Here is a 288,358-nt window from a genome sequence, read left to right on the forward strand (position 1 = left end):
TACCCCTCCTGCCCCCAAACTCCCTCCCAGAGCCTGCACCCTCCCTTCTCACACACACCATCCCGCCTCCAAACTCCCTCTCAGACTCTGCGACGCCCCCACTCCTGCACCGCCATCCCCTGCCTCAGGCCAGAGCCTGCACCCAGCACCCAAATTCCATCCTAAAGCCAGCACACCAGGGCCCCTCCCCCACCCAAACTCCCTCCCAGAGCCCAACCTCTCACCCCTTCTGCACACAAATCTCCTACCCCAGGCCTCCTCCCCCACCCAAACACCTTCCCAGAACCGTAGCCAGGTGGGGTGTGGAGTTGGGGGGGGCAGAATTTTGAGGAGTGGCATGAGTGACATTATTGGCCCACTTGGAGGACTTGAGGACTGGCACTGACCCTAAGCTAAATTGAGTTTGAGACCTCTGGCATAGACAGAACAGAAGGACCTCTAACATGATTCAGAGGGATTATTAAGAAAGCCCTTATAAGTCCAGTCTTTCTTTTATTTTACCATCCTAGAATGTATGGCCCTCAAGTGAAAATAAAGCTGGATGTTTGTGGTCTGAGTGAGATCTGCTCCTACCCATTTAGTAACCACCAGGCCAGTACGTACAAGATGCTTAGTTTAAGTATTTAATATTGAATGTTTAATTAACCTATTGTTACATGCTTGAGTGTTATAAGGGATAGAGTAGTAAGCGAATGATTCTGTTATATAGTTATAAGCCATAGAGTTAATTGAAATTATTATAGTGTTGCATTTTTTATTTGCCATGCCGTTTCATTCCCTTTCTAACTGTAACCCTATTCTATCTCTATTCTTTCACTGTCACCACTCACTTCTAAATAAATATTACTTTTGCTTTCAAAGATTTACTGCTTAACTGTCTATTCTTGATCAGAGGGCTGTATTCGTGTCCTTTCAAGGGAAGTTAGCTTGCCACAGCTTTCCCTGGAAATTCCTTAATTACCGGAATAGATAAATTAAGAATAAAGGTTTTAAATTAAAAATAGTGTTTTTAGGAAAACTTATTGGTTCAATATAATTGGTCTCAAATCTTCTGGTAACACTTTGATAGGAACATTCCAAGGCAAATCTTGAAAGTGAACCTTGTGAAGCTTACTCACCCACAGATTTTTAATGAAGGGCGGGGAAGTACAATATAATCCTATATTATTCTCAAGACTGAAAAAAGTCTATCAGAAACTGATAGGCAGGGACAATATGGAAAATATGGAGAAAGCCAGCAGGTGCCAAGGGCAGTGAGCAAGTAAGAAGCTCAGCATCCTTCTCCAGCTGCTAAGAAAGGTGAGAGTGGGTGAGTTAGGTGCCTGTACCTTCCCTATTAAGCTGACTGGTCGTTGTCACAACTTTGAAACTATATTCTCTTTACCTTCATTTTTGGGGTCTTCTTTCTAGTCTCTTCCTCTCCCTCCTACCCAGTTTGTTTCATCCTCCTAACTTCTGCAGGAGCTCATCTAGCTTTTTAAATTACTGCAGATTGAAAGCCAGAAACTGACAAGACTTCAGTTAGTTTTACTGCGTTTCCCAAGCTTGTTAGGAACAGGCAGAGTGAATGGCCAAAATATTGTCAATTTCCTTTCACTGCTGACAGTTGTCATCCACGCACTTGAGTAAGTTTCTTAAACCCTACTTGATAGGACAAGTGGATGTTTCAATCTGATACATTATTTTTTATCACTTCATAACAGATAATTAGTAAGTACCTATTGCTCACTTGAACTCCAACCTGCAAGAGATTCCACACAGGTGAATCCCTGCAGAGCCCTGTTGACTCAAAGCTTGCCCAGTCATTTGCAGGATCAGGGTCTTAAAAAGAATATTAGTAACACTGATAATTTGATAATCAATAAAATGACTATACAAGTTTTAAAAATATATTTATGTAGCATGAAATTTAATATGTATCATCTTTATCTCTTTCTCCACAATGTACATGTATTGTACCATATCACCGTATTGTTTATTGCAACCATCTACTGAAAAATGCTATGGAAATGAGTTTATGGTGCAGTCCTGCTTCCACTCTTGCTTGGTGCTCATTTATTCGAAGGAAAGAAAATTTCAGTAGGTATCAATTTTAATGCACTTATTATATTTCCGTCTTCTCATGGAAAATTCTGTTGTCCTACAACACTATAAATCCTTGTACGGGCAGGTAACCCCATTGTACCTGAATCTGTTCTTCTACTGGTGTAAATCTGTACTAATAGCACTAAAATCAAACGAAACCACACCAATGTAAAAGCGAAGTAAGGGACAGGATATTCAGGTCCACTAGCTTCTCCTCTGAGTGAGAGTGGGCAGGTCGGAGTCTTTATTCCTTAACGTTGGAGATGCAGAGAAGATTTTTTCTGAAAATGTTTTAGGTAGTGCCTGGTTGTTCTTCCATAAACTCTGGACTTCCCTGGAAAGTTCTCCAAATTACTGACCCATGGGCAAAAGTAACCCATGATTTCTGCTCTCTTGCCATTACTTTATAATAAAGAGTGAGTGTATGGGGCTAGGGTGACCAGATGTCCAGATTTTATAGGGACAATCCCAATTTTGGGGTCTTTTTCTTATATAGGGTCCTATTACCTCCCACCCCCATCCCGATTTTTCACATTTGCTGTCTGGTCACCCTATATGGGGCAGATAAATTCCCTAAGTGTTTAGAGGGCAGACAGGCAAGAGAGCAGATGGACACCGTACAGAGACAGACTTCCTCTGCTTTGCACAATGATCTAGAACAGATATCAGGAGATTCCCGGAGAAAGCTGACAGCATGAGAGTATGGCTGAAAGCAGTTGTGTGCAGCCATGTTCCAGCCCTGCTGGTCCCTGGATGTGAACGCAACAAAGTGGGAGAGAGCTAATATGCTGTATTGCACCAACTTCTGCTGGCAGGGACAAGCTTCACAGAGCTTGGAGAAGGTAGCTAGGAGATGCGATAGTGGGATGGGGAGAGGGAGGAAGTGGGGTGGATTCGGGTATGTGTCACTTAGCAGTGACTTCCCTCCCTCCCCCTGCACAATGATCCCACCGCCCGCCCCGCAGCTGGGCCAGTCCCTCACAGCCGGCCCGTGTCTCAGTCGCGTCGCCCCGCCTCGCCTCTCGCGATGTTGCTAGGGGGGCCGCGAGACGGTGCAGCAGGCGCGTGGCTAGTTGCTAAGGGTCGGAGCTTCCGCGAGCGGTCGCTGCGAGCAGTTGCGGAAAGCGGCGCTGGAGCCCCCGCCGTTGTCCCAAGGTGATTCCCGCCCCCCGGGAGCGCGGCGCTGCGGGGGAACCACCAGCCCCATGTCCGCTCCTTTGCACTGGAGACCTCCCGGGGCCTGGCTCCCGGGCTGGCACCTGCCCCTCTGCCGGGCCTGGCGCAGTGACTCCCTCCCAGCCCCTGCCCGGGCTGGGATCCCGGCGGGGAAGGGGGTGTCTGTGGGCGGCCTGCCGGGCCTGCTCCTGTGCGAACCAACCGGGCGATGCTGCTCAGGGTGTGGCGGGCGGGGTCAGCCTGGCCCCGCTGCCAGGCCCCGCACCCGGAGGGGTCTCCGTGGGTCACGCGTAGTGTGGTGATGTTCAGCCCCGCGCCCCCTGGTAACGCTGGAACAGCCGCGCTGAGTTAAGGCCCCAGCCCCCGTCACCTAATGTCCGGGCAGCCCCCGTCGAAGCGGCTCCAGGACGCTGCGGAGCCTTAGCCAGGCCGGGGGAGCCGCGTTCGCAGCCCCACGAATCAAGGGTGTTTCCTCCCCCCTGGGCAGCGGTGAAGCGGGCGCGAGCCGGCAGAATAAACTCGCCCGCCTCCCCCCCCCCCCGCGGGTTTCCGGGCGTCATGGGCACTGCGCATTAACGGGGTAGGAGCGTCCGGGGCAGCCAGCAGTTCAATTGCGCGGTTTTTAAAAAGCAGATGAGTTCAAATCTGTATGTTTGACAGGCACCTTCTTTAGGCGGGGAGTGAGGAGGGCCCATATTCTGATTTCAGCAACTGATGTGGATGAAGGTAATTGACATCACTTATGTTGTCAAGTGCACAGAGTACTGTTATTTGTAACCACGGTAAATTAAAAATCAGGCTGTTCTCTCAAAAATTTGAAAGGGACCTTGCCAAAATGAATAATGGGTATGTGCCCATTTATGTTTCTTTATAATATGTAAGAAAGGTCTGAAAAACTGCTCCACCCCTCAAAAAACTCCCTCCCCACACGTTACCTCCACTTGTTTCCATTAGAAATTCAGATAATTTCTAGTCTGGACTCATAGCAAAATGATTATATCATAGGTGTCAAGAGTACATGTTGAGCAATTGAATAGAATAGGATTTTTTAATCAGACAGTTTTAAAATGCTGTTAATTTATTGTTGAAGCTAAATTGATTTTAACATTTTGGATTAACATGGCTTTTGGTAAAATTCATACCCCTACTCCTTTGTTTAGAATGTTAAAGTTTAGTCCTACGAGCTTTTTCTCACGGATGGACCCTTATTCTTATGGAGCTGTGAAGAGGGGTCTGACTACATGGATCCTTTTACAGGACAGGTCATAGACATCACAACTGAGAGATCCTATATCAAAACCAGGGAAAACTAGACTTGACATTTCAGTTAACCTTCAGTTAAAAGGTAGATCTAAATCTTTCAGGGAATCAAAAAAACAAACAAACAAACAAAAAAAGTGTCAATTAAAAAAAAAACACTTTTATGTTGTCCCTTTCAGCTGATGGTGTTTTAAACCAAATGAGTTCATTCAGAGCAAACTAGAAACAGTATTCATGATGTTTTTACAAACACTTTGCAATGGTCTCTTTCTTCCTTTGTTTTAATTTTTAGATGAGCCTGTTAACCAATGCTCTAAATTTTTACACATTTTAAAAACACCAAGTTCTTTGTGCATGTATGCGTGTATGTATATATATGTGTTGTGTATATATAAAAAAAATTAAAATGTTAAATGACTGTTACTAAGGGGTTGAAGATTACATGTGGAAATATCAAATTCACAAACTGATAATAGAAACACTTGTGAGGGTGTGTCATTTACCTCCTTGGAATGCATTGAGTTTGATGAATTTTTTAGAAAGACTGAGTGAGGTTTTTAAAAATAGGGAATGGGCACCATGGAGTTGTAAGAATATGACAGGGAATGCAGCCTATTTTAAAGCTATTTCTGAAATGCTTTTTTTGGTAGCAAGAAACCTGAGCTAATTTTGAATTGTGTTTGATCAAAATGAAATGTTGTTGTACAAGTTTACTAGTTTGGCAAAGAAAAATGTTAAACCAATTAAAATAATGCCTGAAAATAGTATTTTAGTAGAGTTGCAAGCCCTGGATTGTATAAAGTATGACTCTAATCAATGATGTTTTGCCACAATTTGAATTCACTTTTGAAATATAAAAATCTCCACTATCATTAGATAAACGATTCAAATTCTGAATGTTATTGACTGTTGTTGAAATATTGTTCAGGTTTTAAATATTAGAAATCTTCTGTGGAAAGTGAGTCCTTAAATTGTTCTGGGTATCTTTCTGTGGATTGGTTAATAGTGGTTGTTAGTGGCAATTATTCATTGTAGAGATTATATTAATTTTGCATATCTCATTTATATACAGGAGTTTAAAATTTTTTAGTTTCCTTTTTTTCAGATGATAAAAAAGCACTAATAGTCTCAAAATCATCCTTCCTTGATACAGGTTATGAAAAATCCAGTCACCACTGGGGAGTAGGAAACTTTCCTTGGAAAATGAGATGCTTAAGCCATTACTCTAGGCAGAAATAAAGCTTTCCTTCCTTCCTTCGAAAGAGTAAACCTTCACAACATGAGCTGACGCAAGGATGTCTTGCTGCCTTGGCATACAGACAGCTCTAACGCCTTACTTTTGCTGCTCATAGTTTTCTTAGGCCTCTGTAGAGTGAAATTTACAAGTCTCTGGTCAGGCCACTGTGATATTGACAGCCGTGTGGACAAATGATGTTGATTTCACTTTGCTCTTGATATTGGGAAAACTATGAGCACCATCCGAGTCAGGCCCTGGAGCTATTCTTGGGGAGGAGAATCCAAAAATCAGAGGTTGTGGGAGGATGTTGAATAGGAGAGATCCTTTGGACTATAGAAGGCCCTGTGGTGGACTGAGAAAAGAGAGTAGTTTCTCCCTTTTAACATGCAAACTGGTCCATGCTGTAAATTTATCAAGCACATATTAGTCAGAGGCTGGTATGAAAGAAGGTGCTTATAAGAGGGGTTCCAGTCCCAGGGCATCTTCCTAATAAGACTCCTAACACCCTTTCATTTTTCAGACATGCTTATGTATATGAAGGGTTGGGAGATGGGTTCTGGGTTTCTTGTCAAGGTATTATCTCTGGATCTTATTGGTGAGGAGGCCCCTATATTATTATATCTGCTGCTATCTAACAGGCTTAGTCCTCTGAGTAGTAAGTGTTCAAGGGCTTGTCTGCATAAAAACTGGAAACAAAATAAATTGGTTGTAGTTCTCTCACCTTTAGTTATTTCAGTGTAAGGCTGAGTGTGGGCATCTTTATTTCAGATTAAGAGTGTCCTATTTCAATTTAAATTAAGTAGATAAGAAATTGATTTGCTTTTTTGAAGTAGGGCACTCATAAATGGAAATAAACTTCTTAAATCCTTTCTCTATATGAATACAATTATATATGTATTACAATTTTTGGCAAAGTGAGGGTATAACTTCATATTATTGGTGACCAGAGGAAAAAAAGTGATTATTTGTATGAGAGATTAGTACTCTTATTTTAGGATATTGAGAAAACAGACATAGGAAATGTACAGTTACAGTCCTTTCATATGTTTCACACAGATGTCTCATTTCTCTTGTGAAGATGAAGCTCTGTTACAGTCTATGCTCAGAAAATTACTGCAGAGTGTGAAGGAAAAAATCACAGGAGCACCATCAGTGGAATGTGCCGAAGAGATTCTTTTACATTTGGAAGAAACAGATGAAAATTTTCACAAGTAAAAATATTTTTGTTGTTTTAATTTTATGGAGTCATCTGAGTGCTGTCAACTGTTCTATGAAGGGAAAATGTTTGCTACCTATATTGACTTATATATAAGAAAATACTTTTAACTTCCCTATTACCGATGAGCTCTGGAAGAATGTTACTTCAGAGATTTAATAAACTATATTTTACTAGTTCTTATTTTTTTTCTTCTGTTGGTATTTTCTTTCTTCTTTGGCTGAAATATCAATAGAGTAAATGATTCTTCAGGGAAAATCCATTGTCTCTAAATTTATTTAATTAACTCTGATAAAAGTGCTATATTCAGAAACAAATGAGCTAGGAAAAAAATCCTAATTGAAGGTTGCGAGACAATTTTTGTAATTGCTGTTGGGGTCTTTATTATTGTTCCTCATGTAGATGAAATACAAGCAAGATGGCTAAAATATGAACTTTTACAGGCACCTTTCACAGTCACTAGCCAACTCTCTTTTTATATATTTGATAGGATTTCTGTTAGAAACTAGAATTTATTACATTTTGAATAAAACTTAAAATCTTCTCTATTACCTGTAATGACTTTTGTATGTCCAACTTGTGCTGATGCACACTCGCATATTTACCTACCTACTGTGCTCAAATTCTCCTGAGGCCACACTCATCTTTGCACTTCACCTCCATTACACAAACACAATATTGTAATGGTTTTGTACTCAGGCTTCTAGCTAATATAATGTATTTTGCTAGATGGCAGATTTTATGACACAATTGTGAGGTCTGAGAGAAGCCATCTAACTTATATGAACTGAATGATGTTTAAGCTTTCGTGGGTGAATACCCACTTTCTCAGATGATGACTATATGCATCTGACAAAGTGGGTATTCACCCACGAAAGCTTATGCTCTAATATGTCTGTTAGTCTATAAAGTGCCGCAGGACTCTTTTGTTGCTTTTTACAGATCCAGACTAACACAGCTACTCCTCTGATACTGAAAAATGTTTAATTGTTAAAACTTGGGTTCTGTGACCTCGTTTCTTCTGCAAAAGCCAGTGACCTCAAAAATATCTTTAAATAATGCAAGGCAGTGCATTAACTGCACTCCTTATACTTTAACTAGGTGTCAGTGATGTGTTGTCAGTAGCAAGCTACCCGACATCTCTGAACTTGGGTGATAGCAAGTAAGTAAAGTAAAAAACAGAAATGACTCTAAGCTATTTTTAAAACTAAATTCAGAATTTTAATGCCTTCACATTTTCTTTTAATGATTTTAGATTTAGGGTTGTGCATTTGAGCAGTCCAAAAATAAATGGTCAGTGGACCAGTCAAATGTTCGTCAAAGTATTTTAAAGTACTAATTAATTAGAGCAGTAAAAAATAAACAAAAAGTAAGATTTTTATGGCCTCCAACAGGCTTATTCTTAGATGCTTATGCCTAATTACAAAAAAAAAATTACTTAACTATGTTATTTTAACTTAGAAAAATGTGAAAAACAATGAAATGAAGCTTTAAAAATGAAAGAAGGACCAGGATGCAATCAAAAAAGATAGTCCATTGCCTACATTGAGGAATTCTTGCTGGAATATTTGACAATATTTGGCCATGATCAAATAATAGGCAGTTATCTGACACTATTTAACTGGTCAATTGACTGGCTTTCCAAGCCTATTTATGTCTTAAATTGTTTTATTTTTAAAATTTATTTTTCACCTGTAACTTGTATTATGCAATTGTTAATGCCATTTTAATGCTAATATCGCTGCAGCCACTCAGAATTTGAGCTCTAAATCGGGGGTTCTCAATCTTTTTTCTTTCTGAGGCCCTTCCAACATGCTATAAAAATTCCACAGCCCACCTGTGCCACAATTGTTGTTCTGTATATAAAATCCAGAGCCAGCATTAGGGTGTATCAAGCAGGGCAATTGTCTGTGGCCATGGGCCGCAGGAGGCCCCATGAAGCTAAGTTGCTTGCACTTGGGATTGGGCTTCAGCCCTGCTGCGGCGGGGCGCCGGCTTCAGCTTTTTTGCCTTGGGCCTCAGTGAGTCTAATGTTAACCTGACTTGATGGACTCCCTGAAACTTGTTCGCAGCCCCTGAGGGGGACCCAGACCCCCAACTGAGAACTGCTGCTCTAGATCAGTGAGTGTTGAACACGAGAAGAGAAGTGGTTGTACAGATATCATTTTTACAATTACATTTTAATTTCTGGACAGTAACACATTTTAATTAAAGTGACTTGCACATTATAAAATATGAAATTAAGTTTTCTGATGTTTCTGAAGAAGCATTTGTAGCTTCTGGCAACATACTCCCCTCCACAAATGGTGTAAAAGTACACAGAAAATTCTACAAGGTTCATCTTTTTTAGCTCATTGTGCTCAAAGAAAATGAGTTGAGGGATTGAAAGAGAGGAAAGGAGATGATCCTAGAAATGCAGTGGGGAAAGCAGTCTCAATCTGGAGCAGCAAAGATGAGGGTTAGCTTCTTGGAGGTCCTTGGCTTTTCACTCTTCTTAGCAAGTTTCTGTGTGAGCCATACTGCTATTGACTGTCCCCCACCACTTGTGCTTGTGCTATAACACAGTTAGGAGTCAAAGATACTTAATTCTAATCCTACCAGAATTAACTTGCAATGAATTACAGTAATCTAGTAATGCTTGATGGAGCACGCATCACAGTCATTGTACTGGAGTTGTACCCCTGTGAGGTTCTTCTTTCAACTGAACCATAGATCCCTAGTGGTGTGATGGGCTTTCATTGGTTCGCGAAGAGATGGCAATATGCCATGGAGACTCTGCTCCCCCGGTTCCTTTACCCTTTTCTTTTTCTTTGATGTTGAACAGCAGGAAACATGGAGCTCTTAATTCGAGTCTGCTGCAAAAGGACAGAATGGATAACACTTCTCTTTTCAAAGTTCAGTCAAAGCTGATTCACATCAATAATCCAGGACCTTAGATTTTTTTTTTTAAATATTCAGATTTACTTTGTTTTCTTCAGACTTGGGGAACACTAACAGTATAGCTTGATTGGAACTTGTATGCCCATGCAGAAATTTGACTTCTCCATTATTTTGTTGCAGACTAGTGAAAAAGATGAAAGAATGCTGCAAGGAGCAACACTGTAGTGTCGACTATGAAATAAATTTAGTCTCTCTTTAGGACTACCATTTTTCTCTGCAGCAAATACACTGTGCTGTGATCTCTAAATTATTCTTATTATTTGAGAGAATGAAGCAGTTACTGCAAAAAATACGTTTTCTGCAAACACCCTAGCCATAAAAAAAAAATGAGAAAAAAGACTTATGAAAGCTTTCGTTCAACAGACTGTCACAGTGCTGTTTTTTTTTATAGTAATAGTAATGGCTGAGCTAATCTTATAAACAAGTGAAAGGAGAAAAAGACAGTCAATGAAGGGAGAAGTTAGTTACCTTTTTCCTTGAAATGCCAATGCAGTGACAATAAAATATGAAAAGGAATAAATGGAAGAGGAAATAATTTAGAGCCATTACACTTAAAGTGACTTAAGGTAGTCAGGAGTTTAATCTGATGAAAAGAACATTATATGAAATTAGTTGGTATAAAAATGACTTGACTCTCTTACTCGTTTTTAAAATGTTCAAGAAAAAAGAAACTACGGCAGCAACTGCAACAGCTGCTTTTGTTTTCATGTGCACTTTCCAGGATTGGACAGTTCATGTAATAAAGCCAGTATATCGTATATAAGCACGTTCACTCCATATATTGATCCTTCTCAATTCATAGAAAGTACCTGCTCACCTACTGTCACTTTGCATCCACGTTTGATATAATGAAAATGTAGTATAATCCTACAAACAACTGTTGTGCAGTCGCTGTTGTGATAACGTGCTGTATGTCTTGCCCCTAATGCAGAATAAACATATTATCAGGATTACATTGTTCATGTAATGTGGACATCTTTTTAAAAAGTTACTTCAAATAAGCCTGAAGCTACAGACTAGTCCTCAATGCGAACTGTTGCTTTTTGTTCATTTGAAAGCCAGTGATTCTAATTTAACAAAGTTATGACTGTGAAAATTGCTTAATGAAACTACAACATAGAAAATTTCCTTAAGATTTCGTAAAGCACTTAAGCACATGCTTATGTCCCATTTGCTTTAATGACGTAAGCAACTTTTGTCCTGAATAGGGATGTTTTCTTGCATGGAGGGGCATGATCATGCAACTAGTGAATTGTGCACTGGTTCGTTCAAGAGCTCTCTAGTTCTGCTGGAAGAGCTTGTAAACGGAGTTTAGATTTTTTCCTTGACAAACTCCAGTAATTTAAATGCAAAAGATTGCATTAATGCGATGTGAAGATTGCAAAGCTAAAATCAAAAAGTCAGGAAACTCAAAAGTTAAGCTTTCAACAGGTTTTAACTCAACTGCATAGCATTTATGTGCTGTTGTCCAGCTATACTGAAAGAAGGACAGAAGATATTTGATATGGGTTTAATCAGGCTGCAACTTTATTATTAGATGTCTGGGACTACTTGGCAGATAAAATTATGCATTGCAGGTAACCCCAATTTAATTTCAGAATTACCCAGGGGGCTTCTGCCAGCTCCCCCTCTTTTTCCATCCAGATCCACCCAGCAAATCCATTGCTAGGACTTTACCATCCACTCTCCCTTGTAGGAGGGTTAAGGTGAGCTCTAAGAAAAGGGAGTTGGTTCCCTGCCATACCAATCATTGGAGTCCCCATCCCTCTTTTCTTTTTAAGTCCTTTTCCAAGCCATTTATCTGGTCACTGTATACCTTCCCTGTGGAGTACCTGCACTGGACATCTGCCCCACACTTAAATAATGAGTTGTGACATACAGCTGACTGCCCTTCATGCCATGCATGAAAAAAGCACTTCCTTAACCCACTGTGGGGAACATGAAAAAAACCCAAATCCACCTACGCTAATCTGGTGGTAAAGGAAAAATTCCTTCCCATCTCCCCTAAAGAAGGGGTGGCTAGTGCACTGCCCACATCAGGTCTTGACCAAACCTGGTATCTCAACACCTAAAGGGAAGGGGAGGGAAAGTGGGTGCTGCCTCTGCTTGCTCCATGTAAGAGGGGCCTTCACACACAGGGCTGCTCCATTTAAACGCTTCTGCTCATCCAGTTCCGAGGGGATGAGTCAGCGTCATTATATTGGTTCCTTGTTCCGTTTTGCAGCAGTTTTCCTCTCTCTCTTCTCCCAGCCATAAAACACTTTTCCCTTCAACAGGCTAGCCAGACAGATCCTCCCACTCCCTGCTTAAAGGTGTGGTGTCATTTTCTCTACCAATTTTCCTAATTACATGTATAACTTGGATCAATTATTACTAATTGTCATAACGTATGCTTCAAGGTACTTTTTTTATCAGTGCATTAAGATTAATGTTCTTGGAGCCTTAACTTTTGCATTTCCTAACACTTTATGATTTTTGACTGTGGCAGCCTTAATATGTCATCAGTATAGATCTTTGCATTTAGGGGAAGATTTTCATAGGCACAAAAGGGAATTATGACTTACTGAGATATTCTTTTCATATGATATACCGATACTGAAGACATTCAAGAAAAGCAAAATTGTTTGTTTGATGCATAGATTCTGGAATTAGGGGTGCTGGGGGTGTGGCAGCACTCCCTGATTTGAAGTGGTGTCCATCATATACAAGATTTACAGTTTGGTTCTATGGCTCTCAGCACCTCACCTATACAAATTGTTCCAGCGCCTCTGGTTTGGTGTCTGAACTTTTCACTCGGCTGAAAAACTCTTTAATTCTTAGAAGTATTGATACTTCTAGAGATGTGTCTGCTGGAAAAATGTTGCAAATGTAATGTTGAAAATGTTTGGAAGATGAATATCATGAAATACATTGCATTTTATTTTCTGGATATTTGTTTCAGCTATGAGTTTGTGAAATACCTTAGACAATACATATGTAGCACTCTGGGCTCTGTGATTGAAGAAGAAACAGAAAAATGTACCTCTGCTCAAAATCAGGGTGAAGGATCTGGTTATGACACTCTTGTCCAACATGTTACAAAGAAGACTCGGGAATCAAAAGAGTGAGTATGTGCACAGGATACATATAAAATTCCATTTTAAAAAATATGCAGTTGGCAGGATTATCTGGCCCATCTTACTCTTTTTTTCCTTTCATATTTTTTCAGTCAATAATTCTTAATTGTAATATTTATGGATGAAGGTACTTTGGTTCTAAAATCTATTTTTTTGTCCTTTATAACTTTCCTCACAGATTATCTATTGGGTTGAAATTCCTCATAATTGTCTTATCTTGAAAATGAAACTATATTGCTGTCTAGGAAGGTTTGAAGACAATCCATTGAACTATTTAAGATTTCTGACTTTGTGTGGTTAGGGGATTATTTAGGATTTTGGTGGCACTTAAATTCAAATAGCTGTATTTTAAATTTCACACTTGATTTACAAATAGTCCTATATGATATTTGAGGTCTTTGTCAAATATAGATGTGTGCATCTGAGAAATAATTTGTTTATGCACAATTTTTAAATTTCCTTGTAGATTTAAGTGGACACTGAACATGATTATCTAGATATACATATGCTGAAAGCTGTAATTCAACTAAAGTGGATTAGTTGCACTTTTAAAAAATTGTGTCTGCATACAAATTCTCTGGTCTATGTTACACATCAGAACCATATTTATAATCTCGTTAGGGGACATGTGATTTGTAGCCAGATTTCTTGAGATAGTGGTTTGTTTAGTGAAGGCATGACCTTAAATGGAAAGCCCAAGTATATGCCAGATAATTCTTATAACCTGGTTAGCCATCCCTTCTTTGCAGATTCTCTTGATTCTCTTGCACAGTATGAACTTCATCTCTATTTGTTGTGTTGTGAATAGAAAGTGATTTTGTTACGAAACCCATTTGTTTTGATTTTAAGTTCTCAGTTCATCAGGAAGTAAAAACAATCCAAGTTTGTATCTGTGTTGATAGAAATTCATTTTTAAATGCTTGCTTTCAGAAGACTTCACATCTAAAAGGAAACAAAACAACTGAAGTTTTAAACTATGTTTAAATAGTGTCTTGTACATGCCACCTGTTCCAAAATTTGTCACATTATGACTGCAAGAAATTCAGTGCTCTGATAATGTTCTGTTTGGGTCTCACAGTCTAGTAGGTATGATTTCAAGACTATTGTAGCCCCTATTGTGGAGAACTGTAGTCTCCCTGTTATTAGCTTGATATATAACTATTTAAGTGGATGGGGGGGGCTCTGTCTTGGGAATTTGACCTTTTGATTATGAGCTATACATTTAATGATAATACTTCTGAAATAATTTTGGTAATATATAGGTAGGTCATACTACAATTGTCGGACACATAGAAGAATATAAATTGGGCAAAAGTCAACATGATTTCTGTAAAGGGAAATCATGTCTTACTAATCTATTAGACTTCTTTGAAGGGGTCAACAAACATGTGGATGAGGGGGATCCAGTGGACATAGTGTACTTAGAATTCCAGAAAGCCTTTGACAAGGTCCTTCACCAAAGGCTTTTACGTAAATTAAGTTATCATGGGCTAAGAGGGAAGATCCTTTCATGGACTGAGAACTGGTTAAAAGACAGGGAACAAAGGGTAGGAATAAATGGTAAATTTTCAGAATGGAGAGGGGTAACTAGTGGTGTTCCCCAAGGGTCAGCCCTAGGGCCAGTCCTATTCAACTTATTTCTAAATGATCTGGAGAAAGGGGTAAGCAGTGAGGTGGCAAAGTTTGCAGATGATACTAAACTGCTCAAGATAGTTAAGACCAAAGCTGACTGTGAAGAACTTCAGAAAAACCTCACAAAACTAAGTGATGGGGCAACAAAAGGGCAAATGAAATTTAATGTGGATAAATGTAAAGTAATGCACATTGGAAAAAATACCCCCAACTATACATACAATATGATGGGGGCTAATTTAGCTACAACTAATCAGGAAAGAGATCTTGGAGTCATCGTGGATAGTTCTCTGAAGATGTCCACACAGTGTGCAGTGGCAGTCAAAAAAGCAAACAAGATGTTAGGATTATTAAAAAAAGGATGGAGAATATTTTATTGCCCTTATATAAATCCATGGTACACCTGCATCTTGAATACTGTGTACAGATGTGGTCTTCTCATCTCAAAAAAGATATGCTGGCATTAGAAAAGGTCCAGAGAGACAACTAAAATGATTAGGGTTTGGAAAGGATTCCATATGAAGAGAGATTAAAGAGGCTAGGACTTTTCAGCTTGGAAAAGAGGAGACTAGGGGGATATGATAGAGGTATGTAAAATCATGAGTGGTGTGGAGAAAGTGAATAAGGAAAAGTTATTTACTTATTCCCATAATACAAGAACTAGGGGCCACCAAATGAAATTAATAGGCAGCAGGTTTAAAACAGATAAAAGGATGTTCTTCCTCACACAGCGCACAGTCAACCTGTGTAACTCCTTACCTGAGGAGGTTGTGAAGGCTAGGATTATAACAGAGTTTAAAAGAGAACTAGATAAATGCATGGTGGTTAAGTCCAATAATGACTATTAGCCAGGATGGGTAAGGAATGGTGTCCCTAGCTTCTGTTTGTCAGAGGGTGGAGATGGATGGCAGGAGAGAGATCACTTGATCATTAGCTGTTAGATTCACTCCCTCTGGGGCACCTGGCATTGGCCACTGTTGGCAGACAGGATACTGGGCTGAATGGACCTTTGGTCTGACCCAGTATGGTCATACTTATGTTCTCATTCTTACGTTCTTAAGAAGAAATTTGAAGTTTTATTGCAGGATGAAATCATTGCATGAGCAAGTTCATTAATTAGTGCCTAATTGTTATTGACAAATTACTTTAGAAACAGGTAGCAAAAATATCTTTTATAAGTCAATCATTTACATTTAGAGACTACAAATCAGTTCTTAACCAACCACTGTTGGCTCTCCTTTTGACACTAAATACAATAGTTTGTGGGATGTGCCTTTGAACTAAGCTTTTGAACTTCATATGTGCAAAGTTACCCATGTGTCTAAGTCTTGCAGGATTAGGGCAAAGCTCCCATTGACTTTAATTATGCAGGATCAGGGCCCAGGGCCTTCCTGAGCAATTGCAATGCCAGCTTTGTTCTTTAATGTGAAGTCTTTAGCTGTCTCTCCCTCAAAAGATATACTAGGTTACATTAGCATAATTCCAGTGGGAGTAGTTTAATGCTTTAAGCATTAAGTTTGAAATATCCCAACTCCTTGAATTCCTAGGTTCAAAACCCAGCAGCACTAACTCAGTTCTTTTGGGCTTTTCTGCATAGAGACTTAGTGTGCAACAAGCCAGGATGTAAATCTACAGCGCACTAGCTTCTCATGTACTAACTGGCCATGTGGGTCACTAAAAGTTCAGATTGAAACTGTAATTTGTCAAAGTGCCCTATGGAACTTTTAGTGCACGGTAGCAGGGTTCACATGGTGACTTAGTGCACAGCAAGTGTGAATGTGCCATTCACTGAGTCTCTGGGTAGTTAAGATTTTTATCATTTTGTGGTGTATATAAACACAGTTTAGTGCAGTTTACTGTCTGTGGGTCTTTGGGCAAACCTTAAATATACAAGCTATGCCTGTTGTATAGAGGCACCAAAGATCTCAGTGACTTTTTTTTCATACCAATGCTTGACCAAAGTTGCTCCGTGCCCAGTGTTGTGCAGCATGCAAATTTTGTACTGGGCTGTTGCCCTCCATCCCATTTTAGAGGCGCTGAGCATATATAGTCTATGAAGTGCCTTGACCTCCTTCAGAATGAAAACCACTATTATACATGTAAAATACAACATTATTGCATAATTCCCTTTTACAGATCGTTTTGTTTTCTTGCATGTACATACAGTATTGACTTCACAAAGGTCTGACAATTGACTATTTTTCTCCATTTCCATTCTGTTTCTTGAATGGAGGGGGTTTATTAAACATTAACTTTGGTCATTACAGAAATGGATTTGAATTGGTATTTGGGGCCACACAGCTTACTGGAAGAGAGACTAGATAGTGATGTGCGTTTATTTGAATTTAACTACCTGGTTTCATGACAGTAATTATCATTAGTATATATTTCAGTATCCATCGGGCAACAGTTCAACCTTGGATCACATTCTACTTTGGAACCATGTGACTAAAGTCACCTGGGATGTACAGGTATTTAGGAATACTCATCTTGCTCTGGAATCTGATCATTGACTCCTAATAGTAGAAATGATGTTCTGTTTTAGTACCTACTGCATCAAAATACTCCAGTGTTGATAAGCTTTATGTTGAAGCTATCACTAACAGTTATGTGGTAGCGATTTCCAATAAATATTCTGTATTGGATGTCTGGTTGTCTACCACAGAGGAAGAGTGGACTTTATTTTGGGAATCTGATATAGAAATCACTGGAGAACAGCTAGAACTAAGGAGTATGAAAAAGCAACATAGGATTACAGATGATACCATCAAATTATGGGGAAAAAAGAGAAGTGCAGTGTAGAATGGGTGCAACAAAAGTTGAGGCAGGTTAATGAAGAAAGGAGGAAATGGACAATAGAGGAGAAGAAATGTGTTGAACAAATAGTTAAAAGGGTCCACCAAAATTACCATGGTCAGTGGTGGAATAGTATGGCACAGCACATTGAGGAAACCTCTGAAAGACATGACCAGAAATGCATATTTGAGATTTTGACTGTCATGGTAAGACATCCATTCTCATGACTTACACCAATTAAGAACAAAATTGGAAAATATTGCCAGGATATTGATGCACATTTTAAATGTTGGTATGAGCATTTTTGAGGATTAATGAACAGATCCCTATCAAGATGTAAATTACAACTTAATCCAAAAATAAACTCAGTAGAAAATATGCCAGTGACATTAGAGGAAGTGATACCTGTGGTCAAACAGTTATCAAATGATAAAGTACCTGGCCTGGATAACATTTCAATGAACTGCTAAAGAGTGGTTGTCTGGGTTTAGTTCACTGGCTTCATTGAGTTGTCTTAAAAGTTTGGGAAATCAGTCACATTCCAGAAGACTGGAAAAGGGGCTGCATCATGCCTTGAAAAGCAATCATATTGCTCAAATTATTGTGGAATAGCAATGTTATCAATCCCAGTGAATGATTTTATGATCATATTACGTTATTTACCATATTTTATGATCAAATATTGTCTCAGCTCTGTAACAAGAGGCAACCAGTGTGGTTTCCATAAAGGTGATCTACAATCCATTCTGTGTATGCCTTGTGGAATGCTATTGTAAAATGACTAGTGCAAAAAAAAAAAAAGACGTTAACATTGCCTTTATTGTCTTTGCAGCTGCTTTTAACCCAGTGCATCAATGAGCACTATGGTTATTGCTATGTCAGGATGGGGTACTTCATGATTTAGTGTGCCTAATAAACACTTTTCCATGGTACAGTTAGTTGGGCAAGGGTCAACAGTTATTACGGACTAGTTTTCAGTAGAATCAGGAATAGGCCAGAGATGCATTCTCTCACCTACATCATTTGATATTCTAATAGACTGATGACAAAGCTGAAGGAGGCCAAAGTAGGCAGTATGAAATGTAAAGATTCATTTTTAGAGGCTCTTGAGTATGCAGTTGCTTTATTTGAAGAGACTACTGACCAACTACAGCTAATGCTGGAAAGGCTGTTAAGAATTGTAGACTCAATGGAACTTAAGATCAATGGTGATAAAACGGAAGTTATGCACTCTGCCTATAAAATGTCTCACCAACACTACAGGTAGATGATGGTAATGACAACAAATGGGTGAAGAGTTTTATCTATCTGAATATTTGGTTGACAGCAGGCGGTTCTATAACTGAAGTCACATGTTGTATTCATTTTACATCAGTGGTATTTCAGCATCTTCAAAGCCTGTCTTGGGGCAGCAGGATTTCTGTGACAACAAAGATGCATGTGTTTAATGCAGTGGTACTGATAACAAATGTGATGGGTGTGACTTATCACAGTGGCGCTACCTGCTGGTATCATAACCTTAGTCCCAGATTTGGACCTTAGCGTCCAAAATATGGGGGTTAGCATGAAAAACCTCCAAGCTTAGTTACCAGCTTGGACCTGATACCTGCTGCCACCACCCAAAAAATTAGAGTGTTTTGGGGCACTCTGGTCCCCCTGAAAAACCTTCCCTGGGACCCCAAGACCCAAATCCCTTGAGTCTCACAACAAAGGGAAATAATCCTTTTTCCCTTCCCCCCTCCAGGTGCTCCTGAAGAGATACACAGACACAAGCTCTGTGAAACTACACAGAGGGACTCCCCCTCTCTGTTTCCAATCCTGGAAACAAATAGTACTTTCCTATTCCCCCAGAGGGAATGCAAAATCAGGCTAGCAAATCCAACACACAGATCTCCCCGATTTCTTCCTCCCACCAATTCCCTGGTGAGTACAGACTCAATTTCCCTGAAGTAAAGAAAAACTCCAACTGGTCTTAAAAGAAAGCTTTATATAAAAAGAAAGAAAAATACATACAAATGGGCTCTCTGTATTAAGATGATACAATACAGAGTCGATTGCTTAAAAGAATATTGAATAAACAGCCTTATTCAAAAAGAATACAAATCAAAGCACTCCAGCACTTATATTCATGCAAATACCAAAGAAAAGAAACCATATAACTTACTATCTGATCTCTTTGTCCTTACACTTAGAAACAGAAGACTAGAAAGTAGAAATTGCTTCTCCAAAGCTCAGAGAAAGCAGGCAGGCAGACAAAAGACTCAGACACACAATTCCCTCCACCCAAAGTTGAAAAAATCCGGTTTCCTGATTGGTCCTCTGGTCAGGTGCTTCAGGTGAAAGAGACATTAACCCTTAGCTATCTGTTTATGACAGCTGGCCATCTTGGAGATTAGCTCCCCATATTGGTATGCCTTTTGATGATGCCTTGCCCCCGTCATGTCTGTTCTTGGACCCACATCACTCAAAGGACTGCATGATACAGCTGGGACCCACTACTTTGGGTCCCAGCCCAGGGACTCTGTCGATGCGCAACCATGTGCTGCATCCCCTCCAAGTCCTCAGTATATTTCCCTGGGCCACTTCCCCCAACCCCCAGCACCTTCTTTGCCCTTATCTCAGGGCCTCAGCATACTAGTCCTAGTGGCCAGCCAGGAGCTCTCTCTTGCTTCCCTGTTCCTGCCCAGTACTGTTCTGTCCAGGGTGCTAGCTACCATCCACCTCCATGGCACCCAGTTCTCCCTCCTTGAGCTCCAGGGAGTAACTGCCCCGTCTCCTCTGCTGCTCTTCATATATGGGCCTGTTGAGCCCGGATTGGCTGCACCTCACAGCCTCTTCTATTGGCCACTTCCTATGTAGCCTCTCTAGGGCTCTATTAACCCCTTACATGCTAGTGTGGGGTGGACACCTCATCACAACAACCCTTTACAGGAAGCAGAAACTTGTCCATTAGAAACAGCTGAGGAGAGAAAACTAAATAGTTTTCAGTGTCAGAAGTTACACAGTATTCGTAACACCCATTAGTTTGATTTTGTCACAGACAATCCTGGTAAGTTGCAGTCTTATACCAGCTGAGAACAAGACAACTGTAATGGTGGGGTCATGCCCAACATACAGAAGAAGATACAGTTCTAACGAAGGTTTATGGAACTTAGGTAAAAGGAAGCAGAACAGGAGGTGAACAACAAATGAGGATGGAAGATGAAATTGAGGGGTTTAAGAAGCCTAACTCTTCCCATACTGACTCTTGATGAAGGAAGAAGACTTGCAAGAGAATATTTGAGGTGGAAGTTCATTCTGCGCAGCACCATGGCTAGCTACTTTATAGCCATGTAAATCTTCTGCTTATTAAACATTACACATTTTAGATTAACTTGGTTATCCGTCCATGCATTCTGTACTGCTGCTTCTGCAGAGGACTTTTGTGGAAGAAAAAACCTTAATTAAACTTGTGGAGACAGAAACAGTAATGAGGATCAGATTTGGTCTCTTGTATTTTATTAGGGCCGTATTCTGCTGATGGCTTGCACATTGTTCCTATTGAAAGACATCTCCGTGCAGAATACAGATTAGTGACAAAACTGGGAATGCAGGTCCCTGTTCTGTTTGTTATAAATTTTAGTATTGTTATTTGAATAGTTGTAGGAGAGCCACAAAATTTAAAAGCTTTTTGGTTTATTTTTAAAATGTATATATCTGTAGTTTTTAAGTTTGCATACACATTCTGTTAATAACTTAGGATCTATATAGTGTTTTGTATTTATTTTAAAACATTTTTAGTTCACTGAGTAAATTCGGTGAAATGTAAATAATAGCACACCTTAGTCCATTATTCATAATTTAATTAGTGTTTTTTATATTATTTAGTATTAACATTACCTTGACTTTGAAGGTACAGAGAAATGATGCATTCCTTGAAGAATGTCATGATGGTGGTGGTGGAATCTCTGATTAACAAATTTGAAGAAGATCAGATGCGTAATAAGGAGATGCATAGGAAAACCAAGAAAGAGCAACATAGTGCTTACCATACAGACAACTGCTCTGATAGTGACTCATCATTCAATCAGGTATGATATTACGATCTGGACTTGTATTGTGAAATACTAAGAAACTTATACTTGTAGTAGAAAGAGAGCTTGAGACATAAGCCTTTGTATCAGAGACCTGGTATGAGACCGGATCTACTCACAGAATCTGGCAAGAACAGGGCTAATATTGCAGAAATACATGTTCCTAAGAAGTGCTAGTCACAAAGTACTCATGCAAACACATCCCAATATCAAGTGGTACCTGTACGAGAATATCCAAATATCAAGAATGGTACAAAAACATTCCCCAAGGATAACAGGAACACACTGACCCCTCCTAAAATATAAGGTCAGGCTGACAGAATGTAATATAAATGTTTTAATCAAACCAGCATGTACAAGGTGATGGGTGATAACTAGCCACTTCAGGGGGCAGTAACTAACTGTGTCAGAGGGGCAGTACTAGCTTGTTTGTATTGGGGTATGAAGATATATCTCAGAGGGAGTATCTTTGTCTAACCAAGAGAGGAACGGAAAGTCTTGCCATTCACTGAGCTGGTGCATTGTTACAGGCGTACATGTATTACTGGTCTGGTAGAGTCTGCAGGATACTAGTGCCTCATTGACAATAAATCTGGCTGGGTTCCTTCATCCCTTAACGGATCTTGTGGTCACTGGGAGGTTCACTCGAAGTCTGCTGTGCCAGCTGTCTGCGCAGGGCTGGGGCAGCACACAAAGGGATCACATGCACACAGCCAAACATCTATTAACATGTAACCACACTTGTGATCTTGATTAATTTGATGTTTATGGTTCTCCATCAGAGTAGTGAATAGTGATGAGATGGCAATTTCACTGTAAACCCCAGTTTTCAATTGATACACCTTTTTTCAAAAAGTTCCCTGTTTGTTTGAGTATCCTCACATGTGGTCTCAACCATGAAGTGATTTTTTTTAAAGATGATGTCTAAAGAATCTTTTCAGTTGAGCAGTAGCAGAATTGAATCTTTTTTAAAAATTGAAAGCCTAGATTCTGCAGCCAGATTCTTCTGCAAAGGGTCAATTCTTCTGCAGTTCTGTTGCCTTAGAGTCATGGAAAACATGGTTCCTTGCATTTACAATGTCTGTGAGCATGCAAGTGCGTGGACATATATAATCTGCAAAATATGTGCAAATAATGTGAGAAAAAGTTGAAGTTTACATAAACACAATATTCAGTTTAACTTTTTGCATTTTTACTGGAAGAACAGTAAAATACTGTGTATGTATTTATTTTCCAACATGCAGTACTATGCTGTTTTATTAACTGCATGCCACATTACCTAGAATTGTATAATAGTTCTATACTACAGAGGCAGAATGGAGAAGACAGAATCTTATTACTGGACCTTTAAGTTTGTGTTTTCTGAACTTTGGCCATTTAAAATCTCAACTTTGATGTTGCATTAAGATAAATGCTAACATTCTAATTGTTCAAAAATAAATTTTATATCCATGAAGTCTGATGATTTTAGTCATTTGAATAGGATTTACTTAGTGAACATTTTACATTGTGTGTTACAGAGTTATACATTCTTGAATCAAGAACAATTACAGCTACTTGTGGAAAGGCTTGACCCTGCTCAACCTAAGGAGGTAAGTCAAAAGAATGTCTAAAATATCATTCATATAAATGAAAACTTATGGTATATTTGAGAATATGGTAGATAAACGGGTGAAATCCTGGCTCCACTGAAATGAATGGCAAAACTATAAATACTTCAATGGGTCAATGATTTCATCTTATGGACTTCAGTTTTATAGTTCCAATAATACAAATAATAATAACAATAGTTACAGTTGCAATCATCATTCCATTTCAGGGGTCGGCAGCCTTTGGCTTGCGGCCCATCAAGATAATCTGCTGGTGGGGTGCGAGACTTTTTTTTTTACGTTAACTATGAGCAGCCATGGCTCCCTGCAGCTCCTAGTGGCTGCGATTTGGTGTTCCTGGCCAATGGGAGCTGTGGGAAGCAGCGGCCAGCACGTCACTGAAAGATGTCTGGCAGTAAATTGCTTCATATATTTTGTTGTTTATTTTTTGCAGTGCTATTACTCCAGGTTGTGGCATTTAAGTAATAAAGTAAAGCAATTTAATGATGTAGTATAAATCTTGTATTTGATAACAAAATATATAGTTGCTATGGGAGAGCAAAATACTAATAGGAAATAACATAATCCTTAGATTAGTTTAATTATGTATTTTAAAAAGTGTATGCTTGTGTGTTGTCCTCCCTGTTTTGTCCAAATTATCTTAACAATCTACTAGCAGAAGAGAAGTGGTTTTTTTGTTTTTTTTAATTCTTGCTTTTTTTGTCCTGTCACTATGGACTGTTTCCCCACAAAAATCACATTTTTAAGTATTTAATTGTAATGGTGCTGTTGACAGCATTGTTTTGTTTATATTTCTTGATTATTTCAGGTGCGCCAGGAAGCAATGCAGACATTGTGTTCTGCGCCTCCCTCTGATGTATTAAACTGTGAGAGTTGGTCTAATTTGCGTAAACATCTGACAATGTCTCTCTCGGATCCTGATTCCACATTCAGTGTAAGCAAATGGTTTATATGTAGCAATCAGATGTTTATCCATTCTAAACAGTTCACAGGAATAAACATGTACATTTGTGACATGGTAATCCAGTGGTCTGGCAAGAGGTAACTAAGTTGTATATTTATCAATTAAATTGTTCTTGAGGTAAAACAACTTACCACGTTTGTCCAGCACTTGATTTAAAGGTGACTGACACAGGATTTTGTAATAACTGGACTTGTTCCCTGTATTGATTTTTTTTTTGTGATGTATGAAGATGCCTAAATATTGTTTTTGGGTTTTATAGATTTTTTTTTCTGATTATTTTCCCCTTGGAAATATCTGTTTTTTCCTGGTTTTGCTAGAGATCTCAGAGGATATGTATTGTGTGTTCTCATACTTTAATTGAAAGGGTGTGGGTATTTGTATTGAATCTTTAACAAAGACTTCCTTTCTCCAATATTATTTCATTGGTCATTGAAGTTAAAGTAAAAAGTAACACTTTTTAGTTACTATATCTATCTAGTGTACTGCACACTGCTTTATTCAGTAATTTCACTCCAGTATAACCTGGAGGAGTTCCACAACTCTTAGAAGTGCTATTAGAGAGAGAAATTTTCAAAGGCATAAATTTGAGCAACATGCCCATCATCCATTGTCTTTTAGTGGGAGTTTGGTGCCTAATTTCTTTAGATCCTTGTGAAAATGTCAGCCTACGTTAGTTTTAGGCAGTCAAATGAATTTCTGTGAAAACTGATCTACATGTTATAATATCAATCAGTTGGAGAACGTACCATGCTTTCCATTCCAGTAGAATGTGGTACAAGATGAGTCCAGTTCTGATTCTCTGAACCTGAAAATCATTGTTTAAGAGGCTATGACTTGAGCTAGCGTGCGAAGAGATAAAGGATCTTAAAAAGTGAGATAAATTGGCAGAGATTACTGGAATTCACATCAGACCCAACAAATTACTCCGCATAGAGTTTACATATGTTTGTTGAAACCTCACAGGTATATAGTGCGGTATTTACATTCAGTTGCCATTTTTCAGACAAGCTTTACATAGCCAGTTAAATTCGCATTTAAATCAGTGGGTATATAACTGTTATCCAAATTTTGCTTTGTGTAGACTGATCTTGACTGGGCTAATTTTAAAATGAATATAGTAAAGATTTTTTTTTCTATTCAGAAGAGAACTTCATTATTTCTGTATTATAATGCTGACTGTGATACTGTATTTTAAATTTGCACTTTAAAAGTTAAATGTGTGGAATGTTATTTAAGTTGTATCTTTTGCTTTGTTCTCTGCAACAACATAAAAAATAAAATATATGTATTATTTTGTTAAACAGATTGCCTAACTACTATATAAAATGTGATAGTAATCTCTCACAGTAAAGCGGTGTATTTTCTCATTGTCACAAAAGATATGATACATCATGAAGATACAGTGTTGCATGTGCACTGTCCGGAAAAAAAAATATGATGCTTTCTTTATTACTTTTGGCATGATCTCTGGGGCACATCTCCTGTGGAAAAAGCAATGCAAATTAAGTGATTTTTTTTTTTCCAGTGTGGAAGTGCTCTTCATATCTGCCAAAACTAAAATTGTGAAAGCTGTGCCAAGTGCTGTCATTTATCTCTCTCCTTGTTCCTAAGAAGTGCTTTCATTGGTTTAAAAGCCGTGGATAATCTTCATATCATTAGTGTTACTGTGTAAGTTACTTGCATTTTGTATGACATTAAAACAATTAAAATATACTAATATAGGCCCTGATCCTGTGCCTGCATAAATCAGTGCAGTTCCATGCGGGAGCAGCAAATTGCAAGATCAGGGCGCTGTTCCTTTTAGATTGTAGGATCTTGAGACCACAGACCTGTTTTGTATCCTGGTAATGCACCAGGTGCATCTTTAGTGCTATTTAAGTAGTATGTAATATTGAGCATAACACACAATACATTTTAATTGCACCATATTATGAACCGTGCTAATAAGATTATTTGAGCATAGGTTACTAATTTTATTTTTTTCCTCTTAGGACAAAATTTTGAGATTCTATGCAAAGACCTTTTCATCTTCTCCGCTAAATATGACAAGGGAAGTCTATACAAGCCTAGGTATGTGCATTTAATCATGTTTTAAGAGTTTTTCATCTTTCATATGCTTTTCTGAAATCACTTTAAAAAAATCACAACCTAATGAAAGTCTATATTACTAGTAATACTGTTTTTCTCCCCTTCTTTTCAGCGAAACACTTAGAATTGTACTTTCTTTCTGGAGAAAATTGTGTTCCTACTATTTCAGATGGTATAGACATAACTAACCCAGAAATAATTCATTTACTTAAAAAGGTATAAGTTAGCATTCTATCCCTTTTATTTTTTAATTATTAGAATATTATTAATTTTAAAAAAATGATAAATTTTATGTTCACAGGTGCGTCTTCTAAATGAGTACCAAAGAGAGGTTCCCTCTTTCTGGATTCGTCATCCAGAAAAGTATGTCATCTTTTTTCTAAGATAAATATTTTTTACATTACTGTTTAAAAGCATAGAATTTTATCAGAAGATTAGTAATGTGTGTCGAAATGTCTGGATTGTGGGGATGATGGAGAGAGACTGAGAGCTGGTTAAACATGGGACGAGGGAATGGCCAGTGGATCCGTCATGGCATGGATCCATTGGTCACAAAACTACTTAGAGGCTCACTGTGGATAGTGGTCTACTACTCCTTCCCTTCATTACTATTTTATTTTATTTCATTTGATTTGATTCTTTACAAATCAAGAGGCAAGGCCCCTATGCTGATAATTTTATAACCTAAACAAAGAACACACGAGGAACTGGGGCTGGAGGGTGACAAAGGAAGTGGTGGAACTACTAGTGATATTCAGTGTATGTCTTATTGTTCCTTGTTTTCTTTCTCTTGTGCACATACAAAGGGTCTATATAAGGAAAGCACTTTTTGGATGGGAATGAGGAAAAAGGAGTTAAAGGGCTGTGTTGAAGAAATTAGTTTAAAGGAGTGATGCTATCCGTAGGTTATAGTAATGGGTGAAGTCCAGCTTTGTAGACACTTGAGGGAATGAATTCACTCTGCAGTCTCTGTGTGATTTCAGTAACGCTTTTAGTCTGTCCTTGCTTGACAGATTTCATAGTGATCTGCATTTTCAACTGTTTCACTGCATAGTTATGGATTGATTCAGGAATCATTTGGTGAAATTCTATGACCCATGTTACGTAGAGGGTCAGGCTTGATTATCATTGTGGTTCCTTTTGGCTTTAAAATATGTGAATCTCTGAATAAACATGTAGGATGATTACTGCATGTACAAAACATTTTTGTGCCCCCCATGCCTTTTTTTTTTTGGTATCATATCCTTTTCCGCTTTAATTTAGTATACTACTCAATTTCTTCAAATTAATTAGTCACAGTCTTAGAGAAAGTCCCTTTCCATTTCCCATCTGCCAGTTCAGGGCTATTACTTCATTATCTCTCTCAACTGCTATCAGCTATGCAGGTGTCTTAGTGTAGATATATTTTTCCATGTATACTCTTTCCATTCCCGTCATCCTTATTTTCTAATCATAAAGAATCATTTGACAAATAACCCTAGCTTTCTTCTCTCCATAGCGAGTTCAGCTTCTGGTTTTTAGTCTTCTGTGCCTTTCAGCCTTTTCTCCTACTGTCTTTCAGCTTTCAGGGCCCCTACCTTTGGGGAAGCAGGCAAACACTTTTCCCTGCTAGTTCCACTGCAGCTTGGCATCAGTTGCATGATATCAGTTCTCCGTGAGTGCACTCAAAATAATCTACCTCTTCTCCAGAGTCTCTGGAAACCTTATCCTGTCCTTGCATCTTCTAGCATATGCCAACAGATGTCAGGATCTTCAATACTCAGTAGGACTGCATGATGCAGGAAGTATTGGTGATTGAGTATGTAGCACTCTTAATTCCAAGTCATTGATGGTCCAGTGCCACAGCATATCAGAGGTGCTTTCTTTTGGAGGTGTTTTCTTTCAGATGAGAGAAGTGGCTAATCACTTTAATTAAAAGATCAGTAGCATTTTCCCCAACAGTCAGAGGCTTTGGCACCAGGATTCTGGCCAAATCCAAGTCTGAGTAATTAAATTCTACCTACTTAAATTCCCCTGCAGTTTCAGTTGAAGGATAGTATATTCTTTTTCCTAACAATTTGGGTAGTAGTTTTTTATGTGTAGTTAAACATTTACCTTCTTTTGTCTTGGAGGAGACTGCATTTCAATGGTGGGTAAACAATTAATAATAATAATTACTAGCTAACTTTTATATACTGTTTTATATACTATTGGGAAGATGCTATATAAAAACATGCATGTTATCCTTTTTATTCCCTGTATCACACCAAGGCTGAAAAAGAACTTTTAAAGGTCAAATTAAATGTAATTCAGTTTCCATTTACAGTGTATATATAATATTTCTCAGTTCAAAAAGCTTTCCAGAATTATAAGCAAGATTATTTTTGAATGGTACCAATATAAAATTTAATTGGATTTAACACTTGACCAATTTTTTTTCTAATAATCTCTTAAGGTATATGGAAGAAATAGTTGAGAGTACCTTATTGCTGTTGTCAGTAAAACGTGAGCAAAGACACCTTGTCTCTCCAAAACCTTTGGATCCAGTCTACTTCTTAGCTCTGCTTGATATCAAAGCTGTGTGGTTTAAAAAATGGATGGTAAGGAAAAACAGAAGGATCTGCTGATGAATTTTATGTATTTCAGAATGTTTAACTCATAAAGATTGGAAACAGTGATTCCAGGTTGTAAAAAATTCTATAGACCAGTGTTTCCCAAACTTGGGAGGCTGCTTGTGTAGGGAAAGCCCCTGGCGGCCTGGGCAGGTTTGTTTACCTGCCTCATCCACAGGTCCAGCCGATTGCAGCTCCGACTGGCTGCGGTTTGCTGCTCCAGGCCAATGGGAGCTGCTGGAAGCAGCGGCCAGCACATCTCTCGGCCCGTGCTGCTTCCAGCAGGTCTCATGGGCCTGGAGCAATGAATCAGCCGAACCTGTGAACGTGGCAGGTAAACAAACCGACCTGGCCCCGCCACTGGCTTTCCCACACAAGCGGCGTCCCAAGTTTGGGAAACATTGCTATAGACTATGACATACAGTATATATACCTACTAAAGGGTTTTGGAGGCAGAAAGTAATTGGTGCAGAAGTAGTTTAAAATGCATGTTTTGTGACAGTTTTTAAGTAAAGGCGGTTATATTGAAATGAAGGGTTAAAATTTAAACATTATGAAACAATGAGAAACATATATAAAAAGTTGTATGTGGCAATAGTCCTGGGCCATGTTAAAGAGAAGGGTACAGGTGGAAGGATAGAGAATAGCTTCATTGGAAAGGTGTGGTTTAGGTTCCTTTTGAAGTTAGAATTAGCTATCTTCCAAGGGAGCAAAAAAGGATCAATTTGCATTCTGCCACTCACAACTGTACCATTCAGGATTTGCATAGCTCCATATGAAGCCATATCCTGTCATCTAAGAATAGTTACTGGTTTTCTAGTTTGGTACATGTATAACTGCACATTGTGTTTATTTTCATTCTGGCCTATATCTAGAACTACTGTAGTTTTATTGTAATCCTCTCTTTTATGGCTACTCTAATCTAAAGGCAATAGAAAAACATACCTGTATGCAATAGTGATTAACATGAGTTAGAACTGAATTCTGTGCAGTAATTGTTGGAATAGAATTGGAGAGTTTTGATTTTTGTGTTGCAAAGTAAAAATTAAATCAAATGATTAGATGTTCACACTATTTCCATTTTACAATTTTAGCATGCAAATTATAGCAGAGCAGTGGTACTAAGGCTCCTTGAAAAGAAATATAAATCTCTGGTAAGTGTATATTTGTGGTTGCCATATTCTGCTTGGAATTTATTTCCATTTTGTTCCTTGTGGTTTGAGCAGTTGTTTGTTCCTGTCCTCCATTGCTGCTGGTCTTTCTTCCTTTGGTGGACCATGTGATAGTTTTTTAAATTGGCCAACTCTTTGGTTTAAAAAAATTGTTTTAGAATCCGATAGTCTTTTGTCAGTGCTAAATGCAATATGGGGCATGCGAGCAGATTTGAATAAGGGGAAATTGGAAAGTTTGATATCAGCTATTTAATAAATGAGACTGTCGTTTAATACTATTTATACATGTTGTATTATAGATTTGTTGCATAAGACATACATATAGATGATGATAAACATGTGAAAAATTGTCATAAAAACAAATGTCTTGAGTTTGGTTTTAAACTATTTAATGAAAAAAGACCCCTCCTGTTAATGCAATATTAAGATTATGAAATCAAGCATCATCAATCAAAAATTGTAAGGCTAGGGCAGAACATATCAAATATGTAAAGCACCAATGCTGCAACTTGTTCCACGTGAGCAGACCCCTGTGTGACAGTTATGGGGCCTGGGAAGTGTAAGGAGTTCAAACGACTATATTGAAATGTGGCAGCGGACATGGACTTTTAGCACAATGTGTTAAGTGGGTTTCCTGGGGAATCCTTGGAGAGTGAATAATGCAAATTCCACAGCTGGGCCATGCAAAAGCCAAAAAAGATGGCTACTGACAAATTACCTTGGCTCAAGCTCTGTAAGAAACAGCTGAACTGTCCACTGGAGTCTGGTTCCTGGTCTAAAAACTGACATGAACTTGTAATCAAGGGGGCAAACCCAGCTGTGGGGTTTGAAAGACTAACACCTACCAGAACCCTGTGTTTGAATTAGGGTGACCACTGGTAAACGTTTAGCATTCATGTAGGTTCTCTTTTGGTTTTATATGTTTTCTCTATAATGTTTTTGCTTGAAGAATAAATGCAATTTGCTTTGTGAAGGCCAGTTGGTAGTTGGTGTATACTGTTACAGCCTTTGGAGAAAGAGTTAACTGCAGGTGCTGCATCCTGATCAGATCTACTGGGAAATTACAGCGAGTTGCAAAGGGACTGCAAACCTAAACCCCCAGTCTCAAGGAAGAGAGATGCAGGTCTCTACCCTAAAAGAGATGACAGCTGGGAAGCCTAAAACCTTGAGTGGGTGCCCTTGAGAAAGACCAGGAGGAGAGTCAAAGGTGCAGTTGACTCTGAAACTGTGACCCCCTGCACTTGCATGAAGCTTTGCTGATTTCAGGGGGGCTCCATGCGGTGGGGGTCCATCTGTATGGAACGTGTTGCAGGATTGGGGTTGTAATTTAAAAAATAGGTTAATACAAATGAAGAAATTTGATGCAATATATATATATATATATATATATATATATAAAATTGCTAAAATTATAATATATTAAATAAAATACAGAAAAAACATAAAAATACCTTTTATATCAGTTGCATCTAGGTTTATTAGTTGTGTATCAACATCATGCTCGGCTCTCTGAAAACATCAAGGAAAATGTGATCCATGCCCCAAAGAGTTCAGAATATAAAGTGTACACACAATACAGTTAAACATCCATAAGTATAAGTTAGGCCCACTACCAGGTTGTGCATTCATTTTACTTTTTTTCAATGCATATGCAATACGTGGTTCAATAGTAAAAGAGACATGTTGGCACCCCGGTATTAAAATAATTGCAAATATAACTTCATGCCTACTCTTACATTATTTAATAATTTAAAAAACATGTTTCTGAGGAGGTGTACATCTGCAGTTTTGATTGCAGCACCTGTTGAGTAGACTGCTTTGTGTTGAAAACCCTTGTTTTTAAACAAAAAAATTATTTGGTAGCTGTAATGTGCTTGGATGCTCTGCAAGAATGAAGCCTACACACACTGTGAGTTATTTGGCTTTAATGAAGGTAAAGTGACACATTTGCAACGAGGACCCTGGGTGTTGCTATCACTTCGGCGGGGAACCCAGCACCGAAGCTCAGCTCGGCCTGGGTCGGAGTCCAAAGGCGGGACTGGGAGCATACAGCTATATATACACAATACAGAAACAACTCATACATATGCAAAAAGGGACTTCCTACAAGCTACGCCCGCCCTTTGGCCTAAGGCCATACAAACTGGTTTCAACCAGTTAAAAGCAAGTTATAATTGGCATGCCGTGTCCTACAATGACCGGCCACTTAGCAAGCACGGGCTTTCCACAAGGCCGCCGAGAAAGCGGAGATACCCTAGCTAGGCCATGACACAGTCTTCCGCATTCCTCTACGTTAGCATACACACACTGCCCTTTTGCATAGACCATCAGTGCTAGCAATATTGTTCAGGCTTTATACATTTGATTAATATAGATGGATCCTCTGACCAAACATTTCACATTTGGATCACAAAACTTAGGCTTTTAAGTCCATATTTAAGCACCTAAATAAATGTAGTCGATATTCAGAATTGCTGGCCACCAACTAATCCCATCAAAATCAATGAGAGCTGCAAGTGCTCTCTACCTTTGAAAATCAGGCCACTTATTTAAATGATTAAACATCAATTTATAAGCCTAATGTTAAACACATAGGTTTGAAAATGTTGACCACAATCTTTCAGATCATCTTAATCAAATATCTAGCCTATAGCAGCATACACATTTAAGCCAGTGCTGAATTTGATCAGTCATGTTCAGTGATATAGATACCATTGTATGGTACATTGGGAGGGAGAAGAAAAAGAAGAAATAGTTTGAGGCTTTGAAAACCAGATTAGGGGTTCTTTTGAAGCAGGAGAAAAACATCTACATATGTCGTGGGCAAAGTGACTTTAAAACATGGCTATTAAATGTGAAAAGAGTCCATGAGTGAAATTATTTTAAAAGGGTGATTAAAACGTGAGATAAGTTAAAGAAAGAAGTTGGCTTTTTGGTCATTTGTAGCTTATTCTCCTGACATCTTTACGATGCTACCCTACAACATGTTTTTATTTAGTTAAGCGGTGGGAGGGGAGGCGTTGTCTGGCTTGCAGAAAGAAGGGGTATATCACTTTAAGTGCGGGGAAGAGAGGCACAGACCCTGTTGCAAAAGCACCAGGAGTCAGTTGACTCATCCCCCAGGGACTGGAAGAGCTGTAGAGTTGATAAAGGCAAGCTCAGCAAGAGAAGCCCCTTTTCACCAGACCAGGGGGAACAGCAATGAGTTGGCTGGAAAAAGGGGGACTGGCGGAAGCCCCCAGGTAGATATTGAAATGAACATGGAGTTACCTGCCCTATATTATTTTATCTGCTGGGTTATCTCAGACATCTAATAATAAAGTTGGGGGCTGATTAAACCATACCCAGTGTCTTTGTTGTTCTTCCAGTATAACTGAACAATGTTGTGATTTAGATTGGTCTGCTGAACTTCTTGACAGTCCGAAATAATTCCCACTACACAGTTTCCGTGTCAATGTTCCTGTATAACACTAAATACTGTACTACTTTTAGCTTTCATAAATATCTACACAGTACGCTTTTCGCAGAATAATCCTTTTGATAGCTGTAGATCAGAGGTTTCTATTGATAAACATTATTGACTTTTCAGTGGCACTTATATTGCTTTGGAAAATTTTCACTCCTTTTGGTAAATGGCTGATGTGCAATCATATGAAAATTCAGACCCTGTTGTTAAGAGGCAATCCTTGGATCTAAAGGAGAATTAATTTATTGTGAGGTGTTAAAAGTTTTATTGTATTGTGCTTTTTTCAGATTAATGCATCTGTTCAACAGTGTGTTTACTACTTTGAATCATGTGAATCAGCAGTTGATGCAACTTTCAGAGTTAATGTTTTGCCCCAGCAGTACAGCAGTAAGTAATTAGTTTATCATATATTGCACACAGGGCTGTCCAGAAGATTCAGGAGGCCTGGGGCAAAGCAATTTTGGGGGCCCCTTCTGTCATAGTGTAATTCCCAAATCTGGACCTTAGCGTCCAAAATATGAGTACTAGCATGAATTCCCCTAAGCTTAATTACCAGCTTAGATCCTGTAATGCTGCCACCAATCAGGACTTAGAGTAGAGAGCCTGACAGACTCTGGTATCCCCCAAAACCTTCCCTGGGACCCCAAGACCTAAATTCCTTGAGTCTCACAACAAAGGGGACTAAACCATTTCCCTTCCCCCTCCTTTCTTCCTCCCAGCTCTTTCCCGCCCTGGGTACACTAGGAGATCACCGTGATTCAACTCCTTGAATCACCACACTGAGAGGAATGATACCTTCCCCCAGAGGCAATCCAGATTCAAGCTCCGTGAATCTAAAACAAAGGGATTCCCCCTTCTCCCCTCCCTCTCTGTTAAGTACAGACTCAATTCCCTTGAGCCTTAACAAGGGGAAAAAATCAGACAGGTCTTAAAAGCAAAACTTTTAATAAAAAGAAAAAAAAAGTAAAAGGTCTATCTTTGCAATTTAGATGGTAAAAAGTTACAGGGGCTGTCAGCTTATAGAAACTAAAAAGAAGCCTCCTCCCAGCAAATACAATTTAAAATACTTCCAGCAAACTACACAATTGCAAGTAAAGGAAAACAATAAAAAGACTATACCGCCTTTCTACATTTGTACTCACAAAATTGGAATAGAAGATTAGAGAGCCTGTAGGTACGTGTGGTCACTCTCAGAGCCCAGAGAGAACAAACCCAAACCCAAAAACACAAACAAAGGCTTCCCTCCACTGAGATTTGAAAGTATCTTGTTTCCTGATTGGTCCTCTGGTCAGGTGTTTGGGTCCCTGTTTGTTAACCCTTTACAGTTAAAAGAGACATTAACCCTTAGCTATCTGTTTGACACCTTCCATAAAAAAAGTTGCAATATTATAGAATATTATATTTTCATGGGGGCCCCTGTGGGGCCCGGGGCATGGGGCAAATTGCCCCACTTGCCCCCTCCCCCGGGCGGCCCTGGTTGTACAATTATATATATATGTCTATATGTGTGTGTGTGTATATATATGTATAAAACCTAGATTTTTATGCCATGCTTATTACTGTGATATCTGAGCTCCACATGGCAAAAGAAGAATATACCCTCATGCTTTCACCCCACAAAAACCTCTTTATATATAATCTTTTGGAATAGCTCTCTCTGTCTTTTTCACTTGAAATGGAAAAAAAATATATTTCAGTGATATTTGCTTATTTATGCTGTCTGGGAAATTTTCTTTACAGATATAGTACTACACATTTATTGGTGGTTAAAACAGGAATACATAATAGACAGGCATGGTACTGAAAATTATAACTGAATTGTGAGAAATGTTCGTTTTTTTTTTTGTTTTTTTTTTTTAAGGCAACAACCAGAAGACTTTCTACTCAGGAAAAGAATTACAGTATATCTATTTTGTTCATTCACTCTGCCTTTTAGGAAGATTGTTGATATATAAACAAGGCAGAAACCTGTTTCCTGTGCAGCTGGAAAATAGAAAAGGTATGGGCAAGTGGAGGAAAAAGGAAGGTGTTTAATGACAATGTGTTTGTAGTTCAGCTGTGTTTCAAATGTGGTATTGTAGATGTTAGATTGTTCCTATTATTATTATTATTATTATTCCTATTATTCAGAACTGGGAGTCTTTTTGTTAGACATAGTGGGGCCTAATTTCTTCATCCTCGATAGTAAGTAAATTTGTATTGTTGTCTGAGTAGTAAAGTAGTAATGGAGCAGTTAATGTACTAAGAATGGTTAAATTATGACGACATGGAGATAAGAAGTTAAATCCGCAGTCTTGTTGCAAATTTATGGAAAATTCCATTTACAATTAAGTTCAACTTGTAACAGTCTTGATGAAATAGCAAAGAATCCTGTGGCACCTTATAGACTAACAGACGTTTTGGAGCATGAGCTTTCGTGGGTGAATACCCACTTCTTCAGATGCATGTGGTGGAAATTTCCAGGGGTAGTATATATATGCTAGCAAGCAAGCTAGAGATAACGAGGTCAGTTCAATCAGGGAGGATGAGGTCCTGTTCTAGCAGTTGAGGTGTGAAAACCAAGAGAGGAGAAACTGGTTCTGTAGTTGGCAAGCCATTCACAGTCTTTGTTCAATCCTGAGCTGATGGTGTCAAATTTGCAGATGAACTGAAGCTCAGCAGTTTCTCTTTGAAGTCTGGTCCTGAAGTTTTTTTGCTGCAGGATGGCCACCTTAAGGTCTGCAATAGTGTGGCCAGGGAGGTTGAAGTGCTCCCCTACAGGTTTTTGTATATTGCCATTCCTAATGTCTGATTTGTGTCCATTTATCCTTTTCCATAGAGACTGTCCAGTTTGGCCAATGTACATAGCAGAGGGGCATTGCTGGCATATGATGGCGTATATTACATTGGTGGATGTGCAGGTGAATGAACCAGTGATGGTGTGGCTGATCTGGTTAGGTCCTGTGATGGTGTCGCTGGTGTAGATATGTGGGCAGAGTTGGCATCGAGGTTTGTTGCATGGATTGGTTCCTGAGCTAGAGTTATTATGGTGCGGTGTGCAGTTACTGGTGAGAATATGTTTCAGGTTGGCAGGTTGTCTGTGGGCAAGGACTGGCCTGCCACCCAAGGCCTGTGAAAGTGTGGGATCATTGTCCAGGATGGGTTGTAGATCCTTGATGATGCGTTGGAGGGGTTTTAGCTGGGGGCTGTATGTGATGGCCAGTAGAGTCCTGTTGGTTTCTTTCTTGGGTTTGTCTTGCAGTAGGAGGCTTGTACCTCAGTGCTTGGCTGTAGACAATGGCTCTCTACACAAACATCCCACACACAGATGGAATACAAGCTGTCAGGAACACTATCCCTGATGATGCCACAGCACAACTGGCTGCTGAGCTCTGTGCCTTTATACTTACACACAACTATTTCAAATTTGATGACAATATATATCTCCAGATCAGTGGCACTGCTATGGGCACCCGCATGGCCCCACAATATGCCAATATCTTTATGGCCGACCTGGAACAACGCTTCCTCAGCTCTCGTCCACTCACGCCCCTTCTCTACCTACGCTACATTGATGACATCTTCATCATCTGGACCCATGGGAAGGAGACTGGAAAAATTCCACCACGATTTCAACAGCTTCCACCCCACCATCAACCTCAGCCTGGACCAATCTACACGGGAGGTACACTTTCTTGACACCACGGTGCGAATAAGTGATGGTCACATTAACACCACGCTATATCGAAAACCTACCGACCGCTATGCCTACCTTCATGCCTCCAGCTTCCATCCCGGACACATCACACGATCCATTGTCTACAGCCAAGCACTGAGGTACAACCGCATCTGCTCTAACCCCTCAGACAGAGACCAACACCTACAAAATCTCCACCAAGCATTCTCAAAACTACAATACCCGCACGAGGAAATAAGGAAACAGATCAACAGAGCCAGACGTGTACCCAGAAGCCTCCTACTGCAAGACAAACCCAAGAAAGAAACCAACAGGACTCCACTGGCCATCACATACAGCCCCCAGCTAAAACCCCTCCAATGCATCATCAAGGATCTACAACCCATCCTGGACAATGATCCCACACTTTCACAGGCCTTGGGTGGCAGGCCAGTCCTTGCCCACAGACAACCTGCCAACCTGAAACATATTCTCACCAGTAATTGCACACCGCACCATAATAACTCTAGCTCAGGAACCAATCCATGCAACAAACCTCGATGCCAACTCTGCCCACATATCTACACCAGCGACACCATCACAGGACCTAACCAGATCAGCCACACCATCACTGGTTCATTCACCTGTACATCCACCAATGTAATATACGCCATCATATGCCAGCAATGCCCCTCTGCTATGTACATTGGCCAAACTGGACAGCCTCTACGGAAAAGGATAAATGGACACAAATCAGACATTAGGAATGGCAATATACAAAAACCTGTAGGGGAGCACTTCAACCTCCCTGGCCACACTATTGCAGACCTTAAGGTGGCCATCCTGCAGCAAAAAAACTTCAGGACCAGACTTCAAAGAGAAACTGCTGAGCTTCAGTTCATCTGCAAATTTGACACCATCAGCTCAGGATTGAACAAAGACTGTGAATGGCTTGCCAACTACAGAACCAGTTTCTCCTCTCTTGGTTTTCACACCTCAACTGCTAGAACAGGACCTCATCCTCCCTGATTGAACTGACCTCGTTATCTCTAGCTTGCTTGCTAGCATATATATACTGCCCCTGGACATTTCCACCACATGCATCTGAAGAAGTGGGTATTCACCCACGAAAGCTCATGCTCCAAAACGTCTGTTAGTCTATAAGGTGCCACAGGATTCTTTGCTGCTTTTACAGATCGAGACTAACATGGCTACCCCTCTGAGTCTTGATGAAGTTTGTCCAACTATTCATAAATATCATACATGTATTCAATACCTTTAAATTATAGGTTACCTCCTACTTCCACAGAAGATGTGGTAGAAGTTCAGTTGATTTAAATGGGAGAGGATCAAACCATATAAGATGATCTGGAAGTATTTACAGTGTTTAGCTAAGTGGCTACAGTCCAGAATTACTGTAGTGTGTCATCTGAATATAAAGCCATTAATCACAATAAAACAAGAAGTTGCTTACCTATGTTTAGAAAGTTCATTTTGTTATGAGATTAATATAGTTTTATTTTATAGACTCCTTTTTTTCCTTTGTGATTTTTGTAGATTTCATATCCCTAACCGACCTGTTGGTACTATTTATTCGATTTATTTATTGCTCTCCCACTTGTCCAACGACAACTCAGACAGTGCACACAGGTAATATTCCCCCTTTTAATTAATTTCTTAATTGTATCACTTTGTGAATAAAGGAAGAATTCAATACTTTTTGTATCTGGTTACTTTTAATTTGGACATTTTAAATAACAGCTTTATATTCTTTTTTTTGTTTTCTTTCTTTTTATAATATTTATATTAAAAATGTAAACTAATACTTCTTGTGTTTGTCAGGCAACTATTCTCCAGCAATCCTTGTTACAGAGGTGCTGCAAATTCTGTGTGACCGAACTGAATGTGCTACTGAATGTTTATATACTAATACAGTGATTGATGCACTTCTTCATCCCATTCATAATTTACTGAATGGAACAGAGGTTTGTATTGTTCCCCTAAATAAACTTTAAATGTTTGTTTAAATCTTACCATATCAAAGAGATGTGTGTGAAAAATCAGTACTTTTGTTAAAGTGTATTCTGTGGATGTTGTTATCCATTAAAAAGGTGCTTAATTGGTATAGTTTATTTTCATTACAGTATCACCTTTAGTGTACAGATAGTCCATTCTCTATGCTGATTCAGCCCATGGACTCCTTTCCTGGCAAATACAACAAGAAGTCCTTGTGGCACCTTACAGACTAACAAATTTATTTGGGTCTAAGCTTTGGTGGGCTAGAACCCACTTCATCAGATGCATGGAGTGGAAGATACAGGAGCAGGCTACCGCTCTGAAATCTTTCCTGGCAGTATCATTAAAGGTGATAATTATGATGAGGATGTGTACATGCTTCAATTTGAACAGAGGCCATTTACTAATTTTGTTTATGCCAGTGAAACTCAGATCTCAGTAGTTCAGGAGGCAAATTAGCTATCAACATTACCCAAAAGAGCCACAGTAGTGTGAATTCATTGTTTCATTTACTATAGTAATAGACACACGCACACTATCATAGCAAATAAGTTAATAACTTAATTGATTGACAAGTCAGGATGCTTTTACTATGTTAGTAATAATTTAAATTGGTTAATAATGAAATCACATATTGTTTTAATATCACGTGTTGCAAAGAGCCGCAGAAGACACATTAAAGAGCCCCTTGTGGCTCGCAAGCATCAGGGCTGGTCTACACTAGTACTATAAATCAATCTAAGTTAAACTAGGTCAGTTATGTAAGTTACGTAACTGAAGTTGTCGTAATTTGGATCAGCTTACAGTGGTATCTCCACCGTGCTATGTTGACAAGAGATGCTCTCCCATTGACATAGCTTCCACCTCTTGGGGAGGTGGAGCACAGACGTCGATGGGAGAACGCTCTCCTGTTGACTTAGTGTGTCTTCACCAGACCTGCTAAATTGACACCGCTGCATCAATCGCAGCACTGCCAATTTAGCCAATAGTGTAGACATAGCTTCAGTTTGGGTATCACGGGTTTAGGCCATTGAACATCCATCATAAAGGTGACCATCGGTCACTACAGACCTGAGCCAGACCTGTACAATCATATTTTACAGAAACATATTACAAATGTAAAAAGAAACTTTATAAGCCATTTACCTGAAAAACTAATGTTTTTTTTTAACAAAACAGATGTATATAAATTGCCCTGAAACCTGTTTGATACGTATAGCTGATATTTTGGCAAGGATTGCTGCTGTAGAAGATGGCCTTTCTCTTCTCCTTTATGGAGGAAACATGAACACTGCCAAAAAGGATAGGTAAGAGAGTACTTAAAAAAATTATGTTACTCCGCTACATATGAGCTTGAAGTCATGTATTGTCCCCCTGTTATATATAAAGTACATACAGTTTGTTTTTGCTTTAAATAGCAAAGTCTAATTACCAGATACATTAAGGGAGTGTATCAATGGAATGAACTCTGACAGGACACTGTAGTGTGAATGGCAAGGTGAAGGAGCACTTTTATAGAAAGCAAAGAAGCAGCAGATTTTGACTGTTTAAAACTTTCCTTTGTCCTTTCAACAGATTTTTAAAAAAAGTAATTGGAGAATTCTTGGGTCAATTTAATGCTTGTGAAAGTGAGGAATAAATAGTGTTGGAACAGAGTCAGCTCTGGGAAGGTTGATCACATGCCCCCTGCATCCGTCTGTCTGTGCCAACTTTAGATTTTTGCATTTTTCTCTAAGCTAAAATCAGCTATCTGCCTAGCATAATAAAAACAAAAACAAAAAAACCAGCTGATTGATAAAAATGTAGTTTACTTTTACTGTTTCTTGTGAAAAGGATGCTTTCTGACTGGTTGAACTGTTGTCCATCAACAATAAGATTACCCAAACTTAATGTAGTATATATTGATTGAAGATTGACATAAAGTGTGAGCTTTCTTCTCAGTGCAGTGCATACTACCTCCACAGCATTCCCTTTCTGGAGGTCTTGGTATCTGAACTTAGATCCAGTGTATTGCATTGCCACGTAGGCTATCAGCCTCTGTTATCTTTGACATATTGATCTGTAAAACAAAATAATTTTGCAAAATGAATTAACTTATTTTGTAGGGAGAAAGGAGGTATTATAGAGATTTGATCAGCAGTTTTACATAAATGATTATTTCTCTGTTACGGGCTGTGTGTGCTCCATCCCTGTAATGAGTGGTAGGGCCTAAACCCAGCTACTGGGCAGGCAAGTGGAAACTAGCCTTTAAAGACTGAGCTGCAAGTTCTGGAGAGAAGAGCTGACAGCAATGGCTTGTTAGGCTATTTGGAGATGGAACTAATATATATACTTCCTAAGTGAGGGAAGTCATAAAAAGATAGCAATTTTTTGGGGTGGGGTGGAGAGAAAGGTAGAGTAAGAGCAAAGTGTTTCTGACTAGGGAGAGGAGGTCATTATCTTCTAACCTGGGAGACTTCTGAACCCAGCCCCCAGGTAAGGAAAACGAGTAACTGTTTACCTGGATTATACTGGTGAGGATTATAGTGATGCTGTGGCAGGGTGGTGAGACCTCATTCAGTGTGGGGTAAGTTCACCCCATCCTTCGAGCTGCACTCTGTTTCTAGGCAGTGGAACCTAAAGGCTCAAGTCATTAGTGTTGCCCTGGGCCGCAGGGCTGTAAGGCCCAATGGCCAGAGTCTATATAATTGTCCTGATCTGCAGGGCGGTAGAGTCTCATGATCCATGCCAATGGGGAAGCCCTTCTCTGCAGTGAGGCCTAGTGGCCAGAGTCAGTAGAGATACCCTGGGTTTGCAGGGCATCAAGACACCCTACTGGCCAGAGTCCATACAATTACCTCAGTTTGCAGGGCAGTGTGGTCTACAGGTCAGATTCAATAGAGCGCCTCTCTGGGGCGGGTCTGTATGGCCTAACAGCCGTAGTCAATAGAGTTGATCCCTGGAGTAGGGCTGTATGGCTTAGTGGCCAGAGTCAATAAAGTTGCCCTCCAGGGCGGGTGGGGCTGTATGGCCTGGCAACCAGTTAAGGGATGGGAGCCGCCACTCAGGGGGGTGAGTGACAGCCAGGTTTGGGGGGATCCGGGACCTTCCTGCTCCTCTGGGTCCCAGACCAGAGCCTTGGTCAGTGGCGAGGGTGCCTGCCACCGAGTCAGCGGAGATCCGTATACAACACACTGACTATCGTTTGGCCAATAGCTAGTCACCCTCCCAGGCTACTTCCACTGGTGGTGGTCTGTGTGTCTTCGGGGTCTCCGGGTTCCTCAGCTGGTGCAACTCCCTGTAGCTCAGACTTCCATGGGGTGTCCACAGGTAGCTGGATGTGTGCTTGGGTCTCAGTGCCTCTGGCTTCTGCAGTCCAGGGTTCTTACTGCTCCTGGGCAGGAGCCAGCAAGGAGCATCCTTCCTCTCCAGGAGTCAGCCCAGACTGAGCTGGGCTGCTCCCTTATACTGGTGCTACACCTGGAGCATGCCCAGTAGGGACATAGGGACATGGCTTCTTCTGCCCACAGTGAGGAGTTAACCCTTCTCCGTCCAGTGTGGGGTGTGTTCACCCCAGATGCTCAGAGACTGTAACCATTCTAAGAACTGTCTTTTGTTGCTTTTCCCAACCAGATTCTTAGCTGAAGAAAGCAGCTTTGTGTGGTTTGTGGGCACTTGGAGGAAAGTGGTTTAAATCACTGATTTTAATCTTGCTTTACAACCCTTGCACTTTTCAATTATTTTCCTAACGAAAGGTTGATTATCATTGCTTGATAACCTTTAAAATATGTTGATTTGCAATTAGCTATAACTTCACTTTACACTTAGTTTGGTACTTCTTGCTGTAGAAATTGCATGAGCTAATCAAAATGGTTAATTTTATGCTGTTTACTAGTGACTACAAAACAATGTTTTAAAAGGGCTATTTTGTTTCTAGTCTTACAGCAGCTCATACAATTGTTCAATTTACAAAGAAACTCCTGGATGAAAATATTTCTGTTTTGTCTGGAACCGAGATGTTACCAGCCCTTAAAGGAGCTTTCATTTTTGTGTGTCGTCAGATGTATGGTAACTGTGAAGGTCTGCAGGTGCTGATTCCTTATGGTTTGCATGAATCCATTGCTGACGCTTGGAAGAAGGTAACAATCTTATTGCAAACATACATTTTTTGTGAACAATAAAAATATATCTTTACTGTTATATTGTTCTTTATATTAAATCCTTTATATTTAATTTACACTGTAGTAGGGACACTGGTGTGCTTGAGAAGACCCTTTATTATACAACATTGTGCTCTACAGATAATTCCCATTCCTGAGTCGATTCATTTGCATGAGGCATGACAGGATCCCATTTTTAGCTTGGAAGTTTTATTCCTTTGGATTAAACTGGGAAATTTTATACCATACCTGGTGAGGTACATAGGCTGCCCTCAGTTGTCTACACATGAATTTATTTTTGACAATTGTCTATGAAAGAGCTCCTCTGGGGTTGTGACTCGCCACTGGTCAGTGCTCATCACATTTCAAAGGAAGATTTCTAAGTATCCCTTTCTATCACCAATCATTCCTAATCGCCACTCTTGGTTCCTGGTCTTGTAAAATTAAAACAAAAAAAATGCTTTAGTCATTTTTTAAAATGAATTTTTCTTTTTTTTGAGGGGGTGGGGAAAAACACACAAAAAAGGAATTTCAAACTGAAATTATTGGTTAGACGCGTGGTTCCCAAACTGGGGTTCACGAAATGCAGGGCAGGCTCGTCCCTGCACTCATGAGGCGGCAGGAAGTGGAGTGACCCGGCCCCAGCCCACTCCACTCTGATCCCCGGACTCCCAGCCTTGGGGGGACAGAGGGTAACTGCCCTCCAGAATTCACTGGTGGTGTGGCTGGGGCCGGGTCACTGCATTTCCCGCTGCTGTTGAGTGCAGGCCTGCCACCTGCTGCAGTCCATGGAGTGGGGGTGGGGCTGGAGCGAAGCAGGGGCAGGTGCTGCGGTGGAACAGGGGCTGGAGCAGCACGCAGCTGTGTAGGGCACCAGGAAATTTGGTGCCCCAAATTGCCTGGTACCTTACGCAGCTGCGTACTTTGCGTATGGATAAGGATGGCCCTGCCTATTTCATTGATTAATATTTTTATTGCTCAGATAGGCTAGTCATGCACACATGAGCTACATGTTCTTATCTAAGCATGTTGTGAGCTTAGCATAGTCATTGTGAAAAGAAAAAAAAACAGTTGTTGCACATTCTGAGAGTGTAGTTGTCAAACCGTTCATAACTTAGTCAAATCAAAACAAATGTTTAAGAAAATGAAGATTTTCATGCCGAATTTCAATTTTCTTCCCTCAAGCACTTTGAGGCTAGAGTTGATTTCAAGTAAGTCATTGAAATATTTCAATTTTGAAAGTGGTAGAATGTTTTATTTTCCTTCACGCTCAAAAATGAACGGAATATTTTGGCTCAAATGTTCCCAAAATATTAACTTACAGACAGAAACCAGCCTAATCTTGGGAGGAAAAAAAGGCTTTGAAGGTTAAATTTTCAGAAAGATATGAGACTGAAAATGTGGGGAAGGGAGGAGTTAGAATGGAACAGCTACAGCTTCCACTACATTACTGTATATACACCCTATGATTAATGTGAATATAATATATATATGTGTACAATATTAAATAATAATTTAAAGTAATGTAAACAGTCACAAATCCAAATTTAAGCATTCATTTACAGTAATCTAAAGTCTGAATAAGAGATACTTTGAATCATCAGTTTATCTTGGATATTTCCTGTCCCTGTTGTGCACAGGTACTGTAGTGAAAGGCAAAGGTTAATTATCCAAAATAGTGAAAATAAAATAAGTTATTACTAGAATCTCAATTTTATAATGATAAATTAGATTTCTAATTGAACAAAGCTGATCTTGAAGCTAGTGCTGTCTGTTGCGTTGAGAACGCTGGACTAGAATTCTGCTGACTTAAGTGAACTAGTTTACATATATTGTGCTGTAATTTATATAACACAGCAAGTTGTCTATCCTTGTGATGAGGATGCTATTCAGTCTAGCTTAAACAGTCTGTCTTACATTGTAAAAATTAAATTAAGTATGAAAACTTGCAAGCTTTTGATGAGCATTTTCAATTACCTGCTGTGATGAAGTGCTACAAGTGAGATAGCTAGGCATACATACACGCCTCTATGCACATTAAATTATCTTGTCATAGCACAGAACATCATTTGGACATAAAACCTAAATTTGATTTACAGAAGATGAATATGAAGAATATTGAGAATGAAAATTCCATCAAACATGTAACTGTGATACAACTGCTGTTCCGGTATCCCACATCAGAGGCCAAGTTGAGATTACAGAGTGAATGTGCCCTAATGAACTGAATAAACTAGTAAAACACACTGAGTTTTTAGCTTCGCCATCTTGGGTATTTTTCTTTGTAGTTTTCCATTCCTGGTTTCTTACAATTAGCTTCAACTTATAAAAAGCTTTACGAGTTCCAGACATTGGTAGTGTACCAAAATGTTTGAACAGGTGATAAATCTCTGAAATTAGGAGTTGCTGGTTTTAAAGGATAAATCTGATGATTTTTAAAAGGTTCTAGGAGTATCAGAGGCAAGCACATTGCTATTTTGTAAGGTGTTGGAGTTCTCACCCAGCAACAAACATAAATTCTTCTTCGAGTGCTTGCTCATATCCATTCCAATTAGGTGTGTGCACGCCACATGCACGTTCGTCGGAAGATTTTTACCTTAGCAAAACTTGGTGGGTCGGCTGGGCGCCCCCTGGAGTGGCGCTGCTATGGCTCCGGATATATACCCCTGCCGACCCAACCGCCCCTCAGTTCCTTCTTACTGCCCATGTCAGTCGTTGGAACAGTGGAGTGCGGTTTTACTGACGTCCACCTCCCTAGCTACTCGTAGTTCTCTAGTTATTTTTTTGTGTATATAGTTTAGTTTTAGTTAATTTTTATTGTTCATAGTTAGTGTATAGTTAAGAGGGGAGTAATAATTTGAGAGTGGGCGGAAAGAAGGTTACTGCGTGGAGAGACACGGGGGCACAAGTGTCAGCTATCCACCAATCCTTCGTTGACCCCAAATTCATCAACCCAAAGGCCAAAGTTACAATTTACCCCTTCATGTCACAAGCTGTAGACTTGCCTACAGCTCAACTGCCTGTCCAGTACAAAGGCTGGTCAGGAATGTGGACTTTTGCAGTCTATGACAATTATCCTATCCCCATGCTACTGGGGGAAGACTTGGCCAACCAGGTGAGGCGGGCCAAGAGAGTGGGAATGGTTACACGTAGCCAAACCAGGCAAGCTTCCAGACCCATTCCTGTTCCTGAGCCGTCCACAGAGGCCCCGTCTGTGTTACCAGAGACCCAGACAGAGGTAGAGGACCCGGATTCCATGCCTACCACTGAAACAGCCACAGCATCTCCAGTCCCAGGCCCGGAACTGGAACAGCAACCAGCACCAGCAAGTGCAACTACATCTTCAAACTCAACGCCAGAGGGCGCCAGCGAGCCAAAACTGGCAGAAGCAACAGACAGCCATACCCAAAAGGCTCAGCCAGAGCCTGAAATACCCTCAGGTGCACCAGCGGAGAGCGGTTCACCAGCAACGGAAACAACCCCATCACCTACATCGCTTCCAGAGGGACCAAGCCCAAGTCCACAGTCTGAGGAAGAACTGGTGACCCCAGCCTCAAGGGAACAGTTCCAGGCTGAGCAGGAAGCGGATGACAGCCTTCAGAAAGCTTGGGCGGCGGCACGGAGCACCCCACCGCCTCTCAGCTCTTCTAATCGATCCCGGTTTGTTATAGACCAAGGACTTTTGTACAAGGAAATTCTTTCTGGTGGACACCGGGAAGAATGGCAGCCGCAAAAACAGTTGGTGGTTCCAACTAAGTACCGGGGGAAGCTCTTAAGCTTAGCCCATGATCATCCCAGTGGCCATGCTGGGGTGAACAGAACCAAGGACCGGTTGGGGAAGTCCTTCCACTGGGAGGGGATGGGCAAGGACGTTGCCAAGTATGTCCGGTCTTGTGAGGTATGCCAAAGAGTGGGTAAGCCTCAAGACCAGGTCAAGGCCCCTCTCCAGCCACTCCCCATAATTGAGGTCCCATTTCAGCGAGTAGCTGTGGATATTCTGGGCCCTTTCCCAAAAAAGATGCCCAGAGGAAAGCAGTACGTACTGACTTTAGTGGACTTTGCTACCCGATGGCCAGAAGCAGTCGCTCTAGGCAACACCAGGGCTAACACTGTGTGCCTGGCCCTAACAGACATCTTTGCCAGGGTAGGTTGGCCCTCTGACATCCTTACAGATTCAGGGTCTAATTTCCTGGCAGGGACCATGGAAAAACTGTGGGAAACTCATGGGGTGAATCACTTGGTTGCCACCCCGTACCACCATCAAACCAATGGCCTGGTGGAAAGGTTCAATGGAACTTTGGGGGCCATGATACGAAAATTCATCAACGAATTCTCCAATAATTGGGACCTAGTGTTGCAGCAGTTGCTGTTTGCCTACAGGGCTGTACCACATCCCAGTTTAGGGTTTTCACCATTTGAACTTGTGTATGGTCACGAGGTTAAGGGGCCATTACAGTTGGTGAAGCAGCAATGGGAGGGGTTTACGCCTTCTCCAGGAACTAACATTCTGGACTTTGTAAGCAACCTACAAAGCACCCTCCGACACTCTTTAGCCCTTGCTAGAGAGAACCTAAAGGATGCTCAAGAAGAGCAAAAGGCCTGGTATGACAGACATGCCAGAGATCGGTCCTTCAAGGTAGGAGACCAGGTTATGGTCTTGAAGGCGCAACAGGCCCATAAGATGGAAGCATCATGGGAAGGGCCATTCACGGTCCAAGAGCGCCTGGGAGCTGTAAACTACCTCATAGCATTTCCCAATTCCTCACTAAAGCCTAAAGTGTACCATGTTAATTCTCTCAAGCCTTTCTATTCCAGAGACTTACAGGTTTGTCAGTTTACAGTCCAGGGAGAGGATGCTGAGTGGCCTGACGGTGTCTACTACGACGGGAAAAAAGACGGTGGCGTGGAAGAGGTGAACCTCTCAACCACTCTGGAACGTCTGCAGCGGCAGCAAATCAAGGAGCTGTGCACTAGCTTCGCCCCATTGTTCTCAGCCACCCCAGGACGGACTGAACGGGCATACCACTCCATTGATACAGGTAATGCTCACCCAATCAGAACCCCACCCTACCGAGTGTCTCCTCATGCCCAAGCTGCTATAGAACGGGAGATCCAGAACATGCTACAGATGGGTATAATCCGCCCATCTACCAGTGCATGGGCATCTCCAGTGGTTCTGGTACCCAAACCAGATGGGGAAATACGCTTTTGCGTGGACTACCGTAAGCTAAATGCGGTAACTCGTCCGGACAACTATCCAATGCCACGCACCGATGAGCTATTGGAAAAGTTGGGACGTGCCCAGTTCATCTCTACAATAGACTTAACCAAGGGGTACTGGCAAGTACCGCTAGATGAACCTGCCAAGGAGAGGTCAGCATTCGTCACCCATGCGGGGGTGTATGAATTCAATGTCCTTCCTTTCGGCCTTCGAAATGCACCCGCCACCTTCCAGAGGCTGGTAGATGGTCTACTAGCTGGACTGGGAGAATTTGCAGTTGCCTACCTCGATGATGTGGCCATTTTTTCAGACTCCTGGCCCGAACACCTACTACACCTGGAAAAGGTCTTTGAGCGCATCAGGCAGGCAGGACTAACTGTTAAGGCCAAAAAGTGTCAAATAGGCCAAAACAGAGTGACTTACCTGGGGCACCAGGTGGGTCGAGGAACCATTAACCCCCTACAGGCCAAGGTGGATGCTATCCAAAAGTGGCCTGTCCCACGGTCCAAGAAGCAGGTCCAATCCTTCTTAGGCTTGGCCGGATACTACAGGCGATTTGTACCACACTACAGCCAAATCGCTGCCCCACTGACCGACCTGACCAAAAAGACCCAGCCAAATGCAGTTAAGTGGACTGATGAGTGTCAAAAGGCCTTTACCCAACTTAAGGCAACGCTCATGTCGGACCCTGTGCTCAGGGCCCCGGATTTTGACAAGCCATTCCTAGTAACCACAGATGCATCTGAGCGTGGTATAGGAGCAGTGCTCATGCAGGAAGCAACAGATCACAACTTCCATCCTGTCGTGTTTCTCAGCAAGAAACTGTCTGAGAGGGAAAGTCACTGGTCAGTCAGTGAGAAGGAATGCTATGCCATTGTGTACGCCCTGGAAAAGCTACGCCCATATGTTTGGGGACGGCGGTTCCAACTACAAACTGACCATGCTGCACTAAAGTGGCTTCATACTGCCAAGGGGAACAACAAGAAACTTCTTCGTTGGAGTTTAGCTCTCCAAGATTTTGATTTTGAAATTCAACACATCACAGGAGCTTCTAATAAAGTTGCTGATGCACTCTCCCGTGAGAGTTTCCCAGAATTCAGTAGTTAAAAAGTGTTCTTAAAATGTAGAAGTCTGTTAGTTATATACTTAGGAGTATATGTAAAGGTGTATGTGTTGTATTAATCTGTTTATTTTCAAGTTCTAGAAGGAAATCGCCGCCAGTGAGCTTCCCCACTGTCTGCAATTTGGGGGGCGTGTCATAAACAGATAGCTAAGGGTTAATGTCTCTTTCACCTGAAGCACCTGACCAGAGGACCAATCAGGAAACCGGATTTTTTCAACTTTGGGTGGAGGGAATTGTGTCTCTGAGTCTTTGTTTTCTGGCTGCCTGCTTGCTCTGAGCTTTGGAGAAGTAGTTCTACTTTCTAGTCTTCTGTTTCTAAGTGTAAGGACAAAGAGATCAGATAGTAAGTTCTATGGTTTCTTTTCTTTGGTATTTGCATGAATATAAGTGCTGGAGTGCTTTGATTTGTATTCTTTTTGAATAAGGCTGTTTATTCAATATTCTTTTAAGCAATTGACCCTGTGTTGTATCATCTTAATACAGAGAGAACATTTGTACTTATTTTTCTTTCTTTTTATATAAAGCTTTCTTTTAAGACCTGTGGGAGTTTTTCTTTACTTCAGGGAAATTGAGTCTGTACTCACCAGGGAATTGGTGGGAGGAAGGAATCGGGGAGATCTGTGTGTTGGATTGCTAGCCTGATTTTTGCATTCCCTCTGGGGGAATAGGAAAGTACTTTTTGTTTCCAGGATTGGGAACAGAGAGGGAGATTCACTCTGTTTGGGTTCACAGAGCTTGTGTCTGTGTATCTCTCCAGGAGCACCTGGAGGGGGGAAGGGAAAAAGGATTATTTCCCTTTGTTGTGAGACTCAAGGGATTTGGGTCTTGGGGTCCCCAGGGAAGGTTTTTCAGGGGGACCAGAGTGCCCCAAAACACTCTAATTTTTTGGGTGGTGGCAGCAAGTACCAGGTCCAAGCTGGTAACTAAGCTTGGAGGTTTTCATGCTAACCCCCATATTTTGGACGGTAAGGTCCAAATCTGGGACTAAGGTTATTACAAGGGGTTTGAGGATTAGCCCCTTCCCTGCACCCAGTGCCAGGGCCTATGCCCGGTTCACTGGGTTTCAAACCGTGCTCAGCCTGTCATAAACAGCTGCCAACAGGAGATCCACACGATTCTTGCCTTAAGTGCCCCGGGGAATCTCACCTGACAGATAAGTGTCGCATTTGCAAGGCTTTTAAGCCGAGAACGAAAAAAGAGCGGGACTTTTGGCTAAAGCAGCTCCTCACGGAGGCAGCTCTTACCCCTCCACCTTCGGCACTGAGCGCTGGTCAATCAGCGGGCAGAAGCGCCTCCTCAGCACCAGACCATGCCGGTACTGCCAAGGCCTCTCGGCACCAGCCGTCGCCAGCACCGAAGTCAACTCAGCACCGCTCCCTCTCTCCCGAGGTCGAGAAAGCCTAAGACTCCTGCTGCTTCCGTGCCACCTGCACCGCAGCCAGAGAGCTTGTCTAAGTCGGATCGCCCGGCACTGACATCTGCCACGGCACCGAAGATATCGGCACCGTCGATTTCGGTCTCACAAGAGCCGTTGAGTCTGGTGCTTGTCAGCTCCCTGGCGTGAGCTGTGGTTGAGCTTACTATTCCATCCACGCCGGAGACGTTCTCAACAGCGAGGGATCTGATTGCCATGACAGAGTCGATGCGGCCTCAACCCCCGGCACCGCTGGTGCGGGTAATACAGTCTATTGGCAGGCCTGCCTTGATAAGACCATCCTCTGTCGGCACAGCAGAGTGGCATCGTTCACGATCACAGTCCTGGAGACTTTCTAGGTCCCGTCGGTGCTCCCGTTCCCAATGCCACTCTCAGTCCCAGCACCATTCTCTTTCTCGATACCAGTCGCAGTCACGGCACCGTTCAGTATCCCATTTGCCAGCCCGCTACTCTCAGCACCGTTCCAGCTCCCGGCATCACTCCAGGCACCGTGACTCCCGTAGCCGCCTCTGACATCGAGCCTCGAGATCTTGGTCAACCTCCCGGCACTGTTCCGGTCGCAGGTCCCGATCTCATTCCCGGTGCCGAGTAGAGCAAGGTCCGCTAGAGCCAGAGACTCTGCTCAGGGCTTTTCAGCCCCTCCATGGCCATCCAGACACGCATCAGTGTCGTCCCACATGGACAGCTCTTATGCACAGGACCGCGATTCTGATGTGCCCGCCAGAGTCTTCCAAGAGACCCAGGCCCAGGACCAAGGACCCCATCAGTGGTCTTTCTGGACACCTTGGGTGTACCACCAGGCCCAAGGCATACCAGTAGTTCCGTCCCGCTCTGTCCCATCAGAGCACCGAGTGCCAGAGGCGACAGTTAGCCGTTCTCCTCCGACTGGTACGGAGGAAGGCCCAGTTCACCCACTGGACTCCCAGGTTCCACTGGAGCAGGAGGTCACCCAAGAGCAAGAGGCTACACAGAACCCGCTTGTCACCGGCATCTCCTCTTCCTCTTCTCCAAATGAGGCGGTGACAGGAACATCCTCCTCGGGCCCTCCTCCAATCGACCTGAGAGCCCATCAGGACCTCCTAAGGAGGGTAGCACTCAATATGAACCTCCAGGTGGAGGAGGTCCCAGAGGTAGAGGACCTGGTAGTGGACATTCTATCAGTGGATGCCCCCACTAGAGTGGCCCTTCCGTTTATTCGGATCATCCAGGCCAATGCCGATACTATATGGCAGTCTCCAGCCTCTATCCCTCCTGTGACCAGGGGAGTCGAGCGTAAATATATGGTGCCCTCTAAAGGGTACAAGTATTTGTATGTCCATCCTCCTCCCTGCTCACTAGTTGTCCAGTCTGTTAATGAGAGGGAACACCATGGCCAGCAGGCGCCAGCCCCGAAATCGAAGGAGGCTAGGCGAATGGACTTACTCGGCCGCAAAGTGTACTCAGCAGGTGCCCTACAACTCCGGGTGGCAAATCAACAAGCCTTGCTTAGCCACTATAATTATAACACCTGGGTGGCAGAGGGTAAGTTTACGGAGCTTCTCCCTCAAGTTCGCTGCCCTCTTGGAGGAAGGGAAAAAGGTGTCCAGAACTTCCCTCCGGGCCTCGTTGGATGCAGCTGACTCAGCAGCCAGGACTCTGGCCTCGGGTGTTGCCATGAGGCGCATCTCATGGCTTCAGGTTTCAAGCCTCCCACCGGAGCTGCAATATACCATTCAGGACTTGCCATTTGATGGTAAAGGCCTCTTCTCAGATAAGACTGACCCCAGGCTGCAAAGCCGGAAGGACAACAGGGTCATAATGCGCTCTCTCGGCATGCATACGCCGGTGGCCCAACGCAGGCCTTTCCGTCCCCAGCCTCACCACCCGTACTCTGCTTCTAGACAAAGACAAGACTTTGGCAGGCGGCGCTACCAAGGTGGTTGCAGACGACCATCAGGACCCCAAGGGGGCCAAAATCAAGGTCCCTCGAAACCACCACCGGGACCAAAGACCAACTTTTGGAGGTATGCCCGAATGGCAGTGTACCAGTTACAGGCCAGGATCTCTCTCCTCCCTTCTTCAACTCTCTCTCCTACTTCCTCCCGGCGTGGTCCCAGTTAACTTCAGATCGCTGGGACCTACACACGGTGGATATGGGTACCACCTCCAATTTATTTCAAACTCGCCCTCCAACCCTGTCCTTCTTCAGGGACCCCTCTCATGAGCTATTCCTCTTACAAGTGGTGCGGACTCTCCTCGCCATGGGAGTTATAGAGGAGGTACCAATGGACGAAAGGGGCAAGGAGTTTTACTCCCTTTATTTCCTAATCCCCAAGTCGAAGGGAGGTCTCAGACCTATCCTAGACCTGCGAGGACTCAACCAATTTATGATAAAGTTGAAGTTCTGCATGGTATCCCTGGGGATTGTTATCCCGTCCTTGGATCCTGGAGACTGGTATGCCACCCTAGATATGAAGGACGCGTACTTTCGCATCACCATTTTTCCTCCGCACAGGAGATACCTTCGCTGTGTAGCTAACCGTCAGCACTTCCAGTTTAAGGTCCTGCCGTTTGGCCTTTCTACAGCCCCAAGGGTATTTACAAAGTGTATGGCCGTAGTCGCCGCCTACCTCCGCCGATGTCGGATACACGTTTTTCCGTATCTGGATGATTGGTTCATCCGTGGGGCCTCCGAGACACAAGTCACTCAGCATGTGGGCATCGTCAAGGACCAATTCACGTGTCTTGGCCTAATGATCAATTTTGAAAAATCCACTCTGGTTCCCACGCAGAGGTTAGACTTCATAGGAGCTATCCTGGACTCCAATCTAGCCAGAGCCTGCTTAGCATAGCCGCGGTTTCAGGCGATGGCAACAATCATCCGAGGTCTAGAGAATTTCCCGATGACCTTGACTCGCACTTGTCTCGGTCTCCTGGGTCACATGGCTGTCTGCACATTTGTAACCAAATACGCCAGGCTCCGCCTCCGTCCTCTCCAAGTTTGGCTCAACTCGGTATACCGCCCGGGCAGAGACCCAATAGACACAATAGTCACCATTCCCCCAAGCACCCTAGGCTCCCTAGAATGGTGGCTAACTCCCTCCTTGGTGTGTGCTGGGATGCCGTTCCATCCGCCCCAACCCTCAATGTCCCTGACGACGGACGCGTCATCTCTCGGCTGGGGTGCTCACCTCGATCACCTCCATACTCAATGCCTTTGGTCATATCAGGAGCTGGCATTACACATAAATGTCCGAGAACTGAGAGCAGTCTGCCTGGCATGCCAGGCATTCCAGCAACAGTTGCAAGGCCGTTGTGTGTCAGTGTTTACAGACAACACAACGGCCATGTATTACATAAACAAACAGGGAGGGACACGATCCTCCCCCCTTTGTCAGGAGGCCAACAAACTCTGGGACTTTTGCATAGCCCACTTGATAGATCTGGTAGCGTCCTTTTTCCCAGGCGTTTGGAACACTCTGGCGGATCGACTCAGCAGGTCTTTCCTGTCTCACGAGTGCCGGTCGATCTGCCCGGACATTATTCATTCCATTTTCCAGAACTGGAGATTTCCCCACATAGACCTGTTCACTTCTTGCGAGAACAGGAAATGCCAGATGTTCTGCTCCTTCCAAGGTCTCTTCCCCAAGATCGATCTCGGACGCTTTCCTGATGCCGTGGAAGAGCCAGCTCCTTTATACCTTCCCACCGTTCCTGCTGGTTCACAAGGTCCTGCTGAAACTCCACAGAGACAGAGCATGCATCATCATGATCGCTCCAGCGTGGCCTAGGCGGCACTGGTACACCACGTTGCTCGACCTGTTGATAGCCAACCCAATTACCCTGCCACTCCACCCAGACCTCATAACTCAGGAGCACGGCAGACTTTGCCAGCCGGATCTGCAGGCCCTTCACCTCATGGCATGGCTGCTGCGTGGCTAAATCAGTCAGAGTTACGTTGCTCTGCATCAGTACGACAAGTTCTCCTGGGTAGCAGGCAAACTTCCACCCAGTCAACGAATCTGGCCAAGTGAAATCATTTCTCCTGCTGGTGCGAAACGCTTAATCTTACTCCCATTGAGGTCTCGATCCCCTCTATTTTGGACTACCTCTGGTCTCTCAAACAGCAGGGCCTAGCAGTATCATCACTGAGGGTACACTTGGCAGCCATCTCTACCTTCCACCCAGGTGAAGGTGGCCGTTCCGTGTTCTCACACCCTATTGTTTCGAGGTTCCTCAAGGGCTTGGAGCGCTTATACCCCCAAGTACGCCGCCCAGCCCCGACCTGGGACCTCACCCTGGTTTTAACCAGACTTATGTCTCCCCCATTCGAGCCATTAGCAACCTCTTGCTACTATACCTGTCTTGGAAGACAGCTTTCCTCGTAGCCATTACATTGGCCAGACGAGTCTCCGAGCTTAGGGCTCTTACGGTGGATCCGCCGTACACTGTGTTCCACAGGGACAAGGTGCAGTTATGACCACACCCGGCATTCCTCCCTAAGGTGGTTTCGGCCTTTCATGTTAACCAGGACATCTTTCTCCCGGTCTTCTTCCCGAAGCCATACTCAACGTGATGGGAGCAATAATTGCACTCCTTGGATGTCCGTAGAGCACTCGCATTTTATATTGAGCGGACAAAACCCTTTCGTAACACCCCCCAACTCTTTGTCATAGTAGCAGACCGAATTGAAAGGCTTACCTGTTTCCTCTCAGAGGATCTCATCTTGGGTGACGGTGTGCATCCGCACTTGTTATGATTTGGCTCATATTTCCCCAAGCCACATCACCGCGCATTCTACCTGGGCTCAGGCTTCATCTACTGCCTTCCTGGCTCATGTACCTATCCAGGAGATATGTCGCACAGCTACCTGGTCCTCGGTCCACACCTTTGCTTCACATTATGCTCTGGTTCAACAGTCCAGAGATGATGCAGCCTTTGACTCAGCAGTTTTGCATTCTGCAACATCTCACTCTGACCCCACTGCCTAGGTAAGGCTTGGGAATCACCTAATTGGAATGGATATGAGCAAGCACTCGAAGAAGAAAAGACGGTTACTCACCTTTGTAACTGTTGTTCTTCGAGATGTGTTGCTCATATCCATTCCAAACCCGCCCTCCTTCCCCACTGTGGGAGTAGCCGGCAAGAAGGAACTGAGAGGTGATTGGGTTGGCAAGGGTATATATCCGGCACCATAGCGGCGCCACTCCAGGGGGTGCCCAGCCGACCCACCGAGTGTTGCTAGGGTAAAAATCTTCCGACGAACGTGCACGTGGTGTATGCACACCTAATTGAAATGGATATGAGCAACACATCTCAAAGAACAACAGTTACAAAGGTGAGTAACCGTCTTTTACTTACTCATAAAGTGAGAAGAGGTTACTCATTGTGTGGAGTAGTTTATTATTAAAAGGTAATTCCAAAGTAACAGTGTGTGCCACCCCTCAACCTAAGCACTTTTTCCCAGGGTTGGTTGTTTTTAGGGTTCTCTCTTTCAGGACCTGTCTGGCTCAAACCCTAATTTCCCTGGCTAGGGCAATACTCCCATTTCCCTTCTGTTTATGGTGCAATCCAAAGCAGAGTACTTCCACAGTGTTAGCATTAAGAAACCTGTAGATCCTTGCAAGGTTCCGACAGCTGCTAAGGGAGGGGGGGGCGGCAATGGGAGAATCCCATTACTACCCTCCAAAATAAAAACTGTAAAAGTAGTTTGAAAATATAACCCAAATGTGTCAGCCTAATAGGTGGACTCACTGTTGGGACACTTATAAATCTCAATTTTTTGTACTTACAAATATTTTGATCATGGTATCTCTTTCCCAACTAATGGACTTGCTTGCTCTAGTAACTCTTAGCACTGCCCTTCTGAACAGGAGCACTTTTCAGTAAGACAGATAAGGAACAGTTTCACTCTGCAGGCAAAGCCACTAAAAAGTGCTCATGATCAAGTATATGGCAGTAGTAGAATTCTGGGACAGATGCTGGCATGATTGAAAAGGAGAGTTGACAGACCCAGAAAAAGCAATAGCATACTACATAATGATATTATGGATGTATTTGATCTTGTATATGTTACAATATAACTTCATTACGCTCATTGAAATTATACATCTGAAGTTGTCTAATCCATAACATCCACTATCATTTGATTAAATAGTGTAATGTCCCCATCATTGCTTATAACCTAAAAATCGTAAATCATTGATCCTAAATAACGTATTTTTTTCAAAAAAAATCAGATATCTTTTACATTAGCATCCCCAGCAAAGTTGTTAACTTTTGCTGAATGTTGATAGGGTTGTTTGATATATTTAATTTTGTATCGATTCAGAAGGTACTTCTTACTTCAGATCAGATCAAAGCTCATATGCAGTAAGAAGACCAGTATCCTACAGTTAAGAACACTGATCTCTATAGATGCAAATGGAATTAAAAAGTTCATTCTATTTGTGTGTGAAATTTTGTAATTAAAAAACAAAACTAAGTTATCTACAACATTTCAGAGTGTGTAGTTTTATTTTAAGCAAGATTGGAAAAATATGTTATTTGCTATTCTTTCTATACCACAGAAGATATGGAAATAGAAGTACAAATTTTCAGATTTTTTTTCAGGATTTTTTCGCTCTGCTGATAAATAAGTGGTATAGAAAATATTTACTTAACAACCTTAATATTTTCACACCTCTGATAAATAGTCCACAGTGTTTTACAACTTGGCAGATAGGTGTTTATTAATGTAATTGAACTTCTCTGATTCAGAATTCTGGCACACTATGCCAGGACACTCTGGATCTAAGCGTTTATTTTGGAGCGTATAAATTTTGCTTTATTTTGTATATTGTAATGTTAGGTGTTATTTCCTGACACTGAATTTCCTTACCTCACATATAAGGGTACTGATAATATCTCAGTATAGTGACAGTCATCATGTTTTGAATTATACGGTGCCATTGTCAAAGGAAAGCATAGGAGTTTTGGTGGTTTTTTTAAAAAAACAAAGAAAGCATTGAGAAAAAAAAGTACCAACACATTTACAGGACATTAAAAAAAAAAGGCCTGATTGGAGAGTTACAGGTTATTTGGAGACCACGGCCTCACTTACATTTCTGGGTCAATTGTGACAAATTATAGTATCAGAGGGGTAGCCGTGTTAATCTGGATCTATAAAAGCAGCAAAGACTCCTGTGGCACCATGTATACTAGATGAAGCTCATGCTCCAATACGTCTGTTAGTCTATAAGGTGCCACAGGACTCTTTGCAGAAATTATAGTGTCACCTTGAAATAAAGTATGAAATCTTGCAAGCTTTTGAAATATATTCCCTTTAAAACATATTCAGGATTTATTTAATCTAATCTATTTTATTTTATCTAACTGAGGCACTTATATGGCCCCATTACTATAGTAGTTGAGTGCCTCAGAATCTTCAATGTCTTTATCCTCACAATACCCCTGTGAAGCAGAGAAGGACTATTTACTCCCATTTTACATATGGGAATCTGTGGCACACAGAGACTAAGGGCCAGATTTGTAAAGGTATTTAGGTACCTAAAGTTGCAGATAGAAGCCTAAATACCTTTTAAAATTTGTCCTTAAGTGCCTTGTGTACAGGCACACGGGAAGCCTGTTGACCGAGCAGGAAATGGAATTCAGATCTCCCAAGTGCCAGGCTAATGCCCTAACCACTGGACCATCCTTCCATCCTTTTTGTTATTGGTAGTCAGAACTTCTAAGAATGATGTAATAATAACTGTAGTTTTTATTTCATAGGCTAGTTCACTTTCAGAAAGGATTCCTACTCCTGTACCTGGAACAGACTGTATTCCATCAGGAAATCAAGAGTCACAAAACATGTAAGTACAGGTGTGTCTATCATATTTGGGTAAAATACACAAGTCCACCGCAGCCCAGATTTGTTGACCTTCAAGACAGTTATTAGGCCCATCTGTTTTCTTCGGTTTTTGCCAGGAACAGGTTGGTAGCTACAAGAAGGTACATATCTTGAACTGAGGTTTCTCATTTTAGACCTTCCTAGCTCATAGAGTTATAAAGTTCTTCCCAGCTCTGTGTAGTTATGCTAAGTTCTATGTAGATGTGGCTCATAATTTGCTGTCTATGTGTATCAAAATTTGTCTGGGAAAATATCGATTACAAGACAGATAGTTGACACAGTTTTTCTGTGTCTTTGATTGTGTTATTAATTAAAAATCCTGTATTGTAGAATATCATCAATGCCTTCAAAACATCATATAGGGAGATTACCAGAATACTGGCTGAAAGCCAGTCACACAGTGAGAGAAAAGGCATCTCTCTTTTTGATGTTAATACAAACTTCATTTTCCCAGTAGATGTTTGTATGTTAAGTTTTACATGATGAGAAATACATGAACTCTATACTGCTTGTGAATGTGGGGTGTAAAAATATGTAATTAAACAGTCTTGATAGACTTGTCTGTGTCTTTTTTTTTCCCTTTTAATCGCTGTGGGATACTTTCTAAAAGCTTCCATATGTAATTTGTATAGGGAATTACAGTATTTGTTGTTAGTGTATTTTTTTCCCTTTTGTGAAGTGACTGTAGTAATTTTAAATCGGTGTTGAGTAAAGAAACTCTACATGAGGTGCTCTGCTGGAGATACCTATCAATAGTCAATTTCGGTGAATTCTTCTTCGAGTGATTGCTCACATCCATTCCAGTTAGGTGTGCGCGCCGTGCGTGCACGCTCGTCGGAAACTTTTTACCCTAGCAACTCCAGTGGGCCGGCAGGTCGCCCCCTAGAGTGGCGCCGCCATGGCGCTCGATATATACCCCTGCCGGCCCACCCGCTCCTCAGTTCCTTCTTACCGCCGTGTCGGTCGTTGGAACTGTGGAGCGCGGCATTGCTGTCCTCCACGTCCCTAGCTCTCCTTGTTACTACCGTTGTTAGTTAGTGTTAAGTATAGTTAGTGTAAATAGTTTTGTACAATAGTTGTTCGCCGGTCTGGGCTGTAGCCCTTCCCGGCACCCGGCACCGGGCTCATGCCTGGTTCGCCGGGCTTTAAGCAATGTGCGGCCTGTAAAAAGCCTATGCCGACCAGCGACCCTCACGACGCGTGTCTAAAGTGCCTGGGGGAATCGCACAGGTCGGACAAGTGCCGCATTTCCAAGGCTTTCAAGCCCAGAACAAAGAAGGAGAGAGACCAGAGACTCAGGACTCTCCTAATGGAAGCGGCACTTGACCCAGCAGCTTCGCAGGCCGTGATCTCTACGCCGGCACCGGATCGCACCGGCACCGGAAAGACTCCCCGGCACCGACCTCCCCCGGCACCGGGTGCAGAAACGAGACCATCAACGTCTGCAACTCCAGCCAGGCAGACTCGAATGGAGCGCCCGGCATCGACATCTGCCGCGGCGCTACCGGCACCGTCGACTCCGGGCCCGGTGGGTCCGTCGAGTCCGGTACCGCCGAGCTCCCCCATAAGATCTGGGGTTGAGCTATTTGTCCCATCTACTCCGGAGACCTTCGCCTCGGCACGGGACCTTATTGCCCTGACTGAGTCAACTCAGCCGCCACCCCCGGTACCTCCGGTGCGGGTAGCATCTAGGGGCAAGCCCATGATGACGGCACCGTCTCGGGACTCGCGCTCGCGATCCAGGTCCCGACGCCACGGTCGCTCGAGATCCCGCCGCCGCTCGCAGTCCCAGCACCGCTCCCCTCGGCAGTACCGGTCGCACTCGCGGCGCCGATCGACCTCCAGATGGTCACAGTCTGACTCCAGCCGTCGATACCGGCACCGTGACTCTAGGAGCCAGTCTCGCCGTCATTCAGCGCGCCGGTCGACCTCCCGGCACCGAGCTGGTGGCAGGTCCCGGTCCCGGTCGACCTCCCAGCACCGTGTCGGTGGCATGTCCCGGTCCCGATCCCGGCACCGAAGCAGCGGCCGGTACCGGTCCAGATCCCGGCACCGAGACAGAACTTGGTCCCGATCCCGGCGCCGGTATGACTCCCAGTACCGATCCCCGGCACCGAGAAGATCTTTGGTGCCGGACCGCGGAGACTCTTATCAGCCGCGGTCGGCCCCGCCATGGCCTTCCAGACAGCCGTCGGTGTCATCACAAGCGGACAGCGTATATGCGCTGGGCACTGACAGACAAGCGGCATTATTCCAGGACCCTCCGCAACAGGACCAGGGTCCGCAGCAGTGGGGATTTTGGACACCCTGGGCATACCATCAAGCCCAGGGCCCCCAACAGCTTCCTGCTAGGCCTGCAACGGCGGAGCACAGGGTGCCAGAGGCATCGTTGTCTCGCCCCCCTCCCTCCCCTGATGGAGAGGAAGGATCGAAGCAGCAAGACCCTGGTCTTGCTCCTGAGACAGAGGCGAGGGCTGAGGGGGACCCCCCACTGGACACTTTCTTGCCAGGGGTCTCCTCATCCTCCTCTCCCGACGAAGCGGTGGCTGGTACTTCCTCCAATAGCCCTCCTCCGCTAGATATCAGGGCACACCAAGACCTCCTTAGGCGAGTAGCACAGAATCTGAGCCTGCAAGCCGAGGAGGTCTCTGAGATCGAGGACCCCGTCGTCAGCATCCTCTCATCCGATGCTCCCACCAGGGTCGCCCTACCCTTCATTAGGACGATCCAGGCCAACGCCAATACAATCTAGCAGTCACCGGCCTCCATCCCCCCTACGGCGAGGGGTGTCGAAAGGAAGTACATGGCCCCCTCCAAGGGCTACGAGTACCTCCACGTTCACCCGACACCGTGTTCCCTGGTGGTGCAGTCGGTGAACGAGAGGGAGCGCCACGGACAGGAAGCCCCAGCCCCCAAATCCAAGGAGGCCAGGCATATGGACCTCCTCGGCCGCAAGGTCTATTCGGCTGGGGCCCTTCAGCTCAGGGTTTCAAATCAGCAAGCCCTTTTTAGCCGCTATGCTTTTAACTCATGGGTGGCAGCGGACAAGTTTAAAGAGCTGCTGCCACAAGAGGCTCGTCAAGAATTTGCGGCGATTCTTGATGAGGGCAAGAAGGTTGCACGAACCTCGTTACAGGCCTCTTTGGACGCTGCAGACTCGGCTGCCCGTACCCTCGCCTCGGGGGTAACGATGCGCCGCATCTCCTGGCTTCAGGTTTCTGGCCTTCCACCGGAGCTCCAATACACCATCCAGGACCTCCCGTTCGAAGGCCAGGGCCTGTTTTCAGAAAAGACAGACCCCAGACTGAAAAGTCTTAAAGACAATCGGGTCATTATGCGCTCCCTCGGGATGCACACGCCAGGAACACAGCGCAGACCCTTCCGGCCGCAGCAGCAACAGCAGCGTAGACCATACCCCCTGTTCCGCCAGCGGCAGGACCTTAATAGGCGCCGCGGCAGGAATGGAAGGCGTAGACAGTCGGGGAACCAAGAGTGGCAGAATCAAAGCTCCTCCAAGCCCCCGCCTGGGCCCAAGCCTTCGTTTTGAAGGTGCGCCCGAGGGCGCAATAACAGTTTCCCCCACGGATCCTTCTCCCCCGTTTTCCAACCGCCTTTCGTTTTTCCTCCCGGCGTGGGCCCAAATAACATCGGACCGCTGGGTCTTACGCACGGTGCAGACGGGATACCGCCTGCAGTTTGTATCATTTCCTCCCTCCCGCCCCCCTTCCTCGTCCCTCTTCAGGGACCCCTCTCACGAGCAATTCCTTCGGCAGGAGGTACAGACGTTCCTCAACAAAGGAGCTATAGAGGCGGTTCCGGAAAACGAGAAAGGCAAGGGGTTTTATTCCCGCTACTTTCTGATCCCCAAGGCCAAGGGAGGCCTCAGGCCTATCCTCGACCTGCAAGAGCTCAACAAGTACCTAGTGAAGTTGAAGTTCCGCATGGTATCCCTGGGGACCATTATCCCATCCCTGAATCCGGGAGACTGGTATGCCGCCCTCGACATGCAGGACGCTTATTTTCACATTGCCATATGGCAACACCACAGACGTCTCCTTCGATTCGTGGTGGGCCGCCTTCACTACCAATTTGCAGTCCTCCCATTTGGCCTTTCTACGGCTCCGAGGGTATTCACAAAATGCATGGCCGTCGTTGTGGCACATCTTCGGCGCAGTTGTATCCACGTGTTCCCTTACCTAGACGATTGGTTAATTCGGGGCTGTCATATCATAACCTTAGTCCCAGATTTGGACCTTACCGTCCAAAATATGGGGGTTAGCATGAAAACCTCCAAGCTTAGTTACCAGCTTGGACCTGGTACCTGCTGCCACCACCCAAAAAATTAGAGTGTTTTGGGGCACTCTGGTCCCCCTGAAAAACCTTCCCTGGGGACCCCAAGACCCAAATCCCTTGAGTCTCACAACAAAGGGAAATAATCCTTTTTCCCTTCCCCCCTCTCTGTTCCCAGTCCTGGAAACAAAAGTACTTTCCTATTCCCCCAGAGGGAATGCAAAATCAGGCTAGCAATCCAACACACAGATCTCCCCTTGATTTCTTCCTCCCACCAATTCCCTGGTGAGTACAGACTCAATTTCCCTGAAGTAAAGAAAAACTCCAACAGGTCTTAAAAGAAAGCTTTATATAAAAAGAAAGAAAAATACATACAAATGGTCTCTCTGTATTAAAATGATACAATACAGGGTCAATTGCTTAAAAGAATATTGAATAAACAGCCTTATTCAAAAAGAATACAAATCAAAGCACTCCAGCACTTATATTCATGCAAATACCAAAGAAAAGAAACCATATAACTTACTATCTGATCTCTTTGTCCTTACACTTAGAAACAGAAGATTAGAAAGTAGAAACTACTTCTCCAAAGCTCAGAGAAAGCAGGCAGACAGACAAAAGACTCAGACACTAAATTCCCTCCACCCAAAGTTGAAAAAATCCGGTTTCCTGATTGGTCCTCTGGTCAGGTGCTTCAGGTGAAAGAGACATTAACCCTTAGCTATCTGTTTATGACAGGGGCACGTCGGAGCTACAGATTTGCAGCCACGTCCGCAGGATCACCGGCCTGTTTGCTACCTTAGGCCTCATGATCAACGTGGACAAGTCCACCCTGCTCCCCACGCAGAGGGTGGAGTTCATTGGGGCCATCCTGGACTCCACCGTGGCCAGGGCCCTTCTGCCGTTGCCAAGGTTCCAGGCGTTGTCGGCGATCGTTCAGCGATTGCGGGCAGCCCCCTTAACATCAATATGGACATGTCTAACCCTGTTAGGCCACATGGCAGCATGCACATTTGTGACCGGTTACGCTCGGCTCCGCAAGAGGCCCCTCCAGTCGTGGCTCATCGCACATTACCGGCCGGCAAGGCAACCACTAGACATGCTGATCACAATCCCCCAGGGGGTGTTGGATTCTCTCAGCTGGTGGCTAGACCAGTCCGTAGTGTGCGCGGGGCTCCCATTCCACCCACCCCAGCCCTCGGTGTCCCTAACGACGGATGCCTCAGATCTCGGCTGGGGGGCCCACCTGGGATCCCTGAGAACACAGGGCCTGTGGTCCCCGCAGGAGGTGAAGCTGCACATCAACATGCGAGAGTTGAGAGCGGTCCGCCTTGCTTGTCAAACGTTCTGTCACCAGCTTCGGGGTCGTTGTGTCGCGGTGTTTACCGACAACACAACGACCATGTACTATATCAACAAGCAGGGCGGCACCAGATCCTCTCCCCTATGTCACGAGGCGATGCAACTCTGGGACTTTTGTGTAGCCCACTCCATTCACCTCACGGCTTCCTTCCTCCCCGGAGTACGGAACACGCTGGCGGACCGCCTGAGCAGATCCTTCCTCTCACACGAGTGATCCCTTCGCCCGGACGTCGCCCTCTCGATCTTCCAGAGGTGGGGTTGTCCCCGTGCGGACCTCTTCGCGTCCGGGGGGAACAGGAAATGCCAGGCGTTCTGCTCTTTTCAGGGCAGGGAACCCGGGTCTATAGCGGATGCCTTCCTTATTCCGTGGACGACCCACTTGTTCTACACGTTCCCCCCCCGTTCCCGCTGGTCCACAGGGTCCTTCTGAAGGTGCGCAGGGACAGGGCCCGCGTGATCATGGTAGCCCTGGCGTGGCCCAGACAGCATTGGTACCCCATGTTGCTGGACCTGGCCATAGCCGACCCAGTTCCCCTGCCCCTTCACCCGGACCTGATCACCCAGGAACACGGAACTCTCTGTCACCCGGACCTCCAGTCGTTGCACCTAGCGGCGTGGCTCCTGCGTGGCTGACCAGTTCTGAGTTGCGCTGCTCCACCCCAGTACGGGAGTTACTCTTGGGCAGCAGGAAGCCTTCCACTAGAGCGACATACTCGGCCAAGTGGAAGCGTTTCTCCTGTTGGTGCGTGGAGAAAGGTCTCCGCCCGATGGAAGTTTCGGTGGCCAATATTTTAGACTATATTTGGTCCCTCAAACAACAGGGCCTGGCGATATCGTCCTTGCGGGTCCACCTGGCGGCTATCTCCACCTTTCACCCGGGTGGGGATGGCCGCTCCGTTTTTCTCACCCGACGGTGACTAGATTCCTGAAGGGGCTGGAATGTTTGTACCCTAACGTCCGACTCCCTGCCCCGACCTGGGATCTTAACCTGTTGTTGTCTCGGCTCATGGGGCCCCCCTTCGAGCCGTTAGCTACTTGCTCCCTACTCTATCTCTCTTGGAAGACTGCATTTCTAGTAGCTATCACCTCAGCTAGACGGGTGTCGGAACTCCGGGCTCTCACGGTAGACCCCCCCGTATACAGTCTTCCATAAAGATAAGGTGCAGCTGAGGCCACACCCTGCCTTTCTCCCCAAGGTGGTCTCAGCCTTCCACGTCAACCAAGAGATATTCCGCCCTGTTTTTTTCCCGAAATCTCACTCTTCAGGCAGGGAGCAACAGCTCCACTCGCTTGATGTCCGTAGGGCTCTCGCGTTCTATGTGGAGAGGACCAAACCGTTCCGCAAATCCCCCCAGCATTTTGTGGCAGTAGCGGACCGCATGAAGGGGCTTCCCATTTCTTCGCAGAGGTTATCCTCATGGGTAATTTCCTGTATCAGGACCTGCTATGAGCTGGCCCATGTTCCTACGGGCCGTGTGACTGCACATTCTACCAGGGCGCAGGCGTCGTCGCTGGCTTTCCTCGCCCGTGTGCCCATCCAGGAAATCTGTCGGGCAGCGACCTGGTCATCGGTCCACACCTTTGCTTCCCACTATGCCCTGGTCCAGCAGTCAAGAGAGGACGCGGCCTTCGGATCTGCAGTGCTCCATGCCGCGACTTCTCACTCCGACCCCACCGCCTAGGTATGGCTTGGGATTCACCTAACTGGAATGGATGTGAGCAATCACTCGAAGAAGAAAAGACGGTTACTCACCTTTGTAACTGTTGTTCTTCGAGATGTGATGCTCACATCCATTCCACACCCGCCCTCCTTCCCCACTGTCGGAGTAGCCGGCAAGAAGGAACTGAGGAGCGGGTGGGCTGGCAGGGGTATATATCGAGCGCCATGGCAGCGCCACTCTAGGGGGCGACCTGCCCGCCCACTGGAGTTGCTAGGGTAAAAAGTTTCTGACGAGCGTGCACGCGCAGCACGCACACCTAACTGGAATGGATGTGAGCAACACATCTCGAAGAACAACAGTTACAAAGGTGAGTAACCGTCTTTTATAAACTACAATCCCTTCCTAACTGCTGAATTTGACAGTTTTTTTATGGAATAAGTGACTCCGATGAATTATTTTTAGATGAAGCTGTTGCTTCCCACTAAACAAGAAATGACTTCAAGATTCTAGGTACAGTGACTAAAGTCTAGGGTGGTGTATGATCGTTGCTGGAAGTGTGGTTTCTGCTTATTTTTGTCACTGCTGCTGGTGGGAATCAAACATCCACCAAGGAAGCTCAGACCCAGAAATGAGAATTTAGTAAGGCAATGTGTTCAGGGAAGCAGGATTTCAAGGTGAATCCCATGGTGATGGGAGGGTGTCTGGTGAGAGATTGTTTCAGTGCTGGGCTTCTCTTTCTTGGGTAGAGGATGGTTTGGGTGTGTTCACACTTGCTTCTAATAGTCATCTTTTCCCCTGTCACCCTACCAATTCATATATACAGTATGTTTCTCACGGGAGTCACTAGTTTGTGGGCACATTTTAATTCCTCTCAAATATGGAATAATTTGGAAAGAATGCACATATGCTTACTGAGCCCAGATGTGGTTTATTGTATGTAACAGCACCTCATTTTCATAAACAGTGCCCCCATTTTCTAGCATTGTTTCATGTCTAGTATAACACCTACAAAAGAGTTTTAATAATATTTTGCAGTTATATAGTGCTTTTTATCTGTAGTTCTCAATATTCTTTACAGTGGTGAGAAAGCAATCTCATTCCCACTTTATAGATGGGGAAATTGAGACACTGAGAGGTGACTTACCCAAAGTCACACAGTAAGTCAGCAGTAGATTTGAGAATTAGAGCCCAAGTCTTCTGGCTCTTGGTCATGTTATCTATTCACTAGACCATCCTATCTTACCATGTGAGATCTTTTCTGTGATCTCGAATTTCGATGCAGTATTTGTATACTATGCAGCTGTTCTGTACACAGTTTAACCCCCAAGAAGTAGTTGAACTTGCTTCTATACACATAGGTCCAGTGAAAGAGAGATTTTTTTTAACCTGAAAAGTTTATATTTTCTCTTGTTTTTCACTTTTTTATTTTTAAATCTTTTTTGATTCATTTAATTTTTCTATCATTTTCAGTATGGTATGGGAAGAGACTTTATTAGATGCTTTATTAAACTTTGCTGCCACTCCAAAAGGTCTTCTTCTGCTTCAGAATACAGGAGCCCTCAATGAATGTGTAACCTTTATGTTCAGCAGATTTTCAAAAAAACTCCAGGTACGTATGTCAGAGTCTAGTACAATCACTTATTTAATTAAGGTAATTAGAAGGGAAAACCATAAACCATTGTTTATCTGTTATCTTATTGGAAGAGTTGAGTTAAAATGTAATCTGACATTCTAAATGTATGGTACATAGATTTTATTTCAGTTGTTACTCTGCAAAATGTCAATAATAATGTCAGATATTGTCACTGTTGCTTTTTAGCTCAAAATGTTAAGCAAAAGGATACTTTTTACACTACATTTAGTTTTGGGACCTAATCCTTAGTCAGACTCAGTGTTGTATGTACATTGAAATATATGTACAGTGGTTGCCAGTAAAACGGCAAGATCTAAGATGCCAGACATCAAATTACATAGGGAATTATGCATTCAACTATGGAGGAAAATATGTTACCACATGGAATTTTAAAAGGTTTTGTGGCCCCTAGTCTTAATCGGTGAGTGCAAAGGATTTGGGAGGTTATAATCTTAATAAATCGTTGTTCTGTGTGCAGAAGTTGCATGTGCTTTATATTATGCTATTTATACTTTGAAATAGCAAAAGGAGAGATTCCTTTACTTGCTAAACAAACATGCTTGTGTTGTAATCTGTCCCTGACTGGTCTATATACATTTGTTTACAGAATTTAAAGTTCTGCAGGGAACAAGTAAAAATACGTAAGAGAACATTTGAGAATTTGAGTGTCTTGGTTGTATTCTCCAAACTTCCTTTATCTCTTACATTTATTATGAATAGGTGAGTGGATGTGAAAGGTTTGGTTATGGAGTGATGGTTACACAAATGGCAGCGACATCTCCAGGTGCAGTAGCTCTGCAGCATTCAGGTAATTTTAAGGGTGAACTTTATCATCAGCACTAACACAGTGTAATATCATGAATTAAGATAATATAATTCTAAACAAAATAAAGTCCGATGTGATTAAGATAGATATGCAATACTAGCAATGACTAGTTTGGAGCCTGCTGTGTTTTTCTTGGAAAATTATTCTTTTAAATGCTGTTTTCTTAAGTACAGAAATACCTTATGCATTTAAGTTTTTGCAGATGGAAGAATATGATCTTGTATATTCTGTGTATATTCATAGTAAAAGAATGTTCCTGTTTTTATTTTTATTTCATTTGTTCTGATTTGAAAGAAATGTATCTGTCCTTTCACCTAAATGCATGAATACATTAATGAATGTTGCAGGATAAACTGGTAATAAATCACAAACCTTCCTCATTCATCAACAAATCATAATTAATAAATACCAACTTCTTTCACTGATATACCATCTTCATGACCCACTCACTTCTCAAAAGCTTGGGAAGATGGATAGATCTGAACAAAAAGAAACTAGCTCTTTAGGAACACTGATTGGTGAGGAAATGAGTTCCAGAATCAAGGATTCTTCACTAAAAATGCTGTGTCAGAAAGCTTCTCTAAGTTAAACCAGGGACTGTCATCACAGCTCAAATAGCCTGCACCTAAACCATATAGTGTTTCAAAGATTAAAACTGATAACTTGAATTGCAACCAATGTAGTCCTCATACTGAAGACACAACAGTTCCAATTTTCTCACTACTCTTTTAAAATTATCTGTATACGTATTTCATCTCCTGCACAACAGAATGGAGCCCTATTGTAACATAAGAGAAACCATGTGGCTGATTGAATAAAAAAAAAAAAAAAAAAAAGCCCACTACTACTTTCTGGAGTCTCTCAAGAAATGAGGATCAGATTAACTTGAATGACTCCTTCTGTTCCTCTATGGTCCACAGCCACGACACATCCTATGGTTAATAGTATTGAAGGCAAATGAAATACCTGAAAGAATCAGCCCAGATCTTCTCTCCTACCAGAAGGCATTTATACAAACATGATGAAGGTCATAATTATCAGCTTATCATTTACAGTAGATACTATTTAGAAGATATGTATTTCTACTTATCTTTCCCTTAATTTTCATTTTAAGATATATATTAAGATTTCTTAACATATTTTACAATCAGCTAGCAATATACATTACCAGAACAAGCCTTAGACCATATGAGTTCCAGATGAGGAGCATCTTTGGTGCCGCCCCCCCATTTATTAATCTTTTGAATACCTTATTTTTTTATTGCAGTTATAGCCTATTTCACAACTTTGATGCACAATTTGCATGCATGATTTATCCCTGGAATATAAGAAGATAAATTTGCACACTGTAAATCTGTATTTATTCATGCCATATATAAGCAAATAATAAATAAATTAGTTTCCTAAGCTTATAGAAATTTTAAGAATAACAGAAATGTACTAATATCAAGAAATTGAACTGTGCGCCAAAACTGGGTGAACCAGTATTATATAGTGTTACGGTAGGTGACAGCTTAGAATGTTAACCCTAGTCTTTTAGTTCAAAAGGTCACTTTTCTCACCCTTGCCCTCTCACACTGAAGCACAGTGTCGGAGAGTTCCAAAGACTGGCCAATGGCATTTTCAGGTGATAAAATAACAAGTGATGTCAGTCTCTTGTCAACCGTCATTGGTCGAAGATATGTTTTAACAAGTCTGAGCATTGAAAAGCTGCACTCACCACTTGTAACTGTGACCAGCAGCATGAGCAGAATCCTCAAAGCTATCCATACATTTAGGAAGCGTGTCCTTGAGCTCTGCATCATGAATGAATTGGAGAACTTGGAGTCGAGAGGGCTTCCATTGTTGCCAAATGTCACAGATGTTGTCCAATACAACGCAGAAATCTTTATCAATGATGTCTGAACATTCCCCATGTGTCAGCATCTGGTGAAGGTCCGTACAATTTTCCTGTCCGCCAGCAGCTTATTAAGGTCATACAAAAATCCCCAGGTCTTTTAGTGGTGCTTCATTTGTCCAAACCTTTCTTCAGTGGACACTGTAGCAGTGTCAACAAGTGAGCAAAAAAGCTCCCTCTTGATTTTTTTCTTCCACGCTTCCCATCACCTAATCTCTACCCTTGTAAACAAATTGTTTCTTCTTCTGATCAATATGAGTATCCTTGAATACAGGCTCAACTCCTAAGATTTATGCCATTTCTTTGTTAGCAGTGATGGCATCTTCAAATCCGTTGTTTCTATAGTCCACAATGAAATCAAGGCAACTTCTCATCAAAGTAGTCCATCAACTGAGTTTCTAATGCCTTGCTTCCAGTGTTTACTTGGAACAGGATATTATGCCAAACCACAGTTAAGATCAGAAATTTGAAGTCAGTGATCTAGTTTGCTTTGCATCTCGTGTTGGATTCTGGTCGCAGCTTTACTCTACTGCACCAGTTCCATCAGAGCATCATAAATCTCAGTCATTTGGTACCTCACTGTTAATATGGCTCTCCTGGTGAGTGTCTCTTACTGACTTCCTAGTCAGACTTGTAACACTGTCTGTAAGGATCTACTACCTGATAGTTTTCAGAGTAGCAGTCATGTTAGTCTGTATCTGCAGAAAGAATTTTTAGTCTCTAAGGTGCCACAAGTTCTCCTGTTCTTTTTACATTATAGTTGTTGCTGAAAACAAGATATATATCCTTTGCAGTACTCCAAAGAGATATTGAATCTAACGCAGATGATGCTGCATCTGACGCAATCAGGTTGTGGGAATGGCAGCCACAGGGCGCGAAGAAAGCTCTTGGATTCAACACAAGGATCTTTGCCTGGATACCACTTTTTCTTCCCTTCATGTTTACACCATTGTTGTAGCCTTGGCTGCGGCAGTCCTGAATCTTTATTTTTGTTCAAAATGTTCATAAACAGTTCTGTTAGGCCTTTTCCAGTAGTGTAATCCACAGACAGGAAACAGATAAAAATGTTCCTTTACTGTGACTAATGTCAGGAGTGCAGTTCATTATTATGGCATAGTACTTTGCTTTGCCAAGCCGCATCAATATGTTCTTCTTCGAGTGATTGCTCACATCCATTCCAGGTAGGTGTGCGCGCCGCGCGTCGGAAACTTTTTACCCTAGCAACTCCAGTGGGCCGGCAGGTCGCCCCCTAGAGTGGCGCCGCCATGGCGCTCGATATATACCCCTGCCGGCCCGCCCGCTCCTCAGTTCCTTCTTACCGCCGTGTCGGTCGTTGGAACTGTGGAGCGCGGCATAGCTGTCCTCCACGTCCCTAGCTCTCCTTGTTAACTACCGTTATTGTTACAGTTGTTAGTTAGATCGTTAAGTATAGTTAGTTAATTAATTAGGTGTAAATAGTATTGTATATAGTTGTTCGCCGGTCTGGGCTGTAGCCCTTCCCGGCACCCGGCACCGGGCTCATGCCTGGTTCGCCGGGCTTTAAGCAGTGTGCGGCCTGTAAAAAGCCTATGCCAACCAGCGACCCCCACGACGCGTGTCTGAAGTGCCTGGGGGAATCGCACAGGTCGGACAAGTGCCGCATCTGCAAGGCTTTTAAGCCCAGGACAAAGAAGGAGAGAGACCAAAGACTCAGGACTCTCCTCATGGAGGCGGCACTTGACCCGGCAGCTTCACAGGCCGTGATCTCGGCGCCGGCACCGGATCGCACCGGCACCGGGGAAACTCCCCGGCACCGACCTTCCCCGGCACCGGGTGCAGAGGCGAGACCGTCAACGTCTGCTACTCCAGCCAGGCAGACCCGAATGGAACACCCGGCATCGACATCGGCCGCGGCACCACCGGCACCGTCGACTCCGGGCCCGGTGGGTCCGTCGAGTCCGGTGCCGCCAAGCTCCCCCATAAGATCTGGGGTTGAGCTATTGGTCCCATCCACTCCGGAAACCTTCGCCTCGGCATGGGACCTTATCCCCCTAACTGAGTCTACTCAGCCGCCACCCCCGGTACCTCCGGTGCGGGTAGCATCTAGGGGCAAGCCCATGATGACGGCACCGTCTCGGGACTCGCGCTCGCGATCCAGGTCCCGACGCCACGGTCGCTCGAGATCCCGCCGCCGCTCGCAGTCCCGGCACCGCTCCCCTCGGCGGTACTGGTCGCACTCGCGGCACCGATCGACCTCCAGACGGTCGCGGTCTGACTCCAGCCGTCGATACCGGCACCGTGACTCTAGGAGCCAGTCTCGCCGTCACTCGCCACGCCGGTCGACCTCCCGGCACCGAGCTAGTGGCAGGCCCCGGTCCCGGTCGACCTCCCGGCACCGCGTCGGTGGCAGGTCCCGATCCCGATCCCGGCACCGAAGCAGCGGCCGGTACCGTTCCAGATCCCAGCACCAAGACAGAACCCGGTCCCGATCCCGGCGCCGCTATGACTCCCGGTACCGATCCCCGGCACCGAGAAGATCTTCGGTGCCGACCCGCGCAGACCCTTACCAGCCGGGGTCGGCCCCGCCATGGCCTTCTAGGCAGCCGTCGGTGTCTTCTCAAGCAGACAGCGTGTATGCGCTGGGCACCGACAGGCAGGCGGCATTGTTTCAAGATCCTCCGCAACAGGACCAAGGTCCGCAGCAGTGGGGGTTTTGGACCCCCTGGGCATACCATCAAGCCCAGGGCCCCCAACAGCTTCCTGCTAGGCCTGCAACGGCGGAGCACAGGGTGCCGGAGGCTTCGTTGTCTCGCCCCCCTCCCTCCCCGGATGGAGAGGAAGGATCCAAGCAGCAAGACCCTGCTCTTGCTCCTGAGACAGAGGCGAGGGCTGAGGGGGACCCCCCACTGGACACTTTCTTGCCGGGGGTCTGCTCATCCTCCTCCTCTGATGAAGCGGTGGCTGGCACCTCCTCCAGTAGCCCTCCTCCACTGGATCTCAGGGCGCACCAAGACCTCCTTAGGCGAGTAGCTCAGAATCTGAGCCTGCAAGCCGAGGAGGTCTCTGAGATCGAGGACCCTATCGTCACCATCCTCTCATCTGATGCTCCCACCAGGGTCGCCCTACCCTTCATTAGGACGATCCAGGCCAACGCCAATACAATCTGGCAGTCACTGGCCTCCATCCCCCCTACGGCGAGGGGCGTCGAGAGGAAGTACATGGCCCCCTCCAAGGGTTACGAGTACCTCCACGTCCACCCGACACCGTGTTCCCTGGTGGTGCAGTCGGTGAACGAGAGGGAGCGTCATGGGCAGGAAGCTCCAGCCCCCAAATCCAAGGAGGCCAGATGTGTGGACCTCCTTGGCCGCAAGGTCTACTCAGCTGGGGCCCTTCAGCTCAGGGTTTCAAACCAACAAGCCCTGCTCAGCAGATACGCTTTTAACTCGTGGGTGGCAGTGGACAAATTCAAAGAGCTGCTGCCACAGGAGGCCCGCCAAGAATTTGCGGCCATTCTGGACGAGGGCAAGAAGGTTGCACGAACCTCGTTGCAAGCTTCTTTGGACGCTGCAGACTTGGCTGCCCGCACCCTTGCCTCGGGGGTAACGATGCGCCGTATCTCCTGGCTTCAGGTCTCTGGCCTTCCACCGGAGCTCCAATACACCATCCAGGACCTCCCGTTCGAAGGCCAGGGCCTGTTTTCAGAAAAGACAGACCCCAGACTTAAGAGTCTCAAAGACAATCGGGTCATTATGCGCTCCCTCGGGATGCACACGCCGGGAACGCAGCGCAGACCCTTCTGGCCACAGCAGCAACAGCAGCGCAGGCCATACCCCCAGTTCCGCCCACGGCAGGACCTCAATAGGCGCCGTGGCAGGAATGGAAGGCGTAGGCATTCGGGGAACCAGAGGGGGCAGAATCAAAGCTCCTCTAAGCCCCCGCGTGGGCCCAAGCCTTCGTTTTGAAGGTGCGCCCGAGGGCGCAGTAACAGTTTCCCCCACGGATCCTTCCCCCTCCGTTTTCCAATCGCCTTTCGTTTTTCCTCCCGGCATGGACCCAAATAACATCGGACCGCTGGGTCTTGCGCACGGTGCAGACGGGATACCGCCTGCAGTTTATATCATTTCCTCCTTCCCGCCCCCCTTCCTCGTCCCTCTTCAGGGACCCCTCTCACGAGCAATTCCTTCGACAGGAGGTACAGACGCTCCTCAACAAAGGAGCTATAGAGGCGGTTCCGGAAAACGAGAAAGGCAAGGGGTTTTATTCCCTCTACTTTCTGATCCCCAAGGCCAAGGGAGGCCTCAGGCCTATCCTCGACCTGCGAGAGCTCAACAAATACCTAGTGAAGTTGAAGTTCCGCATGGTATCCCTGGGGACCATTATCCCATCCCTGGATCCGGGAGACTGGTACGCCGCCCTCGACATGCAGGACGCTTATTTTCACATTGCCATTTGGCCACACCACAGACGTTTCCTTCGATTCATGGTGGGCCGCCTTCACTACCAATTTGCAGTCCTCCCATTTGGCCTTTCTACGGCCCCGAGGGTATTTACAAAATGCATGGCAGTCGTTGTGGCACATCTTCGGCGCAGTCGTATCCACGTGTTCCCTTACCTAGACGATTGGTTAATTCGGGGCACGTCGGAACTACAGGTTTGCAGCCACGTCCGCAGGATCACCGGCCTGTTTGCTACCTTGGGCCTCATGATCAACATAGACAAGTCCACCCTACTCCCCACGCAGAGGGTGGAGTTCATCGGGGCCGTCCTAGACTCCACCGTGGCCAGGGCTCTTCTGCCGTTACCGAGGTTCCAGGCATTGTCGGCGATCGTTCAGCGATTGCGGGCAGCCCCCTTGACATCAATACGGACATGTCTAACCCTGTTAGGCCACATGGCAGCATGCACATTTGTGACCGGTTACGCTCGGCTCCGCAAGAGGCCCCTCCAGTCGTGGCTCATCGCACATTACCGGCCGGCAAGGCAACCACTAGACATGCTGATCACAATCCCCCAGAGGGTGTTGGATTCTCTCAGCTGGTGGCTAGACCAGTCCGTAGTGTGTGCGCGGCTCCCTTTCCACCCACCTCAGCCTTCGGTGTCCCTAACAACGGATGCCTCAGATCTCGGCTGGGGGGCCCACCTGGGAACCCTGAGAACACAGGGCCTGTGGTCCCCGCAGGAGGTGAAGCTGCACATCAACATGCGAGAGTTGAGAGCGGTCCGCCTTGCTTGTCAAACGTTCTGTCACCAGCTTCGGGGTCGTTGTGTCGCGGTGTTTACCGACAACACGACGACCATGTACTATATCAACAAGCAGGGCGGCACCAGATCCTCTCCCCTATGTCACGAGGCGATGCGACTCTGGGACTTTTGTGTAGCCCACTCCATTCACCTCACGGCTTCTTTCCTCCCCGGAGTACGGAACACGCTGGCGGATCGCCTGAGCAGATCCTTCCTGTCACACGAGTGGTCCCTTCGCCCGGACGTCGCCCTCTCAATTTTCCAGAGGTGGGGTTATCCCCGTGTGGACCTCTTCGCGTCCGGGGGGAAGAAGAAGTGCCAGGCGTTCTGCTCTTTTCAGGGCAGGGAGCCCGGGTCTATAGCGGATGCCTTCCTTATTCCGTGGACGGCCCATTTGTACTACGCCTTTCCCCCGTTCCCACTGGTCCACAGGGTCCTTCTGAAGGTGCGCAGGGACAGGGCTCGCGTGATCATGGTAGCCCCGGCGTGGCCCAGGCAACATTGGTACCCCATGCTGCTGGACCTGGCCATAGCCGACCCAGTTCCCCTGCCCCTTCACCCGGACCTGATTACCCAGGAACACGGGACTCTCTGTCACCCGGACCTGCAGTCGCTGCACCTAGCGGCGTGGTTCCTGCGTGGCTGACCGGTTCTGAACTGCTCTGCTCCACCCCGGTACGGGAGGTACTTTTGGGCAGCAGGAAGCCTTCCACTAGAGCAACATACTCGGCCAAGTGGAAGCGTTTCTCCTGTTGGTGCGTGGAGAAAGGTCTCCGCCCTATGGAAGTTTCGGTGGCCAATATCTTAGACTATGTTTGGTCCCTCAAACAACAGGGCCTGGCGATATCGTCTTTGCGGGTCCACCTGGCAGCTATCTCCACCTTTCACCCGGGTGGGGATGGCCGCTCCGTTTTTTCTCACCCGACGGTGACTAGATTCCTGAAGGGGCTGGAACGTTTATACCCTAACGTCCGTCTCCCTGCTCCAACCTGGGATCTTAACCTGGTGTTGTCTCGGCTCATGGGGCCCCCCTTTGAGCCGTTAGCTACTTGCTCCCTGCTCTGTCTCTCTTGGAAGACTGCCTTTCTAGTAGCTATTACCTCAGCTAGGCGGGTGTCAGAACTCCGGGCTCTCGTGGTAGACCCCCCGTATACAGTCTTCCACAAAGATAAAGTGCAGCTGAGGCCACACCCTGCCTTTCTCCCCAAGGTGGTCTCGACCTTCCACATCAACCAAGAGATATTCCTCCCGGTTTTTTTTCCCGAAACCTCACTCTTCAGGCAGGGAGCAACAGCTCCACTCGCTTGATGTCCGTAGGGCTCTCGCGTTCTATGTGGAGAGGACCAAACCATTCCGCAAATCCCCCCAACTTTTCGTGGCAGTAGCGGACCGCATGAAGGGGCTTCCTATCTCCTCGCAGAGGTTATCCTCATGGGTAACGTCCTGTATCAGGACCTGCTATGAGCTGGCCCACGTTCCTACGGGCCGTGTGACTGCGCATTCTACCAGGGCGCAGGCGTCGTCGCTGGCTTTCCTCGCCCGTGTGCCCATCCAGGAAATCTGTCGGGCAGCGACCTGGTCATCGGTCCACACCTTCGCTTCCCACTACGCCCTGGTCCAGCAGTCAAGAGAGGATGCTGCCTTCGGATCTGCAGTGCTCCATGCCGCGACTTCTCACTCCGACCCCACCGCCTAGGTATGGCTTGGGATTCACCTACCTGGAATGGATGTGAGCAATCACTCGAAGAAGAAAAGACGGTTACTCACCTTTGTAACTGTTGTTCTTCGAGATGTGTTGCTCACATCCATTCCACACCCGCCCTCCTTCCCCACTGTCGGAGTAGCCGGCAAGAAGGAACTGAGGAGCGGGCGGGCCGGCAGGGGTATATATCGAGCGCCATGGCGGCGCCACTCTAGGGGGCGACCTGCCGGCCCACTGGAGTTGCTAGAGTAAAAAGTTTCCGACGAACGTGCACGCGCGGCGCGCACACCTACCTGGAATGGATGTGAGCAACACATCTCGAAGAACAACAGTTACAAAGGTGAGTAACCGTCTTTTATCAAGCACCTGCCTTGCCATAAAGTCAATCAATTTTGAATTGTTTTGCTGCAGTAATGGTCCACATCTTCTTTACAAGCTACTTGACATAGGTGTTCACGTATGATGATATCATATTTCTCCAGGAGTTCTACCAAACTAAGAAAATTACCATTGTGTTTAATGAACAACTTATCTGACTTTGAGAAGTGTTGCTTCTGTCATTTACTGGAAATGTCATACCCTCATTGAAAATTCTGATCATTATCTGCAGATTTTAGGATTGCTGGTCATAAAGCAGGATCTGAGGTATTGATTTGTGATATGCAGTTTTTCTCACTTCTGTTTCTGTCATCATGCAAGGCTGATTCTTCTTTATTGTTTCTCTCCTTTTCATGTAAAACAGATTTTTCTTTATCATCACTCTCCTTTATGCTGCCCGGAAAACTGGACGATTTTCCATCACTTTCCTCACGTTTCCATTCTTTTTCTTCAAGTTAATCTGCTAATTCCTTACTAATAGGACTGCCATCATTTACGCTTTACTTCTCAATTTCTTCTGCACTGGGATGATTGCTACTGCCTAAAGCCCAGTCTGTGTCGTTCTATTTCAGATATTTTCCTATCAGATTTGTCCATTGCTGCAAACTAGATTGAATTGAGCTTTTCACTTCCTATAGTGAGCTCCTGAAGGCTTCTTTAGGGGCTTCTTTTTTTTTTCTATGGGGGGAAAACAATCAGCATTAGGGAGAGCAAAAGTCTATGTTCCGGAGACTTAGAAAGTAATCAAACATTACATGGTAAGCATGGCAAAAGAAATAACAGTATTTCTTTTATATCGTTGCATAGATAGGAGTTCGATAGATATTTCTGGCATCTCATTAGATATGTCCTTTATTAGTCACTACTTACACTCTTCAAGTCTTAAAATACAAGTACACTTTCACAATTACACAATAAAACAAGGTTTGCTATATCGCAGTTGGGCTCTCACTTCATTCTTATATCTCATTGACTGATTGGCGATGCCTTGTCCATTAAAAATCCACGAGGACATGGCTAACAACAATGTAGGAGGGTCAGGGAAAATGTAGTTCTCAGAAAGTCTGCAAGGTTCCATGAGTTTCTACAAAGGTCCAAAACATTCTAGGGGGTTAGTGAAAAATTAATCCTAAACATTTTACTTCAAACATTCTATTTTCCCTTTTGTTGCTAACAACAAAAACAGCACCCCTAGCACAGAGCCCCCAAAGCTCAGCACCCCAGGCAGTCGCCTGGATCACCTGTTCCCAGATCTGACCCTGTATATTACAGTAGACTGGCATGGGCAGCTGTGCAAAACCACTCTCTCTCTTTAGGTAAATCTAGTTGACTTTATTATGCAAGTGCAAGTGAGTTGTTTCCAGACAAGTTGTCTTAAATCCTGTGTCTTTAGACTCAGTAATATTGTGTAATATATCGTTCCCAAACTGTGGTCTATAAAAGCTAGCTTGTGACAAAATACTGAGTCGTCTTTGTTTCCAGCTACTTAATCATTTAAAAAACAAACAAAAATGGAAAAATATATTACCTACAGTAATATTACTTTTCCTTGTAAACAGTTGGTGTAGTTGTCATAATGATGTTATTTGATCATCAGTGGGAAGGATGGTGGTGTACCTACCATATTATGGATAGAAGAGGAGAGTAGTCCCTGAGGCAATCTCTGTTTAAAATTTGGTCCACATTGTATAGAGTTTTGAGTTTTATTTTACTTGTTATTTAAGCATTTTTATGACTAAATCAAATATTAATTTTTAGGGTTTATAAAAGCACTTATAACTGAATTATGGGCTGTTCTGGAGTGTGGAAGAGATGATCTTAGAGTAACTCACCCCAGTTCTACTCCAGTAGATCCTATTGACCGAAGCTGTCAGAAGGTGAGAAATTATCTTATTTTGTGCAATTTATTACTACTGTGTATAAATCCACAAGTGGTTTCATTAATATCCTAAATGAGACATTTCATCAGCATTGTTTCTAATTTAGCCACTTAAGGCAAAATTGGTGTAGTACAACAAGCAAAACAATGACTTAATGAAATAGGTTCCTGTGTTTATATGGAGGGTCACAATTGCAAGGGTCATTTAAGTCCATTTAAAACTATATCATAAAAAGAGCGATAAAGAGGATCATCTTGACAAAATGAGGTCTTATAATAGCATAAATTGAAATTTATGAGCAGTGTTGTAGAACAGCATATAAATGTATACCTAAACTGGCTAATGTTTTAGATGGTATATGATTTGATTTTATATTTGATTTTCAGTTAGTTTGATTTTCATGAGGTTACATTCTTGCAAGTGGAAAGCTCTCTTTCTGATAGTGGTTACTTTGTCTTACTTTGTCAGATTTTACAAGCATGGGATGATATAAGTAGTATAGCATTTGAAAATCATTCAACATTTATTGCCATAATTGTACTTCATTCAGACCCATGGAAGAATTCTCAACTTTCACTGAGCCATTTGTTTCTGCAGTGTGACAGCCCATCAGTTCACACAGTTCTCACAAGGTGCATGGGCACTATCCTTAGGCTAGCATAAATGTGTCTCTCATTAGGATATGAGTAATGTTCCACATTTGTTTGGGCAGCTCTGCCTGTTTTAAACTTCACACTGAAGAGCATGGTGAGGCTGAGATCTGGGCCTAACTTCTTTACATTGTTGTAATTAACTGCCAATTACATGCTATCAAATGTTTGGTTATATAAATACAAAAGTTCACAGGAGCAACCTTTTAAAGTCTTTTCTAGCGCTGGTAAATTTGCTGTCCTATCCTGCTATTTATGAACTGATAGGTGATCAAGAGATACCAAATAAACCAGAATATTCTCTCCGTGAAGTTCCTACAAATGTTACTGTAAGTAACTTTTTCTTTGATTTTTTTTCAAAATGCTACCATATAGTTAGACACTTTATCTGAGCAAGTATTATGTTAATAATTAAAGACATGCTTATTTTCTGCTCAATGATAGATTTTTAAGTGTTTTTGCATTTTTTATTGTGTGCAGCATGAGGGAAGCATATACACATAGTATATTGGGTAATATAAAATCTTTACATAATTTGAAGGTCTTACTTTCCTTCCTCACTTGTGTTATAAATCTGTTCCCAGGGATAATAATGATATATATGAATGTTTCCAATTTTGTGTGTGTGTGCGCATGTGCATATGTATGCATGTATTTGTATCATACATTATTGCATGTGTGTATGTATGTGATAGATATATTAGTAAGTGGAGGGAGGAGGGACTATATATATAGAGAGAGTCTTACACCACACCCATTGTAGTGACAAATATTTAACCTTTTAACAAAAAATTAGTTAAGAATAGGTTAGAGTTTCTGAAGTCCATAAACTACCAACACAACATAAAATGTCAGGAAGTTACTAGGTAAATCCTTACCCAGTCCTGGTAAGCTATGCTCATTCTCCACATTATTTTATCCATATTCCCTGCCCTCCTCTTTTACACCTCATGCTTAAACTTCAACTCTAACCACACAAAGTGGTTACAATTGGATGTTTGTTAATTGGTCAAACTGTTGAATATTGTATTAAAATATTTTCTTAGTGTTTATGGTTCATATTTTTAGTTATGCATGAGAGTCTTGGATGACTGTTAGTGCAGGGAATATTTTTAAAAGTTGAAATAGTCTGTAAAATTGTCTATCATGTTTGGAAGTGACTATTTTGAAATCTTTGAATCACTATTTACATGATTAATGAGGCAGTATGGTGCTATTTTCTGTTTTCAGTAGATTTTTGTCTTCAGAGTCAAAATTGCATATTTTGTGAGTCATAGGAAGGGAGTAGTCCTTTGTTGAGGGTAGTGTATGCAAGTGATGTAATATGAAGAAAGATAAATCATGTTTGAAGGTTCTATGGGAGACTTAAGTGGTGATTTCATAGCTTTATAAATCTGAGTTCGTGGAATATACTCTGGAGCACCTTTAACTGATTTTTTAATAAAGACTTTTGTTTGAGAAATTTCTTAGGTTTGTAAAGAAGTGTTATTTCAGTGCTAATAGTTGCTCACATGGATAGTAGTAAAAATTCTTATATATTCTCCAAATTACGCTCTCTCCACCTTCAGAGCCTTGATGTTTGCACTAGACCTCCACATCCCAGAATCTTCTCTTGACCCCTGTACGTCTGCACTCCTTCTCTGTGTTACTCTCCAGATCTCCATTCCCTCATAACCCCCAAAACCGTGGCTCAGATGTCCCTGGGTCACTCTTTAGAACCCTGGTGTCTCTGCAGTGTTCCACCCCTCTTGGCTCCTTGCTTCTTGGCTCCTTGCTAAAACATACAGATGGCAGAAGAGGCTGCAGTTGTCAGACAAACATCCCTCAGCATCACTTTCTTTGTGCACACAAATAACCAATTGCATTAAGTCCCTTATGAATTATTAACATTACTGAGTTCATGGCCAACCAACTGACTGAAAAGGCAGCAGCAATCTTGGGGTTAAAGGAAATTATATTTGAAAGAATCTTTGTATACACAAATGATCCAATAAAATCGAATTTCCAGTGATTTAGAATAAATGTTAAATTGTTTAGTTGCATTGCAGTGTAAAGTAGCAGTTTCACTTACAGTGAAGTTGTTCTGTGGGGGAGGGGAATAATTTGGTGTCAGAGGATCCCACTATCTTTAAATAAGAATACATTTTAAATAAAGGCGATTCTGCTTTCACCAATGTTATTTTACTGGTAGTGGTAACTTTATTTTATAAAAAATGAAGTATAATTTGTTATGGATTTTATGAAATTAAGTTCATAATTTTTCTCTCTGATGTGGTCTTCAAGTGACTCATTGATCTGAAAAGTCAGACAGTAATTCTCCCTGCTGTTTCCGAGGCCATACTTCTAAAACATAATTTAATAAATAAATAAAAATGGATTTCATTTGACGCAAACAAAGCCCCTAAGGATTTCATTGGTTTTAGTTCTTTTGAGTTTACTACAGCTATCTGAGTCCAAGAGAATGATGTCAGTGGAATTTCTGTGCATTTTGTTCATTCTTTAAAATGAAATTATTACTTTGGAAGCAATATATGAGATGAACTATAGAGAGGGATAATACAATCTGAACTGTAGATAAAACAGTGAGCAGTCCACTGGTCATTTACAGTTTTGTCAAGCACTGTAGGATAAAAATAAAATTGCCCATATAAAACACTCTTACTTCACATCATAAACAAGCTGATAATTAGACAGGGTTTGCAAAAAACAAAAATAAACAAAAATAACCTGCAAAACTTCCCTGTTGGGCAAGTTATTCCATAATTGTCCACTATCAGGTTTCTTGAACCTTTCTTTGAAGCATCTGGTCCTCACCATAGTTAGAGATAGAATACTGAACTAGATGGACCATTATCTAGTCTTAGTTGGTACTTACGTTTCTATGTACAGAATTATTTAATACCTGAAATTGTGATTAAATTAGCTTGAAATGGAAAGAACTACATATTTCAGAAACACTAAGCATACACTTTACCATTTTACTCCAATATTAACATTCAATAGTGATTTAAAATGCTTAATATCTCTGTGCCTTGACATGTATTTAACTGAGTTATGTGTTTCTGGCTTTATATTATATATATTATATATATCTATCAAAGCCTTGATTCCGCACCATTGACTTTAATGGAAGCAAGAACATTAAGCAGGACATATATAGATACATATTTTTTAAAAAATAAATATGTGTATGTGTATATGTATATATATTTGTAACATTTAGAAAAAATAATGCTATATTTATACACATAAATTAACCTTAAGTGTAAAAAATATAAGAAGATGCATAATAATTTTACAATGCCTTATTTTTTCAGGATGTAATTGACAGACTTATAATTTTGAATTCAGACGCTAAAATTCACTCCTTATTCAATTATGAACAATCACACATCTTTGGTCTGAGGTAAGATCCACTCTTGTTAAAATGAGAATACAGTACAGCAAATTTCTGTCGGTTTCCAATAAACCTATATTATTGCTTCTTATTGTGCATGAAAGTGAAATTCAGTTAGTTGAGTTTTTTTTAGCATGGAAAAGTTGAATGAAAAATGCATTATACAGAATTAGGAAACCAGCAAAGCCAATATTTATTTATTATTCCTATATCTGATGCAATAAAAGCAGTTGCACAAGGTTATTTAGCTTAGATGGTTGAAAAGCAAATGTAGTACATCCATCATGACATGTGAAACAAACTTTTTGCTACAATACTGAAATAAATTGAGGATTTTACATTACCATGTGCATCTTTTATATATTTAATTTATCTACCATGTATGTATTTCAGAAGTTCATTCTGTTTTAATTATATTACCAATTCCAGCAATATTCTCTCTGCTTAAAATGGGAGGTACCACTAGAACTAGTAATATGTCTAGAACTTGAATGAACATTTTAAATGTGTCTACTGACTATGATGCTCATCAATATAGTGTCTGTGTGGTTTCCAAGTATTTTAAAATAGAAATAACAATCTGTAGTTTTCTTTCTGCTTTCCTAGCCTGAAGGATAAATAATTTGCTTAGGATATCTCTACTAAGATGTGATCCATACTGTGAAAAAGTTTGATAATGTCTGATTGGACAAAATAATGGTCTCAATGGTTTATGAAGTCCAAAGTTAGTTTTCTATAGCCTTACTTTATACAAAATATCAGAGTATATTAATCTGTACTGTACATGCAAATAATAGTGAACTATGTACTGTAGATTACATCAAATAATCCAGGTAACATCTTTCATCTGGCAGGACAGGTATGAGATGTACAGTGCAAAGTTCTGAGATATGAGAAGTACAGTTTGTACCATGAAACTGGGAGTCAGAGATTGTTTCATAAAATAATATAGGACTATAGGAGTCTTAAATTAGATAGAAGTGATGAGTCCGCAAATAACATTTGAAAAACTAGTAGTTACTTAGGCACAACTGTGAAATCCTAGCACCATTGAAGTCAACGGCAAAACTCCCTTTGATTTCAGTAGAGCCAGGATTTCACTCCCAGTTGGACAGTCTGTTCTAAAAAGGAACTATGAGTTTTGTCTGTGTGTTTATATTGAGGTTTTCATTAAGGCCCTGTCTGCACTGCAAACATAAATAAATAAATGGGGTATTCATTGAACCATAAAATCATGAACTCCAATTTGTTTTATACACAAAGGTAAAACTTTCAGCTAATCTCTTTGAGTGGGTTCAGAGCTGACTCCCTGATTCCTTTTAGATTGACAAAATTAAACAAGTACACATATTCCAACCTGATTGTGAATGCTTTAAAAAAATGTGTTTAACAATCTTGTACTCGGTGTACATGGGTACCACAACCATGACCTTTGAAACCATTTTAAGGACACCTATTTAAGTAGATTAGAGGGGTCTTAACATTTAATAAAAAACTTGAAGCATAGAAGGAAATTTTGCACTGGATTATGAAAAGGACAGAAAGCAAGTGAAAGCTTCTGAGGATAAGGAAGTTGTTCTGTTTCTCATTTTTAGGCTTGGTAGAACACTTTTATTTTTTATAATTTTGACAGATATCAATATTTAGTTTTAATCATTTTTTCTATATTTATTTATTTTAAATGTTCACAGTTGTGAAAAATGATAAGTGTTAAGCATTTTTTTTTTGTTAATTGGATTTTTCTCAATTCCTGGAAATTATGGGTGGTCAGACAATGGGAGAGGGGGCCAGACATTAATTATTTAATGACTGTAGACACTGATATTCAAAAAATTATTTTTAGAACTATGAAACCAAAAAATTGTCAACATCACGTGTCAGAATGTACAAAGTAAATAGCCTTAAATCAAACTCTAATTAATTCTCAAGCAGCAATTTTTCTTGCTTTGTCTGTCTGTAAATTTCAACTATTACTGATGGAAATATTTTTTTGTTGGTCTGTGTGTTGTGATAGACCCAGGCCAGTTGGGAACAGCAGAGTAATCCTGTTGGTATCCCGGGAGTGGATAAAGGACCTCCCCCTATCCTAAGTGGAGGATCCACAGGTAACTGCCGAGTAGTAGAAGGCAGATATACTGGCCACTGGATAAGAGTTTTCTGTTCTCTGACTGACTACAGCAGGGGCTGCTCCAGGCTAATGAGAACACCTGACTCCAGTTTGTTGTCAGAGGTGTTGTCAGATGCTACCGGTGTGGTGCTCTGCTCTCTCCTTGTTGGTATCACTCGGCTGGGTGCGTGTGTTCCCTCTGTGTGCTGCCCCAGCTCTGCGCAGATAGCTCACACAGCAGACCTGAAGAGAACCCCCAATGACCACAGAGTCTAGTAAGGTTCGAAGTCATGTCGGCTAGGTTTATTGCGATCTTGGACACAATGGCAGTTCCCCATAGATTACTTAGTCTACCGGGCATACTACGAGAAAGTGCCTCTTGGCAATGGACTTGGCTCAGTCAGTGGCAGGACTTTCCACTGCCCCCTCGGCCGGACAAAGACACCGCCCCAAGGATGCATTCTTATACACAGGTACAAACAAGTTACACATCACTCCTGACGTATTGAGGTGCAACCCCTGTACGTAGTAAGGTGCCGCCTCTCACCTTGTACATGTTGGTTTGAACAAAAACAACTCTATCCATCATATTACCCTTTTGCCCCTGTCATTGGGATGGGTCAGACTGTTCCTTGTTATCTGTGTGGAATGTACAAGTATGTGAATGTTCTGATATCTAGTGTTCAGTACCTTTTAGGTACGTATCTTCTTGCAGCATCAGCCCTTTCCTTGCCAGCTTCTGTGAGCAGGACCTGCCTCTAGCTCACAGCTTAACTTTGCTTTATATTAGCAAAGTCTTGACCATTACTTTAGTTAAGGCCTCAGGCCTCATACTGGGCCTTTATCAGGGCCTGTACTTACTACACAGTTAACCTTCTAAGAGTCAGGTGAGGCTGTTAAGCACCTGACTCTAATTAAGGCCCCTCTGATGCTATAAAAGGGCTCACTCCAGTCAGGCCAAAGAGAGCCAGGGAGCCAGAGCAGAGGAAGTATGGCTGAAGGGCTGGGTAATGAAGACACCCTGAAACCACTGGAAAGGGAGCCCTGAGGTAAGAGTGAAGAAGGCATCGAGAGAGAGCAGTGGGGGAGCTATGGGAAAGTGGCCCAGGGAAATGTAGCAACTCTGACAGTGAAAGGTCAGCTGCCAACAGCTGCTGCGATTAGGGTCCTGGGCCGGAACCTGGAGTAGAGCGTGGGCCCGGGTTCCCCCCAATGCACCACTACAAAAATACCTCCTGGGAAGGGAAGGCAGGTCCCTGTCAGGACAGGAAACTCAACTGTTCTTGAATAAGCCTGTAGGGACAACAGAGACTGGGAGTTCTCTCATCAATCTCCTTGCTGGCTTATGATGAAAAGGGCTCAGTAGACTGTAACCCTCTCCCTAGAGAGAAAAAGGCTATTTGGAGGGTCACAGTGAGCCTCTGAGGTTAGCATTAACCTCCTGGAAGGACGGGACTCATGGGGACAAGGTTGGAACTCTGCCACAATGTATATAGTGAAATCAACATTTATCAGCATTTACTGATAAACATTTAATTTTTCCAAGCCTATGCATTTTTATTTCTCCACTAGTAATGATGCTGAACTCCTTTGTAAAGTTGTTTGAGATCTACTGATGAAAAACTCTATATAAACCAGATAGTAGTAGTAGTATTATTGTTGCTACTATTATTTTAGAGAAAAATAAGTGATGTGCTATTCACAATATGAAAATGTCCTGCATATCAAAGTAGGTAATGTTTTAACATAATATTAAATGGTTGCTACATTAAGAAATCTAAGGAAAGATTCTTTAACTACTGAACCATAATTTCGGTGGGGCCGCCTAAGCTCCTTTTATAACCTCAGTGATCCTTGGATCTACCATTTCCCACAAACGTTCCCCCTTCTCCTGTCTTCCCTCAAAGGCCCTGTTTATTGCCAACTTTCCTTCCGTTAAAAGAAGGGAAGATGCAACTCACTCTAGAGCCTTTCAACACTGCTCATTACATTTGTTAGAATGACAAAGTGAGTCATTAAGTCCTCTGATCTCTTAACAAACTCTAAACCCATATAAGGGTATACAATATCAGAGGTGGGAGTACAAGCCATGATCTCTATATTAAATGACTTGTCACCTTCTTTTCAAATATTTTTAGCCATAGTAGTAAGGTTGGCATTTAGTGTCCATTAAATAGGTATATGAAGAAAAATTAGCAAAGTCTATGATGTCTGTCGTCTTTGTGATATCTCAGGTGGCTTAAATATGCTTTCTTAAGCTGTCAGTTTGATTAAAGAGAAAACTGTATATATTATTGTCAAACAATAGCTACAGTATTTATGAAAAGAGTAATTTGAAAGGTGTTTTGACCAGTGTTTTACCACAAGAAAACACTTCATAACAGATATTGTTATGATTTATTACATAGCTTTCTTCTGTATTTATGGTCTTAAGTGAATGGCTTAGGTGAGACCAAAAGCACCACAAATCAGAGACAGTCTTCTATTTCTTACCCAAATATATTTTAAAGCAATATATTAATATTTTGGAAACTGTTTTCAAAACTGTTTAAGCTTGTCCCTTTACTGTACTGATGGTCACTGATGTTTTAATACTTTTAAAAATCAGACTACAAAATGCATTCCTCATAAAGTGTACAGGATAGTGGGTTAAAGCTGAGAAAAAATGAAAATATTCTTAGTATCCTCTAGTTTTATGTTGCACATTTATAACATCAGTAACACATTTCAGCTGAATACTGTCTATTCTTGAGTGTGTTTGAAGCATCCAGTTTCATGTTACATTTCCCTTTTGTACCTTAAGTTTGAAAATTGTTAGTAAATAACCTGAATGTTTTCTGATTGTTTTCATGAGTTTTGGAAGGTGCACACATACTATTTAATTGGTAATAGTATTAGAATTCGTAAATACAACTTTTATTCTGACTAATTCAGTTTCTTATACAAGGAATCTGTACCATTACATACTCATTTCAAGTTCCTGCACCTCTCAACTCCATGGAGGCAAACTTGAAAGATATATATTTCACTAGAATCCATTTGAAATTAATTTTGATCTACTTTCCTAAAATTGCTGAGTACAAAGATGTCTGGCTTTTTCAAAAGAAACATTGTCTTGTATAGTCAGCATGCTCCCCTGCCTAATTCCTTCACTGATATCAAATTTGCTAGTACATGAAGCAACTGTAATGTCAAGCACTGAATTGTGGCATCATTGAACAAAGCTGGTAGGAGCAGCAGGTTAGTTATAATGGATAAAGGATCAGTGTAGACACAAATATCTAGTTAAATTGACAATGAAGAGAAATCAAATATTGTAAAAATCAGTAGCAGCTGAAGATTGAGAACAATCTATCACAGCATGTTTTTAGTGATTTTTTTTAAATCAGTGTAGTAGACTTAACAAACATATAAAAGGCTCTAAAGTCTTTCTCTCTTTCGATATCAAGAGAACAGGACAATATGTGACCAAGAAAATATGCTAAAGTAGCTTTCATCATGTGTTCTGTACTGCTGTTGGTTGTTGGGATGGTCATATGAAGGCCTGTATGCATCTCACTCTTTGAAAGCAATGATGGTCAATTTCGTTTTAGCTCGTGGTTAATACACAGAATTCTTACAAATCTTCCACCTAGAGCACAGAAATTCTAAATTTGCTTTCTTGCATTTCAAACACAAGTTTTGGGTTAAAAACTCTAGTCTCCCTCAGTCTTAGTTTTTAATATAGTTTTAATACAGTTGTTATAGATCATTTCCTATAATAGTAACCTTTTTCAGCTGGAAGGTATACAGGTATCTAATCTTTTAAGCTTTTATGTTATATTTTCTGGTGTTACTGTTTTCTTTTGAGTAAGCATGACCATTGTTCCTGAGTTGAGGGTCAGATCTCCTTGTTGGTTGTGATGAAGATAGATTAAAGATGACACTGTGTGGACCCCATTATCAGCATCCTTTTTTAAGTGTCTATCTTTTCAGCAGTATAGAAATCAAGGTAGAGAAAATGCTTGGTAGAAATGCATAGTAGAAGTCACAGTAAAGAAAATAAGACATGCCTTTGAGCTGTCAGTGTCTCAAAATCCATAAAAAAGGGCCCCAATGTAGGTGGCCGACAATTACAGGTCAGTAAGCCTGACATCAGTGCTGGGCAAACTGGTTAAAACTATAGTAAACAACAGAATTTTCATACACATAGATGAACATGGGGAAGAGTCAACATGGTTTTTGTAAAGGGAAATCATATCTCACCAATCTATTAGTTGAGGGGGTCCTGGAGATTGTTCACAATGGGTATTCCATCCATTTTACTTCCCTTCTCCCTCCACAACACCCTTCCCCATCACTCTTCAGGGACCCTTCTTACAAAAGTTTACTATGACAAGAGATAGATAGTCTCCTCCAGTTAGAAGTCTGGAACCAGTACCTCAATGTGTGAGGCAAAGCTTTTTATTCTTGTTATTTCCTAATACCCAACGGGAAGGGAGGTTAGAGACCCATACTAGACATCAGAGCACTCAACAAGTTTGTCAAAGCTCGAAAATTGAAGATGGTCATGCTAAATATGAATATTCCAATAGTGGAACAGGAAGATGATTTTCAGCCCTCAACCTTCAGGACACCTACTTCCATATCTCAATCTTTCCATCTCACAGATGGTTCCTCAGATTTACCCTGGGACAAGAACATTACCAGTACAAAATACTCCCCTTCGGGCTATCATCTGCTCCGAGAGTATTCTCCAAGGTTCTTTCAGTAATGGCAGTACACTTATGCTCCCAAGGGATCACGATTTTACCCCACCTGGATGATTTCCTCCTCAGCGCCTGTGACAAGAGGCTTGCCAAGTCACCAAATCTGCAATGAACTTGTTAATGGAGCTGGGCGTTCAGATCAATGCCCAGAAATCAACCATCTTTCCGGTACAGCGCCTGGAATTTATAGGGGTTGACTTCGACTCAGTACAGGCCAGAGCTCTCCTACCTCAACGCAGATTCTTCTCCTTGGCCACACTTGTAGAGACCATTCAAAAGAGCACACAAATATCAGCCAGACACTGCCTTCAACTCTTGGGGCATATGTAGGGCCTTACCAAATTCACAGTCCATTTTGGGCAATATTAGAGTCATAGGATTTTAAAAATCATAAATTTCATTTTTTCAGATACTTAAATCTGAATTTTCGTTGTGGTGTAACTGGAGGGGGTTATGGGGTGGTCACAAGGGTTTTTTTGGGGGGGGAGATGTCTCGGTATTGGTACTCTTAAATCTGCACTGCTGCTGGCAGCGGCGCTGACTTCAGAATTGGATGGCCAGAAAGCAGCAGCTGCTGGATGGGACTCCAGCTCTGAAGGCAGTGCGACCGCCAGCAGCAGTGTAGAAGTAATGATGGTATGGTATGGTGTTGTGACCCTTCTGCACTGGTGCCTTCAGAGCTGGGCCCTCGGCCAGCAGCCACCACTCTCCATCCACCCAGCTCTGAAGACAGCATAGAAGGATTGCAATACAATGACACCCTTACAATAACCTTACAGTCCCCTCACCCTCAATCCCTTTTGGATCAGGACTCCCTGTTTGAGAAATGCTGGTTTCCCCTGTGAAATCTGTATTAGGGGAAAAGTACAAAAAAGACCAGATTTCATGGGGGAGACCAGATTTCACGGTCCATGACGTTTTAAATTACTGGGAACTTGGTGGGACCCTAGGCATAGAGCAGTGGGCACAGCATTAATACCACCTGCTAGACTTCACATATGATGCCTCCAGATGTGGTTCAGCTCAGTTTACAGACCAAACAGCAACAGAGTGCAGACTAGACAAATCTGTCACTACCCACAGGATCAAGAACTCCTTTGACTGGTGGAAAGACCCAGACAATGTTTGCATGGGGCTCCCCTTTTCACAACCTCTCCCCCTGTCTTTGCTTCTTACCACCAATGCAATGCTCATAGGATGGAGTTGACATCTAAACGACCTCAAAACACAAGGCAGGTGGTCATCTATGGAAACATCCTTTCATATCAACCTCCTTGAGCTAAGGGTAGTTAGAAATGCCTGTGCCCATTTCCTCTCACTAATCAAGGGATCACACACAAGAGTCCTTACAGACCATATGGCATGTATGTACTACATAGACTGACAAGGGGGAGCCAGGTCACCCTCCCTCTGTGTGGAAGCGATAAAACTATGAAATTGTTGTATCGTCCACAACATCACACAGTCCTCAACACACCATACTTACTTGCAAAAATGGTTCAGGTTCCAGATTTGGTGAACTTCCCAGAAAATCTTCCTGAAATCCATGGCTCTGCCAAAGATCCTTGACTATATACTGACCTTAATAAGATTGGAACTGTCTCTTAGCTCTCTGAGTCTACAGAGCAGCTATAGTAGCCTTCCCCCTACAAGTAGAGGGATACTCAGTGCTATCACACCTGAGCACTAAAAGATTCCTCACAGATAGAGTTAACCTTTCCCCACAACCCTGACTTCCTATCCCCACGAGACCTAAATCTGGTATTGAAAGGACTAACTAGGCCTCCCTTCAAACCTATGGCATCTGTTCACCTACACATCTCTCAGTAAAAGCAGCCTTCCTGATAGCAATCACCTCAGCTAGGAGAATAAGGGAAACAGCAGCTCTGATGGCACATCCCTCTTTCACAGTATTCTTTTGGGACAAGGTTATGTTCAGACCACATCCAAAATTCATCCCTATGAGAACTGCCCCATTCCACATGAGCCAATTAAGTCATCTTCCAACCTTCTACCCCAAGCCTCACCAAAAGAATAGGGGGGAATACCTGGATAGGACAAAGGCTTTCAAGAAGTCTCCTAAACTTTTCCTCTCTATTGCGGAAAGATCCAAGGGCTCAGCAATATCAGCCCAGAGGCTCTCCAAATGGGTCTCAAACTGAATAAGAGTGACCCCTCCAGATAGGATTCGTGCATACTCCATGAGGTTGATCTCCTCATCCGTTGCTTTCTTCAAGAATGTCCCTATATAAGAAATCTGTAGAGCGGCGATATGGACATCAGTCCATACCTTCACTGAACACTATGCAATCACTAATGATTCCACCTCTGATGCGATTTTTGGCTCCACAGTACTGTCATCTGTAACCAAACTCCAAAGCCCCAGCCATCCAGTAGGGATGCTGCTCAGGAGTCACCTACAGGGGAGCACCCATAGGGACACTACTCGGGGGAAAAAGAAGAAGTTACTCACCTTATGCACTAACAATGATTCTTCAAGATGTGTGTCCCTCTGGGTGCTTCACAACCCACCCTCCTCCCCTCTACTTCAGAGTTCTTGTCTATGACTCTGCGGTAGACAAGGAGCTGAGGGGGTGTTAGGCCACATGCACTGGCTAGCCTCTTAGCAGGGTGCAAGGAAAGGTAGTGCATGTGCTATCCAAAATTCGTTGATTAGCAGCTCAAGGACGCAAGCACACCTACAGTGGAGCACCCATAGGGACAGATATGTTAAAGAACCATCATTACTACACAAAGTGAGTAACTTCTTCCCTGTTGCTCTGCACTGAAGCAGATAGTCATTTCAGCTTCTTATCTCTTGGGTATGTAAAACACCATGGCAGATGACCTCAGCAGACATTTCCCCCTAAATTATGAATGGGACTCTCAAGTCCTCAACAAAATATTCCTAGCTAGGGGGTTTCCAGAGGTGGACCCTGTCTCACTGCAGCCACCACGAGGTGCAGAAAATTTTGTTCCAAAGGAGGATTCAATCTCCAACTCTTGTAGATGTTTTTTTCTTATTTTGTGTGTGTGTTTTGTTTTGTTTTGTAATGCATATTCATCAACGCTGTTGCTTTTAAAGGTTCTCAACAAGATCAAGCAAGACCAAGCCAGGGCTATTTTGATTGCACCAACTTCGCCAAGACAAGTTTGGTTTTCTTACATCAGACTTATTTCTTGCCCCCCATGGTGGCTTCTGACCAGTTCTCAACTGTTGTATCAGAATATGGGTCCGACACTCCACCCCATTTTGAATGTTCTGCAACTCCAAGCATGGGTCCTCAGTAGTTCTTGGGACTTAAGGCATTCTGTTCATCAGGAGTATGTGCTCTTAAATAACAGGAAGGAATCGACAAAACTCACTTTCCTCCAGAAATGAAGAAGATATCATCTTTAGTGTAACTGTTGTCATATGTCACTTGTCCAGTTGTCTCTTTTTATGCTCTTGGATTATCTGTTGGAATTGAAAACAACATGTGTCTCAAATCATGGTTCAGTCAAGATTCACTTAGTGTCAGTAACAAGTTACTGCTTGCCAGTAGGAGGTATCTCAGTTTTCACACATCTGACCACAACAAAGTTCCTGAAAGGTCTTATGATCCTTTTTCTGCAAGTTAGAGATCCTGCTCCACTTTGGGATCTAAACCTTGTTCTTAATTGTCTAATGAAACAGTCTTTTGAGCCACTAGCTACATGTTCTGTTACATTTGTCTACGAAAACAGCTTTTTTGGTGCCCATCATTTCTGTTTTGAAGGGTTGGAGTGATTGGGGCTCTACTGATAAGCCCTACATTTACTATGTTCTGCAAGAGGAAGGTATCATTATGACCCTATCCAAAATTTTTACCTAAAGTTTCTTCTGAGTTTCATATTAACTGGACTATTACCTTCCAGTTTTCTTTCCTAAGCTGCATCAGTGTACACAGGAAGCTACCTTCCATACACTAGATGTTTAGAGGGCATTGGCCTTTAACTTGTGCAGAACTAGACCATTCAGGAAGTCCCCTAGACTTTTTGTTTTTATTGTGGTTAGGTCTAGGGGATCCATTATCTCCACAAAGAGACTCTCTAAAAGGATCTTTGGCTGTATTATGACTTGAAATGATTTGGCTGATGCTCAATTTCCTCTATGAGTGATTGCGCATTCTACTAGATCACAGTCTACCTCTGTAGCCCTATTCAAGAACATTCCAGTTGCTGAGATTTGCAAACTTGCAATGCGGACTTCGGTGCATACCTTTTCCAGCCATTGCACTTTGGTTCATGCTGCTAGATTGCATGCTGCAGTAGGCAACACAGTTCTCTTCAGTGCTGGATTCTTTTCCAAATCTCCCACCTGCTTAAAGGGGTTATTACTTAGGGAGTCACCTGAAGTGGAGTACCCACAGGGGCACTACTCAAAGAAGATGGAGCTGTCACTCATCTTGTGCAGTAACTGGATTTTTTTCAGATCTCTGTCCTTGTGAGTGTTCCACTACCTGCCCTTCTTCCCCTCTGCTTCAGTTTCCTCTGTAGGACTTTGTGGTAGAGAAAGAAAAAAGGGCAGTTCACATGCTCAACCCTATATAGCCTCAGTATGGGGCACAAGGATGTGCTGAATGGGCACTGCTACCAAATTTCCAGTCAAAGATGCAGGGCACATGCGCACCTGAAATGAAGCACCACAGTGACATGCATCTTGAAGAACTCCAGTTGTTGCACAAAGTGAGTTAGCTCTCCTTACAGTTACAGTGTCCTATATGCATTTTTTCCCCTTTAGGCACAGTTATGCTTATATGGAATTCTAGAAAACTGTTATGTGACTTTTGAAACAAACCTTGTTTAGGAATATATTTCTCAAGAGTAACAAAGAGTCTTGTGGCACCTTATAGACTATCAGACGTATTGGAGCAGAGTGTCTGATGAAGTGGGTATTTACCCACGAAAGCTTATGCTCCAATATGTCTGTTAGTCTATAAAGTGCCACAGGACTCTTTGTCACTTTTTACAGATCTAGACTAACATGGCTACCCCTCCGATACTTTTTCCCAGGAGTATGGCTCTACATTGAAAAGAGGAATAAGATAATTATTTCCAAATTTTTACAGTAAATATTTTGCAATGTTACAGTGTATTGGGCTGTCATACGATACACCATGGTTAATGTGCTTTTCCCTTTTCATTCATTTCCATTTTAGTGGCAAAAATGCAGAATAATACAGAAATGTATCTCATATATATATATTTCCAATGATTTACAGAACAAGTCAGGAAACAGATTTAGGAATGGGAGCTTTAACGGCTTACAGTGTACGTCTATCTGAAAATCAAGCAGCCTATTGAAATATGGCTCAGAGCTGTATGTGTTAGTCAATATTTCATCTAGTTCACTCTATTCAAATTCAAATGAATGCATTAAATTCCACAGAAGCTATGAGATGTGCAGACATACATTTGTTAGACAAATGTTATGAATTTGACATAGCTTTGAGGGTTTAGGAGATCCAAATACTAAACACTGTAACGTGCTTTTCAGTTGTGCTTTAAAGATGATTCTCTGTTCTTTTGCACTGTAATATTCACTCTTTTATCCACAATTGCATCTTAATGACGGGCATAATAGTATCATTTTAAATAATTTGTTCAATTAATTGTACCTGTAGTATGTGTATTGTTAATGAGCTAAGTGTGTGAACTAATGTCTGAAACACAATGAAGAGAATATTAATTAATTTGTTCTGTAAGAGGGAAGCCTTCAACCTTCCACATTCCTCTGTCAGGTCAGTATACTATTTAAGTTGGCCTTTTTTTTCTTTTAAAACAATGCCTCTTACATTATGCTCATCAACAAATTTTAAAATTAATAATGTTTACTTTTTTAAAAATTAAAAATGATTCCGTTTAAACCACAGTGACACTTTTCCATAAAGTAGTTTCCATATGTAATTTTTCATTTTTAAATGTTTGTAATATATTCCTTTCCATTTGTGGACCTTGTTTTTCATTGTTGAATCATAAATTCTCTCATTAGTTTCAGATATTCTCCCCCGGCCCCATTCTGCAAACATGCAGATACACCAGCAGTACTATATGGGCAATGCAATTATCTCCATTTTTAAACAGGTTGACAGTCAGCCAGTAAGAATGGCTGATGGGTCTGATAACTCTTACGATTACTAAAATTTGATTAATGCCTACTCCTACAAAGAATCCTGTGATGCTATTGGTCAGTTACCCTCATGCTTCGCAAAATCCCTTTGAATTTACTTTTACTTAGGCATAACTATGTCTCCATGAAGGAAAGAAGGCCATAGACAATGTCTTCTCCTGCCCCATGACTTGCGTCCTTGGGATCTATGGTACACTCATAGAGGGTCTTTCTTATGGTCCAGGAAGGGAAGAACAACCTCCTGGAGGAGGTACTTCTTCCCTCTCTCAACCCCATTTTAAGATCACTAGATCTTTTGAAAGCAAAAGACACTTCCTAGTGCTTTGGTTTTATTGCCACCAAATCCCAGTTTATATTCAGTCATTCCTAATTAGTATTTTGTTAATTTATTGTTAGATATTCTGCTTATTATTGTAGATGTGTTTTCTGTCTAGAAAGTAATGCATATTTGCATTTTTTTTTAAGAAAAGCGCATACATTCTGGGGCAATTTTATAAGACATCGAAGGATGTGTGACATACTGTGATAATGTAGGCTTTCAGTCAATGAACAATAGATGACTACTTCTTCCATATCACAAGTGACCCTGAGGGTTAATGTAACCTTACCATGAAAAATTCTATTTCAAACCTTGTTGCCTTACGTAATACTTCCAACTCACATTTGTTGATACTTAATCAAATTAGAAAAAAAAAAGTCAAGCTACTATTTTATAAACTAGCTATCCTTATAGCTGTTTCAGATACTCTCATTTAATAAATAAAAACAAGTTTTAGGTAATCTGACTGTACTTCCAATTTTGTTTTTCAAATGTGAAAAATTTAAATGAAGGGCCAAAACTGACAAGCTAGGTTTCATATAGGAAAATTATTCACCAGGAATTCTGTTTGTCATAATTCCTTCTCCCATTTTAGCTAGCAACAATAGTTACAGATAGCATTGTAGTAACCCAGTCCCTGGCACTAGCTGTGATGCAGCATCACAGAATGCTATCTTGAGCCAATGAGAGGACAGCTCAAGCTGGGGAGGGTGCTTGAAATTCACCTGAAGGGGCAGTTGGAATAAAATCTGTTAGACAAGGAGAAGAATGTAGACGCTGAGGTAGCATGAGCACTGGTGTCTGGGTAGGAGAGGAGGCGATAAAATAAAAGAACAGGAGACTAAAAATAGGGGACTGGGAAGTGAGAAGGAGGAAGGAAGGAAAATAGGAAAGGTTTCAGATTAGGAGAAGTAGAAAAAATAGACGTAGGTATGTGAGAAGGCACTATTAGAGAAAGGCTGTAGGGGGGAAATAAAATCTACAGATATATTGGGGAGGAGACTGTCTAAAGCGAAAAATCTGAAAGGAAATATAATAGGTGAAAAAGGGAATTGATCAAAAAGCTGCATTAGATGAAAACAGATCCAACAGTAAATGAGAAGCCCACCCACAAATGATTTACAGTAAATGAGTAGAGAGAGTGACCGTTTGAACATCTATTGAAGGAGTACAGTTCAAAAGTGTCTAATGGACAAGTGAGGAGCCACTAGGTGAAGAAACCCCACTTATGGATAAACTCGATTCAAAGAGATTAAGCCATGGGAACATTGAAGTCAAAGAGAAACAAAGAACAGGACAGCAAGAGCAGATCTGGACCTACAGCCAAGGAGAGGAAAAGTTTATTCTTCTCTGAAGGGACACAGTATATTTTTAAGAAATCTCTCTCATTCTTGTTACTAGCAATGCATTTGGCACTACCTACACCGCATGTACAAGCTCACAAAGGTTAATGAGTTGGTAACCTACAGTTTATTATTATAAGTAGTAAGTCTTTGGTAATATTCAATATTATTGATGCTCCTGATACAATTTTTGGGGTTTCCCTTATAAAGTTTTAACCATTTAAAATTATTCCTTTTTGGCTTTGCCTTTGTGTCTTTCACAGTTAGCATAGCCTAGCCTAGCCTAGCTGGGTCACCACAGCAAGCAACGAGGCAAAAGCTCCATCAGTCAAAACTAGTATATAAAGAACCTATCTACCAAATTCCTTTCTAGTTAAAAATTTCCAGAGCAAAGTAAGGGATGAGAAATTAAGGGGAAAAAAAATAAACCAAGAGATGCTTCCAAGTAGAGAGAGAAGTGATATAGGCTGAGAGGAAAGAAGATGTAACAAACAGAATTACTCATTAGTAATTCCCCTTGTTCATTCCTTCCTCTCCCATCCTATATAGTGACAATTAAAGAGAGCAGATGTTGAGAGCAGAGAGTCAGAGGAGTGAGTTTACCTCATAGTAGCTCTTGGAACACCTAACAGCCAACAAAAGTCAGCAGAAGAGAAACAGATACAATGGCAGATCAAAATATAAGGTGATAACCAAGTGGCCACCTTGCAAATTTCAAAGGCAGATTCTTCTGCACTTAACAATTTTAGATGTAGCCATTTGTTTTAGTTCATAAGTTACAATCTCTTATACACAAAGTTATTGCAGTCTTGGTTGCTTTTGACACTTCTGACAACCTTCAAAACAAATTGTCAAAGATATTCCAACAAGTTCCTAATAAGCAAACCTGTACATAAAAAATGATTTTGATATAGCATTGCTGTTGAATGCATTGCAATAAAATGTCTTTGATTACTCATAAGTAATCCAGGATAACTTTCATAGCACAAATATTTCACAAGAGTAGCTAAAGAAATACAAATATGATTTTCTTATTTCTTTTGGTTCAATAAATCTTTATAAAACATCAAATATAAGTGTTGATATCCTCAGCATATCTGCATTCATACTTGGAATACACTGACAAATCAGTATTTGTCTTGAAGGGAACATTTTATGAGTAAATCAAATATAAAACCACTATGCTACTAACAGAAATCAGATTAGGCAAAGGGCTGTACATTCAAAATGGAATTTTCAGCTTGGTAAAGATATATAGGAAAAGTTGTTAATCTCACACAAAATTCATGAGTTGTATAGACATATTTCCCAAATTGTTACACGTTCTATCAGAAGTAAGGCCCTGCAGGTGTTGCATCTCCTGACAAGTTTACAAATAAGCTAAGCAGCCTGGTGGACTGCCGTGCCTGATTGGCTGAGGAAACTAGCAGTCTGGTTCTTACGCCCAGCAGGAGCAGTAGCTTTCTGGCTGCTAAAAGCACACATTTGTGGATTCTTTGCCTCCCTGTGCTTGTGGCATTCCAAGCCTGCTACTGTCTTGCTTCTGTCCTGATGTGGCCTAGACCCTGCCCCGCACTCAGCCTTTTTCCAGTCCTCTCTCAGCTTATTTTCTGCCTTGGAACCAGCCCTGCTTCTGCCTTCCCTGACTTCAGGTAATCCGGTTCTGATCCCTGTTTCCTATTACTGGTTCTGACTCTGTCTTGACCCTTGGCTCTGGTATTTGGACTCTGGCTCTGATTCCTGGTTCTAACTCCTGTGCTATCCACTAGTCCTGACTCTTGCTCCAGCCACTAAGCCAGACCACCTGTGATTTAAACTCGAGAGGTAGAGGAGGGGAATGTTAGCTTGAAGTATATTGTTTATATATAGTATATTGATTAATTTGATCCTTTTAATGGCGAATCTTGTGTAACATAGCCGAGTTCCGGATGAATACCCCAGTGGAGATTACTCATGGAATGTTTTGAATCAGCGCAATGTCATTCTCTTTCCTGGGCCAGATCTGCCCACTTTGGGGGTTGTTACTCTCTTCTGCCCACAAGCGGGGATCTTATGACTGTTGTACACTGTCAAACTCTACTCCTGGTAGTTCTCTCTATCAGGGAGCTCAGTCAGGTTATATGCTGGTGAAAGCTACCATCCATTCTGGACTAAATTCAGCCTGACATCTTTATAATAGTTGAAGTGTTCTTTTTCTAACTTGGCTATTTTAAACACATGAAATATTGCAGTCCAGATGTTGCTGTTTCTTTTTGTGCTTTAGAAAAATGCTCAGAATGAACCTATGATCTCATAGATAGGCACAAATTAAAAGAAAATAAATAGAAATACAATTTTAACAGGATGCAAACTGAGCATATCTGAGTTAAGAATAGTCATTTTGGTTATGCATTCCTTGGTTATTATCACTTGAATATGCAGGTATTAAATTATTGCGAGTATGACTCCTGAATTTTTCCTGTTTTCAAAAGAAATATATTGAAAACACGGACTAACAGATACAAATGTCAAATAATATGTATTTCCTAGGTTACAGCAGATACTACATGAATGCAAAATGTAATGCTAATCAGATGTTATTCATGATGTTTTACTTCTATGATAAAAGAATGAAAGCAGCAACAAGAATTTTAGTGATATATTTTTCCATAAATAGGGCACTTCCGATTAAATAATTTTTACTTTGTGATGTTACAGTAACCAGATTTATGCAAAAAATACAAAAAAAGTTTACAATTTCAGTGCTTCATATATTATCCTGGTGATACCTCAGATTCTACCATAGGTAACATCAAGCTAGAAAGAGAGCATTATCATTGTTAATTTTGCCTGATGTTATAAAATAAAATGGTACTTAACTTGCTGTCATGTGTTCTGGAGATTACCTTTACCTACCAGAATGTTCTGACATAAAAAAACCCCCAGATACATTGTTTTACTCGCATGCTAAAACTTTTGTTGTCTTTGATCTTTGCATAAAATTTGACTAAACAATAGAGTACTTACAGTAGAGAATATAAATTTGCGTTTTTTATCTTGACTCTTTTTCAACTGAACTTAATTAGAAGTTACATTAGGAACTTAGTGTTGTATCATTTCTTGACATTTCAGAGCATCGGTTGTTTTATTAATTTCACATCATGCTTGTTTTCTGTGAGGTGCAGTCAGCAGACTAAATTGACCAGCATATGTTTGTGAATGTTTTTTTACAGTTGTTCAGTATAAATTAAAAATCTATTGGGAGCTAATCTCGAGTTGCATAACCCTTAGTAAACAGAGTGGCTACTAAAGGGATATAAAGGAATCCTTTGTCTCTTAGTTCTGTCCGGGTTTCTTAAAGCATAGATACTGGAACAACTTTTATAGTGAGGGTGATGAAAGCCATTAAAACAAAATTGTAAACCCTCCAAATGATGGAAACCACTTCAAACCAGGGAGTGCTGCCTCTCCCCCAGCACTTCTAGTTCCAGCGCCTATGTCTTAAAGCACTTTTTTTTACTTTGAGATCTCATGTTTATTCTGGTCTGCCTTAGTCTGTATTAACAGTTTCCTAAATCATGCTCTTATTTCAATGTGTGTCCTTCTACAGGTTGTTAAGTGTGCTGTGCTGTGATCTAGATATACTTCTACTTTTAGAGTCTCAATATAAACTATCACAAGTTCTTCTAAATGCCCAGAAGGAGAACATCATAGAAACTTCTGAAGGACCTGGGTAAGAAATGATCAGTATAAATATGATGTTATTTAGATTCAGTCCAGCAAATACTTACACATTTGAATAGCTTTATTCATATAAATACTCAAACTGAAATCAACTAGACTCCTAACATATGTAAAATTATTTACATGCATGTTTGCAAGATTGAGGCCTTAATCTTTAATAGTAAAAAATATGCAAAATTACAAACTGAAAAAGAAATGTGTTGCCTTTAGTCTCTTTAATATACAGTAATCCTAAAGGCAACTTGTAATAATAGCAGACACAACATTTTCAGATGTAAATGTGTTGTGTTATTAAAGGACCCTTATAAAGATCTGTGGTGGTGTGACGACTCACCTGTGCTGCGCCTCCTGCTGGTAGTCCTGGGAATTAGCTGTTCACCAGGCCCAGAGTGCCCTCTGTAGGCCGATGTCTCTCCTGTCGCTGGCCCCCGTGTCCGTCCTGGACCCCGGTGCCCTTTTACATCAGAGTTCTTCCCGCTGCAGTAACTCACAATCTGGGTATCCCCTCCCTGGGGAACCCGCAACCCCCTATCCCCACCTTGCCTGCAGCCTGGGGTTTTATCCAGCTGGAGCTCTGCAGCTCCCTCTGCCCTTCCCCAGCACTGTCCCTCCTCAGGGACCCTACGCAGCTCCTACATAGCCAGGTCCTTCTCTCTCATAAGCTAGAGAGAGTGTGTGTGTGAGAGCTCCTGGCTTACAGTCCAGTTATAGGGCCAGCTGTGGCCTGATTGGGGCATGGCCTCAGATGTGACTGTTTCCCCAATCAGCCTAGCCTTTTCTCTCAGCCCCGGCCCTCTCCAGGGGCTGGCTTTTAACCCCTTAGCTGGAGCAGGGTGACCACCCCGCTACAAGTTCTGATATGTACAAATAAATATACATTGAATTTTCCTCTTTGTAACCTCAGCCCTCTCTCCTCCTCTTATGACTTCTAATTGCTAATTACCAAAGTAAAATTATCTTGTGTAAATAGGCCACATTCTCCTTAAAGAGAGCAGCTCCATACAGCACAGAGTGATGAAACATATACTGAAATTAGAAGTCAGTTTGTTCTTTAGCTCAGTATGTTGCACATTAAGAACTTGTCACAGTGTTTACATATGTGATCGATATAGAGCTGAGACTCTAACAATATGGCCTAGACCCTCAACTGGTTTATGTCGCTGATTTATACCAAGTAAGGATTGGGCCTATTATCTTTCTAAATAATGGCTGCACACTGTTGTTATAGCAGACTCTGTATATGAAAAGTGAAAGTGTTTTTCCTTTCTAAAACAAATTTCTTTTGGGCTAGATTGTGACTTTAGGCACAGTCTTGAGCAACGAGTGGCATGTACACTCTGAATCACTATGCCCTCCATGCTTTGTTTTGCTCCTGTAGTAATATGCTTCTGGGCTATATCAGCAGCAAATTTTAACCCCCCCACTTGAGCTCAGGTGCTCTAGTGACTGAATTGGCAGGTGTAACCAAGGGTCCCCCAAATTCTCCATCCCGACCCACCCACCTGCTTCTCATCTGCCTCGGGTGGGAAGTAGGCATGCAGAGCCTACTTATTCCTATGTGCCCAAGACCCCAGGTTCCTTTAGCCAACTTAGGGATGTGAAGTTGTTTTTACTGCCCTACTAGTAGCTGAAAGTCCATGCTGTAGCACAGATGTAATTTGTGAAGTCAGAATGACTTTGCTACTCAAGTTTATGGTTTTATGGTAAGTATGTCTGAGGGCTGGGGAATGTGTGTTGGCTGGTAGTTTTCCGTTGATTTGTTTGGGTGGTGAAAAAGAGTTGTGTGTTTGGGGTTATTCTGTGTGCTGGCTGTGTTGATTTGTCTCTGGAGGGCTGCGCTGGGAGATTTTTGTTGATTTGTGTGAGTTGCAAATGAGGGATTTGTACTGTCATGAGAGGCTGTGTGTGTTTGGGGTTATTGTGAGTGCTGGTTTTGTTGTGTGGATGGATGCTTTACATGTGGCAGTTGGGACAAGTAATCCACAATCTGTGCAGTCTCTCTCATACAGTTAATGAAATTGTTGCATGCAAATTGTCTTTAAGGTGGTGATTCATTGAGTTACCTCTGATATCACAATGATCTAGGACTCTTGGCATGGAATAGATACATGGCTTGCTGTCACATAGGTAAAATTCATAAAGTCAAAATGGCTGAGAACTTAAAAAACAAATAGACATGAACTGCAGATCCCAGTGATGATTGACTCTTGGGATAGTCTGAACAAAAAGAGCACTCAACCATGCTTGTAGCTGTCGCTTCAGTCTGACTCAACAGACATTCTAGTGGTAGAGTGACAATCCTGGAATCTTATTTTATAGATTTTTCCTTACACAAGTATGTAGTCCTAGTCACAATCTAGATCTATAATTATAGTTTGTCCCTAGAATTAGTAGCATCCTTAAGAATATTTTCTGAGAGCAGCACTCAAAGGTAAATCAAGTTTGTTTGTTTTGTTTTTTCAGAAATTTTATAATTGATGGTCTGTCGGTAGAGAGAAACCATATTCTTGTTAGGATAAGTCTTACAGGAGGACCAGCGGAACGGATTTTGCCTCAGAGAGTACTAAATAAGGTTAGAGGGAACGTCTAACAATTGTTCTTGTGCTGGTCGTAGGACTTCAGTATTCCTACTGCTAATTCACAATATAAATATTATTTAGCATCAAGAGACAACAACTGCCTGCACATCAAGATTGTTAACCCCTTCCATTGCAAGAAAAGAGATTTGCTTAGCAAAGATGTTATATCTAATGTCAATGGGCTACTAAGTGCTCAGGTAATGCCACGTTCATGCCAGGTTATCAATTTTTTAAAATAAATACCTGTTTCTCTAACTCTAGAAGTGATTTTTTAATTCTTTAATAGATTTCTATCTGTAACATCTTCCTTTTATCAGATTTTTTTTTACCTATGGGCATAGTTTGTGAGTAGAATGGGGGGCGTGACCCCCTGAAACTGCAAGCCTTGGGCAGGTACAGAATTCGTCCCCCATGCGCGGCCCCGTTGTCCAAGCTAGAACTTCCCTCTCAAATATATGCCTATGGTTTTAACCTGCTTGCATTTCATCTGCACTATCAAATACCTGTATCTTTCATCACTATTCTCACAGTGCAGTATTTGTTAAGCAGGTTCTTTTATTAAGTGCTATGGTTTTCTACAGACTGTCACTCTCAGAAAGAGAAGATGGAAATTACTATCAGCACAGAAAAGACAACTAGATCAATGTATAAAATTGGAAATACAGTATTTCTTTTGAAAGCTATAATTTTCCTTTCAATTAAAAAAATATTAAATTCAGAATTGTTAACAATAGTTACCAGAGCAAATTGCTTAAACCTTCTGGCTCATATACTTATTGGATTTCATATTACTTTTAATTATAGAAAATCATACAATTAAATTGTAGTATCAATAATTCTGACAAATCTGTTGGAGATTCATTGTACAATAAGCAAATTTTACCTGTAGATGAGTCGGGTAAACTACTATTAATTTACCTTCTAATATCACTTTGTTCTGATTCTTTTTTCTAGGGCACTGATCCATATCCTTGGTCAATGTTTTCATCATACCCCTTGCCAAGGTGCTATCTTTCAGAAGCTCCTAGGAAAGCTGATTTTAGACAAGGTACTAAATATATTAACAGTTCAGATTCCAAACAAACATTTTATGTCAGTTTATTTTCATTCTTTTCTTAGAATGAAATCTTATAAATAGCCTGGGATTTATATTATTGGAAGTATTTGTGGCCAAGTGGGAGAATTTGTTTTTAGTTGTTGCTTTGTATACCAATCATTCTGAAAAGCTCTGTTTAGTAATCCATTTCTTATGCTAACCTCAAGATTAACGTTTTGGCTGATCTCAGGTGGGAGACACATGAGACATAAACATATCATCTTGTTTGGCAGCTGGAGTAAAACAATATGTTTAAGATACAGGATTTCTTTTGTACTCTGTTTCTTGATTTGGGTCTCTGTTTGCAGAAGAATGGTGGTGTGTGAAATACACAGTGTTTATAACAGTTGGTTCTTGCACTGAGAATCAGTGTGGAATGTATGCAAAGTGAGTAGTCTGTTGTAGATTCATCTAGACAAAGCATATACAGAAACCATTTTAAGGTTTTATATTGAGCACATAGTAAACTAGAACTTAGTGAATAATTTATAATGAATAATTTCTCATGTGGAATTTGCCTGTTCAGTTATCTGTCAGCAGATCACAACATACTCAGATGTATTCATGTTGAGAAATTATTTGTAAATTTATTCAGCAAGTAATTCTTTCTCTCTTGGTCATTCACAATTATTCAGTTCGTGAATACTCGGAAATTAGACTAAGGTGGCCATGATTACTGCTTTCTTCATTTCCTGGCCTGAGATTTGGTTATAGCAGAAGTTGGCTTTTGGAAACCACAGTCTGCATCTGTGCACCGTGCCCCCCTTCATTCTCCACCCCACTGCCCAATCTAGGAAATGTAGTTGATAAGAATCTCAATTTTGTATTTTTAAGATAGTTTCTAGCACTATCCCCCTTTTTTATTATGTTAGCTTTGAAAACATAAACTAATGTGAACGAGTTTCTAAGGTTGAAACAAAAATAGGTTATATTTGTGGAGTGAGTATTGGAAATGGCAAACATTTGTTTTGCAAGGCTGCTCAAATGTTATGGCAGACTTTAGACAGGGTCCTCTTCTCTCCAGCCCATGAGCTGGTGCACAAGGATTAATATGATAGCAGATCCACTTCTCCCCTTTCTCTGGCTTGTCGTCAAATGTAAGAGTCCTTACTGAGCACAAATTAGAACCGACCAGCAAATATTTTGGGCCCAATCTGGATTTTAAAAAAGTCTACCTCCATGGAAAGCTTTAAGACTACTGAAGTCAGGATCAATGAGATTCTTTTCCACAGCCCCATACTTTACATGATGTGTGCATGAAGCTATAATGAAAGACATAATTAGAACTTTAGAGCTGCCTCTGACAATGATACTGGTGGTGGAGAAGAGGATGGACTAAGTGGTTGTTTTAATTAAAAAAAAATTGTGAGCAAGCCCCTTGAAGAACTCTGAACCTAAAGAATATGGAAAACAAGGGAAAGACAAGCCAGAGAGGAGAGGAAAGAAAACTTTATCAAAAGCCAACAATAAGAACAAAGAACAAGAAAAAGCTAAAAAAACACTAGAAAGAAAAAGAACAAGGCTAAAGTAAAAAGAGGAGAAAAAGGAAGAGAAACGGAAATGAAGATCCAAAGAATGACAGTGAACGTTAGTAGAGAACAAGCCGTAAATGTGGCAGAATTCTCCTGTTAGCTAACTCAGAGGTCTTCCTCTTAAAATTAAATGTGAGGCCCTCACTAGTCTTTCTGATATATTAAAATATGTTAGAAGTTATGCAAGTCAGTTGCTAGTTAGACACCAGTTCTGTCATCTTCTTGCTACCCCATGCAACTGCGTATAAACGTCAGATAGTTCAGGAAGAATTAGTAGCAAGAGAACCTGGTGTTCTCTCTGAGCAAGAGAACAAAAATTGTTCTTCAGCCAGAGACTATTACCAGCAGAAAAATAGCAGAAGTCATGTAGAGCACACAGGAGCAATAGGTACCACTTCTAAAGAAACTTATGAACTATAGCAGGACAAATTTACAAAGAGCGTATGGTGTAAGTCTCTAGTAGCCCTGAAAGTGGTTAGAAATCCTTTCTTCCCCAGCTACCTTTCCAACCACCTCAGTGCCCCCTCCCTCTTGTTCAGCATGCCTTGGATGCTGATGGCAACAGGATTCAGTGGCAGTTACTGCTCTGCACTGTTAGGGCCTCTCATCTGTAGAGAGTAGCTATGGACTAGTAACTTTTTTTCCTTAAGATCTCCAGCAGTCACTGCATTAGTAATGGCAAGGGGGTAGTAATAAACTTAAAAAAGGGGACCGTTTTTTCGTAACAAAACCACCAAAAGTATTGATAATCTGAGGGGAAGTCAAAGAAACATGGGTTAAAAACCAGCCGTTTCTCTCTCCTTCTCTTCAGATTCCTTGTTATTTGAAAAAGAGGAATTCTTCTTTGAGTGATGGTCCCTATGGTATTCCACCGTGGGTTATGCACCATGTGCCAGGAGCTGGGGAATTTGAAACCAGTCTCTGTTGGTCCATGCATGTGCCCTCGCTCACCATGTGCCTCCAACCGAGGAAATAAAGTGTTGGGAGGAATGACTGCCTCTCGAGTTCCTTCTCACCACTTCATGGTCTGGATTGAGACCTTTCATTGTCTGCATCATTGGCTTCATTCTGCAAAATAAAAATAATCTAGTTTGTAAATAGTTTTTAATAGTTTTAATTGTTTAGCATTAGAATAGTTTCCAGGGGGCATTTCCCCTTCCATCCCCATACCCAGTTCAGTTACTGGACTATGCCCAGTATTCCAGAATTTGAACTCTCTGCTTCCTGCTTGTGATTCTTCTATGTCAGTGATGACCACCAACACTGCCTGTACTGCCTTGGGGAAGCTCACATTGGTAAGATGCAGTATCTTCCAATTGTTCCCTAGCTGTACCTGAGAAGAGTGGGAACTTTGTCACCTGGAACTGGGGTACTACTGAGCCCACCACCCTGGGTTCCATTTACACTGCACTTTACCAGCACATAAACAGGTAGGGACACACCTAGCTGCAGCTACGCACACAGAGGCTGAAATCAACTCTGCATGGGAAGGCTCAGCTAAGGCACTTCCCAGTTCCTAAGGCATGCACCCGCTTCTGGAGTGTAAACCCAAAATTATACCGTCTTGTGCTATACAGAGAACTGTACAGCATAAGCTCACGAAATTCGCCCTCTCTCTCAATGTGGAGAGGAATATACACAGCTTTCTGCTCCAATTTATGATTTCAGCACACTGGTTTTAGACAAAACAAAACAAGTTTGTTACCTACAAAAGATAGGATTTTAAGTGATTATAAGGCAGTGGTGGGCAATCTGCATCCTGTCAAGGTAATCCGTTGGTGGGCTGCGAGACAGTGTTTACATTGACCGTCCTCAGGCATGGCTGCCCGTAGCTCCCAGTGGCTGCGATTCGGCCTGATTCAGCAAGGAGTGGGTCTCCTGCTGTGAAGTCCAGCTCTGGTGTGGGAGAATTACCCCCCACAGACCCCAAGGTCGGGTATTGTTGGGAAGCTAGGAAGTACTCTCATAAGCATGAGTTTTCCTCTAAGTCCACTTCAAAGAAATTGGATTTGGCTGTAAACAAACCCACCAACTCAGCCTATGAGGACTTAAGACATACTAAGTTCCAGTTGCATGACCAGAAAGAACAATGTTCCATTAGTACAGTTGTCCCCGGCTCCTCCCAAACCCCAGGATATGTCAGCACCGACGGATTCCAATCACTGCCAACTTCAGATACCACCATCCTTGCCGGCTCCGATGGTCTGGACAAGAAGAACCCCTCTCACATTGGGGAGAGCTGAATCTGTGGCCATCCCCACAAGACATTTTCGCTCTTCTGAATCCAGAATCCCTTTCTCCATTGGGGCCCTCCGTTTCCAGGGGGATAATATCACCTCTGAGGGTATGTCTATGCTACAAAATTAGGTCAAATTTATAGAAGTTGTTTTTTTATAAATCGTTTTTATACAGTTGATTGTGTGTGTCCCCACACAAAATGCTCTAAGTGCATTAAGTCGGCGGACTGCATCCACAGTACCGAGGCTAGCGTTGACTTCCAGAACGTTGCACTGTGGGTGGCTGTAGGTAGCTATCCCACAGTTCCCTCAATCTCTGCTGCCCATTGGAATTCTGGGTTGAGAACCCAATGCCTGATGGGGCAAAAATAGTGTTGCGGGTGGTTCTAGGTGCATGTCGTCAGGACCCTCATTCTCTCTCTCACTCGCTCCACGAAAACAACGGCAGACAATCGTTTTGCGCCTTTTTTCCTGGGTTACCTGAGCAGATGCCATACCACGGCAAGCATGGAGCCCGTTCTGCTCATCGTCACCGTATGTCTCCTGGGTGCTGGTGGATGTGGGATTGCGTTGCTACACAACAGCAGCTCATTGCCTTTTGGCAGCAGACAGTGCATTACGATTGGTAGCCATCGTCGTTATATTCCTGGGTGCTCTTTTAGCCAACCTCAGTGAGGTCAGTCAGGGGCGCCTGGGCAGACATGGGAGTGACTCAGCCAGGTCATTTCCATCTTCTGACGAGCACCCAGGAGATGACGATGACTGGCACTCGTACTGCACCCTCTTCTGGCTAGAGCTAGGAGATGATGATGGCTAGCAATCATAATGAAGCATCTTCTGCTGAGCACCCAGGAGATGATGATGTCTAGCAGTCGTACTGCACCGTCTGCTGCCAGCCTCAGATGTAAAAGATAGAGTGGATCAAAACAAGAAATTGACTCGATTTGTTTTGTGAAATCACAGCCTGCTAAACCCAGGGTTTTGAGCTCAGTCCTTGAGGGGGCCATTCTGTGTGACAGTTGTTTGTGTTTCTCCTTGATGCAAAGCCACCTCTTTTGTTGATTTTAATTCCCTGTAAGCCATGTCATCAGTCGCCCCTCCATCCAACAATGACAGATAATTGTTTTGTGCAAAACCAGGCGAGGAGGTGACAGCAGCGCGGTGACGAGAGTAATGAGGACATAGACATCGTCATAGACTTCTCACAAAGTACAGGCTGGACAGTGTGTCCTGGCAATGTGCATATCATGCTGATGAGCTCTACATGGTCATCTGTGCTGATCAGCTTGCCACGCTTGCCAAACAGGAAATGAAATTCAAAAGTTTGCGGGCCTTTTCCTGTCTACCTGGCCAGTGCATCTAAGTTGAGAGCACTGTCCAGAGTGGTCGCAATGGCGCACTCTGAAAGAGCTCTCGGGGGCCAATACCATTAAATTGCGCACACACTACCCCAAATTCAACCCGGCAAGGCCGACTTCAGCGCTAATCCCCTCGTCGGAGGTGGAGTAAAGAAATCAATTTAAAGAGCCCTTTAAAGAAAAAAAAGGGGGTTCGTTGTGTGGACAGGTCTAGGGTTAAATCGAGGTAACGCTGCTAAATTCGACCTAAAGTCGTAGTGTAGACCAGGCCTGAGAGAATTGACTGCTGGAAGGAGCTGATCATCCGGCCCATACACAGAATACACCACCCCTTCAACAGCACCAATCGTATTGCCACTGGAACGAGAATCAGCCTTCTCCTCATTGTCAGATTCTGAGCCATCCAATGAAACACTTTTCCCTTACCCTACATGTTCTCCACTACCCAGAAGACCTGCACTGGTTTGAAACCAACCTCCACCTCATCTAACTCAGGGCTGCTGGTACTCCATGCCATTGGGGCCCCTGCAACCACCTATCGACCCCTCCAACTGGCCATTTTGGAGGCCTTGGGAAGAGTACCCTCCTACAGAGTCGATCCAATCTGCCAGGGAGTCACTTCTTGTCTCCCCTCCCACCAAGGGCATGCTCAGATCTGTCTCCAGGTCTCCAGATGAGGAGGAACATTAAGCTCCAGATCCAGTGGTTCTGCCAGAACCTGCAAGACTGGCACTGTCATCCCAAGACAAATGGTGACTTCTATATACCCTCCTCGCCCCCCATGACTTCAGGAAATTCCAGGACCTTCTCTGCAGAGTTTCTGGATAACTTTAGATTCCTTTCAAGGAGATCCAAGACTCCCAGCCAGGGATGGCTCCAGGCACCAGCATGCCAAGCGTGTGCCTGAGGTGGCAATCCACAGGGGGCACTCTGCCAGTCGCTGCGAGGGCGGCAGGCAGGTTGAATTCGGCAGCATGCCTGCAGAGGGTCTGCTGGTCCCGTGGCTTCAGCGGACCTCCCGCAGGCATGCCGCCGAATCCGCAGGACCAGAGACCTCCCACAGGCAAGCCGCCGAAGGCAGCCTGCCTGCCGTGCTTGGGGTGGCAAAATACCTAGAACTGCCCCTGCTCCCAGCACAAACTCGTAGGCGTTCTGCATGCTCCCAGACCCAACAGAATAGCTCTCTCCATTAATGAAGCCATACTGGAACCAGCTAAGACAGTTCCCCCCCCCATACACACACACCTGTGCTTCTAGTCCTAAAGGGGCAGCGAAACGTTATTATCTGCTGGCCAGGAGTGCAAAAAATTTTTCTCACCTCTCTTACAGTTCACTGATGGTCTGCGCCACTTCTCTCTCCAACCCTATGGAGAAGAGGAGGAAGTCTGGACCAGTGTCTCCTCTTTGCTGTCCCCTCTGGCAAGGATCTCAAGGACAGCTTTTCCCTTTTTTCCCACTGGAAGAAGCAGAGCAGTGGCTCCTGTTTGTCTTTTGTTGGAGAAGCCTGCGGTGCATCAGGAACTCCTGTTAGTGCTTTGGCCTGAAGCCTATAATAAGGGAAGCACTGCTGACCATTCTTGTTATGCACATGCACATTCCAAGGATGGCATTGTTATGAGATGCAGACAGCAGCCTGATACGGTTTACTTGTTAAAATAAATACATTTTGCATGGGTGGAAGACAGTGAAAGTTCCTGGGTGAGGAATGATATATTATTTATTGATTTGTTTACTTAATAAATACATAAATAAATAGAATAAGTTTAATGGGATTCCACTGGGGTCACTGAATCCCAGCTGTCAACTCTCAGGTATGAGTTTATTAATCCTTTGAAGGGGTGGTACACATTAAGTGAATTCTAGTTCATAACTCTCTTCTTAAAGACAAGCTTGTGCCTTCTGGGAGTAAAAACACCAAAAAATGGAAAATAGATTCCTTTTAAAATAACAGTTGTCAGAAAGATTCAAATGGGTTATTATTTCTGTGATTCATCCACTTACATGAAATTTGTCTGCCATAGTCATTGAGCTCATTCATTACTTAGCATAGCAAGCCCTCATATCAGACTCATTTTAGATGTCAAGTATCAGAGGGTAGCCGTGTTAGTCTGGATCTGTAAAAGCAGCAAAGGATCCTGTGGCACCTTATAGACTAACAGACGTTTTGGAGCATGAGCTTTCGTGGGTGAATACCCACTTCCTCAGATGCATGTCATGATCATGACATGCATCTGAGGAAGTGGGTATTCACCCACGAAAGCTCATGCTCCAAAACGTCTGTTAGTCTATAAGGTGCCACAGGATTCTTTGCTGCTTTTAGATGTCAAGCTTCTTGACATCCAGTAACTATTGATAACAGTAATAATACTGTAGTTACTCCTTTATCACCACTTCCCCCTTGCTAAGGTGCTCACAACCATTTTAAAGAATTTGTGACTAACAGTTTTGTAAAACAAATATAAGAAAACTGGATAAACTATTTTAAAAAGCCAAACAATTTCATGATATTTAAAAGGAACGCAGGGGCTTCAAAATGATTTAAAGCTGCAAATGCCTGAAGAAGTAAAGTTCTGTGATACCATATTACAATTCAGGGGTGAATAAGCTAAGATGGATGGATATCCAGGGGAGCAAGTTCTACATTTTGTTGTTGCTAAAGTAAAATCAAATCATCTGCAAAGCTATTGTGGGTAGTGTCAGCATGTAGATACCTGTCAGATTCACAGAGGAGTTCCCAAACATAGCTAGATTTCTCCCCTGTTGTAAGAGTTTATAGACCACCAAAGAAAATTTAAAGTCAGTCTGTCACTTTATAGACAGCCATCAAAGAATGCAGGATGTGCGTAATATTATCACAGCTACTAAGCAGGTATACAGTTGGACTCAGTATTTACTGTAAGGTGAGAAGCTGATGGAAACCTACTAAAAGGGAATTAAAATATTCAAGCCTTGTCACCCTGAACTCATTTGTAGCTGTTGTGAAGCTGTTGAAAGATGAATACATGTGCATTCTGTGAAAAGTGAGAACATATTCATGCCATCTTGGACCTGTAGCTTTGCATGGAAAGATTATAGTCAAAAACATTTCCAGTGGTTTTAACCTGCCTTGTGCAGAACATACCATTTCAATAAATGGGGAATATGAGGAAGAGAGCCCTTCGTGGCAAGCAGACATCTTTGTTTACTGGATTGAAAATAAGGTTCTTGTGATGCAGGCAAGTTTACCCATCTCCCCTTTATGGCAGAAACTTGAGCTAGCAGGATTTACCCAAAGGACATACTGCTTCAAACTTTCCAAGAAGCTACTCTCTTCTGGCAGGTGCTAGGCATTTGTCCATGTGGTTTCTGTTTTGTTAGGGAGGGATATGTGGAAAATAGAATCATAAGATGTGATTTATTTGTATGAATTATCACAGCCAGGAGTTAGAAACCTACAGGCTGAAGCACTGGACAATAATATATTGTGTGTATCTTCTGTTAGTGTGAATTTGAAACATAATTTATGATGAAGCTTCAAATGACTTAGAAAGGTCATTATTTGCATGAGGAAATAAATTATGTAAATTCCACCTGTTTACACTGTAGCAAGATACCCTGTTACTTTTCTTTTACCTTAAGTGTTCAATTATATTTCAGTAATATAACTTGGGGTAGAACTGCTAAGGGGTAAGTGTTTAGAATAATACACACAGTCTTCTTGTTTAGGGGCAATACCAAATTAAAAATAAGTGAGATTTCTTTATCTGTGGTATTAACAATACCATAAGTTATTCAAAGCAAAATAATACTAAAAATTAAATTAACTTTTCATGATTTATGCTTTTAATTTTCATTTTGCATTTCTTGTCACATGCAAAATAACGTTTAATAGATGCATTGTCTAATTTTCACGAGCAGTATGTTTTGATGATAAAGATCAGGGTTTCTCAAACGTTCTTGTGTGTAGATAACCTCTTCGCGAGGAGGTTATCTCACTGACACTTCTTTTCTATTTAGAATTGCATGGACCACCTCCTCTCCCAACTTTTCTGTTTTTCCATTGTGATTGTACAACACCCTCATGTTGTCCACAGTAACATTTGCTCCTCTATTATGCCAAAGACCTCACTGTCATTCTCTCCTCTCTAGCTAAGGAACTTTGCAAAGTGGGAGCTTTAGGCCTCCAGTATACTTCAGGACCTGTGCAAGACTGGAAATCTAGCCATATAGAGTTCATGAAGTTCCTAGAGCAGCAATCCCACAGCTCAGGACCCTCCACACACACACCTCATCAGCCACTGCTCCCAAAGCTTCCTTCTTTTTCTTCCTCTCAAAGCCTGGAATCCCCACAGCAAACCTCTTCAGACCCTGTTCCCAACCCTATTTCTCTGCTTAGAACCTTTTACCCATACACCCCCTCAGCCCTTGTTCCCTGAGCTTTCCCCTCTCTCTATCTAGAGCTTTTCCTTCATCTTTTGGGGTGGGGAGCACCTACTGTTCTAAGGACTTGCCCTTTATGGATTCTGCTTCTCTCCTTTACCCAGTCCCACACCCTTTACATACTCCTCAATCCTGTCATCAAGCTGTCCTGCTCTTCCCTCTCTCACTCCAGTTACCAGCTACTTCTGTTTTCCTGGTGCCCTGCTTAAAGCTCTGAACACAACTATCGTCCTCACCTGCATTTCTCTTCTATGACCTGGTCTTCCTTCCCTGCTTCCGTCCTTTGTCCACCATTTTAAGAACAGCTGATAAAGATAATTAAATGGCAACCCACTTGACACTAAGAGAAAAACCTTATATAAAGTCTTTAGTTAAAAAATACCCTCAGCAGGATTTGTATGCAATAGCTTGTGAATTATAAGTTGGACACTTTGCCCATTAGGCTTATTATTTTGGTTATTATCCATGTGAATTTTCAGGTTTTAAATTGATCACAGTGAGACTTTGCTATTGTCCCTTGAATGCAGTAGAAACTCATTCAGATTTTCACAATAAAAGCAATCAGATATAAAGGCTTGTGGTATTTTTGTTCCCCAGTTCATGCCAAGACACTTTAGACACAAAAAGCTATCTGAGTAATAGTAGAGTTTGGAGGAGAATTAGAAAGTAGTTTCTTTTATGGAGAGAGATTATTTAACTTTAGGAGAGCTACAATGTTCTGGTTCAGACCAGTTTCAGAGAAACTGTACATATACAAATACACTGCAGGAAATTGAGTACTGACCCACTTAACCAATAAAGCTCATCATAGGTATATTATGTAGTTGGAGTTCTAACTGACTGATCGTACCTTTAGGGCAGGATATTCTTACCTAGCAATTTCTGAAACTTAAGTATTTTCTCACAAGTTCTGTTGGAGGTAACCATTGCAATTCAAAAGTTAAATCAAGATACATTGGTTTATTACAGAATCAACTGAAATATATTTTACATTCTAAGTTGGAAGAAATGGCTTTGTCTATTGAACTACAAACTGTTAAGAGAAACCTGGATGGAGGAAAAGAGATGGTGATAATCTTTGAAATTCTGTCCATAAAATAAACTCCATCCATGTGCCAAAATGAGACCGTTCTCACAGTACACCTTTAATATACCTCTATCCCTATATAACGCTGTCCTCAGGAGCCAAAAAAATCTTACCGCGTTATAGGTGAAACCACATTATATCGAACTTGGTTTGGTCCGCCGGAGCATGCAGCCCCCCCTCCCCCGGAGCGCTGTTTTACCGCGTTATATCCAAATTCGTGTTATATCTGGTCACGTTATATCAGGGTAGAGGTGTATTTAAACATGATTATGTGTGCCGCTTGGCTCCCCATTGGTGGAGCATGAATATGCCTCTGAACTGTACTAGGCTCCTTGAGTTTGGTTCTTTCACCGTTTTTTTGGGGGGAGGAGGAGGAGAGGAATATCCCCCAAACACCATTTGTAGCATCAAAGTGAGATGTCACTCACAGTGAATTGTTCAGATCTGTCCTTCGTTACATGAGAAGGGAAAGTTAATAATATCGACATATAAATTGTAATCTCTGTCTGTCCGAGTTAACACTTCAGTGAAAGTGAAATGGGGCAATTTACACCTCTCAGAGCCATTCACTTTTCCAGACCCTCCACAGACTCAAGTAGGCATCTCTACATCAGCTATACTTTGTTCACATTTTTGAGATTTTTCTTCCACTTGGAGATTTTTTTTTAATAAAGTAAAAGGGGAAAAAAAGAAAGCTGATATTCTGGAAAACAAGATAGTATCTTCTGAAAGGTGCTTGTCTTACATATGGACTCTTTCCAAGCACCGAGAGAAACTCCTACCTGTGCTGCAGTAAGGGTGTTATGTACAGGGATGCTGATTAGAGTCTGGGCTTTTTTGCTCTGATCATGTGACATAGAATTGCAAAATGTTACACCTACAAAAAAGTTACATTGCAAGGTCCTGTGTCCACTGACTCCACTGATACTTTTTGTGCATATCAGCTGTATGAGACATGAGCAAGCCAGATGCTAGCTGCTTTTGCAGGGTAAGATTAAATGTTTTGGGGAATGAAGTTCCAAGGATGAGTTTAGCACTAAACAATATCAGCATGATTGAATGTGACTGGTGAAGAGATTGTGTGGATATAAAGTGGGTGCAGAATTCTGGGAGGCATAACCTAGCACAGTGAAGACTCAGTTGTTGTAAAGATTGTAGGCAAGAGACAGGAATAAAACAGCATATGTAGAAAAACATTACTGAAAGAGCCATGGAGGCTGACTGAGTAACTATGTGAAGAGAGATGAGAGACAAAAGATCAGATTAAGAGACCAGGAGGAACCAGCAGCGATGGTGAAATGGATAAAATCCTAGCTCTGTTGAGTCATTGGGAACTGTGCCATTGACTTCAATGGAATCAGAATTTCACCTTGATCTTTTATTCTGTTCTCCTGCAACAAAAATCTCAGATTTTAAATTTTTATTATATAATACACAGGTTAAGAAAAGAGTGTCTGTACATCTGAGTATAACTACATACCAGCCTATCCTTATTTGCCAACTTTAATTCCACCAGAGGACTTTGTAAAGCAAAATAACTAATTAACTTGCAAATTGATATTTCTGCACTGTTCTGAAATTATCTTAAACCCTAGCCTTTGCAACATATTACAGCAAAGGGGAAAGAAACAACTACAAGTCCTATAATCCTGCCTCACATTAAATATTCAGGCTCCCGTAACCAACTATTAAAGTCAGCACATATTATTTGGAAAGACATTGACTGAGGATTTAATTATTTGAAGATAACAAGGGAATTTCCTTGTTAATTAATTTGGAAGAATTATTAATGTTAATAGTTAAGTAGTGTAATCAGCCTTTCTGATTTATTTTGAATTGGTTAAATAAATCCCAGTAACAGAGGAACAATTTATAATGAGTACACTGTTAAAATCCTGAGATTGGTTTGAAATAAATGGCGTGCAATGTAATAATTCTGTGAAAACCAAAAAATAAATATTCTCGCTCAATTCAAAGCAATAAGATTACTTGCAAGTGTTTTTGCTATAGGATAATTTAAAATTGAATATTAAGGTATTATAAAAAATAAGAACATTTGTAAAAAGTCATTTCCTTGCTAAATAAACAAGATAGCTTGTTGATTCCTAAAGGTAAGTCACTTGCAATTGCATGACTTCAATTCTGAAGTTACTTTTAAAACCTAGAAAGGGGATAGTCAAGGCCCTGATCCTTTAGTAAGACGTGTCCAGGGTCAAGTGCACTCCTGAAAAAAGCCGAATACTCTTCAACTGCAGCACTTAACGAATGCCATTGTCAAGGCACTTCCCCATTCTCAGTAGGAGGTGATGTGGGAATTCTGGAGGTGAGACATGACCCAGAGTCCCCCCATCAGATGTGGTGGGTACAAAGACCTGGGATAAAGCACAAAAAATCCTGCTTTCTATCTCCACAGTTGGATTGGTTACGTCTCCCATGTGATGGTGAACAGCCAGCATGGGATATACATGATTGTTCAGCACTCCATGAGTAACAATCTTTTTTTTGTAAGAGCATTTGAGGGCTGCCCAAACACTGGCTAAGATGATAGCAAAGAGATGGAGGAGTCAGCTGAGTTTCCTGTTCCTTTCTGAACAGTACTAGTGCCTGTACTCACTCCCTATGAAGCTAAGGAGCTGTAGCCCTCAGGCCTATCTGTAGCTTGTAGCTTTTTTACTGTTTATTTTTAAAAATGTTGCTATGATAAAGCTGATTTGTGTTATAGAAAATCACAATGTGTGTTTTTATTTTTATTTTAGATAGTGATCTCAACAAGCTGTTGGCATTCTTAAAAAATCCAGATAAACAGCTTGTGTGGATTGAAAACTGTAGAAAACAGTTTTGTAAAATCATGAAAGCCAAACCTGATGTCATCAGTGGAACCAGTGAGTATATATATATATATATATATTTTCCCCCATTAGGCACTTGTAAACAACTATTTTTCACATTTTCACTGAGGACTGCATTGCTTTTACTGTATCTAATTATGCATTGGCTGGCTTTCCCCCCTCCGCCTCCCTTACTATTGGCAAATTACTGTTTCCCAAGGTTCAGCCAGTACGTTTTAGAAAAGGACCAAACTGATGAGAAAAGTTTCATTTCTTTTAACAGCACTGTTTAGGAAGAACAAGGATTGGTATTTTGCTTGTAGTCTCAGGTTAGCACACCTTAAAGTAGAACATCGGGGAACGTCAGGGATAAGGCAGCACTGGAAATACTGGTGGACTAATGCACTCAGTACCATTTTTATGACTATTACACATGTCATTTTTGGTGTATTCCACAGATACCCAGAGGGAATTGCTCTGTCTAATCTAGAGGCTGACACAGTGGCTATGGCTCTGTTCACTATTTTCAGCTGAGTAGATTTTTCCAAAGGAGACCGTGTCAGATTATGGATCAGATTTCATCTCCTAGTTATTTACTAAATTATGGTTAATATGTGGGGTAAAACAGCTGCGGTCTACTCCTTATCACCCAGAGACAGATGGTTCAGTTGAAAGGTTTTATGGGACTCTAAAAACTCTGCTGGGAATAAATGGAACCAAGAGGGCAAATGCCTGGGATATAATGTTACCCTATCTGTTATTAGCTTAGCGTGAAGTAAACCAAGAGTCCACATGGACTCCCATTTGATATCCTGTGTGGGAGAAAGGTCAAAAGTCCCTTTGATTTCATCATAGACTCCTGGCAGAGAGGTACTGAGGTTAAAGGGGGGCCAGTGGCTGAACACATTCAGAAGTTTAGGAAGGATTTAAAGTCTGTGATGGACAGCGCTGGCCTTACCATGAGGTGAACTGAGGTGACTGCATCAGGAGCCAGACTGTGGTGGGGCGCCACTAGGACTCAGAGTGCAGAAAATTGTGTCTGCTGCTGGTGCATATGTATTCTCTCTGCTCTAGATGCACAGAGATGGTGGAGTGCTGTGTTGGAGGAAGGTGGGCCCAAGAGACATAACAGGCAGGCAGGAGAAAAGATGAGAGGGAATAACAGAAAACAGCAGGAGCTGCAGGGAGAGAAAGGAGGAGAAGCCTTGCTAGCACCCCCAGGAGCTTGGACTGATTAACACCAGCTTCCTGTTTCCTGCTGTTTCCCTGAAAACACTTGAGGAGAACAGGCAGTCAATGGAAGTAGTAGAAGCCAGTTAGGCCTTTAAGACGCTGATATCTTCCCTCAGTCAGGTCCTGCTACCAGCCTGCTTATTTGTCCCCTTCAGTTGAGTGTTGAGAGCCACTATAGCTGGCACAGAACAGCAGTCATGAGTAAATGAAGAAAACTTCCCTCTGGGGCAGCATTCAGAAAAATAAAGAAAGCAAAGGAAGCTTTTCTATCTAGCAGGAAGGAGCTCTCCTTAGATACATAGATGCAAATGTTCATGGTGAGCCTTCTGGCCCCAGTGAGGAGATGCCTGATCTTCCAGTTAGTCAGAGTGCAGGTGACCTGGCAGTTACTGCAGCATCCAAGAGGCACAAGAAGCAGCTGCTGCTGAGTTTAGTTCCTTAAGTCTAGATGATCCAGGACTGTGGACCCACTTGAGCACTAGCCTGAAGGACTTCTTTGTACTGCATGGGCCACAGCAAGTGGAAAAACTTCATGTTTCCCAAAGACAATGAAAATAGAAGTTTCCATCAAACACATTACTGGCTTGAAATCCACAATAGTGACAAAGTGGAGAGACCGTGGCTTATGTACTCAAAAACCGAGAATGCTGCATACTGTTTTTGTTGCAAACTCTTCCAGTCTAATGTTCCAGCCACACTGGATTCTATGGAAAAAAGGACTGGAAGAATCGGGTTAGAAATCTAGCATGCAATGAGAAGGTAGCAAATCACCAGAGAGCATTCCATAGGTGGAAAGAGCTTGAGATGAGACTAAGGTTAAAGGCCACCACAGATGATCAGCATCAAGAGAAGGTTGCATCAGAGGCTCTTTACTGGCAAAATGTTCTGAAACATTTCATTGCCATTGTGAGAATTCTTGCTACACAAAACCTAGCACGTGTGGAACTTTAAATCAGCTGTATGTGCCAATCAATGGAAACTTCCTTAAAATTGTGGAGCTGATGGCTGAGTTTGATGATGTACTCCAGGAGCATCTAAGAAGAGTCACCACCCAAAAAATGTACACACACCACTACCTTGGAAAAACAATTCAAAATGAGATCATACAGTTACTGGCAACAAAAGTCAAACAGAAGATTGTGGCAGATCTGAAGTCAGCAAGATATTACTCTGTTATTCTGGACTGCACACCTGACATCAGCCATACGGAACAAATGACTTTAATGGTATATTTTGTAACAACAGAACCTAGTGAAAATGTCCCTGCAATGGTGACTGTCAGAGAGCATTTTCTAGAATTTGACATTGATGATACGACAGGAGCCGGTATGACAAATGTGCTTCTTAAAAATCTGCAAGATATGGGAATTGCAATAGCTGACATGAGAGGTCAGGGCTATGATAATGGTGCGAACATGAAAGGAAATAACAGAGGAGTGCAGACACAGATCTGAGAGTTAAACCCTCAAGCATTTTTTGACCCATGCAGTTCTCATTCATTAAACTTGGTGGTCAGTGATGCAGCATCAGCTTCTAGTGAGGCTGCTGAATTTTTTAATGTAATTCAAAGCATCTATGTATTTTTTTTCTCTGCATCAACACATCGATGGCAAATTTTGAAGCAACATCTGGGAACATCCTCTCTGACACTGAAACCGCTGAGTGCCACACAATGGGAAAGTCGAGTGGAGGCGATAAAGCCTATCAAACACCGAATTGGGAAGATAGATGATGCTATAGTTGCCATCATGGAGGATAATACTATGACAGGAACTGTTCGTGGGAGAACAGTGGCAGAGGTAAATGGAATCACCAGAAACATGCATAACTTCAAATTTCCATGTGGCTTAGTGTTGTGGCATGACATACTGTTTGAAATAAATGTTGTAAGCAAGAGACTCCAAGGTGTTGACCTTGATATATCTGGAGCAATGGAACAACTGGACAAAGCAAAGTCATATCTACAGTGTTACTGGTCAGATGAGGGATTTCAAAATGTTCTGAAGAGTGCACAGAAGTTGACAGACGAACTTCACACTGAAGCTGTTTTCCCACCCATTCAAGAATACAGGAGTCACTGAAGAAGAAGACATTTTGATTATGAGGCATGAGATAATCCCATAAGAGACCCGAAATAACAATACAATGTTGAATTCTTTAAGCAGGTGCTAGATTGTGCAATACAGTCAGTTGAAGAACCTTTCATGCAGCTCAAGGAACTCAACAGTATATTTGGGATGTTGTATGATATTCCAAAACTCTTCACTATACCTGAAGAAGATCTACACCAGCAATGCAGGATACTAGAGACAGTGTTGACACATGCTGACATGTGCAATATTGATGCGAGTTATTTAGGTGATGAACTGAGAGCCCTTTCAAGATACATTTCAGCAGGACAAACTCCAAAGGCTGTTCTGGAATATATGTGCATATGTAAGATGACCACCCTCTTTCCAAATGCTTTTGTTGCTCTGTGCATACTTCTAACACTTCCTGTAACAGTTGCCAGTGGAGAATGCAGCTTCTCCAAGCTGAAGTTAATAAAAACACATCTATGCTCTACAATGACACAGGAGAGGCTGATTGGCCTTGCAACCCTCTCAATAAAGCATGAGCTGGTCCAGACTATGGACCTTCAGCAGGAAGCAGTTCAAATCTTTGCAACCAAGAAGGCACAGAAAACACCACTTTGATTATTCAAACAGATAAAAATGCCAGTGTTTACTATGCAGACAAAAAAAGTTACATTTGCTATTTATTTATCACAGGGTAGCTGCATGAGTCTCTATCCAAACAGATTTATTTGGGCATAAGCTTTCATGGGTAAAAATCCTCACTTCTTCAGATGCATGGAGTGAAAGTTACAGATGCAGGCATTATATAATGACACGTAAAGAGAAGGGACTGAAGCACTGATCAAAGAGGAGAACCTGGCTGAAGGGCAACCAGCCAGCCTGTGATGAGAAGCTTCTAAGTTTGTAAGGGCACTGAAAGTGTTAAGATCAGCTTAGAATGTGTTTTGCTTTTATTTCATTTGACCAAATCCTACTTTTTCTGCTTTGACTTATAATCACTTAAAATCTATTTTGTAGTTAATAAATTTGTTCATTTATTCTACTGGAATCAGTGTTTGGTTTGAAGCATGTCAGAGACTCCGCTTGGGATAACAAACCTGGTACATATCAATTTTCTTTGTCAAATTGATGAACTCATATAAGCTTGCAGTGTCCAGTGGGCATAACTGGACGCTCCAAGATGGAAGTTCCTAGGGTTGTGTCTGGGATCGAAGATATTGGCTAATGTCATTCGGTTTTAAAATCCAAGGAGCAGCTTACATGCTAGAAGCTGTGCGTGAACAGCTCAGGAGTGGGCTCCCAGAGTCAGAGATTGGAGTACCTAGCAGATCACTGGTCCAGATAATACTAGGGGAACGTCACAGGGAATTCACAGAACAGGGCAATTATCAAATGGTCTATCCCTTCATCCAGTTCCAGCATCTTGCAGTCAGAGGTTTAGGGACACCTAGAGCATGAAGTTGCATTCGTGACCATCTTGGCTAATAGCCATTGATGGACCTATCATCCATGCACTTATCTGATTCTTTTTTGAACCTAGTTATACTTTTGGCCTTCACAGCATCCAGTGGCAAGAGGTTCCACAGATTGATCATACATTGTTTGAAGAAATACTTTCTTTTGTTTGTTATAAACCTACTGCCTGTTAATTTCATCAGGTGACCCCGGTTCTTGTGTTATGTGAAGGGTTAGATAACATTTCCTTATTCACTTTCACCACACCATTCATGATTTTATAGACCTATATCATATCCTCCTCAGCCGTCTCTTTTCCAAGCTGAACAGTCCCAGTCTTTTTAATCTTTTGTCATATGGAAACTTTTCCATATCCCTAATCATTTTTATTGCACTTGTCCGTACCTTTTCCAATTCCAGTATAACTTTTCTGAGATGGAGCAACCACAAATTATATGCAGTAATCAAGGAGTGGGAGTACCTTTGGATTAATATAGTGGCATTATGATATGTACTGTCTTATTATCTATTCCTTTCTTGATGTTTCCCAACATAGTTAGTTTTTTGACTGCAGCTGCGCATTGTGTGGATGGTGTTAGAGACCTATCCACAGTTACTGATTTCAAGATCTCTTTATTGAACGATAAGAGTTAATTTAGACTCCATCGTTTTGTATTTGTAGTTGGGATTATGTTTTCCAAAATGCACTGCTTTGCATTTATCAATATTGAATTGCATCTGCCAATTTCTTGCCCAGTCTCCCAGTTTTGTGAGAGCCTCTTCACAGTCTTCTTTGGACTTAACTATCTTGAGTAGTTTTGCGTTGTCTGCAGATTTTGGCATCTCACCGTTGATCCTTTTTTTCCAGAACATTTATGAATATGTTGAAAAGCACTGAACCCAGTACAGATTCCTGAGGGACCTGACTATTTATCTCTCTCCATTGTGAAAACTGACCACTTATTCCTCCTACCCATTCTTTCCTGTCTTTTAACCTATTACTGATCCATGAGAGGACCTTTCCTCTTATCTTCTGACTGCTTACTTTGCTAAAGAGCCTTTGGTGAGGGACCTTGTCAAAGGCTTTTTGAAAATACTACCCTATATCCACTGGATCACCCTTGACTATGTGTTTGCTGACCCCTTCCAAGAATTCTAATAGAGTTGTGAGGCTTACTTTCCCTTTACAAAAGCCATGTTGACTCTTCCCATGCAAGTTGTGATCATCTGTGTGTCTGATAATTTTGTTCTTTATTGTAGTTTCGATCAATTTGCTTGGTACTGAGGTCAGGTTTACCAGCCTATAATTGCCAAAATCGCCCATGGAGACACTTTAAAAAGTTGGTGGTGTTAGCTATCCTCCAGTCATCTGGTGCAGAGGCTGATTTAAGTGATAGATTACATATCACATTTAGTAGGTCAGCAACTCCTAACAGGAACAACTCCTCCTAACAGGCCTGACAAATTCACTGTATCTGACATATCGCTTTCATGGTATTTGCCCATAAATGGTGTTGTCAGGCCCCTTAGGTGTTGAGAGCCTTACCCTCTGTGCCATAACATTGCAAAGTCAGATGAGGGAGCGACAACTGAGACCCCAGTACCAGAGGTTACACCTGCTGAATCAATGGAATCAAATGACTAGAAGCAGACTGCCGCTTGTACCCCTCTGGGCATACATATTCTTATTCCTATCCCACCCTTTGTCTGAACAACCAGTTCCTATGTCTGTTACCACCAAGCTGTCTGAGACCAAGTTTTTGCTTCTTTGCTTGGCTTCTACTCCTTGTTCCTTTCATCTCTCCTCATCCTTTCTCCTTCTACCATGTCCTGCTCCTTGTTCCTGATTCCTTTCCTTGACCCCTGCAGCTGTCTCTATCCTTGACCTTTGATGTAACTTTTGAGTCTGATTACGGCTTAATCCTTAGCATGACTCTGGCTTTGACACTTGGTGTGGCCTCTGACTTTGGTTTTCAATTTGGTGTGACTCCCAACCATGACCCTGATTCTATCCTTGGTTCTGACCACTTGGTCAGACCACCCTGTTACAGGCTCTCACAAATGTCATGTGAGGTCTCTAATAAAAGCATTTGTCATAATAATAACAAATATATACAAATCATATATAAGGAGTTGTGTATATGTACTAAAAATATGATTTAAAGTCTGTCACCAACCAAAGAGAGAAATAGGTTTCTTCCAGACAGGAGGTAAGATGTGTATCTCTGTCAAAATGTAAATTAAGCATTGTAAGTTAGCACAGTGAAGCCCCATTTACGTCGGAAGTCAACAGGAGTGTTGGAAGTCAATAGAGAGACAAGACACATGAAATTGAACCACAAGGGCTTGCCCTGTCTCATGAGGCAGACAGTGAACTTTGGAAAATTTAAGAGGAAGGCAGAAAAGAACCATGTTCTGCACCAAGCAAGTAAATGGATAACATGTTTGCAGCATTTCCAAATGTTTTGATAAATGTAAAGGACATTTGTGGTGAGATAAGCTACTTTAGACAGATGGTTAGCTGGAGAGAGGGCAGACTTTTCTCATGGTACTACACCCAAAACCATGACCTTCAGTGTTGGGATTTTTTTGGTGTCATTTTTACCAAGCCATGATTGCAGTCCTCAGAGCTATAGATTACCAGAGCTTCTTAGACAATGACCAGGTGAAGCTATGGAAGAAGGCCTCTAACCTGATAAAATCTCTCTCCACCATGGAAATATTAGGAACTTGGAAGGCTGGTGAATGAGTGTGTAGATGGGAATGTAAACTTCTGTGTTGGTGATGCACAAAAAGGAATGGAATACACCTCAATCTGTTTTAACTGAGTTGCCTCTTCAGTGCTGATGAGAGTAAAAAGTATAAATATTTTTGCCACTAAAGTAGGAACAGATACAACTCACATAGGAACAGAACTGTTGAGTGAAAAGTTGGCATTTTCAGAAAGTCACTTTTCAAAGTATGTTATACTTTAGAAAGGTGGTCAATATAACTAACAAACATAAGAAAGCTTAAAGGAAAGCCAATATGTGTTCCCTTTACAGAGAGAGAGTGCAACCCAGGGGACCAGAAATTCACCTTTACTTATAAGGTAAAATAATCTAGGGGCTTTAGTGCCAAAGTAAGAGAAAACTTAGTAAGTAATCTGTAAAGGAAGAGACTCAGTGTAAAGATAATGAAATAAGGAACTTTCCACTATTAGTTTGTTCTAATATGGCTCAAGTCAGCAGTGACCAAAAGTTGCTAAATTCTCAGGCTTTTCCTTCTCATAAACTCTGTGTTATGAGTTTATAGTTTTTGATGACTGTAGTTCACTGAGAGTCAGGATTTTTCTTCCTCAAGCACTCCATGGAAAGGATAAATAAATAGAGGTCCACAACTCAAACCAGTAAGTGTATTTTATAGGAATTTCTGTCAGTATAATAAAGATAAATTGAAATGTAATACATTTTAAAAAAGATACTTTTCTAGCATAAAAATATGCTGACTTTTTTTTACACCTACTTTCTTGCATCTCTCACATTGACCTCCCAACCTTCTAAGCAGTTTTTCTTAAAAGTTGTGCATCATGCAGAATATAAAATAATTAGAATGTGTGCATAATCAATTTATTTGAACGCAGCATTTTTACTAGTTTGCTCTCTTTGCTTGAGCTATATGAAATTAGTGTTGAAAATTGTCAGTGTATCCTATTGAGTATAAAAAGAAACAAACAGTTGTGAAGAAATACAATTTTAATCTGAAAACAGAACACTTGATGTTTTAAACAGTGAGCTTCCAAAAGAAAGAACAGAGATTTATTCTTTTGTGCTTTGTAGTAGGCCATATCCAATGTCAAAAGCTGATGCGCATTATTTTCCATAACATCACTGAAAAGATATCAAAAGTGACAACTGAGAATTTAAAGCAAATATTCCATTTTGTTTACATGAATCCAAAAGCTCTATACTGTATAAATATCTTTGCATTGAACAGCATGGGGAATAGCTAAGCAAGAAAGTACCCATAAAAGCATATATATCACATGGATTCTGGAAATGCATAAAGAAATGTTATGGTAAATGACGAGAACATTAAAGCAATGGAAATTGAATGACTTGAAAAGCAATTTAATTATTCCCCAAAATACTACCACAAGATAATACTTTAACTGAGGAAGATACTGCTAACCCCAGGGTGCTAAAAGCTCTTTTTCAAATACAGTACATCTGAATGGGGCTAATTCAGAAACAGCAAAATTCCAGCTAACTGTGTTGGTTTGGGAATGCTTGGTTTTTAATAAAATGTATTTTATGGGAGACTTGGTATGCTGTTTACTCTGCATGTGTTTTATGAGCGGATAAATTTATTAGGATTATTTTTTCCCCTTTTTTTTGTTTATGAAGGTGAACAAAAGCAACAAACATTGAGTTTTGAAGGGAGTTTAGAGAAGGGAGTGTATGAAACTTTCTGTCCAGGTATAGTTCTACACATACCATGACGGATAGCAATGGAACAGTGGTTGTGTCTTGCAGTAGACTGTATTACTTGCAGTAATGTAGCAATTCTAAGTATGCCACAGTTTTTTTTATCTGGTTTAAAAAAATGACCAATCACTGAGTTAATTTTCATTTTAATAAAGATTTACTTTGCAATATTTATTACTTCTGAAACCAGAGCGCTCTGGATTCCAGAAGGTGCCCAAATGAAAGTAGCTTAAGCATAAGTAGCTAAAGTAAACTTTTAGATGTTAAAGCACACAAGCTACAGCAACTCAGAACAGCCTATCATTTTACATAAATATTATCTCAAAAGAAATGTCGTGTCTTGTGAAAGCCCTCAATTTATTTCATAACCAAGTTTATTTCAATACACTCCACTTACATATTTTTCTCTCTCACAAATTTGATTGAGTTTTCACAGACCCCTGCTGGGCACTTAGATGAATACTTACAGATGGCTGAAATCAATATTGTTCTAGAATCTGGAAAAAAAACAATTGCTTAGCAATTGAACTGTCACTTCGTGCATTAACTCAATCACTGAACTGAAGTATTTGGCTGTTGGGTCAAGCATATGGACGCCTTTCAATAAAAAAGATCAAATTAAAATATTCTGTATTGACTTTAAATTTTGTGAATTATGCAATATTTTAATCTTGCAACGTTGCTCCTATTTATTACTCAAGCATAACATATTTCATTGATCTGAATGTGAACAGTCATATATTAAATGTACTGTTACAAGTGAACTGCAAGTTTTCCCAAGAGAAACTCTTTAGTTTCCATGTCTAAGTCTAAGCAGTAATTTTTTTGTGATTTTAAGTATGTTATGCTAATTGTGGCCCCAATCATACAAAGGCTTAAGTACAATGGTAGGGTTACTTTCAGAATGTAAAGTTAAACACATGCATATATTTTTTCAAGAGTGAGGTCGCTGCTGCAACATAAATATGAACATGTTAATCTATATTGGAGGATTTACTTGATTCCAAAAAGAGGAGGAAGAAGACAGCTTTTACAAATGTCTAATTTCAAAGGCAAATGCTGGATCACGGAGTGGCTGAACTATGGCAGCAGCAGAAGGGGCTTTTATGTGATAGTTCTGAAAATAATATTTCTTTTGAAAAACATACAGAACAAGCAACAGTTTCGGAGAGTTTGCCATCCTCAGGGATCCAAACTCCTATGCTCTTGATTAGAAAATACTACAGTCTCTAAATTGATTTTTTTCAGGTACCCACAAAATGAACATAAGGCTGTGCTTTAATGAGTCTCATAGAATAAATATGCTTGTGCTGTCTACGTTAATTTTTACAGAGGCATGATTTCAGGGAAAAAATGATATTAAATATATTCAACCATCCTATTCAAGCAGAAGAGGGGAATAACCCAATTTCTGTGCAGTCTCTGTTGCTTTGATGTAGTAAGAGACTGATCTTTCTCAATAAAAATGTAATGCTTCTCAATGTGAACTTGGTGTTGCAACAATCATCATTTTCTGTACCAACTTCCACTGAATGTACTCTCCTTGTTACTACTGCAGTGAAATCAATAGTGGTATAATTAAATTCTTGAAGACTTCTTTTGAGATGATTCCTATGCATTGAAGTTCCATATGGGTCTGTTTCCCCAATGGGGAAAATTCTGGCACACAGAGTACAGTCTGTAATCTCCCAGCAACTTCCTACAATATTTACAACTGTGGATTGACAAGACATAGATTTCTGTATGCAAAAATAGACAGTCTTTCTTAGTGGCATTTTTCTTCCTTAATTGAGGCATTTTTAATAGACTGGATCTGTAAAAATGTGATTTCTGTGAACCTTTTGGACAATTAAACCAGCAATGTGTATAATTTAATGAGAAAATATTACGTTAAACAATGGCTGGAGAAACTATAAAAATGATTGTTTTTATGGTTTTTTAATTGTTAGTTTTAGGAGAGGTGAGAGGATATTGAGGGTAAGATCAAAGCCTTTTTAAATCTGAATTGTCCTGGTGATGATACATGGCTTTGGGTCATGCTCTCCTTGTTACATTTTCACTGGTGCTACCTTGAGTTTTTAATGTAGGTCAGTATTGTTCCCTACATGGGATATTCCCATGGAGGAGATGGGAAAGTTTCATTTGCATTCTTCTGTTTAAAGTAGTGATGTACTTTGCCCAACTACAGAAGTATAACGGGATGCAGCCTCCCCAAACCTACAGGTAATTTTACTTTTGAGAAAAGCCTGTGCAATTGTAGTGGCTCTCAATCTCTTAGCAGTTCTTCAGGACACATTCTACATGATCGAGAAAAGCAGGGGAAGCTAATGCTTACAGGGTGAGCACTAAGTTATTGGCTATTATCGTACAAGGGAGGAAGGTACAATTCCTTGGGTAGTGTCACATTCTGGGGTGAAATACAGACCAGTGAGGAATTGTCACCTCTTAGCCTGTAACCCTGAGTACCTCACAATGTCTTGCTACTGTAATCCTCTGCCCAGGATACTAGACTTCCACTTACCCCCCGCACCCCTGCCTTAGTTAACAACTGGTAAGGTGACCCCAGACTCTCCCCAGCCCCGAATTTTTCCCCAAAACATGTGTTCTGAAATGTCCAACCTTGTCGTAGAACAAACAGAAGAATTATAGGGTTCGTTGCTCCTTTGAAGAGTCAATATACAACAGTTTGATACTTTAATTGGAGTTACCAAACAGTTCAGTTCAAACACAGCACTGGGTTGGTTTAGATTAAAAATAAAGCAAGTTTATTTAATTCCAAAGAGATTAAGTGAGTACAAGTATAAGGATTAAAGTCAGAAATGGTTACAGGAGAAATAAAGATAAAATGCTTTCTAGCAACTAAAACTTAACAAGCTAGACTTAATTCAAAGTAAAATCCTCACCATGTGCTTTCACCAACATGGCTGACCAAACCCCTGGGCCAGGATCTATCTCCTCGTGTGTCAAAGGACTAGTATCATTGTCTTCTTAGATGAAAGATAGATTACTTGGGGTTTCTTGGTCCCTCTCTTTTATAGTCCAATAAATCTTTGAAATGGATTCTTCTGAATAATATGTCAGATAAGTCTATTCCCAGCAACTTGAAGGAAGTTTTCTGTTGCTTCTTCCCCTTCTGGAGTTGTCTGCTAAAATGGAAATTACTTTAGTTCCTGCCCCTTCTGGTGCAACTTAATGAATATTAAAAATGTCCTCCTCTGTCATGATAATGTAGGATTTGCCTCCACCACTTGTTAGCTTGATGGATCTGTTCACACAATATGTAAATGTAGTCTCATTGTCTTACAAAGTACTATGGAAGTAACTCCCAGGTGAGGAAAACTACATTCCTTTGTTTAAGATAAACTTGTTTAATACCTTTACCTAGTCTAGGGAACCCGGTCTTGAACATATGACAATGACATCCTATAAGGGGAATGCATAAATTTACATATTATGTTGCTATATACATTTTACCATAATGTTATTAACCTGCAAGTTATTAGTTTTCAAATGATGTATCACACGGCATATTTTGTAGAGGGGTGCTTAGGGCCACGAGTAGTGACCAAGTTCCAGCATCCTGCTCAACCTCACAATACAGACATTCAGAGTGAAGCACAATCCCCACGGGAGCTTCCATGGAAGGAGCAGATCTTTGAGTAAGATTGTAATAATAATAACGCGTAGAAGCATCCCTTGAGATTTGTTTTTTCCCTCTAATATCTAATAGTATACGCTGTATTTTTCATGTTTTGGAAAGTTGGCAATTACTCTTGTATAAATATGCGAACAATTGATTTTGCACTGTTTATCAAAAGGAGGTACAGAACCCTTAGGGTGCATTGTCTCTTGTCTTTTGTCTTCAAGTAACATTTTTATCCACAGTCTACATCCACATACAAATGTGGTAAGTTACTGTAGCCTAATTAGAGTTAATTTTCTTTGTATATTGAAACCATGTAACAAATTCTGAAGTAATCCTTGGAGGATCTAAAGATAATAAATAATTCCCTTTCAGTTAACACTGAATAGATTCTCAGTGAAGCTATTAAAAATTTAATTTGAATCAGGAATGTTATGAATCCAAGAGCACAATACTTTGAATTGTTTCCCCATACAAATGTGCATAAACATTCAGGAGTTCAAATTGCTTTAGTTGTCCACATGTTGTAATTTTTTGGGTAATGTAGTTCCACATTCCATTCATTGCCGCTAATGTTTTAATGGATTTTTTGCTTATTACAGTTTTGGCAGAATTAATTGAAAAGTTTGTGTTGCATCTTTCTGAAAACCCATCAGAATGTTACTTCAGCACTGAAGAATATGAAGGTAAGTTTGCAGACACTTCGTATATGAATTTAAAAGAAAAATAATATATCCAAAGCTTTTTGACTATTAAAAAAGTAGCTAGACATCTTTAATATTCTTTGTTTAACAGTTCATGTATTCGTTATTCAAATCATGGGGAACATTTAGTGTCCTTCTGGGGCTTGGTCTACACTGAGAGGGTGTGGAGGGGTCGATCTAAGATACGCAACTTCAGCTATGAGAATAGCGTAGCTGAAGTCGATGTATCTTAGATCAACTTAGATTGACTTACTTCGCATCCTCGCGGCGCAGGATCGACGGCCGCCACTCCCTCGTCAACTCCGCTTCTGCCTCTCACCCTGGTGGAGTTCTGGAGTTGGCAGGGAGTGCGTTCGGGGATCAATGATTTTCTAGACAAGACACAATACATCAATCCCCGATAGATTGATCACTTCCCACCAATCCGGCGGGTAGTGTAGACGTACCGTAGAACAGGACCTGTTTGTTGAAGCATACTATGGCTAATGTTAATGAAATTTTGAACCTTCTTGTAGTATATGTACAGTACATAAAGAGAGAGACAGAATACATGATGGTGTAGTATAAAGGTTTTATGAATGCTTATTTAGGAATTAATGACATAGGTGACTGAGTAATGCTGCCATTCCAAACAAATGCCAGTAAAACCCATCATGTATTTATTGTTTATAAGTCACACATTTAACCAACAGCTATTTTAGAAATGTCTTATATAGTTTAATTGCAAGTGAGGGCTGGGTTTTTTTTGGTTTTTTTTTAATGCCAGCCCTCCCTTCTAATTACTGTGAGTCCATCTACATGTGTCAGGGAACTAAAATACAATTAACACACTTTTTAAAACTCTAAGAATGATCCAAACTAACTTTCCCATACATTAAATGCCAAGACTATAATTAATTTTTCTCCATACTAGAAGGAAATATTGTGTGTCCTATTGGAAAGCTGGTAATCTTCCCATTTTGAATAGTCTTAAGCTCCTTTTTCTATCCCTGCTAGATCAGAATATACCTTACCTTAAATCTGTTTCTTGTGCGATGTTGTCCATTCTGAACCCCAGTAGAGGTTCATAGGGAGAATTTAGTGAAGGAAGAAAGACTCTTATTTTTTTTTTTTTTTTTTTTTTTTTGGTAAGAGGTTTGTTTTTGTTTAATTGCAGCTCTTGGAAACTACCCAGAAGTTATTAATATTTGAATAAATATTGATGCATATAGATTAGTGAGCAGAGTGCAGGTGAGTTAGTCAGAGATAAAGGATACATAAAATTTTATCACCTGGCTCTGCAGTTTAATGTCATTTTTATTGCCACAAAATATGTAGCATAGCATCAGAGTTAATTGAGAGCTGGTCAGAAAAAATTAAGTAAGACATTTTGTATTAAAATTTGCCAAGTTGTTGAAATCTAAATATGTTGCAGAAATGGCTTGTTTTTGCTTAAATTCTGACAGAACCCAGGCACACTGCCTTGGAGCCAAGGCTCCCTGTATAGCTGGGTGGAGAACAGTTTCTCAAAACATTTTGAAAATTTTTGGTTTTATTCCAAATCAGAGTAATCTCAAAATTTAAAGATCTTTAAATCCTCCATGAAATGGAATTACCATTTTCTGCCCAGCTTCATTTATTTTTTGTGAGCTTAGGGTAGTTATTATTCATGAATGAGTTTTATGAAGTAAAATTTTCAAAAGCACCTGTGTCCTATTGAAAATGAATCTTGCTTAGCCTCCTAAGAGACTTAGGTACTTCTGAAAATTTTATCATCAACCCAAATCAATGCAGCTAAAGGAACAGATACTTGATTAATGTCAATTTCTCTAGCTCCAGTTGGCCCCAAATCTCTTTGCACATCATATCATAATGTATTTTGCATATACCATCTTTGTTACATAAACTATTTTAGGAGGGTTTTTTGAGATTTTTAAAACACATAATTGAGATTATTTCTTTATTCTTTTATTTACCATGTGTTCAACTGTGCTGGCTCAGAGACTGAGGAAAATAAAAACTAATAAATGTAAAATATTTCTAATCACAAGTTGAAATATTTTTTCTAGATCAGAAATATCATGATTTTAAAGTTCTGTGTCTCAAGATCTTTCAGTGCTAGATGAAAGTCCTAAATTCCGTTGGAAAGGTGGGATTCAACCCACTTTCTAGTGGTATAAAACTTACATGAATAGCCCTGTAGAGACGCAAGGTATCAGAATTCAGAGTTGTGACATTTGTATGTATAGAAAATCTGGGCCAGATCTTAGTGGATATGACTACTCTTCAATTAAAAACCTGTGACTGGCCCATGCCAGCTGTCTTGGGCTCCCAGGGCTTGGTCTAAGGGGCTGTATAATTGTGTAGAAATGCGGTGTAGAATCCTGCAAGAGGGGAGAGTTCCAGAGCTTGGGCTGCAGTCTGAGTCTGAATATCTACATCGCAATTAAACAGCCCCTTTGCCTGAGCCCCAGAAGCATGAGTTAGCTGGCACGGACCAGCTATGGGTTTTTAATTGCAGTGTAGACACACCCAATTTTGCCTGCTCTCACCTTGGGCTGGTGGAAGGAGAGAGGGTTGTTCCACATTTCTGGAGAGAAAGAAGAAATATTTCCTTGATGGATTGCTTTTTCTTTTTTAAATGACACGCTTTAAAAGCTGCTCAGGAATTTGGAATGTTAGAATAAATCCAGGGGTTAGTAAGCAAGCGATACAGCTATAAGCATGTGAAAAATTGTACAAGCCTAGTCAATTTATCAGTTGTATATTGCCAATCTAAATATATTATAATCTTGGATTCTAATCGCAGTTTTAATGATGTATAGAATTATGTAAATGCATGTAGAATTACTGTATGATTTTGCATTACTTTGAACAGAAACGCCAGGACTACAGTATAATTTAATTATCCACTCAAAACCATATATTTTAGGCTTTATTCTCAAAATCCTACAGTAAAGCTGTGAATGAAAGAGGTTTGGATAATAGTTACCAGCTTCCTCCTGAGAGAGAAATCTTTCAAGCAGGCACTGCATCCTGGTCTCTCTGAAGTGTGGGAGGTTAGAAAGCAAGATCAAAAGACAAGCCTAATTCTGATCAATTTTTAGATATGATGGAGTTTCTCCTGCACATGTCAAAGTACAGCAGAAAGAGTGGATAGCCAGGGGAAATATTAGGATGCATGTTAGGCTTGGGAATTCAGTAGGCTTTATACCCAGTTATATTCATTACTCAGAACTGGAAAAAGTAAAGAAGTATGGACACAGTAAGAAAACAAAACTGACAAAAGCAGAGGCCTCATTTCTGGGTTACCTTGGGTTTTACACTTCCTCTTTCCATGGTAAACAACTCAGGCTGCATGACAGCCCTTTTCAGAGTTTCCCAGCAGTATTTTAACCCAATCATTTTTATAAACAAAGCAAAGTTAGACACACATTCTTGGAACATGACTGAATGTTCAGTTCTCAAAACAAACATTCACGTATACATTATATTGTTCCTTAACATTACTGGTACCAGGCTCTCTCAGAATTCATTAATATGTAAAGCATTAGTTCTTATCAGTCTCTTTTCCACAGTTGTATCTGTGCCATTGTCACAAATAGTGATACTCCTAATTTTATTAGATTTCTTATTCTTGACCCTGTATAAAGTCCTCCACTCCGTCTAGGTCATAAAACATTTGTTATGATTATGAAGAAGATAGTATTAGACAGTTTTGTGACATATGGAAGTTTGAAAGTCATGTGTAACCCTTCTGACAGGTGGAGCCAACAGCAGCCAGGGCCGGGCTCAATATCTAGAGGTTCCTTTTCAACAATACAATACAGAACCAGCTCAAGCCCCCACCCAGTAACCTGGGAAAATTACACACCACCCCTGGGTTCCTCTGAGAGACAAAACTTCCCCACTCGCAAGCACTGAGTGTAGAAAAGAAACTTTAAATTGAAAGGAGTGAAGTCACCTAACATTAATTAGGGAAAATACTACAAGCATGATTCATAATCATAAAACTGTGAGCAGGACACCCACCCCAGAGTACATGGGGCAGTGTCTTCTGCTTCATGTTCTTGATTTCTACAGCCAAAAGTTTCTTTTCTGTGCCCCTCTCTGCTCTCTCCTCATACACCATTCACAGTGGCTGTCCTTGATCTGTGAGGAGCCAGGGCTCAGAGGTTCATATGTGTGAGTTCACCTCCCACCCGGGGAAGAAGGCAGCTTGCTTGCTTCGCCATCTGACCACTTGCTCTGTCTGGCTGCCCTGCCAGCCGTGGTTCCTCTCTTCTGGCCACCCCACTAACTGTAGTTCCTCTCTGCTGGCCACCTTGCTACTATGACCCCTGCAGGTCAGTCTCTTGAGGTTTCACCCAGCTCTCAGTGATTTTCAGCTCTTAGGCTAGGCAGATATGCTGTCCCACTACAAGTTATTGTCAGCTCTTTTGAGCACTTAAAATAACAGAAGGCTCCTGATGGAACCTGTTTAGCTCTATCTTTGAACAGTGTAGAGGAACAGGTAAAATCAGACCGGGGATCCTGAGGGAGAGTCCGCACCTCCTGTCTGGGATACCTGTCCCCACCCTCTTACTTTCACAGGTGTCTGGCATTAGAGCCCCTGGTTTAATGAGGTCCTTTCAGCTGAGGGTGACCCCCTCATTTGGGACAGTTTAATTACAGTTCTGCTCCCTTTTATTTATACAATAAAGACAATAACACTCATAACATTTCACTACCCCTGCATTCAGTACTAAACTGATTTTGTAACCCAGCACCAGCCAAAGTTGATCACTTTGAGCAACACTTCTCTATCTGCTGGATATCTAGGCACAGTAGGTGTGTTCATGATTTTAAAGTTCTGTCTCAAGATCTTTCAGATCTAGATGTAAGCCCTAGATTCTGTTGGAAAGGTGGGATTCATTCATAAATATAATTTTCTCTTGAAGTCTCTCCTCCTCCCAGCTAGCTGTCGGGGGAGAACTCATTCAGTCTCTGCTTACAAATTAATACACTTAAGGGCAAAAAGTAAGCTCTTTTCCCTTCATATGCTGTGAAATGAGTAGGGCCAGCCAGAAAACAATTCTGTTTCTTGAAAGCTTTCAAGGTTTGTAACTTTTTTTTCCAGTGCTGAATGAAATGGGAATCAGGACATATGCTTCCATGACAAATTTAAATGTTAGGTTCCAGCGGCAAAATAATGAAATAAAAATAGAAACCCATGATCATTAAGAACTGAGTTTCCTTATCTCTTGGATATCAAGTTTGCCACTCTCTGATCTGATAATGAATGGTTTCAGAGTAGCAGCCACCTCTAAGGTGCCACAAGTACTCCTGTTCTTTTTTCTGATAATGAATGACCACCTTAATACCCAGCCTTTCCAAGATCCTCTATCAGAAGGTCTTCTGGAAAAATTTTTCTAAGAAAGGGGACAACTGATTCTTGACCAAGACTAATTGTATTACTTGTGTTACATTATACTGTCGTTCCTTCACTAGCCTGTTAATATAATGTCAACCAAGTCTTAAAAATACTAATATTTAATACAAAAATAAGGAATGGCTTCTTCCCTACCAGCTAGTGCATTTTTAAGGAATTAGCCCATGGAGGTGTGTGTTAAAAAAGAATCAGTCCAAAATAAGAACATAAAAACATAAGAATGGCCGTACCGGGTCAGACCAAAGGTCCATCTAGCCCAGTATCTGTCTACCGACAGTGGCCAATGCCAGGTGCCCCAGAGGGAGTGAACCTAACAGGCAATGATCAAGTGATCTCTCTCTTGCCATTCATCTCCATCCTCTGACAAACAGAGGCTAGGGACACCATTCTTTACCCATCCTGGCTAATAGCCATTTATGGACTTAACCACTATGAATTTATCCAGTTTTCTTTTAAACACTGTTATAGTCCTAGTCTTCACAACCTCCTCAGGTAAGGAGTTCCACAAGATGACTGTGCACTGTGTGAAGAAGAACTTGCTTTTATTTGTTTTAAACCTACTGCCTATTAATTTCATTTGTTGACCCCTAGTTCTTGTATTATAGGAATAAGTAAATAACTTTTCCTTATCCACTTTCTCAACATCACTCATGATTTTATATACCTCTATCATATCTCCCCTTAGTTTCCTCTTTTCCAAGCTGAAGAGTCCTAGCCTCTTTAATCTTTCCTCATATGGTACCCTCTCCAAACCCCTAATCATTTTAGTTGCCCTTTTCTGAACCTTTTCTAGTGCTAGAATATCTTTTTTGAGGTGAGGAGACCACATCTTACTCAGTATTCAAGATGTGGGCGTATCATGGATTTATATAAGGGCAATAAGATATTCTCTGTCTTATTCTCTATCCCCTTTTTAATGATTCCTAAAATCCTGTTTGCTTTTTTGACCACTTCTGCACACTGCGTGGACATCTTCAGAGAACTATCCACGATGACTCCAAGATCTTTTTCCTGACTTGTTGTAGCTGTTAGCCCCCATCATATTGTATGTATAGCTAGGGTTGTTTTTTCCAATGTGCATTACTTTACATTTATCCACATTAAATTTCATTTGCCATTTTGTTGCCCAATCACTTAGTTTTGTGAGATCTTTTTGAAGTTCTTCAGCAAACTTTGCCACCTCACTGTTTACCCTTTTCTCCAGATCATTTATGAATAAATTGAATAGGATTGGTCTTAGGACTGACCCTTGGGGAACACCGCTAGTTACCTGTCTCCATTCTGAGAATTTACCATTAATTCCTACCCTTTGTTCCCTGTCTTTTAACCAGTTCTCAGTCCATGAAAGGACCTTCCCTTTTATCCCATGACAGCTTAATTTACATAAGAGCCTTTGGTGAGGGACCTTGTCAAAGGCTTTCTGGAAATCTAAGTACACTATGTTCACTGGACCCCCCTTGTCCACATGTTTGTTGACCCCTTCAAAGAACTCTAGTAGATTAGTAAGACACGATTTCCCTTTACAGAAACCATGTTGACTGTTGCTCAACAGTTTATGTTTTTCTCAGTGTCTGACAATTTCATTCTTAACTATTGTTTCAACTAATTTGCTCGGTACCGACGTTAGACTTACCGGTCTGTAATTGCCGGGATCACTGCTAGAGCCCTTTTTAAATATTGGCATTACATTAGGTAACTTCCAGTCATTGGGTACTGAAGCTGATTTAAAGGACAGGTTTCAAACCTTAGTTAATAGTTCCGTAACTTCACATTTGAGTTCTTTCAGAACTCTTGGGTGAATGCCATCGGGTCCCGGTGACTTGTTAATGTTGAGTTTATCAATTAATTCCAAAACCTCCTCTAGTGACGCTTCTGTCTGTGACTGTTCCTCAGATTTATCACCTACAAAAGCCAGCTCAGGTTTGGGAATCTCCCTAACATCCTCAGCCGTGAAGACTGAAGCAAAGAATCCATTTAGTTTCTCTGCAATGACTTTATTGTCTTTAAGTGCTCCTTTTACATTTCGATTGTCAAGGGGCCCCACTGGTTGTTTAGCAGGCTTCCTGCGTCTTATGTACTTGAAAAACATTTTGTTATTACCTTTGGAGTTTTTGGCTAGCCATTCTTCAAACTCCTCTTTGGCTTTTCTTATTACACTCTTGCACTTAATTTGGCAGTGTTTGTGCTCCTTTCTATTTGCCTCACTAGGATTTGACTTCCACTTTTTAAAGGAAGTCTTTTTATCTCTCACTGCTTCTTTTACATGATTGTTAAGCCACCGTGGCTCTTTTTTAGTTCTTTTACTGTGTTTCTTAATTTGGGGTATACATTGAAGTTGGGCCTCTATTTTAAAAAGCACCCATGCAGCTTGCAGCGATTTCACTTTAGTCACTGTACCGTTTAACTTTTATTTAACTAACCCCCTCATTTTTGTATAGTTCCCCCTTTTGAAATTAAATGCTACAGTGTTGGGCTGTTGAGATGTTCTTCCCACCACAGAGATGTTAAATATTGTTATATTATGGTCACTATTTGCAAGCGGTTCTGCTATAGTTACCTCTTGGACCAGCTCCTGGGCTCCTCTCAGGATTAAATCTAGAGTTGCCTCTCCCCTTGTGGGTTCCCGTACCAGCTGCTCCATGAAGCAGTCATTTAAAGTATCGAGAAATTTTATCTCTGCATTTTGTCCTGAAGTGAAATGTTCCCAGTCAATATGGGGATAATTGAAATCCCCCACTATTATTGGGGTCTTAATTTTGATAGCCTCTCTAATTTCCCTTTGCATTTCATCATCACTATTACTGCCCTGGTCAGGTGGTCGATAATAGATCTCTAATGTTATATTTTTATTAGAGCATGACATTTCTATCCATAGAGATTCTATGGAACATGTGGATTCGCTTAAGATTTTTACTTCATTTGAATCTACGTTTTCTTTCACATATAGTGCCACTCCTCCCCCTGCACAACCTGTTCTGTCCTTCCGATATATTTTGTACCCTGGAATGATTGTGTCCCATTGATTGCTCTCAGTCCACCAAGTTTCTGTGATGCCTATTATATCAATATCCTCCGTTAATCACAAGGCACTCTAGTTCACCCATCTTATTATTTAGATTTCTAGCATTTGTGTACGAGCACTTTAAAAACTTGTCCCTGTTTATTTGTCTGCCCTTTTCTGTTGTGCTAGATTCTCTTTTATGTGACTGTTTATCATCTGGTCTGGCCCTTACATTATCCTCTTCCGTCCTCTGCTTCTGACTATACTCTGGAGATTCTCTATCATCAGACTCTTCCCTAAGAGAAGTCTGTGCCCGATCCACATGCTCCTCTGCAGCAGTCAGCTTTCCCCCATCACCTAGTTTAAAAACTGCTCTACAACCTTTTTAATGTTTAGTGCCAGCAGTCTGATTCCACTTTGGTTTAGGTGGAGCCCATCTCTCCTGTATAGGCTCCCCCCATCCCAAAAGTTTCCTCAGTTCCTAATGAACGTAAACCCGTCCTCTCTACACCATCGTCTCAACCACGCATTGAGACTCTGAAGCTTTGCCTGCCTACTTGGCCCTGTGCGTGGAACTGGGAACATTTCTGAGAATGCCACCATAGAGGTCCTGGATTTCAGTCTCGTCCTGGAAGCCAAATTGAGGCTGCTAAGGAAATCTCTCCTACCCTTCCCTATATCATTGGTATCTACATGTACCACGACCACCGACTCCTCCCCAGCACTACACATAAGTCTGTCTAGATGCCTTGAGAGATCCGCAACCTTCGCACCAAGCAGGCAAGTCATCATGCAGTTCTCCCGGTCATCACAAACCCAGCTATCTATGTTTCTAATGATCGAATCTCCCATTACTAACACATGCCTTTTCCTAGAAACTGGAGTTCCCTCCCCCGGGGAGGCATCCTCAGTGCAAGAGGCAAGCTCAGCACCATCTGGAAGGAGGATCCCAACTATGGGAAGGTTTCCCTCTACTCCCATTGACTGCTCTGCTTCCCTGGGCCTTTCTTCCTCCTCAACAGCACAGAGGCTGTCTGAGCGGAGATGGGACAATTCTACAGTGTCCCGGAAAGCCTCATCAACATACCTCTCTGCCTCTCTTAGCTCCTCCAGTTCCGCCACCCTGGCCTCCAAAGTCTGTATGTGGTCTCTGAGGGCCAGGAGCTCCTTGCACCGATTGCACACACATGCCACCAGCCCACAGGGCAGGTAATCATACATGTTACACTCAGCACTATAAACTGGATAGCCCCCACTCTGCTGCAGGTCTTCTGTCTGCATTGTCTCCTAGTTAATGAAAGGGTGATTTAAAGAAATAGGTTTTGAATGTAGTTTGGTTTATAGGTTTTAAGGGGACTAAAGGGGCACAGACAAAGGACCCCCACTCCCTTTCCGCTCCGTTCCCAAACTGTCTTCCGAAACTCCCTGTTAGCACTCCCTGGTCGCTTGTGCGTGACTTTATAAAGCCCTGGCCTGAGTGAATGCCCTGCCCACTGATTAAGGCTCAGCCAATTACCAGAGGCTTCTAGCTTTCAAACCTTCCTTTGAAGCTCACAGCCTCCAACTGCCAGCCACAGCACACGGTCCTTCAAACAAACAAACAAACAGGCTGACAAACACAAGCTCAGCACACAGCAAGTAACCCCTAAACACAAACAAACACACACTACAGACAGTCACTTACCCCACAAATGCTGTATTTGCTCCTCCTTCACCTGGAGAACTCCCTTGCGAAACTCCCTGTTAGCAGCCCCTGTTCTCAAAAAAATAAAAACAAATCAGTCAATCTACAGAAACAAAAATATAAGAAGACAGACCTTCCACAAGAATTACTGTATAATATATAACCGATAATGTATAAGTAGATTTTAGGATCACATCTCTTCCCAAACAGCCCTCCCACCTCCACCTCCAAAGAAGCTCACAGAATATCTGATGGATGGTGGTATGCTCCAACCTCCCTCTGATGTTACTCCTTGGGATTTGAACATTGAACAACAGAGGCTTTAACAGAAGCCAGATGTTTTATTTTAATAAACAGAAGCTATAATTTGTATGAAAATAGTTTCAGTACAGTGCATGGATACTCAGTGTTTATCATGTTCCTTGAAATAAGAAATTCATTATCTTTAAAAAAATGACAGCCCTTAGATAGCTGAAATTAGAATAACACAATCATCCATCTGTTGTGGACTCCCTCAGGATTTCAATCTATTGTAAAATTGTGCAAATCTGAAAAAATCAAATTAGGTTGGGTTGTTATCCCTTTAAAGATCAGAGGAGAAAAAATAACCGATAAATCTTTATGCAGTTGCAATACTTAATTATAAACAGCAACACAATCTTAACTGAAGTTAACTTTTTATTATCAGCATTGAAAATGGATTCTGATTTGTACTCAGATGAGAGCACATGCACACAGTATGGCATTACAAGTTAATGAATTCTCTCTATCCTCCTGCTGCCATTGGTACTTTCCTTTTTGCTTTTATTTTCCTCTGACCTAAAATATGAATAATCTAGAGCTAAACCGTGGTTCTTGTAGCAAGTGTAGCACTGAGCAGGGCAAGAAATGAGAAATTGCCGTGGTGGTGGAGGGGGAAGTATAGCATCTCCAGAAGGGAAAGGAGGCCCCAGTCACTTCCTATACTTGTAGCACAGATGTAGTTTTCCCTTTGTCCCAATGCTGACTTCCCAGCCCAACCCCCAGCCAGACATGCCCTTCTTGGAATATGCCAGTAGCTCTAGCAGCCTCTCCTTACATGCAGGAAGTACAAGCAACCTCATTATGGCTGCCTCCATCACAGTTGCAGTGGGCTGAGGCATTGAGTTCCAGTCCTCTGTTCCTTTCCTCCTACCTGCTCAGGAGCAGATACAATTTGATGCAAAGGCGACATCTGCAGTTATAGTCATGTGGAGAATACAGGCAGGTAGCTTGGGTATAAAGAGCAGCATAGAGGGTGAGACACGGCTTGGCGAGTAGAGTCTCATAAACCCTTATTGCAGTGTTTCTCAAACTGGGATCGCTGCTTGTGTAGTGAAAGCCCCTGGTGGGCCAGGCTGGTTTGTTTACCTGCCCTGTCTGCAAAGAGAATGGAGGGGTACCAAGGCACAACTGTGACTACCTAGGGTTTTGAGGGGAATAACAAGCGTAGTTAAGACAATATGCATATAGGTCTCTGTTATTTTAAACCTACCTCTCTAAGCTCTGTGTACCAGTTTGACAAAAAAAATCATACTTTGTTTTGGGGAAACTGTTTCTGTGTCACTGGATACTATTGCTGATCAGAGGCTCCTAAAGTAGAACTTTGGTCCAACCCCACTTAGACCTGCTAGGAAACTAGGTAATACAGCTGGCAACCAGGGAGGTGTAAGCTGGAGATGCAGTTGGAGTGTGGTTGGATTGCAGAGACCCACCCTAAAAAGAAGTGGAGGCATGGGGCTACTACTTGAAATACATGCACTCGGGGGAATAGGAGAGGGTCTCAAAAGAGGCATCCTACCCAAGGACTGTAATGGGATCTTTAGAACTAGGGTGCAGAATGATGCCCCTGGATGGTAAAGAGGTTTTAAATCCTCATCTTGAGTGCACAGAGCTGCTCCCTTCAGTGTTGCCAATAATTTAGGGAGTCCCCTTTTCCCCACTGTTCCTCCATTCCAAACCCATGAGGAGAGGGAGGGAAAAGGGGGCAATCCTTAAAGTGGCACTAGGGGTTTCTTTCCACTGCTGGAGCAACATTTCCCCACCTCTGAGGCTGTGGAAGGGGGTGAAGGGTGGACATTTGTGCTAGCTTTTATTCCCATGCCCATTCCACAACTCACAATAGGCAGAGCTTTTCAAGAAAGTTCTTGAAACACAGCAGCACAGAAGTGCATCCCACAAGTGAGAATATGTAGAGAGGGCTGTCCAAGCTCAATAATCTGCAACTAGAAAAGCCTTCTGAGAGCAATAATACAATTGCTCAATCATACAAAAGCAGAGCATAGAATTCACTTCACATTAGACAAGGCTTCAGCCTGACACCTGGCTTTATATTAAAATCCATTTGTAAATTTATAAGTTTGTTTCTTCATCCATTTTTTTTCTTTTCTAGAGCAAGTTCTTGAACAGATTAGCCATCAGATGGGCAATCTTGTATTTTTACTAAAAGAGTTGTGGGTGTAGTTTAAGTAATCTAAAAATTAAAGGTTAACTTCTAAATTGCATGGCATATCTCATAATTCCGTATCTAATTAAATGAGAGATGTGTAGATAGAACAATGTTCATCTTAAACTACAGAAATCTACCCATATCTCATGTGGTATTAAATTTTCCAACACTTTAAATAGTTTTTCTTAAACTTGAATTATTTCACTATTAACTAAAAAGTGCCCTTTAGATGTTTAGTCAACTTTATTGAGGAGAAAAATAAACACGAATGATGACTCAGTGGCTGCAACAGCAGCCTTTCAATCTCTTAATGGTGAGTGAAAAGAACAAAGGAAAAACAAAATGGGGCAAAGGGAAGGGGCATATTGAAACCATTTTGTTGTATGAACCTGATTTGATGCTGAATGATTGAGGGAATGCCTGTACTCAATACCATAAAGTATGCAGTAAAGTTTATTATCTAATCATTTCTTTCTGTTCTGAACATAGTCCATTAGTCCAAAATACTTGGTTGTCTCTCTTCTTTAGAGGTGAGTGGGTGTGGCTCAAGATGTTGATTAGCAATTTGTCCATTTAGCGCTGCCACTTCCTATTAATACCTAGACAGCTAAAGATAATCCTTGCACAAAATTTAACATCAGTTCAAATAAAGTATAATGTTATGAAACCTAATTTAGTAAATAAACCTTTACAGTTAGTAAGTGCACAACCAATTTCCTTCACTACTGGTAGGAATACTTGTTGGTTCGAAGTTTGTGTTCTTTAAGTCATTGCATCAGGACAAATTGTGAATCCAATTCTTGCCAGAGACACGAGACACACATTCTTCAGACTCGCAGGGGTCAGCAACCTACAGCATGCGTGCCGATTTTGCCTGGCACGGAGCTGCCAGCTGGGGTCCCGGCCGCCAGCCCCGCTCAGCCGGCTGCCGGCTGAGTGAACAGAACCCCAGGCCAGGAGGAGGCTGAGCGATGCTAGCGGCCAGGACTCTAGACCAGCTACAGGCATGCCCCCGGTTCCCCCCTCACCACACTCGGGTTCTGTGACTCCTGGGAGTGTGAGCCGCCGGGGCATGGGGCGCACAGAGACTGCCGCCCGCATGCAACTGCTGCAGAAGCCCCCAGGGAGGGCGGGCACTGGGCCTCAGCCTGGGCATGTGCCCCCGGGCTCCCCCCTCACTGTGCTGAAGTTCTGCAGCTCCCAGAAGTGTAAGCCGCCACTGCCCCTCCCGCAGCTCCCCCTTCACACTGCCTCAGCACTTTGCGGGGGAGGGGCTGTGCGTGAAGCAGCCCAGCAGCATGTTTTGCCTCCACATGGAGCCAGCATCTGACCGCTATGGGCTTGGTAAGGGGAGTCCGGGGGGGGCAGTCAGGGAGCAGGGAGAGGGTTGGATGGGTCGGGAGTTCTGGGGGTCCTGTCGGGGCGGGGAGTGGTTGGATGGGGCGTGGGAGTCCCGGGGGTCTATCTGGGGGCGAGGGTGTGGATAAGGGTTGGGGCAGTCGGGACAGGTAGGGTCCGGGGGGGGGGCAGCTAGGGTGGAGGGGGTCTCAGGAGGGGGCAGTCAGGGGACAAGGAGCAGGGAGACTTGGGTAGGGGGTGGAGTTCTGGGGGGCAGTTAAGGGCAGGGGTCCCAGGAGGGGGCAGTCAGGGGACAAGGAATGGGGGTTGGAAGTTCTGACGGGAGCAGTCAGAGTGGGAAGTGGGAGGGAGTGGATGGGGGCGGGGCTAGGGCAGGGCTCTCCCCTCTTTTTTGATTGTTGAAATATGGTAAACCTAGGCAAGGGGGAAGCTGCGGGCGCATGGGGGCTGGTGCCCGTATACATCCACTGCAGCTTGTAAGAGTCCCCCGGGGGGGTGCCAGACCGCAGCCTGGGCAGGAGGAGTGGGGGGGCCACAGCTGCTCCCCAACAGTGATGCCACCGCTGCCTTTGCAGGGCTGGGGCTCGCTGCTGCCGCACATGCAACACTCTGGCTCTCCGGTGCCTCCGGAAGGCGGCTCCTCCCTGCCGAGCTGCTGCAGTGGCCCAAGCCCAGCAAAGCCAGTGAGTGGACTTGGGGCGGGGGCCACTGGGGTGGAGTGGAGAGGGGAGGGCTCGCGGGGGGAGTGTGAACCCTCCGGTGGAGTTCAGGTGGTGGGGAGGGGGGAACCTGGTCTGGGGAGCACCCCTTGGGCATGGCTGGCCCCATGGCTGGCCCCTGGGGTCTATAAAGGCTCGTTGGGATTTACCCACAATGAACCAATGTGCAAATGGGGGGGGTGCAAGGTGGAAGTTTCACCTAGGGTGCAAAATATCCGTGCATCGGCTCTGCCCCAGGGGGTGCGTGCACCCCAGTTAAGAACCACTGCAGTAAGCTGATGAGATCTGAATTTTAATTTAATTTTAAACGAAGCTTTTTAAACATTTTAAAAAACTTATTTACTGTACATACAACAATAGTTTATTGACTTATATTGAGAGACCTAAAAAGGTTAAAATGTGTTACTGGCAAGCGAAACCTTAAATTAGAGTGAATAAATGAAGACTCAGCACACTACTTCTGAAGGGTTGTCAACCCCTGCTTCAGAGTATGCTTAGCATTTCCAATCAAGAGATATCATCACTCTTTCAGATGGTATTGGTCATTTCCTTTTCCATTGAAACTGATCCTTGACCTTAGTGGCCTTAGCCATCAGAGTTTGAGATCCTGAAACTTATCAAATGTAATGAACTGTTTATTTTCTCTTTTGGTTTTGGTCTAGGTTTTCTAACTTTGAAGTAAATAATGGTTTATAAAAAATACAAAAACCACTACCTAAAAAAACTTGTTATTTTCATTTTGGTTTTGATCTTTCTCTTCTTCCCTCTGGTTTTTACTTTTGCCAGCAGGATGTCTAAGTAGCAATCACCATTTAGTGTATTGTTTACGTATTTGGAAGGTGAAGAAATCCTCTGTCTGGTTATATCTGCTGATGCTCAGAACTGGAAAATGTGTCTGCTTTCAGGAAGGAGCTTATTGGGGAGGAATGATTCTATTTTGGGGGTGCTTTTAGATTGTTTTTGCTTTATTTTATTATTTCTTAAGTGGAACCACATGCCATTCAGAGATGGGGGAAGCTTTGTGTTTTCTAAAAGTGTCCCAATACACCAATGGATTTGAAAAGAGAACAGACTTGCTTGGTTTTTAATCATTGTGAGACATACAATTAATGAATATTGGGAGGAAACCTCTTAAGGCAGGCAGTTCCTTCTGGGACTCAGAGTGGATGTTTGTCTGTTTGCCAAGATTACATAGTACCCAACTGAAGATCTGGGGAATTTTTCTGCTCCTTGCTATGCTTCTGTGAAGAGATTTTCGCAGAAATGCACTTTAAATCATTAGTTAAGGCACTCTGGAGTGTGCCCTCGGTGCCCTAAAGTCCATTAGCATCTCTGCACTAACTCCCCGTGTGCACACTCTGACTGTGCAGGGAGCTGCTGCATACCACCTACTGTGGGCTTTTCCCCCATGTTGACTAGCCCTATGTGTAACTCTAATCTGAGTAGAGGCTGCCCTGAGTGTTCCATGTACCATTTTGTGGAATCCTGGCTATGTCGTGTGAAGGAGGCCTTGTTCTGCATCAGACTTGGGACCCTTTTCTCTGGCAGATTATGGATTCATGAGCTGAGAACAGGGTAGGCATAATTCCGTGTTTGCTGAGGATTCAGTAGCTGCCCCACAAATGGAACAGTTAGTTGCCTTGGAGCTGTGCTTGTTTGTGAGCTCTGTCATGGTGTTGCATAGTGGGGAAAGAGGAGAGGTATCAATAAAGAGAGTTCCAGCAAGATTATAACACAACCCACCAAAATAATCAATCCACATGTAATACAAATAAAGATTTTTTTTTGTATAAGAGGTAAATATCAAACATGAATGTGGATTATGTAATAATGTCTATAAGAAATCAGCCAATTAATGATAGCTTGACAGGTTGGGAAGAGGTTGGTCCTTTATTTATAATTGTTTAAAATAAAAAATACAAATATATGTTAAACTGCAACCACACGGACCTTCTTATGTTGTTTGTCTTAGATTACAAATTCCTGCTATCAGGAAATATATCTAGGGCCCTACCAAATTCATTTTTTCGTCAATTTCATGGTAATAGGATTTTAAAAATCATCAATTTCATGATTTCATTTATTTAAATCTGAAATTTCACAGTATTGTAATTGTAGGGGTTCTGACCCAAAAAGGAGTTGTGGGGGGTCACAAGGCTATGGGGGGGGGGGGGTGATACTGCTACCCTTACTTCTGCAGTGCTGCTGGCAGCAGTGCTGCCTTCAGAGCTGAGCAACTGGAGAGCAGCACTTGTTGACCAGAAGCCCACCTATGAGGTCAGAGCCACTGCCAAAAGCAGTGCAGAAATAAGGTTTTCATGGTAAGGTATTGCCACCTTTACTTCTGTGCTGTTGCCTGCAGAGCTGGGCCCTCAGTCAGAAGCCACCACTCTCTGGCCACCCAGCTCTGAAGGCAGCAGCACAGAAGTAAGGGTGGCATGATGTGGTATTACCACCCTTACTTCTGTGCTGCTGCTGGGAGGGCGCTGCCTTCAGAACTGGGTGCCTTGCTAACAGCCACCACTTTCCAACCACCCAGCTCCGAAGGCAGCAGAGACGTAAGGGGTGGCAATATTGTGGCCTCCATAAAATAACCCTGTGACTCCTCTTCAACTTCCTTTTGGGTCAGTACCCCCAATTTGAGAAACACTGGTCTCCCTCATGAAATCTGTATCATATAAGGTAAAAACACATACAAAAGACCAGATTTCATGGTCTGATGCATTTTTCATGGCTGTGATATAGGTAGGGCCCTAAACATATTTGTCTACATACAGAACCAAGACATTGGGCCCTGTTTCTGACTGTATTATTAATACTAAATTATACTAATAAACCGCAGTTGATAAGCTTGCTGCCACCACACAGTCCTCCTGCTGGAAAGAGAGAGAGCCAGATCCTTATGTGGGAGTAAACTGGTGTAATTCCACTGAAGTCAGTGGAGCTGAGTCAATTTATGTGATAATCTGGGTCAGAATGTCTGAGTTGCTGTCAATGGCTGTCAATGTTACTAATAGCTTTGTTGAACTTGAGGTTTTTCCAGTTTAACTGTAGAGGAGATAGACTAGTGAAGATGTTATGAAGTAGAATGATATGAAATGGAAATTAATACTAATTTAAGTTAAATAGTAAACTGTCTGTTTTTTCCCCAGCACTAAAATACAATACAACTTATTGCACAGTTTCATTCAGAAATTATTATAATAATTTTAGAAAGTTCTTGTCTTTCAGTCATTATCAGTTTTACTAGCTATATTTTTATCAGCAAGGAGACTGGTATCCAAGCATAACCTCCATTGCTATTTGGTACTTTAACTCTTTAGGCTCCTGACTGCTGTTGTAGCTTTGGAAGATAAGCATGCATGACTTAATGAATAACTGGATTTATTCATATTCAGTTAATTGGCCACTGCAGTGTGCTAAAGAGGGATGTGGTTGGTACCTTTATAACTTGATTAGTTTCCACTAAACTAAGAGATAACATCTCAAGATCTTCAGGCTAGGTCTCCTGTTCAGACAGTTTAATGGAACAAACTGTCAGTTCTATCCAGTCTAGTCTTTAAGTCAGCAAGAATTTTTGTTACAAACTACTCTTGCTTGTTTTTTCATGCCAGACCTATCAGTACAGTCATTCTGCTTTCTCTGTCTGCTGTCTGACGGTTGCTAGTAGTTCATGGTTTTTTTTATTTTGTTTGCACAGTTGTATTCCTTTATTAGCCAGTGTCTGTTATCACTAAGTTATGGCTATAGTTTGTCTGTAGCATTACTTAAATAGTCTGCAAAAAATTGGAAGAAATCTAAAACAGTGAGAAGAAAATAGCTAATGGAAGATAACTGAGGAATTTAGGTGAGGAAAGGAAAGAAAGCCCCTCGAAAGGAAAGAGATAAAGAAATTAAGGCAACAAAAAAATTATATTAGAAAGGTTTGGAAATCCAATGAATGGAATCTGTAGTAAGAAAGAAAGACATGGTATTCTTAAAAAAAAAACAACAAGGAGTCCGGTGACACCTTAAAGACTAACAGATGTATTTGGGCAAAAGCTTTCATGGGTTTAAAAAAAAACACTTCTTCAGCTGCATAGAGTAAGAATTACAGATGCAGGCATAAATATACTGACACGTGAAGAGAAGGGAGTTATCTTACAAGTGGAGAACCAGTGTTGACAAGGCCAATTCAAGCAGGGTGGATGTGGTCCACTCCCAATAACTGATGAGAAGGTGTCAATACCAAGAGAGGGAAAATTGCTTTTGTTGTGAGCCAGCACTCCCAGTCCCTGTTCAAGCCCAGAATAATGGTGTTAAATTTGAAAATGAATTATACATCTGCATTTTCTCTTTGAAGTCGATTTTTCAAGATTTTTTTGTTGAAGAAGGATGACTACTTTTAAATATGCTACTGAACATCCAGGGAGATTGAAGTATTCTCCTACTGGCTTTCGTATGTTACCAATCCTGATGTCTCATTTGTGTCCATTTATTCTTTTACATAGAGACTGTCTAGTTTGGCCAATGTACATGGCAGAGGGGCATTGCTGGCATGTGATGGTATATATCACATTAGTAGATGTGCAGGTGAATGAGTCCCTAACGGTGTGGTTGATGTGGATGAGTCCTCTGGTGGTGTCGCTAGAGTAGATATGGGGACACAGTAGGCAATGGAGTTTGTTACAGGGATTCGTTTCTGGGTTAGTGTTTCTGTGGTGTGATATGTAGTTGCTGGTGAGTATTTGCTTCAGGTTGGGGGGCTGTCTGTAAGCAAGGACTGGCCTGCCTCCCAAGCTCTGTGAGAGTAAGGGATTGTTTTCCAGGATAGGTTGTAGATCGATGATGTGCTGGAGAAGTTTTAGCTGTGGGCTGTACGTGATGGCCAGTAGTGGTCTGTTATTTTCCTTGTTGGGCCTGTCCTATAGTAAGTGACTTCTAGGTACCCATCTCACTATGTCAATCTGTTTCCTCACTTCCCCAGGTGGGTATTGTAGTTTTAAGAATGCTTGATAAAGATCTTTTAGATGTTTGTCTCTGTCTGAGGGATTGGAGCAAATTCGGTTGCATTTTAGGGCTTGGATATAGATCATGGACCGTGTGATGTGTCCTGGATGGAAGCTAAAAGCATGTAAGTAAGTATAGCCGTAAGTAGGTTTACGGTATAAGGTGGTGGTTGTGGCCATCATTTATCTTCACTCTAGTGTCCAGGAAGTGGATCTCTTGTGTGGACTGGTCCAGGCTGAGGTTGATGGTGGGGTGGAAATTGTTGAAATCCAGGTGGAATTCTTCAAGGGCCTCCTTCCCGTGGGTCCATATGATGAAGATGTCATCAATATAGTGCAAGTAGAGGAGGGGCTCTGGGGCACAAAAGCTGAGTAAGTGTTGTTCTAAGTCAGCCATAAGACTGTGGGACCATGCAGGTACCCATAGCAGTGCCGGTGTGGGAGAGGACAAAGTCACAAAGCTCAGCAACCAGGTGTGTCGTGGCCTCATCAGGGATACTGTTCCTGAAAGCTTGTTGTCCATCTTCATGTGGACATTCAGTAACAGATTTAAAAGTAGCCATCCTTCAACAAAAAAGCCTTCAAAACCAGACTTCAAAGAGAAACTGGAGAGCTACAATTCATCTGCAAATTTAACACCATTATTTGGGCTTGAATAAGGACTGGGAATGGCTGGCTCACTACAAAATCAATTTTCCCCTCTCTTGGTATTGACACCTCCACATCAATTATTGAGAGTGGACTACATCCACCCTGATTGAATTGGCCTTGTCAACATTGGTTCTCCAATTGTAAGGTAACTCCCTTCTCTTCGTGTGTCAGTATCTTTATGCCTGTATCTGTAATTTTCACTCTGTGCATCTGAAGAAGTGGGTTTTTTTACCCACAAAAGCTTATGCCCCAATAAATCGGTTAGTCTTTAAGGTGCCACCAGATTCCTTGTTGTTTTTGTGGATACAGACTAATATGGCTACCCTCTGATACTTGGCAACATGGTATTCTTGGACATTAGATGTGAGGGGTACAGATGATAAAAATATTTTCAGATTTTAAAAAAAGAAGAAAAAAATCTCTTCTAGAATTTATCCCCTTTTCTGGTTGTTGCTAAACTATTCATTGCCAGGGATGACTTCTGTCCTTGGTTTATAAAGATATTCTGAAGAAAATTGTATTTTTTTAATTAACTGGATTACACTAAATAATGGGTATTTTCATTCAAAGAACACGTAACATATATATTTCAAAAATCTCTCTCCCCTACTAATAAATTGTCCAGTCTGTGTCATAGAGTGGGAAAGATTATCTGATTTTTTTTATTGCTATATATTGTATTATTCTCAGTATGAATTTTTAAAGGATGTATGTGTGGAATTCTGACATCCATCAAATCATGAAATTTTACATGGATTAAGTAACATCTATTTTACATTTCATTCTTTTAAAAAATAGGATTACACATGTTCAGTATAGTTCTTTTTTTCCTATGAACTGTGAGAGGAAAGTGAATCTGTCCCTTATGTTTAATTCTTTCGCTGGATTCGACGTATAGGAAAATGCTTTCATAGCCTATTTTCTACTGTTTTATTACTGTTCCTGTATCACCTCTCCATCAAATTGACATGTCAGAGGTGTTCTGCCTTTTGTTTGAGGAGAAATCATGTTCTTATTGAGAAAATTGATCTTTTGATGCTTGAGTGTTGAAAACCATAGTGTTTCAAGATAGTTAAAGATAAGAGTTTTATTGATAAATGTCTGTCAGATCAGTTTTGTGGAAAATTAAATTGTGCATATTGAATCAGACACAGTTTGGACTTCATTTAAATCACAGTCAATCTTTCTTCCCAAGAACAATAATCCACCTGTTGTCCGTGGATTGTGATCTACAATATTTAAGTATCCCATACAATTTTGGGTAATCTTAAAAGAACACTAAGGTTTTATAGCTCCTGTTTTTTAAGTAGATGGTGATAGTCCTCTGAATTCTAAATGTTTTGTTTTGTTAAATCTTCACTTCCAGTGGATTAACTGAAAAAATGAAAAGTCATGACTCTTTACATAGGATGGAAAGTACAAGTTTTATGTTCCCTTTGCTAGCACTGGATTTGCAGTTAACCTGCACTATGTTCAGGACTATGATTACATCAGATAAGCTAGTACACAAAAGCAAGAGTTTTTGGCTTGACAAGGTCCTATATAATGTGGAATTGTTATTAAATCCAAACCCCATGTTAATTTTATCTTCTTTTAAAATGCAGAGAAAAATATAAAAGGGAATATGATAAAGAGAAAAATATTTTCCAGCAACTAAGAAATTATTACAATGGAGAATAAAAGGCAAATAAAATCAATGAAATCAATTATGTTCTTTGAATACCAAGTGGACAATAATAACTCACTGTTATAAATTGAGAAAGAGTCTTGGATTCTGGGCTTTGATGCAATCATATTTCATAGTATCATTGGCCCTAATTTCATAAAGCATTCTGACTTGGGTGCCTGGAAAAAAAATAATTTCCTCCTATTGTTGTGGGTTTGCTATTTAGAGACCATTAGAGAAAGATCTTGTCTTGCTTGGAGAACAAATGATTTTTCTTATCTATAAATGATGTTTCACAGATGGACAAGGTCAGTTTCTAATGGCCGTCATTCTTTGATGGTTATATTTTATTAATGTTTTAATACACAGCTTGTGTTTTCTTATCACTGTTCTACTGTTGAACTGTCTCTCTTCTTTGTTAAATGTAATTTTCCTGTATTGTGTTTTCTTCACTCTTTCAATAACATTTTGATCTATTTCCTCTGATCCAAATGGAGGGCTTATTTTCTTGATTTCTCTTCTTAACCTTTTTCATTCCAGTCAGGGCTTCACCTCTCCCAGCTTGTAAATATTTGATCTTTAGTGCAATGGTGTCCATGGCTTGTATGCAAACAAGGAAACTAGAGAGCTCACTTAAATTGGTATTAGTAGGTCCTTTACTTTAGTTTCTTATGCCTGTTCAAGTGGAATGGGAGAAAATACCCATCAAATTAGAAGGTGATCTGATCCATCACAGAATTATCACTTACATTCTGGGAAAATGGTAAATATTGGTTTCTGCTGAGATATATTAAAAATGTGAAAAACAATCACATATATTAAGAGAATCATGCCATCCACTGGATAGATGACAAAAATTTGCTTAGTGTAAATTTATTAGTACTTTCTAGCCAGGAACAGAAACTAAACTAGAAAATTAAAATTAGAACTTGTTAGACCCTGGACCTCTCCCACTCAGAACATTTATTATGTGCTAATTGTTTGCTGAGGAACCTACACTTGTCTTTGATTATAATGAGTGTGTGAGAGAATATCCTTTTGTTAGGTCTTTTTCATTCAGGATTTAAATGTGTGAAAAAATAACATTTATAGAGGATGCTTAGTTTTAATGCACCAGATTTGATAGTTTTTTGCTCTACTTTACAGCTTTTTAATCCAATACAAAGTGCATAAAGCAGATGTGTATATTACAGTCACACAGAATAATAAATGATGAACAAGTATCAGAGAGGTAGCCATGTTAGTCTGTTTCCACAAAAACATTTTAAAGAAATTATGAAAGTAATTGTAGGTCCCTTTCAGTTCAATGTTTTTAATATATTTGGTGAGATTTAGAACACTGTATGTGAAAACAAGGCTGGCTTTATACTTGTGAGGTCTCAAATTGCTGGAAGGGAGGCAATTGGGCCAGGAGTTCCAGTTTTGTCTGTTTCACCTGCCAGAGAGAGGATATGATGCTGAGAATGGAGGTATCAACAAGTAAGGCCTCAATTAGTTGCTTGTTCCAGTTGTGCTGAAGGCTGGTTGTGACCATGAGAAACATGCACATACTTGCTTTTTGTTTTCAAACATCTTTTTTAGATAAAAAAGTCAGAGGGTTGAGTTGTATATAGTTTCCTGTAATAATCTTTGCAGAGATTACTGACAGCACTTCAGATACAAAACAGTGTTCTGGACTTGGCATTAAAATATGTAAAAATATTACTTTCATCCATTTTCAATTAAAATCATCATTATAATGCAGACTTTTTACATGTTTATATTTCTTTTTTCTTTTGTTTTTAGCTGATAATGCAAATGTGAAGAATGAAAGCCTTTCATCTGTGCAGCAGCTTGGCATTAAAATGACAGTCAGGTACATTGTATTAAAATATTTCCCTTGTGTATTTGTAGAGTTTGTTTGGTTTCTTTGCGATGACTTTAATGATATTTAGTCCATCAACTCAACGTTTTGTACCATTTAAATCTAAAGATCATTTTTGAGAGAATGAATTCTTATTTTAAAGATGAATAAGGTATTACTACATGATTAAACTATCTGCAACAAATTAAATAGGTTATTATTCATTATTGTTCTAAAGGCTAATTGTAACTTGTTTAGCAAGATTTACAGCTAAACTAACATTATAGAATCATTGAAATATAGGGCTGGAAAGGACGAGAAGTCATTTAGTCCATCCCTCTGCTCTGAGGCAGGACAAAGGACGTCCCTGACAGGTGCTTGTCTAACCTGTTCTTAAAAACCTCCCACAATGGAGATTCCACCGTCTCCCTTAGAAGCCTATTCCAACAGGACTTTGGAGCTGTGCTCCAGCTCCGCTCCAGGCAAAAACCTGCAGTTCCACTGCTCCAGAGCTGCTCCACGGTCCAGCTCCGGGCTCCGCTCCAAAGCCCTGTATTCCAATGCTTAACTATCCTTCTATTAGAAATATTTTCCGAATATCTAACCTAAATCTCCCTTGCTGCAGATTAAGCAGATTATTTCTTTACCAAATTTCTACACCACTTTCTATAGGAATTTCAGACCCAGACGTTGCAAAGGATCACATCCATGCTTAACTTTAAACACATGTAATCCTATTAAAGTCAATAGGAGAGCTCATGTGAGCGAGGTTGCATAAGTGTGTGAAGGTTTGAGGCATAAATTTGCAAATGATCTTAAAGAATTTCCTCATATGTAGGACTTTACAATAGTCTTATCTTGAAATCACAAAGACATGGATAATGGAAACAAGGTCTGTGTCTGAAACAAATGGTTGAGGCCTTCTAGCACAGTGCAGTTTAAAAAAAAATACAGTTTTGTCAATGGCTGCAATCTGAATGTCCAGGGACAACTGAGGATATAATGAGACTCCTATAATAGATTGCAAACCTTAGGCCGGTGAGGGAGGGAGGGAGAGTGTTTCAGTCTAAGGCCATGGCTACACTCACACTTTACAGCGCTACAACTTTTGCGCTCAGGGGTGTGAAAAAACACCCCCCTGAGTGCTGCAAGATACAGCGCTGTAAAGCATCAGTGTAATCAGGGCGGCAGCGCTGGGAGCGCTGCTCCCAGCGCTGCACGCTACACCCGTAAAGGATGTGATTTACATGCAGCGCTGGGAGAGCTCTCTCCCAGCGCTGCCGCTCCGACTACACTCACACTTCAAAGCGCTGCCGCAGCGCTGCAGGAGCAGCTCTTTGAAATTCCAAATGTAGCGTACCCTAAGTTATACAACTTCAGCTACGTGAATAACATAGCTGAAGATCTACTTACCATGGTGTCTTCACTGCGGAAAGTCGACGGCTGTGCCTCTCGCCCTGATGGAGTACCAGAGTCGATGGAAGAGCACTTGGCTGTCAATTTATCGCATCTAGATTAGACACAATAAATTGACCCCCGCTGGATCGATCACTGACCATCGATCCAGCGGGTAATGTAGACAAGCCCTTAGTAACAAATGTTTGCTGTGCTCCTTCAATAAAATCTAGACCAGTTCACCAGTTTGAGTTCCCTGCCCTAACCATAGTATACACTTAATGACATATAGGGCTATGAGTTCTCAACGTTTCATAAATTCTAGAACTATATTAAATGCATCCAGGAAAATGTGTTCTTGTTTTTAAAGAATAGACGTTGTATGTTTTACTTTTATATAAACTTAAGTATCTAAGTTTGTTTAAATTTTATTTTATTAGGTATGGTAAATATTTAAATTTGCTGAAAGATGGTGCTGAAAATGATCTGTGCCTGGTGTTAATGGACTGTGACAAATTTCTGAAACAACAGCAAACATCTGTAAAGTCCTCACTTCGTATCTTTTTTTGATGACACAAGTTAGATTGACTAGGACATTAGTGACAGTTGAATTGTCAAAGAAATTTTTCATTTATCTTGTTCTTTGAATTCCTGGTGGTGGTGCAGACTACATAGTATTTTTCATTACATTTTGTGCACACACAAAAGAAAAATCCATTATTATGAAACCTTTCTATCACTAAAATGTGAACTTGACAGAATAACTATATGATCTTTGACTGTAACCCTCATCCTTTTCTTTCATTTGATTATTAAACTTGCTTGTGTGTCTTGTCTGGTTTTAATTTTAAGCTCTTTGGGGCAGAATCATGTCTTTCAGTATGCTTTCAGCAATTAGCTCTAATCCCCATTAGGTCTGCTAGTTTCTTCTGTAATATTGATGATAATATTATTAATATTGAACATTTAGTCATCTGTAATTATAATTTGATTTGTATTAAGGTTTTGAGCTAACATTTTTTCATATAATTGTGTATTTTACTTGTTTGTATAAAAGAAACACAAAACAAAAAAATGCTTTGACAGCATATCTTACCTAGTAACGTGTTTGATTTATTATTTGATAAAATATTTAAGGACGCTGACAAAATATACTTCATTTTTAAAGCCTTTCAATTTTTTATGTTTACTGTTGTTTTATGCCTCCTTGGAAGTTTGGAAGCTGCAACCTGTTTTCTTACTAAAATTTTTTTTTCACCCTCCTCTTTATTACATGCACACACTTGTTTACTGTTATAAAAGTACTTATGGGTGTTGGGCTACTGGCATTAACTTAAAATAAACATTCAAGCACCTACGTTTTGGTGGTTTTGTTTGTATTTTTCCAAGGGTCATGGAAGAATTATGTGGACTTTGCGGAAAGGAAAATTAGATAGTTCAAAGTCTAGGGGCCTAATTTATCACAGTTAATTTTACTCCAGTTTTATACTGATTTAACGTTAATGGACTTTTTATGTTCAAGAAACCATCTTCAGTGTAGCTACACTGGTGCAACACTGAAGCTTCTGCAATAAGACCCTAGGTCTACACATCTTGTTCTGTTTGAATTGTTATATTAACTTTCAGAATCTCATTTTTTTTTTAAATACCTGATTTGTTGTGATTCACAATCTAATCTATTGTTTGTTTGTTTTTTTATTTAGCTGATTCTTTGTTCCTCGGAGAAAAGAAACGTGCTTGTATGCCAGCAGTAGTTGGTTGTTTGTCAGAGTTCCTTAACATTCTCCTACAGGTTGTCTGCAGGAAGATTATGCTGGCTATGACTGGTTTGCATCGTCTGTATTTCTGATAATGTCAGGAGAGACAGAGAAAACATTAACATTTCTTCAGCAATTTTCCAGTCTTCTCATCTCAGCTTTTCTCTGGCTGCGAAGATTGCATGTTTCTGTAAGACTTTAAAAGCTTTTCTTTTTAAAAGTGGCTTTGAAATTTTTAAAAGAAATATTTATCAGTTTTACTGAGTTGTTGTTTCACTTTTCATTAATATCCTCTAACTGAATGTTTGTCCCTTAAAATTCTCTCAGAAATAAATATACAGATTTGACGTTTGTTCAAATGGTTGTTTAAAGGCAGTGAAATAACGAGTAGACTAATGGTAATGGCAGTGTTATTGAATGTTAAAGTTGGCAATAAAATAAACTTTATTAGTTGTGTTAAATTCCTTGTATAGAGAGAAGGCACTTATTGAGTGGCCTTTTTTATTATTATTACACTGTGCAAGTTCATTGTTTTGATTATTAGCTTAGTTGTATTTTAAAATCAATAAACGGCACAAAATATTAGAGTTGTACAGAAAAATACTAAAATGCTTTTAGTATTTTTTGTATTTATGTATTTAAATCAAGCTAGTTACGCAAGCTCTATAATTTTCATCCTTTGTTAAATATGATGTCATCTATTTAAAAAAATCTTTTTTTGCTTGGTTAGGTATTGTACTTTGTCAAGTTCTGCGACTGGTGTAAATTACATTCTCAGCTAAAGTCAGTCACTAGAAAATTGTGGGCTTGTTAGATGATTCTCTAGCTCTTTTTCAAGAGGATGTTTTATATATTCCCACTTATAGTACGTAGCACCTGGTCCAGTTCTGCAGCTGTTCCAGCACTGAGAAGATTGGCTTCATTTTGTGAGTCTGTTCGTGCTGACCATCCTCCGTACTGAGGAGTTTGGTATCTTTATAGCTAAATTAACAAGTGTGGAACCTCCAGGCAAAAGTACAAAGCAGTTTTAGGCTAAAGAGCCCCACATTAAATGTTAATTAGCTCTAACAAAACATTAACGTACAATCCAGAACCCACCACTACCTCCTTCTTGCCCCAAACAGGAATCTTAATCTCTCCCATTATGTAACTCTTAATCCCAACTGAGGTGTCACTATATGGAGTGGAGATTGTAGTATACGTGCAACCTCCTGTGAGCCAGGACCCAAAGTGAAAGAAGGAAAAGTTCAAAGGAATGCACATCTTCCCCAAGCCAAAACACATTACTTACAAACCACACATCCGTCTACCCAGAACATTCCACACTGGTAACCTCTCATTCCCTTCTCCCATTCAAATAGAACTTCACTCCTACCCTCCATATATATTCCCCTCCACATACACACACCATACCTGGGCAAATCATGACAGCTCCGTCCAATTTTCTACCCACTATATAGGATGGCAGAAAGAAACCCTCTTGTATTCTCTGCTCCTTCATTTATAAAACAACAGTTTCTGTGTGTCTGATTGGGCAACAGATGGGGGGAGGAATTACACTTCCTACTCACAAAGGTAACTTTCATTAAACCATATATGTAATAAGGAATTGGGCTGTCAACTGAGATAAATATCTGGTAAACATTTTTGTATCAGTTTCTCTCTTTACAGTTTTCCACACATTTTACCACACTTTTCTCCTGCTTCTGGTACCAAAGAATATTTACTTACTTAGTAGTGTCTTTTAAAGTAAAATCATACATTTTCTTTTATAGTAAGTAACAATTATTATTTGTTGTTTGCTTTGTTGGTCAGGTACACCTACCTATTGACACAGCAGAATCTGGCATTCACCCCATCTATTTTTGCAGTGCTCACTACATTGAGATGTTGCTGAAGGCTGAGTTGCCACTTGTCTTTTCAGCTTTCCACATGTCTGGTTTCACTCCATCACAGGTAATTTACAAAAGCATATTAAAGGATTGTGTAAATGTTTGACTTAAATCCACAAAATCAAGGATATTCAGAAAAGGTTGAAGCTACTATGGCTATGGATTTTTTTAATATACATTTTTGTGTTTAGGACTAAAAGTACACAGTTAAAACATTTTAAAATGGAAAACAGTTGACTTCAGTGGAACTTCAGCTGAGGAGCTACCCCTTCCTGGTTTATGCAAAAACTTGACCAAAAGCTATAAAACCCAGCCACAATAAAATGACTAAAGAATAAAGTTTTAGTCTTCAGCCATACAAAGTAAATTGTTATGAAAATCAGGTAACTATTCATTTTGTAGATTTTTTTAATATACATTTTTGTGTTTAGGACTAAAAGTACACAGTTAAAACATTTTAAAATGGAAAACAGTTGACTTCAGTGGAACTTCAGCTGAGGAGCTACCCCTTCCTGGTTTATGCAAAAACTTGACCAAAATGTGCTGGATTTTTAAATGGAATCATAAGGGGTAAAAGAAATCTCACTGGCATGATCATTTCCAGTAGGGGCTTAAATTCCGTAGTACGTTTGTATGGTGTATGATATAAGACAATTCAGTTTATATTGGAGTTAAAGTTCCTGATATCACAATCAATCATTACAATTAGGTGAAAAAGTAAACCCAAATCCATATATTAATGTACTATTAAGGCTGAGATTTGACTCAAGCACAGCAACCATAGCCCCCTTTGTGTGTTGAAGATGTAAAGTCCCACGTAAGTGCTGTTGCTTCTAGAGATTTACTCAAGGCTATGGATGAACAAACACCCAGGCTCTTCTTTGCCCTGGGCATAACTCATTAGAAAGGTCATTATGTGCCAAGACTTGGGGGCCCAAGTGTGTTCTTTATGGGAATGAGTGTGGATGTGGTGCAAGAATTGATTAAAAGAGAGAAAACATGAACTTATCAAGATTTACAATAACTGAATTTGATTCTACTTCCTTACGTGTACTGCTCAGTCTTACCTATAAAGGATAAATTTTAAAATATAAGGAAAAACTGCCTTTCAGAGTGAAAGGAATGGCCTATTTTAAAAAAATTAGACAGGGAAGGAAGTGTAATAGCACAAGTCATCATTTCATACATGACCTGATCCAGCTGTCATTGAAGTCAACTGTCTTTGTCTAGTTTACGATTAAAAATATGTTGTTAGTACCCGTTAATGAACATATCCTTACAGCACACCTTTTATCCTCCTTTAGACAAGCATAGTGCACAGGATCAGGCCCTAGTAAAAGCTAATTGCCTGAGTTTCAGAGATGCTGAGCATTCCCAACTCCCACTGGATTCTAGTTCCTACAGGACAGATGTTCTTATCACAGAAAACCTCACAGGAGGGAAATGAATGTCATAGTATTTAAACATTGGACTGGGATTCAGGAGATCTGGGTTCTGTTCCAATCTGTCCCAAAGCCTTCCTGTGCAATCTTGAGCAAGTCACTTTAAGGCCTCATTATCAAAGGTGTTGTGATCAAGAATCCCAACTCAGTGAGAATTGTTGCTGCTCAACTTATCTGAAAATCAGTTCCTTAATTTCTTTATTCTTCAGTTCCCCATCTGTTAAGTGGAGGTAATAATATTTCCCTACCTCCACAGGGGTGTTATGTGGATAAAATCATTGTACGTGAAATGTTGAAATACTACAGCGATGAGCAGTTGAACAATGTATTAACTAAATAAATCAATATTGGCATTAACACCCTTATTGGAAGTCTCAGCAGGGATGTTAAAGACTGAATGAACATGGAGATTGAACTAGCCTCCATGCAGTCCTTCCAAGGTCAGGGCTGAGGTATATTGGTGGGACAGTGTGGCGAAAGGTACTGCATAAGCAGCAAGAATGCAGGCTATTGAGTGGAATAGAGGCTTTCCTTCCAGGGATCTCTCTCTCACAGACACTGCACTTGCTTTTAAAAATAATAAATAATCTGTCTTTAGAAAAATATATAAGATAACCTGTATGCCAAGTTTTATCACAATTCATAGTAATACCCACGGCAAGAATAAGTTTTTAATGGAAACACATAGAATGGACACCACTGTAATAAGCACACATCCTCTGGCTACATTATTGTGTTATTTTATTGCAAAAAATAATGCTTCAATTAACTCTGAAAGCAACTTTAACATATATAAAAGTCAGTGTATAAGAATACACAACTGAATGCAATCTCATTCCAAAGCATAGCCGTTGTAATCCAATTAGAAACACAGTACTTTCTGCTGCTGCATATTTTTAAACACTTAGGGGCTGATTAACAAAGGATTTGTGGTCTAGAGCTAAATGAAGTGTGCTATACTCAAGGGATTAAGCAACAAATTGTGATTTAGAAATGGAAAAAACAAGAGCTGCTAAAGCCCATGTCTTCCATACCATTCAATTAAATCCAAAGGTACCTCAGGGAAGGACCTACCATTCATTTACAAGGCACAGAAATTCTTTAATTTAAAGGGAAATACACATTAAATACACCTTCAAAGATATCCATGCCATTTTAAAAGATCTTAAGAAAATTCAGTACATAAAGACTAGTTTGTTTTTTCTGTCATTAAACTTTGAAATTTGTGTTTCAACTTAAACAGTTGCCTGTATAGATGTACATTACTGGATTGGGTCCTTCTATATAGCAGTGTCCATCGGGGCTGTACATGCATTATTTCAGGGCCATTGATATCAAATGAGGATCATGGTCCCTGCTGCACCTCAGTTCTTTTTAACCATTATAAGCAGTGAGGCCAAACTTCAAAGCTCACTTCATTATCCTTTTTCAAAATCCCTTTTTCCTGTTAGCAGAACAATAGTTGTTAAGAAGGGAATATGTTTAGGACAATTAATCTGGAGGTTTTTTTCACTTTGGGCGTCAATTTGTTTTGTTGGATTGACTTTATTGGTTAGGACAGCACTGTTATGTATCGCTTTTCCATCGTTCCAAGCCAGACAATATTGAGACCAACATGTCTGAAGCCAGTAGCTGGCTTTGAATTATTTTTGATCTTATCCTTCTCTGACCACCTCCTGGAGAGTCACTTGTTCTTTTTAAACTCCCAAGAATTGTGAGCCAAATGGGAAGTTCTCAAAGGAGGAAAATGATTACTGATCTTAGTGTGGTAACAGCAGTTCTTTGAGATGGTTGCCCATAGAAATTCAGACTCCCTGTGTACCTTCTTTAGAGCCTCAGGTGAGGGAGTCTTGAATACATGACTTTGGGAATGACTAAAGGGCATTGGGAGCCATGCCTCTTTTATGCTCTTACAACCGAGTACAAGGGAAGAGTTTAAGACCGACACTGCTTGCTACAAACTTATGGGTTTGTGCAGTAGAGGCACATTTTTCTTAAGAGTGAGGATCTACACAGGCCTCTCTTCAAGAACCACAGTTACTATGGTAAATAATATGTTTTATTCAATATACCAACCATGAAGTGTATCATTTTAAAATGCATATATTAAGCGGGGGTTCTCTGCCTGTTAGTCATGACCACCAATTTATGGGTTGGGTAGGGGATCTGGGTAGATCCTGGCTGGATGTGAAGGGGGCATGGGATGGTCTTGGTGTGGAAAAGGGGTTTGTGGTATAGAAAAGTTAATTAATTAATCACTGAATTACTGTAATAAATTGAATTTGTTTTTGTATTTTTCTAGATTTGTCAGCAGTGGCTAGCTCAGTGTTTCTGGAATTACTTGGACTGGAGTGAGATCTGTCACTACATTGCTACATGTATTTTCCTTGGTCCTGATTATCAGATCTATATGTGTATATCTGTGTTCAAACATCTTCAGCAAGATATTCTGCAGCACACACAGACCCAGGATCTACAGGTTTTTCTCAAAGTAATGTTTTTTTCTTTAGATTACCAGATTAAAGGAAAGCTACACTTTCCAGACTGAAAAGAGATATTATTTTGCCAAACAACTGAATTTCCAGTATTGATTTTATTTCAGACTCATTCATCTCTCTTTCTCTCTCTCATGTCTGTTTTCCATGAGGAACAAAGGGCTTTCACCACTACCTGCTATCTTTGCTGATCTCCTGCTGCATTCTTAGCTTGTTCCCATGTCATTCTGATAGCTTTCAGTTCTTCTTCGAGTGATTGCTCATATCCATTCCAGGTAGGTGTGCGCGCCATGTGTGCACGTTTGCCGGAAACTTTTTTACCCTAGCAACTCCAGTGGGCCGGCAGGTCGACCCCTCGAGTGGCGCCACTATGGCCCTTGATATATACCCCTGCCGGCCCGCCCGCTCCTCAGTTCTTTCTTACCGCCGTGTCGGTTGCTGGAACTGTGGAGTGCAGCTTGCTGTCCTCCACGTACCTAGCTCTCTTGTACACTGTTCGTAGTCGTGGTCGTAAATAGTTTTATAGACAGTTTAAAATAGTATATTAGTTGTATAACTTGTTCGCGGGTGGGCCGTTGCCCTTCCCGGCGCCCGGCACCGGGCTCATGCCTGGTTCGCCGGGCTTCAAGCAGTGCTCGGCATGCAAGAAACCGATGCTGACTAGCGATCCCCACGACGCATGCCTCAAGTGCCTGGGGGAATCGCACATCATTGAGAAGTGTCGTATATGCAAGGCCTTTAAGCCTCGCACAAAGAAGGAGAGGGATCAAAGACTCCGCGCTCTCCTAATGGAAGCAGCACTGATTCCGGTACCGGCAGCGCAACCGGCCACTTCTACTCCGGCACCGGCAAGACTCCCCGGCACCGTCCGTCCCCGGCACCGGGAGCAGATCCAAGACCCTCGACGTCTGCAACACCATCTAGGCAGGCTCGAGTGGAACGCCCGGCACCTAACTTGGCCGCGGCACCGCCTGCAGGGCTGCTGTCGACTCCGGGTCCGGAAGGTCTGTCAAGTCCAGCCCCTCCTAGCTCCCCCTTGAGATCAGGGGTCGAGCTGTTAGTCCCATCTACGCCGGAGACCTTTGCCTTGGCACGGGACTTGATAGCGCTCACGGAGCCATCGCAGCCTCAAACCACAGCACCCCCGGGACGGGTAACCTCCAGAGGCAAACCGATGCTGAGAGCGCTGTCTCCGGAGTCCAGGCACCGATCGCCCCGGAGACGTGAATGCTCGCGCTCGGGGTGCCCCTCGCAGTCCCGGCACCGTTCTCCTCGGCGGTACCGGTCGCACTCGCGGCGCTGATCAGCATCTGCACGGTCCCGGTCTGGCTCCTCTTATCACCGGCACCGAGACTCTAGGAGCCGTTCACCTCGGCGTTCAGCTCCTCGGTCGACCTCCCGGCACCGAGCCGGTGGTAGGTCCCAATCCCAGTCGACCTCCCAGCACTGCGTCGGTGGCAGGTCCCGGTCCCCACTGCCATACCGGCACCGCGCTGAACAAAGATCGCGGTCCTGCTCTCGGCACCGACCTCAAGGCAGATCCGGATCTCGGCACCGACTACCACGCCGTTCCCGGTCCCGATCCCGGCACCGGTACGGCTTGCGGTACCGATCCTCGGCACCGAGGAGATCGTCGGCATCGGCATATAGAGAAGTCTATCAAACTGACTCAGCGCCTCTGTGGCCTTCAAGGGAACCATCCGTGTCCTCTCAGGCAGAGAGCGCCTATACGCTGGGCCAGGACAGACACTCGGCCCTGTTTCAGGACCCTCCACCTCAGGAACGAGGGCCTCAACAGTGGGGGTTTTGGACCCCATGGGCGTACCGCCAAGCCCAGGGTCCGCAACAAATCACTCCCCGCCCTGCGGCGGAACGCAGGCCACCAGAGGCAACGATGTCTAGACCCCGTCCCTCCCCGGAAGCAGAAGACAGGTCCAGCCACCAGGACCCAGAGCTCCCTCCAGTGACGGAGGTGCAGCCCCAGACAGAACCCCCCGTGGACGCTCTGTTGCCAGGGGTTTCCTCGTCGTCTTCCCCTGATGAGGCAGTGGCGGGTACCTCATCCTCCAGCCCTCCCCCTCTAGATCTTAGGGCACACCAGGACCTCCTCCGACGTGTGGCACAAAACCTGGACATTCAAGCAGAGGAGGTCTCTGAAATTGAGGACCCTGTGGTGAGCATCCTCTCCGCCGATGCGCCCACCAGAGTGGCCCTGCCTTTCATCAAGACTATTCAGGCCAACGCCACTACTATCTAGCAGTCACCGGTCTCCATCCCTCCTACCGCTCGAGGAGTGGAAAGGAAGTACTTGGCCCTCTCAAAGGGCTATAAATACCTGCACGTTCACCCGACACCCTGCTCCCTTGTGGTCCAGTCGGTGAACGACAGGGAGCGCCATGGTCAAGAGGCCCTGGCGCCCAAGTCTAAGGAGGCGAGGCGGATGGACCTCCTGGGCCGCAAGGTCTATTCAGCGGGGGCGCTACAGCTCAGGGTCTCGAACCAGCAGGCCCTCCTTAGCCGCTACTCCTTTAACTCTTGGGTAGCGGCGGGAAAATTTGCAGAACTGTTACCGCAGGACGCCCGTCAGGAGTTTACCACCATTCTGGATGAGGGCAAAAAGGTAGCGAGGACCTTGCTACAAGCTTCCTTAGATGCTGCGGACTCGGCCACTCGGACCCTTGCCTAGGGGCTTACGATGCGCCGCATTTCCTGGCTTCAGGTCTCTGGCCTTCCGCCAGAGCTCCAGCATACTATCCAGGACCTCCCCTTCGAAGGCCAGGGCCTGTTTTCTGCTAAGACAGACCCCAGACTAAAGGACCTTAAAGACAATAGGGTCATAATACGGTCTTTGGGGATGCATACGCCTGCGACACAGCGCGGGCCATTCCGGCAGCAGAACCAACAACAGCAGCGGCTGTATCCTCAGTTCCGTCCGCGGCAGGACCTCAGTTGGCGCCGCGGCAGGAACAATCGACGCAGACAGTCGGGTGGCCAAACAGGGCAAAACCAAGGCTCCGCCAAGGCCCCTCCTGGACCCAAGCCTTCATTTTGGAGGTGCGCCCGAGGGCGCAGTACCAGTTTCCCCTCCGGATCCTTCCCCGCAGTTTTCCAACCGTCTTTCATTTTTCCTCCCGGCGTGGACCCAAATAACATCGGACCGTTGGGTCTTGCGCACTGTGCAGGCCGGTTATCGCCTGCAGGTTTCATCACCCCCCCCCCCACCCACCACCCTCGTCCCTCTTCAGGGACCCCTCTCACGAGCAATTCCTCTGTCAGGAGGTGCAGACGCTCCTCATCAAGGGAGCCATAGAGGAGGTTCCAGAGAGCGAGAAGGGCAAGGGGTTTTATTCCCGCTACTTTCTAATCCCCAGGTCCAAGGGGGACCTCAGGCCTATCCTCGAACTGCGGGAACTCAACAAGTATATGGTAAAGTTGAAGTTCCGTATGGTATCCCTTGGAACCATCATCCTATCCCTGGATCCCGGAGACTGGTACGCCGCCCTCGACATGCAGGACGCTTACTTCCATATCGCCATATACCCCCAGCACAGGCGTTTCCTCCGCTTTGTGGTCAACCACCAACATTATCAATTTGCGGTCCTCCCGTTTGGCCTCTCTACGGCCCCGAGGGTGTTCACGAAATGCATGGCAGTCGTCGTCGCATACCTTTGGCGCGGCCGCATTCACGTGTTCCCCTACCTCGACGACCGGCTGATCCGGGGCACATCGGAGCTGCAGGTCCACGACCACGTCCGCAGGATCAGCAGCCTCTTTGCTGCCCTAGCCCTCGTGATCAACGTGGACAAGTCTACTCTGCTCCCCACGCAGAGGATAGAGTTCATCGGGGCCGTTCTGGACTCTACCCTAGCCAGGGCCTTGCTACCCTTGCCCAGGTTCCAGTCGCTGTCGGCCATCATTCTGCGCTTGCAGGCAGCCCCGCTGACCTCTCTAAGAACATGTCTGGCCCTCCTGGGACATATGGCGGCCTGTACATTCATGACAGCGTATGCCCGACTCCGCATGAGGCCTCTTCAATCTTGGCTCATCGCGCAGTACCGGCCGGCCAGACATTCGTTGGACCCAGTTGTCACCGTTCCCCAAAGGGTACTGGACTCCCTTCGGTGGTGGCTGGATCAGTCCGTAGTCTGTGCGGGGCTCCCGTTCCATCTGCCCCAGCCCTCGGCATCGCTGACTACGGACGCCTCAGATCTGGGCTGGGGGGCGCACTGCGGCGCCCGAAGAACTCAGGGCCTGTGGACCCCTCAGGAGCTGGACCTCCACATCAACATACGGGAGTTGAGAGCGGTCCGTCTTGCTTGTCAAGCGTTCGTCCATCACCTTCAAGGTCGTTGTGTCGCGGTGTTCACCGACAACACGACGACCATGTTCTACATCAACAAGCAGGGCGGCACCAGGTCCTCTCCCCTATGTCTCGAGGTGATGCGTCTCTGGGAGTTTTGTATATCCCATGCCGTTCACCTTTCCACCTCCTATCTTCCGGGAGTACGAAACACTCTAGCGGATCGACTGAGCAGGTCCTTCCGCTCGCACGAGTGGTCCCTCCACCCAGACATCGCCCTCTCTCTCTCTTCCAGAGGTGGGGTCGTCCCCGGATGGACCTCTTCGCGTCCAGGGAGAACAGGAAATGTCGAACATTCTGCTCCTTTCAGGGTCGGGAGCCCGGGTCTATAGCGGATGCCTTCCAGATCCCATGGGCGACCCACCTGTTTTACGCGTTCCCTCCCGTTCCGCTGATACACAGGGTCCTCCTCAAGGTGCGCAGAGACAGAGCTCGTGTGATTCTGATAGCTCCAGCGTGGGCCAGACAACATTGGTACCCCATGTTGCTGGACCTCTCAGTAGCCAACCCAGTTGCCCTGCCCCTTCATCCGGACCTGATCACCCAGGACCACGGCAGGCTCTGTCACCCGGACCTTCCGTCTCTGCACCTTACGGCATGGCTCCTGCGTGGTTGACAGGCTCCGAGTTATGCTGCTCTACCCCGGTTCGGGAGGTTCTCCTGGGCGGTAGAAAGCCTTTCACCAGGGCTACTTACTCGGCTAAGTGGAAGCGTTTCTCCTGTTGGTGTTCGGAGAAAGGTCTTCTCCCTATGGAGATTCCCATCACCACTATTCTGGACTACATCTGGTCCCTCAAGGCCCAGGGTCTGGCGTTGTCGTCCCTTCGGGTTCACCTAGCGGCTATCTTCACGTTTCATCCTGGAGGGGACGGACGTTCCGTCTTCTCCCACCCTATGGTGGCGAGATTCCTGAAGGGACTGGAACGTCTCTATCCACAGATCCGCCCTCCTGCCCCTTCATGGGATCTCAACCTGGTCCTAACTCGGCTCATAGGTCCTCCATTTGAGCCGTTAGCTACTTGCTCCCTGCTCTATCTCTCATGGAAGACCGCCTTCCTAGTGGCCATCACCTCAGCTAGACGGGTGTCGGAACTACGGGCCCTCACAGTAGATCCCCCGTATACAGTCTTCCATAAAGACAAGGTGCAGCTGAGACCACACCCTGCCTCTCTTCCCAAGGTGGTCTCAGCTTTCCATATTAACCAGGAGATCTTCCTCCCCGTCTTTTTCCCAAAGCCCCATTCGTCCCGCAGGGAGCAACAGCTCCACTCGCTAGATGTCCGTCGGGCGCTAGCATTTTATGTGGACAGGACCAAACCATTCCGCAAGTCCCCCCAGTTATTCGTGGCGGTAGCGGACCGGGTCAAGGGACTACCGATTTCCTCGCAGAGGATATCTTCCTGGGTTACCTCCTGTATCAGGACCTGTTATGACCTGGCCCACGTTCCGACGGGCCGTGTGACTGCTCACTCCACCAGAGCACAGGCGTCATCGCTGGCTTTCCTTGCCCGCGTGCCGATCCAAGACATTTGTAGGGCGGCGACCTGGTCATCGGTCCACACATTCGCTTCCCATTACGCCCTGGTTCAGCAGTCCAGAGATGATGCGGCCTTTGGCTCTGCAGTGCTCCAGGCCGTGACTTCTCACTCCGACCCCACCGCCTAGGTAAGGCTTGGGATTCACCTACCTGGAATGGATCCGGTGTTCTTCAAGTGATTGCTCATATCCATTCCACACCCGCCCTCCTTCCCCACTGTCGGAGTAGCCGGCAAGAAGGAACTGAGGAGCGGGCGGGCCGGCAGGGGTATATATCAAGTGCCATAGTGGCGCCACTCTAGGGGGCGACCTGCCGGCCCACTGGAGTTGCTAGGGGAAAAAAGTTTCCGGCAAACGTGCACGCGCGGCGCACACACCTACCTGGAATGGATATGTGCAACACATCTCGAAGAACACCAGTTACAAGGTGAGTAACCGTCTTTTCTGTTTCTTTTGTGCATTTTCATGTTATCCTTTGTCTACAACATTGTCTCTTACCCTGGTAATTCCAGTCCAAGGCCTCTACTGCTGTTATTCAGGTCTTTCCTCCATCTATGTCAGAGGTGGGCAAACCTTTTGGCCTGAGGGCTGCATCGGGTTTTGTAAATTGTATGGCGGGCCAGTTAGGGGAGAGTGTCATGGCCTGGCCCCCACCTCCTAGCTGCCCCCCCCCAAGACTCCTGCCCCATCCAACCCCCCTGTTCCCTGACGGCCCCTCTGGGACCCCTGCCCCATCCACATAGCCTCGCTCCCCAACCCCTGACTGCTCCCAGACCCCCGCAGCCCCATCCAACTCCTCTCATTCCTGATGGCCCCCCTGGAACCCCTGTCCCATCTAATCATCCTTTCTCCCTGTTCCCTGACTCCTCTGGAACCCCTGCCCCTTGCTGCCCCATCCAACACCCCCCCCCCCGACTGTCCCCGGGGCCCCTGCCCCCATTCAACCCCCTGTTTGCCCCTGACCACCATCCACACCCGTGCCCCCTGACCACCACCCCGAATTCCCCTGCCCCCTATCCCCCCCCTACTCCCTGCCTCCTTACCGTGCTTCCTAGAGCACCGGTGGCTGGCAATGCTACAGCCATGCCGCCTGGCTGGAGCTGGACCATGCTGCCGCCGCTGCCACCATGCAGCACAGAGACCAGGTCAGGCCGGGCTCTGCAACCGTGCTGCCCCAGGAGCTCACACCCTGCCGCCCAGAGCATTGCACCAGTGGCGGTGCAAGCGAGTTGATGCTGTGAGGGAGAGGGAACAGCAGGGGAGGGACTGGGGGTAACCTCCTGGGCCAGGAGCTCGGGGGCTGGGCAGGATAGTCCCATGGGCTGGATGTGGCCCGTGGGCCGTAGTTTGCCCACCCCTGACCTATGTCCTAGCCATCTCAATTTTTTTATGTAATTTCCTTTCCTATTGGTTTCTGTTTTGTCATTCTCCAGAGTTGTTTATTTGTGACTTTTTTTCTAGCCGTCTGATATTGAAGATTTGTCTAAGTTGATAGAAACTTGGAATTTAAATAATAGATAATAATAAGTCTCCAAGTTTCAGTGCCACATAGTAAGACCAACTGTATAGTGGTGTTATATATTCAAAGTTTAGTTTGGAGGGAAAGATTTCTGTTTCTCTTGATTGGCTTAGAGTTACAAACACATCTGGCTTTTACTCTTCTGGTTTTAAAGTCTTTGTCTGTTCCACCCGTTGTATTTACAGTGTTGCCAAGATATTTGAAATAGCAGGCTTCTTCATCAGTCTCAGAAATTTCTGTTGGTGTTCTGTGTTGTATGTTAATTCTTATGGTTTTAGTTTTCTTGGTGTTGATTTTTCAACCTTACTAACTGGGCAGAGGCATGGTGATTATACGTTGGAACTTTCATGTCTCTGTGAGTATGGTATAGCAAGTTGATGTCATCTGCAAAGTCAGTCTCCTGTTAACTTATGCAGCAGTCCATTGTCTGACCCTGTGGTCTTTCTCATTACCCTATCCCCTACCAGTAAAAAAGATCATAGGTGACATAAGACATTCTTGTCTGACACCTGTTGTAATCTTGAATGATTTAATCAGTTAACTGCTATGTATTACTTAGAACGTCATATTTTCATAGAAGCTCTGAATGATGTTCACATATTTCTGAGGAAAATTTCCATAGTGGCACAGTAACTTCCATAAAACAGTTTTATCCTCTGTATGGCTTTTTGGAAATCTATAAAATCAATGTAAAGTGGTAAATGCCATTTGATCAACAGTTCTATGATGACTCATAGGGTTACTGTTTGATCTATACATGATTTCTCTTGTTTGAATAATATCTCTTCTTGTTGAAACTGGGACCCTACCACTTTCTTATTCTGTCTAGAATAATACCTTTAAATGCCTTACTTGGAATAGAACGCAACTGAATGCCCCTCCAGTTTTTACCCTTCCTGAAGTCTCCTTTCTTTGGAAGCTTCATTATATGACCCCTTTTACACTTGTCATTCACTTATACTGTAGTTGTATTTCTTCATCAAGCAGGGCAAAAAAGAGTAGTGTTCTCCAAAGAAAAATACTTATACATATAGGCCTTTTCCAGCTCCTATTGGAATTAGTGGGAAAATTCCTATTGATTCCAGTGGGAAGTGGATTGGACTCTAACTTCCTGTGTATGTAAGTGGCTTCCATTCGAATTAGGTGTGTTTCAGAGGTGTAAAGTTATGCAGTATCCTCTTACTGAAGCTTGAAAACATTTGAATCACAAAGTTTTCCCTTCAGATCCTTGTTATTTTGATAGCTGCCTCTTTAGAAGGACTTTGCAAGGTTTGCTCATTATATTATTGTAGGCTTATAGTTAGCGTTCCTGCTGCCATGAATATCACCTGAATGGATTACAGAGCCTGGGAGGGAAACTGTCTTTTCAATAAAATCTTAAGATATTTTATACTAAACCTTGAACAGCTGCCAAGATGATCTCTACCCTTCATTCATTTCTGCAAATATTGTTTGTACAGCATCCCACCAGTTTAACATTTGGAGAAAGAAGGTGAATTGAGAATTTGAAATCTAATTTAAATGATTAAAATATAAATTTTGATATGTAGATTTGATAAACAAAGTTGCACATTACTTTCAATGGGTAGTTTTCCTCCTATTTCACGGGTAATAATGACTGGTTCAAGATCAATTTGGCTATGTCTGTGAGAGCAGTTATAGAAACAGGAACAAGACAAACATACCATCTTGGCTGGCTGAGTTTCATTCATTTTTTTTTTAAAACAGTGGTTCTAGATGTTCTAAGGAATCTGCAAACTATGACCTATGGGATTCAACCCCCTTATCCAACCTCCATGTTCTCTATAGATTGTTAATGCTTCACTTTAGGGGGTGAAGGTGCCAGCTTCCTCTAAACAAAGTAATGGTTTGAGTCCTTGTTCAAGAAGCCATTATTTAAAGTTAGTAGCTGCGCCAACCACTATTCTGTTCTGGACTTTCCCTTTTCTCCACTCATATCTTTGGTCATTGATTTTCTTCTTCTGGGGATGGACAGAGATCAGGTTTCTCTGTTGACACTGAAATATTCCAGATGGTGGTGAGCTTTAACGATTAGCATCATTAGAGAACCACTGCCATAACAAACATAAAAAGCACAAAACTTGTATACCATGCTGATGGAGAAGCAGGCAGTATATTTTGATTCAGAAACACATATGGTGAATGTTTCCTGTTTGTTTTTGTGAAAATATAGATCAAAATAATTGAACAAAATACTCTGCTTCCCTATCAATATAACCAGTACATTGGCAAGATACCTGAAAAGACTAAGCATCAGCAGGTGGACTCAACAACCATCTCTACATGCACCAAGGAAATGAGCTTCAATGAATCCCTGACCATGGAAGAAAGACTGTACTCTGCTCCAGTAAAAATCAGGCTTTTGAAAGGCACAGTACTTAATTAAAATACTTCAAGTAAATCCTATGTATTATGGTAAAAAGAATTAATAATTTTAAAATAATCAGATTAATTTTCATGCCATCTATCCCTGCCACAGCATATACTCCTGAACACACCAACATAGCTGTTTTGGCGGGCAAATTGGTGGGCCAAGATCAAAACTCTACCTATATCTTGCTCCCACTTGCAAAGGAAAGGGATGTAGTGGCTGTGTTGAGTTTGCTTCCCCTTTTGTGCTGCTACCTGTGTAGCAATACAAGAGGTAGCTGGTATAGGAAGGTAAGCTCCCAATGCCCATGGTTTGCCATTCCCGGCCAATGGGAGCTGCGGGAAGTGGCGCGGGCAAGGAGCAAGATGGACAGACTTCATCACGGGCCAGGGTACGGTGTGACTGTTGTGTTTTTTCCCCTTGATGAACGCCCCCCCCATTGATTGACTCATTCTCTTAAGCAACCCACCCTCCCCCTTCGATTACAGCTTGCTTAAGGAAATAAAGTCACTATTGTTTAAAAATCATGTATTCTTTATTAAAAAGTCTTTATAAAAAGAGAGAGAGAACTGACAAGGTATCCCGGGTGTGGTTTGGGAGGAGAATAGGAGAGAAGGAAAAGGCCACTAAAAATATTTCAAAGTAATGACAGCCTTTTGGTTGGGCTGTCCATGGCGGTGGAGTGGGCGGGTGCACGAAGCCTTCCCCCACGCGTTCTTACACGTCTGAATGAGGAAGATATGGAACATGGTGAGTGGTGAGGGTGGTTACACAGGGGCTGTAGCTGCACTCTGTGACCCCGCTGCTGTTCCTAAAGCTCCACCAGACGTCAAAGGATGTCAGTTTGATCATGCAGCACCCCCGGCTTTGCATCCCGCCACCGCTGATCTTCCTGCCTACACCTCTGATCTTCCTGCCGGCACCTCTCCTCACGTTCATCCCTCCTATCCTCATGTTGGTCCCTCCTGTCGTCATGTTCACCGGCATCTTTCCTGTAATTTGATACCACATCCTTCCACTCATTCAGATAAGCTCTTTCATTGCAGGTTACTTCCATGATTTCAGAGAACATTTTGTCTCGCATCTTTTTTTTCCTCCATCTTATCTGAGATAGCCTTCAGGATGGAGTAGGGAGGCTTGAAAAATTTGCAGCTGCATGAGGGAAGTAAAAAAAAGGGAGAGAAGCATTTTAAAAGATAAATTTTACAGAACAATGGTTATACTCTTTCATAGTGAACAACACTATTCACCTTACATAGCTCATGTGATTTCACTACAAGGTCACATTTTGCATCTTAATATTGAGTGCCTGCGGCTCTGGTGTTAGAGATCTCACAGACGCAGGTCCAGGCAACAGAATTCAGCTTGCATGTGGCCATGGTAAGCCATTGTGTTTCGGCTTCTGCAGCCTTCATATATACAGTGCCCTCATTTCCCAAATACCAAGCAAAGCCCGTTCTGTGCTGCTTCTTTCCTGTTAACATACAGCAGCAGAAACCACCCCCCATCCAATTCTCTGGGATGATCGCTTTACCCTTCCCCCCACCGCGTGGCTGGTATCATGGAAGATCACCGCTAATCACCCCCCTTCCCTCCCTACCGCGTGGCTGGTAGCAGGGAAGATCCCTGCTAGCCAAAGGCGAAAAAGCTCAGTGCCATTACTCCCCTCTCCTCCCCCCGCTTGGCTATCTGCAAGGAAGTATTTCTTTTAAGCAACAGGCAAACAGGCCAGTAGGAATGGCCATCTCTGTCCCCTTAATTAAATTCCTGAATTTCAACCAGGTTACCATGAATGATATCATCCTCCTGAGGATAACACAGCGAGATAAAGAACGGATGTTGCTTGAATGCCGGCAAACACCGGGACCATACGCAGCTAGGCTTTGTCATGCAATGATACCAGATTACTTGCTACATGCATGGCATGGTCAAGTGTCCTACCATGGTGGACGGAATAAGGCTGCCTTGCCCAGAAACCTTCTGCAAAGGCTTTTGGAGTACCTCCAGGAGAGCTTCATGGAGATGTCCCTGGAGGATTTCTGCTCCATCCCCAGACACGTTAACAAACTTTTCCAATAACTGTACTGGCCGCGAATGCATCCCAAGTCCTCAGGGCAAATCAATCATTAAAAAAACGCTTGCTTTTAAACCATGTTTTATATTTACAAAGGTACACTCACCAGAGGTCGCTTCCATGGCTTCATTGTCTGGGCTACTGGCTTGGGAGGGCTGAGAGGATAATTTCGTTTGGGTGAGAAAAAGCTCCTGGCTGTTGGGGAGAACAGAGTGCTGGGTGCTCTCTGCAAGCTCGTCCTCCTCTTCCTCCTCCTCATCTTCCCCATCCGCAGAATCCTCAGGCATGGCTGAGATTACCACCCCCACCTCGGAATCCATGGACAGGGGTGGGGTAGTGGTTGTGGACCCCACTTGAATTGCATGCAGCTCAGCATAGAAGCGGCATGTTTTTGGCCCTGCCCTGGACCTTCTGTTTGCTTCTTTGCTTTTCTAGTAGGCCTATCTGAGCTCCTTAACTTTCACTCTGCACTGCACTGAGTCCCTGGTGTGGCCTTTCTCCATCATAGCCTTGGAAATTTTTTCAAATGTTTTTTTCATTTCGTCTTTTGGAACTGAGTTCTGTTAGCACAGAATCCTCTCCCCATATAGTGATCAGATCCAGTACTTCCCGTGTGGTCCATGCTGGAGCTCTTTTTCAATTCTCTGGAGAGTGCATTGTTACCTGTGCTGATGAGCTCTGCGTGATCACCTGTGATGGTGAGGTCTCCACGCTGGCCAAACAGGAAATGAAATTCAAAAGTTTGCGGGGCTTTTCCTGTCTACCTGACCAGTGCCTCCGAGTTCAGATTGCTGTCCAGAGCGGTCACATTGGTGCACTGTGGGATACCGCCCGGAGGCCAATACCGTCGATTTGCGGCCACACTAACCCTAATCCGATATGGTAATACCAATTTCAGCGCTACTCCTCTCGTCGGGGAGGAGTACAGAAACCGGTTTAAAGAGCCCTTTTTATCGATATAAAGGGCCTCGTTGTGTGGACAGGTGCAGCATTAAATCGGTTTAACGCTGCTAAAATCGATATAAACGCATAGTGTAGACCAGGCCTGAGACTAAGGCTGTATGCCTGCGAGAGAGGCAGGGGTAGATAGGGAAGGTATAGGATTTTTTAAAATTTTTTTAAAGGAATTAGAGTAATGCAAGGGGCTAGAGAAACTAACTACAACTAAGCTAACACTATCACTCTGAACTACCTACTGTAAATCTTATCTGAGGTAAGATAGGGCACTGCTGATTGCATCGACTCAAACCAAATGTTGTAGAGTCAGAGCGGCGCGAGATGGCAACAGTGCATGCATGGCACAACTGGACACTGCTACCACAAGTCTCCGATTGCAAGTGCAGGATGTCAAGGCACCTAAAGCGAACCACCCACAGGGACACTCTTTGAAGAAGAACCCAGAGTTCACACACTAAAGTGAAATCGTCCTGCTTGGCACCCACGGAACTGAAAAAAATCTTGGCACTGAGCATTACAATGGTGCCACCTGCTGTACCTATGCTGCACAGCTCTAAATCCTTGGCACCAGCAGTTTCAACTCATGCTGAACTTCACAGTTCCACAGCCATTCCTGAGGCATGTGGACCTGATAGTGGCCTCAACTCCTGAATCTCCTCTACTTGGCACCAAGGGTACCCCATCTAGATCACTAGTAAGCCAGCTGACTACTCCTTGCAACTCAGCTCCCCCCACCATATATCTGAAGGTGGTTGGTGTTGAGGAAGAAGAGGATGATGCAGTAATAAATACTCTTTGCCACTTCTCACCCAAGCCAGGACCATCTCTTCGCCAACCACCCGCAGATACATGAGGATGGTATGGTCACCCATGGGCACCGCCCCCCATACCATTCCCACCTTACTAGTCATACTGGGATCCATGGACAATGTATAAGAATGAAAATTGCAGCCCCCCTAGCCTGCCTAGGTCCAGAACGTCCTGGTTCCCTTCACCAACTGTCCCGGCACCCTCCAAAACACAAGAGGAAGACACTGAGGAACCTGAGGACGCAGCCAAACATGACACTTTGCTGCCTACTCACCTCTCATCTTCGACACTGGATGAAACCATAATGTCCCCCCACACACACACCATGGGGGATTATTTCAAATCCTTTCAGGACCTCTTCAAAGGGATGCTGAATTCCTGGACACTTCATTGGCTCAGCTACCAGAAGCCCAGCACAAGCTCACAGACATACTCCAGGCATCCCCATAAGAAAAGATAGCTATGCCAATTAATGATGCAATCATGGAACCTTCAAAAATAGTCTGGCAGACACCTGCTACAGCACCACCCTCATGTAAAAGATCTAACAAAAAAAAATTACATACCACCAAAAGGCCTTGAGTTCCTATTTACACACCCCACACCAAATTTCTTAATAGTAGAAGTGGTCAACCAAAGGGGGGAAACAATACCAGTCTCGAATGACCTCATACGACAAGAACTGGAAAAGGCTAGACCTTTTCAGGCAGAAAGCTTATTCCTCAGCTACACTTCAGTTCTTCATAGCCAACTATGCTTCTCTTCCAGTCAAATATACACACAAGTTGCTCACCAAAATGTCAACTTTTATTGAAAATTTACCAAATGACAAAAAAGTACATTACAAGACAAACTTTTCTGAAGGGTCTCTCATCTCCAGGCAGCCCTCCATGCCTCCCTTGACTCTGCCAGCCACATTGTGATATCTGTGGTCATGGGCTCCATCTCTCCCTGTTCCCAAGGGAAGTCCAGGCAATGGTCGAGGACTTATCCTTCAAGGGGCGAAAACTATTTGCAGACAAAACCAATATTTCATTACACACCCTTAAAAACTCAAGAGCAACCTTAAAAACCCATGGCATTTACATACCTGCAAACAAAAAGAAACAGAGCTGGTTTTACAATCAGATTCCAGTCTACACCATACTGTCAGCCCCAAAGACAGTGTGACCAACTGCAGAAACAAAAACAGAACAGATGTTGGCAAAACCAAAATCAGTCTTTGACATCTCAACAATCCACCTCTAAAGAATTATTTTGAAGGTGTGGTCAAGGGCACAAGACCACCACACTCTCTGACTCCGGAACCAGAAACGGTCCCCCACCCATTTGGAGACTAGTATCAGAGGGGTAGCCGTGTTAGTCTGGATCTGTAAAAGCAGCAAAGAATCCTGTAGCACCTTATAGACTAACATGTTTTGGAGCGTAAGCTTTCGTGAGTGAATACCCACTTCGTCAGATGCATGTCATGTCATGCATCTGATGAAGTGGGTATTCACCCATGAAAGCTCATGCTCCAAAATGTCTGTTAGTCTCTAAGGTGCCACAGAATTCTTTGCTGCATTTGGAGACTGTCTGTCACCATGCTACTCAGTCTGGGACAATATCACGACAGACAAATTAGTTTTAGGGCTACTAGAAGGGCTACTCCATCCCCTTTATTTCTCTCCCACCTACTCATCCCCCTTCCTTGTCCCTCTTCAGGGTCCCCTCCCACGAGCACTTGTTACACTAGGAAATAAACCACCTCGTACAATTAGGTGCCGTGAACCTGTACCATTACAACATAGGGGGAGAGGTTTTTATTCACATTACTTAATAATTCAGAAAAAGACTAGTGGGTGGAGACCCATCCTGGATTTACAACAACTTAACACATTTGTGAGAACACATTTAAAAATGGTGACTCTAAGCACAATAATTCCAGCATTAGAGAAAGGAGATTGACTCTCAGCCCTCGACCTTCAGGATGCTAATTTTCATATTACCATCTACTCGTCACGCAGAAGATTCCTGAGATTCACCCTAGGGAAACAGTATTTCCACCACAGAGTACTACCTTTTGACCTACCCAAGGTTCTTGCTGTCACTGCAATTCACCTATGCTGACACAGAGTACTGATATTTCTATACTTGGATGACTGCCTCATATTGGCACACTAAACACAATAAAAGCCACACAGAGCATGATAACACTTTTCACAAACCTAGGACTGCAAATAAATGTGCAAAAGTCCACATTGGTTCCTGGCCAAAATTTGGAATCCATAGGAGCCTGTCTCAACTGTCTAACAGTATTAGCAGTGCTACCCCAACAATGCTTCCTTACCCTAGTCAACCTAATTTCAACGGTGAGGGAAAGCCCACAAACATGCGCCAGAACATGTTTACAACTCTTGGGGTACATGTTGGCAACAACATTTGTTGTCAAGCATGCCAGACTCCACATGAGATGCTTGCAGGCCTGGCTTCCAACAGTGTATATACCACACAGACACTCTCCCAACAGATGCCTCATAATGCCACACAGAGTAAAAGATTTATTAACATGTTGCCCACCACCAAAGAACATCTGTTCAGGAGTCCATTTCCAACAAGGAACTCCAACCATGACAATCACGACAGATGCTTCCCTAATAGGCTGGGGGGCACATCTACTCAACAATACGGTCCAAGGCTGCTAGTCCCCAGCGGAGTCCAACCTGCACATAAACTTACTGGAGCTAAGGGCAGTCCGAAATGCATTGACCACTTTCTCCCTCTAATCAAGAACAATACAATCAAGATCTTCACGGACAGTATAGCATGCATGTTTTATATAAAGTGCCAAGGGGGCGCACAATCATACTCCCTATTTATAGAGGTGATATGCCTTTGGAAATGGTGCATCACCAACAACACAGAGCTATTGGCATCCTATCTGCCAGGGTGTCAGAATACAACAGCAGATGTACTAACCCGGGTTTTCTCACAAACCCACGAGTGGTAGATGGATCTCCAAACTCTCAAATCTGTATTAAAACGATGGGGGTTCCCCACCATAAATCTGTCTGAAACAGCTCAGAATGCCAAGTGCCCACAATATTGCTCCAGAGAGGGATTGGGATACCTAGGTGACGCTTTCCTCATAAAATGGAAGGCGCCACTGATGTATGCATGACCCCACTCGTAAGCCGAGTCATTCACTAGATCAAGCAGAACAAATCCAGGGTCATTCTCATAGCATCCACGTGGCCCAGACAAATGTGGTTCCCATACTTGCATCAGATGACAGACTATCCACAAGCTCCATCAGAGAACACTTGGCTGTTATTAGCGCCTTCCATGACAAGGTGGACGGGGTCACCGTATTTGCTCACCCAATGATTAAACACTTCCTTAAAGGCATTGAAAACACTTATCTGACAATGATAAACCCTACACCCATGTGGGACCTCAACCTTGTTATACGAGGACTCATGGGAAAACTGCTTGATCCCCTTGCAACTTGATCTTTGTTGCATTTATCTATGAAGGTGGTTTTTCTCATTGCCATCATGTCCACCGGATGAGTGGCAGAATTAGGTACTCTAATGGCATACTCACCTTATACAATGTTCTTTAAAGATAAAATAATCCTTTGACTGCATCCTAAGTTCATACCCAAAGTCACCTCTCCCTTTCATTTAAACCAACCCATTTACTTACCTGTATTTTTTCCTAAGCCACATGCAGACAGGAAAGAGGCCTCACTCCGCACATTGAATGTTCTCAGAGCATTAGCTTTCTACACTGAAAGAATAAAAACATTTAGAAAATCATGTAGACTATTTGTTCAAACTATCTCAAAACAGAGGCTATCCAAATGGATATCAGAATTTATCCATCTGTGCTACCAAAACAACAATCTACAACCTCTCCCAAGAGTTCACACACACACCACCAGAGCAATAGCAGCATTTGTGGCCTTTCTCAATAATATCCCGATCACTGACATTTTCAGAGTGGCTGCCTGGGTATCAGTCCATACTTTCATTAAACACTGTGGAATTACTGTGTAATCCACCATCAATAGATCAACTCCGAAGCCCCTTGCCTCCACTGAAGGGCACTGCTCCACAGTCACCTAAAGTGAAGCATCTACAGGGACACTCCTCAAAGATCAAGAGCGGGTCACCCACCTAGTGTGGTAACTGAGGTTCTTCGAGACGTTTATCCCTGTGAGTGCTCCAATGTCCTCCCTCCTCCCCTCTATTTCAGAATTTCAGGTCGATTCTCTGAGGTAGAGAAGGAACATGAGAACAGTTGGCTGTGCACCACTATGTAACTGCTTGGAGTGGCACGAGACGGCTACAGTGCGTGTGCAGCCCAACTGGGCATTGCTACCACAAATTTCCGATTACAAGCACAGAGCATCAAAACACCTAAAGTGGAGCACCCAAAGGGACAACCATCTTGAAGAACCTCAATTACTACACAAAGTGAGTAACCTTATCTTCCACTAACCTGTTCTAGGTCCCAAGATAAATACTTATCACCTCTGTGAATAGATTAGTGAAAGAGACCTAGAGTCTTTACTCAAACAGAAGCAGTACTCAAGACTCCGTTTCATTCTGAAATAGCGATCTTCAAGAAGAGCTCCAAATCTAGGCAGAGGGGATTTCTTCAACTTTCTGTTTGCAGATGTGGTTTAGGGATGTGAAGTGGTTCAGTACATTCAGTTTTATTGATTGAGGAATTTAGCCACTGTTTAATGTAGAGTGCCAATGTGTATGTTAAGCATGGGAGGAAGTTTTGCATTTGATGCCTTTGAAGACCCTATTCACCATTTGTGGAGTTGTCAGTGAGATCAGGAAAGTTTCTTGAGAGGTCACAGCTAATCCTTTGGTCTAATGCTCACCAAAATGGAAGGATTCTCTGGCTCCTACTTATGCTTTCGTGTCTGAGAGACAAAGTATAGCTGCTCAGATCCAAGACATTGTCTGCTTCATCCATCCATAACCACCTCTATTGAATCAGAGCCTTTGTTGTGAAGATCTTCTATTCTTTAGGTGCAACCTAAAACCCAAGCCATTCATATTGATCAGTCTCTCTCCTACTCAGCTCTTATTTCCAATGGTTCAGGGACTTCAGTTTCTTCACATTTGCAAGAATCTTCCTCCCAAATCTTCCCCAGCCATATGAGGAACAAATTTGCCAGATATGGGCCTTTATGTTCAATGTACTGTTTATGGCTCTTGGGACATAAGACTTCATTTTCTGTATACTTGACATCACTTAGGAGCATTCCTGAAAGAGTCTAGCCAACAGAGAGGCTTAAATTGAGATCTAGCTAGCTGAGGCTCATTCCAGAAAGACTGTTATTATGTAGAAGGTCTCCAATACATAATTCTAAAATAGAGTCCATTTAGAGTCCATTCTATCAGAGATATAGTCCCCTCCAAGGCTCATCTCCATAATATATCCACATTAGGTTCATTTTGTTAGAAGGTCAGTGTTTTCCAACAATTTATCACACATTGGTATCTGAAATACTGAGGTTATTGTCCATATTTAGACAAGGAAGTAACCCGCGTAGCTAATATACCAGTTTATAGTAACTTGTGACAGATGGTGACTTTATTGGCTGCTGCTGTATGTCTGAGATTTGTAAGGCTTCATATCACCATTTGGAATTAAATTTACACTTTTACTCAGCAATGCTCTCTGATTCTGAAGCTAAATTGGATGTTTGTTTTCAGAGGGAGTAGGCAGCCTTCTTGAGTTAAACATTCCTTAACCCTCCCCCAGGGAATGGCTTCTGCTTGCTACCCTCCTACAGTGGAGTTCTTCAGGAAGAAACAAAGTATACTTAGTAATTGGAATTCTCCAGAAGATTGTATAATTACACAACTGAATTCAGTTGGGGCATTATGAAGCTGAGAACTTTGAAAGGGGATGTGTCTTGGGAAGCACAGTACAGGCCGAATCTCCAGGGAGCATTTGGGGATTGTGCATGCTGCACTTTCCCTTAAGATAGTACAGCATTTTCCTTTCTCTGTGTCTAGCTGATCCACTGGCCAGCATAGTGGGGAAGGCTGTTTCTCCTGTATCTTTGAGGTGTCTTGCAGCACCAGAATTACTACAATCAACAGGTCTTGTGGTGATTGATTCCTTAAGTGCAAGGTCTGTGATTGTCACTTGCCCTTGCATGAGGGCTGGGGCAAATCTACTTTTACCTTTCCTATTTCCATCCATCCACATGAGGGTCCCAGTACTCTAGCCCACTGCCTTTGCAAATCCACATTTACTGTCCATCTTTCTCTGAATCTATGGTGTATAATAGCTAGTTTTGATGAAGCAGAGGGGAACTAGGAATGGTTAGAGGGATGGGGCCTTTTGTAATTACAGTTGGTCAGCCTTTACCAATATGTTGGTTCTTTGTACTGATGTATGTGCATCTTCTAACAGTCAAACTGCTTTAGGATGTTTCATGGTTCTTATCATGCAACAAAGAGGTTCTGTAATGTGGATCTGGAGAGGGAATATATCAGGTACCTTTTCTTTCTTCTTTTAAGGAACTAAGGTGGGTTCCTACTTGGGAATGTAAAAGGAGTTGAACTCAAGGACCATTTTATTTCAGAAGTCAAATATGACCATGAAATAGCATCAACTTTCTCTTCTATGTGGTCAGTAGGTACTTTACATGACTTCAGATTCTTCCTTGCATAAAATATGCAGAGGGACTCAAAACAGTTTTGCAGACTGTTTCAAAGGTAGTTGAAATAAACATTAGCTGGAATAATTAATAACAAATGCAATTATTTTATTTAGTTTCTATTAGACATACAGTATAGAGCACACACACGTTTAATCAATACAAACTTGGCTGCCTGAAAAAGGGAGTTAAACTCCTCCTACAACAGGCTTTTTTTTTCCTCCAGTGCCTAGTGTAATCCTCTCCCATTCCAATTATGCAAAAAAGATTCCCCAAAATAGGACAAAATTGTGCCCTTGTTTGCACTTGGGCAAGGACATCCTTAGACCCTGTTAAGGTCTTATTCCCACTTTGAACTTTAGCATCCAGAAAGTGGGGACCTGCATGTACCCCTCTAAACTTAATTTTTAGCTTAGATCTGATAATGCTGCCACCAACCAAAATATAGTGTTTGGTACACTTTCTGTCCCCTAAAAACCATCCCTGGGGAACCCAAGACCCAAATCCCTTGGGTCTTAAAACAAAGAGGAATAAACCATTCCCCCTCCTTCCTTTCCCCCCACCTAGCCCTGGTGAGTTTACTGTGATTTAAACTCCTTGAATCTTAAAACAGAGAAGAATTCACCTTCCCCCCTCCTCCTTTCCCCCACCAATCCCTGGTGAGTTCAGACCCAGTCCCCTTGGGTCTTACACAAGGAAAAATATCAAACAGGTTCTTAAAAAGAAAAGCTTTTAATTAAAGAAAGAAAAAGTAAAAATTATCTCTGTAAAATCAAGATGGAAAATGTTTACAGGGTCTCAGCTTTACATAGACCAGAGGGACTGCCTCCCCCCTAGCCTAAGTATAAGTTACAGCAAACAGAGGTAAAATATCCTTCCAGCAAAATACACATTTGCAAATAAAGAAAACAAAAAAAAAAAACTATTGTGCCTTCTAGCTATTACTTGCTAGGTTGAACATGAGAGACTGTTTCAGAAAGATTGGAGAAAATTGGTTGCGCATCTGGCTCCTCTTAATCCCAAGAGAGAACAAAGAACAACCCAAAAAACACAAACAAAGACTTTCCTCCACCAAGATTTAAAAGTATCTTGTCCCCCGATTGGTCCTTTGGTCAGGTGTCAGCCAGGTACACTGAGCTTGTTAACCCTTTACAGGTAAAAGAGACATTGACCCTTAACTATCTGTTTGTGACAGACCCTCATTCAAACAGGGATGTGCAAACTTTCGGCTGGTAGGAAATTGTGCTCCATGAGCTCAGCTAGAGTGACCAGATAGGAAATGTGAAAAATTGGGACAGAGAGTGGGAGTAATAGGTGCCTATATAAGACAAAACCCTGAGTTTCAGGACTGTCCCAATAAAATCAGGACATCTGGTCACCCTAGGCTCAACAGACTGCTAGCTAGAGGAGATGCTTAGCTAATGCACCAGACTGTATGCCATGTGCCCTAGCACTGTCTAGCTCCTAAATGCTTGTTACAGCATATGCTGCCTTAGCAATAACACTGCCCAGCAGATGGTCAGCACACAGGTTGTTCCTGCTCTAAGGAGTATCAAGTGCACCAGAGAGTTTTTTCTTGGTGTCCCTGTTGAATCCAGCTCTACTCTCGGTTTCTTTTTGCAGAGGATACATCTGCCAGCATCCCTCTCCCTTGTCTACCTTGTCAGTCCCATGGAAGGATTTGGCCTGATTATCTTTTTTGGACAGACTTATTTTGCCCTGTTAAATATGGACATGAAATCCAGAGCTTTATAAAATGTTAATTGTTATTTATGATGACGATGAAGCAATAGTGTCTTAGCCTGCCTTAAACGAGCATATTTTGAAGATCAGTGTTCATAACTGGTTTTTTAAATATATAACTAGTGCTATTCTCGTAGCTGGCTGTTAGCAAAAAGGGCGGATCAATGTACCGGGAACCTATTCTTTATACCTAGCACATTAACAACGTTAGGGCTTCCAGAGCTAGTATACACTTTGAGAAAAGAATGTTTTTGTAACCTGTCATTTTCTATTTAAGGCTTATTTTGTATTCCTTGAAATCATCAAATGGAATGCTCTCCTAATAGTGAAGAAATGGGTTCAGTCTGAAAAAGCCATTTGTTAGCAAATTTCTAATTAGGAAGAGCTGTCTGAACTTGAGCACACTGATTTTTCACTTTTAAACAAAGGGAGATAGAGTATCTGTTTGCACCATAAAACACCAAGGCAGTGACATGCAAAAGTAAAATAAGCTACCTTCAAACATCTAAAATTCATTACACTGTAATACTGCATCTTTTTTCATAGCTAATAATTTTTTTTTTGTATATTTGTGCAGGAAGAAGCACTCCATAGATTTCGAGTGAGTGATTATTTAGAATACATGGAAAGCTTGGAGGCAACCTACAGGCCAGTGCTGCTGAGAGACATGAGGAACATTAGAATGCAGAGCACATAGATCAAGCAAACAAGCATTTCATCTTCAAGCTTTAGTTAAGTTCTGAAAGGGAATGCCGATTGTTTTATATCAGTCTCCATAAAAATTCATGCCGTGGAAATATACGTATGTTAAAAACCATAATAAGTGTTTTCAGAATATAGGTTTTTCAAGGGGACATCATCTGAATTGGATCAACTGAAAAATAATTTATTTCTCCATACTGTATGTACTGTCTTATTTTTATTTGGTAGATTGCTTGAGAATCTGCCCGTAGCATAGGGGTCTTGTTTGTATTCTCTGGAAGCTGTTCCCAAACTAATACATTTTGGTCATCTCCTGCCCACACCATCTTATCTAAAACTTTAAAATTCTGCACAGGTCTGGCAATAAGAAGCAATACTGAGAATAATCACTTGAGTATCCTATAGTTATGTGAATGGGAGTGAGCAAAAGCAAAGCAGCTTTCTTGGATGCAGCTGATCTGACCTTATGATTTGGCTGAGGAAGTATAGTTAAATCCAAGTGGAACAAAGGACTGATACTGCCCTTAGCCATAATGGTTTCTATACCATAAGTATATATTTGTAATCTTATATGCTAATTTTATATTCTCAGAATGGATAAATGGGAAGGCGGATTACTAAAATATGCAGTATTCAGTACAGTCATTTTATCGATTGGTTTGATTTGTACATATTACCATTATATAAAAAAACTCACACTAATAAAAGCCAGGTGATTCTGAGCAGTGTGGATTACTTTTCTGTCCAATCTGGAGTCAACTTCAGAAAACATGTCAAAGAAGATGAGTGTGACATCAATTCTGGAAATTAGTGATGCATTTGTGGTTTTATACAATGATTGATTTCAACATTCCGAAATGCGTGTTTTGGTGTGTATAAGCCTGGGTTTCTGAAACATAAGTCAAAATAATTTTGTTATGTATCACTAATAAAAAAATGGAAATTAATCTAAAATACTTTTTGCAAAACAAATGTTCATTAAGGTTCATTTACTTGTTTTACCTTTTCTGTTCATTGTGACTTCGACAGTTAAAATACTGACTTGAAAATTGGAGTATATAAAAATAATTCCATTACAATGTAACCTATAGTTCTGTTATTATGATAGCATGGCAAGTCTGTAAAAGAAAATTTAGTGAGTTAGCTTGGCATACTGGACTTTTTGCCCCAACTGATATGAATTTAACAAAGGAGTCCTAAAAATGGTACTAAAAGCAAAAGAACTACTTTAAAATTACATTTTCCAAACTTGTTTCCCAATGTATAATATAAGTTTATGGTTCCCTTTCTTCCCATTATACTGGTGAGTTATTGTATTTGGTGTAGAGAATCTTGCTGTGCTTTGTTACTGTTTTTAAAAAGCTGCATACAATAACAGGAAAAACTGAATAGAAAAAAGGAGCTATAAATTAATTTTGAAATGTTCTCTCCCTCTCTTGATTGGGATCTGAGGGAAGATGAAGCAGGTAACAATCTGAATTCATGTTATGTTGAGAGGCCAAATTTTATGTCACCAAGGAAAGTCTTGTGACTACATATATGACAGTTTGATTAGTTGATAACAGTTGTAAACTGTGCCAACTACTGAAAATCTTTTTCACCTTAATTTTGTACCATACACATCCTCTGATTTTAACAACTGAGTCAAGGCCAAAAATAAACATCAACAGTTTCTTGGATTTCTAAGGCTTAAGTACCATGTAGTTATGAACGAAGGTTTGTGCTTTTCTGGAATAGCAAAGGAATTGGATTTTCAGTGCTTACTGCTGGTAAGATCCCAAAGGCTCTCACAGCTGGGATGTTGCCCCAGGTATCAAAGGGAGGAGACAAAGCAGAGCACTGTTCAGCTACTCCATTGAATTTGAGGTATACAGATTTGTGCTCTGTGCAGACTCACTAGCAACAGCCATCGCTCTCCATCTTTCCTGTAACTATGTAGATTACTCATATGTCCATAGTGAACACGAGGTTATAGAGTCTCCTTTGGCTGGTTCTCCATTGCCTGCCCCATTAACATATTAGAAATATGATATTTTGGCTACATCTTGTCCTAGCATGCTGGGAGAAGATTGGGTGCTAAATGTTCATTTTTGCTCACTTTCATTCCACGGTGAAATCTAAGAGAAGAGTTTTCACCTGTACTTACAACAGGAAATGACTGTGGGGCAAGCTAGCAAATGTTGACTTGTCAAAGGCTAAGTGGGTACGCATGTATGTGCTTGCATATGCAGAAGATGAACTCCAATTGGAATTTTATTCGTGTACATCAGTAGGAGGAGGTCATTATTTTATCTCATTTAAATTCAGAAATGTAACTTGAATGTACCAATTTATTCCAGATTCAGTAATGTGTATCTTGTTCCAGTTTTCTTTCCCTGACAGACAACTATTAGTCTCATAACTGTAGATGATGTATTTACCTGCATACCTCTAAAAATGGTTCCCTGTTTTAGCATACTGAGGGCTGTTCACATTTGTGATCTCAGCCAAAGCTATTTATTTATATATTGTAGTTTTGAGCACCTGTATATGCATTCTTTTTTCCATTAGATGTCCCTTAGAAATACAGAGCCAATAATAATTTTGATCAAATTGTTTTGTTGTAGGCCAAATATGGAGTAAATGCAGAAAAGTTATTTAATTATTCTTTTTTTAAAAAAACATTTTAAACATGAGGACAAGTAATGTGAAATGTTGAAACATGATCTGGAGGATAATCACGTCTTTAAATCCATCAAACCACAAGGAGTCAGACTTGAGAAAACAACCCCTTACCCTTTACAAAGTGTGTGATTCAGTGGACGAGATGACATCTGCTACTGACTTTCTAGACCGGGCTTATGATCAAGTGACAAAAGCTACTTCTCTTCATTTAGAGGGACTTCATACCCCCATTTCTCCTTCAATAAGAAGCAGCATCACTCTCCATCTCTTCTTCAGGATGGAGAGAGATCTCATCAGAAGGGGCTTCATCTCCTATTGCGTCTCATCAGTAATAGGACTACCAAAAACCATCATGTCATTGGTGAAATCTTGTTCCCATTGAAATCAGTGGCAAAACTCCCATTGACTTCACTGGGGCCAGAATTGCATCCTGTCTTTCTTCATTGACTTTGAAGAATTGGTTTGGGAGAGAATTGTGTGGGTGCCCTTGGGAGAGATTCCCAGAACCCTCTTTCCCCTGCCCCTTCACAAAAGCCATAATCTGGCCCTAGAGATCGGAAATTAAAAAAAAAAAGGGCAGTACAATCTTTGTGCACTGATTTCCGTCACCTTTCTGAAGCCAAGTCTTGCAGCAGTGAGCAGGATGTTGAGTCAATAAGGAACATTAGCAGCTAAGTGACATGTTCCAACTGAACACTGCAGTAGTCCCACTAGTAATTAGAGAACATCAGATTTGTATTTCACTCAAGATTATTGTACTGTTAGCAAACAGGAGGGCTTTTTACCCAACATCTGCTGAATCAGCAAAGGATTTAGATAGACACTGAAAAGATTAAAAGGTCACAGGATGATGCCATGTTGTCTATCAAATCTGTTTATCAAAATTTCAAGAAGAAAATTTCAGGTAGAAACCTAACCTTTACAATACCTGTATGAGCCATATTGACTGTGAAATTTAAATGTGGATAGACAGTTCAAGATAATTGCGTACTATCTGCCAAAAATCAAAACCACAAAGAGAGAAAATTCAGTATACTGCAACAGTTGTTCTTATGCCATCATCTGTTACAGTAATGTCTCAGAATGGAAGAAAAATGATGTGGTTTCTCTAAGTTGATCTGTGCATGTGGCTAATGTCAGCACCCTATAATGGGGTTTTATTCCCCACTTAAGTGATAGATTTGGGTGTGTGTGATATTCATGATGGCAGCTTCTATTTCTGCCATTCTGAATACAGTCTTTCTAAAATAACAAGAAGGCACAAATTACATCGATAGTTTAAACTACATTTTCCTTTTTGCACTAAGAAATCTTAGTCAGATTACTGTGCAAAAGTGTAGAGGCTTTCCACAAAGATTTTCTATTTTTTGATCGGCGCAAGTATCCAGCATAACAGTTCATCCTGAAGAACACACTAATATTGGGAACAAAGGGCATGCTGTGGTTAGTTCTAGCAGCAAAGCAATATAAACTACCATAATGAGTCCTGTATATGTGGGCAGAATTACCAGGTGAGATGGGGTGCTCAGGAAAGTTTAAGTGTGTGAAGTACTTGGTTACAGGACATGTTGCAATGCACTAAGGGATTGCCACCTATGAATAAAGCTAGCTATATAAATTAGGCGTGGCTTCATCAAAACTTTTTAAAATTGAAATCTATGGCGGAAAAAAATAAAGCATTTCAGCGCTATAAATCCTGTCTGTGTTGTATTTGAGGTTACCCAATGTCATCACAACACTTTCTCGTAATGTGAATGAAGCAGTACTGTCAGTTTGGGGTCAGTTAATTCCACTCTTACTGGCTCTTGATTTTTTTCCTATATTTCCACCGGTGTGAAATGAATACATACATATGAACACACTCAAAGGTAAAATATTAACTAATACTTGCATTCAGTAGTGCTGAGTTTTTCAGGTTTGGAGTTTTGGGGTTTTTTTGTATATGTAATGTAAGAATGAGCCAGAAAATACTGACATTTTCCATTGCTGCTGCTTCATTCTGTCTATAAAATGTGTTTGGTAGGGACTTTTTTAATAGAAAGAAATTGAAACCCTTAAACTTGATTAAAATAGTTTGTCTTTCTTAAACTGCTGGGTGGATTTCACACATCAGTTATGTATACTGTAGAGTGAAATAAAAGAATTATGACAATAGTTAATGCTACCACATATTTATCTGAAATCAGTGTCAGACTGTCAAACCTATGTTTTCAATGCTAGTACTCTCTCTTATTTGATTTTTAAAGTACCTAACTTCATTGCCACAATGCTCTATACCTATGCCAGCTAGCAATTGTCCAGACAGTTGAGTGCTAGGCTGTTAAAATGTGAATATTTAACGAAGTTGTGCATTTTGGATATCTTGAGGATGATAGCTATTATATTACTCAGTTATATAACAATTAATCCACATATTGGCAAATATGCAATACAGAAATTAATGTCTCCTGCCACAGGCATTGGGATACCCAGGGAACTGTTACCAGTTTATCAGCAACCACCCACACGCACAAATAATAGGCATTGAAAAGAGGTCATTCAAACACCACTTATATATAAAGCCTCCAATGCAAAAACAGCTTTCAGCATCACCACATCTTCAAATCATCAGGAATAATAAGATTTATATGTTCAAAGACAACTGCTACTAAAACACAGTGGATGATTTGAAGGAGTTAAAAGGTACAGTACTGCAAAAATACATTAATTAATCAGAAAGACAGGTGTGAGTACAGAGCCAAGATTCAGGAGTTCCTGAGTGCCAATGCTAATTCTGACAATGTCCTGCTGTGTTGCCTTGGGCAAGTCAGTTAACTTCAAATTTCCCCATCTGTAAAATGAGAACAATAACAGTCATTTCATATGGGTATTGTGATGATTAATTAGGGAATATCTGTAGAGCACTCAGAAAATGAGAAGTGCTGTATAAGAGCTAAGTATTAATATCTGACAGTATAAAATGAAAATGATTCCAGAGTGCTTTATGAATGAGAGACAGCACCACTGACATGCATCCAACTATGGGACAGAGGGAAGTAGAGCTTGAACTAAGAGGAAAAACTGCTGCTATGTTCTCTAGATGATCAGCCTAAAACACTCTAACACCACCTGGACCACAAATATCAAGGTAAACTCACTCCCTGAGTGAAATTCAGCTGCAATATTCCTCCCTCCAGCCCTGGGGGGTTTAAAAATAGCTTCTGCTCTCTGCTGAGATTCCCCTTTTCTAGCAGTGAAATACAATTAAATGCAGGAAAATAAGGAAATAAAATACAGTTTTCTAACTTTACAGTTGTGTGTTGCTTTTTCTCTCTGGTCTATTTACTTCTCTCTCTCTCTCTGGTGCTATCCTTCTGCTCCTCTCTCTTCTTCCCTTGCTATTGTTCACTTTCATCTTCATATTTTCTTTTTCTTCTTATGTATCAGTTTTCCCCTTTTATCATTCTCTCACCTCTATCTCATCCTTTCTTCTAACCAAGTGGCCTTTACCTCCATTCATGGCCTCTTGTCCCCTGCACCACTCCTGCCCCTACACCTGTTTAGCCAACCCAGATTCTTTCTCTGATTGCAGAAAGATTGTCTTGTTTTAAAGTGGTTTGACTTCCTATGTCAGTGTTTTGTTCACAGAATATACATCAGAATCAACATCAAATGGCAAAAGCCTGCAATTTTATTAATCAGCTGTTCAAGTCCATAAAAAGAATACAGAATCCTACCAACCCCAAATCTCATTAACTGGAAACCATGAAGAGTCACAGACATAGAATCATAGCAGTGTAGGACTGGAAGGTACCTCAATAGGTCATCTAGTCCAGTCCCTGGTACTCAAGGTAGGACTACATAATACCTAGACCATTCCTGACAAGTGTTTATCTCCTGTTCTTAAAAACCTCCAATGATGGAGATTTCACAACGAATTTGTTTCAATGCTTAACTACCCTGACAGGAAGTTTTTCCAAGTGTCCAATCTACACCTGCCCTGCTGCAATTTAAGCTCATTACTTCTTGTCTTATTCTTAGAGGTTACCAAGAACATTTTTCACTCTCCTCTTTTTAACAAACTTCTGTGTAGTTGAAAACTGCTATTGTGTTCCCCCTCAGCCTTCTCTTCTCCAGACTAAACAAACCCAAATTTTTTCAATCTTTCCTCAGAGATCATGTTTCCCAGACCTTTAATCATTTTTGTTGCTTATCTCTGGACTTTCTCCAGTTTGTCCACATCTTGAAATGTTCCCTTTCCTCATGTAGCATAAATTAAGTATCTTTTAATTAACCTCATCCTCCTAACTTTTGCAGCTTAAGGGCCTGTTCCTAAAACCACTGAAGTTAATGGGAGTCTTTCCACTGACTTCCGTGGGCTTTGGATCAGGCCCTAAAGCATCGCATATTACCCTCTTCAGCAAGGATTCCATTCAAGAGTTGCTAGTTGTGAACAGGGCTATCTTAATTCTATAAAAGTAGACTTCACCCATGTTTGCTTCAGCTACCCTCTCTATAAAATGAGGCTGACATTGGTAAAATTACTTTGCCGAGCTGGGGCAACAGAAGTTTGCTAACCAGAACAAATGCCTCTGGCTCCAACCAGAGAAGTGTGTGAAGTCATGCCTCCAGGATCCAGAAGGAAGGACATGAAGGCATTAACAGCAGGTGCTGGTGGGCAAACAGATGGAGGTATGATGAATCCTACTATCTATTGCCCCAGACAGCTCTGTAAATAAAAAGAACTAAATAATATAATGAGGAAACACTAGTCACATGATATTGTGAAGGAGACACAAAAACAGTTAAACACTTTAAATGGCAGTTTAAGTTCAATGAAAACAAAATTGAGGTCAGTTCTTTAAATTGTAAAATCTGATTTGTCAATATTTTAAGATGTTCAAGGTAAGCATTGCTTAGGGCAATGGAAACTGAGATTATAAAACACATTCAGTCTTGGTCTCAATCTGCTCCCAGTAAATTGATAACACTTTCACTGACTTCAGAAGGAGAAGTATTAGGCCAACACTAAACTTCGAAAATCTCATCTATTGAGCATAAATTCAGTATACACACTTTTTTAAAAAAATGGACAGTTTGTTTCTGTTTTATGTTCTCACTAATAGGAGGAGCCCAAGCCACATTCAAAGTGAGGGCAGAGGTAAGTCTGCCTTATCAGTTGTGAGGGAGTTGCAATAGCAAGCCTATAGGGAAAGCTTGTACCCTGATATGTTGCAAATTGATGACATAGTGGTTCATTTCCAATTCCTTTGTATTTGGCTAAGCCCCGCATCATCCTTTCCTCCATATCTAGCTCGAAGCAATAGAGCTGTATGATATGCTAGTTATTTGTTTGCATCACTATTTTTTTCATACATAGAGATGATGTTACAAAGTTGGCAGGAATTTGGTGGGAGGAGCAGAGCTGTCTCCTTCCGAGATTCAAGATGGGCTCCAGAGACCTGGATCATCTAGCCCTATCAAAGTGACAGTGATGAGATTGGGGGGGGGCCCTAGGTCATCCATATGAGTTAGATCGATAGCTCTTCCCAAGGGAAGGAAATGAATTCTGTCAATGGTTGAGCAAAACATAAGTTACTGAATGTCACTGCTGAAACCATTCATTAGAAGCAATTATTTCAAGCTGCATTTCTTAAGAAAAAGGGCAGCTAATCAGTCTTATCCATCCCACATGGAGAAGCATATGTAAAATCATGTGTACAGAATTCTTAGGCCTCAGTGAAGAGGAATTATCAGAAAACTAATGATATGCTGGTACAATTTGAAAATAACATAAATTATTGGAATGGTAAATAATGATGGTAATGTGGTTATGCAGATTGATCTGGATCACTTGGTAAGGTGGACTGATTTGAACATGTGTTTTACTACAGCCCAATGTGAGATGTCACATCTAGGAACAAAGAATATAGGTCAGACTTAAAAGATAAGAGAAAGCATCCTGGAATGTAGTGCCTGAGCAGCCAATGCTGTATTATAGTTAAAAGGATGAATGCAATCCTTGGCTACATAAGCAGGGAAATGTCAAGTAGAAGTAGGAAGGGGATATTAGTACTAATTATGGCATCAGTGACTCCTTTTCTATGTCCAGTTCTGGCAGCCACACTTCTAAAAAGAGGTTGAAAAGTTGGGTCAGAAAAAAGTACAAGAATTATTAGACAGTTGGAACAGCTGCTTTATAATGAGACACTTATGAAGCTCAAGTCTATTTAGTTTATTCAAGAGAATAATAATAAGAGACGATCATGGCCTACAGGTACCTACGTAGATTTTTTTATAGTGGACTGATCTTTGATCTAGCAGAAAAAGGCACAATGGGATCCAGACAAACTGAGACTCGAAATAAGGCAAACCATTTTAATTGTGAGGGTGATTAACCACTGAAATAATTTACCGGGGCATGTGGTGGATTCTCCATCACTTGGGCCTCGATCCACAAAGCACTTGGAAGTGCCTAAACTCGCTCTCAGCTGCTGCCAAAGTCTGTGGGAATCTATATTCCTTCAGTGTCTACATTTTTGCCATAAACGTCCCTTAGGTACCTCACTCTAGGTGGCAGGATGCCTATCTCCCACCTGAGACGCATCACAAGCCTCAAATCAGGGGACAGTAGGTGAGGAATGCCTATCCCACCTGATTTAGAAGGTGTACTCAGAGCACACCAACTGGATTGGGCCACATTTAAAATCCAGGTAGAGGAAGGCGCTGCCTCCTCCCATATAATTTCAGCTCAGTGCTTAGAATACTCCACCAGGATGTGAGAAATCCAGCCTCAACTCCCTCTCTGCCTGAGGGGGAAAAGGATTTGAACAGGAATCTCCTGCTTTGCTGGAGTGTGCTTTAACCACTGGGCTAGGATTGTGAGGCGCCTGGTCAAAAAGGGATCCTTGTGGCTCTGGTAAGCCATTAACAATCCGGTCGGCAGCACAACAGTGCTAAGTCAGGCTCCCTGCCTGCCCTGTCTCCATGCAGCTCCCAGAAGTGGCCAGTATTGCACTCTGGCTCCTAAACAGAGGCATGGCCATGGGGGTGCCACATGCTGCCCTCACCCTGAGTGCTGAATGCAGCTCCCATTCGGTAGGAACCGTGGCCAATGGCAGCTGTGGGGGCAGCCCCTCTGGGTGGGGACAACACACAAAGAAGCCTGGCCATGCCTCTGCCTAGGAGCCGGAGGGAAATGCTGGCCACTTTCAGGAGCCATCTGAGGTAAATGTCGCCTGGAGCCCACACCCCTCCTGCATCCCAAACCCCTGCCCTATCCCTGAGCACCTTCCTGCATCCAAACTCCCTCCCAGTGCCTGCATCCCCTCCTGCACCCCAAACCCCTCAGCCCCACCCTGGATCCTGTACCCCCATCCCAGAGCCTATACTTCCTCCCACACCATATACCCCAGCCCAGAGCTCCCTCCTACACTCCAAAACCCCTCATTTCGGGCCCCACTCTAGAGCCCACAACCCCAGCCAGAGCCCTCAGCCCCTCCCACATCCCAACCACCTGCCCAGTTCAGTGAAAATGAGCAAGTCAGCCAGGGTGGGAGAAAGTGAGTGATGGAGGGTGGGGGGATGGCGTGAGTGAGGCCTTGGAGAAAGGAAAGGGTAGGGGCAGGGCCTCGGGAAGGGGTGGGGATGGGACAGGGAAAGGGTGTTCCATATTCTGCAATTGGAAAGTTGGCAACCTTACACTGGGCAGGAGGACTGTCTGATGTGGGGCTCCTGCTCTCTCTCCTGTTGAAGCTGCTTCCACGTTTGATAAATAATGAATGGGTCTTTGGAGCAGGGGGACTAGGTTTCCCACTTCTCAGGTAAGTGCCCTAAACAGCAGGCTGCAGAAACATTTTCAATCTTTCTCTTTTTGATCCATTGACTCTAAGTATGTAGCCGCAGTGGAGCAGCTTCAATAGGTGAGATTGAGAGAGTCCTCACATCAGAATGTCTCATTGCCTATTTGTTAAGGCACTCACATTAGAGGTAGAAGACCCCTTTTAAAGTCTTTTCTTCCCATTAGGCAGGAGAGGAAGGAGAACCCAGGTGTCCCACATGCCAGGTTAGTGCCCTCTTGAGTGGGCTAAAAATGATAAGGGTGTCACTACCTGTCATAAACAGATAGCTAAGGGTTAATGTTTCTTTCACCTGAAGCACCTGACCAGAGGACCAATCAGAAAACCGGATTTTTTCAACTTTGGGTGGAGGGATTTGAGTGTCTGAGTCTTTGTTTTCTGGCTGCCTGCTTTCTCTGAGCTTTGGAGAAGTAGTTCTACTTTCTAGTCTTCTGTTTCTAAGTGTAAGGACAAAGAGATCAGATAGTAAGTTATATGGTTTCTTTTCTTTGGTATTTGCATAAATATAAGTGCTGAAGTGCTTTGATTTGTATTCTTTTGAAATAAGGCTGTTTATTCAATATTCTTTTAAGCAATTGACCCTGTGTTGTATCATCTTAATACAGAGAGAACATTTGTACTTATTTTTCTTTCTTTTTATATAAAGCTTTCTTTTAAGACCTGTGGGAGTTTTTCTTTACTTCAGGGAAATTGAGTCTGTACTCACCAGGGAATTGGTGGGAGGAAGGAATCGGGGAGATCTGTGTGTTGGATTGCTAGCCTGATTTTTGCATTCCCTCTGGGGGAATAGGAAAGTACTTTTTGTTTCCAGGATTGGGAACAGAGAGGGAGATTCACTCTGTTTGGGTTCACAGAGCTTGTGTCTGTGTATCTCTCCAGGAGCACCTGGAGGGGGGAAGGGAAAAAGAATTATTTCCCTTTGTTGTGAGACTCAAGGGATTTGGGTCTTGGGGTCCCCAGGGAAGGTTTTTCAGGGGGACCAGAGTGCCCCAAAACACTCTAATTTTTTGGGTGGTGGCAGCAAGTACCAGGTCCAAGCTGGTAACTAAGCTTGGAGGTTTTCATGCTAACCCCCATATCTTGGACGCTAAGGTCCAAATCTGGGACTAAGGTTATTACATGAGTGGCAGCTGGTGGGAGATAGACAGAATCCAGAAGCCAGTAGAAATATTATATTTTTCTTTTCTCTGCTAAGGGCTTTTTAGCAGAGAGAAGCAGTTGGTTTTAATTGTGAGACTCAAGGGATTTGGGTCTTGGGGTCCCCAGGGAAGGTTTTTCAGGGGGACCAGAGTGCCCCAAAACACTCTAATTTTTTGGGTGGTGGCAGCAAGTACCAGGTCCAAGCTGGTAACTAAGCTTGGAGGTTTTCATGCTAACCCCCATATCTTGGACGCTAAGGTCCAAATCTGGGACTAAGGTTATTACACTACCTCCTCCTTTTTTCTCTTTTTTTCAAGAAGTGACTTTTTTTTCAAGAAGCTGCCTGACTCAGGGAGGAGGGTTGCCAGCTGTGGATCACTAGATAGGTGCAGCCTTGAAGCCCAGAGGCACCTACTTCTATGAGTGGGGCAGAGCTGAGGATACACCCTTCTCATCAGCATCTCCCATTGGCTGGTTTAGGCAAGGAGCTGCCAAGCATGCTGGCTTTTGTGAATCCCATTCTTAGTCACTTATCTCTCCTCATTCATTGTGTAGGGAGCCTAGACATCTAACTCGAGCTTTGTGGATCCTAGTGTTATTCCACTGATTTTTCTAGGTGCTTAAAAGTTAGGCATTGCAATGCTCCATGTTGCAATACCTAGGTCTCTTTGTGGATCTGAGCCTTGAAGTCTTTAAATCAAGATTGGGCTAGAGCATATATTTTAGAAAGATAGTCAAACAGAAGTTACAGGTCTAACACAGAAATTACTAGGTGATAGTGTATGGCCTGAGTTATGCAGGGGGTCAGACTATATGATGATTGATTTTTATGGCCTTAAAACTATCCAAATCTGTTAAAAATGGCTATTTAAATAGCATAGAATTGATTGCGTAAGGTCTACACTTATTCTCCCAATACATTTTTTGTGAAATTCTAACAAAATAAGAACAGGACAAGGTAGAAGCTAATGTTAGCTGGAACATTTTTTAAAAAGGATTTATACTGGATGGTAAAAGCAGTACAAATTTTTCAAAATAAAAATATGTAGGATTTGAATTGTGCAACAGCGTTAACCAGCCTGAACAGATGGAAGAAAAAAATTAAAACTGGTTGGAGTCTGATAGCCTTGTATGAATGTCAAAAAAAGTTATTGGTTAAATACTCCATATAAAGTGTACACAGAGGAAACCATTTGTAGAGTACAACAGAAGTTCTACAAAACCCAGAAACTGTGTGACATATTCCCTAGTATCAAAGGGGTAGTCATGTTAATCTGTATCCACAAAAACAACAAGGAGTCAGGTGGCACCTTAAAGCCCAACAGATTTATTTTGGCATAAGCTTTCTCGGGTAAAAAAAAAACCCCACTTCTTCAGCTGTATGTAGTGAAAATTAGATACAGGCATACATATATATTGGCACATAAAGAGAAGGGAGTTACCTTCCAAGTGGAGAACTAATGTTGAAGGCCAATTTAGTGGGGGTGGATGTGGTCCAATCCCAATAATTGATGAGGAGGTATCAATACCAAGAGTGGGAAAATTGTTTTTGTAGTGAGCCAGCCACTCCTAATCACTATCCAAGCCCAAATTAATGGTGTTAAATGTTCAAATGAATTGTAGCGCTGCAGTTTCTCTTTGACATCTGTTTTTGAAGATTTTTTGTTGAAGAATGGCTACTTTTATTGAGTATCCAGGGAGATTGAAGTGTTCTCCTACTGGCTTTTGTATGTTAGCAAGTATGATTTGTATGTTAGCAAGTTCCATATGTGATATTTTGGCACCTTAGACAATGAGAAATAAGTTTCCCTCCCCCACTCCCCTCTTCAAAAGCAGGTCCAGAACACAATTCTGCTTGACTCAGGTTCAGCACAAAAAAGGCCACCCGAAAGTGTTAACATGATCTGAAAAATTAGTTTAGACAGGGTAAAAGTAGGTGCTGATACTTTGCAAATACGTCATTAGGCTGGGCTTGGTGTTTCAAAATAGAATGAGACATGGGAAATAAACGAAATTCATTCAGAATAACAAATTGAAAGAATAGAGACATTTGTGATAAGCTACTTTTCTTTTTAATTACAATCTGAAAGACTTTATTTTCTATTGGCACTTCCTGTATCCTAAGATACAACCTATCATGATGGTAGCTTCCTTATGGATGTGTAATTACCTTTATTACATTTGACTTGATTTATTTTAGTGATTTTTCACTGTGCAATTTAATATATACATTAGTAGCCTAAACTGCTGTATATAGAGTCTTCAGTTTTCTTTTAAGTGTGTCTTAAGGGAGTGGCAGCTGTTCATTGGACATCAGGGAAAGTGTTTTTTGGGGATCACAAGGGAGATAGCAGAAGGTTGAGGATCTTACTCAGAAAAGTGTACTTCTGGAAAAGAGAAAGCTTCTTGTTAACATAACATAATTGCCTACTTCAAAGAACAAAAGCCAGGTGAAACTTCTGAGAAGGGAGAAAAAAACCCAGAGAGAATTCAGACTGTTACCAAATCAAATCTTGTGTCCAATTTACCCAATAATTTATGCACCATTTTTATCGTATTAGTATCTTTAATCTTAAATTAAAAAAAACACAAAACGCTCTCCAAATTCTTCACAGGCTGTATAAAGTACCTTCTTTGGAGTCACCCAGCCTATCTCTTGCAGCAGTTTTCCCTTGGAGGGTTCCTGGAGAACTATTTTTCAATCCCATTCTATTGTTGTTTCTAAAATCCACTGATATTAACAACTCAAGATGTTACAGCTGCAGGCTCTACAGCATTAATTATGACAATTCCCTAGGCCCAGAAAACATATTTCCTCATTTTCATTCATGACAGGGTTTAGCTTCTACTTCATTCAGTCTCCTGCTGGAGAAACAGCAAAGCAAGATCTGGAATCAATACAATGTCTCTGGCAAGGAATTCATTTTTAGGGAAATTATGCACCCCAGACAGCAAGTGAGCAGAAAGTGAGACCATCTGGCTAGAGCACTTTGGATTTATTCAATTACTCTTAGGAAATTCATTTTGTATAGATCAGGGAGATGAGGGGAAACCACAGTCCCCAGATGCCTAAACCCTTTCAGGACCTCACTGAAAATGAAATTTAATGAATGTTTCAGCCAAATCATTTGGCGCCAAAGAAACAACTTCTCCTTTAGAGAAATTAATTTTGTATCCAGATTCATTGCTTTCACTTTAATTGTGTGCTGGAACTGACACTCTCCCAGAACACTGAATTACGGGAACTGTGAAAAGACACTGCAGAGGGTGAAGGCCGCCATTTTGGATTCACTCCCCTGTTGGTCAGCTTCCTGCAGCTGATATTACACCTTTTAATAGTTTGTCAGGGATCGGCAACCTTTGGTATGCCCAGGGGGCTTATGCTGGCTGGTCGTGGGCCAAAGGTTGCTGATCTCTGGTTTATGTTTTGACTGAGTGGTTCCCAGTTGATAAATACCAGTAGCAAAAGAAGGCTACACGTTTTATCTCTTGTAGTACTCAGAACAAGAAACATGCCACAGTACTTAAGCTGCTGAATTTGAACAGGAAGTTCTGTGCAGCAAGAAATTTCCCATTCTTATCTTGTTTAAACTTAGTGCAGGGACTAGGTGACCTGAAGCAACCCATTTGACTGACTCTGTTTGGGGGATGTTACCTCTAGTCCTAACTGGATGCAGCCAGGAAGTTGCTAAAGTAGCACAGCTCACTACTCCGTATTTTTCAATGGAAGATTTACTTATTATGTCTCCTACTCTACAGAACAGATGTTAAAAATACTCTCTAGAGCTGCTGGAGGAGGAGGAGAAAGATATCACTGTCACCTCAGTAGTCTGACAACAAGACAGTGAAGCTACTTCCTCTCCATTATTAGTTGCCCCTATTGGCCTGGTCAGTTTGATCAAACACAGCTTCCAGCTGTTATTCTAAGTTAAATCAATCAATAATCTTCCAGTTTCCAGTAGGAAGAGGTTCACAGTGGAAATACAGTCGATATTCTTCTGCAGAGAGGCAATGCATACATGGGAATGGGAACTGAAGCATACACTCACCTCTACTGGTGGTCACTGCTGATCAGGTCTAATGGCCCCACAGCTTCCTGTTCGGTGGTCAACAGGCCATGCCTTTTATAAGCATTAACTTCACTTCATTATGAAGTAGGCATGTAGCTGCCTTTTTCTTAAAGCAAGTCTCTGGCTGACTGTCTCTGTTTCAAAAGGTTTGTACAAAACCCATGATAATATGTAGCAAAAGTTTTATAGATTTGTTGCTCAGACTTGAGTATCTGACCACAAACAGGTAACAGCAGTTGTTTGTTGCCTACATATTATCACATCCACACAGTTCAATGAGTTGGACTCATAATGTTTGGAATATTTAGTCCTTGCAACAACTAAGAGATGATAAGGAGCTCTCAGCTTCAGTGAACGAATTTGACATGGAGTTGTCATAACATAATTCCCAGATTTGGACCTTAGCGTCCAAAATATGGGTGTTAGCATGAAAACCTCCAAGCTTAGTTACCAGCTTGGACCTGGTAAAGCTGCCACCACCCAAAAAATTAGAGTGTTTTGGGGCACTCTGGTCCCCCCAAAAACTTTCCCTGGGGACCCCAAGACCCAAATTCCTTGAGTCTCACAACAAAGGGGAATAAACCATTTCCCTTCCCCCCTCCAGGTGTTCCCTCCCTGGGTTCCTGGAGAGATATACAGAAGCAAGCTCTGTGAATTTAAACAGAGGGATTCCACCCTCCCTATTTCCAGTCCTGGAAACATAAGTACTTCCCTTTTCACCCAGAGGGTATGCAAAGTCAGGCTTGTAAATCTAACACACACAGATTTCCCCCTGACTTCTTCCTCCCACCAATTCCCTGGTGAGCTACAGACTCAATTCCCTGGAGTTCCCCACTAAAGAAAAACTCCAACAGGTCTTAAAAAGAAAGCTTTAAGTAAAAAGAACGAAAAATACATAAAAATGGTCTCTCTGTATTAAGGTGACAAATACAGGGTCAATTGCTTAAAAGAAATATGAATAAACAGCCTTATTCAAAAAGAACATACTTTAAAACACTTCAGCAACTACACACATGTAAATACAAAAGAAAAAAACCCTATAAATCACTATCTTATCTTTTGTACTTACAACTGGGAAACAGAAGATTAGAAAAGCAAGAGGCAGAAAAATCCTCTTATAGCCGAGAGAGTACAGGCAGAAGACCAAGAACAAAGGACTCACACACAAACTTCCCTCCACCCAGATTTGAAAAAGTCTTGTTTCCTGATTGGTCCTCTGGTCAGGTGTTTCAGGTTACTCCTTTCCAGGTAAAAGAACATTAACCCTTAGATATCTGTTTATGACAGGAGTCCATTTATCCAGAATTCATTTAAGATAAAACTCCAGGTCCTCAAACTAATCTGTTTAAAATGATTCATAGATACCCCTTAACAAGGCTTTTTTCCCCATAAAACCATAGACTGCCCTGCATAGGAACACAGTGCAAGATGAAGTCCTTAGAAAAGTCAACACACTCAGAGCTCTGCTTAAAAAATAACAAAGAGGATGATGTGCTTTTATTCAGCAGAACCAGAAAGAAGTGGTATGAAAATTAGACATAAATTGCTTTATTTTCAAGTCCTGGTTTTATATTATGTTGAACATTTTCTCTGTCTTAATTTTTTTAAGCAGTCATATTACTAGCTATATTTTGTAATTTCAAACTTAGTTTTCTTATGGACGCTTAAAATGCTTCATAGCTAAATTCAAAATGGAACTTTATGCAATAGCTATACCACAGTTCCTACCCATTTTACAAACATTTTACAATCCCCTGTTGACAGGTGCTACATAAAGTATTATTTTCTTAATAATTCTACTGCTGAAAATCAACATTTGTGTACATTTTATTAACTGATCATATGCATATAATTCTATAGGTATAATCTGACGGAGGACTGCAAATACCCAAACAAATGAATGTGTGTAGGGTTGTAAATCAGAGACACTCCCAACATGCTACAAGTGTGGTGTTCCTTTGTTCAGGGCCAGCCACTTCTGATCTGTGAGAACACTTCTCCCACTAGTCACTAACAATTCAATTGCAATAACAGCACACTCAAGCACACAGTTAGGTTTATTCCATTGTTCATTTTTCACATTTCTATTATCTCATCCACTATGAATAATGACTTTAAAATTGGGTCAATTGTGAATTTGTGCCATCAGACTTTCTTAAAATATTTACATATAGCTCAATGATATATTTTCACAATAGAAGAATAGCCTATTAAATAAGTATTGTTTTAAAAAAAGCAGTTCTAAAATATTTTTCCGTATGAGGTGAGATTAATAAGACTGGGACTTTTCAGTTTGGAAGAGAGACAACTAATGGGGGGATATGATAGAGGTCTCTAAAATCAAGACTGGTGCGGAGAAAATAAATGAGGGTTGATTTACTCCTCACAACACAAGAACTAGGGGTCACCAAATGAAATTAATAGGGAGCAGGTTTAAAAGAAACAAAGGAAGTCTTTCTTGACACAATGCACAGTCAACCTCTGGAACTTCTTACCAGATGATGTTGTGAAGGCCAAGACACTAGGTTAAAAAAAGAACTAGATGAATTCATAGAGGATAGATCCATTAATGGCTATTGGCCAGGATGGGCAGGGTTGGTGCCAGGGGCTGGGAATGGGTGACAGAATGGATCACTTGATGGTTACCTGTTCTGTTCATCCTCTCTGAAGCACTTGGCATTAGCCACTGTTGGAAGACAGGATACTGGATAGATGGACCTTTGGTCTGACCCAGTATGGCCATTCTTATGATCATTTTAAATGCAATAGGACATCTCACAACATAATCATGTTCTTCTTTAAGATAGTTCTATCCTTTAGTCTGACAGATAGGTGATTTCAAATTTGCTTCTTCTCTTTAGCCTGTCCAAGGTTTGAATAAACATAGTGGAAGAGTAGCTCTGGAGGAATCGTTCAAGCATCTGAAACATCATTGAGGCGTCTCCCTCAAACATTTTGGCAATAGTAAAGTTAAAATACTATTCATCTAAGGATAGTAGCTGTGTTTTGTCAAAACACCAATGAGAAAAAGAAAATATAGCTCTACTATGATTTTAGACATTAAAGCTGTGTTTTAGTGTTCCAAGAAACACATTTACAATACTTATACTTTGAAGAATAACACAAAAGATAGGGTCAAGCCAGTTCTTACAAATTAGAGTAATCAAGTCCATGTCTTACATACAACACTCCTGCTAACGCACGCCAGAATGAGATTAGCCTTTTTTGTAGATGCATCACATTGTTAAGACATATTCAGTTTGTGATGCACTCTAATCCCAGATCCCTTTCAGCAGTACTACCACCTAGTCAGTCTTTCCCCATTTTCTAATTGTGTATTTTACTTTGCCTTCCTAAGTGAAGTACTTCACAGTTGCCTTTATTGAATGTCATCTCATTGATTTCAAAACAATGCGTCAATTTGCTAAGGTTGTTTTGATCTCTAATCCTGTTCTCTTTACTACAGGGCTTTGGAGCAACTCTCACAGATATTGTGGAGCACACAACAAACAGCAATTACAATTGGAATATTGGTTGTGCTGAGATCTAACTGAGTCAGTAAACTGCGCCAGCAAACTTTCAAACATCAAAAAGCACATTCTACCACCATTCTGCACTTGCTGAGGCTATAGCTGAACTGCTCCTTACTACTGTCCAGTGTGCCTGTGTATGGCTTCATGAGCCATGGCATTAAGCGGTAGACTGGGTCCCCAAGGCTAACTATAGGCATTTCAACATCCCCAACAGTAATTTTCTGGTCTAGTAAGTAAGTCCCTTCCTGCAGCTGTTCAAAGAGACCAGAGTTCCTGAAGATGCGAGCATCATGCACCCTTCCCGGTCATCCCACATTGATGTTGGTGAAACATCCCTTGTGATCCACCAGTGCTTGCAGCACCATGGAAAAGTACCCCTTGCGGTTTATGTACTGGCTGCCCTGGTGTGCTGGGGCCAAGATAGGGATATGCGGTCCATCTATCGCCCCACCGCAGTTAGGGAACCCCAGCACATTAAAGCCATCCACAATGGTCTGCACATTACCCAAAGTTACTACCCTTGATAGCAGCTGGTCAATGATTGCATAGGCTACTTGCAGCACAGCAGCCCCTACAGTAGATTTTCCCACTCCAAACTGATTCCCGACTGACCGGTTGCTGTCGGGCATTGCAAGTTTCCACAGTGGTATGGCTACTCGCTTATCAACTGTGAGGGCTGCTCTTATTTTGGTATCTTTGTGTTTGGCGCAGGGGACAGCAAGTCACAAAGTTCCATGAAAGTGGCCCTACGCATACAGAAGTTTTGCAGCCGCTGGAAATAATCACAGATCTGCTACACTATGTGGTCCCACCAGTCTGTGCTTGTTTCCTGGGCCCAGAATTGGCATTTCATGGCATGAACCTGGCCCAGTGTCACCATAATCTCCCTATCACCACATGCTGTGCTTCTAGGAACATCTGTGTCCATGTCCTCATCAGTATAATAATCGCACTGTCATCACTTCCTCGCCCGGTTTTGCAGGTATTGCACCTACTGCTGGATAATGTGTGAGGTATTTATAATGGTCAAAACTGTAGTGGAGATCTGAGTGGGCTCCATGATTGCCATGCTATGGTGCCTGCATGGGTAATCCTGGAAAAAGGGCGAGAAATGTAGGAGGCCTGTTAGGTTCAAGATGGCCAATAAAAGGCAGTAAATAAATGGTTGTCTTCTGTACCTTTCACGGAGTTGGGAAGCTTGCTAGAGCTGCAAGAGCAGGAGAGAAGAGTTTGCGGCGGAAGCATGAGCAGAGTTTGCAGTGGAAGCTGTGCGGCTCAGGTCACGATAGCCAAAAAACGGCAGGGAATTGTTGCCATCTGTAGCTTCCATGGTTGCCCAGGACCCACAATATGGAAAAAGCAGACAAAACTGTGCTTCTCAGTTCATGATGGCCAAAAAACGGCAGGGAATTGTTGCCCTCTGTAGCTTCCACGGGAGCCCAAGACCAACAACATGGAAAAATTAGCTAGCAATGCAAGAGCGGGAGAGCAGAGTTTGCTGCAGAAGCAGTGCTGCTCAGTTCATGGTAGCCAAAAAAAGGAGGGAAATGGTTAGATAAAAAAGTAGATAGAAAGACAAGAGGACATGTGAGGTGGATTCATAGTACCAGGAGACAGGCAGTGCACCGTACTGCACCACCTGCTAGCAGTATGGCATCTGCCATAGCTTTCACAGAGGGACTAGCGAGCGATGGCATGCACCCATCCATTGTCCCTATTCTGCTCCTCTGACTTCTTCCATTCCTTAGACTCATGAAGTCTATCAAGAAAGGATCTAAGTTCTCAAAAAAAAAAAAAGTCTTCAGCTCTTTTGGTTGCAAAAAAAAAAGCAGCTTCAAAATGTGAACTGTGTGTAAAAAAAGTGCAGGCAAAAGGTCTCTGCCTGAGTCTGTTGACTGTCTGAATGTCAGAATTGTGTACTTTCCCCTATTCATCTCAAATATGTGTTATATGTTAACATATGACAGTTGATTCATTTAACAAAGAGTATGAAACAGTAGCGCTGAATGGATTTCTTTGGAATCTCAAACACATACGAAAGTAGATTAAGGAGTTTGTAGAAATCTACTGTCTTCAGTGAAACAAAATAATTCAGTTGCAGAAATCCCAGGTGCTCTTCTGAGAGAGTTCTGTGTTAAGCATTTCTAACCAGCTGCCAGGATACTTACTTAAAGCTCATACAAAATGCAACATACGTTCTTCCCAAACACAGTGAAGTCACTTGGACCTTGTGATGCATCCCCTTCAGTGCAACCTGGAAGTAGGGTACCTCTGAGCCCTCTGGTTTACCAGCCAGTGCTGCCTTTCACACTGTGATGTTGACAAACTGCAAACCTCTCCACGTACTGCACTTACACAGACATCCGTAAGCAGGGACACACCCAGCTGAGTTACATGAATGCTTATCATGAACCAACAACAGAGAGGCTCCAGCCAATTCCCCACAGCTCCCCAGACTACAACCCCAGAGCTCTGCTATCTTGCCCTGGTCCAAAGCCTGGCTAGTGTAAATTCATAACTCAATCTGCCCCTCCCTCAATGTGGAGATGTGCACCAGCTTCTGTTCCTGAGCTGAGGTTTCCCAAACACTTCAAGCAAAACACTCTGTTTTAAGTAAAATATAAAACAGGTTTATTAACCTCAGAAAGATAGATTTTAAGCAGTCTTAACTGGTAGGCATAAAAGGACAGAGATTGTCACCAAAGAAAATAAAAATAAGCACTCAACCTATATTCTATTAACTAAACAGGATTTGAATTCTCATTCCACTGGACGTTACTGTCCTCAATGCACAGACTTCCCTCCTGAAGCCTCAACCAGTCTCCTCAGATCTTCATTTTCTTGGCGTCCCAATTGTGTCCAGCATAGGTGGTAGAGGAGAAAGGCCCCAGCCTGCTGCAACTGTCTTTTATTTTATACCCTTGGCCCATGTGCTTGGCAGACACTATCCCAGGCATGTTTTGGCGGGCTTTTCTGAGTCACAGTGAATGATCAGTTCCCATTGTGTGATGCTTGCATAGTTGAGTCACACAGTTGATTAATGGACTGTCAACAGCCATCTGGGCAGGCATCCTTTGCAAGCCACTAGCAACCTTAAAACCATACAGCCCAACCTCATAACTTTAGACACACTAATGAGACACGTATTTGGACTGAACAACTGATTTCAGCAGATCATGACCTCTGATATACCTTGCATGGCATGCTTTGTATGAAATACCACTACCATACATGAATAATGAATATGGGGGTTACAGGGTGCCATTCTGAGGTACAATGTGCCACAGAAGGTGAGTCTATGTTTGATAGACTGCAATTATTATCAGTTAAATATTCAAGTCTATCTGCAAAGTAATCGGCCAACAAAGATTACCTCATTATGCAAATACAAGTAGCCAACAGTGTGTGCACAGAGGTATAGCAAAGATGTGGTGCTGGCAACCAGGTGCTTAAGTTACACAAAGACACTAGAATTTAAAACTGTCAGTGCATTAATAAAAAAACAATTAGATGAAGTGTAGTCTGGTGCTAAAAATTAGAATAGGAATAACTAGCAAATTAGTATGTCAGGATGAAGGAATAAAATAAAGCATTTCATAAAATAATCAGAGAACAGCACCATTTATCTGTCAGAATTTCATTTTGCAGTTCCAATGGATAAGGAACAGTATAGGCCATGTCTCCCCCTGCCCCCACAAGCAACCTCGTCCCCACCCCCAAGGCAAATTAAAACAATACACCCCCTTACCCAGTGGGAAGGTAGGGTCGTCTGTTTGCTCTTGTACTGTGCAAGGAAATGTAGTACAATAGCATAAAAACGTTTCTGGTATTAAACAGCTCTCAAGATTCTTTGGGAGAGCCCAGTTGTCACGCTTGGGCATCAGTATTTGGCCGCTCAGTTCCACACATGCCCAGCATGCATAGTAAAGTCCTGCTTCAGCAAAGCATTTAAGCAGGTGACCACTGCTGGACGAGGGCTAAATGTTTAATGTTTGTATTTGGATGCAGGGCCACCCACAGGATTCAAGGGGCCTGGGGCAATGCAATTTTGGGGGCCCCTTCCATAAAAAAAAGTCATAATACTATAGAATACTATATTCTCGTGGGGGCCCCTGCAGGACCCAGGGCCTGGGGCAAACTGCCCCCCCCCGCCTTCCCCCAGGCAGCCCTGTTTGGATGGTTAGATGCCAAATATGGGCTCACTTCTTTAAATGATGTATGGAGGTTTGAAAATTGGACCCTAAGTGTTTGCTGTCTTTGCTTTTCTGATCCTTCGTGGTTGATAATCCCAGTTAGCTCTTGCTACTACACTGCTTTCTAATTAACATCTGGCTGCAAAGAGTTTGCTCTTTCTCAATCTGGCATTTTTCAAGTTTCACTGACAAGCCACCAATAATCCAAGCGAATGGTTTTGCACAAACCAGAAGCAATAAGGGATTTTAATTAACTACACACAGCCAAAAAGAGTTTATTCAGGAGAATGTTTTTTCCTGATTAGAGTCAAATGGCAAGTAAAGCCACTACTTCTCTCCCTGCAATGCGTTGCTGTAACAGAGTAACTTGATCTGCACAAGCCTCTGATGACACATACACAGAGAGTTGATTACAGAGAATTCAGTCTACAAACAAAAAAGGAAAAGGAATAGTAGTATAGCAGTGGTAAGTGCTTTTGCTTCTGCTCATTTGAAGCATGAATTTGGATGCATGCTCCCCCCTGATTCTAATGAATGAGGACAAGAATCCACAGTTCCACTATTGTGATGGCACTAAAATGTGAATGTCAGAGTGTCTCTGTGCGCTTAGATTCATGCAAAGAGTATATATTGAAAAGTGAATGATAAAAGTAATTTATTACACAGCCATTACCACTATTTGTGTGACATTTTTAAAAGATCCCTCAGGATCCCTTGTCCTTTTTGACTGGTTTGTGGAGTTTCATTGATAGTAATCTTTTTGCCACTGTATTGCACTGGTTTTCTTCCTTTGTAGTGATTGACCCCAAACTCTGGGACCTCCTCGTATTAGCCATGACTGTAGCAGGCTCATGAACCTGTGGTGGTGCGCAACCTGCGGCCCCAGGTTCGCCATTTGTGGCCAATGGGAGCTGCAGGAAGTGGTGGACAGCATATCCCTGAGGCCCACACCACTTCCCACAGCCCCCATTGTGCCAGGATCGGAGAACTGCAGCCACTGGGAGCTGCAGGCAGCCGTGCCTGCGGATGGTCAATGTAAAAAAAACTGTCTCACAGCCTGTCAGCGGGTTATCTTCACAGGCCACAGGTTGCCCACGACTGACCAGTTGTCTACCTGTGGCCCAGCCACCACTTAGAGGGGGACAGAGTGCAACACAGAGTGGGTGTGGCTTACACAATTTCCCTAGCCAGGGTCTTCTAGCTCAGTTAGTAGAGTCTCATGAATTAAGATCCTGAGTCCCAGCTTTGATCCTCACTGCTGATGTCACGCCAATGGGCACAGTGTAACACTGACCCTTAATTAAACCCTTCCTTATTGAGTATTTTATTCCATTCTGCTCAGTGTTGTTACTATAATCTCCATGACTGTGAACACATGGTTACGGAGAGATATGAGGCAGGTGCTGGACCTGTAAGACCCTCACTACTAGGGGCCCCATGAAGTCACACACACTTGGACTTTCCCTCTATGGGAGCATCTACACTGGAATGCAAGACCTGCTGCATGGGTGCAGTTGGCCTGGATCAGCTGACTCAGGTTCATGTGGCTTAGACTAGGAGCTGTAAAATTGCTGTGTTGCTGTTTGGGCTCAGGCTGGAGCTTGAGCTGTGGGAACCCCCCGTCTTCCCCCACTGCAGGGTCCCAGAGCTTTGGCTCTAGCCTGAGCCTGAACACCTACTCAGCAATTTTACAGCCCCGCAGCCCAAGCCCTGTGAGCCTGAGTCAGCTGACCCAGGTCAGCCATGAGTGTTTAATTGCTGTGTAGACATACCCTTAGACTCCTGCTGAGGAGAGAGTTGTCAGTGTAAAGTTTTGGTTTTGATAGAAAATGTCTTTTTGAGTCTGTTAAAACTTAACTAGGCCTTTTTTTATGCAAAGCAAAGATTTTAAAAATTCAAAAGCATCTACAGGAGAATAATGTCTCCCTACAGAGAAGCCACCACAGAGGCTGGAATGCAGAAAGTTCCATGGAACACTACAAAAAAATTCCAGTTTAGCCCATGGTTCTTGGCATATTTTCCAACCAATGAGACTATATTGTTTTGGATCCTCTCTAGATCCCTTGCTAAATGTGCACTACAGTTTCTTTACAGCCTACCTTTTCCTTCTCATCTTACACAGTAGCTGCTAAAGCTTCCTCATGCTCATTTGCCACTTTCTTGGAAATAATGCTATATGACTGTGTAATATTGCTAGTTACTTTGTTTTCAGTTTAAGCTGTTAGTTCCTGGAACAAATATCTATCTATCTATCTATGAAATAGATTCATATTGTTTATGTTTAATGAATGGGAATATGGATTATTGTATATATTTTTGTTAAGTGATATATATAATAGGAGAAATGGGAGCTGTGCCTTTAAGAATAAGGCGGGTGCAGCAGGGTGAGTAAGCTACTGGAAGGGGTAATGTGTGCAGAGTGTATGCAGCTGCAAGAGGAGGCCTCAGGCTGGAAGTTGGTATTGAGGTCTCTGCCTGCAAGAAGCTCCTAATGAAAAAGGTTTGAAATCTCAGAATAAACACAGTCTCCTGATGGATGGTGTAACAGATCTGGAGGTCCCACCCAGATGATTTGGTTTGGGTGCTTGTGAAGAAGTGCAGTTGAGCAAGCCACAAAATGGTGGAGATTGAAAAATTGCTGACTGAGACTAAAAACTGTGTTTTTCCTAGCAAAGTAGGATCTCCTGACTGTGACTGAATAGCTGCCAATATCAGGGGATGATTAAACAAATAGAAGGGGCAAAAGCCACAGAGGTTTGATGAAGAATATTCTGCAACATTTACAAAGTGAGTCCATTAGCTCAATGGAAAATCTGGAGGGCAAGAGTGATCTCACATTGCCCAAACTAATGCAGATCCTGCAAATACATTATTTTGAAGAAAATTCCACTGATCTCTATCAAAAATTAATTAGGTCAGTTCAAAAACCCAAAGAGAAGCCACTGATTTCTTGGTGTGTGCAGTGGATCTTCATCAAAACATTTTCTTTGCACCAGGGAAAGCAGAGCCTACACTAAAATATCAGCTTGAACTGGTTCAGAATCACTTTCTACACTCTGTTGAAGCTGACCTAAAACTATTCTTAAATGTAGATTTTTGTTGGAAGAAAATGAATACTGCCTGTAGCACTGAAATGAAACACCAGCAAAAAAATTAAGAGTATTGGGGCAATAGATGCCTTTACATATAAATGTCATGCAATCTGTTTTTGAAAGAGAGGAGAAAATAAAGGTCTTGCCACCAAAATTCGTTAGTTACTCAGGTGGAACAGAAAAATGAAGCAATTTAACAACTAGCAATTGAAATAGCTGCTCTCAAAGACCAGAGGTCAGGGAAGACCTATAATAAATTCCCCAAATTATGCTGATCAGAAAGGACAAATCCAAAATAATGATCAGAGAAGCTGTCAGAAGTGCCAATAGGGAAACAGAACTGAAAGATATGATCACTGCCACAAGTGTGGTAGCAATGAATACTGGGTAAGAGAACACTTCAACCTCCCTGGCCACACTATAGCAGACCTTAAGGTGGCCATCCTTCAGCAAAAAAACTTCAGGACCAGACTTCAAAGAGAAACGGCTGAGCTTCAGTTCATCTGCAAATTTGACACCATCAGCTCAGGATTAAACAAAGACTGTGAATGGCTTGCCAGCTACAAAGCCAGTTTCTCCTCCCTTGGTTTTCACACCTCAACTGCTAGAACAGGGCCTCATCCTCCCTGATTGAACTACTTCATTATCTCTAACTTGCCTGCATATATATACCTGCCCCTGGAAATTTCCACTACATGCATCTGATGAAGTGGGTATTCACCCACGAAAGCTCATGCTCCAAAACGTCTGTTAGTCTATAAGGTGCCACAGGATTCTTTGCTGCTTTTACTGGGTAAGAGATGTTGCATGCAAAGTCAATATCAGTAACTGGGTAATGAGAGAGGGCCAACAACAGTGGAACAGGAAGTGATTTGATGAAAGAAGAAGTCGGAGTATATTTGCTCTTTTTGCCAACAAAAAGGAAATGAAGGACAGCTTATGCAGTGTTTAAAGTATCTTCAGGAAATGTATTGTTCAAAGGATTATCAAATGCACCACTGGAGAAAACATAAAAAACTCTCTGCCGAAGCCAGCAAGGCTCCACAGAGAACAGTAATAACTTACCCAAACCTGGAACTGAAAGCTTTAATATAATTGCTTGCAGACAGCAAGGAAAAGTTGCTAATTAGCTGGAAAATGGTGTTTAGTATGGTGTTCTCAAAGATAGGACAGTAACAGCATTATGGGACACAGGTGCCCAAGTATAAGTGATTGGTAAAAAAATGGAAGAAGGACCATTTCCCAGAGTGGAACATAAGACCTATTGAAGAACTGTTAGGTATTGAAGGGAGACCAGATATAAAAGCAGTGAATGGTACCGAAGGTCCTTTTGAAGATTGGATTGAAATAGAATTCTGCTTGCCATTACTCAATGACAGTCATATGACTAAGATATGTGTTCCTATGATGGTGAGTTGTGGGAGATGGAGCAAGGCTTCAGTGTCATTTAAGAGATTATTGGTGTGACTCAAGGAAAAGCTAATGCCCATTTCTTACAATGTATGCAAGTCTTAACCTCAGCACTTCATACAGAGGAAAATGGAGCAAAAGCATACAGCCAAAGGACACAGGATATTTGCACTGTTAAGAAAGGAGCAAGAGATATCATTATTCCAAGAGGACAAGCAGTTGAAGTGAAATGTATAATAAAAACCAATTTGCACAGAAGGAAATACCATGGTACTATTTATTCCAAATCAAATAGCACTATGGGCTGAAGGTCTAGTTTTATAGAATACACCTATAGAATAAACATGTCTCCCAAAAGGAAATGTTTATCAGATTGGAATAAATGTTGAGAATGTCACTAAACATGATATCACACTAATGGGGAGAACTATAACTTCTGGCCTTAAAGTCTGAGTCTATGAGGACAATTTACAGCATTTCAGTGCTGTCTATTCTATGCACACCAACCAGAAAGTGACCCTCCATTGAAAGGTAATGAACATTACAATAACCAATCAACATTAGCCGAGCAGAAAGACACATCACCAATCCCTAGTTAAGTATGGGACCTTTCTGTCAACTTACATCTCACAGAAGAAGAATAGGAAGTGGTCAGATAAATGTTGTGTGAAGGGTGCAATACCTTTGCAAGGGATTATTTCAGTGTAGGGTATACTGAAACTTTGAAAATGGACATTAAACTGACTGATAAGACTCCTGTCCAGAAACACACAATGCTGTCCCTTGACCATGGTATAATGAAGTGAAGATCTATATCAAAGATTTTCCCGGAGGCTGGATAAAGAGTCTAAGTCACCACATTTCTCACCTATGGTTTGTATCAGAAAAAAGATGACACATTATGACTATACATAGACTATAAAGAATGAAACAAAAATACTATTCCAGACAAACATCTTATACCCAGAATTCAAGAGACCCTCAACAGGTTAGGCCAAAACTCATGCTTCAAGTTCTCTGTCCTTTATCAAGATAAAGCTTACTATCAGGGGTTTATAACTGTGGGAAGTATACCCCTGATTGTGTTTATCACACTGTAAGGATTATATGAATGGTTTCACATTCCTTTGGGACTCACTAATGCTCTGGAAGCATTCCAGAGCTGCAAGGAAGAATGCCTGGAGCATTTCAGAGGCAAAATATGCATACTCTGTCTTGATGATGTGCTCATCTATAACAAAAATTTCAGGGACCATGTGGAAGATGTTAGGAAAATTTTCAAAAGCCAGTAGAAAAGTAGTCTCAAACGGAAACCAAGTAAATGTGATTTGTTCAAGGAGGTGGTGTGTTGGAACCTGGGAGACATAGCTGCTGTAGAGGCTTTGCAACAGTGCAGGAAGATAAAAAAAAATGCCTGGGTTCCTTATCTATTACAGAGTATTTATAAATAATCTTTTGAAGATAGCAAAACCACAATATAATCACCTTTCCAATTCCAAACAAACATCCTGACTTCAAAAATAAAAAGACAAAAATGTCAAGGGAACAATCAATCAGTGGTATGAAGAGAACTATGTCAGAGTTTTAAAACAATTGCTTCACACTCTGTCCAATCCTCCGATCTTGGCCTACCCAGATTTCCAGAAACCATTCATCTTGTTTACTGATGTCTAAAATGAAGACATAGGGACAGCCATTTATCAGCATCAAGACGGGTAACTTCACATGGTTTTTTCTTCATTCGTTAGGGTTCAGGATCCATAGGTAAACTATAACTCACATTCTGGGAAATTAGAGTTCTTAACTATGAAGTGGTCTATAATAGTTCAGAGAGTACCTCTTCTATGCATCTTCCTTTACAGTCTGCAGTGATAATAACTCCCTAATGTATGTGATGACATTGGTTAAACTACATGCTTCTAGTCACACATGGGTTTCAGAGATTGCAGATTTCAACTTTGCCATTAAATATTTTCCTGGGAAAATGAACATTGATGCAGACTATTTATCCAGGGAACCTTTAAATATGGAAGCATATATGAGAGAATACACATAAGAGGATGAACTTGAGAATATCTCTGTGAAAGCCCAATATAAGGGTCATGGAGTGAATTTCAGCAAATCTATCTACTCTGCAAGCCAATGAATAGAACATATTGACCTCAGTAGTTAGAGTGGGAGAGTCCAATGAATTAAAATCAGCTCAAGCAAGCAATTCTGCAATTGGCAGAATGATAGCCTTAAAGAAAAGCAACCATACATTGAGTCTGAAGGAAACAAAGAAAAATGGAATCCTATGGAGTTAAACAAGTTGACTCCAAGTCATATTGACTGCAATGATATTTTGAGGCACAAGGAAGCAAATGGGACCCAACTTGGGTTGCCAAGGCAATATAAGGAGCTAGTATATAGACAACTGGATGAAGCAATGGCGTACTTGGTGTGGCCCTAGACATTCATTCAGACTCCACACACTACTGCAATGATTTTTGAACAAAATATGCCTTCTGAAGCATCATTTGAAAACTAACACCACACTGGTCAATAATATCATTGTACAATATATGTAACAATGCTGTATGTGAAATTATGGCTACTCATTGATATTATGCTTTAAAGTCTATGACTAAAACCCAGGCATATCAGTGAGAATTGATAACACATTTTCTCCAGTCCAAGGAAAGAGGCTGACATCTCATGTGTGGCCAAATTCAATGGGCTATTCATTTGTACTGGAGGTTGAAACAGGAACAGATAATTTGCATAGTTGCAACCAGCAGCAGGAGAGGAACCAGAATGAAGCCTCATTCTCCAGACCTCATGGCACCTTTACTCAGTTTCAACTAATGAACCTTATCTAGGGGTTCCCTTCAAAAGAATACATTTCAAAGGTTCACTGAACTATAAAGAGACAGGGAGTGAACCTGTAAAATATCCTTTGCCTTAAGGCCAGCCACTAAGGAGCTGGAAAGAAGGCTGTGAATGAGAGAAAAAACATCTTGAATAAATACTTTTTGCTAGATTAAGTTGTAGACTTGTAGGTGCCCATTTTCACTTTTATTTGACTGTAACCAGCTCTACCTTTACCTCTTTTACTTGGTATCACTTAATCCATGCTCTTTTGTTAATAAACTTGTTTTGTATTAATTATAAATCATCAATATTGGGTGAGTTCAGTAAAGTGTGTGCTTCTAGTGCACTGACAGGTGGAAATGTTACACTATGACTGTAAAAACAGTGAACTTAATATGTTTTCTGTGAGGGGCCAGTGAGGGGGACAGAGACCTGAAGGAGAAGGATTTGGGGATGAATTTGGGTCTGGAAGGGCACTAAGACCAGCCTGCAAGGAGTATCCAATTTGAGCAAATCCAGGTTGAGGTTTGTGGCCTGCTGGCAGGCTGTTGGGGTCAGAGCTCTGGACCAAAGCACGCAGCCACAAGACTTCCAGGGTTACAAGGCATATGTTGCCTGAATCACTCCTTGGCCTTGAGTGAACCTCGAAAGGTTACACTTGGGAATAGAAAAGTCGTACACCTAGCAAGAGGCAAGTTCTTTTGGCCTAATATGTGACAGGACACAGAACACTATATGTGACAGGATATGTGACAGGACAAGGCATATGTTGCCTGAATCAGTCCTCAGCCTTGAGTGAACCTCAAAAGGTTACACTTGGGAATAGAAAAGTCGTACACCTAGCAAGAGGCAGGTTCTTTTGGCCTAATATGTGACAGGACACAGAACACTATATCACAAGAGTTTGTAAATGTGTGAAGCAAGAAAGGCCTAAGTACCTAGCAGAGCATCTACACAGTGTCAGCTCTACAACACCCTTTGAAATGATGTGCACTGACTATTTTCATTTGGAGAGGAATAAAGAAGGGTATGAATATATCCTGGTGATTGTAGATAATTTCGCAAAATTTGCCAAAGTATACTCTACAGCAAAGAAGTCTGGTAAAACTACTGCTGAGAAAATCTGCAATGACTTCTCAATGAAATTTGGATTCCCTTCAAAGATATACCAGGACAAAGGAGCGAACCAATTGAGAACAAATTTCAGAAGCAGTTGTTTTAAAAACTGCAGAAACACAGTGGTAAGGTATTGGTTTAGATACCTTTCTTAAGCAAATCCAGCTGAATATTTTAACTGATCTTTAGTCTCCAAGCTCAGAGCTCTAGAAATATACAAGAAAGCAAACTGGAAGGAATGGCTGAACAAAGTGGTGCATGCCTACAGTTGGCAAAGCAACAGGTTTCTCATCCTTCTTCCTTTTGTACGGGAGATACCCAAAGTTACCTATTGACTTATTATTTGGACTGAAACCAGATGAAGAAATTGTCACCTAACATGGATATGTTAAGCACAGAAAGAAGCAGTTAAAAGATATTTACCAGACTGCTCACACAAATCTGAGATCAGTGATTAGAGGGAAAGAATTCTACAGCGTGAAACCGCGAGAACCTGATCTTCAGCCCAGAGACTGCATATTTGCCAGGAGTCTGTCAGAGAGGGGAGGACTAGGAAAACTTTGAGCATCTGGGGAGTATCAGATTCATATAGCCGCTAAGAGAAAAGGTAGCTCCATATGTGAGGTCAAACCAGAAAATGGAGCAGGGAAGTGTACAATCATTCATCAGCCAAGAACCATCCAATGGAAAACATGTTTCTAAAGTAATGGTAGTGTCTTTACAGAAAAGACTGCAGGAGTTGCAGAGTATTCTGTAGGACTCTGATAGCTCAGAAGGGGAGAATTTTGGAATTGGACCAGCTTCATCAGGTGATCCAACTGGCTATCTGCTTAGCAGATAACAAAACAGTCTTCACAAAGAAACGAGGTCAACACTGACTCCTGAAGCAAGAGAGTTCATTACTAGCTCCAACTATGACTGTAGACTGAGGCCTATAGTAGGAAGAGGGCCTGAAATATAAGCCCATGGCACAAAACACCCACACAAGCTTATTCCAGAAGGGTGATACCAGAACACTCCAATAAACACATTACCCAAAGATAACAGGAACATGCTGACCCATCTTAGGATAAGTTCAGGATGACAGCATGATGAATAGAGATGTTTTCATTGAAGCTACAGATACAAGTCAATGGGTGGCACCCTGATACGTCACAGGTGAGATGTAATTTGTTTGTATTGGTATATCTCAGAGAAAGTGTCTTTGTCCAGCTGAGGGAACAGTGAAAAGTCACACCACTGCCTGAGCTGCATCTATTGTCAAGGGCATGCTAGTGTAACTGTAGCCATTGATCTGGGGAGCTAGCACTTTGCTTTGTTGACAATAAACCTGACCAAGCGCTTTCGCACCTTAGCAGATTTTGCGGTCATTGGGGAATTCGCTCGAGGTCTGCTGTGCCAGCCATCTGTGCAGAGCTGGGACAGCACACAGGGAACACACATGCAGCTGAATATCTGACAACAAGGCCTACCGACCTTGAACTGCATGCCTATGACTTTTTTTCAGAACGTTTGGAAGCAGACATAGCTGAGCCAAATTTATCAGGAAATGAGCACACAAAAGTACACCACCTGTAGGAAAACCTCAAAGACAACCAGATAAAATACAACAGCCAAAGGAGACTGTGACATATGATCATTTGGGACAGCCATCTTATACAAGTATAGAGTTTGGTGGATATGGTCTGCCACCATGCTAAGCTGCATTTTAGAAAAAAAATAGAAATATCTAAAGAAGTAGCTGTTTAATGGTGGGACAATATTTATTTAACCAGCACAGAGTGTGAGGTGCCTGGAATAGATGTCTTAGAAATAGATTCATATGGTTTATATTTAGTAATTTTGAATATGTGTATCATTATTTATTTGTTTATTTATTATTAATGGTGATCTGTAATAGAAGTATGGGAGCCTCCCCTTTCAGAATAGGGTGGGAGCATGGTGAGTGAGCTACTGCAGGGGCTAAAGTGGTCAGAGAGAGTGTTTTGCTATAACAAGGGGAAGCTGCCCCATTGCTGTGTACTGAGCTCTCTACCTGAAAGATACTGCTTATGGACAAGGTTTATGTGACAGAGTGGGACTCACTATTCTGACACCTCCTGCCACATGTCATGAGAAATAGCTCTGCTCACCAGAACGCTCTCCTCTGGTGGTGTCTCCAGGGCTGGCTCCAGGGTTTTTGCTGCCCCAAGTAGCAAAAAGAAAGAGAGAGAGGAAAAAAAAGCCACAATCGCGATCTGCGGCACTAACACCGCCGCTTGTTTTCAGCGGCAATTCGGCGACTGGTCCTTCACTCCGAGAGGCAGTGAGGGACCAGCCTCCGAAGAGCTGGACCTGCCGCCCCTCTCCATTGGCTGCCCCAAGCACCTGCTTGCTGGGCTGGTGCCTGGAGCTGGCCCTGGGTGTCTCGCCACCATCATTTTTGTTCTAGGACCCTTACTACTCCCAGGACCTCAGCATCCTCTTCAGTGACACTACCCTCTGACTGTGCCTCACTCTGTGTTTCCCTCTTCCAGGTGACCTGCAATCTCTCGCCAGCCACTCTCCCAATGGCAACCGCAGTCCATTGTCCTGGGGCTGCTTCCCATGCAGCTCCAGCACCCTCTTCTGCCCTTACTTCAGGGCCTCAGCCTGTGGGCTCTAACAGCCAGCCAGGAGCTCTCTCTAGCTCCCCCAGTCCCTGCTTGCAATGCTGCTTTGTCTAAGGTGCTAGCACATCTTCCTCCTGCTAAGAGCCTGGTCTTCTCCTCTTGAGCTCATCAGCTACTGAACTCTGTGCCGTCCTGCAGCACTTCTTATATGAGCCTGCCAAGCCATGATTGGCTGCTTCTCTCAGCCCCTTTCTAATTGGCTGCTTCCTTGGGCTGCTTTTAACCCCTTTTTTGCCAGTGAGGGACAGCCACCCCATCACAGTTTAATAAGCAACGTTCCCTTCAAAAAACTGAGTCTTGTGATGGAAGGTATAACCATACCAAGTACCCCTTCTGCAACTGCTGAATCTTTATTTTCCCTTGGGGATATTGAGACAGATGTTATTATGCCATATTTCAATGGAGCTATATTAATTTAGCTAACAATCTGGCCCAATAATTTCATGTTTTGTATAGCAAGGTTTATACCTTCCTAGCAGAGCTTCTTACAGTGGGAGAAAAACTCAGTTCTCGCTTTTTGTTTGGGTGCAGCAGTGTCAGATACTTTATTCTGTTTAGCATCTGCAACAGGGAGAGAGTGCACTAGGACATAGGGTCTCCCCTTCCTAGACAGGTCTCTCAATAGGTAAACAATTACGAGCATTTATACTTTTGTTACAGACAATAATAAGCAACAGCTGCATTTTGTTTATACATAGGTCATCCTGATATCTTGTTTTTCTCACTTCTGAGAGACACCAGTCTATCTACACATTATCTACACAAGGTTAAAACAACTTCTCACACAGTTCTAGGACATCTAGACATATTTATTTACTATCATCTTTCATCTTGTGATGTTATCTGTATTTTCTATCCACTTTCCATTTATTTATGGTAACAAACTGGATGAGGAGACTATGAACCAGGATAACTGCTCTTCAGCACCTCTGGGAGAAGGAACCTGACCTATAAGCTTGGAGAAGATTGAATTAGGAAAGGCAACAGCATACACTTGGTCCTAGTGCCTGGGATGCAATTCTCCTCCCTAAGTAGCACTGCATGGATAAGTGATAGCCAGCATCCGCATAGGGGAAAGGAATCCTCTCTGTAGGGTGCCAGGTTTGGTTTTAGTCCCAAAAACTTTAAACACTTCTACTTGCACTAACTTTTTACCCCTATAGGGTGGTTCCTAATCTGCCATTGTCTTCTTTGTCTTATTAGATGTGAAAGAAACCAATGATCAGTGAGACTGCGTGTAGATTGATTAGCTGGGAAATCCCCTCTGATTAGCTGGGAAATAGTTCAGACTGACAGTGCTGAATGATTCTTTTTGACAGTAGACAAATATTCAGGACCCATGTTTCCTTATGCATATTAAGTACTATTCTTTTAAATCCTGATGGCGTAAATGGGCCCCAAAAATCAATGCTGTTGGATGATCTTATCAATCTCGAATATTAAACAATCTTAAACATGGTTTGGCATTTGGTATACAGAAATCTAAGTCTGCTTAGAGTTATAGTAAATACAACATTTTGATTTTTTATTAAATATATAGAAATAGAAGGAAAAAGAGTTAAAGCATTTGAAATGTAAAGCAGTAAATAAGGCTTTCATTGGAACAGTATCTCTTATTATCTTTCCTTTTAGATACAGAGAGTTAGAAGGAAAAAACAACTTCTCACCCAGTTCTTTTCTGCTCGCCTCACATAATCCTCGCTTCAACAAATCTCACGTTATTACGGTTACAGCTAGCCTAACTCTGGCTAACAGAGACAGTCATGCATTGAGTTCCCCTACAAATCCCTGTCAGTTCTTTCTGTACTTCCACATTACAGAGTGTGTGTTGACTGTCTTTGGTGGCATTTATTAAAGATAGTAATACTTGTCCTTTTTGGTTGAGGCAGGGAGGAGAGAAGCAATTAGTTGAAATGATCCGGAGCTGTTGTTGATGCTGTTGTGAGAAGTCCATTTCCATTTCCTACAAGACAGAACAAGATGAACACACTCAAGAGGGAAGAGAAAACAACAGCAAAGATAGAAAATGCAGCTTCTATCTTGGGTGCTGACTCTTACTTGCAACTTTAGTACTGGAAAAACGCAAGCATGGCACATGGTCTTCTTAGCCAGTCCAATACCAGGAAAACTTGTACCAGCATTGGGCTATTTAAAGCATTGTCTTTAGCTTCCTCTTTCTGGGCACAGGTTCCAGCAATTTTGCAAAATATACACTTTTGGCCTGCTAAGCCAGGCTTCTATTAGACAGAAGAAAAACAGAGGTGGATGGGAAAGAGAAGAAATATGATGTGGAAGGAAAAGGACATGAAGGATGGGGTAGGGGGGAGATAAAGCCTCAGATCCCAGGTGGTGTTTGAAATTTAGGTGGAAATAGTGGAGGTGACAGTGTCATCTAGGCCTCTTTCTTTGTCATCTCGGTCCCTTGGTCTGACCAGGTTTCCTTCAGCATTAGGACAGCAAAGGCTCAGTTGTATTGTGATGGACCCTGAGATCCCAGAAAACAGTGGAGTTGACAGCCATGATGGTAAAGTTCACTCCCTCTTCTGGAGAACAGAAGCCTGAGAAGGGACATAACAGTTTTCAAGTACATAAAAGGTTGTCACAAGGAGGAGGGAGAAAACTTGTTCTCCTTTACCTCTGAGGATAGAACAAGAAGCAATGTACTCAAATTGCAACAACAGTGGCTTAGGTTGGGCATTAGGAAAAACTTCCTAACTGTCAGGGTGCTAAAGCACTGGAATAAATTGCCTAGGGAGGTTGCGGAATCTCCATCATTGGAGATTTTTAAGAGTAAGTTAGATAAACACCTGTCAGAGATGGTCTAGATAATACTTAGTCCTGCCATGAGTGCAGGGGACTGGACTAGATGACCTTTTGAGGTCCCTTCCAGTCTTACGATTCTATGATTAAAGACTCCATAGTTAAGGTTGAGTTCTACAAAATATAGAGTGTATTCTTGCCAAACTTACAGCACTTACTCTTTGAGTATGAATTTCAGGTGCATTTATAAGTATATTTGTTAATTAGTTTGAGCTTAATTGGATTAAAATGGGATTCATGAAATTTAGCATCTGTGTCAGTTTTTGTCCCAAATGATGTTAATAATGGCGTATCATGATATTTTAAATGTTCTTTTGCACTGCCTTTTTTTTTTTTAAGTGGGTGGTAGTTACGTTCAATTTCTAAAGACTGCTTTATCTACAAAGAAAGTAGAAACTCTTATGTGGGGCCACTGGAACATCATTGGTAACTCAACCAATCACCAGCCTGACTCTACAGCTAAGTCACATGCAGCAGTTCTACTGGCTATAATGATGCAGAGGTATAAGGGAGACAGGAAACATGTATCAAGAGTTCTCATTATTTTTCCCAAGTATCCTTGCTCTTTAAACAGTTTATGGCTGCACCCATGGCTTGCTGCCACAGCTCCACTGTGCACCATAGTAGCACTGCCAGGGGAACTGAGACAGGAAACATGAAAGGTAACCTTTAACCTCCACAGACTGGGCTTCTTCTGCCTCTTGTCTCACATAGTACAGCTCTCTGTAACACAGTCCTCTAAAAGTAAATTGAAGTCAAGAGTTCACCCGTATATTTCATCTGCTTTGCATTGCTCTGGTGATGCAAAGCATCAATAAACTCACCTTAACTGGCTAGTGTGGTCTGTCTGAGGATTTGAAAAAAATGTGCAAATCTCTACATAAGTTAGGAATCTAGGAGGCATCTACCAGAGGGTTTTGTATTCATTTTTGTAATTATAGGTTATTTTGGTGAAATCCTGTCCCTGCTTAAGTCAATGGGAGTTCTGCCACTTACTTCAGTGAAGTCAAGAGTTCACTCATTGCATTTTACCCAGTAAAAGCAGGGTCTGAATGAACTCTCCCCTGACATCTACTGACATAGTGCGGGGAAAACACTTCAGGGACAAACTGTATTTGCATAGACACACCTACTCTGCCTGGTTGCTCAGGGACAAAGTGACCAGTTTAGGCTGATTTTGGGTTACAATTCACTTTAGTATTGAATGCAGGGGCAATGAAATGCTTTTATTCTTATTGTATGAATAAAAAGCAGCAGACCTTTACTTAGCATACCTTTATTGAGGGGGTTAATGTAACTTGAATCTCACTTGCTGAGCAAAGGGTATGGATGTCAAATCCCAGTGAAAATGAGAGAGGGTGAAAATAGGTGTTCCTATCTCATGGTGTGGCTGCTGTCTAAAGAGTCCTGTATATCATTTAGCCATTTCCTCTCCAGTGTTTAAAGACAGGGCAGATGTAGCACAACTGAGAGTCCTTGTTGCAGTTCAGTGATTGTTAGGGCTCATATTACTGATGACCAGACCTAGGGGCTGAGCCTTAGACCTGGCTTGGGGACAGTATTGTAATGAAATGAAACAATGAGACAGCAGCAGAGAAGTTACCCACTATTTGGGCAAATCAGTAATAGCTGAAATCACTAGCACCGGGCTAAGTGAGGGAAACCTCAAAGCATGGCATCAAGCAGCAGCAGCAATAACAGCAGAAATGCTGAGTGGTAGCAGCACTGAGCCAGTTGCAGAGGTGGTGGCTGCAGCAGAGGCATTGCTTGACACCACCCCCTGTCCTTTTCAAGAGTAGGAGGGGAAGCCATGTGACCACAACTCTGAACTCTGAGTCTTTGCTGACCCAGGACAACCAACTATGGGTGGGGTGTGACAGTGGGAATGGGGAATAGGATGTTAAAGGGATATTTGTTCATTACACTTGTGACAGGTACAACCTGGAGTTGTGGCATTGCTATGCTTCCTTACCTATCTAGCCTGGGTTGTCTCATATAATGCTATGCCAGTGATAAGCAGCAACACCCTTACAAGTGCTATGATCACTAAGCTAGCCACATGTGGCAGTGCACGCCCAGCTACATTGCATGAATACTCCCATAGCCACTCATGAATCATACAGAGAGAGGCACCAGCAAATTGCCCCAGCTCCCAAACGTGCGCCCCACACATATACCAGTTTACACTGCTGAAGGTTCCCTTGGACAGTGCAAGCTCACTAATAAATTCACCACTTATTCATAGGAAAGTGTACATTCACCATACACAATCTGAGCTGAGATCCCCCAAGCATTTCAATCAAAAACAGACTTTTAGGCAAACTATAAAACAGATTTATTAACTACAGAAAGATTTTAAGTGACTATAGGTAGCAGGTATAGAGATCAAAGTTGGTTACCTAAGAAACAAAAGCAGAAACAGCCAAAATTCTAACTTTAACAGACTAAGCAAGATCTGAATAAACGTAAGCACTGTTACAGGCAGCTTACAGTTCTCAATACTTAGACTGAATTCCCTTCCAGCCTGGGACCAATCTCCCTAGTTCCACATCTTTGTCTTACAGATGATCTTTCCAGCTGTTCAGATGTGGGGGGGGGAGGGGAAGAGAGGCCAAGTGATGATGCCACTGCCCCTCTTTTATACTTTCTTCCAGCTGCTAGGAAGATCCTTGCTGTGAGATGGGTTAGGCCAGCTTATTGTGTATGTCTCCTCTCTGAGAACCATCTGGGATAGTGGATTCTTCTTGATAAACCATTAATGTCAGTCTGGCCACCGATGGCTGCTCCTTTGTTGCAACTGAAAGGCCAGCAATGGGCATCTCCCAACCTCACAACATATTTCATTAGCACATATAAAAATACTTCATAACTTTCCATACAATGAAAGTACATACAATCCAAGAGCATATTAACGTTCTACTGATCAAGACTCTTACAATGATACCTCACAATTCATGCATTGTACAAACCATATCATAATCATACATCAGTAGTAACTATGGGGGCTCCAGGGTGCTACTCTGAGGTACAGTGTTACAACACTTTCACATCGCAAGGTGGGAAAGAGATGCAAAGAATAGTGCCCAGCCTACTATAGGGTGAGTGTTTGCTGATGGTTTTCAATTTGAGTGTTATGTTTTCCCAAATTAATGCTGGGTTTTTCTTTTGTTATACACAGACTCTATGCTTGTGAGTGGGAAAATATTGCCTCTCTGAAGCATCTGGGAATAGTGTTTAGTTTTTCCAGATTACTGAGTTTAAGAGGGTTCTGTTTCGTGTTGTGAAGAGGAACCTCCTAGATATTGAACCTCTCCCTTATTGCTTCTGTGTCCAACTGGTACAAAGGTTTAATCAGTTATTATTAACAGATAAAACTTAAGCAACACTTCTGTATCCTAAGAAGGGGAAATGACTTAAAACTTTGAGAACGATACTTCATTACTCTACTTGTCTAAGGCGAATAACTATTTCACCTTTAATGCAGCTATGGTGAGATCAATAAGGAATAATAGTTATTTCCACTATGTCTTGCTGCTATTTTATTTTGCAGCAAGCAAACAGTTACAGTTTCTAAAAAGATTACAAAAAACATGCAGAAGCCATGACATTACATTTTGCTGCAAACTATCCAAGAGCCATCACTAATTGCATTGATTGTTGGAAAATACAACACCCAAATTAGCAATGCATCTTTATCGACATTTTTCACCTTTTCAACAAAAGCAGAGTGCATGTTCCAATAAATTTAATTAAAGGTGTGTAATGTCTAAATCATCAGAAAGAACTGAGGAAAAGTTAATAATATCCCAGTTCCACTTTAATGCTACTGCCTTTAGCAGTAGGTCAGTGACAGAAACAAATTTTCCAGGCAAAGACTGGAATCCTTTCCTCTACTTAGCATACATTTATTTTGCTTTTATTTGAAAGTCATTGTATGTTCTTTCTGCTTTGCAATTCTGCTCACAATGATTAGCTCCAGATTAGTACTAAACTGCAAATCAGACATCTAGCACCCCGTACATGTACCCAGACCAAGATGAACTCTGCCAAGAACGGACTTCTGAAGGTACCACGGTCCCAGATCACTAGCTCAGCACAGGCTTGTTAATTTCACCCTACCTGAATCCATTTTACACCATGGGGTGGCAATAAATAAGTTAAAGCATTTTTTTCACCACTCTAATCTTCAGTCTGTGCAGCTCATTGAGGTTTGTTAAAACATAGCTGAGAGAGAGAGAAAGAGGAGGACAGAGATTCTATGAGCAATAAGCAAATGTTAGATGTTCAATGGGTCAGAACAAATTGACATTTGGTTCCTTTTGTTGATTACTGAGATTGATCACTGTTCAGCTGATATAGAGAGTGATTTAGTGAGTTGGCCTGTTTGAGGCACTTAGTGCTGTCAGAAATAGCTGAGACATATTCCCTCGTGCAAGAGTAGTAAATGTCATCATCAAAAGCACAGCCCTTATGATAGAGAGAAAATGGAATATTTTCATTTTGCTTAACAACCTGGACTTAAACAATAGGATATTTTACTGCAAAACTAATAGACAGTGAAAATCTTGCTATAGAATGTCACTGCTGATGCATTGATTGGGCATAATGAATGTGACACAGATAGCTCAAAGGCAGATGAGGATAATAATTCATTCCTATGCTGGTCTGGACATGAAAAACGTCTCAGCAACTCTTTGGTGGCCCTGTCTTAATTTGAAAATTATGTATTACTGTAGCTCACTATGAATTATTATTTACACCAGACTCTGACTAAAGCGTTAGTCTTCCTCATCCACAACATAAAAATCACACTGGCCCTTGTTAAAAAGAATAATTCTGCTCTGAATAAAGTTACTCTTCTGACCGCCACCAGCACATTCAGAAAGAAATCAGGAGTTAGTTCCTTCCCCCTCTGTTAAATCCTGGTAGAACTTAAAGAGACACTCTCATGTGCCTTTCTATTTTTCCATTACTTCTGATGGCATCTGAGCAAGGGTAAAAGAAAATTGCTTTTCCTAGCACAGCTATTGGACTTGAAGTAGGAATTAATACAGGGAAATGCTATGGCTTATGTTCTGCAGGAGGGCCAACTGGATGATCACAGTGGTCCCTTCGAGCCTTAAAACATACTCTCTACAAGGAAAAGATTACTCATTTTTTGCAGCAACTGCAGTTCTTTGAGATGTGTTCCCCTATGGGTGCACCACTTCAGGTATGTGTGTGACTCTTGAGCCATTGATTGGAGATTTTCCATTAGCAGTGTCTGTTCGGCTCGTGCACGAGACCTATACCTCCTTGTGCTGGACACTGAGGCTATATAGGGATGCATGGACGAACCGGCCTCAGTTCCTACTTCACCACAACATCTCAGAGTTTGAAGCAGAGGTGAAGGAGGATGGATAATGGAGCATACATTAGAACACATTGATCAAAGAACCACAGTTACTGTGCCAAGTTAGTAACCTCTTCTATGTGTTCTCCACTTCATGTATCCTCAGAGGGAGGAGGGAGCTTCAGAACTGAGGCTAGAATTGAAGACACTGCTGAAGTACCAAGTGCCGTATTGCATCTAGCGGCATGGATTAAAGCATAATGTTTCAAAACTATATGTACTGAAGCCTATGAAGTGGCCCTACATATCTCAGATACTGGCATATTTTTAAGAAATGCAGTAAACATTGCTTGTGATCTGGTCAAATGTGCTATCAACCATTTGTGGGGGGGTGGAAGGATGAATATCTGCAGCATCATTACAAGTGATAATTCATCCAGATATCCATCTTGATAGTCCCTGACCAGAGACCATGGACTCCTTGGATCTATCCATGAAGCAAGAGCCTAGGTGACTTTCAGAATTGCTTGATCCTATCTAAGTAGAAAGTCAACACTGCTCTAACATTCAGGGTGTGAAAACAGGACTCCTGCAGAGAGCTATGCAGCTTCAGAAAAAAGCACTGTTAGATGAATGGATTGGTTAAGGTGGAACTCTGATACAACATTAGGTAAGAATTTAGGGTCTGCACATAAAGACACTTAGTCCTTGAAGAATACTGGGGAGGGGGAGGAATGATGGCTACAAGGTAATCCAACAGGTAATCCAGAATGACTCAAAATGGCACAGATTCAGGTACGGGGAAGCGATGATAACACCTTTGGAAGAACATTATACATTTCTGTAGGTAGGTAGTACAAGTTGAACTCTTTCTACTATGGAACTGCAACGGGTGTTACTGAATAGAAGTGGAGGATTCTACCCCATGAAAACAATCAAGGAACCATGCTATGATATGGACAGTGGCGTAGCCAGGTTCTAACATCAGGGAGAGCAAACACATAAAAAAAGGAGCCACCCGACATATCAAATTACACCTCTACTTCGATATAATGCGACCCGATATAACACGAATTCAGATATAATGGGACAAAGCAATGCTCCGGGGGGCTGTGCATGCACCCTGGTGGGACAGCCCCTCTCATCTCTCCTGAGGAGGCTGCTTTGCAATCTGTGGCCCCTGGAAGCAGGCAGCACACAGAAGCAGGGGTGGGACGGGGAGGGCAGAGTGCCTCGCATAAGAGAGACACTCAGACAGAGGTGGGCAGGGTCTGTTGGGGGTTTGCATGGGGGAGAGGGGGTGGGGGGTTGCACTGGGAGACTCTCCAATGCAGCACTTAGCCACGCTGGCTCTGTGCATCATGAGGCACTCGGGAAAAGGAGGCAGCAAGAGAGAGAGGCCAAGGAGGAGTCCCCTTCCCCTCCCAGCTGGGTCTGTGAGTCCTTGATCTCATAGAGTCTTAGCACTGCAGGCACCCCGCCCCCAGGTACTGGGCTGCAGTGCAAGCTAGAGGGGCTGATGTAGAGAAGTCAGGACCAGTCAGAGCACTTCCCATGTCATCATGAAAACTCACTCCTGGAAAGCTGGGTGAGGTAATATGGGCGGGGTGCGGGGGTAATATATTTTATTGGACCAGCTTCTGTTGGCGAGAGAAACAAGCATTAGAGCTTTTACAGAACTCTTCTTCAGGAAGAAGAAAGAACCCCATGAAAGCTCTCAAGCTTGTCTCTCTCTCTCACCAACAAAAGTTGCTCCAATAAAAGATATTACCTCACCCAACTTGTGGCTCTAATTTCCTGGGAACAACAGGGCTACACCAACCCAGCATACAAAAATGCAATATTCACATGAACAGCACAGAGTGACCACCATCACACCAGTACACTATTTTCATGATTCATCTTAGCATAATGTCATCACCACACCATGGAAGTAGCACTATCAGCACAATGAGATAAATATAGCCACATGTGCATGCCAAAAATTCACAGTACAAGCACACTGGGATCCACACAGCAGGATAGTAGGGTCAGTTTAACTCTCAGTCTCTGAATCCATCCCCACTAAATTAAGTCCAAAGTTTCAGCTAAACACAAGGGCACCTGCAAACAGCTGCACTAACAGCAGGATCTACACTGGCACAATAGGAGGAGTTGCATGTTAGGGCACTAATTCCCAATCCCAGTGCCAGGCAATATGGGATCCAGGCACCAGGTCCTTAGAACCAGAATTTGTACTCACAGGAGAGTGGCATGAAATTAAAGAAGTTACAGAAGGCAACTCCCAAAAAACAAGACATTGACCAAATGGCCAGGTGGATGTTAAACAGCCATCACCAGCCATTGTGTGCAGCAAGTGAATGACAATTAGTAACTTAATGACCACCATCACCAGAGAATTACTCAGCCCTGGGATTCAGCAATGCCTTCCCCTCGTCCCAATATTATCACAAGCCCTTCCCTTAGGAGACAATTCAGGTTTCCTCTGATAGGAGAGGGAAAATCAGGCTACCTCTCCCTGCCCTCAACATGGTGCCTGGACTTGTGTTTGCCAGAGCACATGGACTAAACTAAACACATACTACAACAGCAGATAGTTCATTCCAGCCTTCCCTTGGGAGACAATTCCATCCACACCCCCGAGGCAGAAATTGTACTGCTATGAAGATTTCCCCTTATAGTCTCAGTTTTCCTCTCCTACCTCCCACAACCCTTCCCCACTGCCTCTTCCCTTCCACCCTTCACCCCCTAAGAGGCAGTCACCCAGATGCCAGGGAGAGGGAACCAAGCACACTACATGGCCACTGTCTCTGAGAGGCAGGTGTCTCTGCCTGGGCAGGGAGGGCAAGCAGGGACACCACACCCCACAGGAGATGCGCCTCCTCCCCCAATGCCTGTCCTGGTCCAGCTGCCTGGGTACAGGGGATGTTTTTGGAGATGCATCTGGCTGAGCTCCCGGCCCTCCACCATGCAGATGGCCATCCCACCAGCAGCCAGGTGCTGGCTTTCACAGACACCTGGAGGGTTTCGAGCCCCCCCACCGCCTCAGCCACCCTCACCACAAGAAAGACCCCCTTTGAAATACACTTTCCAGCTGCTGCTACTGGCTGCCTTTAGTTGGGTGAGAGGTTAGGAGCTGCTGCTGCAGAGCCAGAGAAAGCACATCTGCCACAGTGACACATGAATCAGGTAGGAGAAGGAGGTGGGGTCTCTCAGCTGCCCATGCCCTTGCTCCAGGAGCAGTTTCCCTCGCAGATTGGCTGGTGGCCAAAAACCAGCCAAACAGCGAGCACTCGCACTCCCCTAGCTAGCTACCCTACTGCCCCCTCCCGTGCCAAACCGCTGATGGCTCATGGGCCCCCATGGACCCCATAAACAGTTGACTGGTGGGTGGGTGCCCCTGCCCAGTATAGGGGCATGTCCTGAACCAACCCCCTTCTTCCCCAAGGCCCCAGCCTCTCCTCCTCCCCAGGAGCCCAGCTTGCTGGAGCTCAGTTCTTTCCCCCTCCTCTCCCCTAGCTGATTAGCTGACTGTCTCCCTCCCGCTGGGAGACAGCTAATCGGCTAGCCAGGGAGGGGGCAGGGTTTATGCAGCACACTAGGGGAAGCCAGCAAAGCCCAGCTTGCTGGAGCTCAGTTTTTCCTCTCCCCTCCCTGCCCCGCAATCAGCTATCTCCCTCCAGCTGGGAGACACAGCTGATCGGCGGGGGTGGGGTATGCAGCACGCTAGGGGAAGCCAGGCAGGCCAAGCTTCAGAGCCTAGAGTGGGCCCCGCCCCTGGCGTCATGGCAACTCTGTCTAAGGCACGGCTTTTTTGAAAATGTGCTGAGGCGAAGCAGCTGCTTCCCCTGCACTCCACTAGCTACAATACTGGATATAGAGAACCCCCAAATAGGGGTGAAGCACATGACCCACATCCTATGAAAGGAGATGACGCGTGGTCAGGAGTTTGAGAGGTTGTTGAACATGTAGGTGAAGCAGTTAACAGTACCAAGCTTGTCTTGGCCAGGTCTGCACTGCAAGGACAACTCTGTCCCTGTACTGTCTGAATTTGTTTATCACCCTTAGTATCAGTGGTGGTGGAGAAAACACATAGAACAGACCTTTCTTCTAAGATTGAAGAAAAGCATCTCCGAAAGAGTGGTGGCCCAGACTTCTTCTTGAGCAGAAAAGAGCTTGTTCCTGGAAATGGCCAAGATATTCACCTCTGGCCAAGGTATTCACCTCATCTTTGGAATATGCTGCGGAGAACTTGATCCCAATTGTAGTCCTGTGAGAACTGTCTGCTGAGTTGTGGTGTTATGAATACCTAGGAGTAGGCCACTGAAATTTGGATCTGATAAGCTATGCACCAGTTCCATAGTTTCATGACTTCAGCACACAAGGAGGAGGATCTTGTGCCTCCCTACTTGTTGATATAAAAAAATCAGGACACATTGTCAGTCATGACCCTGATTGATTTGCCCTTGATGGAGAGGTAGAAAATGAAGACAAGTATTCCTAACAGCACTGAGCTCCAACACATTGGCAACTTTCCTGAGTTGTCCATCTGCCCTGAGTGGTGAGGCCTTTGAGATGAGTTCCCTATCCCAACAGTGATGTGCCTGTTGTTAAAGTTACTGATGGAGCTGGGCCACAGAAAGGGCCACTGCATGGACACTTAATTGATCTTCTACCAATCTAGGAAGTGTCTAACTTGTAGAGGGACCATCACCTATTTGTCCAAGGTGTCTCTCACTGGAGAATAGGTCTTTCTGAGCCAACCTTGAAAGCAGAGGAGGTGTAGCCTTGCATGATCAGTCACAAAGTACAAACTGTTAGAAGACAGTTCCTTATTGTAATCTGAGAGCTCCCCTGAATTGCCTACACCAGATCTGAGAAAGTTGCGGATTTGTCTAAGGGAAGGTAGGCCCTTGATGTCAATGAGTCCAAATACACCCCTATGAACTGTATCTTCTGAAAAAAGGTCAATTGGATTTTTGTACATTCAGCTGCAGACCCACTCCTAGAACAAAGCAAGGGTCATCTGGGTGGAAGATAGCACTGCTTCATAGGAGCAGCCCTTGAGTAGCTGGTCATCAAGATACAGGAAGACTAGAAGAACTCCCTGTTAGAGGTAAGCAGCCACTACTGCTAAGATTGAGAACACCCTTAGGGCCAAGAAAAGCCAAAGCAAAGCACTCGGAATTGGAAAGTATCCTGGTGAAGAGTGAAGTGTAGGTACTGCCTGTGTGATTGGTGTATCATTATATGGAAATAGGCATCTTGTCAGATGAGTGCTGAAGACCCCTTTGTCAGATGAGTGCTGAAGACCCCTTTCTCCAGTGGTGAAATTATAGCTGCCAGAGTCACCATCCTGAACTTTTAGGACTTTATTAACTTGTTCAGAACTCTTAGATCTAATACTTGTCTCCACCATCCATCCTTCTTTAGCACAAGGAAATATTTTGGGTAAAACCCCTTGCCCTTGTGAGGAGGAGGGGGTGGCTCTATTGCTCCTAATAAAAGGACAGAGTTACATTTTTGTCTCAAGAAATGCTTGTCATAGGGGTATGTAATGAGGGATGGGGAAGGCGGGAATGATGTAAAATAGATGGTATGACCTGATGTTATGACCTCTATATGACCCACTTGTCTGTTGTGATCTGCCTCCAAACATGCTGAGAAAGGCAGTCTCCAAAGTGGGGAGATGGGAAAATGGATGCAGCTGTAAAGCTAGAGAAGCAAAAGGATACAACCTCATCAAAACTGTTGTTTTGATGATCACTGGATGGTTGTGGATAGTGGGTGAGCTGCCCTCTTTCTTTGAAATTTGTCTTTTAATCTGTGGAATCCAGAGAACTAATCAAGACGTTTTCGGGGCTGTCTGTAATGTACTAAACCTTCTCTTATATATAAGTGTATATATGCCCAGGGATCATGAAGTGGCTCTAGAGTCCTTCAGTGTGTGCAAGGAGTCATCCCTGGTCTCTGAGAAAAGCTTACAACTGTCAAAGAGGAGGTTCTCAATGATGTTCTGTTCTTCTCTAGGAAACCACAAAAGCTGGTGCCATGATGCCTTATACATACTGTAATAGCTGCTATGGAGAGGAACCTGTCAGCTGTGTCCACGGTATCCAAAGCTTCTTGAAGAGTGGTCTGGCCACTGATTAGCCCTCCAAGATGACAGACTGGAATTGTAGCCTATGTTACTGCAGCAGATGTTCAATAAAGGGAGTAAATCTATAATTAATTGTAAAATTATATTTGGGCTTGACTGCCTGAATTGCACGATTGTTGACAAGTAGGACTTCTGTCCAAAGAGAAACAATTCTTTTTTATCTTTGTCATATGGGGCCAACTTGAGAAGTGTTACCTACCCTGCTCATTTACTGCATCCATCACCAGAAAGTTAGGTGAGAGGTGGGAGAACCAAAAAAATTAGAATCCTTTGAGGGGACATAATATTTCTTATCCATCTGCTTACAAGTTGGTGGTATGGTAGCAGGTGTTTGTCATATAGTCTTAGCTGGATCCAGAAGAGCCTCACTAATGGGTAAAGCCACCCCAGAATGTGTTGCTGACTGCAGGATATCCAACAGTTTTTGCTGAGACACCTTAATCTCTTCAAGTGGAACCTGAAGAGCATCTGCTACCCTCTTTATGAAGTTGCTCAAAATCACCAGCCATGGAAGGTGGCAGAGGCATAACCGCCTTGTCTGAAGATGAAGATGATATCAGTATTTGAGGAGTGGCCTCTTTATCTGCCCTGGCCTTCAACTCCTCAAACATCAACTCCTGTGGCAGGAGGGGCTGGTTTCAGACTCATAGACTTTAAGGTCAGAAGGGACCATTATGATCATCTAGTCTGACCTCCTGCACAATGCAGGCCACAGAATCTCACCCACCCACACCTGTAACAAACCCCTAACCTATGTCTGAGTTACTGAAGTCCTCAAATTGTGATTTGAAGACCTCAAGCTGCATCGAATCCTCTGGCTAGGGAGGAGAGGACTGTAAGACTCTAGTCTCTCTATGAGATGGTATCAGTGGTCTGGTTAATGGCTGCCGATAAGCAGCTCAAGGTTCCCTGTGTGGCCTTTTTATTGGGGGGGGGGCAGGAAAAGGGGGTGGTATACAGGGTTGTTGCTACCACCCTGGATGATGAATGTGATCTTCCCTGTGACTGTCAAAGAATGGGCTTCTGAAAGGATATGTTGGAAAACCTAAACAGAAATAGAAGAGACTAATTGGAAGTCTCTCTCACCCTCCTCAGTATCACCCAATGGAGGAGCACCTGCAGAAAAGGATAGAGTCCTGTGATACTGGATGATGGTGGTCTGGAGATTGAGGTCTCAGTACCAAGAGATAGTGTGTACCCAAAAGGAGCAGGGAACTCCAGTTTGTCCATTACAGACAGGTCCTTCTATTTAAGTCTTATTGTGACTTTCAGGAGTGATTTCACCCTCTGTGTGTCAGCACTACTACAGAAGTCTGCACAAATAGGCTCAGTATTTGGAACACTGTTAGTTAGATAACTGTTTGACTCTCCTCATGTCACTCTGCACCAATGTATCATAAGTGCCTCTCTTAGTGACTGGGAGATTATATTTTAACATATAGGCAGATATAAAAATATACTCGTTGTCCCTAGTGTGGGACACAGGCCAGAGAGACACCAAAGACCCTTGGTGACATAAATGAGGATCATAACTGCAAAGCTGAAAAGGTTTATGATGGTTCTTGAGCCTTCTAATAATCAAAGTTTCCTTGTGCTATGCTCTTTGTACATAAAAGATGACTGCAGATATGGCTACAAATGTTTGTATGGTGATGAATTGGCTGGAGCTCAATGGAATCATAACTGCTTGACTGTATGTTACAGGCTTTGCTTAGCTAATTATTAACTAACAAAGAATCTTCTTTAGCTGAACTAGTAACAGCCCATGCTTTTGGAGTAGAAGAATCTGTATTTAGGATCAGCGTCCACCATTAAGTTCCAGGCGGTCTTGGTGTATTACAGGAGAACCATAAAGTGCTTAGAGACTGCAGATTTGTGACAACATTCTATCACATGAATATCTTCTGGTATATCACATTAACAGACTAGCATTTTTACTTCCACTACAGGGAGCATTACTAATGCCTTGAAATAGGATTTCTGCAGCTAACATATGACTTTAAAAGCTTTCAAAGAGGCTGAAACAAGTCACTTCATTGAAGGAGGAGATGTAAGATGGCCACTAAGAGCAATATATAGGAGGGAACTAGAGGTATGCCAGATATGTAAGGAGAGTAGCAGCAGCCAGGATTTACAAATGTTCTTGTATTTTAATATTTTTTTTGCTGGGAGGGAGGGAGTCATTTCACAGCTATGCTGCATTCAGAAGACAATGGATCAGATTTTGTATTCTGGTCAACCTGTAGCTGGTATAGGACCAGAATGAGGCTGGAGAAAAGGTGTCCTTAAGCCTCTGGCCTAATCTGACCTACAGCAGGTTTCCCAAGGGACTATCCCAAAGTAGAAATTGCCTGGCCATACTTTCCAGGACATACCTCCTGCACCTGGGACTCAAGAGTTGCAGGATGGGGGGAGGGGAAGGAGATGTAGACACTGCTACTGCAGAGCTACATCTCTAGATAAGGGTTATTCTGAGGAGACAGATCCTCCAGCTTTTCTCGCTGCTTTGTGCAGTGTGTGTGTGTGTGTGTGTGTGTGTATGGGGGAAGCGGGGGGATGTTTAACATGTACTTGCCTAGTGAGGAATCTTCTGTGCTTTGTTTGTTTTTAATAAGAGTTCCACAGCCTGGTCGGTTCCAAAAACTAGGAAAACACTCACCTTCCTGATGCTCAGTCTAAAATTTCCATTTCTTATTTTATTATTCAGATTAAAAATACTTTGTGAAAACCAGCTAATATTGCTATGGGCCAATAACTCAAAGCCACAACAAAACAGGAAACACATTGTAAAGCCACATATCTACACACATTACTTTCTAGCACACACTAACCATTCTTCTAGCACATCAACTATAGTCAGCAGGGTCACACCCACAGAACCTTAATTCTGCTCTGGGTTTGAGACCAGTGTGCCTGTGGATTAATATTTTAAATTCACTATTAAGTGTTTGCAGTATTTGTACACTGCCAACTACGCACTAGGCATTTTACAGACACGTATAAAGGCAAGTTCACTGCTTCCAAAGGCTTTAGGGCCAGATTTCAAAACGTACTTAGGTTGCCCAATGATGCAGATAAGGGTTGAGTGAGATTTTCAAAAGCACCTAAGCAAGTTAGGTGCCTTAGACCCACTGATATGAGAGTTAAGTGTCTAACCTGAGATGGGGATAGAATGTAACAAGAAGCAGTGTTGGTGAGTTAGCATGTGATTCCCTGCCTCCCTCCCTCCTGCTGCCACCACACACACACACACACGCAGAGTCTAGTTAAGATCTTCTTATAAGGGCAGATTGGGGCTTTCAGGCATTGTAGAAGAAATGGACAGGAGCTGAAGTGATACAATTACATTTTAATTAGCTGAGATAGGCAGGAAGTGGTGGAAGAACACAGGGACAAGAGTGAGGGAGCGCAGTGAAAGGGAAAATGAAGAGAGGAGGCAGCAGCTCATGAAGCTAGGAGTAGATCTTGGTTTGTATACTGCATGCTGTGGAATAACATGAACATACACTATGTTTCTAAAAGTAAAAGTGGCAATACATTAAGAGAATTATTTATCGAAATGATGCAATTGCAGCCAGCATTACAGCCATGTGCAAACAGACTGACTTCCTGGTGCCTCTTCCAAAATCTTCTCTCCTGCAAACTTTGCTTCTCCCTCCAAGGTCCATGAAGATTGCAATGCACCTGATGTGCTCCTAATTCTCATCATCTGAATAATCCAAAACAATTCCTCTCTCTCATACTGTTATTCATCATCTGTTGGTAAAGTTGCCCACCTGATTACATATCCGGTAGGGATGGAAAATCTTTGGCTACAGGATACGTTCCCCCATCACATACCACATTTGGGAAGGCTGCCTGCCTATCCTGCCATTCTTTTCTTCTTACTTTAATTTGGGGATATTCCAGGGGCTTCCCCGGACAGACTCAGAAGCTGCTCATGGTGCCAGCACCAAGGCCTATTCTGAGGGCAGCACAAGCTGAAGGCAGCTCTGGAGCTTGTTATTCTCCTCGGGGGGCAGCATGGTACTTTGGGTTTCCCACCTTCCCGATCACCTTTTAGCAAATTACGCTCGCCAAACACACCTGATTAACACTCAATCTTTTTTTTTCCCACTGCACTACCTTCTCCCAACTGTGGACGTTTGGTGCAGTAGTTTGATGCACGTGTATCATTAACTATGGCATTGTGGCCATTGCCTCCATAATAATCTAAAATTATTTTCAAAAAGAGACATAACTGCCCTGCAGTGATACCATGAGGGGGAAAAAAACCTATGAAATTATCCAATGTGTTTTTTAAAAAATATGTCATCTAATCTGGAAGCACAATCAATAATATGCGTCAATTGTTACTGTATGACTAGGCACGATGACCCATGGCTATGCCTGGTGACCCTACAGTGCAGATCTAAGGTTGTTTGGGTGTCCTAACTGTACATTTATAAAGCTTAATATGCTTAGATTTCTTTTAAATGTAACCTTTACTCTGGATTTCCTTCATCTATAACATTTGCCTTTGGGATAATTGCAACATTGTTGTAATGTATGTTACCATAAATTACTGATATGTGCTCACAACCTTAACCCCATCTTAATATAGATTTTTCTAGGAATACAAACAAGTACACAGAAAACACATTTTTGCAGGCTAACAGGTCTTTGGCATTTCCTATGTGGTTAGTGGTGCATTTGAACCTTGCTGGCTTCCATATTGGTCATCTCCTCCACTCTCATGCTGGGTGAGAGAAAGGAAAATTATAACTTTGATTCTGAAACTGCTAAAATTATGTATAATTGCTCTGGTATGAAGCATAGATTTATAATTTTAGTGTCTGATATTTTATAGCATGTCAGGGCTAGGACTACTGTGCTTTCCTTTTGCAGGTGGGCAGGCAATGGCTGTCCTATGGTATAACGCACCCTCCTAGCCATGGTGGTTTATGACAATTTGGCCCTTTTGAAGCTGTCACTGACATAGGACTGAATATTCATTTATTTCAGTTTAGGTCAGTCCAATTCGGTGGGGAAAAATTCTCTCTTTTGTTTTGTTTTAAAAATGCAGCTTTTGGATGTTTTCTAGATATTTGGAATTCAGTAATCCTGGCAGAGATTAATTTGTGAGCAGAGTACAGGTGAGTCATGATAAGTGCTGTTTCGTCACATATTTCTTTAGTTTAACACTTGGATATTATCTGTTTTCTGGGCTGCGTTTGTTGACACATCACCAGCTCAGCTCTTGATAGGTTCTTTTAAAAGAAGTGATATATGGTAATTAGCACAAAACAACACTGACTTTATAGTTCACTTTTCTCTGTGGTGTTCCAGTCCTGTAGCCAAATCCTCAATAGGTATAGATCAGCATAACTTCAAGGCCTGGTAATGATTTACAGCAACTGAGAATATGGTCTTTTGACTCTTTTAAGTTTCCTCAAGAACAGAGATTTTTTTTTAAACATAGGAACCTAGTATCTTCCAATTAAATTCACCCTGCAGCATAGGAAACTATATACCATGGGTGGAATGTTAAGGCTCAGTGAGGCAGATCCTCAGCTGATGTAAATTGTCACCAGTATACTGACTTCATGGAACTATGATAATTCAAGCCAGCCCCTAAAACTGTACCCAGGCTTAATTTAAAAACTGCCATCTGAGCCAGCAGCAACAGTACAGTGGTACAGTATGGTACACCATACCAGTAAGATATTTATAGCTGATATGGGGTACCTGAAAGACACAGGAGGAGCCTTCTCCCAGCTCTGCCCCCAACCCTTCCATGCAGTTGTGTCTCCTGAGTCCTCTTACCTGACATCTGTACAGCAGAAGTCTCTGGTGCAGCAGGTAAAGGAGAGAGCCCCCTCCCCAGGTAATCTGGGATGGATGTGAATCACCAGGAGGGGATGGGGAGAGTGCAGGGGCCCTGGGCTGGGGGCGTGGAAAAGCCACATGGGGGTTCACAAGGGGAGGTCCCCCTTTGTGTCCCTCCCATGAGTACAGTGTACTGGCAAGAAATTATTTCCACTTGCACCATTGATCTAAGCACTAAGCAATATGAATGAACACAAAGCAAATAAATGCTTTGCTGTTCAAAAATAAGAAGTGATGCCTCAGAAAAAAAAATTCTCTCCACCTTCCCCTGCAACACATATTTAATGCACAGTCTCTGACTACCACAATTAGGGTTGTTGTGAAATAAAGCTGGGAGTGCTAGATAAAACCTGAAGTAAGCCATGATTTGAAAAACTCAGGACAGGCTTTTAAAAACCCATTATGAAGAACAGCCTGTACAAAAGAAATCTAAACTGCTGTTCTGCACCTTTGCAAAAGTTTAGGCTTTACATTTCAGTCCCAAAAATGAGTGGCAGAAAGAACAAGAGGACTTATCTTTACAGTCCTCAACCTCACTCCAAACTTTTAAAAAAACAACCAAGTCTTCCTTCCAGAATCAGAGATTGAATTCAGTTGAAGAGACATATTGCATTTGGCCTCTAGTCCCCTCATGCCTAATAAATAAAGATGTAAACAACTACAGAAATTGTTTCAGCACACATCTGGAAAGCACAGCAAATGTATCTAAATACAAACTAAACACACCAAAATTATCACAGAAAATTCTCTTTCCCTAACAACATGATGAAATGCCATAAATGGGGATTATAAAGCCTTTCCAAGCTAAATAATCAGGCAGTAAAAGCCAAGATGACGAATGTCATTGCAGAAAAGTGAAATTGACCTGTTCATTGCTTTGGGGGCCCTTTGGTTAGCTGCAGCTCTCAGAAATGATCCTCAGCCTCTGGACATGTAACACACAGATCAATAAGAAACTAATCACACTAGAGATTATAAAGACTTCACAGAATGTCTTGTTCTTACCACTTCATGAATGATTCTACCTTGCTGGGTTTCAGGGCCTGTAGTCCATTTACTTCTCTCACCCAGATATGAAGCTCCCCAATGACTAGCTTTCTTCCATCAAAAGTAAAGTTAAAGATTTCCATGTCAGAATTTAATGCAAAGCCACCTAAAACTCATCAACCTGGAACTAAATTAAATGACGACAGAAGCCAAGTCTTTTCATCTGTCACTTAATCTGTGAACTGCCAGTCCCCATTATTTGCAGTGTGTGGCCTGACACAGATTGACTGCACATCTAAGGATGCTATAAAGTCCTGGTTAAGACTGAAGACTTAGAAATAAGATCTGATACATGCCCAATTGTACAGAGACTTTCCTGCCCGACATTCTCTGCTGTCTTTTCCTTTCTCTATCCTATTGTGTTGATCATGCAAGATAATCTTTTTCTACTCAGCACTGGGCCCCTGCCTAAAGCAATAAATTGGGCTGTGACAAACTTGGCTCTCAGATCTGGCTGACCAAGGTTAAGATATGGGATGAGAAATATTGTGCTTAGCAGGATCCAAGGAAGGCACAAATAGATGAGACATCAGACACTCTGGACCGGAACAGCTGGCCAATGGAGCCATAATGGTATTGGCTATGCATGTTTGCATATAGTTTTACTGACCTGTGGCAGTCTTTCCTCATCACTATCTATGAAGCTAGGGTTCTGCTGTGGATGGGCCCTCCTCCAAGCAGGAACAGGCAAAACTGCCACAGTTGCCTGCAAACCATGCACCTTGATCCAGCATAGACAGTGAGTATTACATAGCACATACCTTTTTCTTGAAGGGGTGTCTGTCTCATTAGTAACAAAGATGTGGCTGTAGGAAGCAATAAGATAAATTGAGACTAAAGAAAAAATATTTTCCTAGTACACAAGGATGTGAGTGCCCGTTAGCAGAATATATTTCATTAATAGAATGAACTCATAAAACTCATAGATTTTTAACCAAAAGGAACCATAATGATCATTTGGTTTGACCTCCTGCATAATACAGCTGTGAAAACCTCACCTTTTAATTTTTGTATCAAGTCCATAATTTTTGTTTGCACTATCACATATATTTTAAAAAGATGGCCAGTCTTTAAAGACCTGAAGTGATGAAGAATCCATTATGCCTCTAGGTAAATTGTTCCATCGCTTAATTACCATCACTTAAAATGTTGCACCTTATTTCTAGTCTGAATTTGGCCACCTTCTGGATCCAGCTATGCATTTTCCTGCTAGATTAAAAAGCCATCTATTGTCAGAAATTCATGACCCTTGAGCAAGTCATATTTCATACCCTTCTTTGAAAACTAAACAGATTGAACTTTTTCAAGTCTCTAACTTATAAGGCATGATTTTCAGACCTCAGCTCATTCTTGTAGCCCTTTTCTGAACCTTTTCCAAATGATCAACAGCCTTTTAGAAATGTGGACACCAGAACTGAACACAGTATTCCTTTAATGGTCTCACTTATGCTGTATGCAGCAGTAATACCCACCCAACCTCTATCATTCTTACTTGATATTCTCTGGTTTATACATCCAAGGATTGTGTTTACCCACTCACCATATCATATTAGGCATTTAATGTCATCTGGTTATCGGCCATGAATCCCAATTATTTTTCAGTGTGACTGCAATCTAGGAGATGGTCCCCCATCTTGTCAAGGTGATCAATATTTTTATTCCTAAATGTATGACCATCCATTTGGAAGTTTAATAATGCCACTATTAAATTTACTGGCATGAGCAAAGTGAGATTTTTAAAGTCTCATACACCTTGTCTAAACTGCAACCCATTTTCATCGGAATATCAAGACAACAAAAAAACAAGCCTAGATAATTTCAGCCTGAGAAGTGAAACTCTCAAAAATTATAGTGACTACAAAAGAAACCCATCAGCAACCTTAACTATTGCCATTGCTGATATTCCAGCTATTTTTAATAATGACAGAAAGAAATGCAACCCAAACACACATCTATCCACTCCTACTTCACTGTACTTCAAATATTCTGTACCCACCCCCAAAACAAGAACCGAATACTAAACCATTCCTTTGCTCTGGGGAGGCAATATGGTCTAGAGATGAGAGTAGAATGAGGCTCAGTAGTTGTCAATCACAAGGGCTCTGCATGTGACTCACATGTGACCTGAAGCAAGTCACTTAAAGTGAGATTCACAGAGGGCCTTAGGCATCTCACTGCCTCTTTAGGCTCTTCTGTACAATATTTCAGTGCCACTGACATTTCCCAAAGCTGCCCAGCTGCCGCCTAACTTTGTAGGTGTGTAGAGTCCCTAGGCACCTGAGTTTCCCCTGAGGTACCTAAATTTCAGCAGCTGGGAACACACACAGCCATCTAAGTCCTGACACCACTGAGGTGCTTGGCAGCTAGCTCATGCCTACGTCCCAACAGGATTCACAAGCTAGGTGTTCTCGTGCCTATCTTGCCTCTGGGACCTGAGTGGGTAGGTGTGCTCAGAGCGTGGCTAAATCTGCACAAATTGGCCATCTAAGGAGATGATGGTAGTTTCCTCACTGTAACTTTTAGACCAGTGGTAAGTGCACTCATCTTGGAGGCAGGAGATCGACGTTCAGTTCCCCCCTCTACCAGATGGGAAGCAGGGATTTGAACCTGGGGGGTCTGACACCTACCAACTGAGTACCCTAACCACTGGGCACTAGAGTCTCTTATGCTTTCTTTAGCCCAGTGAATATTTAATTCTTTATACACAGTGGAACAGCTTTAAGCAGGAGAGACTGAGAGCAAGCTGCTCCATGATACCTCATAGCCCAGTGATTAGAGCACCTCTCTTAAGAGATAGGAGACACAAGTTCAAATCCCTTTGTATCTACCAGAGGGGCGAATTTAACCTGAGTACTCCCATATCCTGGGTGAGTGCACCAGTCACTAGGCGAGACGCTACAGGGGTGGGAGCACCACCGTCATCTCCTCCACCACCTTGTTTTTTCAGGATAAACAACAGACCTGGCTTAGGCAACCTAACTCCAAGAAAAGGTTCATAGCTGAGAATCCTGAGTGGAGATAGGTCATAGGTGCTTAATTTCCTTTCAGTGGTGGGGCTTAAGGCCACACCCTCAGAACAACAACTTTGGCTAAGGTGGCTTCTGTGGATGCCATTCTTAGGCTTCTAACTCTCCACATGTATTGTACAGGGAATCTGGGTACCCAGCTCAAGGCTGTGAGTTCCATTAGGCAGCACAGTGCATTTGAGTTAATCCTCTATGTGAGTCTAGCCCTCGCTCCCACTGTACTTCAGCTTTCCTATCTGAAAATGGAGGCTAATAATACTCACCTGCCTCACAGGGGTGTGGGGAGACAAAATTAATAAAAAGCCTCTTGAAATAAGTGCAACATTATTATTTCCATTAAGAATAAGATATTAGAAAGCTTTGAGCAAAATAATGGACCTGTCTGGGTAATTGACGATGAAGGCACCCTTTTCAAATGAATTAATTTCCCAGCAGGTTAAATAAAAGAGGCATTATCCAGCATTTGCCATGATACAGTTATGGATTTTTTTTTTGCATTGACAAGCCTTTCAAGGCAGGAAACATTCTGCCTAACTATTCTGATCTATGAAACAATGTGGGTTTGTTTTGGTGGGTTGCCGCATTCCTAAAGTGGAGGAGCAAGTGCTGATGTTCCCACTCACTTCTAAAGCTTTCCCTATCCCCTCCTTCCTAAAGAGGGAGAAAGGCAAGTAGCTAGCCAGCAAGAGAGGAGCTATGAGAGTAGACAAGACCACAGTTTAAAACCTCGAGCTAGTACAGACCTCTACCTCCTTGCCATCCCTCTCCCCTCCACCCCCACACCAAACAAAAAAGAAGCTTTAATACTGTAAGCCACAGGCCTCAGGCTCTGTGCAAAAGATCATGGGACTGTTGTGGCATTTTGAAGTTTTTTTAAAACAGCAGGAGCAACTTAAAAAGAAAAGGGGGGAGGGGGAGAAAGTTAAATTTAGTTTCAGCTGTAGCCTTGCCCTCTCAATTATAGCATGTGACATTTTCATACAGATCAGACCAGTTATTGCAAGACAGCTCATTAACGTAGCAATCACTGCCACCAAGTCAAACAAAGTTACCCACAACTTTGGATGGAATGTGCTTTAAGGTCACAGTTATTCATCCTGCATCCATGCATGCTTAGTGGGCAAGGCCTTAAAAATCACAAAAGAGAAATGAGAGAAAATGTCACCATCTAAATTCGGCCTTACTTTTCTATTCTTTCCCCCCACAGACTATGTGTATCTATTTTAAAGAATGTTTTTTTCCAGCCTAGTGACTTGAATTAGCTCAAAAATCTTTATGTGAAATCTCAGTGAGTCATCTTCGTAAGGTCACCAGAGTTTATTGTAGCACCTGATCAGATTTTTTCTTTCCTAGTGTTGTTAAATGAGCTAGGGAAATCTCCCTATTAAACGTACATACCGCTATGTGTTAGTGCTAGAGAAAGCAAGGTCAAGGATGTGCATCTTGCACTTAGAGGAAGGTGATGAGGTTAGTATTGGTCCTTTGTTCCTGTGGGAGTTTGTTCCACCATCGTGAACTTGCCCCTGAGAAACCTCTGTCTCTTGCACAGATGAGATTTACCCATATAGTAGTAGGTTCCACTATGCCAGAGGAGCTGAGTTGTCAAATATAGTCTTTGTCCCAGAGTTTTGGGAAATCTTTTAGATATGCTGGGCCCTGGCCATTGATTGACCTGAAAAATCAGAATTGAGGCCTTGAACTTGACCCAATATTCTATTGGGAATCCAGTGTTGAGAGTGAAGGACAGGTTTGATGTGTTCATAGTAGCCCATGTTGCTAAGGAGATGTGTCTCTTTGTTGGAGTTTTCTAAGGGCTAAAGTGTAAGTTTGAAGGTATAAATAAGTTGGTATTTCCCTTGGTAGAAAGAGATGGGGGACCACTGAGAGCTGGGAAATGCAAAACAATGGAAGCTATTCACAAAGGTGAAACACTTGTGCCAGGGCCACTGCTGTGACTATTTGTTGATTCATTTACTATGATCTTTTTAGAAAACAGTAACATAGTGTAAAGACAAATATGCTGTATCACCTGATCAAAAGGGGAGGAGAAGAAAGAGACGCCACTCTCATTGTGCCCACTAGACATTCAGCTTTTCATTAGTAATTTATCAAAAGGATTTACTCGCTCTAGGGCATGGGCCAAGTACTGTGAATGTCAAAATTTACAGACAGGCTAGAGAATGTGCTACCTTTTGCTGGACCAATAAATAATTTATTACACATTTGCTTTCAGGCCAAGAAGTGTCCTTCTTTGGGGTTTCATGCAATTTCTTCCATAAAACATTTAACAAGCAATTTATTTAAAGGACTTTATTGCCCTGCCCAACATTTTGGGAAACTTACATCAAGTTTTACGACTAAATCAAAAGAGAAATCTTTTGAAAAAAGGAGGCAAGACCTGCCACCTAGAGAGGTGTTTAAAACTCAAGAGATAGAGCTTACAGTCTTACTTTCAGTGATTCTCTGAATACAGGATTATTCTCTCTTTTCTGTCACAGATGTCTTTTGCTTGCTTAGACAGGACCAATCAGAGAAAAGATAGGTCTTGATATTCCTGCCAACAGAAGAACTGGGAGTGAAAGCAGAGTGCCTTTCCCACTGTTTGCCCTTGGTAAGGAACCTGCTGGAACTCTTCAACCCCCCAGGGGCTGTAATCAAGACAAATTCCCTGCATGCTTGCTAGAGTTGGGAGCAGGTGCAGGCGAGGGGGCATACACTACTCCTTTTTGGAGTATCACTAAGGAGCATGGAAGAATTGATTTCCCCGGGAACTCCAAACAGTCCTGCCCCGAGCCAAGAGGATGACTCTGGCACTATGTTCAGCTTCTCCTTTTCCCCAGTGCACATTCAGGGAGTTAAGACAGGATTTTGTTATTAAGACCCAATGATGCTGCATGCAAAAACAATAGATTATTCATCCACTCCCTGCTTAATGTACTATGCCCGTGCCATGTAAATAGCTGACTGCTTTATTCCTTCAACACAATGCTGTTTACTGCTTTTATGTCTTTTTCAGAAGTGTTCTCTCCCTCCCACTTATCCTCTCTTATCCCCAATTTCGCTCCCTCCCTCTCTCATGTTATTTCACTGTGGATCCCAAAATGGTGAATAACTGCTGTACTCCATAATCTTTTTACAATGGCAAATTAGCAGTCTATGTGCTAAAAAACAGCATTAAGTGTCCTACAGACAAGCTTCCTAAATCGTTAATTGCCAATGTAACAGAATAACTACAGCTAGCAATAAGTAGTCACTTTAAAACAATTGTGTAAGAACACTAACTCATCAGCATTCAGGCTTCTATGATTTATGGAGCTCTCAGTCATGAAACCCCACAACGCAGTGCTCTCCAAAGGACAATTGCAGAGCTGGAATGCATAATGAGGAAAGCATTTTATTTAGTAAAAGCAGGAGGTGAGATTTTCTAAAGTCTCCAAAAGCCTTTAACTAAATTAGGGCTAATCCAGAAATACAGTGTGTCTGAACAACACTCAGTACTATATTTTTAATATTTTATAGATAATTGAAAATTTTTTTGGTAATAACTTAGCAAATGCCGTCCACCAAGGGAATTGTCTCTTATTTAGGTCTTTTTCTACAGCGAGTTTTTATTAGTCCATTTGTTATTATCTAAACATTTTCTAATATAATATAGTATTTATACTGTTGCAGTATTACTATTAATTACCAAAAAAGTTGCATATTGAGAAACTTGGGTGTATCTCTACATTTGGAAGCTAGTGATACATCCACAGAGAATTGCATAGCACTTGACATTTCAGAACCCTGTATATACTTGGGTTAATTATTCCTCACGAAACTCTGTGAGGAAAGTAAGTAAATGATTGTCCTTATTTTACAAATGGGGAAATGGAGCTATAAAGAGGTTAAGTGACTAGCCCAATGTTACACATAGCAAGCCAGGGCTGTGCTGCTCTTATTACCCAAGAGTGCCTCCTTCTTGGTTCTAGGCCTAATCTGCCACATCACTGCAGGCATTAACAATTGTTTAACTTTGCTTGCTTGATGGGGTTTTGGTATTGGAAACATGAAGACTAGAGGGTCTGCAAATAAGGAATAGCCTAGAGAGTGCCTACATCTGCTGCTGCCACTCCTTCTGCAACTGGCTCACTGCTGCTGCCACTATTACCTCTACCTCTGCTCATCTCTGCTGCTGCTATCATTGCTTGCTGCTCACTATCACTTCTGTGATGCCACATTCTGAGGTTCCCCCACTTAGGCTAGTTTTTTGTGATTTCACTGGGTAGCAGGGAACTGCTCTGCAGCTGATTGGTCATTGGATTTCATTGCAACACTGTCCTCATACCAGATCTAAGGCTTAGCCTCTAGACCTGCTCCTCAGTGATTTTAGCTCTAGTAACCACCGAACAGTAACAAAGACCATCAATTAAATTCACTCAGCTTTGTCTTTAACACTAGAGAAGGAAAGGTAGCTGGTGTCTAGGCAGCAGCCACACCATAAGAACATCCATACTGGGTCAGACCCAAGGTCCATCTAGCCCACCAATGGCCAGTGCCAGGTGCTTCAGAGACAATGAACAGAACAGGTAATCATCAAGTGATCTTTCCCATTTCCCATTCCCAGTTTCTGGCAAATAGAGGCTAGGTATATTTCAGAGCATGGTTTTTCATGCCTGCCTATCCTGAATAATAGCCATTGATAGACCTATCCTCCATGAACTTATCTAGTTCTATTTTTGAGCCATCAAGTACAAATACCTGCCCCCTCTCATTTTCACTGGGATTTTGGATCTCTTCCCTCTCCTCAGCAAGTGAGGTTCAGTTTTGGGTGACCTCCTCAATCAGGACAGGCTAAGTACAGTTATGCTGCCTTTACTCATACAACAAGGGTAACAATATTTCACTACCTTTGCAATCAATACTAAAATAAATTATAAACCAAACCAGCCCAAACTGATCATTTTGGCAAAGCAGTACTGTCTGCTGCGCATCTATGCAGGATAGGTGTGTATACAAGTATGGTCTGTTCCTGAAGTCTTCCCCACCAGTGTATCACTATATGTCAGGGGAAAGCTCATTCAGACCCTGCTTACATCAGTTATATGATATGGTGCAAGCCAGCTGAAGATAGACTAAGTTAGCTATGTTCATACTTAGGTTCAGATTTTTCCCCAAGCCCCAAGAGCAGTCCTGCTTAGAATTCAATCTACCATCTCAATTAAAATGATGTAATTACAGCACCATGCAAGGACTTTCAGGCTATGCAATTCAACAGGGCAGCGATAGCAGCAGCAGTGTGAACTTGGCCAGTTCTCACTGCCTTGTGCACATGTGGTTACAGCAGATTCGTGTGTGGCTGGGCTAGCTACCACTCTGTGTAAAGTTCCATTGCATCAAGCAGAGTAGAAACATGATTTAACAATCCCCTTGAAAAGGATTTGGGTGAGGGAAGCCAAGTCAGTAGGTCCCTTCTCTCAGAAAACTACAATGGAGAAGGAAGGTTCCCTTTACAAAAAAAAAAAAAAAATGGCAATCCCCTCTTCTAATTGATAGGTAATTCACAAATTCCCATATGGTTACATACTTTCTAGCAGAAGTTATTGGGAGCAATATAAAAATGCTGAAGTGGAGATATAAAGGCATGCTTTTAGGAACCACCAAAAAGGGTCCAGTCAAGCCAGGCCTTAAAAACCTCTAAAGATTTCTTTGGGGTTGGTCCTGCTTTGAGCAGGGGGTTGGACCAGGAGTGGCACCAGAGTTTCTGGCGCCCTAGGCAGAATTTGGGGGGCAGCATTTTGTGCGCGCCCCACGGGGTGCATGGGAGCTTCCAGTTCCACTCCCATTGCACCACCGAAGAAGGACCCTCCGCCAAAATGCCGCAGGTGACAGCGGCAGTCATTGAGCTGCTCAATTGCCTACCGCTGTTTTCCGCGGCACGTCAGCAGAAGGTCCTTCTTCGGCAGCGCGACGGGAGCGGAACCGGAAGCTCCCATGCTCCCTGTGAGGAGCGCACAAAATGCCACCTCCCGAATCCTGGTGCCCTAGGCGACCACCTAGGGTCGCCTAATGGAAGTGCCGGCCCTGGGACTAGATGACCTTCTGAGGTCCCTTCCAACCCTGATATTCTATGATTCTATGAAGACCTCCGAGGGTAAAGAACATTCTAATATCCTGGCAGAAACTTTTCCAAAGTGGATATTATTAAGACTCACAGAATGAGGGGTGGGAGCCCTGTGACTCAGCTCCTATATGGGTTCAAAGAGATCATTAGAATTTGGTGAAAAATATTTGAGCTGCACAGTTTCACAGCACTATAAATGAGACAAAATACAAACTATTGTGTATAAGGTAAAAATGAATACTGAACTTAATCACCTGAACTGCCATTTCAAAATATAATTGTTTTTGTGTATTGAATTCTGGAGGAAAGGATGAGACAATATACAGTGATTACCCTTTCCAGTTTTCCTGTATGTAACTATACAATAATACCTTGATATTTTCACTATTCCCTCTACTTCCTTGTAGAAGTAGAATACTGGGCATATCTAGGGAATACTACAAATGCTGAAGTAATGTTATTTAGTTATATAAAACAATCAAAAAGGTAAGAGTGAGCACTATACAGCATGCTTACAATAATGAAACTGTCTCACAAAGTCACAGAGGCTTATATGAAAATCCGGGAGCAATGAAGCCAGATAAAAGACGGTTACTCACCTTTGTAACTGTTGTTCTTCGAGATGTGTTGCTCATATCCATTCCAGTTAGGTGTGTGCGCCGCGCGTGCACATTCGTCAGAAAACTTTTACCCTAGCAACTCAGTGGGCCGGCAGGTCGCCCCCTAGAGTGGCACCGTCATGGTGCTCGATATATACCCCTGCCGGCCCACCCGCTCCTCAGTTCCTTCTTGCCGGCTACTCCGACAGTGGGGAAGGAGGGTGGGTGTGGAATGGATATGAGCAACACATCTCGAAGAACAACAGTTACAAAGGTGAGTAACCGTCTTTTCTTCTTCGAGTGATTGCTCATAACCATTCCAGTTAGGTGAATCCCAAGCCTTACGTAGGCGGTGGGGTCGGAGTGAAATGTGGCAGAATGAAAACTGCTGAGCCAGAGGCTACAGCATCTCTTGACCGTTGAACCAGGGCATACTGCGAAGCAAAGGTATGGACCGAGGACCAATGGAGCTGCTCGACAGATCTCGTGGGTAGGAACACGAGCCAGCAAGGCGGCAGATGAAGCCTGAGCCCTGGTAGAATGCACGGTGATGTGGCTTGGGGAAATATGAGCCAAATCATAACAAGTGCGGATGTACGCCATCACCCAAGATGAGATCCTCTGAGAGGAAAACAAGCAAGCCTTCCCCTTGGTCTGCTACCATGACAGAGCTGGGGGACCTTACGAAATGGTTCTGTCAGCGCAATATAAATGTGAGCACTCTACAGATGTCCAGGGAGTGCAATTGTTGCACCCATTGCGTTGAGCTGTGGGTAACATGAAAGGCCGAAACCACCTTAGGGAGGAAAGCCGGGTGCGGTCATAACTGCACCTTGTCTTTGTGAAACCTAGTGTACGGTAAGAGCTCTGAGCTCGGAGACTCGTCTGGCCGATGTAACAGCTACGAGGAAAGTTGTCGTCCAAGACAGGTATAGCAGAGGGGCGGTCGCGAACAGCTCGAATGGGGGAGACATAAGTCTGGTTAAAACTAGGTTGAGGTCCCAGGTTGGGGCTGGGCGGCGCACCCGAGGGTGCAAGCGCTCCAAGCCCTTGAGGGACCTCGAACTCATAGAGTGTGAGAACACGGAACGTCCACCTTAGCCTGGCTGGAAGGTAGAGTTGGCTGCCAAGTGTACCCTCAGCGATGATACCACCAGGTCCTGCCGCTGAAGGCCAGAGGCAGGCCAAATAGAGGGGATCGAGACCTCAGTAGGAACAAGATCGAGCGTATTGCACCTGTAGAAGAAACGCTTCCACTCGGCCCGGTACGTTGACCAGGTGGAAGGCTTCCTGTCACCCCGGCTCAGTTACTCAGCAGCCACACCGTGAGGCGAAGAGGCTGCAGGTCTGGGTGACGAAGCCTGTCGTGGCCCTGAGTGATGAGGTCTGGGTGGGGTGGCAGGGTAATTGGGTCGGTTATTGACAGGCCGAGCAACGTGGTATATCCGTGCTGCCTGGACCACGCTGGAGTGATCATGATGATGCGCGCTCTGCCCCTGCGGAATTTGAGTAGGACCTAATGAACCAGTGGGAACAGTGGGAAGGCATAAAGGAGTTGGCCTTTCCACGGCATCAGGAATGCGTCCAAGATCGATCCTGAGGAGAGACCTTGGAAGGAGCAGAACATCTGGCATTTTCTGCTCTCGCAGTGAGCGAACAGGTCTATGTGAGGAAAAATCTCCACTTCTGGAAAGCAGAACGCCTCACATGGGGCAGAGTGACCACTCGTAAGACAGGAAAGACCTGCTGAGTCAAAGTGCCAAGGCGTTCCGAACGCCTGGGAGAAAGGATGTCACCAGCTCCATCGAGTAGGCCATGCAAAAGTCCCAGAAATGGATGGCCTCCTGACAAAAGGGGGGAGGACCATGTCCCTCCCTGGTTATTTATGAAGCACATGGCCGTTGTGTTGGCTGTAAACACCGAGATACCACGGCCTCACAGCTGCCGCTGGAACCCCTGGCACGCCAGGCGGACTACTCTCATTTTTGGGGCAGTGATGTGGAATGCCAGCTCCCAAGAAGACCAAAGGCCTTAAGCTCGGAGGTGACCATGAGCACTCGAGCAGAGAGATGACGCGTCCGGCGTCAGGGGCAGTGAGGGCTGGGGTGGATGGAACCGCATCCCTGCCCACACCAGGAAGGGAGTTAGCCACCACTCTAGGGTGCCTAAGGTGCTCGAGGGAACGGTGACTACCATGACCACTGGCTCCCTGTCCGGGTGGTATGCCAAGGTGAGCCGGACTTGGAGAGGACGGAGGCGGAGCTTGGCGTGTTTGGTTACAAACTTGCGGGCAGCCATGGACCCAGGAGACTGAGACAAGTGCGAGCCGAGGTCGTTGGGAAAGTCTGCGGACCTCGGATGATTGTTGCCATCACCTAAAATCGCAGTTGTGATAAGCAGGCTCCGGCTAGGTCGGAGACCAGGATAGCCCCTAGGAAGTCCAACCTCTGCGTGGGAACCAGAGTGGATTGCTCTATTGTAATCATCAGGCCTAGACCTGTAAATAAGACCGTGACGATGCCCACGTGCTGAGTGGGTTGTGTCTCGGAGTCTCCTCGGATAAGCGAATTGTCCAGATACGGAAAAACGCATATCCAACATCAGCGAAGGTAGGCGGCGACTATGGCCGTAAACCAGAAGTACTGACGGTTGGCTAGAAAGCGGAGGTATCTCCTGTGCGGAGGGAAGATGGCGTTGCGAAAGTACGCGTCCTTCATATTGAGGGTGGCATAGTAGCCCCCAGGAGGCGAGGATGGAATAATGGTTCCCAGGGATACCATGCGGAACTTCAACCTTATCCTAAACTGGTTGAGTCCGCGCAGGACTAGGAAGGTCTGAGACCTCTGTTCGAGTGGGGACTAGGGCATAATGGGAGTAGATCCCCTTGCCCCTTTCGTCAGTCGGCGTCTGCACCTCTTGTACGAGGAATTGCTCGTGAGAGGGGTCCCCGAAGGGGGACAGGGCTGGAACAAATTAGAGGTGGTACCTATGCTCCACCGTGCGCAGGACCCAGCTATCTGAAATTAACTGGGGCCACGCCAGGAGAAAGCGGGATTGGGATCCCGGCCTGTGACTGGTACACCGCCCTCAGGCGCACCTTGGAAGGTTCGTCTTTGGTCCCAGTGGTAATTGTGAGGGACCTTGACCTTGGCTCTTTAGGGGTCCTGACGTTCGTCTGCGACCACCTTGGCCTCGCCGTTTGCCAAAGTCCTGTCTCTGGCTAGGCACAGAGTATGGCGGCTGGGGACAGAAAGGCCTGCGTTTGGTCGCTGGCATATGCATGCTGAGAGAGCGCATTAGGACCCTATTGTCCATCAGGCTTCGCAGTCTGGGGCTGTCTTTGCCGCGAAGAGGCCTTTACCAACAAAGGGTAAATCCTGAATGGCATACTGCAGCTCCGGCCGGAGGTTTGAAACCTGAAGCCATGAGATGCACCTCATGGCGACACGAAAGGCCGGAGTCCTGGCTGCTGAGTCTGCTGTGTCCAATGAGGCCTGGAGGGATGCTCTGGGTACCTTTTTCCCCCATCCTCCAAGACGGCAGCGAACTCTTGGCGGGAGTTTTGAGGGAGAAACTCCATAAACTAAACTACCTTCACCCAGGTGCTATAATTATAGCAGCTAAGCAAGGCTTGTTGCTTTGCTACCCAGAGCTGCAGGGCCTCTGCAGAGTACACCTGGCGGCCAAGTAGGTTCATTCGCCAAGCCTCCTTCGGTTTCGGGGCTGGCGCCCGCTGGCCATGCCAATACCTCTCCTTAACAGACTGAAAGACTAGTGAGCAGAGAGGAGAGTGGACAGACGAGTAGTCGTACCCCTTAGAGGGCCCCATACCGGGTCCTCTACCTCTGGGACCTCCTCCACCTCAGGTTGTCGGGGGGCGTATCAGAATCGTGGTCCTGAGCATAAGATCTGCGCATGTGGGATGACACGGATGCGTGTCTGGATGGCCATGGAGGTAGTAAAAAAAGGCATGGGCAGAGTCTCTGACTCTATCGGACCTTGCCCAACTTGGCACCGGGGACCGGCACCAGGAGGCGTATCGGTACCTGGAACGAGATCCAGACCTGCAACCAGAACGGTGCCGGGAGGTCGACTGAGATCTCGAGGCTCGGGGAGAGGCTACGGGAGTCACGGTACCTGTCGCGGTGCCGGGAGTCGGAACGGTGCCGATAGTAGCGGGTCGGCGAACGGGATACCGACCGGTGCGGCGAGTGTGACCAGTACAGATGAGGAAAACAGCACCGGGACTGCAAGTGGTGTCGGGTGTGCCGACGGGACCTGGAGCATCTGCGGGACCGTGATCATGAACGGTGCCGCTCCGCTGTGCTGACAGAGGACGGACATATGAAGAGACTGTATTACCCGCACCGGCGGTGCCGGGGTCAGGCAGCATCGACTCTGTCATGGCAATGAGATCCCTCGCCGTTGGTAATGTCTCCGGCGTGGAGGGAACAGCAGGCTCAACCACAGTGCATACTGGGGAGCTGTCAGGCACCGGATTCGACGGCCCTCGTGGGACTGGGATCGACGGTACCGAGGTCATCAGAGCTTCGGTAGGTGTCGGTGCTGGGCGATCCGACTTAGATGAGCTCTCTGGCTGCGGTGCAGTCGGCACGGAAGCAGCAGGAGCAGTAAGCTCAACCACGGCGCGTGCCGGGGAGCCGTCAGGCACAGGATTCGACGGCCGTTGTGGGACCGGGAACGATGGTGCCGACGTCGTCAGTGCCTCAGCAGGTGTCGGTGCCGGGCGATCCGACTTAGACGAGCTCTCTGGCTGCGGTGCAGTTGGCACAGAAGCAGCAGGAGCAGTAAGCTCAACCACAGCGCATGCCGGGGAGCCGTCAGGCACCGGATTCGACGGCCCTTGTGGGACCGGGATCGACGGTGCCGAAGTCGTCGGTGCCTCAGCAGGCATCGGTGCCGGGCGATCCGACTTAGACGAGCTCTCTGGCTGCGGTGCAGTTGGCACAGAAGCAGCGGGAGCAGTAAGCTCTATCACGGCGCGTGCTGGGGAGCTGTCAGGCACTGGATTCAATGGCCCTGGGGGACTGGAATTGACGGTGCCGATGTCATCGGTGCCTTTGCAGGTGTCGGTGCCGGGCAATCCGACTTAGACGAGCTCTCTGGCTGCGATGCAGGTGGCACGGAAGCAGCAGGAGCAGGGGGCTCAACCACAGCACGTGCCGGGGAGCCGTCAGCCTACAATTCCTGCTGGTGCCTTTCTCGACCTCGGAGGAAGGGAGCAGTGCCGAGTCGACTTCGGTGCCGGTGACGGCCGGTGCCGAAAGGCCTTGGCAGTACTGGCGGGGTCCAGTGCCGAGGAGGCGCTTCTGCCAGCCGCTTGATCATCGCTCAGTGCCAAAAGTGGAGGGGCAAGTGAAAGTCCCGCTCCTTTTTGTTCTCGGCTTAAAAGCCTTGCAAATGGGGCACTTAGCTGTCAAGTGTGATTCCCTGAGGCACTTCAAACAGGAGTCGTGTGGATCTCCCTTCGGCATCGGCTTCTGGCAGGCCGAGCCCATTTTTAAAACCCGGTGAGCCGTGCATGGGCTCCGGCACCGGGTGCAGGGAAGGGGCTACTTCCTGAACCCCGCTAACTATTACTAAACTAACTATGTTAGCAAAGAAAAAACGTATAACTATACAAATATATATATATAAAAGGATTATAACTGCATAACTATATATGAGAACTACGAGTAGCTAGGGAAGTGGAGGTCAGCTAAGCCGCGCTCCACTGTTCCAACGACCGACACGGGCGGTAAGAAGGAACTGAGGAGCGGGTGGGCCGGCAGGGGTATATATCGAGCACCATGACGGCGCCACTCTAGGGGGCGACCTGCCGGCCCACTGAGTTGCTAGGGTAAAAGTTTTCCGACGAATGTGCACGCGTGGCGCACACACCTAATTGGAATGGATATGAGCAATCACTCGAAGAAGAAGTGCTACTTTCTAGAGGAAAGGTAAGACAAACTTGTATATATACAGCAGAGAAGACTAACAGTGGAAGACTGATTTTTCACAGGTTAAAATGTTATTTCTCTGCAATAGTTTTATCCAGATGGGAATTCATTATTTTGTCCAAGGACAGGAATATTACTATCTTCACCAAATAAATGAACCAAAAGCACCCTCGGGTTGTTCCCATAGCTAGAAACACTTTGTGAATACTTCTGAATTTTTTTTTAACATTTGATTATTTGTCATGCAAAATCATGAAATGCTCAGAAGAAAAACCTCAGCACCAGGAGATTTATGACCAGCAAATAAAGGTGGTTGAGTGGTTTTTTGGTTATTTTGCTCTGTATTAGTAAGGATTCTCTGGTGATAATTAGGCACATGCTACTACATATTGGCAAAGAAATAAAAAATAGCAATAAAAATAAATAACACTGTTTGCACTCTTTCAAATATTGATTCAGTATACTAAAGTTAATTTTCTCTGCTGCATAGTCCTCTTAAGTGTAACTCCCAGAGCATCAATAAAGGCAAAACACATTCTCCTCAGTTTAAGAGCTTCTTAATGAACCCCAACTTCAGGACACATTAAGTAAAACACTTTTCTTAGTGGTTCAGCACTCTTCTGTTCCTTTTAAATAGCACTATGTCATGTAGATAAGCCGCATGCAATAAAATCAATTCTCTCCAACTGCACCCCACTTCCCCACACAGTGGAGAGGCAAAAGGCCACAATAAGCCCTGCCAATTCATTCAGATTATAGAACCAATACTTTTTTTAAAAAAAAGAACCTTTTCACACAAACTGAAGTTAATGCATAAGCTCCAATAAATTAAAGGTAACCACCATCTGTTATAAGGGAAAGTCTTGACTAAAGTGAAAGTCTCCAGAGAACTATAGATCAAGAATAATAATTAAAACAATGGGTCAGATTCTTAGCTGATGTAGGTCAGTGGTAACTTCAGTGAACTCAGTGGATCCATGTCCAGCTGAGAATTTGGCCCATTGTTTTAATACAGGTCACTATGTTAGTACATACAAGAATCTATTAAAAGCATGAACTTCTTAGTCTTTGGAATCTCTGTACAAAGGGTATCTCTAAAGGAAACAAAGTATTTTCCTCACTGGTGATTGCAATATTGAGCACATACATTTCTTCAAAACGGCCTGCAGTCCTCACTCAAAATTATACCTATGTGCTGCATGTGTGTTTTCAGTACCACCACCTGAGGTACAGGCTTAATATCAAGCACAGTGGTTCACCACACACCAACGCTGCTGTAGTGGGTCATCCCAGCTCCATTCAATAATACAGTTACTCAGCTCTCAGTGACTGGTTTGGAAAGGGTGTCCTGGCATGCAGTGCTCCTTGCTCTAGGCATTGCATGGGGCAGCAGTCCTAGAGGTGTGATTTCCCTGCTCATATACTTGTATCAGCTTTCATTGAACTAGTATAAATAGCAGTGTAGCTGTGGTCACACAGTACAAGTACAAACCTACCTTAAACTGTTGGGTATATACTTGGCTGCGCTCAGCTGTGCCTCCATTGCCACTATGCGTGCTACCACAGCTACACTGCTATGTGTACTTGTGCCAGCTCAATGGGAATCGCAACCCTAGCTCATAGTGTAGATGTAGCCTAAGAGAGTAAACATAATCAGGTCTTTCAGATATAATCACAGGCAGGGTGGATAAAAATCCTGATTAAAGAACATTAAAAAGCTATTTTGAAATTGATATTTGATTTTTATTTACATGTTGCTGGTTCTTTACTTTCTTTCCATTTTAGAGCCTTAAACTGCTGAAGTGGATGTTTTGCACCTGTTTCTTTAATTAGTTTTTTGTTAATAGAATTTCAAATTTTTCATATTTTTTCTACTAAGAAATTTCAGGCTTAAACTGTTAGCTGAAAAATGTAAAGCCATGGTTTCATTAATATCCTTCCTGTGTGATCAATCAAACTCAAGCACAAAACTGATAAGCAGATAGCCCATGTTATATTTAACTAACATAACCTCTCTCCATACGTGAACTTCCACAAATGCAGATAGCTGAAATATTTTGACCTAGCTATATTCCTCTATCAGAGTTTGCATGTTGAAGTCAATGAGACTTAGGCTCATAAGCCACTTATAACGTATAACATGGCTACTGATGAAATTTGTGGATGACACAAGATTTGGAGGAATGGTAAATAACAATAAGGCCAGGGTAGCACCCTACAGAGTAATCTGTCTTGCTTGGTAAAGTGGGCTTATTCAAACACAGTGCATTTTAATACAGCCAAACTCAAAGTTATACATTTACGAACGAGGCATGCAGGCCATACTTACAGAGTGAGGGATTGTGTCCTGGAAAGCAGTGATTCTGAAAAGGATTTCAGCGTTGAGCAGCAAAACATGTGGCAAAGAGAGCCAGTGCAATCCTAGTATGTATAAACAAGGGAGTTGGGAGGTGAGACCAATACTGGAATAAAACAGACAGCTCTGGTGTCTACATGTTTAAAAGGATGTTGAAAAATTGGACAGGGTGCAGGGAAAAAACACAAAAATGATTCAAAGGCTGGAGAAAATGTCTTACAATGAGAGACTTAACTTAATCTGTTAGCTTATCAAAAGAAGGTTGAGAAGTGATTTCCTCAGTGTGTCAGTACCTTCCTGGGGAGAAAATACTGTGTAGTAAAGAGCTCTTTAATCTAGTGACAAAAAGCGTAACAACGAATGACTGAAAACTGAAGCCAGACAAATGCAAATTAGAAATTAGGCATTAAAAAAAATGAGGGTGATTAACCATTGGAACAATAGTGCCAAGGGAAGTAGTGGATTCTCCATCTCCTGATGTCTTCAGATCTAATCTGGATGCCTTTCTGACAAAGATTCTTTAGCCAAACACAAATTATTCTTCAGTCAAACAAGATATTAGGTTTGATACAGGAAATTTAATGGTGTGTGATCTACAGGAGGTCAGACTAAATGATCTAATGATCCATTCTGTCCTTAAACGTGACGGTTCTGTCTGTTTTTGACAATTTTACTCTTAGGTCTCTAAATATTGGTTTAGGGTGTTAGCTTTAGGAGCTGGGTTTTGAAAATTGAGATGTATTTGTATAAAAATGTTCACAATAACTTTCTTAATATATTGAAAGTCTAAATAACTTTTCCCTGTTAACAATTAAGCACTTTTTAAAAATGATAAAGTATTTCAGTTAGATTTTTGTTTAAAATAAAAATTAAGTTTCAGCCATGGATGCTGCAAACAAAGCACTTGAATATCTTTCAACCCAGCAGTATTCACATGAGTAAAGTTATGTATCTGATTACATGTTTTCAGGATCAGAGCCTCAATTTTCAACATTTTGAAATGGCAATAGCAGTTTTGTAAAATTCAAATACGATACCATGCTGGAAATGTCATTTTAAAGAAATAGTATGCATAATTTAGTCCATTATAAATATTAACAGGAAGCTGCAATAGTAAAACTTTTCAAAGTAGATTTAAAAAGCATCACACTGATTTAAGTCAAATGACTTTTCTTAAATAAAGTGTTTTAATCCATTATTTAAATCATCTAGATTTAAATTGTGATACTCTACTAGCAGTGTAAACATTTGGGAAGTGAAAGCCTCAGAGTGTAGGAAAAGCCCTGAATGTTGCAAAGCCCATTTCTTCTCCAAGGGTATTTGGTTAGGTAATTTATGAAGCTATTGAAAGTTCTAGTCATTAAAAGGATATATTAATGCAAAATTAGAATAGACATATTTTTTCCTCTAGACATGCCTGATCATTCATTGACTGGGGACAAAAGTTAGTCATTTTCTTCTAAAAGAAATTCATTGAGAGGCTGTTCTGATCTCCTACGTATCCTCAGTAAATGATTAGGACAGGATCTTGGACCTGCTAAATCTCACTCATTCTGTCTGACACTCACCCAGTTATTAATCAAGTCATATGGTTCCACACACAGCATTGGAAAGGTCATGCAAAATTACATTTACTCATGCTGTCCTCCAAAACCGCTGTGCTCTGCATCTCTGTCCGTTTGTGCCTGCCACTCACCTTTCTGAACTTTACTTAACTTCAACACCTGCTGAACATTACAATCTATTTGATGAAGGCATACATACTGCTTTTGATCTTCAGATTTACGTGGCGGTATTGTAAGGAGAATGGAATTTGGAGCTGCGCAGATGTCGGGAGCTGGAGTCGCCATTTTATTATGAAATCCAAAGTTATATATTTTCTCATATCTAAAGAGCAAACACATGCTTTCAGTCCAAATGACATTTATTTTAGATTAATAGAAACACACACAAAGAAGAGGAACAAGAGAATAAAGACTCCGTTCACCTGATTCAAAGCCCACTGCCGTCGATTGGAAGAGAGATACTGTGACTCTCTTCTGTAATATCAACTGTGCCAAAAAAAATCCTGACTGCTCCTGTGACAGGTAGCATCCTTAGAAACTTAAAAAAGTAGTGCTAAGAAAACACAGCATAACATGTACGAATCTACATATATCACACCAAGTATAAGTTAGATGGTATTTTGGAGATCCTTCATGCAAATATAATTCAAAAAAGAATTGTGGATATCATAAAGCTCAAGATTTCTAAGATAGCTTGTCAGCTGTGAAAACTGAATCAGCCTCATTAACTTGTCCATGGACCTTACTTAGTCATCTTTTAAATATTCCTTATAAAGACATATTTATTTCCTATTGTTTTACCTGTGCATTTTATGCATTTTTGGAAACCTTTAATGGAGCTATAGATTTATAAAAATATGATTGCTCAGTTCAATACATTCCTAACATACCTATACCTCTTTGCAAACAAGACCAAAGAACTGGTACAGCCAAGTCATGTGACACATCTTGCTGTCATTAACTGTAAAGTCTTGTATCAGATAACACTTGTTCAGAAATAGACTAGATAGGGTAAAAGAAACTCTTGCATTGTTATCTGACTAGATAATTCGGATGTTCCTTTTACAAAGCACAGTTGTCTTAAAAACTTAGTCTAGGGATATACTTTGTCATCATTTTATACTATTGTAACTATTGAAAGCAAATTCTGTACATGCCAGCCCATGAAACATCTCCCAACAAAGTATCTTAGCTATAACTCTCATACTGAATTTAATGCCATTGATTTTTAGTCTGTTTCTCATTGTTTAAAATATATGGCATATTCATTCCTGTCACCACTTCTTAGGGATTATATACTTTTTAATATCGCCAAAAAGAATATGAAAAACAAACCCTTACTACCTCTATTTGCTCCACAAATGTAGCAATGTATCTTTGATATTCCTTTTATCTATTGTCAAAATGTTTGTCTTCCTCACATACTTTGTGGAACCAATATACTCACTGTTGGTTTGGGTACCTATCAGAACTGATTTAACAGAAAACAACAAAGGATTTGTGAGCATATAATAAAGGCAGAATCAACATGCCCAGAAGTTCATTGAATGCTGTATAGACAGTTTTTTATTAATAAATTCACTCAAAATCAGTGTTTTATTTTCTGATATACAAAAGCAAACTATAAATGACTATATTTTACTGATAACGGTTGAGTGAAGTGGTTGTGCTTAAATCGTAGTGACATTTCTACCACATTACTACCTAGTGAGAAAGTTGATAGGCTAAATGTATTTGGCAATAATGTTTGATTGGTTTATATGCATTACTATAAATATCTAAAATTACATGTTACAGCTGATAGATGGGCATATAAAATAATATATTGCTTCATAACTTTTCTGACTCTTGCAGTAGCATGAACACACTGATATTTACTATATTTGGCAGTCCAGAAGTATCTCTAAATGTATTAGTTACAAAAATCAAACTTCATGCCACATCATAAAGTAATACTAAAAATAACAGGCCAGATTCTCAGTTGTGGTGCAGCTGCCACCTTGTGCCACACAGCAGATATAAAAATTCCCTAAAGCCAGCACAGCTGGACACAGGAGGATCACCACATGTATGAGGAACCTACAGTGACAAAGCCAGCTTGGTGAATCCTAAACCACCCATCCCTATGCTAACAATGAAGAGGATGGAGTCAGAGAAAGTGGGCTTCCTTGTTCCTCAATGATCTCCTGCTACTGTATTGTTCCTTTGACTTATGGCGGCCAGTGTAAGTTAGAGCAGCTCTCCACTTACTCCATTTTATACTATGGGACTGGTCCAGGCGCTCAGAATTGGTATAGTGCAAATGTGCTTAAATTACCTTGTATTCACCCCACATGAACTGTTCTGTGTGCTCCACAGCAAAGGATCTGGACCTATAACTTTGGCAATGGCATCCACTTAAGGGGCCAGATCTTCAGTGCATGTATGCATGATTTACACTAAAGTGGTTCTCAACCAGGGGTTCACATACCTCTAGGGGTACCCAGAGGTGTTCCAGGGAGGTACATCAACTCATCCAGATATTTGCCTACTTTTACCACAGGCTACATAAGGAGCACTAGAGAAGTCAGTACAAACTAAAATTTCATACAGGCAATGACTTGTTTATACTGCTCTATCTACTGTACACTGAAATGTAAGTACAATATTTATATTCCAGTAGATTTATTTATATGGTAAAAATGAGAGAGTAAGCAACTTTTCAGTAATACTGTGCTGTGACACTTTTATATTTTCAAGTCTGATTTTGTAAGCAAGTAGTGTTTAAGTGAGGTGAAACTTGGGGGAACACAAGACAAATCAAACTTCTGAAAGGGACACAGTAGTTTGGAAAGGATGAGAGCCACTGGTTTACACCATCTGAGGCATTGGCTCAATATATCATTTAGTGTGTATAGATCACTGCACTCTAATTAAAAAAATGTTTTGAGAAAGTGACTAAAATGTCAAAAGATTGAAACCTAATATTGATGGAATGTTACTGTCTTGTTTTCTTGCAGAGACATCTTTTCCCACTATAGGCATTAATTACTTTGATAGGCTTTGGGGAAATGCCATGGAAAATATAAACTAATTAAAAGAAAAGACGATGTTCCAAGGTTGAGCCCAAAAGCCCTGTGGAAAATGAGAGGTGGAGGGGAAGATGAGAATTATAAAAAAGAAGAGTTCAAGTATTACAGCAAAAGAAAAAAAAAGAGACAATTCAAAGTTGCAAAACCTCATCACATTTAGATGTATACATCTACTGCCTACAGAGTAACTTTCTTTCACAATTATAATATAATCATATAACGATGGCCCATGGTTTGATATATTGAATACTGATTTCACAATAAAACTATGTATTACAGGCAGAGCTGGTGTTGATGCATGCAGTTAACACTTCACATTTGCTACAACTTCACCAAATGTTAACTGTTCAGGCTGACTTTTTTCATGCTACTCTCTGTCTTAAATTGATATTTTTTCAAGTTCTAGGACACATGGATCAACTATTTCAAAGAATGAGGTTAGGGACAAATAGGTAATTTTGACAATGTAGAAAAAAAATTCCTAATTGTTTCCTTGAAAGAGATATAGCTCCTCTATTGTTTGAGGCAGGGCCTTGAAATTTCACAGGATGATTGTCCTGCAGTCAAGGAGATGTCTAGCTGTTCTCATGAAAATTCACCCAGGTTGGCCAAGTTATATGTTTCCAAAAATCTCCATTTGTGCATGAAGAAGCCTTGCTGCTAAAATCTCCACATTTTCCATCTGCACTGAGTATGCTCCAGTCCCCCACGCTTGTTTTACAAACTGAGTAAATGAGAGATTGCATAAAGTTATTTCTGACAGAGCTGGGAGCAGAGCCCATATCTCTAGTTTGTCAGGCCCAAATCTTATCTATTTAGCTACGATGCCATTTAGAATGAATATGCAAAATAATATGTTAGGCTGTATTGTCTGTAACCCAGCAGACCACATTCCTCTTTAGAGCCAGGAATAGAACCCTGTATCCCTGATTCCTATCTCTCCTTTGCTGACTAGCAAACAAAGTGTCTCATCCCCATGTAATGGGTGATCAGCATAGAAGATGACAACCTATTACCCCTGCCAGTTATTCATTTATCTCAAGTGGTAGATGCCTGTGTTGTTTGTGTACAAATTCTGAACTCCAGTACTGATGTTTATTCCTGCATGGAGTCAATACAATGCCATATGATGATTGTATAGGTTTTTAAAATTATTTACTATTTGTATTACGGTATTGCCTAGAGGGTCCAGCTGGGATCAGGTTTCCATTGTTCTAGATACTGTATAGATGTGTTGTGGGAAGGAAATCTTTGCTCTGAAGCACTTCTAAACAGAAAAGACTGACAAAGAGTGTGGGAAAAAACAAGGACACAGACATGTGAAGTGATTTCTCCAAGGTCATATAGCAGCTCAGTGGCAGAGCTGAAAATAGAAGCCAGATCTCCTAACTCCCACCCCTGAAGCCACTGCTAGCTGTAGATGATGCTAAAGCATTCAGGAAACTGCACCTAGAATGATATTAAAAGAACATAAAGGTTGCAAAGTCAAATGCTCAAACGTTAGGAAATTAAGATTGCTCGTGGAAACTTAATTCAGCTACTTTGTGTACATGCATAATGATTCTGTCTTTAATTACATGTTCACATGCTTTGAGACCCCATCTCATTCAGTGCATTAGATGGACCATAAGATACATGATTAACAAAAGAGCAGTGTGCTCGCTTGTGTTTATGCAGTCCACTAAAATATAGTGGGAAAGGGCTTTGTTTAGGGCTCTGCCACAGACTTCTTACGTGATGTTGGGCAAGACTGTCATAATGCATCCCATAAGAGTGCTGAAATGCAGACACAAAATATGGGAAATTTCAGCCCAAATGGGTTAAATTTTGCAAAGTTCTATGCAGCTGAAAACAGGGTTTTCAATGGGACGAATCATGCATTTTTAATAATAGTCAGTACTTCCAGACCCACCTGTAATACACCCCCCCCCCATATATTACATTCTTCTGACTGGTGGATCTGTGTCGGGTGTGAAACCCCATTGCTGAGGTTGCTGGATGCCAAACCAATCTTAATGTAGAATACAGCAGCCTACAGAAGGCTCATTCCAGCTACACTTTGGCCACTCCCACATTCCTTTGCCACCCTATCTATGCCAGACTCAAGGATGCAGGGTAGCTACTAGTGGTGCTACACAACTGGAGAATTCCTCTAGACAGTGGGGATCATCTACTGGCAGGTGAAGCTGGATTTAAGGCTTCTTTGAATGACTGGATCAGTGTAGCACACGCTTAATGGAACAAAGATTCTAGCTCATTTTTATGAATTTAGAAAATAGCATCTATGTGAAGTTTACACAGAAAAGGGACCCTTGGAATTTATAAATGCCACAAGAATATTAAACTGAGAAATCTAGAATTGAGTGGAAAGAAAATAAACATACAAAATACATGTGTTCCAAAAAATCATATTTATCTCCAAGATAGTGTATTCCTATAAATATTTAATGTTATCTGGCATTATATAAACAGAAGAGAGCCACCAATGAATTTATATATGTAAATTGAACTCATCCTCAGAAATCCAATGAGACCAAACAAACACAATAATTCAAAATCAAGTAAAAACGAGTCTCTGATTTCCTCAGCTAAGAATTATGACCCTTGATCTTCTAGAACATCTACATCACAATCTAAACTATGATCCAAAAGTGATTTTTGATCATATAAAAACTTTTTATATTTGATAGATATAGATAAAATACTCCCCCACTGCTCAGCTTTGACGTGGTTTTACAAACCCTAGCAAGGGAGAGAAAAAGAGGCATAAGTTAGCCATAATTTTGTGCTTACCACAGCCATTTAAGTTGCCAGCTCTTTTCCTAGCGGTCTTATTTTGTAGATATTTTTATATAGCTTTTTTTCTAGCTTGGCTGGTTTTGGACATGAAAAACACAAGCATACACACATAAAAGTAACTATGAATGTGTACATATGTTTATAAATATGTAACCCTTCTGCCCCTCTGAGTTGGCAGCAACAAGGGCCGGGTTCAGTATCCAGGGGTTCCGTTTCAGTAACACAATGCATAACCGGCTCGAGCCCCCACCCAGTGACCTGGGACACTCACATACCACACCCCCCTGGGCGCCTCTAGGAGGCAATACTTCCCCTCTCGCAAGCACGGAGTCTGAGTGTAGCAAAATCTTTTTAATAAAGGAAGGAATTAATGTGGCATCCCATTGGAGAAACACCACAAACAGGGTTATAACACAAACCATAAACAAAAACCCACCTCCAAGTACGTTTGGCACTGTCCTTTTTCCCCTTAGGGTTTTAAGTCCAATCACCCCAAAGTCCAACAACCCAAAAGTCTCTGGTCAATGCCACCCCAGAGTCCGAGAGTTTATCTGTAGAGGTCCCTCCCCCCAGCCTGGATAGAAAGGGGCACCTTACGTGGTCCAGGGCCAACTGCCCTGCCTCTCCGTGGGTTCTGCTTCCGCCTTCTCCACGAACTGCTCCGCTTTACCAGCCGCTCCACGCTGCTCCTCCAGCCATCCTCAGAAACTGCTCCGCTCCACCAGCTGCTCTGCTCCATGAGCTGCTCCAGTTCTCTCTGCAAACTGCTCGGCTCCGCTTGCTCTGTGGGCCGCTCCACCCGTCCCACAGCTACTCCACTCTGTCAGCCACTCTGCTGCCACCAGCTGTCCCGTGATCCGCTCCAGCCGTCCCCACAAACTGCTCCACTCCGCCAGCAGCTCTGTTCCACAGTATAGCTTTGGGCTCCCCACTAGTTAGCACCATACTCAGTGTTCTCAGCTCAGTGATTTTAGCTTTTAGTGATTTTCAGCTCTTAGTGATTCCAGCTCATAGTAGGGGAGCCCCAGTGCTAGTGCACCATTATCCCAGAGTGATTTCAGCTCAGTAACCTGTATTTAAATTCTTAAGGGAATAAAAAATCAACTGACATTCCACAGTGGAGAGAGGAGGGGGTGCAACTGGTGCTTCTGGCTCCACAAGGAGACTGCACCACCAGGCACAAATACCTGTCCCCAGCCTCTCTCAATTCTCTGGGTTTTGGAACCCATATCCCATGTCTAGCCAGTACCACCCAACTGAGGGTGAGCAATTTGTCACCAAGCAGTCCCACAGCTTGGCAGTCTGGGATAGGGTAGGCGTGCCTATGCAAATACACTCTCTGAAATTCTTTCCACCAGATGTCAGTGTAGAGCTTATCCTGACTCTGCTTACAAATATATGTAAGTATCTATGTTGCGTACGCACACACACACACACAAAGCACATATCTACATTCCAAGCCAAAATCCTGTTAAAATGGAGTTAAGGTTGAGTACAAAAACGTTGTAATTGCAGAGTTAAAGGTTGTTTGGGTGCCTTAACTGTATATTTCTATACCATAACATTGTTGCATTTGTTTGCTCTGTAACCTTAACTCTGTAGTTTGTAATGTTTACTTTTGGGATGATTACAACATCCCTGGAATGCTTTTATCCTTAAGTTGATGACGTATACTCTTACTCTTATCTCCATATTAGTAGTGGTTTGGTCTTGGAAATTCCTTGTTTTTTAAGAATCGTCAAAAATGTCAACATGAACGCTAAGCAGAAAACTCAAAGAAGATGCCCCTGTGTGATATCTCAAATGACTTGAAGATATGTAGTATGAATCTTAAAAGTTAAAATAAAAAAGTGCAAAATTGGTACACCAGAATAGCACAGCACAATTAGAGCACTGAAGTCGCAGCAGGCTGAATTTATAGCTGTTTTGCCTCATCAGAGCAGTACAAAGCAGCTGAAGTTTATGGGTAAATCTAGACCTTATTGGTTTAAAGCTCTGTGTTGTGGAGACTGGTATTAAGTAGAAGGGATAGGTAGTCCCAGAGTCCCAATGAATCCTCTGTTTAAAGTCTCCTCCTATGCTCGTCCTTCTTTTCCCCTCGCATTTCTGTCTTGATGGACAGTGTAGCCAAGGCAGCAGAACTATGGGTAGTTTTTCAAGCGCTGATGTCTAAGCTAGTAGGTAGCCATGAAGCTTTTAAGAAGCAATGAGAGTTGGAGTTGAGTCAAGTAATCTACCTGTGAGAACTCTTGATACATGTGTCCAGTGGCCCTCATATCATAAAACCATTACAACCAATAGAACTGTTGCATATAAATTAGCTGTAGAGGAAAACTGGTGATTAACTGAGCTACCACTGATGCCAGAATAGCCCCACCTAAGAGTTACCTAAACGGTTGACCTGAGTCTATGTGTAGCCTCGATAATCATAGCAATTAAATACCATTCTTAATAATTTAGCTTAACTACAACCTATTTTCTTCAAATACAGCCTATAATCAAGATTTGAAAAGATATTAACTAATTTTGAAAGTCTGAAGTGCATATTTTATTCTGCTAAAAGTCTTTCGGAGAAAGAAAAGACTGCTTCACCTCTTAAAGGTCCCAGTTTGTAATTAATTTTACCTCACAAACGAAGTAGCAGATGTACTTTTAAATTCTTATAAAATCATACTTGATGAGTAAGTGCTGTAAATTCAGGGAGGATACTCTGCAACTGCAATTTTCTAACAAACAAAGAGGTTGTATCTTTAGTTTAATTGCAAAATGGAACTCAACTTTACATACAGAGTAGCAACCACTGCCTCCGTAATCTATCTGCATATATTTATAATCAGGGGGAAGCATTTTTATGTTTGTTTGCTTTTAGAAGTGATACATGAGAGGTCAAGTCTCAAAGTAGAGTAGTTTGCTCTCTTGATTACAACAAATTAAAATAAGTAAAATTTCATTAAAAATGAGACCCAAGTTCTTACAAGTCCCTACTACCAATAGTAGTCCCATTATTTGATTTAGATTTGTATGCACATTAAAAAAGCACCTTATACAGATGCACTAGGCACCCAGGACATAACTTTGAAAAGTCAACAGAAGTAATTAAACATAACTGAAGGTGCAGAGGTAAGTTCAATTTAGCCTAGTATTAGCAAACCCAAGAAACTCAAAAATTCAACATTTCCCCCTATTGTTCAAGAATTCCCCAACAGTATAATCCCTCCTCCCTATTTTCAAGGGCCATGTGTATAGAGGGAGAAGACCTCAGTGAGACCATGCCCGAATGTAAACATTTGCAGAATCAGGTCTCAATATTTTATTTTTGGCTTCAGTAGAAAGAGTTGTTGATATGTTTTAGTTGCATGCATACTCTAAATGATAAAGTGGAAGACAATATGGGTGAAAGAACTCATGAAATGATAGATTTTCAGAATTTAAGGAAGGGAAGATGTGAGACCAGCAAAATAAGATAATGGACTTCAAAAAAACAGGAATTTAACAAACTCAAGGAACTGGTAGATAAGTTCCCAGGAGAAGAAAATGTAAGGCATATAGTTGCTCGGCAGAGATAGCAGTTTCTCAAGGAGACAGTATTCAAGGCAAAACAGCAACTATTGCTATGCTAAGGAAAGACAGGAAGAATAGCAAGAAGCCAATATGACTCTGTCAGAAACTATTTAATGACCTCGAAATCAAAAAGGAATCCTACAAAAAGTGGAAACTTAGACAAATTGCTAAGGAGGAGGACAAAAGAAGAGCACAAGCATGTAGGGACGAAGTCAGAAAGGCTAAGGCATAAAATGAGTTACATCTAGCAAGGGACATAAAAGGCAATAAGAAGAGGTTCTATACAAACTCTAGGAGCAAGAGAAAGACAAATAAAAGTGCAGGTCCTCTACTTAGCAGGGAAGGAGAGCTAATAACTGAGGACATCAAGAAAGCTGAGATATTTAATGTCTATTTTGTTTCAGTTTTCCCTAAAAAAGGTTAAAGGTGACTGATACTCAATGCAAGTAATATTAACAACAAGGGGGAAGGAACACCAGCCAAAATAGAGAAATAACAGGTTAAAGAATATTTAGATAAGTTAGATGTATTCAAGTCAGCAGGGCCTGATTAAATTAATCTTAGGGTACTAGCTAAGGAACTAGCTGAAGCAATCTCAGAATTATTTCAGAAGTTAGAAACTATCTTCACGAACCCACGGTGGACAGGTGATGTCCTAAAAACTGGAGAAAGGCAAGCATAGTACCTATCCAAAAAGAAGAACAAAAAGGGCCAGGGTAATTATAGACCAGTGTGATGCACCCCAGGGATACCTGGAATTATGTGGCATGTCACCAACATCTGCCGTTTGGGTAAAGCTGCCTTGTCTGTTCCTGCTGTGGATCAGCTTCCTGAATCCACCAGCCTCCGGCAACACAAGCACTGCCTCCCAGGCTTCCAAAGACTTTGCTCTCTGTCTAGGTCAGTGGTGGGCAACCTGTGGCCCACGGGCTGCACGCAACCCATCACGGTAATCTGCTGGCAGTCTCTGAGAGTTTGTTTACAATGATCGTCTGCAGGCACGGCTGTCTGCAGCTCCCATTGGCCACTGTTCGCCATTTCTGGCTGCCTCTTCCCACAACTCCTATTGGCCACAAATGATAAACCATGGCCACTGGAAGCTGTGGGTGGTCATGCCTATGGATGGTCAATGTAAAAAAATGGTCTCATGGCCTGCCAGAGGATTACCCTGACAGACCACGTGTGGCCTCCAAACCAACCAATTTCCTTCTTTGACAGGGTTACTGGTTTAGTGGATGGGAGGAAGTATTATTCATGATATATCTTGATTTTAAGTAAAGCTTTTGACACAGTCCTACATGCCATTCTCTTCAGCAATCTATGGAAATCTGGTCTAGATGTAATTACTATAAGTGGATGGTGACCAATTGTTCTCCATGTTCACTGAAGGTAGGACAAGAAGGAATGGGTTAATCTGCAGCAAGGGAGATTTAGGTTAGATATTAGAAAAACCTTCTAACTATAAGGATAATTATGCACTGGAATAGTCTTCCAAGTTATGGAATCCCCATCACTGGAGGTTTTTACAAGTCGGTTAGACAAACAACTGTCAGGGATGGTCTAAGTATACTTGGGTCTGCTTCAGTGCATGTTGCTGAACTAGATGACCTCTCAAGGTCCCTTCTAGCTCTGCATTTTTATGATTCTATAATTCTATAGATAGATTTTTTTCTCTCCTTGCAAAATGTCTGCCTAAATCACCACTTAATTATTTTAAATAAATATAATCCCTATCGGATGTGAACATGGAGCCTTATAAATATGATTATGGTACATTAGCCAAGAGGGTACAGTTCGTCAGTTAATACCTTAACTACTGGGAAGATCTGTTCTTGCTCTATGACTACAACAGAAATGCATGGAAAGTTCAAACTAATAGAAAAACTAATAAAGATTCTGATTATCCAGATAACAGGGTTAAACTAAATGTATTCCCCAGTTAATTTCATCATGTGCAAGTTTTTAGATTTCATGTAAATTCAATGATCAAATTCACATGATCGAAAGCAGCAAATGAGGATTTAAAAAATCAAGACTTTTCTGACTACACACTTCTCCATAACCAAGCCACAATTTTATGTGAGGCTAGAATGATTAGGTCTGTATAACGTGAAAAAGAACAATCAATCAATGCTTAGTATTGCCTGGATAGTACCTCAGATTCCCAATTGAGCGGCCTGGCCTTGCTCCCACTGAAGTAGATAATAAAACTCCTATTGACTTCAGAGGTGTGATGTTGTATAAATCATAGTAATTCTTTTTCTGACTTGGCTTAGAGTTACCATTGAGACATTCAATACAAACATGAAAATATATAAGAGGAGAAAAAAGCCTCTTGAATCACAATTATGTGCAATGCAGTAGACAGTGTGTCAGAGCAAAACCAATCAAGAGTGAAAAAAATCATTGAATTTAGAGGGTATGGATCTGTTACGAGAGTAAATACATTATTCTTCATTCCGTCATAATGCAGTTACTTAACCTCTCATTTCACAGATAATATATTAGAAACACCTGTCTGAGCAGCAGTGTTCTCACAAAAACTATACAATGAAAACTACATAAGAACAAAAGTAAGAGCTCACACTGAAGGCAAGATTTTTAAAGGTGTTTAGGTGTCTAAAGATGCAAATAGGTACCTAGGGATGGATCCACAAAGTGTACATAGGGTCAGCATTGCAATACCTAACTTTTGGAGTTCTGACACCAATCCATAATCCTAAATTAGGTGCCTAGGCCTCCTATATAATGCATGGGGAGAGTTAGACACCTAAGGATGGGATCAACAAAAGCCAGTAAGCTGAGGAAGTAACCCCCTAAGCTAACTAGTTGAAAAGGGTGAGGAAATGCTTAAGCCCCACCTCTCAGAGGGAATGAGGCACTTATCTCTTCTCAGGATTCACAGCTGTTAACTCTCTCCTGGAGTGAGGCTCCAAAGCCAGGTCAGCCCTTTCTCACAAAAAACTAATGAGGAAAGGGTGATGTCTCCCTTATAACTGTGACTAACAAACTCACCTAGACTATGGGATATGAAGGTTCAAATCCCCACTTTTCCAGCAGTTTCTCATAACCTGTATAGCCATTTGGCTATACAGTGTTCCGGGCAGAGTTTTCTCAGTCTGTTCTGTTGAAGCTGTTCCACTTCATATTAAATATTCATTGGCACAAGTACTGGAGCGTGGGTCTTCCTGGTGAGTACCTAACCACTGACCTATATAATCATTCTGATACTCTCTCTCTGGCCCAATGACTATTTAAAAGGACCAACTTCAATAGGAGACATCCTGGCTGAGAGCTCTAACCACTGGGTTATAGTGTGTTTTGCGTGGATCCATTCAAGCAGAGAATGCCTATTCAATGAGGCTCCATGAGAGATAGGCTGGGGAATGCCTAGTTCAGGGATCAGCAACCTTTGGCACATGGATCACCAGGGTAAGCACCCTAGTGGGCCAGGCTGGTTTGTTTACCTGCCGCGTCTGCAGGTTCAGCCTATCATGGCTCCCACTGGACGCGGTTCACATCTCCAGGCCAATGGGGCCTGCGAGAAGCCACGGCCAATACATCCCTTGGCCTGCACCGATCCCTGGCCTAGCCAGAGAATTCTATTAATGCTTAGGCATTAAACTTCTCCATGGACTCAGAAAGAATGGCCACAGACAGAAATTTAAGTGCCATTGGGATTTTACTGGTGGAAACCCATCAGAGCTGGCTCCAGGCATCAGCGCAGCAAGTAGGTGCTTGGGGCGGCCAACGCAAAGGGGCAGCACATCTGAGTCTTCGGCTGCAATTCAGCAGCGGGTCCCTTGGTTCCTCTCGGAGTGAAGGACATGCTGCCAAGGAATGAAGCAGTGGTGGTAGTGCTGCCTCCGAAGTGCCGCCGATCGTGGCTTTTTTTTTTCCCACCACTTGGGGCAGCAAAAACACTGGCCCTGAAACCCAGATTCCTACAGGATTAGGCGGCAGCTGAGCAGTCATTATGCAGATCTAAACTTTGGAATAACTCCCTTGGTAGATCTTGTTACTAATGTAATTTTCAAAAGTGCCTAGGTGCTTAACTCTCCCTAATTTCAGTAAGAATTAGAGTCCAGATTTTTAAAAGGTATTTAGGCATTTCTGTGCTCAGTGTTGAAACTCTTAACTGATTTAGGAGCCTATATCTTGGGCCTGATCTACACTGGGGGGGCGAGGATCGATCTAAGATATGCAACTTCAGCTACAAGGATAGCGTAGCTGAAGTTGACATATCTTAGATCGGCTTAGATTGACATATTTCGTATCCTCATGGCACGGGATTGACGGTTGCTTCTCCCCCGTCAACTCTGCTTCCGCCTCTCGCTCTGGTGGAGTTCTGGAGTCGACAGGGAGCGCGTTCGGGAATTGATGTATCGCATCTAGACAAGATGCGATACATCGATCCCCGATAGATTGATCACTACCTGCTGATCTGGTGGGTAGTGTAGACATACCCTCATTTTTAAAAGGCACATGAGCCTACATCCCATCAACTGTCAATGTGATTTTGACTCCTAAGTACTAACTCATAGATTCATAGACTTTAAGGTCAGAAGGGACCATTATGATCATCTAGTCTGACCTCCTGCACAATGCAGGCCACAGAATCTCACCCACCCACTCCTGTAACAAACCCCTAACCTATGTCTGAGTTATTGAAGTCCTCAAATTGTGGTTTAAATAACTCAAGAAGCAGAGAATCTTCCAGCAAATGACCCATGCCCCAAGCTGCAGAGGAAGGTGAAAAACCTCCTGGGCCTTTGCCAATCTTCCCTGGAGGAAAATTCTTTATGTACCCCAAATATGGCAATCACTTAAAACCTGAGCACGTGGGCAAGACTTACCAGCCAGAACCCAGGAAAGAATTCTCTGTAGTAACTCAGATCCCACCCCATCTAACATCCCATCACATACCTTTTGAAAATGAAATTTAGGCTCCTAAATCAGTTAAAAATTGCATATGTGAATACCTTTAAAAATCTGAGCCTAGGTGCCTGGGTGCTTTCAGAAATCCCAATCAGCGCCCTTGTATACTTTTAGGAGCCTAAATACCTTTAAAAATCTGGCCTCAAGTTCTCTAATGTCATCCCAATAAACTTTAAACACAAGGCAGCAGCAGCTGGATCAATATTAAAAGAGACAGAACATTTTAAAAAAAATATTAGTTTATCCTGGTTCATTAAAAATCATTCACAAATATTCATATGTCTTAACACACTGAATTAAAGTGCTAGAAGTCCAAACAGGATAGTGATAAGCATGGGGAGGTTTGAAACAAACACTGGACACTGGTGTAGCAGCCGCTGCAGTGATATTATAATCACCAACTGTGCCACTCTTAAGAGAGTAGATCTGTTCCTTCCTTCCTAACCCCTCAAGAGGAGGCAAAAACAGTATGATAATCAATTATCACACCAAAGCACTACCTTAACAAAAAAAGAAAATATTCAGAGTTTACATTCAAGTCTTCCTTCTAGCATACACTGAAGGGCAAAGGAGTTCTTAACCTACAATGCTGATTTTAAAAAATACATATCTTTTAAATTTTTGCCTGCAATTAGTATCCAAATTCTAAACCCAACCAGCTTCCAGTTTGGTCTGTATCTAAAATATAGAATTTCTTCCTCTCCTGTGTTCTTTTCTCACTACATCTAAATTCCCAATCACAACAGCATCACCTGAGATGAGTAGAGGTCTCTCAAGAGCAGAAGATTGAATGTTCTTGCTGTTGTCGTTTTAAGTTCCATACCTGCCATCAGCAATCTTTTGCTAGAGATTACACTGATAACTACAGTCTGACAGGATTTTTAACTTTATTGCTTTAAATTATTCCTCATTTCTCCTCTAACAAGGGCACATTTAAATCCAGGAGTGGGTTATATATTCCTTCCCCAGCTTTGAATCATGTTTTTTTAAAAGAGGATTTCTTCAGTATACCTGTGTGAGCAATGATGCTTGAATTTAAATGAAGGCCTTTTGTTTATGACTGTTTTTATCTTCTAAAATCAGAATATGTTGTTTACTGCAGAGAAACAGAATACACTGATTCCTTTTCAAAGAAATCCTTTTGACAAAAGAGCTCATACACCTGTCAGACTAATAATAGATTTTTTTTTAAAAAAGCAGTACAAGTGTTAATTGTTATATTGTTTCAAGAAACAAAACACACACACACAAATAGCAACTGCTTACCCGTCACTGTGTATCTAGAATTGCTGGAAGCTAATTGCAACATGTTCAAGCCACAGTCATTATACAACTCATATTTCACAGTGCAGACGTTTTCAGTAAAAGTACCTCTTTCATCTTTCTGGCTTTTGAATCTTCTATGTTTCTCTTATCAGTTTACTTCACATTCACCCACAGACTGTAGCTCTTAAGTAGCTAGAACAGCGCACAATTTAATCTGCATTAGAACCAGTGGAAGATGTATAGTCTCTACAGGAAAGTGGAACACAATCTGGACAAAGAAAAAGCAGTTTCTTGGAAGTTGTGACTAAATCTGAAAAAAAATTGTAGAGATGACTACTAATTTGGGAGGCCACAGTAAACAGCACAGAGAGAGAGATAGCAGTTATAGATCAGTGGCTCTCAAGCTTTCCAGACTACTGTAAGCTTTTCAAGAGTTTGATTTGTCCTGTGTGCCCCAATTTTCACCTCACTTAAAAACTATGTGCTTACAAAATGAGACATAAAATACAAAAGTGACACAGCACACTATTACTGAAAAAAAGATTCTTTTTCATTTTACCATATAATTATAAAATAAATCAATTGGAATATAAATATTGTACTTACAGTTCAGTGTATAGCATATAGAGCAGCATAAACAGAGCATAAACGGTCATTGTTTGTATGAAATTTTAGTGCGTATTGACTTCAATAGTGCTTTTTATGTAGCCTGTTGTAAAATTAGACAAATATCTAGATGAACTGATGTACCCCATAGAAGACCTCTGTGGACCCCCTGGGGCACACTACCCCTGGATGAGAACCACTGTTACAGATCACTTTAAATTTGGAAACAGTGCATTAATCCTAATTTTATTACAATTTTTATAATAAGATGGAATTACCACTATGAACTGATAACAGGTTAAATTGACCAAAATGCATTACAGCAGGAAAGAGGAAAGAGTGAGTTAAAAGACATCCATAGTTTGTCTTTTCCTTGGATCCTCAAATGGCCTGGAAAACATGATTTTACATTTCTCTAGATTCCTCTGTACAACTAGTTCTATTATATAATTCATTACATTAAAAGTATAAAGGGCAATGCAGTCAAGCATAAGTTTTAAAATGACATTTTCTTAATCCTGATTGCACAGCATGGCTTGTCTAAGCAGCAGGTAAACTGGGACAACTTGGCTTTAAAGGAATCTTGTTGTCTTCCAGAGTGCTTTGAGAGCACAAGGATGGAGAGAAAATAACTTAAACAAGTTAGCTGTTTCAGATATCTCCTCAGATTAGAGCTGCAGCAATATTACTTATGCCTAAAGCTAAGATTATGTCAAGGAGGTCACGTATTCTCTGAGTTCCAGAGACCTCTGTGACATTTTGTGCTTTAGCCCTGGGGCGGGGCTGGAGCTGTCAGGAGGTGAGTGTCCTGGGCAGCAGGAGGCTGCCACAGCTCCCAGCTGCCAACCCCAGAGCACTGAGCTGCTGTGGGTGGTAGAGGGACCCGCAGCTCTCAGCCTCCATCGGCAGCAGGAGCTGGACCTCCCCTCCCCAGCTGCAGCAGGGCTCATGCTCTCATCCTCCTGTCACTCCCATTTTTGTCACAGTTATTTTTAATAAAAGTTAGGGACAGGTCATGGGCTTCCATGAATTTTTGTTTATTGCCCGTGACGTTTCCCTGACTTTTACTAAAAATAACTATGACAAAATCTTTACATTACTTATGCCATATGTAATAAAGGTGTCACTAGAGTTTTCCCATGAAAAGATTGATCTTCTATATCTGCCACAGAAAAAAAACCTTGCTAAATTAGAATGAAGGTTGCTTAAGTAAAAATCCCATCAATACAATCATTAAACACACATACACAAACCAAGGAAATCACCAGTGAAGCCAATATACTTCCTGTGCACACCAACCTGACACATTTGCTCTTCTGTGTCAATTATTCCATTTTGAAATTCAGGCCTAATGGTCTCATTTTTGTAGTCTAAATAAAGTATATTGATTCATAGAGTGAAATCCTGACCCTTTTGAACTCACTGAGAGTTTTCCTATTAACTTGTATAGGGTCAGGATTTTCACCCATTTACATGTGTAAGGCTTCCAAATCAGGAAGTATTTCCTACAGAGAGGTAGAATGAGGAACAGAAGAGCCAACTGAGGAGAGCCAGCTCTGTGAAATGGAAGGGTAGCAATGCAGTAGCAGTTCTGAAACCTCTGAGTCAATAAAGCAGCATATCAGGATTAAAGGGTTAGGAAAATGGAGGGCATAAAATGTTAGACCCTACAGGCACTCATAGGAGCTAGAAGAGAGTGGATGAAAATGATAGAGAATGGTGGGGGGAAGCCTGAGCGGAAAAATAACTGGGATAAAAAGCAGGAGGAAATTGAAGTAGGAAGCAGAATGGGAAGAAGGAAGATATAAAAATAACAATTTTAGCTGATGGAGAACCTGAACATTTTAAAATGCCTTGCACTGATTACCAGGTTATCCACCATAATATTCAGTGGCTACTAAGTCTGATTCCCAGATAGCAAGAGGGAGCAGGACTGGGTAAGAGGGTGGTCATGAGAGACAGGTCTCAGTGTGAGGGAATAGGTGGAAAGAAGGAAGAGAAAGAGAAAAAAAGGAAGAATGAAGAAAAACAAGGGAGATGAAAGTTACGTGGTTTTGCTGTTAAAAATGTCAATAAAATACACACAGAATTTGTTTGGTATACCCACATATGTGCATGTTTATTAGATATATGTGCAATACACACACACATGGAACAAATTACAATATGGTACTAATGGATTAGTCGCATGAATTTAAGATGGTCAGGTTACTCATGAGCTTCAAAGACAACTGTGGATTGCGCAGGTTGTTCCAAATGAGTGCTGCTAAAAAAATTATACTACATTGCATCCTCATGTTTTTACCTCACAAACATATTTAATGAATATTTTAGAAAGTGAAAGAATTTTGTTGAAATTATTTCTTATTATCCTCCATCGGTAAAGAAAACCACCATGGATCCAACTAAACAGAGTTCAGAGGGAAAGAAAAATTTAGAAAAATTTAAAGTAATAAATTTAGAAAACCATAACTCCCCCCCCCCCACCAAACCCCCTCCCCTAAAAGTGGCAAGGTTCATATACTAAGAATGTCATCATTTTAAAATCTGTTATATCTGGACAGTACAGGTCTAGAAACAAACTGAGATCCTTTTAGGAATCTCTTCTTTTCTATAGTATAAAGCTCTCATTTCTAGTAATTTCTTTACATTTTTCTCCAGATCATCACAGGAGTATCATCTCCACATACAGGACATAGGTGCATACATGCACATGTGTGTATGTTTGTAAAAAACACACAGTAGGACAAACAAATCTTGTTTCACAAAGACACATCTATAGTAATAAATAAAGGTTGTGGTGCTCTGGAGTTTATCTGTGGAGACATCTTTTGTCTCGTCTAACTTTTGGGTCAAAAGTGTCCTATCACTTATATCACCTATAAATATAACAGGGCTCAAAAAGAACAAGATAAGTTCATGGAGGCTAGGTCCATCAATGGCTATTAGCCAGGATGGACAGGGATGGTGTCCCTAGCTTCTGTTTGCCAGAAGCTGTGAATAGGCCACCAGGGATAGATCACTTGATGATAACCTGTTCTGTTCATTCCCTCTGGGGCACCTGGCACTGGCCACTGTTGGAAGAGAGAATACTGGGCTAGATGGACCTTTGATCTGATCCAGTATGGCCATTCATATGTTCTTATCACATGCTGTGAAGCATAACTTTCACCTGTACCTAATTGTGTGGTAGGTCCATCCGTTCAGATTCAAAATTTCCTTCTGGCCCACACAAACCTGCTGATCTCTCTCTGCTTTTTTACTGTCTTTAATATAATAAATTTTGAATCTTGAAATAGAATTATTTAAAAATTAAACAGGTTATGGAAAAGAATTCCAAATCACTTCAAGCTTCCCACCCATCTCCTCATCTGTCTCTTTGTCGCTAATTTCGGTACTGTAACCCTCTTTTTGTCCATGTATCCTATCAACATACATCAGGGCCCTGAAAGGTTGGAAGCTGTGATGAGAAGTAATGCATTGGTTTCAGCCTCCAATGTAAAGACATGTATGTCATATTGAAAACAGAGTACGTAAAAATCATGTTTATTTGAACTTGTCACTAAACCATGGGTCAGAGATTCATGAAAGCCGGGTTCTATTCTTGGCTCTGGCATAGAGTTCATGTGTGAGATCTGGCAACTCATCTTAACCTCTCTCTGTCAAAACTTCCTGAATCTTCAAAATGATAGGATAATGATATTTCCCTATCACATAGTATTATTACCTACCTCCAGTATTGTTAGTAAGCAGCTTTGGCTTGAAAGTGTATACAGAAAAATTCTTTCATCCACTAGAAAAAACAAACTCTCTGTAAAAGATCAGTGTCAATGTTATTATTAGAGCTATGTGGGAGATGGAATTTCTATTTTGTGGGAAATTCTATTATGTCAGCATTTGTTTTCCTTTCAAATTGAAACAAAAACAAAATTGACAAATCCTGTAAAACAAAGGTTCCCCAAGCAAATTAATTTTGGGGCAAAGGATTTGCTTCAATTTTGGCATTTTGGATTTTAAAAAAAAGTGTTTTATAATATAAAATAAATTTCAAAATGAAGTGTGGCTGAGACACCCTGGCACTCCAGTATTCACCACTGTCAGGTAATTAGGATATGTTTTGTACAAAGTATGCCTTGATAGGTATCATTCTAAAAGTCTTGATCTGCTAGACATTAATGTCTTGTTGGATTGTATGTGCTATTGTCATATGTGAAGTTATGGAGTTTGGCTATTGTGATGGGGTCAGGTCAGATGGCTACAGGAGAGTGTTCCTGTTAGTATCCAGGAAGTGGGTGGGAGAAGCCTGCCCACTGCTAAAGGACCTCCCCCGAGCCTAAGGGGAGGATCCACAAGTCTGTGATACCAAATAATTGCGTGGGACAACCAATGAAAAAACAGGATCGGGAGTGAGGTCGTAAGGCTAAACGAAGGGAACCTGATGGGGACACCGAGCAGAGAACTTCAGACAACACCCGCTGCTCCTCGAAGACATCAATGGCGCCAGTGGACGCCGCCCAGAGGAACTCTGCCCGGATGTGTGATCTGATGGAGGAGCGGAAATAGGCCCCACAGTCGCAGGAAATCCCGTCGGCCAACCTCCTCTCCCTGGTTTTGTAGATGGCTAGTTTGGCCAAGGCCAAGAGGAGGTTGATAAGGAGATCCCACGACTTCGTGGGACCACGGATGGGGAGTGCACAAATAAACAGGTGAGGGGAAAAGTGCAATCAAAAATGAAATAAGAGATCCAAGAGGAGCAGGAACAGGGGCTGCAACCTGGCGCACTCTAAATAAATGTGCGCCAGGGTCTCCTTCATGCTGCAGAAGGGGCAGGTATTGGAGATAGGGGTAAACCGCGCCAAGTACCCGCCCGTGCTCACAGCCCCGTGAAGGAGCCACCAACTGACATCCCCGGAGGGCCTCAGGACCAGGGCAGAGTATAAGCTGGCCCACTGGGGCTTCTCACCCTTGAGAGGTGGCAGGAGGTCCCGCCATTTTGTATCAGGGTGGGACGCGAGGTTGAGGTAGTGAAGAGTGTGTAGCACGAGCATGTACAGATGTTTCCTTGGCGCGGTCTGGAACAGAACCGGCTGCAGATCGTGAAAGGGTCCACAGGGCAGGGGACCGATAAAAAGGTCCACGGGGGCTGGGGTGGAGGGTGGGCGGGGCGTGTCCTCTCGCAGGACCCAGTTGAGGTAGGCCCGAGCAGCAAGCAGTAAAGCGGCCTTCACCTCCTGAAGTACGCACCGGGGAGTACGAGGTCTAGAGAGCCCCATACTTTGAGGGAGCATCAGGGGATCCAGCCAGTCTCCCCAGTCGTAGTCCAGGAGGTCTCCGACCCTGGTGACTCCTGCCAAGACCAGCCTCTGGTGCACTGCGGGGGACTCCACCACCTACATACGAAGCTGGGGGTTGTGCAGCAGGGGCTCCATGAGAAGATCAGCCCCTACGGTGGCCGCCACACATCTGGTCATTGAAAAGAGCTTCCAGGTCCGGAGGAGGTCTTGTTAGAAGACCGGCAGCCCAGAGATGTCTTGCGGAAGACCTCTCGGATGGAGATAAAAGAGCTGCCAGTTGTATTGGAGCCCTCAGAAGCAGAGGAGGAAGGCTTGCTCCAACATGCTCCATGCTGGACTACCTGCACCATACAGGAGCCTCTGCAGGGTCTGGAGGTGGAAGACATAGACCTGAGTGTGTAGGCACTTCAGGCCCTGTCTCCCCCTCCTCCAGGGGCAGGTGGAGGACACCTGCAGAGACACAGTGCATTCCTGGCCAAAAGAACTCCAGAATCGCAGTCCGGAAGTTGACCAGGAAACCCAGGGCTGGGACCAGGGTGTTGAGCCGGTACTAGAGCATGGACAGGACTAGTTGATTGAGCACAAGCGCCCTCCCTTGGAGGGAGAGGCACCAGAGTAGTCCCATCCATTTCCGGAGCCGCTCCATCACCCTGCCCTCTAAACCGTGCCAGTTTTCTGGCGGAGATGGATGCGTGGCGGAATGGTAAACGCCGAGATATAGAGCAGCGGACTCGCACTCCACCGGACGTCCTGAAGCGCGGGTGGGAGGGAGCTCACCCGGCTCAGTCAGGGTCCAGTTGAGCCTGACCAGACACTCCACAGAAGCATACAGCACCTGGAGAAAACCCACAAACCGGGGTCTGAAGCCGAACACTCACAGAGTGATCAGGAGATACCCATGGTCCACCCTGTCGAATGCCTTCTCCTGATCCAGGGACAAAAGGGTGAACGACAGACCATCCCTACACCCTAATTCCAGAAGGTCCTGGACCAGATACAGATTATCAAATATCGTGCGGCCAGGGATGGTGGAGGTCTGGTCTGGGTGGACCACTTCTGCCAGTACGGACCCTAGCCACATCGAGAGGGCCTTCACAATGATTTTGTAGTCCGTGCTGAGGAGAGAGACGGGATGCCAATTCCGTAAGTCACGGAGGTCCCCCTTCTTCGGCAATAAGGCGAGCATGGCTCACTTGCATGAGAGAGGGAGGACCCCGCCCTCCAAAGACTCGGCCCAGACGGTGACTAGGTCTGGGCCAAGGACATCCCAGAACACACGGTAGAACTCCACGGTCAGCCCATCCATGCCCGGAGATTTATTGGTGGGCATGCGACGGATGGCTTCCAAGAACTCAGCCAGAGTGAGAGGCAGCTCTAGCCTGTACCAGTTGCCTGCGCTCACCATCGGGAGTCCGTCCCAGAGCACTCTGCAAGTGTTAGGATTGGTCGGATCCGGGGATAAAAGAGTCGCATAGAAGGCCCTGGCCCTCCAGCACATCTCTGCCGGATCCATGAGGGGGGTGCTGTCCTCCGCCAGGAGGTAGGTGACATGCTTCTTGGCCCCCCTCCTTTTCTCCAGAGCATAGAAGAAGTGGGAGCTGCGATCCATCTCCCGAAGGAGGCAAATGCAGGATAGAACAAAGGCATCCTGGGCCCGATGGTCTTTGAAGGCCCGGAGCTCCTCCCACTTCTCCCAGCATGCCCCGCAGAGGGATGGATCCTTGGGGCTGGCAGCCAGACGCCTCTCCAGCTCCAAGACCTCCCGTTCCAACTGCTCTATCGCAGCATCCCTCCGTTGGCTGGCGCCCTGGGTGGCAGCAGAAGAGCCGAGTGCGCAACTTCCCCAGGTCCCACCACCGCCGCGCCGAGGGAAAGGCATGCCTCTGCCCTCGCCAGGCCAGCCAGAACTCCCGGAAGGATGCCACGAAGCCCGCATCCTCCAGCAAACTATTATTAAAGTGCCAATAGGAAGGCCCTGGCCTCTCCGTGCAGAGAGAGGCCGTCACGGTGGCAAGGTGATGTTCTGAAAAGGGGGCCAGCTGAACGCTGGAGGAGTGGGCTCGTGAAAGGTGGAGATGTGATAGGTAAATGCGGTCCAACTGGGAGTGGCGCGACCGATGGGCCTCCACCTGGACGAAGGTGAACGTCGAAACATTGTCCGGGTGGTGGTTGCACCAGATGTCCACCAGGGAGTGGCGTTCGACGATCTCCCGGAGGATGTCCACGGCGGCTGGGCACTGCTCGGTCCACCAGTGGTCTCGTTCCTTGAGGGTGGTGTTAAAGTCCCCGCCCAGGACCAGACACTCACGAGGATCCAGGGAGTCGAGGAAGGCGGACGCCTGCTGATAAAAACCTCAACCTCTCCGGGCCCTATGTCGGGGCGTAAACATTGACAAGATTAACCACAAGCCCATCCATGTGGACCTGGAGGTGCAGCCGGCGGCCAGGCACAGCCTCGGCGACCCCCAGCACCTCGGGCTGTAGGTCGGGGGAGAACAGGGTTGCCACTCCAACCGTGCAAACCGAGAGGTGGCTAAAGTAGACCCCGTCCCCGCACGCCAGCCGCCAGCTAGCTTCAGCGGCTGGATCCGTATGGGTCTCCTGCAGGAAAACCACAGAGTACCCCCTCTCCCGAAGGAAGGAGAGCACCTGGCTCCTGCAGAGACCCATCCTAAAGCCCTAGGTGTTTAATGTGGCAAAGATGATCGGGGCAATCAGGAGGGCGGGGGAGGATCCTAGCCGGCAGACACGCCCACGGCCTCCGTCGGGCTGCGCAGCAATCCGTGACCTACCCAGAAAGTGAGTAAAGAGTCACGGAAGAGGCGGACCCCCTGGTAGACCACGGCTGCCTGCTTCCTGGTCCTCTTACCCTCCCTCACGAGGGCCCTGGTGGCCCGAAGGATCTGATGGAAATCCCCCCACCGCTGGAGCGCAAGCTGGACCTTGTTACGGGAGCCACGGATGTCCTCAAGGAACTCCCGCAGCTCCTCCCTCAGCTCATGGGGG

The 288,358-nt window shown here is 42.5% G+C and overlaps 1 protein-coding gene across 3 annotated transcripts; it reads left to right on the plus strand.

Moving 5' to 3' along the window:
• The first annotated feature begins 3,128 nt into the window (after positions 1–3,128).
• On the plus strand, positions 3,129–190,314 carry TBC1D32 (TBC1 domain family member 32). Of its 3 annotated transcripts, XM_050949461.1 has the most exons (35): positions 3,129–3,240; positions 3,922–3,987; positions 6,815–6,969; positions 12,856–13,017; positions 21,351–21,528; positions 23,052–23,123; positions 23,950–24,075; positions 26,097–26,175; positions 26,306–26,409; positions 26,495–26,556; positions 28,628–28,772; positions 29,879–29,938; positions 33,710–33,809; positions 35,284–35,421; positions 38,635–38,727; positions 38,920–39,062; positions 40,273–40,400; positions 43,010–43,211; positions 58,761–58,843; positions 67,665–67,803; positions 68,548–68,635; positions 79,609–79,727; positions 80,593–80,709; positions 83,698–83,786; positions 102,035–102,157; positions 104,632–104,740; positions 105,702–105,795; positions 119,233–119,358; positions 132,782–132,865; positions 156,614–156,683; positions 158,507–158,622; positions 159,859–160,013; positions 161,639–161,779; positions 165,460–165,648; positions 175,262–175,910. In XM_050949461.1, exons 2-35 carry the CDS (start codon positions 3,976–3,978, stop codon positions 175,472–175,474), a joined length of 4,014 nt encoding a protein of 1,337 aa, XP_050805418.1. In that variant the 5' UTR covers positions 3,129–3,240; positions 3,922–3,975; the 3' UTR covers positions 175,475–175,910. The 3 variants fall into 3 exon arrangements, with proteins under 3 accessions (XP_050805418.1, XP_050805419.1, XP_050805417.1); XM_050949462.1 differs by lacking the exon at positions 3,922–3,987; XM_050949460.1 differs by lacking the exons at positions 3,129–3,240; positions 3,922–3,987; positions 175,262–175,910 and adding an exon at positions 188,297–190,314.
• The last annotated feature ends 98,044 nt before the right edge of the window (positions 190,315–288,358 follow it).

Source organism: Gopherus flavomarginatus, chromosome 4 (genome assembly GCF_025201925.1).
Source record: "Gopherus flavomarginatus isolate rGopFla2 chromosome 4, rGopFla2.mat.asm, whole genome shotgun sequence".
NCBI lineage: Eukaryota > Metazoa > Chordata > Testudines > Testudinidae > Gopherus > Gopherus flavomarginatus.

Coding starts and splice junctions, on each gene's coding strand:
- TBC1D32 (XM_050949461.1), top strand. Junction 39,063..40,272: donor ATTTACTGAATGGAACAGAG/GTTTGTATTGTT, acceptor TTAACAAAACAG/ATGTATATAAATTGCCCTGA. Junction 104,741..105,701: donor CTCAGAGAGTACTAAATAAG/GTTAGAGGGAAC, acceptor TCTTTTTTCTAG/GGCACTGATCCATATCCTTG.